The sequence below is a fragment of the Lynx canadensis genome, chromosome C1 (genome assembly GCF_007474595.2).
Source record: "Lynx canadensis isolate LIC74 chromosome C1, mLynCan4.pri.v2, whole genome shotgun sequence".
Classification (NCBI taxonomy): domain Eukaryota; kingdom Metazoa; phylum Chordata; class Mammalia; order Carnivora; family Felidae; genus Lynx; species Lynx canadensis.
The window spans coordinates 218,067,993-218,302,159 of NC_044310.1; the positions used below are offsets into that span (position 1 = coordinate 218,067,993).

Consider the following 234,167-nt stretch of genomic DNA (forward strand, 5'->3'; position numbering starts at 1 on the left):
TTCCCTACTCACACCTCTGCGCGGGGAAAATCTCCTTCCCCACGGCGCTCCCGCCCCCCGTGTACCCCAAGGAGCCCTTCTCTCACCCTCTATAACGAATATACCCAAGCTTCTTGTCCTCTCCCCGTGTGAGTTCTCCGGGCCGGCAGACGACAAGTCTAATGCCATCATCTCTCCACTCAAGTTCAGAGTCTGATGAGGCTCCCCAGCCTCGCGTCTGCCTCCCCACATCCATCCCGGGCAGCAGGTCCGTCGGGGCCGCCTTTCGATCCTCCCAAGAGCCCTGTTCCCTCCGACCCCAGGACCTTTGCGCATACCTGACGTGTCCCTCCTCCCCTGCGCCCACGCCATTGCTCAAACTGCAGGTCTCAGCATGTATTCCAGTTCCTCACCGTGTGTCCTTTGGGGATTAGTAAACCCCGGGACTGGCGGTATCCCCCGAGAATCCGAAGTGCCCACACCTTGGGGGAGAGCGAGATGCAGAAAGGAGGTCTTGACCTTTCGCGAAGGAGACCCCCGGGGCAAGAGTGCCCGGAACCCAGGGAGGGGAAGAGGATGGTGCCCGGGTTGAGCCTGAGGTGCCCCGTCTAGAAGACCCTCTCTGGCGTGGAAACGTGTTGGGCGAACACTGCAGGAGAGCCCGCGTGCGCGTCCCAGCGGAGGGTCCCGGGGACCCCGAGCTCGCAGCGCGCGGGGCGGGCTGCTCGCCGCGGGGTCGGCCTCCTCCGCGCGCCCGGCCGGCAGGTGCGGGCCCGCCCCGCTGCGCCCCCGCGACGTGCCCGCCCCCGCCCCCAACCCCCTCCTGAGCCGCGGTGGGCGGGGCCAGGCGCGCGCCGCCGCTCCCCGCTCCCGCCCCCGGCGCCTCAGTCCTCGCGGGCGGCCCGGCTCGGCGGCGCGCCATGGCCCGGAGCCTCGGCGGCCTCTGGCTGCTCCTGGGTGAGTAGGGCCGGGGTCCCTCGGGGAAGGTCGGGGGGAGAGGGGCGGCCTGGGGGCCCCGGGAGCTCGCGGGGGCGCGGGCACCTTTCCCGCGCGCGCCCGCGAACTCGCTTCTCCGCACCTGTGCTTGCCGGCCCCGCGCGGGCTCCCGCGTGTTAGCAGGCACCTTGCAGCCTCGGCGCCGGGAACCGGGTCCGCGGCCCATTTATCTAGAAACTAGTTAAAACCGAGAATCTCTGACTGTCTCTCTCATGCAGCACTTGCTGATTTACAAGTAAACCTCCCTAGGATGTCCTTTGCAAAAATGAGACCAGCCTTCTTCCTCGGGAACGTTTCCAAACCTTCTTGTTGTTGTTTGCTTGTGAACTTGGCACTTCTGTGTGCTAGAAATTCAAAGAGGGACTCTCGGTGAGGAGGCAGAGCATACTCAGCTTTCTGTTTGGGGAGAGATTATAAAACAAACCCAGGGACTGGAGGAACCTGCGCCACAGACTTAGCATAATTTACCTTGAAGTTGTCCTCATGACTTCCCTGTCAATGCTAAGAAACCTTGCTAAACTGCTTTAGCCACTGGACTCACTTCATGTAGTTAGTTACTTTTTAAGAAAAACTAAATACAGGGCACTTAAGCGGAAGAATCCAGCGGCCCGGAGATGCACGGCCGGCGGCTACTGCCCTGGTACTTGTGGTCTTTCCCCAGAACAGGTGATGTTGGTGGGGAGCACCTGAGTGCGAGTCCTGATGAGGGATGACCGCTGCCCTGATTATGTGGGGGGGGGGGGGGGGGGGGCAGCAGCTGGGAGCAGTGTGGCTTGTCGGCGGAGGTGGCCCAGGCCACCTGGAGGAGAGGGGCTTAGGGACGCGCAGGAGCCTGGTGGTTGCAGGCTGGCGGAGGAATCTCTCTGCATTTATTAAAACCCTTAGCATCTGCTTCCCTGCAATGTAATCTGAAAACTGATCTTGCCTCTTAAAGTGTCTTGGCCGAGGTTCTGTGTAAAGCAAAATCTTACAGTATTATTCTACCCTTTTGTGTTGGGATCCATTTGGCTTGACATGGAACTTACTGTTTTAGTTTCCTAAGAAATGAACGTGTCCCTGCTAACAAGGCAGGAAGCCGGGTTGTGTCTCTTTTCTTTTAAGGCAACTGACTTAATGTCCTCACTGCTGTCCAGAAGCTGCACCCCCTAAAGCCTGTGTAAATAAACACTATTGTCATGATCACATGTAAAGTCTTTCCTTGTTTACCAAGAAAGTAATACACGTTCTGGAAGTTCAAAGTCCTGTAATCTTAACATTATTCTGAGAGGTCTGGCTAATGTTTGTATCTTTATTTTCCAAATAAACGCCGCTTTACGAGGTTATCAGTAAATTAATGTCATTGGAGCCCAGCAGTAATTAGTAGAATTACGGAGCCCACAGTGTTTTCTTCCCAAATGATAGCAGTAGCCAGATCTCCCTTGGTGATGCAGATTTTGCTACCCAAAATAGCAATGTGGAATTTCTTTCTTTCTTTTTTTTTTAAGTATGCTAGTTCATAGGCTCAAGAACTTAACCGTAACCGTTTTATAACCAAGCTGTTGTAAGCCTGGACTTTGTGTATACGCTCGTGTTTCCAGAAGACTGGTATGACCGCATGCATTTTGTAAATTTTAAGTATAGCCACTGAAAAGTTTTTCATCAATCAGGAGAGGAGGACGTTTCCAGAGGAGCCAGGGTTATTCTGGGATGGCTGTGTTTGTTGGAAACCCCTGTATCTGTGAGCCCGCCCTCACCCGGTGTGCTGGCAGATGCCTTCTTCAGTGACATGCTTGTCTGTCACCTGACCTGGGAAGCAGGTGCCCTCCCTGGTGTGCAGGGAGGCGGGGGTTGGGGGGCCCGGCATTGAGGGTTTTCTTGCAAGGCTGCCGTATTTATTGAAATATATGACTCTATGTAAATACACGTATAAATGTTTGGGACTGACTGGGATGTCGCAGGAAATACAATAAACGTGTCTACTTTAGATTGTGGCGCTGGTTTCAGTCTGGAGACAGTTCTAACCCTGGAATCCAAAGCTGAAGGATTCTTGTTTGCGAATCAACTCGGCGTGTTTGTTTACTCTCCCTGGGTATTTAACCGCAGGGAGAGAAATTTCTGGATTTTTGTCTCCCTCCCGTAGGCATGTTACGGTCAGGCCCAGGCCAGAGCTGTTGAGAGAGCTTGTACCCACGTTGCAAGTCGTAGTGAGCCTCCTGCCAAGGGAATGTTTTCGGTGGAGTCCTTCCTTATGGCAAATAGCTGGTTCTGTTCCTCCAGATTCCAACCCCCCGCCCCCACCCGCCGCCGCCCGGAATGAGCCGATTCCACAGCTTCTCCTCAGTTAAAATGTGGGTCTGGCAGAGCGTGTGATGTGGTTGCCGCTTGTGGTGTGAATGCCAGCGCTGAGCCCCCAAGAGTGGAGCCCCCAGGTTTGGCTGCCAGCGTCCCCAGCCCTGGGGCGGGCAGAGCCCTTCCTTCCCAAGGCCAGGCCCACCCGGCATTGGGGGGACTCTCCCCTCTCTGGACCCCGACTCAGGCCTGTCCGCCAGGATTGCCTCAGGGAGGGCAGGGGACCCTGGCTGAACAATCCGTTTCCTGCTGGAGCCGTGGGAAAAGCGGGCTCCCTCCCCTCGGTTGGATCTCCAAACCCGGCTGTCACATCCCATCCTGTGAGCCGCGGGTGGGGGGACCATGACAACACAGACGGACAGGTGCCTGCTGCGCGGCAGCAGCAGTGGGCTCTGAGGGCTTGGAAACCCCGCCGGGAGCCTCTTCTCTCCCAGGCCTCGGGGAAGGCATCCTGAGCGTGTGTGGCAGGGAGGAGGAGAGCAGGAGTGGGAAGGGGAGAGGGGAGCCGGGTGGAGGAGGCCCCGTGCCCGCCTGCCTCTGCACGCCAGAGAGACAGGTGATGCTGAGAGAGGGGATGCCCGCCCCCCTCACACACAGAGCCCCCCGGTGAGGCGGCCTGGTCACCAGACCTGCCTCCCTCCGTGACAGGATGACCCCCGCCGCTGAGTGACGTTCTGGAGAACTCACGGGCTCTCAGTGAGGACGGTTATGTCAGCACAGCGGCCCAGGAGGGCTCCCGACCTAAACAGGACCGTATTCGTGTTAACATAATGAAGTGATTGTTGTCCGTGGAGAAGATTTTTTTTTCCCCCGAAGATTGTTTTATTTCAGTGTTTTCCTTGCCACGGAAAGACCTCACTTCCATCATCATCTGAAGCATGTAAGCACCCGCCCTGGGAGCGCCCCCCACCCCCACCCGGAGACGCACCAACCAGGCCGCGGGGGGGGGCAGAGGCCTCGCTTCCTTTGTTCCTCATCAGGCCTCACGCTGCCTCCTTTATTTGGTCCTCTGATGCCGCCCTCCCTGCCATGGACGGTCCCCACGGTGGCTTCTGGGACCTCTCCCGCCTGGCCTTGCTTGCCCCCTGCCCCCCAGTTGCACAGCCCCCCTTCCAGATGTCTGCCTGCCTCTGGGAAGCCTTCCCCGGCTGCCCCTCCCCCCTGCCACCCCTGGGGTGGGCAACCATCCTCCCACCGGCTCACTCACAGGGGCTGGGGTGCAGGGGGACCTGGGTAGCACCCACCGTGCTCTCCCGGGCTCTGCACCTCCTGTGCCCACAAGGCCCACCAGGAAGGAGTCTTCCTGAGCCACACGTGCCTGGGAGGGCAAAAGGCAGCAATTGGCCCAGGGAAAGAATTGCATACCGATGACCGCCATATTGTCACATACTCTGACCCGTGATCAACTAGAATTCAAGCAGTTCACGTATCACGAAGCTAAACCGCATGTCACAGAGGGAAGAGGTCTAGAAGGCATAATCACTTAAACAGAAACCTGGTGACACTGATACCCAAGGTTGGCTTTCTCTGTTTGTGTGTGTGTTTATTGCCTCTGGAAGATTCCATGGGTGTGATGGTCAGAGGAAAGATGGCTGCTGGCTGGGTAGGTGGACAGATAGGAGAGCGAAACCGTTTCTCCTGGAAACTCCTATGTGTCCTGTAGCTCAAGTGGGTCATGTTGTGTCATGACAGGAAAGGGGTTCTAGTAGGTAGCCCACTGCTGGAGGCTGCGCTGTTCAGCTTTGGACAGCCCCTCACCCCCGCAAGAATGGCCCAGCACCAACGTCTACGGGGCCGAGTCTGAGAAGCCCTTCCGTGTAAACACATAAACAGTGCTCTTTACGCAAAAGGAAATAAGCCCTGGGGGTAGAGCTGGAGGTGGGGGCCCTTCTCCCGAGCCCTGAGCAGTTTTGGAAGAGCCCTCCAGATCCCCAGGGTGGTTATGCAGAGGCCTGAATCTTGGAACTTTCCGGAAGCCTTGATGGCTGAAGTGTGGCAAGAGGAGGGCTTTGAGCAAGGCGGGCGCTCGAGGAGGACCCGAGCCTGTGGGCCAGGGTGAGCCGTCCAGATTTCATCCCAGGGCAGTGGGGAAGCCTGAAGCATCTTAAGTGGTTTGGGAGAGCCGTGGGCTGCTGTGCTTCGGCGGGTTGGAGACAGGGGAGCAGCGAGGGCTGGCGGGATGGGGGTGCAGCCGGAGGTTTGAGGTGGCAGGAGTGAGGGACGCGCCGTGGGTTTGGGTGTGGGCCGCAAGGAAGCAGGGAGGCATCGGGAGCCGCCGGGCGCCTGGCAGAGGTGGAGGGTGGGGGTCCCCTGCAGGGCTGGCGGGGAGGACGCATGGCCCCCACTTAAATTCAAACTTCAGAGAAACGACCGACCGTTTTAGTATAAGCCTGTCTCGTGCCATACTTCTAAATACTCATGCTTAGCTGACATTCACATTTACTTGGACGTCCTGTATTTTTATTTGCTGGAGCTGGGAGCCCCAGTCACAGCAGCCACGTTGGGCTAGCTGTCCCCCTTGGACAGTAAGGGACAATGGCAGGTAGGCCGGTGTCCACACAAGCGCAGGGCCCAGAAGAGAGGTACGGCCGGGAGAGACATCTGGGGTAACATCACAGTCGGGAAGGTGTGCGAAGCACAGACAGAAGGGATGAAGACGGGTGCTGGCCGGGGACCAGCAGTCAAGGCCACGGAGAGGAGACAGATGTGGCTGCAGGGTGCCACTGGGCACTTCGACAGGGGCAGCATCCGTGGGGCCCCTGAGAGAGGGGTCAGCCGGGGTCAGCCAGAGAGCCTGCCGACCTCAGGTTCCCTCTGGGGCGCCCTGGTTTTAAATATGCAGATCTCTGGTCCACCTGGGCCGTCTGCCCATTTTCTAGCTAAGTGGCTATTGGGGTTTGAATGGCAGTTGCTCTGATTTGTTGACCGATCGGGGAGGATTCACATCAAGACCAGCTGGTTAGGAAGCCGCACTCAGTACCTCCCCCCTCCAGCAGGACCCCGTGTCCCCCGCGGGTTCCTAGCGATTGCTGCAAACGGGCTCCCCTCCCCTATTTATTTTCTAACTGGCCGCTGCTGTCCTCTAGGCTCCTTCTCGTACGTTTGTGGTGTGGTTGGTTGGCCTCTCTCCCCGCCCTCGGTGTCTGGCAGGGCTGTCTTCTGGCTTTGTTTCCGTCCTTCTCCCCCTTGACTTTTTCAGACACGTCACGAGATCGTCTCAGGGACCCTTCACTTTGTTTTCTGCTCCCACTGGCTGGGACGGTGTCTCTTCTGCCAGCAGCGTCCCAAACCTTCGGTCTTTCTCCTTCGGGAGCAAGATGCTTTTTATGTCATGTTATCTCAGCTGGGTGAGCGGGGGAGGAAGGAAGGAGAACGAGCCTTCTTTCCACGTGTGAGCTCTGTTTTCTTGATGTGAAGGAAGAACCACTAACTGCAACCACACTAACAGCGGGAGGAGTTGGGAGCTCTCTGTGGCGGGGGGAGGGGGGGGGCTGCTGGCGCCATGGAGAGGGGGGCACAGGTGGAGAGGAGGTCTGCCATGCGAGTCTCGAGCCTTTCTGGGACAAACGGGGTCTCCCCAGGTGCCCGTGCAGACCCAGGAGTCTGCCGACCGCTGCTCGTCTTGTGTTTTGCTCCGTCATCGCTAGGTCAGGTGGCTTCGGTGCGTGGCGTTAGTGGCACTGGGTTCTCTTCCCAAAAGACGTGCGAGAACTTCCATCCTTTCCGTCTGTATCGGGGCAGTTTGCAAGGCGCGAATGAGAGACATCCCCCAAGAGCTGAGGACCCCCATTTTCACCCAGAAAACCATCTGGGTGGAGCCCCTTCGGGGCTGAAGAGAGCAGACTCTCATGGGTATGGGTCCGCCTGGGTTTCCTATTTCTCACGGCAAGGACCCTGTGTCACATTTTCTGTGAACTTGTCCATTTTATCCAACGTGTAACGATACAGACAATTATCTTATTTTTCTACTTGTGCCTGTGGACCTTTGCCCTTTTTCGGCCCGATTCGCGAACTGAGGGTTGCGCGTCGTTCCTTGATGGACGTGGACACGCTGGATCTCTGTCATCTGTCCCCCAGCCCCACCCCCAGCCGACCAGTTCTTTCTCCTCAAATGCTGAACCCGTTTGCTTTTCTTCTTAGCAGTGAAGCTTGTCCAGTCCATTCTCTGCTGGGCCTCTTGGCCGCCTTCCCCAAGTGTCTGTCTTGTGGCCGTTGTTAGTATTTTCTGGATTTTCCGTGTGTGTGGCTTCAGTTTCCTCCTTAGCCTCTGAATTCTTTGGAAGCAGGTTTTTTAAAAATCCCAACTGCTCAGGTTTTTTGGTTTCTGTTTCAGATTCTGCGTCTCCTTCTCTCCCTGACCCTCCGCCATTCATGCTCTGTCTCTCTCTGTCTCAAAACTAAATAAACGTTAAAAATTAAAAAATACATATGCATAACATAAGATTTACCACCTTACCCGTGTAAAGGTTCTGTGGCACCAAGTACGTTCACGTTGTCGGGCAGCCATCCTCATCATCCATCTCCGGAACTTTCTCGTCTTCCCAGACTGTAACTCTGCCATTAAACGCCAACTCTTCATAAACACGAACACCCCCTGCCCCAGCCCCCGCCGTCTGCTTTCTGCCCCTAGGAATGTGTACTTCATAGGAGCGAACTCATACAGTACTGTCTTTTTGTGGCCGGCTCGTTTCACTGAGCCTGATATCTTCGGGATTCACCCACCAGCAGCATATGGCAGGATTTCCTTCCTTTTCAAGGCTGAATCAGGGCGCCTGGGTGGCTCAGTCAATTAAGTGTCCCACTTCGGCTCAGGTCATGATCTTGCGGTTCATGAGTTCGAGCCCCACGCCGGGCTCTGGGCCGACAGCTCGGAGCCCGGAGCCTGCTTCCGATTCTGTGTCTCCCTCTCTCTCTCTGCCCCTCTCCTGCTTGTCCTCTCTCTCTCTCTTTCTCTCTCTCAAATATTAAAAAAAAAAAAAAAGTATAGATAGGCTACATTTTTATCTGTTCATCTGTTGGACACCTGTGTGGCTCCCGGCGTCTGACTGTCACGAGTCGTGCCGCTGTGAACACGCGTGTGCACGTATCTGTTCGAGACCCTGCTTTCACATCTTTTGTGTGTCTGCCTAGAAGTGGGGTTGCTGGCTCAGATGGTAGTTCTGTGTTTACTCTACTTACCCGGAACTGCCATCCTGGTTCCACGGCAAGGGCACCATTTTGCATTCCGTCAGCAATGCTCAAGCGTTCCAACTTGTCCACATCCTCACCAACACGTGTCGTTTTCTGGTTTTCTGAAGGTAGCCATCCTGGCAGGTGCAAGGTGCCCGTCACTGCTTCCCAGGTGGAATTTAACTCTGTCAGCGATGATACTCTGGTTTATCAGGTTTTTTTTTTAATTTTTTTTTCAACGTTTATTTTATTTTTTGGGACAGAGAGAGACAGAGCATGAACGGGGGAGGGGCAGAGAGAGAGGGAGACACAGAATGGGAAACAGGCTCCAGGCTCCGAGCCATCAGCCCAGAGCCCGACGCGGGGCTCGAACTCACGGACCGTGAGATCGTGACCTGGCTGAAGTCGGACGCTTAACCGACTGCGCCACCCAGGCGCCCCTATTTTTAGTCTGACGTTGTCTGACTCCACTGCCCGGTCTTTGGGTGTTATTCTGTGTCAGTTAGGTTTCGGGCCCGCTTTAGCATCCCATTTTCTCATGGATGCGGGGGACACGTGAACAGGTGCCCCCACGTCTAGCACAGAGCAGGCACTTCTGGCGGGGAGGGGAGGAGGGAGGCGGGGTCTCTGGGCCAGAGCAAGGGGGTGGTGGGCTGGGTCTGCCAGGAGGACCCTGGTCAGGTGACAAGCAGAGAACCTGCTTGATAAAGGCGTCATTGGACAAACTGCTGTTTGAATGGCGAATGAAACGGGGCTGTGGCCTAGAGGACTTTTCCTTTTCTCCCTTGACTGGCTTCTCAGAGAAGAGCCGGGGCTGGGGATTCCTCCTGCTGGGGATGGAGAGTCTTTTGGGGGGCAGACGGGACCCCCGGAGGGCAGTCAGTATGCTCAGAGGGAAGCACAGCAGTGGTGACATGCCCAGAGACCACGTGGGGAATGCCGAAAAGGACCGCGGCAACCACACAGGGGCTGGCACTGGGGCCTCCTGCCCGCTGGGGACAGGGCTTGGTGACTGAAGGGCCTGGTCCGGGGGAGCCAGAGAAACCAGCCATGAGGGAGGCAGGAGCAGGTGCTCCGAGAGGCCGGGAGCTCCTCCCTCAGGGCCTGGGCACCTCAACCTCTAGAACACTTGTCTCCAGGCCTTCCTGGTCCCGCCCCATCGGTGCCATCCTGAGGCCACCTCCCCCAGGGAGCCCCCTGCACTGTGGTTTATTTGTAAATCGAACACCTGCGCCAGTGCCCTGCATTGTCATTAAACACACACCAAATAGACTTCTTTGCAGGTGAGCTCTGAAAATTGGTTTATAAAATCACAGAATTCCTTTTGCCCTCCTCTGGTGGTACCACAAGTCCCTTCAGGATGCCATTGATGGCCGTGAGATTGAGTCTGGGTGCCGGCCCCTCCAGGACTCCGAGGGCCCCTTTGGGCCGTCTGTCCTCACCTTGACCTCTCTGCTGGTGCCCCTCTGTGGGAGCGGTCCTCCCAGTGAGGGGTGGGGGGGGGAGGCCTGCACCTGCTTCCCTCAGCACTGCACGCCGCCAGGCATCACTGTCGGTGGCTGGGTGGCCATCCATCGCGTGGACCTTCTGCCGCTCGAGCAAGACCCCTCTCGACCGCTCATGGGGAGGATGGCCCCGATGAAACCGGCCTGCACAGATGCCTCCCTTCAAAACTCCTGTGGACGTCGGTCATCCACAGGCTTTGGGGCCGCCTTGGGGGTCCCTGGCACTGAGCTGGCCAGCCTCACTGTCTCTCCCAGGTGTTCTGAGAGGAGCAAGTCAGGGATTGCCTCCTGGCTGCACCACTCCTGGCTGTGTGACTCTGGGCAGGTCTCTTAACCTCTCTGAGCCCCCACTGTCTCCATCTGTTAAATGAGAGAACGATAAAACCTGCCGTACTGGTTATTTGCAAGGATTAACTAGACCGATGCCTGTAGAGGGCTTAGGACAGGACTTGGCCACTTGAGGCATGGTTGTCGCCGCCCTGGGCGGGCGTCCCCAGCGTGCAGCCGTCCCCAGGATGAGCCGTGGGAGGAGAAGCACTTCTGGAAGTGGTGCGTAACAGACCTAGAGCCGGGCCTTCTTTCTACCCATGACGCCCAGCTTGCTTCAAAAAAAAATACAGATGATGGCTCTTGGCGGAGACACAGATATCCTCAGGCGCCCAAATGTGACATGGTATCGTGTCCCCCAGCACCAGCACCCTCTACAAGAGGTGAGAGCAACAGTATTTAAAAGAAGAGACGAGAAGACCATCTCCTAAGACCCAAGCCACTCTGAGCTTTCTAGAAGCCAGAAGAGGCCTGACAAGGGAAGCGGGCCGTCACCGGCGAGGAGTGCGAGGTGTCCCAGCGCATTCACACCTTCGCTTTCCGTGCCGTCAGCCCCCAAGCTCCCCAGAAGCCGCTGCAGGTGGACACCGTGTTCGGGGAGGTGCAGGCCCCGAGCTCCTGCATTCGGCTCAGGACCGGGTCCTCCTGGCAGCCGCCCCGGGGCCGGAGGAGGGCTGTGCACTGGGCAGCCAGGAAGGGATGGCTCACGGGGCCTTGACGCCCGAGTAGGGAGTTTTTACTGGACACACGAGAGGTTTAATCTCTTTTGCGGTGGGTTGTCATCTTGGTTTTTGTTTTCATTTGTCAGGATAGGCTGACGGATGAGGGCAGCGTGTTCAAACCGAGTTCCGAGTACGTCATTCCCTGGGGCACTCGGTGACAGGCCAGGCATGTAGCGTCCTGGGGATTTGGCTCCCGAGGGGGTGTCCTGGGGAAGTGGGTGTGGCTCTCCCTGCTGGCACCACTGTAGCGGGGGCCTGCGGAGTGAGGATCTTCCCGATGGTGATTAGAAGATCTGGAAGGAGCAAAGAGGTAACATTTTACCAACCGTATGTTTTTGTGGGATTTTTAAACTGTTTTTTAAGTTTATTTATTTTGAGAGAGAGAGAGAGCAGGGGAGGGACGGAGAGAGAATCCCAAGCAGGCTCTACGTCGTCAGCATGGAGCCTGACCTGGGGCTCGATCCGATCTCACAAACCGTGAGATCATGACCTGAGCCGAGATCAAGGGTGGGACACTTAACTGAGCCACCCGGGCACCCCTGCACTTACTATTTTTAAACAGTTGCACTGAGGTGTAACTGACCTAGAGTAAACAGAATATGTTTGAAGTGCACAATTTGGAAGGTTCAGACATACGTGTATACCTGTGTGTGGACTCAAGACAGTGAGCCCCTGAAAGTGTCCTGGCCCCTCCCAGTCTCCCCCTCCTGCGCCTCCCATGTCCTTCCCCACCATCACCCCTACAGGCCACTGGGTTCAGGCCTCCAGTGTCCTGTGGGTTGCTAAGGGAGGCTCATGTCGAAAACCCCACCAAGGTGGGCTGTTCATTTTGAAGTGGGATCGCTTCCATGAAAACACGTCCTCTGGAAAGCATTAGCCCACCTGGTGCGGGAGGTTCCCATTTCACAGACAGAGAAACTGAGGCCCAAGAGGTGAAGAAGCCTGCCCGGGCCCCAAGCGAGGCCTCCTCTATCTGGGGTCTCTGGAGGCTCGCAGGCTGCACTCCCCCTTCCCCCACTCACGGGCACCTCTGGGGGGTCTGTACTTCAGCCTCCAGCCGGGTCACCCTGCAGGAAGGCCTCCCTGCAGCTGCCCCTCCCCCAGCCCACCCCCCCCACCCTTCACCCCACCCGCCCCCCGACTGCAGCTCTGGAGGACGGTGTGGGCTCTCGGGTTCTCCCTCTGCAAATAGGAAATCAGCCAGAGCAGGATGGGCCCTTCCTGGCAGATCCGCAGGCACAGACCAGGGACCCGTAAAACGGGACATGTCGGGTTCCCATCCTGGGCCCCTTGTGTCTCATTGGAAAACCTAATATTAAAGGTCTCTCAGTGCACCTGTCCTGCAGCCCTGAAGCCCAGGGGAGCCCGGCCTCCCTGTCTTTCCGGCCCCCGGTCACCTTGCCTGAGGGTCCCTCTGCCCTTGTGTGGCCACCATTGCTGCTCAGGCCAGGGGCGTTTTCCGCTGTGGAGAGAGGGAGCTCGTTCTTGTAATTCTCCCTAAAAGGACACCTGATTCTTGACGAACGCACATGCCAGGGAAGGCTGCTGTCCTGACGCGCCGAGGACGGAATGCTATCTGCTCACGGCCTCCGCACACGGCCTTTTAAAGACAGAGTTACGAGTGATTTCGTTCACAACCACACAGGAACAGAACCCATCTGGCCCCAAACAGCGGGGTTTAAAACTTCTGGCAGTTTTAGTCAGTTAAAATGGTAAGGTACTCTCTCTCCAAGGAAAGAAACCCCGTGAGGCTTGTTTAAGAAAAAGGGGTGCCTGGGTGGCTCAGTGGGTCAAGCGTCCTGACTCGGCTCAGGTTTGTGGGTTCGAGCCTCCTGTCGGGCTCTGCGCTGACAGCACGGAGCCTGCTTGGGATTCTCTCTCTCTCTCTCTCTCTCTCTCTCTCTCTCTCTCTTTCTCTCTCAAAATAAATAAATAAACATTAAAAGAGAGAAGAAGAAAGAAAAACACCTCAAACCAGGCACCTGGGCGGCTCAGTCAGTGCAGCCCCTCCGTCCTGTTAGTGTCTCTGTCCCTGATTCCTCGGGTGCTCCCAGGAGCCCCCGGGGGTTTCTGTCACCCGTGGCCGAGCGTCCTGACCGAGAAGCACGTTCATCTTTGCCCTGAATCTGACCCTTCCCGCACAGGAGGGGAGCCCACGATGGAAGCGCCCTAGCTCCCCTCTCACACAGAACACCCGCTGACCCTCTGGTCAGCCAGTGTCACTGTCCCAACGACAGAGGACAGATGTTAACGTGCACGCACGTCAGAGAGGGTGGGAGAGGCGGGGCAGCAGATACTGTTCTGAGAAAACAGAGCTGCTCCAGCCCCCAAATGAGGCTGAGGAAGTGGCCAGGGGAACGGCTGGGGACAGCTGGGACCTCTCGGAGGAGGAGGAGGCCACAGCCACGGACAGGCCACGCTTGGGGAAAGGCATCTGTTCCCAGTGGGGAGATAGGCAGGGTGCTGGGGGCAGCGAGGGCTGGGGACAGAGGGGTGACCCTTGGAATGAGGCTGGATGGGCAGCTTGGAATTCCTTCCAGAAGCCGGTGTCCTAGCACCCCTGAGCTCCCTGTGAGCCCCCAGCACCTCTGTGTCCACGGCCGGTGGGCTTTCTCAGGGGTACCCTTGCCGTGCTCGCGTGGGATCCGTGGGGCACCCGCCAGGGCTGTTGGGAAGTGTCAGGAACAGAGGGGTGGGGGGCTCCTGAGGGCAGGACTCCTGAGGGCTCCCAGAGAGCCCCAGGGACATGCTGTGGCCTCCCGGCCTCCACTGCCACGCGCCCTGGCGGGGGGGGGGGGCCCTCCTTCCCAGAGCATCAAGGGAGGCCTGGCCTGGCCCGCACGTGGGTCCTGTCCTCGGGAGACCCTCCAAGGAGCTTTCCCCACATGCCATCCTTTTACCCCCACCCTGCCCGCCGGCCTTACTCCCCAGCTTCTCCGGCTAACACCCCAGGAGCCTTCTGGGGTGTCCTGCCCACCCTGGTGAGACCCTGCCCATGGGATGCCCTCCAGGAAGCGGACACAGGGATGGCCGCGGCTCAGACTTCTGCTGCCTGGCCTCCCCTCTACCTCTGCCTTCGCTGGGTTTGTTGTGTGTTTTGTTTGGGTTTAATTTTTCTTTCGCAGCTCTGGAATGTCGCTTTGTCAGCTTTGACCCACTCTATGATGTATGCAGCCTGGGGCCTGTCACGTAATTAGTTCAGTGGCTGAGTTCTCTCTCCCACGCCCGTCTCACGTTCTGGCGGAATCGGTGGGGGCTCGGGGGTCTTCAGATAAACCCTCTGAAAGAGCGTGGAGCCCGTGGATGCCTCTGGGGGCGCCTTGCCGTATCTCTTCCTGGGACCCACAGGGTATCAGTCCCCTCTGACCACAGTCCTCCCCTGACCCTGAGTCTCTGACTCTGCAGGGGCACGTTGTGTGTGGGTGCACACTTGTGGCTGGACGCCTGTCCCCTTCCCGAGAGCTCTCGTTGCCTTGAGGGGATAGCTCTTGCCCACTTTGAGACATCCTGGCCTCTCTTCCAGGAGCACAGCCCCTGACCAGCCTCCCAGTACCTGGGACTCTGGGAGGGCCAGGGGAGGTCACACCTGAGGGGACTTCAGGGCATTGCTGTCAGTGCTCCCAGGTGGCCTCCACGGCTGGCCTGCCCTCAAGTTCCTCAGTGTCAGTCTCCTCTTCACTCATGTTTAAGGCTGCCAGTCAACTCTGTTACCTTACCCAAGACTGTTCTTTACCTCTTCCTCTCCCGGTTTGACACCTTACTCTGTGAGCCAGCTGTCACCTCTGCCCAGGGCTTCAGCTTCCCATTCAATACTCCATTCTAGCACAGCTGTGGGCTGGGTCCTATCTATCCACCTACCCACCCATCCATCCATCCATCCATCCGTTCATCCATCCACCCACCCATCCATCCATCTACCCACCCACCTGTCCGTCCACCCACCCACCCCATCCATCTACCCACCCACCTGTCCATCCACCCACCCACCCCATCCATCTACCCACCCATCTGTCCATCCAATCATCCATCCATCCACCCACCCATCCATTCATCCATCCATCCATCCATTCAACTGTCTATCCACCCACCCACCCATCCACTCACCACCTGTCCATCCATCCACCCATCTAGCTTCCCACCCATCTGTCCATCCAATCATCCATCTATGCACCCACCCACCCATGCATCCATTCATCTATCTACCCATCCACCCATCCATCCGTCCATGCACCCATCCATTCATCCATCCATCTATCCACCACCCATCCATCCATCCATCCATCCATCCACCCACCCACCCACCCACCCAGCCAGCCAGCCATTCATCTATCCACCCACTCATCCATCCACCCACCCACCTGTCCATCCACCCACTCCATCCATCTACCCACCCATCTGTCCATCCAATCATCCACCCATCCACCCACTCATCCATCCATCCACCCACCCATCCATTCGTCCATCCATCCATCCAACTGTGTATCCACCCACCCATCCACTCACCACCTGTCCATCCACCCACCCATCTAGCTTCCCACCCCTCTGTCCATCCAATCATCCATCTATGCACCCACCCACCCACCCATGCATCCATCCATCCATCCACCCACTCATCCATCCATCCACCCTCCCAGCCATATGTCCATCCATCCAACCAATCATCCACTCATCCATCCACCCACCTGTTCATCCACCCACCCATCCATCCACCCACCCATCCATTCATCTGTTCATCCATCCACCACCCACCCACCCACCCATCCATCCGCCACCCACCCACCCACCCACCCATCCATCTACCCACCCACCCATCTACCCACCCATCCACCCACCCATCTGTCCATCCAATCATCCATCTATCCACCCACCCATCCATTCGTCCATGCATCCATCCATTCAACTGTCTATCCACCCATCCATCCACTCACCACCTGTCCATCCACCCACCCCATCCATCTACCCACCCATCTGTCCATCCAATCATCCACCCATCCACCCACTCATCCATCCATCCACCCACCCATCCATTCGTCCATCCATCCATCCATTCAATTGTCTACCCACCCACCCACCCATCCACTCACCACCTGTCCATCCACCCACCCATCTAGCTTCCCACCCATCTGTCCATCCAATCATCCATCTATGCACCCACCCACCCACCCATGCATCCATTCATCTATCCACCCACTCATCCATCCATCCACCCTCCCAGCCATATGTCCATCCATCCAACCAATCATCCACTCATCCATCCACCCACCTGTGCATCCACCCACCCATCCACCCATTCGTCTGTCTACCCACCCGTGTACCCACCAGGAACACCCATCCGGGAACTCTCCATTGAGCCCCCTGAAGCTGCAGTCTGAAATGGCACTTCACAGCCTGCTGTCATGACCCCCATCTATGACCCCCAACACCTCTCTTCATCTTCTGCCCTCTCCCCCAGGTCTGCAGTGAAAGAGAGGTCAGGCCCTCCACTATATTGCCCAGCTTCCTGCCTAGTCCCCAACACCTTGGGACTGGGCATTAGCTGAGTTCAGTCAAACCTACACCTCTTCTGGTGCTGGGTCCTTAGGCCTGCTTCTGAGCCCCAAAGCCTCAGTTTCCCGTCTAGTAAGTTGATGATCACAGTAGGACCTGCCTCCAAGCTATCTGTGGGTGTGAAGAGCTTGGGCAGTGCTGTGCATTGTAGAGGCCAGAGGACCGTTTCCTTTGCATTTTATTCTTGGAAGACGGAGGCAGAGGGGGCAGGTGTCTGAGGGGCCGTGGGGCGAGCCCACTCAAGTACACACCCCCTTCTAGGCCATGTTTCAGAGTCAGGGAGCCCAGAACTCCATACCCAGTGTACCTGCCCTGAGGGCTGCCGGCCTCTCCTCGGGTGGGCTCTTCCTCCCGCCTGCGGCCTTATGGGCTGCAAGGGTCAGCTGAGTGTCCACACGTGTCCATGAGGCCCAGCAAGGAGTCCAAGAATTCCTGGTACAACCCTGGCTTCCCAGCTGCGGTCTCCATCCAGGGATTTGGCAAAGCCGTGATGGTAGGGGTGGGGCTGGGGTGCCCTGTGGGCAGAGGGCCAACATTGCCTGGGGGGCAGTAGGTGGGCTGGGCCTCAAAGAGGGAATGTGAAGGACCTCCCACCCTGGCCCTGCACTGTTCCCTAGGGAGGCGGAGAAAGCAGATGTCCAGCGTGGAGGGGAAGAGGAGGGAGGCCTAGGGGTGGGGACCCGGGGGACAGTCTTCCCCACCTGCCCAGCAGCCACCAGAGCCAGTTGTGGGCTTAGGGGGGACGAGGGAATTTTGATCTGGGCAGTGCATTCCCTGAACTTTTTACTTTCGAGCTCATATTTATTAAGCGGGAGGGTAAAACACGTTTCACGTCGCAGTTTGTCAGCCTGGTTTGTAACTGGTAAGCATCCGGACATAGGGGATGGGAGCAGGGAGCTCCTTGCAGCCAGTAGGCTGTTCCTGGGGCCAAGGGCTGCAGCCTGGACCCCACATTCTGGCCCACGTAGGCCAGAGGCCTGGTGGCATTGAGGAGAGGAGCCCGTGTCTGGTCCCGGGGTCCTCAGTTTGCACATGTATGAAGTGGGGGTGTGGGGAACTGCATCAGGGGTTGGTGCGAGGGATGGAGTGGTGCGTGAGCATCAGACCCAGGCCCGGTGCCGCTTGTGACGGTCAGTCCTGGCCTCGTCCGCGCGGAGCACTGGGAGGCGCCGTCAGACCCACTGTCAGCAGGCAGGGACCTCGCTGGGTTCTGCGGTGGTGGGTGAGCCAGAGGCTCCCTCTCCAGGGATTATGTGGAAGTGGGTTCTGGGATGGGTGTGCAGGGAAGACAGGGGAGGCTGTGGGGGGGGAGGCAGGGGAGGGTATGGGGGGGAGGCAGGGGAGGGTGTGCGGCGTGGAGGGGAGGCAGGTGAGGGTGAGGGGGAAGGCAGGGAACCTAGGACCTGGAACCTGGAACCTAGTTCCCTCAGTCCCCGTGGTCAGCTGAGGGGGAGGGGGAGGCAGGGAGGGGGAGGGGGAAGGCAGGGGAGGGTATGGGGGGAGGGGGAGGCAGGGGAGGGTGTTCGGTGGGGGGGGCAGGGGAGGGTATGGGGGTAGGCAGGGGAGGGTGTGCGGTGCGGGGGGAGACGGGAGGGTGAGGGGGAAGGCAGGGGAGGGTGTGTGGTGGGGGGGGAGACGGGAGGGTGAGGGGGAAGGCAGGGGAGGGTATGGGGGGTAGGCAGGGGAGGGTGTGCAGGGAAGGCAAGGGAGGGTATGGAGGGGTAGGCAGGGGAGGGTGTGCAGGGAAGGCAGGGGAGGGTGTGCGGTGGGGGGGGAGACGGGAGGGTGAGGGGGAAGGCAGGGGAGGGTATGGGGGGTAGGCAGGGGAGGGTGTAGGGGGGAGGCAGGGGAGAGTGGGCGGGGAAGGCAGGGGAGGGTACGGGGGGGTAGGCAGGGGAGGGTGTGCAGGGAAGGCAGGGAAGGGTGTGTGGTGGGTGGGGGAGGCAGGGGAGGGTATGGGGGGGTAGGCAGGGGAGGGTGGGTGGGTCCCAGAGAGGCTGACGGTCCCCTGGGCCCTTCGTTGCAGTGCATCACCTCCTCATGGCCACGGCCTGCCAGGATGCCAACTCTGGCGCTCTCCTCCAGGAGCTCTGCCTCACCCAGTTCCAGGTGGACATGGAGGCCATCGGGAAGACGCTGTGGTGCGACTGGGGCGAGACCGTCAAGTGAGTGTCGTGTGGCCCCTGGCGGGAGGGACGTGGCTGGGGTGGGAGCCACAGGGTCTGGTGCAAGGAGCCCGCTCGCGGCCGCGGTGAGGGGTTCTTCGCCAAAGTCTGTGGTGGCGGAATGTGGCCGTGGGCGAAGGAGGGCGCCAGCGATAAGCGAGTGGGGGCGGGAGGAGGCCATGTCCACAATGACCTGGGGCCAGGACGGATGGTGGGCCTTGTACGGGGGGAGCTCCGGGAGGGAGGGTTCCGTCTGGGCCGTGTCTAGCTGAGACGCTCGTGGCCCATCCACGTGCAGGCGTGCGGGGGACGACAGAGAGCACCGTCTAGTGGCCGGGGGCTGAGTCTCGGTGGCAGGAGCCCCAGCTTGCACGGATGGCTCCGCTGGTTCCCTCGGTCCCCGTGGTCAGGCTGAGGCTGTTATTCCCACCCTGTTTGGGGCTCCGAGCTTCATCAACCTTTCATGACCTGTGAACCGCCACCGAAGACAGCTGGCACTGAGCCCCTTCCCCTTTGTGACTTCAGTTTTTCTGCCAAAGGGCCCTTCTTCCCGCCTCGCTGGGTGTATCCAGGGCCCCAGGCATTCCTCGGTGGGGTCGGGGGCTCTCCCCACCCGGGGCCCAGGCTCTTGGTGCTCTGGACCGGGAGCCAGAACTTGAGCATGATGGAGGAGGCAGGTGCTAGCATCAGAACAGCCTGTGCTTTAGGCTAATTGGTCTTCTGCCTCAGCAGAGGGATTTGTGTTTAAATTAAGGATGGCACGCTAATACAATCCAGGGAGGACACAGTGGGGTCCCCAAAGAAAAGCAGTCTCCCCGCTTATCTTGAGTAAGTGACCACGGATTGGTGCGGATGGCCTGCACACGGGTGGCCCAGCAGCCGACGGGGTAACGCCAGTGGTGTTCCCAAAGAAGCAGGGGTGACATGGTCTTAGAAATGGGAGCCACCACAGGCAGTCCCCAGTAGCGCTCTGGATGCAGACGGGAGTAACGATCAGTCGGGCCAAAGAAAGTTTTCCATCTTTCGAGCCAGGGGGTAAAACAAAAAGGGAATAGAGGCAGGGCTGAGGGTGACGTTGCTAGGACATTTTGTTTTAAGTTTATTTATTTATTTATTTTGAGATAGAGAGCAAACAGGGAAGGGGCAGAGAGAGAGAGAGAGAGAGAGAGGGAGAGAGGGAGAGAGAGAGACCCAAGCAGGCTCCACACTGTCAGCACACAGCCCAACACAGGGCTCGAACTCAGACTGTGAGATCATGACCTGAGCTGAGATCAAGAGTCGGACACTTAACCGACGGAGCCATCCGGGCGCCCCAGGACATTCTTTTATTTAAAAAGAAAATCAATGGGGCGCCTGGGTGGCGCAGTCGGTTAAGCGTCCGACTTCAGCCAGGTCACGATCTCGCGGTCCGTGAGTTTGAGCCCCGCGTCGGGCTCTAGGCTGATAGCTCAGAGCCTGGAGCCTGTTTCCGATTCTGTGTCTCCCTCTCTCTCTGCCCCTCCCCATTCATGCTCTGTCTCTCTCTGTCCCAAAAATAAATTAAAAACGTTGAAAAAAAAATTTAAAAAAATAAATAAATAAATAAAAAGAAAATCAAGATATTTGAGGGAGCTGGAAGCAGAAGTCCTCATGGGAACGGTATGTCAGCACATCAGCTGAGGCCTGCCGGCCCAGGTCTGTGGTCGGCAAGATAAGAGCCTGGAGAGAGGTCCTAGTCCCTGGAACCTAGTACACACAACATCACATGGCAAAGGGGAAGTAGATTACAGATGCAACTAAGGTTGCTGAGCAGGTGACTTTGAGTGGGGAGATTATCCCGGATTATCCGGGTGGGTCCGAGTAAGCACAAGGGGCCTTAAATGGTCCCATCGAGGCCTTTGGAGCAACATCAGACTGGCTTTTGTGTCCCTCTGACGCACCCTCCTGCCCATCCTTCTTTGAGCACCTCCTTACTTTCTGGTACCCCAAGATTTTCCAGGCTCATCGTATACATTTTCTGCCCCCTTCCCCACTCCCCAGAAGCAGCGGTTTCTTCAAGGAAGCCCTGGTTTCTTTTATTAAAGAATGTTGTTTAGAGATGCCTGGGGGCTCAGTCGGTTGAGCGTCCAACTTCGGCTCGGGTCATGATCTCACGGTCTGTGAGTTCGAGCCCCGCGTCGGGCTCTGTGCCAACAGCTCAGAGTCTGGAGCCGGCTTCGGATTCTGTCTCATTCTCTCTCTGGCCCTCCCCGATTTGTGCTCTGTCTTTCAAAAATAAATAAATGTGAAAAAAAAAATGTCGTTTAGGGGCGCCTGGGTGGCTCAGGCAGTTAAGCATCAACTTCAGCTCAGGTCATGATCTCACAGTCAGTGGGTTTGAGCCCCGAGTCGGGCTCTGTGCTGACAGCTCGGAGCCTGGAGCCTGCTTCGGATTCTGTGTCTCCTCCTGTCTCTGCCCCTCCCCTGCTCATGCTCTGTCTCCCAAAAATAATAAATAAAAACATTAAAAAAAGGTTTAAAAAAAACCCAAACTATGGAACTTGTTAAAAAGAAAAAAGAGGGGCGCCTGGGTGGCGCAGTCGGTTAAGCGTCCGACTTCAGCCAGGTCACGATCTCGCGGTCCGGGAGTTCGAGCCCCGCGTCGGGCTCTGGGCTGATGGCTCAGAGCCTGGAGCCTGCTTCCGATTCTGTGTCTCCCTCTCTCTCTGCCCCTCCCCCGTTCATGCTCTGTCTCTCTCTGTCCCAAAAATAAATAAAAAAAACGTTGAAAAAAAAAAAAAAGAAAAAAGAATGTCGTTTAGAAGCCAAGATACACACACACACACACACACACACACACACACACACACACACTCTCTCTCTCTCTCTCTCTCTCTCTGTCTCTGTCTCTGTCTCTCTCTCTGTCTCTCATGTCAGGAATTCACGTGTAACCAGGGAGACCTTACAAGCCCTGAGAGAAAACATGGGTGAGGTCTCCTGGAGCCTCCGTGGGGGGAAGGCTGAATAACAACGATATTTATATATTGTTACTGTAGTAACAGTATTGATTTCAAGGAATCGGTTTATGCGACTGGGGAGGGGGGAGGGTCTGGCAAGTCCAAAATCTGCAGGACAGGCCAGCACAGCTGATGCTGTAGCCCGGGGGGCAGAGTTTCCTAACTTGCCCCAACGTAAGGCCTTTCAACTGACCGGATGAGGCCCCCCCACATTATCAGGGATGACCTCCTTTCCTTAAAGCCAGCGCATGGGAAGCAGGTCTCCGAAATTCCCCAGCAATGCCCAGATTGGTGTGAGATTGAATAACCGGGGGGTGTCGCCCGGCCAGGGTGACACAAAACCGACCGTCACCCTGTGCTTTGTGTCACAGCTGTTCTCAAAGGTGGGTTCAGAGAAGCGTCGTCTCCCCTCATCCAGACTCTGGCCCATTACGCCCACCCACCGCCACCCACTCCCCATGGGCGACCAGTCTCTCTCGTCTCTGCGTCTTCCTTGTATTTCTTTTGCACAGGTCAGCCGGTGTACGAATTTTTCTCTCGCATCCTTTCTTATGTGGAGTGTATTTTACTATAGATATTCTTTTTGCACTTTGGTTTTGTTTCCTTTTTTTTTTTTTTTTTTAACCTAACAGCGTATACTGGAAATTAATTCTTACCAGTGCATGGAGAACTCCCTCACTCATTTTTACAGCTGGATAATATTTTGAGAGAGAGGGCGTGCATGCACGAGTTGGGGAGGGGCAGACAGAGAGGGAGAGAGAGAATCCCAAGCAGACTCTGCACTGTCAGCACAGAGCCCGACGCGGGGCTCGAACTCATGAACCATGAGATGGTGACCTGGGCCGAGAGCGAGAGTCAGACGCTCAACCGACGAAGCCGCCCAGGCGCCCCGCCTCGCCTCATCTTCCAAGCATTTTCCTGTGGAGAGGCGTTTGGTGTCCCCGGTATTTTCCAATTTCAGATAGCGTGGAAGGGCACAGTCTCGAGCACCTGCACCTTCTTGCTGCTGGAGCTGTACCTCCAGGGTGGCCGCCTGGCATCAGAACCACGGGGTCTGAGGCAAGAGCACGTTTTGGGAGGCACTGCCTGTGTCCCCCCAGAGGGGCTGCGGCCTCGGCGTCCCCGCTGGCGGTGTGTGAGGGAGCTTCCCCGCCACCGGCCGGCGCCCTGCGTGGTCAGGCCTGCGTCCTCACCAACCGATCCGCGAGAGACGCTGTTGCCTTCCTCCAGCAACGAGTTCACCTTCTGGAGGCTTAAGGGCCGTTCATCGATCTTTTCTGTAAATGCTTGTTCATGTCCTTTCCCAGTTTCTGGTCCTTTGTAAAGAATTATTTTATTTTATTAAATGGATTTACTTTTAAGTAAACTCTATGCCCAGCGTGGGGCTCGAACTCACGACCCCGAGACCAAGAGTCGCAGGTCCACCGACTGAGCCAGCCGGGCGCCCCTGAAGAGTTCTCTATGTTAGAAGAGACATTAGGACCGTTGTCTGCAACACACGTGAGATGTGTTCTCCCCGCCTGTTAGCTGTCTTCTGACTCTGTTTCCCGTGTTGCTGCTGTCCCGTCATCTTGTTTCCATCCAGCTGTGTGCGTCAGTGTTTTATCACCCCTGGGTCTGAGTCACGGCTGGAAAGCCTTTCCCCACACTGAGGTTCGAGAGGAATCCCCCATGTTTTCTCTTCAGTCGCTGAGCCATCTGGACTGTATTCTGCGGCGAACCACAAGCAAATTCTGTCTTTCTCCAGATGAGCTGCCCAGTTGTCCTGTTTATTTGTGAGCCCATCTTTGCCCCCAGTGAGTGGAGATGCCACTTTGTTCTATGTAATGCCCCTCTACGCTTTGCACCTTCATAAACAGTCCGTGTCAAACCTTCTTCATGTTGCCTGCCTGTACGACATCAGTTTCTTCTCCAGAACCGCCAGTGGGACCTCGCTGCCTACCGACTGCTCACTCACCACATTATTACAGCTAGTGTTTGTTAAGCACCTACTGTGTGCTGGGCACCGTGTTAATCGGTTAACACGTGTCGTCTCATGGAAGTAAGCAGCAGCCGCGGGAGGGCAGAACACTTGTAATCCCCACTCTGTCTGCCCAGGGTCACAGCTGGCAAGGTCTCTTGGGGTCCAGAGTCTCAGCTCTTGACTCTCCCCACGGGCACGAGATGGCTCCCTCCTCGTTCTCAAGGGTGGTGTGGCGATGCTCTGTCTTCACAGAAGTGGGCGGGGGGAGCGGGTGAATGACGGCCTTTCGTGGCCATCTGAGCCCCTGCCAACATCCAGGGGGCCTGGTGAGGTCCGTCTGCAGTGGGATACAAAGTCTGGTTCTCAAGCCAAGGGCAGACTTTCCAGAGTCCCCTGGAGCCGCAGAGGTCTGGGGCAGGCAGGCTTGTCCAAATGATTGGGTGGAGATGAGAGGAAGGACCCAGAGAGAAGACCAGGCATGGCCGGGAGTGGGAGAGCTGCATGTACGGGCGGAGAGCCATCAGCATGAAGGAACACAGTGGCCAGCAGATGAGCAGGACCCCGAGGTGGCGGGCCCACGGGCGGAGAGCCAGATAACAGGCTGGTCCCAGGGAATTCTCCCAGCCCAGGCTGGAGGGCTGCAGGCCAGGCAGGTGTGGGACAAAGGGGCAGGTGCTGGGAAAGACCCCGCCCTCAGCCAAGGGCAGCTGGCGATGTCGGTGGGATGAAAGCGGCAGAACCGAGCAGTCGCTGGGTCTGGGATCCAGGCCCAGCCTAAAGCTGGGGGTGGACACCCCTAAAGTCAGGAGGCCAGAGGTCCCCAGTGCCTGCTGCCTGAGGTCATGGCTGCCGTAGCAACTGGGCTGGGCCCGCAGGTGACTGTGATCCGGCAGAGGGAAGTTCTGGATTCTACTCTGAAGTCAGGATTTAAAACAGCTGCGTGTTCGAGGACACGTGCCTTCCCACCAGGTGACAAATGCGAGAGAGGCAGGCTTCCCCAGCATGCACGGTCTAGAGAGACGTGGAGAAGGTCCCCTGCGGGCACACGGGGGGCCGGCTCGTGCTGGCTGGCGCTCTGGCTCCCAGGCTCCCAGCTCCACCTCAACCCTGCTTCACTTAGGACCTTAGATGGAAACACTGGGTTATTTCCAAAGTACTTCTCAGCAGCACTGTGCCTCTTGGCTCAGAGATAGAAACTTCTTAAGAAAAAGCGAAGGGCTCACAAGAGCACTCAGGCCACACTCCAATAAGAGGACAGTGACCTGCTGTGGAATTGTGGGTCTGCTTTGTTTCAGCTTGGAGCTGACCCTGGGACCAGGGCTGTCCAGCATGGTTCTGCACGTAAATGGGTCCATGACCCCGGACGCCGAACCCCGCTCCTCCAGTGGGAGCTTGGCTTGGGGCTGCTCCTGAGTCCTTTGTTTGGAGATGCTCGGGATTTTTCAGGCTCCCCTGGTGTCTGACCTGTCCCCGCACCAGGCCCGCTCAGGGCAGATGGGCTCCGCAGGGCGGGCCCAGCCCGTGATTCCCAGGGGCCAGCTCATTAAACTGCAGGCCTGGTCTGCCAGTGGAAATGTAATTTAGAGCATTAACTGGGAAGATAATCTAATTTGGGGAGCTACAGAGAACATGGGAAAATGTGTCATCAGAAACTCTCATTTCCAGAGAGGTTCCTGTGGGTTTTGGGGAGGGAGAGAAAGAGCGGAACAGAGAAGGAGAAGAATCTCCAACATGAGGAACTCAAGTAGAAACTGGTTGGTTTTAAAGTCCCCGCGTGTGGGATTTCCGCCCCCCCCCACCCCCCCGAGACAAAAACTGCTGGTGGCTTTGGGAGGCCGGGAGCCCTGTCCTCTGCCCCCCTTGGGCTCTGAGGCATCACGGTGTTCACAGGAAAGATGTCAGAGAAACAGGTGTAGCACCTTCCATGATCTTTCATCAGAGAACCAACCTGACCCTCATACCCGTCCAGGCGCCCCTCCTGTGCCTGCCCTGAAGCGTGTGGATTTATAAATGCCATCTGGGCCGCCTCAGCACACGCGGTCTCCCCGGCCCGCCTCCCTGGGGAATCCCTCCCCGCCGTGCTGACCCTGCGCTGGGCACAGAGGGCCCACTGGCCAGTTCCGAGGAGGGGTCCCCAGCCCTGCCAAGTGGGGAGTGGCCCGGTGTGTTAAGCAAAGGACACAGAATTAATGTTCGGGGTACCCCCGGCCAGTGCTGGGGATTCTGCCATGCGCACCCTGCCCAGGGACTCCAGTCCCCGGACAGGGCCCTTGACCCACCGCGGGGTCTCTCCCGGGGCGGCTGCCATTCCCTCTGTGCCTCTGGAACAAAGGGCCTTCTTTGCGGCTCCCTTAAGATCGCCGAGGCAGGAAATTCTTCAGGACTCAGCAGTGATATCAGGACAGCTGCTTTAGTTTTGAATTGCAACAGAAACTGAAAGGGAGGCATCTTTCTGAAATCACGGAGGTCTCTCTGGGGCAGTGGCTGGTGTCCTCCGAGGGATTCTGGTTGCGCTCGGCCCCTCTTGCCAAGGCCTGGATGGGCCATGCCCCGGGCGCTCGGCAGGCCGTTCTCCAGAACCTGCGTCCCACCCACTGGGGCTCCATCCAGCTCCCGGGGCCCCATCCAGTTCCCTCGGGGGTCTGTGGGGCTGCGCACCTGCCCTGGCCCCCAGAGGCCCCGGCACAGGTGCCCATCCCCCACCCCTCTGGCCGCCTGGGTCCGGGGAGTCCTTCAGGTGTCTCCAGAGCACACGCTCACAGCCCCCAGCCCGGGCTCTGGAATCCTGACTTCCGGAGGCCTGCGTGGCCCGGCTCGCCCTGCAGAGGCTGGTTCTGACGAGGCCCTGCCTCTGCAGCCCGGCCGGGCCTCAGCCGGGCAAGAGGTGCAGACACAGCTTTCCAGGGCGCACTTGGGTGAGGGTGTGTGCCGTGGTCCATCACAGCTCTCCACACCTCTGAGCTGCTTGCCGGGTACCTTCCCCTCCAGTCTTCTTGGTGCCCAGCCGTGGACGGTGGGACGTTCTCGTGTTGCTGGTGTCAGCAGCAGAAAGGAAGGACCAAGGACCCCCCCGCCCAAGCTGGGCCCAGAGCTCCCAGCAGCCACCCCTGGAATTTGTTAGGCCAAGGCTGTGACAGGGAGGCATGACGGGACTCAGAGTTTGCCGGGTGGGCAGAGGAAGGGGGGGAACCCTTTTTGTCCACCCTGTTCAAAGACAGCTCTTCAGACCCCCACCTAGGTGGGCATCTTAGCAGAGCTGCTGGGGGTGGGGGGGAATACCGTATGCACCACCGTGACCCCACAGCAGCAACAAGGGGGCCTTTCTGGGGGGGAGGGCAGGGAGGCAGAGGCCTGCCAGGCCCTTCTACCCTGTGTCAGGCGCTCAGCCGCGGCTGACCTGGGGGAGCAGACGGAGGGCTGGGCCAGTGGGACCAGTGCTGTGGGAGCAGGGTGTGCTGGAGAGGGAAGGATTTGTCTCGGGCTTTGTGCGCCCAGATCTATGCCCATAGAAGAGCAAGGTAAGGGGGTGGAAAGGTCTGGAAATCCACTGTCCTCCACCACAACCCCAGAGCCAGCCCTGGGCAGGCAGATGCGGGAGAGGAGTCATAAGGACACGAAGTGTCATAGGGACACACTCGGGGGAGGTCCTCAGGTGGCTCGCAGCCCCACCCTGTCCCAGCTGCATCATCTCCCGGCAGCCAGAGGAATTGTCTTCACTTGGGGGGGCGGGGAGCCCTCACGGACAGCAGCAGCATTTCGGTCTGGAGCTGCCTCAACCGTGTGCCTGCCTCGTGGAGGGTTCTCGTGATGGTGTCAGAGGACCTGTGCCTGTCCACCTGTTGGCCTGGAGGTTTGGGGGAGTGGGAAGGAGGAACCCCACTTCCTGCTTGAGAAAGCTCCTGGAAAAACGTGTCTGCAGAGGCCACAAGCCAGGCAATCCCCCTTGCGACGGGGGGAAGCCAGAAGCTTCCGCTGGCCACGCCCAGGGGCCACGGCACGGTCCTTGGCTTCCCTTCATGTCCACTGCCCGAGTCCTTCTGGCCCCGGGAGAGGGCACAGATGCTTCCCCAGACACGTGTCTGGGATGAAGTCAGGCCTGTGTGTCAGTGTGAAAGGTCAGCGGCCGGGCGACACTAAGCAGATCCTGGCTGTGAGCGGAGCGGGCAGGTGGGACGTGTCCTGGTGACGGGGACTTGTGGCCATATCCCTTCCACCCCCACCTCCGCCTTGGACACGCTGCTGTGACTCCCCGCTTCCCCACGGCCAGGAAAACCCCAGACACGTCCAGGCTGTGCAGACAAGAGTCTGCTGTCCGGGGCCGGGGGGGCCAGGCTCGCTCACACAGGGCTCCCCAGAGCCCGCTCACAGGCAGCCCCCCCAGGGCCATCTACACTGAGGGGCAGGGAGCGCGTGGTGAGAGTGATGAGAGGTAGGGGTGCAGCACAGTGAGTGTCACAGCAGATGTCCCCTCCTACTGCTGACCCTCAGCCCAGTGCTCACCCTGCCCCCAGGGTCTCCCAGGACCCAGCCATTCATCAGTCATTGTGTTGGTGGGCATCTTTGGAGCACGCTTGGGGCCAGCGACGCTCAGACCACTGTGGGGGCCTCTGGGGAGCTGTGGCACCAGGCGGCAGCCCTCCTTCTCCGGGCAGATTTTGAGGACAACCTCCCCCAGGGCTCACAGGACTTCAGCCCTGGACGCTTATGCACAGGGTGCCCCGTGGCTCCCACTCTGGGAACGGTGCCTCTTAGGTCTGAGTTCCCTCTTCTCCCAGCTAAAAAAACGGAGGACTCACTTTCTTAAAAATACACCCCTTTTGGGGCACCTGGGTGGCAGTCAGTGGAGGCTCTGACTTTGGCTCAGGTCATGATCTCACAGTTCGAGATCAGTTCGTCATGATCTTCCAGGTCGAGATCTCACAGATCTCACAAACCCCGTATCGGGCTCACTGCTGTCAGTGCGAGCCTGCTTTAGATCTCTCTCTCTCTCTCTCTCTCTCTCTCTCTCTCTCTCTCTCACTCTCTGCCCCTCCCCTGCTCTCTCTCTCTCTCTCTCAAAAGTAAATATTTTTTTAATGGTTTTTTTTTTTTAAGAATTTTTGACAAAGAGAGAGACAGAGCATGAGCAGGGGAGGGGCAGAAAGAGAGAGGGAGACACAGAATCCGAAACAGGCTCCAGGCTCTGAACTGTCAGCACAGAGCCCGACGCGGGGCTCGAACTCACAAACCGTGAGATCATGGCCTGAACCGAAGTCGGACGCTCAACTGACTGAGCCACGCAGGCACCCCAAAAACAAATGAACATTTAAAAAAAAATGGGACGCCTGGGTGGCTCAGTCAGTTGAGCATCTGACTTCAGTTCAGGTCATGATCTCATGATTTGTGAGTTCAAGCCCTGCGTCGGGCTCTGTGCTGATGGCTCAGATCCTGGAGCCTGCTTCCGATTCTGTGTCTCCCTCTCTCTTTCTGCCCCACCCCCGCTCACACTCTGTCCCTCTCTCTCAAAAATAAATAAACATTTAAAAAAAAATTTTTAATAAAAAAGAAAGAAAGAAAGAAACACTCCTTTTGAGTAGCAAGAGAAGGTGAGTGTACCCCCACTGCCCGGGCCAGGTGGACGTGGCCTTGCTTAGTGGCCAGAAGGCCAAGTTGACACGCCCTGGTGTTCCCACCCCAAGTCTGTTGAGCCTTTACCAGGTCTTTGCGATCTTTAATGATGCGGCTGTGAGAGCTTTGGTACATACGGCCTTCTGTTTTGAACTAACTTAAGAATTCTTGCAAATGGACTTAACGTGCCATGGACGTTCTGTGGTTCTCATAGGTTTTGCCCCGTTGCCCTTTTAAGGAATTGTACTCCTTTCTGTTACCAACCGCATATGAAGGCATTTCCTCACATTCTCATGAGCCCTGAGTTTGCACAGATTTTCTGTTGGCAGGTGTACGTGAGATTTCCGCTTGTCCCATTTGCCCACCTTTGGCCGTTGGGAAGGCGAAGTGATTCTTCTAGAGTTGTTTTGCAGTTTGTTTTTTCTCAGGTGCAGATCATCTGACCATAATCTTTGCTTCTTACCTTTTGAGTCATTGGGAGTCTTTTAAGTCTGATTTTGCAAACTCTTGAACATGGTAGAGGTCAGCTGTCTGTCATTTTTGTCCTAATCATCTTTTCTTCAAGTTTCGCTTGTGTTTATTTTGGTGACGCTTGTCTCCCGTGTTTGATTTAGTTATGCAGTTCACGTGTGTGCCCTCGCTCGCTCCCCAGAGGTCTGGAATTCAGGCACAGTCCTGTCTGTTGCAGAAATTCAATTGTCGCAATTCCAAGGGAGTCACATGGCCACAGTATTATGTTCTGTTTCTGTTTAGTCGTTATGTGTTTTGAAATAACATTTATCTTCTTAAACACGCTAAGTAGTTACATTAAGACATGAATAAAATTTACTTCCTCCCTACCTCGATTAGGCTAACATAATTTGTTAAATAATGTTGCCTACCTCCATAGTTTGGTTATGCTTGATTTAATACTTAGTATGTTCTTGTGTGCATTAGAGTAATTTCAGTTAATTTTTTACAAAAAATTTTAATGCTTATTTTTAAAATTTTTTTTTCAACGTTTATTTATTTTTGGGACAGAGAGAGACAGAGCATGAACAGGGGAGGGGCAGAGAGAGAGGGAGACACAGAATCGGAAACAGGCTCCAGGCTCTGAGCCATCAGCCCAGAGCCCGACGCGGGGCTCGAACTCACGGACTGCAAGATCGTGACCTGGCTGAAGTCGGACGCTTAACCGACTGCGCCACCCAGGCGCCCCAAATGCTTATTTTTAAGAGAGAGAGAGAGAACGAATGGGAGAGGGGCAGAGAGAGAGAGGGGGGGACACAGAATCCGAAGCAGGCTCCAGGCTCTGAGCCATCAGCCCAGAGCCCGACGCGGGGCTCGAACTCACGGACTGCAAGATCGTGACCTGGCTGAAGTCGGACGCTTAACCGACTGCGCCACCCAGGCGCCCCAAATGCTTATTTTTAAGAGAGAGAGAGAGAACGAATGGGAGAGGGGCAGAGAGAGAGAGAGGGGGACACAGAATCTGAAGCAGGCTCCAGGCTCTGAGCTGTCAGCACAGAGCCGGATGTGGGGCTCAAACTCACGAATGGTGAGATCATGACCTGAGCTGGTCGGACACTTAACCGACTGAGCCACCCAGGCGCCCCTCAGTTAATTTTTATGTATGTCTTGGGGCCATCCACCCCCCTTCGATTGCCATGGCCCTACAATATTTTCTACAATTTAGAAGATCTCATTCTCTCTTTGTGTGTTCATTCTCATTGTATTTTCACCTTACCTTCTGCTTTCTTTGATGTGTTCTCTGCCTATTTTTCCAAGAGAACTAAAGAACCGTTTTGCCAGATTCCGTAAGAAGTCACATTGAGGTTCTAGGTGAGATGGCCAGGCACCAGCCAGACAGCTAGGGAGGTGCTATCTGTCTTCAGGAATCCTGCCCATGAGGAGTGTCTCGGGGGCCCTGTGTCCTGAAGAACACGGCAGCAGGCCTAGTCAGACTGTTCGCTACCTTCCGGTGCCGTCTTTTAAAATTTTTTTTTTAATGTTTATTTTTGAGACAGAGACAGAGTGCAAGCGGGGGAGGGGCAGAGAGAGAGGGAGACACAGAATCCGAAGCAGGCTCCAGGCTCCGAGCTGTCAGCACAGGGCCCGATGTGGGGCTCAAATTCGCGAACCGCGAGATCGTGACCTGAGCCGAAGTCGGACACTTAACCGACAGAGACACCCAGGCGCCCCGGCTCACTTCTTTTTTAACGTTTATTTATTTATTTTGAGAGAGAGGGAGAGAGCTGGGGGAGGTGCAGAGAGAGAGAAGGAGAGAGAATCCCAAGCAGACTCCACAGTGTCAGCACGGAGCCCAATGCAGGGCTCGAACTCACAGACGGTGAGATCATGACCTGAGCTGAAACCAAGAGTCAGACACTTAACCGACTGAGCCACCCAGGGGCCCCAAGAAAGCCCACTTTTTTTTTTTTTGGGGCGCCTGGGTGGCGCAGTCGGTTAAGCGTCCGACTTCAGCCAGGTCACGATCTCGCGGTCCGTGAGTTCGAGCCCCGCGTCGGGCTCTGGGCTGATGATGGCCCAGAGCCTGGAGCCTGCTTCCGATTCTGTGTCTCCCTCTCTCTTTGCCCCTCCCCCGTTCATGCTCTGTCTCTCTCTGTCCCAAAAATAAATCAACGTTGAAAAAAAAAAAAAAAAAATTAAAAAAAAAAAAAAAAAAAAAAAAAAAGAAAGCCCACTTTTTTTCTGTCCATTATTATAGGTCTTTAGAAAACAGACTGTGTCTTGCATTGAAATGTCTTTTAAAAATGTTTTGGCTTTCACTTTTATCATTTGCTTTCCCCTCTTTTTACCTTTTCAGAAAAATATTTGCTTCTTTCGCGAGGTAGAATTTAGATGCTGACGACATCATTTTTTCTCACCCCCCCCCCTTTTTTTTTAACATAATAAAGGCATTTAAGACCATGTTGTTTCTCCCTCGGGACCTTCTTCACCACTTTCTGCAGGTTTTGAGATGTCTGTTTTCTCGTATTTTCTTACCACACAGTTATTGTCTTTCTTGACTTTCTCCTTCAGACAGTTTTTTCTTTAGGCAGGTATATTTTAATTCTCAAATGTTGCATTTCCATTTGGTTCTTAAGCTCTTCTTCTCTTGATAGAGTGATGGCACACAGAGTGAATAGTTTCTACTTTGTGTTTGTGTTGAGATTTTCTTTCAGATCTCTCACACTAAGACCTTCTGTAAACACATCACCAAAACTTGAAAATGAAAACGTTCTGTTCTTTCTATTTCATCCCCCCCGAAGCAGTGATTAACGCGGCACTGTCGTGCTATGTGGCTTCTTTACAGGTTTCTGAACTTTAAAAAAATTTAAGGTTTGTTTTTGAGAGACAGACGGAGCGTGAGTGGGGGAGGGGCAAAGAGAGAGAGGGAGACACAGAATCCGAAGCAGGCTCCAAGCTCCGAGCTATCAGCACAGATCCCGACAGGGGGCTCGAACTCGTGAACCTTGAGATCACCACCTGAGCTGAAGTCAGACACTCAACCAACTGAGCCACCCAGGTGCCCCTCTGAACTTTTTTTTATGTTTACTTATTTATTTTGGGCAGGGGTGGAAGGGGCAGAGAGAGAGGGAGAGAGAGAATCCCAAGCAGGCTCCATGTTGATAGTGCAGAGCGCATCTCGGGGCTTGAACTCACGAACCGCGAGATCATGACCTGAGCGGAGCTCAAGAGTGGGATGCTTAACTGACTGAGCCACCCAGGTGCCCCTGAACTTTTTGCATATGATAATGCAGTAGTGGATTCTTCAATCCTAACCTTGTCGGCATTGTTTCCATTTCGCTTTTCTGGAAGGCTTTTATGCATATCTTTTGCTCTGCTCTCATAGCATTTAGACTCCACGTTATCCTGCTGCTGGCATCGACCGTGAAACACCGTTACAGCTCTAGGCACATGTGATAGTTTTTGCTCTACGTTGTCCTTTGCCTCGTGTTAGCACAGAAGCACTGGTCTGTCAGCTCCTCGAACTTTGTCGTTCTGTGTGACTTACGTCTCTTGCCAACAGCTTACTGCTGGACGTTACATTTTCATATAACATAGAGTTGTATATGTTATATAAACTCTATAGAGTTTCATATAACAGAGCGACGAGCCTTGTACCAGAGAAAACGACATCGTATTTGTCCTTTCTGTTCGATCTTCAGACACGCCGTTTTTTGTCTTGATTTTTTACATTTCCACCCTGATTTCTTTTTTCTTCGTATGGTTAGAACATAATGTCTTTTCTTTTCTCTTTCAAGTGAGGTTGACGACTGGAAAACTCTTTTGCACTCAACCAGCCATGAAATGAAACGCACATCCTCTGATTCCGTGTCGCTTTTCTTACCGTGTCAGACCACGTGCTTTGGCCTCCCCTTGGTGAAGGGACCAGAATCCCTGGGTTTTGGGCCTCCTCAAATTTCGCTTTGTGTCTGTCTCTCTCTCTCTCTCTCTCTCTCTCTCTCTCTCTCTCTCTTCTTTGATTTGAACTAATGTTCTAAGACCTGGTTTTTCGGGGCACCTGGGTGGCTCAGTTGGTTAGGCACCTGACTTCTGCTCAGGTCATGATCTCGCGGTTCATGAGTTCGAGCCCTGCATCAGGCTGTCTGCTGTCAGTGCAGAGCCCATTGGATCCTCTGTCCCCAGCTGTCTTCACCTCCCCTGCTTATGCTTATGCCCTCTCTCTCTCTCTCCCTCCCTCTCTCTCTCTCCCTTAAAAATAAACATTTAAGGGGCGCCTGGGTGGCGCAGTCGGTTAGGCGTCCGACTTCAGCCAGGTCACGATCTCGCGGTCCATGAGTTCGAGCCCCGCGTCGGGCTCTGGGCTGATGGCTCGGAGCCTGGAGCCTGTTTCCGATTCTGTGTCTCCCTCTCTCTCTGCCCCTCCCCCGTTCGTGCTCTGTCTCTCTCTGTCCCAAAAATAAATAAACGTTGAAAAAAATAAAATAAAATAAACATTTAAAAAAATAATAAAATAAAACCTGCTTTTTCCTTCCTGTCCTCTATTTTGCTTTTATTTTTTACACTGCGTTGTTCTGACTTTTGTCAGTAATAACGCTGGTCTGAGAGGTCTCGGTTACTCACGTCTGCAAATAGCCTGTTAATTCAAACACGTCTTACTATTTTTAACCCCTCGTTCCCTTTCACGTGTGTCTTTTAAATTCAGGCGACTATGTGAAGCAAATCCTAGAAATAAAGCCTTATGAGTAATCCATTCCCGGGAGTGAAACATTTCTACGGAGCTCTCTTTCTACACGAGTGACAGCTTGGCGGGGGGATAGATCTGTGATGAGCAGCCTTGTTTTCTGAAGCTCGCGTAGCTTTTGTTCCGTCGTCTCTGGGTTTTTATTATGTGGTCAGAGAAGGCAGAGGGATTTTTGCTGATTTGTTAAGGGTGGCCTCTTCCTTCCAGAGTGCCTGCTTGCAGGTGGCTGGACCCAGGGACCGGGAGGGGGCAGGGAGGGCGTGGGGCGGGCAGGATGTGGACCCACGGCCCCTGGAGTTAGGGACTGCCCTCGGGGAGGCTCTGGGAAGCTTTCCAGACATACCCTCAGACCCCAGGCAGCCAAGACCCCCAGGGGCACAGGCTGACGGGCAGTTTCTTTGGGTGCAGGCCGGGGGAATGTCAAAGACCCCCTCCAGAAAGCCAGGTGGGGTGCAGGTCCTGGGACATTTATTTCTCCGTGTTCCCGTCCTCCTGGGGTTCTGGGCTGCTCCACGGTCCGAGCATGTCTCCCAGGGTGATTTTGAATCACAGAGAAGCACCTGTGTGGATGGCCCTGCCCTGCCCCCTACAGTGGGTGTTGCCCTGAGCTGCGACCTCCGACCTCCGTAGGATGGGGGCAGCAGGGGTGCGGATGGCGGAGCCTCCTAGACGAGGCAGCAAGTGGGTAGGGCGTGTGGGTGGGGGTGAGCCTGCTGCAGGGACCCCTGTGGGGAGGGCAGAGCAGGGTCCCTGGGGAGTCCAGTGGCATCAGGGGGACAGAGTCTCTTGGGCAGGACAGGCAGAGAGCAGCGGGACCGGGGTGGGCTGCACAGAAGAGCCCTTCCCTCCAGTGGCCCGCGTGGCTTCACAGGGATAATGGCCCCAGGGTTTCGTGTCCAAATATAGCGCCCCGGCTGTCCGCCTAATCCTGGGACTCGGACACGCACACACCCACCTCCCAGCAAGGGTGCGAGCGGCAGCCTCACCTCCCTAGACCTGGTGTCTGCACGGGGGTCCCCGGTCTCACCAGGGGCCACAGCTCAGTGACCAGCCACACAGCTCCCTAGTTCTCAGACGCCTGCCGGATCTTACAACTACAGATCTCTCTCCGAGCTGCCGGCCCCAGGAGCCCGGTTCCTGCCCCAGCCTGTTCTCCGAGGAGGCCCTCGGCCGCCCCGTGAGCCCTGTCCGTGGGGAGCCTGCCCTGGCACCCCCCGGGGCACTGCGTCTGGTGCCAGAGCCGTCTGCACGCAGAGCCAGGAATGGATTTAGAAACCTCTGCCTGCTCCTGGCTTGAGCAGAGGCACTGGGAGCCGCCGGGCACGGAGCCACAGAACAGGAGCAGAGGAGGGAGGCTGAGGAGGCAGGCCCCGGGGGGGGACGGGGTGGCCAGGACACCTCCTCCCCAAAAGGGGCTTCCGGGGGCGAGCAGGGGAGACAGCTCCCTATGTGGAGGAGCCAGGCAGACGTGGGTCAGACCCCCGGGCCACCTCCCTCACTGCCACCTCGGGTCACCCACGCGGGTCACCTCGGCGGCGCCTGTCTTTAAGGAGAGGATAGGAACGCCGGCTTCTAAAGCTGCTTCTCGGAGCACCACGCCCATGGGATGTATGTCCTAGTCCCCCCTGTCCCGTGCGGAGCAGAGAGCCCAGCCATCAGCAGTCCCGTGTGGAGTGTTGCCCTCGGCTCTGGGGGACGTGTGGGCGTCCACCCACACCTGAGAGGGTCCCCGTTCTGCATGCCCACGGCTCCCTGGATGGCTCCCGTGTGGCCTCCTGAGTTGCAGGGTGCCCATCGCCCAGGGAGACGAGACTGTCCCCGGGGCCCAGCAGCACGTGCTCCCGGCAGGAGCCCACGGCCCCTTGTGCACAGGCTGACCAGCCCGGCCACAGCAGGACAGCTGGAGAGGAAGCGCCCGCCCCCCCGTGCGTCTCTGCAGCCCTGGGTCCCCAGCGCCCCGTCTCCCAACACGGTACCTGCAGCCCCCACGGGTCCGCTCCTAGAGCCGCGGGCGCTTCTCTGCAGGCCGGTGAGTAGCTAGTGCTCAGTGTGCAGACCCAGCAGAGGGAATGTTGGAGCCATACTGCGGCCTGACTGGTGCCAAGCTCAGGAAACGGGGGCTCCGTCGAGAGCTGCCCGGTGTGGGGCGAAGCTCTGTCTGCCGACACGGGTGTGCCCTCAACCGACAGCAGTCGCCTTAACTGGTGACGTCCCCCCTCCGCGGGTCTAGGGGAGCAGGGGGCCCTCGTGTGCGTTGCCTCCCTGGTCTCCAGCTCAGCCCTGGGGCCGTCTTCCCAGATGCAGATGGCACCGCTCAGGGACACCGCGTCTCCTGCCTGAGGACTCACCGCGGCCTGGCGGGTGGCATCCTTCACGGGGCACCTGGCGGGGGTGGAGCCTGAAGGGAGCCGAGCCCCACACCCGCCTGGAGGAAGGGGTGCCCCTCCCCATTCCACACACGGCCCCACGTGGCCCACACACGTTGCTTCCAGGTGGCCTCAACCAGCCTGGATGCAAAGCTGCGGAATCTTCTCTGGGAGTCTCCCGCTGCTCCCCCAAAGTGAGCCTCTGGGTTCCAGGTCCAAGGGTGGGCTGTGGGGCTGGCACGGGGACACAGGGCTCTGCACGTATGGACCGTGGGCCTGTGCTCATGAGACCTTGTGTTTGGGGGCCTTGGGCCCAGCTGCAGACCCCGTGTCCAGGCAGGCATCCCCAGAGGTCCCCAGGGGTCCTCTGTCCCACTCAGGACCGCCCAGGTGGCCCAGGCGGGAAGGGGCAGCGCCCTCCTCTCCCTCCTGGCCCAGATTTGAGGAACCGGGGCTCCGGGTGGGGCCCGGTGAGGGCTGCAGAGTTGCAGGCACATCCGCCTTGGGCACTGAGCCCTGCTGTACGCCCACACGGGGGGCAGGGTTCCACAGGGAACCGAGAGGAGCTGCCCTGCCCTCCTGAGGTCACAGGCCAGCGGGGACACACAGAGCGGGCAGCTGCAAGGGGCTAAAGAGGGAGGGGGCGTCACGGGGCCCAGAGGACTCAGCCGGGGCAGGGACCCCAAAAGTGCCAGGCCCGAGTCCTGGGTTTGAGGAAATACAAGTCCGTAGGCAGGGGGCCAGGGACCCCAGACAGAGGGGGTTTCCAGACGGCAGCCGTGGACCTCCCCTGCCAGGCTGCTGTAGAAGCAGAGCCGAAAGAAGCCCGCTCCTCTCTAGAAGGGGAGCCATGAAATGCTCTCCCGCCGGGGGGGTCGTGGAGCAGGTCATTCCTAAGGGGGACTGGAGAAGCAGACAGAAACAAGGTGTGAGACGGGACAGGTCCAGGCTCCCAAGGCTGAGGGTGCAGGACGCGGTATGGGTGGGGGGGGTGACTTCCAGAGGAAACGCCCTCAGGGCCTTGTCTGCGCAGCAGCTTCCCAGGCCAACGCCCGAGAACTGACGTGAAATGCCCCCGGAAGCCTGTCTTTTGCTTCCCCATCGTGGGGTGTCTCGGGGGAGGGGAGAGCCAGGCTTCAGGCCAGGAGAAGAGAAGCCCAGAGCCCAGCGGGGTGGGAAGGCGGAGCGGTGGCCAGAGGAAGCCACAGAGGGCCGTCCTGTGTCTTGTTTTCCACAGCCCAAGAGCGGTGGGGTCCTTCCAGGCCCCCCCCCCCCCGAGCCCCGTCTGCTGACGCACGCCCTGGATGGACCGCGGGTATTTCTGGAAAACTGTTGCCTCGTAGCCAGCAGAGAAAACCCTGGCCGGTTTCCATGTGTCCCCCTCTTCCCTGGAACCCTCCCGAGGCTCTTTGTTCTCTGCTCAGTCCTGTTCTTTCTTTCCTGAGAAAATGGCATCTGTCCACCTGGCTAGCCAGTGCCCGCCGGTCAGGGGGGTTCGGTTTAGCCAGGGAGCTGGCATCAGAGATGTGACGTGGGATTTCCCTCCACCGTTCAGCGGGCTTTCCTGGGCAGCCTGTCGAGGCGTTTGCGTGCTGTGTGGACCGGAGCGTTGCCGCAAACCTCACAGCGTGGGCCCGCGGCGTGCTGTGAGTCTCGGGCAGTGATGGCACTGCCGGTCCCCTGTGCCCCCTAGGGTAATGCATTTGCCAACATGGGCGGGGTCCCTGTTCTACTAAGCAGTTACACTGTCGTAGGAGCCTCGGAAAAATTCATCTCAAGGTACGCATTTGCGTGCAACGGTAACCACTAACGTCAAAGTCTTCTGTGTCCGAGCACCCTGGCGGGTCAGCCCTGGGCCAGCAGGGAGGCACGACTTCTAGCGCTTGGCCTCGTTGGTCTGGCCTGGTTCGCTCGGATCTGTCTGAGCTAACTGGCCGAGGGAGGGCTCGATGGTCTAGCACCCACCTTCCCGCCTCCGGCTGCAAACCCCAGGCGTGCGGAGTGAGTTCCAGGGGCTCCGTTGACTCAGCACCCCCCCCACCACCCCCACCCCCAGCCCAGCACACGTTCCCAGGCCGGTGCCAGTGAAATGTTTTAAATCAGTGACCAAGACGTCCTTCTGCGTCCCCGCAGCGGCAAGAAAAACAAAAGATGCCCCGTCCTGTGTTTCCTCCAGGCCGGAAGGCCGGCCTCCCAGCCGGCTCGTGCGTGGGTCTGCGGGAAAAGTACAGCACGAGGACTTGCTTAGCCACCGCCAAGGCCGCTGGCCCCTCCTGTCCGTGGTCGGAGGCCCCTTGTAGAGACGAGCTGGCCTGGCATCCTCACTCCACGCCTGGCGCAGCCTAGGGCAGGCCGGGTCACCGCGTGGCTTTCTGTCACCAGAGGAAGTGGCCCCAGCCCCTCCCTGCCTCGGAAAGGCTCCACGTGACTTCGAAGTCTTGGGTAGGGGCCCCCACACGAAAGGCGAAAGGCGGAAACCGCAAGGGAGAAGACAGGCCTGACCAGCTAAGAATGAAGGAAAGGATTCCTGCCTGTGATGAAAACGCCCCTAGGGTTCCAATCATATGATTCGTGCCCTCGGTTTGGGGAGGTTTTTATCACCTTGAGAAAAGAACCTGTTTGTCAAGGTTTACAAGGTGGTTTCTTTTTCATCAGAAACGAATGTTGAGTCTTATCAAATGCCTTCTCAGCTTGTATTGGAACGGCCGCATGTCCCTTTCCTTGGACACGTTGAAGTGTGATTTTATGCTAAGTTTGAAGCATTCCCGAAATGAACGTGGCCTTAAGGTGCTCTGTAGGACTGGCTTAAATCTGCAAACGTCCTCTGTCGTACTTTTGTGTCATTGATAAGTGAACGTAGAGGACATCTGTGGCTCCAGGGCACATGGGCAGGCCATGTTAAGAGGACTGAACCCTGTAAAAGAACGGGGGAACTCAGCGTCCGCCTCCGTGATCTCGAGAATTTGAAAGAATTACCTGAGTCCAGCACCTTTTGTGGAAGTAATTCTCTAATAACATTTTTCATTCTTCTCAGATTTTTTATCTTTTAAGTCTCTGTTTGGTCATTTGTAGTTTCCCAAAAAGCATGCCAACTCAAGGATTTCCCAAACTGTAACATACATTTTTTTGTTTTTAAATTTTTTTTTTTCAACGTTTATTTATTTTTGGGACAGAGAGAGACAGAGCATGAACGGGGGAGGGGCAGAGAGAGAGGGAGACACAGAATCGGAAACAGGCTCCAGGCTCTGAGCCATCAGCCCAGAGCCCGACGCGGGGCTCGAACTCCCGGACCGCGAGATCGTGACCTGGCTGAAGTCGGACGCTTAACCGACTGCGCCACCCAGGCGCCCCCATACATTTTTTTGTATGTTACTCTCCTATACTTTGGGTAATCTCCTTCCGGTGGTTTTGTATATTGATGTTTTCCCTCTTTTTTTTTTTTTCAGACTATGTTATCCAGAGATATGTCTGGTTTCATTGTTTTCTAAAGAATCAGCTATTGAACTTACGTATTCGTTTTACTTCTTAAAATATCACGAAATATTACTTTTTAACAATTATGAGTGCATTTGAATTATTTGCCCTTTGGAAAGTTTTATTTTGTTGTTCTTTTAAAAAATGTCTTGGGGCGCCTGGGTGGCTCAGTCGGTTCAGCGTCCCACTTCGGCTCAGGTCATGATGTCACGGTTTGTGGGTTCGAGCCCCGCGTCAGGCTCTGTGCTGACAGCTCGGAGCCTGGAGCTTGCTTCAGATTCTGTGTCTCCCTCTGTCTCTCCTTCTCCCCTGTTCGTGCTCTCTCTCCCTCTCTCTCAAAAATAAATAAATGTTAAAAATAATAAAATTAAATTTTAAATGCCTTGATTTGGAGACTTCACCTATTTTTATATCATTTTGTGTAGTAATAAGATAGTTTACAACAGTGGATTTTTCTCATAATTCAGTTTTGCCTCCATCCCCTTGATTTTTACACGTAGCACACCATTGTTTTCTTAATAGTGTCTGATCTAATTAAGTTCTTGTTTGACTTCAAAGTTATATGCATGCCCTTTCATTTCTAGAGACTTTTGGGTTTTTTTTAATTTATCCTTTTCTTACTAATTTCTAGCTTTTAATATTGTAGTCAAAGAATACTGACTTAGAGTTTCCACTTTGGGAATTTGTTGTTTTTCTTTGCTGCCTAAATAGAGTCCGTGGACTTGAAAAGCTTGTTGACTGTAGACTAGAAACTTCACATGCAGTCCCTGAGTCAGGCTTCTTCACTTGGTACTGGTTTTAATTTGCTTAGCCCCGAAAGGGGTGTTAAGGTCCCTAGCGTAGGGGTGCCTGGGTGGCTCAGTCGATTGAGCAACCGACTTCAGCTCAGGTCATGAACTCACGGCCTGTGAGTTCGAGCCCCACGTTGGGTTCTGTGCTGACAGCCCGGAGCCTGGAGCCCGCTTCGGATTCTGTGTCTCCTTCTCTCTCTGCCCCTCCCCCACTCGTGCTCTGTCTCTCTGTCTCTCTCTCAAAAACTCTGTCTCTCTCTCAAAACCTAGGGGTGCCTGGGTGGCTCAGTCGGTTAAGCGTCCGACTTCGGCTCAGGTCACGATGTCACAGTTCGTGAGTTCGAGCCCCGTGTCGGGCTCTGTGCTGACAGCTCGGAGCCCGGACCCTGCTTTGGATTCTGAGTCTCCCTCTCTCTCTCCCTGCCCCTCCCATGCTCATGCTCCGTCTCTGTCTCAGAAATAAATAAACATTAAAAAAATATTAAAAAAAAAGTCCCCAACGTGAAGGCGTGGTTGACTCCGGCTCGTGCCGCCGGCACCTGTAAGTGATCTGTACACCGCGGGGCTCTCATACCGCTGTCTCCGTGTGAATGGGCTGTGCCGTGGGCACCCCTCCTGCTGGCCTCCTGTTCCATACCCTCTCTTCCTTCAGCTTTGGCTCCCCTTTGCCCCTGAGGTGACTCTGTCAACAGGGTAAGAGGGATTTGGTCTTCTTCTTACACTGTCCCCGTCCCCCCATGGTGCTGGCAGGCTAGTTGTTGAGACCAAGAGCGAGTGAATCATCACGTGAATTAAAGTACAAGGACAAAGTAAGGCATCTATGAAGGAAACCCCACTTTCCCAGGAAGCCGAGTGAGGTTGAAGCATCAAAAAAAGGCCTTTTTGAGGAAGTGACATTCGAAGGAGGAGCAGAGTTGGCCTGGTGAAGATGGGGTTAAGAGCCTTCCGCGGAGAAGGAGCAGCATGTGCAAAGATCCTGAGGCAGAAGCACCAGCCAGTGTAGCTGGCCTGTGGCCGGTGAGAAGGAGAGGACATGGCCGAGGGTGGGGGCTACGTGAAGGCTTTTGAATTCAGCACGAGGAAGGTGCAAAGATGCGGGTAGTGGGCTGGACGTCAGGAGGAGGGCAGGGGTGAGACAGCCAATCATGGACTGAGCGCAGGGGTGCAGAGGAGAGGAGAAGAGGGAGGGATTTGGTGGCCGCCCCTGTCCAAGCTGGGTGGAGTAGAAGAGAAGGGGTGCAGGGAGGCCAAGGCCTCTGGCCCGAATTGTGAAGGAAGGTGGACGCTATTATTAGCAAGGTGGGTCACAATAACCCACCGAGACAAGTCACTGCTGCCTATTCCTGGACACAGTGACAGGGCCACAGGAGGGCAGGGACACCCCTGGAGGAGGTGGGGAGAAGTCCATGACAACTCAGGGGCTGGGCAAGGGCTCCCAGGGGCCGGGAGCTGGAGCTGGGGGCACGGGCAACCTGGAAGCCAGGTGTGGTGACAGCTGGATGTGGACGGGACCCAGCTTCCGATGGGGGTGGGAGGGTCACAGCAAGGGGTCTGCGGAGTGTGGACGCCCCTCCCTCCGACCAGGGAGGTGGGGAGGACCGGGGAGCCTCTCCGGGCGGGCGAGGTCGCTCCAGGCGATGGAGGGGAAGCCTCAGGAGCCCGGATGGGGGGTCCTGGGGGATGTGGCTGCACGGGAGGAGCTGACAGGCGGGAGAAGCGTCCCCAGGGGAGGAGACCACAGAGAGGAGGTCCCCAGGAGGGGCGCCATCTAGTGGCCTCGCCCTTCCTGCAGGGGGCCTGCTGGAACTGGAGGGGCCTGGAGGTGGCTGGTGGGGCGGGGTTAGGCACCCAGGGCTGCGAGCCTGATGGGGGGAGGTGCAGAGAGCGGGGAGGCTTTTAGAAGCCGGTTCTTTCCTGGCAGTCCCGTTGTTGGCTGTTTTCCATGATTAGAAATTCGCCGTGAACCTCTTCTTACACTCCTTTTGTCTACATTTTATGTTATTAATTTCAGAAAATTCCCAGGAAAGAAATACTGGGCCAAAGGGCATCCACACTTGTGAGTTTATTGGCGCGTATCGCTGAATCGCTTTTCGGGAAAATGTTTACCGGTTTGTCTTCTGTTAGCAGTGACGCAAGGACCTGCATCATCTCACGGTACCTTCCCCAGCGCCAAGCGTTATTTTTAAATTTGGACATTCAGGGGCGCCTGGGTGGCGCAGTCGGTTAAGCGTCCGACTTCAGCTCAGGTCACGATCTCGCGCTCCGCGAGTTCGAGCCCCGCGTCGGGCTCTGGGCTGATGGCTCGGAGCCTGGAGCCCGCTTCCGATTCTGTGTCTCCCTCTCTCTCTGCCCCTCCCCCGTTCATGCTCTGTCTCTCTCTGTCCCAAAAATAAATAAACGTTGAAAAAAAAAATTTAAATTTGGACATTCACTTCTTTGTTTTTCTTTCTTTTTTTTTTTTTTCTTTTTTTTTTTACTGTTTATTTATTTTTGAGAGAGAGAGACGGAGCGTGAGCAGGGGAGGAGCAGAGAGAGAGGGAGAGACAGAATCCGAAGCAGGCTCCGGGCTCTGAGACGCGGGCTTGAATTCACAGACCACGAGATCATGACCCGAGCCGAAGTTGGACGCTAGACCGACCAAGGCACCCAGGCGCCCCTCTTTGTTCTTCTTAAGAGCGGGGTTAAACTTTTTCTGGGCTGTGTATTAGTCATTTGTATTTCCAGAAGGGCTGTTTAGCCAAAAGCGTCATGGGTACGGCTCTGGGTCTCACACCCACCTGCCCGCCTCGCCAGCTACCCGAGAGCCTCCCCGCCGTGTCATCAAGCATTTTGACAGGCCCGTTGGGCCAGCGCGGGGCAGTCACATTCACCCCCAGCTGCTACTCCCCACGGCAGGTGCATGGGGCTGCGGGAACCCACGGGGGGGGGGGGGAGGGGCGCGTGGGCCCGGGTGGATGGGTGAAGCTATTGATGCGGATAAAGTGAACCTAAGTCCAAAAGTGGTTCCTCCTCGGATTTCGGAGGCTTAGGCTCAGGTGGCCTGGTCTGCTTTTGTCCAGGTTTGTAGAACGAGAAGTGACCACTTTATAAGCCGCACGCCAGTTGTTCAGAAGGAAGGGATGAGGTAACAGCCACTTATTGAGCACCTGCTGTATGTGGGGCCCTTGACCTCATTTCACTTGATCTGCCCGGTAACCCTGCCAAGTGGCGTCTTCATTTGCACATAAGGAGGCCAGGGCTCGCCCGGACAGGGGGAAGGCGATCCCAGGATCACTCGGGATAGGCGGCGGGGCTGGGATTTGAATACAGGTCTTGGGGCGCCAGGGCCCCAGCTCAGACACTCCACATCAGGACCAGTCAGGGCTACCTGGGGGACACCAGCGACCACAGTGTCCCCAGAGCAGACACCTTGCCTGGGGCAGGAGTGGGCATCAGCCTTCTTGCCAGCGAGGAAACAATCATAAGTCTTGGTGCCGGGAGCCTTGACTTGGGACCCAGACATATTGGAAACTCCCACCATCGTGTTCAGGAACATTCCAAGCAAAGTTTGCTTAAAGGCCCAGAATAGAAAGTCCTTGCCACACACACACACACGCGCGCGCGCACACACACACACAGGATAACTGTTTGGTTATGTGAGGACTGAAAATAGAGGGTTAAGGCGAGAATATTTTTCATGATTATTTTGGGCCCTTCAGTCAGTACTGTGTTCTTCTGAAGAGAAGAATGTCTACACTCTGAGGGGAATTCTCTTATCACCCCCTTGCTGACAGGGCTCCAAATATTTATTGAAAGTTTCAGCTGTCACTTCTGTATAAATAAACAGGATGTGGACGGCTGACTGCATGTTGGAGATATTTTTAGACGGCGGTGGCTTTGCAAACTGGAAGATAACATTTCAAGGAGAAAGTGCCTGATCCCAGAATAGCCCACCCCGGGCGCTCAGCCTCCGCGTGGCCTCCGCGTGGGGTCTGTAGGGTCTCATCTCCTGGGTCAGGGGCTCCTCCCTCTCCTGGCTGGCCGGCCCAGGGGTGGCAATACCTCTTCCTGGGGGTGTCCCCGCTCCGCCCCCAGGCACAGAGGAGGGGGGGCAACGTTTAGGACGGCGTGCCTGTCCTGCCGAACCCCCGAAACTACTGGGGGGCTTGGTGGGTCTGAGGCAGGGGAGAAGACAGGTCGTCCAAACCAGTGCTTGTGACGCGTGTCCCCGTAGCTGATCGACACCCAGCTCAGAAGGCTGGACTTTGGGCTTTCACAACACCTGCCACATTCAGCACTTACCGTGGGCCAGGCACCTGATACGTGCTGATTCATTTCTTCTCACCGTGAGACCCAGCCTGTCGTGACTTCCTGTGGCTCTCTCCACTTCTGTTTTGACTTGAAACACGAGTCCTTGTTCTCTTGGGAAGACCGCACACCCCGTCGGGCACGGGTCCCACACACGCCAGCTGCTGCCGCCTCGGCCCGCTGTGTCCGTCCTGGGGCCCCACCCTGCCAGCCCCCCCACGCGGACCGAGGAGGGCCCGCGGTCCCAGTGCACTCGGGGCAGTGACTCAGCGATTTGGAGACCACATAACAGGCCCTGTGGCGGAGGGGCGCTTGGCTGCTGGACACACCCCAGCCTTTCCCAGCGTCGATTGGATTTCTAGCTCAAAAGTCAGAAAGTTCCAGAAAAGGATCTTTAAACATCTTCATTTTGACTGTATCCATTTACTGCATCTGTTATACTCCTCTGAACGAAAAACTAACATTTCTGGGGCGCCTGGGGGGCTCCGTCAGTTGAGCGTCCGACTTCGGCTCAGGTCATGATCTCGCAGTCCGTGAGTTCGAGCCCCACATCAGGCTCTGTGCTGACAGCTCGGAGCCTGGAGCCCGCTTCGGATTCTGTGGCTTCCTCTCTCTGCCCCTTCCCTGCTCTCTCTCGCTCTCTCTCTCTCTCTCAAGTATAAATAAACATTAAAAAATTTTTAAAAAAAAAAGAAAAACTAACATTTCTTAAAGCACAGATCTCCTGGCAATGAATTCTCTCTCAGCTTCTTTTTGTTTCTGAGAAAGTCTTTATTGGCAACTTCATGTGTGAAAGCTACTTTTGCTGGGTATGGGACTCTGGACAGACGGGGCTGTGTTCCCCACCGTTAGCCACCCCATTGTCCCTGGCCTGCACAGTCTCTTGTAAAATGTCTGCTGAGACCCTGCCATTGCTTCATTGTAAGTGTCTTTTTTTCTCTGACAGACTCTAGGATTTTTTTTTCTTGGAAGTTTTTTTTTTTTATCTTTGGTTTTCAGATGCTTGTTTGACCGATGGGTCTGTGTGGTTCTTTATTTGCTGTTTTGTTTTTTGCCCTGTTTGAGGTTCTCTGACCTTCTTGGATTTGCAGACCGTTATCTCCCTATTCTGGGAAACTTTTCAGCCATTATCTCTTCAAATACTTTTTCCACCCCATTCCTTCTCCTCCTCCTGGAGACTCAGATTACAAGTTGGACTTGATATAACGTTGATAGTGTTTTTAGCTCGCCACAGGGATGCTCTGTTTTTTCTTTCTGTGTTTCGGTTTGGGGAATTCCTACTGACCTGCCTTCAGGCTCACTCACTCATTCCTCAGATGCCGGACCTGCTGATGAGCCCATCAAGGGAATTCTCTCTGATACCGGGTTCATTTTATTTCTAGAATTTCTCTCCAGCTTTCTTACAGCTTCACGTCTCTGCTACAAGGCTCTGTGGGTGTAGATTATCTGCTTTTTCACCTAGACCCCTTGTCATGATCGTCTCCTCGAAGTCCCTGCATAATAGTTTCAACATCTAGGTCATCAATGAGTCTGATTCTGTTGATCGTTTTGTCTCTTGGCAACGCGTTGCTTGCGTTTTGTTGCTCCTGAGTGAAAAGTTCGTAACATCGTATCTGAGTACGGAACATTCGTGGAGAGAACATCAGAGACGGAGGCGACTAGTGTTCATCTCTGGCAGTGGGTCACCCTCTCCCGCCAGGCTGTTGGTGTGGGGTTGGAGTCCATCCTGTCAGGAACCGAGCTGGGTCTGGGGTTTGTGGCCACCGTGGTCACTTTCAGAGCACCACAGGCCTCCATACCTGTAGCAATGGCTGCCACCGCCTTGCGGTCCCAGAGGGGGCTGGTGAATCGTCCTCAGGGCGGTGCCCCACCCTGCACGCCTGAGCCGGTCTCTCTGCACCTGTCCACGGTAGCAGACAGTTGCTGCTTGCGGTTCTATGCTGGGGACAGAGCCTCAGCTCAGACAGGCCACATGCCTTCGGGCCGCTCCCTGTGGTGGCCCAACTCTGCCCTGGGTCCGTGGGATCTTGGCTGGGAGATTCCTGCCCCTGTGTTTGGTATCATGCAGGATCCCAGGCCTGCTCTCCCGAGGGGGAAGAGTCTTTCCCCTTCCTCTGTCAGCCCTAGTGCGTCTCTCCTGTGCCCTGGCACCGACAGGCTGTGCCGTCCCTCCCTCGGCCGCTGAGGGCGTTTGCTCCCCAGGCGGGGAGGGTCTGGGAAAGCGGGAAGGGCTGCGGTCTGTTCCTCGCCATCAGCCACTCTTACTGCAGGGGTCACAGGCTGTGGATTCCTACATGAGAAGTATTCAAGAAACGTGCAGTGTTTGTGCCTGGCCCCAAGGGACAGCCAGTCCCCTGCCTGCCACTAATCTTTCTCACGAGCACCGGCTGGAGCCTCGTGGGAAAAAGTGGGGAGTCACAAAACCACCGGGGTGTCTGGGGCCCCAGGAATTCCAGACTGACCTTCTAGGCTTAGTTGGTCTTTGCAGTCTGTCGGTAGTGGGTTTCTTCTCATCTCTGTTGTTCCCGTGCTCTGCCCCAGGCGGGACGGTCCTTGAAACAAGTTACTTCGTTGGTTTGTGGTCTCTACTCTCTGACGGACTCCAGAAAACATAGGGTTTTGTGGTTTCTTTGGCTTTTGTTGTTGTTGTTGTTGTTGTTGTTTTGGGTTTTTTTGTCTGTTTGTTTGTTTTACAACTTTCTACCTGCTAAGTAGAAGCAGAAGGGACTCATCTTCTGGAAACCACATCTTAATATCCCCCAATTTCAATCTTCACTTATTAAAAAGTAATTTACTTGGGGTGCCTGGGTGGCTCAGCTGGTTAAGCATCCGACTCTTGGTTTCAGCTCAGGTCACGATCTCACAGTTTGTGGGATTCAGCCCCACGTCGAGCTCCATGCTAACAGTGCAGAGGCTGCTTGGGATGCTCTCTCTTTCTCTCTTTGTCAAAAAAAGTAATAGGTAAAACTTTTTAAACGGTTAAAATAGCAAAAAAAAAAAAAAAAAAAAACACAACGAAACAAAAAACAAAACAAAACAAAAAACCCAAACAAGCAAACATGATTTCTATTTTACCACAATAAAAAAAGGACCAAACAGCCGACTCATGCCTGCCACGTTCCAAGCACCCCTCTAGGCACTGGGACTGCAGAGGTGAACAAAACAGACCAGATCCCTGTCCTCAGCATTTGCACCCAATGAATAAAATTAAGATGTGGCTCTGCACCACGAAAGGTGATGAACGCTCCGGGAGGCTCCAGCGGGAGGGGGGGAGGGGGGTGCTGGGAGACCAGGCCCGGTGGGGAGCCCTGCCTTCCAGGCTGGGTGGCCTGCGTGGGGGAGGGGACAGCGAGGTGCTGGAGAGGCTGCGGATTGGTGCCCTGACGGCTTCTTGAGTCAGGCCGCCGTCGGAACGCGCCTGACTGGCCCCCCTCGTAGGCTGCCCCGGCAGGTGCGCCCCGGTCCCTGGAATCCCAGAAGCGAGGAGGGACGTCCCCGAGCCCCAGCCCGCCTTCCAGGGCGTGGGCGCCTGCAGGACCTCCGGGAGCCCCCACAGGACCTTCCAGGGCCTTCCTCTGCTGGAGCCGGCCGGGCGAGGACCCCCGGGGCTGCTCGGCGCCGGGGGGGGGGGGGGGGGGGGGGGGGGGATGGGGCGAAGAGCCCCGGCCGGGTCCTGCCTCGGGCCTCTGCCCGCGCGGGGGCTAACGAGCCGCTTTTGCACCCGCAGGAGCTACAAAGTGCTCACTGACTGCACCAGGCACGTGGCGGACCAGCTGGGCTGCTTCTGGCCGAATGCGGCCGTGGACAAGTTCTTTGTGGCCGTCCACCGGCACTACTTCAGGAACTGCCCCGTCTCCGGCCGGGCTGTGCGGGACCCGCCCCGAAGCATCCTCTGCCCCTTCATCGCCGTGCCCATCCTGGTGACCCTGCTTGTGACGGCGCTGGTGGTCTGGAGGAGCAAGCGCCCGGAGGGCGTCGTGTAGGCCTGCAGTCGCGGGGGGGGGGGGGGGGGGGAGGTGGGGGACGACAGGCGAGAGCTTCGGGCGCCCTGACGGCAGAGTAGGCCCCAGATCCCTTGTTTTGTCCCCCAGGAAGAGCTAACAGGATTTCGGAATGGCCGTGGCGCAGGCGTTAACCTGAAAGCCCCCTGGCTGGAGTTCGAAGCCACCCAGGTGGGGATCCCAGATGCCAGGAGGGAGCGGGACCCTAATTGTCATGATTTCCGGGGACGGTTCCGACCTCTGTCTCCTGACGTTCCAACCTCCCGCCCAACTGGGGATAAGTGGCTTGTGATTCAAAGGATGTCCTCAAGGGGGCGCCCGGGTGCTCAGTCCGACTTCAGGGCATGATCTCCCGGTTCGTGAGTTCGAGCCCCGCGTCGGGCTCTGTGCTGACAGCTCTGAGCCTGGAGCCTGCTTCGGATTCTGTGTCTCCCGCTCTGTGACCCTGCCCCGCTCCTGCTCTGGCTCTCTCTTGTCTCTCAAAAATAAATAAACATTTTAAAAAATGAAAAGAAAAAGAATGTCCTTGAACTTGGGGAGCGTCGTTATTTCGGGGTATGGACCACTGAGAGTAGAAAGGTGGGAGGAACGCTAACCCCTTCGGATTCCCCTTCTTCGGTCACAGGGACCTTTGTGGGGATGATGGTGCCGAGGCGCTGTGTGCCCTGAAGATGCTCCCGTGGGCCTCTGAGGCCCCCACCCCACCCCCACCCCCACCCCAACCGCTGGCTCAGAGGACGGCTGTTCGCAGACAGGAGGAGGCCGGGTGTGTTCAGTTTTTGCTGAGGCCCCTCCTAAGAGATGCCTCCTCAGGTCCAGATACCCACTTGCATTCCGCGCCCCAGGGCTGTACCGGCCATCACACCCCAGTGCGCCCCTCCAGCCGGCTGCTGGTTTTCCGTTCACAGTTGCTTACAGCCACCTTCCCGAAGGTTCTGAATGCCTGCAAGGAGCTTCCACAGTGTTCCTCCCTGATGTCTTCTGAGTTCAGACTGGTAGGATGTCATGCCCATCACCCCCAGACTCTGCCTCTCCCTCTGCCCTGCTGGCCAGCCTGCCCTTACGCAGGGGCCCAACGCCATTACCTTCTGGAATATTCAGCATTAGCGTACCACAAGCACACGGGGTCACCCACCACCCCACTCAGCTGAGCAGACCCGACCCTCGGCAGCCCCCTCGGGTAACTCAAACTCCCCCAGCCTCTTCCTGGGCACCTGCTGGCCCTGCAAAGGTGCTCCCATCACGGGCAGGCCCCCGGCCTGCAGAGGCGTCACAGACGGGTTCCCTGATGGGGCTTCTCTCGCTTCTGTGCCGCACCACGGGCGCCCTGGCTACAGCGTGGTCGTGCCTTACAGGGAAGAAGCCCAGGCGGTCCTAACGGCAGGGCGATCGCCTCAAGAACCAACAGGGACCCCGGGGTCCACACCCCAGGGCCTCGGGGAGGGGCTGGTCAGGCTGCAGTGTTCGCTCCTCGCTTCTTCCGCCTTCACAGGTCAGAGACTTGGGCCATGCGAGCTGGAAGGAAACGAGCAATTGTCTCTATGCGTCCCTGGGTTCTCCCCGAGGACGCTGTGGCACGAGTGGTTACGGTTCAGGACCCAGGAAAGGAAGCAGGTGGGGGAAAAGCTTGGGGCCGAGGGCCCAGGCTTCCGTGGGTCTCGGCTACGGGCGCCGTCTCAGGAGCGGAAGGTGGCCGGGAGTGGGAGTTGTGGGCTGGAGTCTGTCTTCATAAACATCGTCCCCTGAGAGCAAAGGTGACACGGGCCACGGGGAAGAGGGCAGCCCCCAGCCCGACCTCGCTGGTCTTTCCTCCCGTAATTGGTTATACGTGCACCTGCCGAAGGTGCCGGCTTGGCTGGCCCACGGGGCCTGCTCCCTCCAGTGCTGCTTCCGGGGTCATTTTCAATGAAGCCCTCTCATCCGAGGTCATACCCCTGGCGGCAGGGACCCGGGCCCCCAGCTCCCAGGCAGCCCCATCATCCTCAAGCCCCTACGGGTGGTCGGGGCCCCATGGAGCCCCAGGGCTCCACCGGGGCTGAGTGAAGAATCCTTCCAGAATCAGCTTTAGGGCTGTGGCATCTTCAAGACAAGGCCCTCCCTTGTTCCCAAGCGCTTGGCCAGCCTGAGGCGTGCGTGGGGTATGGTGTGTGGCGTGGGCGGGTGTGGCTGTGCTGTGTGCGTGGGCTCACAAACATGGCTACTCTCAGACAGGAGTCACTCCAGTCTTGCGTCGCGTCGCTGAAGAGTCGCACCTGGTGCTGTTGCACGCCGCCCGGTGTCGCGGTGGTGGGGGGTCGGGGGGGTTGCATTTTCGTGGAGATGCTGCCTTGCGCCTTCTCCAGGCGGGTGCTCGCTTGTGCTCTACCAGTGGCCACAGGTTAGTAACACTTTTCAGTTTGGATCGAGAAAAGTAACCTTTCACGGGACAGCAGGCCACTGGTTCACGTCTTAACGTGAGGCCCCTCGTGACCGTTGTCACATTCAAAGGAAGCAGACTGAGGGGCGCCCGGGTGGCTCAGTCGGTTAAGCGTCCAGCTCTTGATCTCGGCTCAGGTCCTGATCTCACGGTTTGTGAGTTCGAGGCCCACGTCGGGCTCTGTGCTGCTGGTGTGGAGCCTGCTTGGGATTCTTTCTCTCCTCTCTGCCCCTCCCCTGCTGGTGCACGCTCTCTCTCTCTCTCTCTGTCTCAAAGTAAGTAAATATTTTTTCTAATAAAAAACTTTAAAAAGGAAACAGACTAAAGAGAGTTGGTCTCTGAAAACCAGAGGATGGTGTTTTGTGGGAGACTGTTTTCAGAGCGCTTCAATCTAACAGGTCGACTCTGAAAGATTTCACCAAGTGTGCTCAAGTTCAGAATGTGGGATGTTCTGGAAAAACGACGGTGCGCCTATTTTAAAACTTCGAAAAGCGTGTTTCCTGGCATCATAGCCATGAAGAGACAATTACCCTGAAACTTGACAGAAAAGGCCGAGCTCGGCCTCAAGGAGCGAACCACCTTCCTCCCTGTCCCCCCGACGCCCCACCGCTCCGTGCCTCAATGTCCTCATCCATGAAATGGGGATGATGGCAACATCTCCCGCCAGGGGTACTGGGGTAACTCAGGGAGGCATCTTAGTCCGGGTTTTCCGAGTTGCCAGGACGGGAGTTCGGGTGCAGGCGGTCGTGGTGTCACCAGGGAGGGAAGCCTGGTAAGGAAGGTCAAGGTGATGCAAGGCCGTGGGGGTCCCTGTGCCAGCGTGGCTGACAGGAGTCCTATCACACCTTGCGCTAAGGCCGCGCTGGGTCTCAGAGCAGTAGGTGGGGCCTGGCAGTTGCTATTATGAAAATATTCTACAGACAGCGCGACGCTGAACACTGTTACTACTTTAAAATTACCCCACTTGGGGCGCCTGCGGGGCTCCGTCGGTTAAACGGCTGACTTCAGCTCAGGTCACGATCTCCTGGTTCATGGGTTCGAGCCCCTCATCAGGCTCCGTGCTATCAGTGCAGAGCCTGCTTGGGATTCTCTCTCTTCCCCTTCCCTCACTCACTCTCTCTCTGTCTCAAATAAAATTTTTAAAAAAATGAAATAAAATTAAATGACCCCAGCTAATAGAAGAGAACAGAACGACAGTTTTTAAGTATTTGGGGAGGGGGGTTATGAAACGTGTATTAAAGTGCACAAAAATTGCGTTTGGACTTTAGAGACAATTTTTTTTTTCTAGTTTTTTGTTGTTGTTGTTTTATTGTTGTGAGAACGTTTAACGTAAGGTCTACCCTCTTAGCACATTTTTAAGAGTACGATTCAGTACCGTGGGCCGTAGGCAGCAGGGTTCTGGAGCGGATCAGATGCCTCACTGAGACCTTATGCCCAGGGATTAGCGACCTCCCTCCCCCACGCCCCGCTACCCAGAGCCTGGCAACCACCATTCCACCCTCTGCTTCTATGAATGTAACTATTCTAGAGAGCTCGTATAGGCGGATGCCCGCAGTATTTGTCTTTCTGTGACTGGCTTGTTTCATTTAGCATACTGTCTTCGAGGTTCATGCATGCTGCCTCGTGGTGCAGAATGTCCTCCGTTTTTAAAAAGCAAATAATGTGGGGCACCTGGGTGGCTCAGTCGGTTAAGCGTCTGACTTCGGCTCAGGTCGTGATCTCGCAGTTTGTGAGTTTGAGCCCCATGCCAGGCTCCGGGCTGACAGTTCAGAGCCTGGATCCTGCTTCAGATTCTGTGTTTCCCTCTCTCTCTGGCCCTTCCCCTCTTGAGCTCTGTCTCTCTCTCTCTCTCTCAAAAATAAACAAATATCAAAAAAAAATTTTTTTTAAATAAGGCGAATAATGTTCCATCGTATGTGTATATCACACGTTATCTTTACATCCGCTGATGGATGTTTCTGTTGTTTGCGTATCTTCGCCATTGCGGATAATTTTTAAATGTTTAGGTTTGACTTTGGAGTGTGTGTTTGTAAGTACATTTGAGTATGTAGGTGCACCTGATCTGGAAGTTTCCTTCGGGCGAAATAGGTCTGCAGTGAAGGAACCGGAGAGCGCATTCAGGCGTCCAGCTTCGTGGCCGGGTCACCACGGTCAGCAGGTGAGGCCGGGCTCGGCTGGGACGGAGGCACAGCTCTACCGGCCGGGGCACTTTCCGTCCGCCCAGTCTGCGTTCGTGGCCAAGTGTTCGCACATCACAAGGCGGAGGCCAAAAAACCAAATGCCAGCAGCTGGGTGCTACCTTTGAATGACTAAAGGCAGAATTTTTCTGTTGTTAGTATGATTGAGACTTTGTTATAACTAAATAAAACAAAAGACTTTCCTATTCGTTTCTTGGGGCAAAAGAACAGATTGCCACTAACCAGACGGCTTAAACCACAGAATTTATTCTCTCGGTGTTCTGACACGGAGGGGCTGGCAGGCCCGCGCTCTGAGGGCTCTGAGGGAGGCTCCTTCCTGCCCCTTCCAGCCTCTGCTCTTCCTGGGTGGCCCTTGGCCTTAGCTTGTGGCTGTCCACGCCATCAGCGGCCTTTTCGCTGCGCGTCTCTGTTTTTCCTTACAAGGAGGCCGGTCATGTTAGATTGTGCCCACTTGAACCCAGTATGACCTGGTTTTAATTGAACTAATATCTGCAAAGAGCAGGAACTGGGGGGGACACCGTTCAGTCCAGTACACTCAGCAAACTCAGGAGCTGGGTGGCCCCTCGGTTCTCCCCTTTGCACAGGCCACCGCGGGGACAACTTTGGGAACTGCTCATAACCTGCCACGAAAGCTGTTTCCAGACCCCAGCCAGTCAGGGGAGAGGACCGGGCCAGCTGTCCCAGGAGCTCCTGAGAACACGCGTTGTTCCCAAAGCCAGGGTGCGGGCCGTTGTTCCCACAGGGGAGCCCCACCCCGCCGCCACCGCAGCCCTGTCTTGCCGCCCCCACCCACCCTGGTCCCCCGAGGCCAGGCTCTCAGCCTGTCCTGTCCCACATCCGGGCTGTGAGCGCCCCTCCAAGGGTTACCGATGAGGCAGTTGACATTTAAAGGAAAAGGAGTGTCTGAAATGCCTTGGGAGCTGTTCCTGGAACAGTCCAAAGAGGGGGGGTCGGGGGGCGTCTGAGCAGGCGCCCTTGCAGAAGGTCGCCTGCCAAGGTCACGTCGATTGACGCCAGATGCTCCACGGCTGGTTGGCTGAGGAGCAGTGGGGCTCCTGGGCTCCCCCCTCGCCCCACCTCCCACCCCCGTCTGCAGAAGTCCACGGTGGCGGGGGGGGGGAGGGGGGAGCTGCAGACCCCCCCCACCGAGGGCCCTGCTCAGGCCCAGGGATGCCAGCCACAGGCCAGGCCCCGCGCTCTCCCTCTGCCGGCCTGTGCTCCGCCCTTTGTCAGCTCCTTCCCGGGACCACCTGGAAGGTACAAAGGGGCAGGGGTAGACTGCAGTCCAGTCACCAGTGACCATCCTCCCTGTGTTCTCATCAGAGTGTCCAGCCCAGCAGGAGGGCCCGGGGGACCGGGAGGCTGGTCGGAGCGGCCACCCTTCTTCGCCCTTCTCCCACAGCCCAGGGCGGGGAAGCGCACAGAGAGAGCCTGCGCACGGCCACACGGCCGGAGAGGGGTCCAGTCAGATCCCAGCCAGCCTGCGCCTGCTCTCGGTGCATCCGGTGGCCTTCCCGTACCACGTGGCGTCCCAGCAATCGTGATATGGCAGCTGGGTCCCTGCTGCAGCGTTGTTACTGTTTCCGCGAGTCGTGTCATACGACCTTCCCCTGTTTGATAGGGGCCTGGGGAATGCGTTGACACGCTCACCCCACACGCTCACTTCTCACCCACACTCACATGCACACTTGCACACATACACGTGCACATTCACACGCTCGCCCCATACTCCCCCCCACGCTCACTCACGCGCAATCGCACACTCACCCACACACCACCCACGCTCACCCATATTTTCACACTCGCTCCCACCCACCCCGCTCCCACTAAGCTGGCTGGGGAAGGTGACAACAGCTTTACTTCGAGAAGTAAGATGGACTCGTTTTATTTGGGTCCTGAGCCGGAGAAACGGTCCCTTCTCCAGAGCTTTGTCGTGGAGATCCTTTAGAAGAAAAAATTGGTTGGAAGTCAAACTCAAAAAAAAAAAAAAAACACAAAAAACAAAACAAAACCAAAAATAAAAGAAGACTTGGAAATGGACTTGGCCGAGTACAGATTGTGCCCCAGAGCTGCTAGCCCCGCAGGGTAAGAGTGCTCCCGGGACAGGGCTTCCCACAAGCCACGAGGCAGCTCTGAGGTGCGACAGTGTCCGAACAGGCCAGTGTCCATGGACAGGACAGGACGGGGCGCCGGGAGGCGTCGGGGGGAGGGGGGGCTGGGAGGCCCGGGCCGGGACGGGGTCCCTGCGGGCCGCACAGCAGCGCTGGAGGAAAGCCCAGCCGCCTGGAGACGCAATTCCCTCCTCTTCTTCCAAAGACAAAACCGTACCATCGTCACGGAGGACCAGTCAGAAACACGTACTGCAAGTCTTAAAATGTTTATTCCCAGCAATTTCCCTCCTAGGAACTTATCCCGAGGACGTAATCAGGGATGCACAAAAGGACTTCACCCGGCGTTATTTATACGCGCAAACGAGTGAAAACGTCCTCAGCGCCCACGTCAGAGGGCTGCGCCATGAAATTAAATCCAGATGATGGGAGAAGGCCTTCCTAAAATTAAATACTTGGGGAATTTTTCTCACGGTATAGAGTTCATTGGAAAAGGCAGGTTACAAAATAGGAAAGCAATTGTCTCAATTTGGGGTGTAGCGTGTGCGTGTGCAGGGGTGTGGTGGGAGGTGTGTGTGAGCCCGTGGGGGTGCGGGATGAGTGCGTATGAGGGTGTGTGTGCATGCGTATGCGGGGGAGTGTGTGTGTGTGAGTGGGGGGTGAGCGTGGGATGTGGGGTCGAGTGGGTGTGAGTGTGAAGGTATGGGGTGTGTGGAGGTGAGTATGTGAGTGTGATTATGTACGAGTAAGTGTGGAGGTGAGTGTGTGTGATTATGTGAGAATGAATATGAGCGAGTGTGGGGGTGTGGGGTGGGTGTAACCCTAAGCAGCTTCTTCGTCTCTGATCATTTCACCAACTTGGAAAAGATGGCCTCGGGTGGATCGTCGGATGGTGTTGCAGCTGTCTGGGGAGCGGGGGGGGAGCCTGCACGTGGGGGGGGAGCAGGGGGGGAGCAGACCGTTGGGGAAACCAGGCAGCGGTCTGGGGGCTCTCTGAGAGAGGGAGCGCGAAGAGGCTTTAGGATGCTTTTCCTTCTTCCGAAAATACAACCGCCCTTTGGTTCCACGTAGAACAAATTCAGGAAAGACCTACAGTGCTTTTCAAGACTATTTTGGGAGGTGAACCTGAACCTGGCTTTGGTTTCCTCTTCACGGGACCACGCTGAGATGGGCTCACCGTCCTTAGTCGGAGCACGTAAATCTAGTCAGAACCCCAGATCGAGGGCGGCGTGAGCAGGTAGCCCTATGGCCCTCCCTGTCACCCCTCCTGTCTACCCGTCCCCCACTCCAGCCACCTTCCCTGAGCTGGGGACAGCCATCCCCTGCTCCCTGGCTCAGTGGAGTCCCTTCCCCAACACACACACTCCCGGGGGGCCTGGGCAGTTTGCCCCAGGCCATTTTCTGGGGTGGGAGGCGGGCAGGGGGGGCAGGAGGCCAGTGGCGACGGCACGTGGCTCATCACGGCCGCCCCTGCGTGCCAGCGCCTGCCCAGACCGCCCCAGGTCACAGAAGGAGGTCTCAGTGCTCTCCCTGGCACCCTCTCCTTACAAGAAACAGTCCCACGTTAAAAGAGAAAACCAAGTCGTAGCATGGAGACCACAGCACCAAAGGGCCCGGGAGCGGATCAGATCCTAGCCCTGCCTGTTAAAATCGGCAAGGCAAGGGGCTCGAGCCCTCTGGGCCTCAGTTTCCTCCCCCGTAAAGTGATGACTATAGGTACTTCAGGGAGTCCTTGCGAAGAACGCCGTCAGCACTGTGCCCGCCACACGATGCGCACTTCAATTTGGCCACGACGGTGCGTGTTCACGAAGGATCGGGAACCAACCACTGGCTGCGAGTAGCCATGAGCGCACGTGCCTGGGTGCCTACTCCGTCTTGCGGCCTGGTCCCCGCCTCCGTGGCACAGAGTGCAGGAGGGGAGTCCAAGAGGCAAGAGTCATGATGATAACGATGGGAAACGTTCACCGGTGCCCCACGCGGGTGTTGCCTCCTAGCCCGGGGCCCATCCCCGTCGGCGCAGAGCAGGCCTGGACCATCCACCTCGAGCTGCCGTAAGGCCCACGGACCGGGCAGCTTAACAGCCGACGTGCGTTCCCTCTCAGTCCTGGAGGCTGGAAGTCCCGGGCCAGGGCCCCATCAGGGCTGGTTTCTTCTGAGGCCTCTCTCCTCGGCTGGCAGACGCCGCCTCCTCCCTGCGTCCTCACGCGGCCTCCCCTCTGTGCGTGTCTGTGTCCTGATCTCTTCCCACAAGGGCACCGGTCGTACGGCGTTGGGGGCCCACCCCAGTGAGCTCATTTCGCCTTAATTACGCCTTCAAAGTCCCTGTCTCCAAATACAGTCACATTCTCAGCAACTGGGGGTCAGAACTTCCACCTGTGAATGGGAGGCGGGCGGGGCACAACCTGGCCCTCGTGAGAGCCCACGTCCCCCAACCACGGAGCTGCCACGCGGGTGGCAGTCGCCTTTTCCGGCTGGCCCACAGCAGCCAGATGAAGCGGCAGGGAAACGAGAGCCTTGTCATTCACCACGGGACTCGGTAGGACGAGGCAAGGTGGACGTGACCCGCTTTGAGATGCACGGCACAGTCCCTCTGGGGAAAGCCAGGCTGCAGGCGCGGAGGGGGGGGTCTCGGGGGCCAATGCCCGGGGTTCCCAGAACCCGTGCATTCAAGGCCACTGGCAGCTGGCAACACAGACTGTTCTTTTTGTCTTGTTTTCAGAAAAATGGACGGTTCTCCTCTCCCCCGATGCCAGTGGTTCCCGCGTGGTGATTTTTCTTTTCTTCTTGTTTTGGTCCAGAAATAGAACAAAGAAATGAGGGGTCCCTTGCGTGAGGAAGGACGTGAGAGGATGTTAAAGGGACAGGCCTGCAGAACCAGCCTGCTGGGAGCAGGGGGAGTGGGGGGCAGGCAGCAGGCCAGGCTGGGAAGACAGCAACGAAGGAACAAAGTGTATCAAGCTGCCACCAAGGGATGCTCGTGCGACTTACCTCTGCTCTGCCAGCCTGTATCGGCACTGGGGATTATGTCCATTTTGCAGATGAGAGACTGAGGCACAGAGAGGCGACAGCTCGTGTCCAGGTGTCCCCGAGTGTGGGTGCTGGAGCCAGGGTTTGAAGCCAGGGCCCTCTGACCCCCAGCCCCCCAGTCTCCCGCTCACCTGGGCTGCCTCCCCCCTCCCAGGAGAGTAGCAAAGGCAGGAACTGGGGGTTCGAGGAGGGTGAGGGCAGGGAGAGGCAGTCACCTCCAGCTGTGTGTGCGTTCAGGCAGGTCACAAGCAGGTGTCTACGACTCCAGCTGTCACAAGTCCAAGTAGGCTTTTCTCTGCACGACCTCTGTCCCTTGCAGCCCAAGCCCTCCCGGGCCACCTCTGCCCCTTGCGTGGTGCCCAACACAGCAGGCTCCCGACAGATCCCTTTGGGAAACCGCCAGATGGAGACCAGCTTGGAGAGCCCCTGTCCACTGCTCTGGTCACCCCCACAGCCAACCAGGTTCAAGGACGGCTCTAGGTCTTGCCTGGGAGAAGAGAGCGGGGCGGGGGTGGAGGGGTGGCGTCCCCACGCCTCCACTCCCCTTTCCCCAGAGCTGAAGGAAGGGGCGTGCTGTCTACAAGTCTCGCTGGGGCCTCAGTCCTGCCTCCCTTGCCTTCAGGAAGGCTGGGCTCCCCAGCCAGGAAGAGCCATGCTTAAACTTTGGGAACGCAAGACGACAGGCCTGAGGCAGGAACGTCTGTGTGTCCCCAGGGGGAATGCTCGGTCCCCTGTCCAGTGCCTGAGGGCCACAGACAGAGCACCGAGCAAACCTGCGCCCTCCCACAGCCCCCACTCCCCAGCTGCCTCGCTCGGCTCCCAGAGCTAATAGGCCCACCACCCCTCATCCTTGGCCAGCAAGGCGGCCAACAGGGAACCAGCCTTTCCAGCACCCTTCTTTCTTCCCAATCCCCCAAGTTTCAATTAAAAAAAAAAAAGATTTCTAGGGACGCCTAGATGGCTCACTCGGTTAAGTGTCTGACTTCAGCTCAGGTCACGATCTCATGATTTGTGAGTTCAAGTCCCGCGTCCGGCTCTGTGCTGACAGCTCAGAGCCTGGAGCCTGCTTCAGATTCTATGTCTCTCTCTCTCTCTCTCTCTCTCTCTCTGCCCCTTCCTGGCCTGTGCTCTGTCTCTCTGTCTCTCAAAAATAAATTGAAAAAAGTTATAAAAAAAATTTTTTTTTAAGATTTCTTGGAGCACCTGGGTGGCTCAGTCAGTTAAGCACCCGACTCTTGATTTCAGCTCACCTTATGATCTCAAGGTTGGTGAGTTCAAGCCCCACGTGGGGCCTCTTGGGATTCTGTGTCTCCCTCTCTCTCTGCCCCTCCCCTGCTTGTGCTCTCTCTCTCTCAAAAATAAATAAACTTAAATCAAAATAGAACAGTTATTAACAAAGATTTCCAAAACTGATGCCAATATAGCAGTGAATTCCTACTGAAGGGTTTGGAAGGGGGACTTTCTTCGTTCATAGTTTCCTTCCTGGTAATTTTTAAAAGGTAACTGCTCTCTAGTTGTCAAGTCCTGGCCCCGGGGAGGTCACCGCACACAGCTGGAAATGATTTTGTGGGTCAGGGAACACATTGCACAGACGCCAACCCAAGCCACCGCCTGTGCCTTTCCTGCTCCTTCGCCGGCCCAGAGGACGGCGGGCTACCACCCGCTGAGTCCCGCGAGGCTCGCTGGAGGGCGGGGGGCTCTGGAGAGAAAGGGGGTGTGCTGCTGAGCCAAGGCCGGAACTGGCGCACAGACGTGACCCTGCACTGCAGCCCCGCTCCGGCGGCCGCTAGGGGCGCACAAGAGTCAGAGGCCGCTAGGGGGCGCCCAAGACGGAGGCCGTCCCAACCCAGAGCCACACAGCGCCCGCCACCTGCCACCCGCCCGGCTCAAGGCCAACCTTCCGTCTCACTGAGTCCACTCCCTTTCGTTTTCGCGACAGGCATGGTGACACGTACAGCACAGAATGGCCAAAGGACTTGTAGTGCTTAAAAGAGAGCCCGCACATGGTAGTACTCGAAGGTTTTGTTTACTGAATTCATTCATTGTACTTAATAACTCAGTGAGCTGGGACTTCAATCAGCCATTCCTCGTGGTAGGCATTTAACATGTTAGCAGTTTCCCTGATTTCTTTCTTTCTTTCTTTCTTTCTTTCTTTCTTTTTTTCTTCTTTCAGATCACACCCAACGTAGAGGCTCGAACTTACACCCCTGAGATCAAGAGTCGCATGCTCCTCCCTTGATTTCTTATTGTCATGCCAAGTGCTACTTAAAAATAACTTCTTTCAGGGCACCCGGGTGGCTCAGTTGGTTAAGCATCCAACTTCGGCTCAGGTCATGATCTTGCAGTTCATGGGTTCGAGCCCCGCATCGGGCTCCGTGCCGACAGCTCGGAGTCTGGAGCCTGCTTCGGATCCTGTGTCTCCCGCTCTCTCTGCCCCTCCCCTGCTCGTGCTCTGTCTCTCGAAAATAAATAAGCATTAAGAAATGTTTGTAAATACCTTGTTTTATATAGAAGTAACCTATACATTGCGGAAAATACGGGTAAACAAAAACAAAATAAGTAAGAAGCCTTAATTCTTACCATTCCGGTAATTTTCAACACACATTTTGGCATATAGTCTTCCACACTGCGATTTATACTTAGGAACATAGATGGTAGATAAACCAAAGAAAAAAAAAAAGCTCATTGTGTTTTGTAAATGACCTTTCCAATCTACAAAAAAGTCCAAACGGTTACTACACACGCGCACAAATGACCACACGGTCTCTACCAGCTCCTAAAGTCAGGGGTTTTGTCTGTTTTGCTTACTGCTACTTATCATTAACACTTTGCTGTGCAAGTCCTTGTTTTCTTCCTTAAAACACATGCTTAGAGGGGCGCCTGGGTGGCTCAGTCGGTTAAGCGTCCAACTTCGACTCAGGTCACTATCTCGTGGTCCATGAGTTCGAGCCCCGCGACCGGCTCTGGGCTGATGGCTCGGAGCCTGGAGCCTGCTTCCGATTCTGTGTCTCCCTCTCTCTCTGCCCCTCCCCTGTTCATGCTCTGTCTCTCTCTGTCTCAAAAATAAACGTTAAAAAAAAAATTTAAAAAAACAAATGCTTAGAAACAGGATTTTGGGGCAAAGGGATCCATACATGTTCTGTAAATATTGCCGGATTCATTAGGAACGTTTGCATCATGACCAGGCACCAGCACACATCACTTCCTACTTTTTCACCCTGGTGTTTGGGTTACATACATCTGATTACAGAGAAGCCAACCTTTTCCCCCCGGATTCCGGCTTTAGGAGGTTTCTCTGCAGGCGCTTTGCCCATTTACAGATTATTACACTCTGTAATCGCACTCTGCTTGCACGTTTTCAAGAAGGTGCGTTATGCACAAAATGCCTCTATTTTCTTTAGTGCTTTTTGAATAGATATTCATAAAGGAGTCTGTGGTTTTTCTCTGGGGAAAACTCTTACCAGATTTAGAGCTATCAGGTTACTGTCACCTTTGTAAAATGAACTGGAAAACTTCCATCTTGTTCTATGCCCTGGAGCGGTTCATAAGAGCATGAGATGTGCAGAGGAGGAAAATGGTGCTATACGAATACAGATATGAAAGATATATGACAGATACAAGTATACAAAAGACGTCCTTCCTCAAGGTGATCAGGGAAATGCAGATTAAAGCGATAATGAGATACCATTTTTAGGTACCTCGTGTTGGCAAAATGTTAAGAGTTATAAAATCTAGTATGACAATATTAATGGAGATATGAATAATTATAGGCTTTGGGGAGAACCTATTAGATTTTTCGATTTACCATATAACTCAGCCATTCCGCTCTAAGATATATACGCTTTTCAGCAGAACTGAAAACGTATGTCCATTAAACATCTGTGCGTGAATTATTGTGACAGCATTATTCATAATAGCCTAGAAGAGGAAACAACCGAATGTTCATCAGGTGATGAATGGATGAACAAATGTGGCGTATCCACCCATACCGTGAACGTCATTCATCCATAAAAAGGAATGGAGTACTGATACGTGCTACAACATAGGTGAATCTGAAAGACACGCTAAGAGAAAGAAGTCAGACCCAAAAGGCCACATATTAAGTGATTTCATTGACATGCAGTCTCCAGAAGAGGCCAATCCACAGAGACAGTGGATCAGTGGTTGCCAGGGGCTGGGGGAAGAGGAGGTGGGGGAGTGACTGCTAGCAGGTGCGGCTTTCTTTTTGGGGTGATGATGTGAACGTTCTAGAGTTAGAGAGTGGCGGTGGCTGCACCATATTGGGAATATACTAAAAGAAATTGAATTGGATACTTTAAAAGGGTGAGTTTTATGTCCAGTGGATTATATCTCCCGTTTTCAAAATTGCAAAAACAAAAACAAAAACAGACAGCTGGTGGTAAAATCAAAGTCACTTTGCAGTAGAGAAATCTGGCAAACACCAGCTCTGCCGGGCGGTCACGGTTAACGTCAGTGGTAAGTTGTGTTGATCACGTATCGTCACCGTGACGGGCGGAGAATGACGCTTCACCTCTCTGGTCCTCCTCACCCAAAACTACAGCCCCTGTCTCATGGTGAGAAAAACGTCGAGCAAATTCACATGGAGGGACAGCCTGCAAAGTCTATGACTGGTCCTCCTCAAAACCGTCTAGGTCATCAAAAACGAGGAAAGCCTTGGGGCACCTGGGTGGCTCAGTCGGTTAAGCGTCTGACTTCAGCTCAGGTCATGATCTCTCGGTCTGTGAGTTCGAGCCCCGCGTCGTGCTCTGGGCTGATGGCTCAGAGCCTGGAGCCTGTTTCAGATTCTGTGTCTCCCTCTCTCTCTGCCCCTCCCCCGTTCATGCTCTGTCTCTCTCTCTCTCAAAAATAAATAAACGTTAAAAAAAAAAAAAACAAAACAAAAGATGAAGAAAGCCTGAAACCCCGTCCCGCCGAGGAGAGCTGTCAGGAGACGCGACAACTCATGGGGTGTCCTGGATGGGATTCTGGATGCAGAAAGGACATTAGGGGCGAACTAAGGCAATATGAAGAGAGCAGAAACTTTAGTTAAGACTGACACGCGGTCCTATCGCTCATTGTAAGCACCCACACTGCGTGGTGTGTGGGTTGCAAAGGGCGTGGCTGACAGCGTGGGGTGGGTGGGAGCTCTCCACCCCTCTTTGCGGCCGGTCTGTAAATCTAAAACGAGTCTAAAATGAAAACGTTTCTTTTAAAAAGATGAAAACAGCGGCTGTCCGTCTCCCACCAGACTTGGCGAGTGAGTGTCCCCGGAGACTGTCAAATGAAAATACCCAACACGGCAATTCAAATCCGATGGCAGAGATGATTGTGGAGGCGGTTCAAAGCAGGGCGATTGAAACAGCCAAGGTTTGAGAAAGACGCTGTAGAAAACCGATCACGTAGTTTTGCAAAACTGGTCTCCTTTCTTGGGCGAGTCAACCGCGCGGCGCAGGACATCACATCGAGCTGGCTCGCCTCAGGGCTGCCGAAACCCCAGCGGGTGCTTGACGGAGTCTTTGGTCTAAGAGCAGGTGACACCAACCCCAGGCAAATGACGGGTCCTGGTTCCTGGAACTCAGCCCGTGACAGCCTGGCAGCCTGGATCACTTGAAACCATCCTGGGCTCTCGGTAGGAGGGACACCAGGGCTCCAACCCCGCATGGCTAAAGGATGGCTCCAGGCTCTAAATACACAGCCAGACACGACTTGAAGGACAAAGACTCCACTGTGAATGCTATAAAGGCCTTCTCTGGCTCTCTGGGGAGGGAGGGAGCCCCCGTGGTTACAAGTGCACCCCACACCTGGGACGGTGAAGGCACTGGACCTCTGTGTGCGTGTCAGTGGGGGGAGATGGGCAAGGATAGCGGTCCAGCCGATGCAAGGAGAAGCCTCTTTCTCTCTCCCTCTCCCTCCTTCTCTCTCTCTCCCTCCCTCCCCGCCCCCTTCCATCTCTCTCTGTCTGAGATGGAGAGAATTCGCTCTGCAGCAGCCTGTTTCTGTGCTTTGGGAAATCCACCGGCACCGCCTTTGGTTACAAAGCCTCAAAGCTGCTCCTGAAATTCTCCCTGGGGCAAACCGGGGACGTTGGCATCACAGGCAGGGGCCTTACAGGTTCCTGGCATGGGGCGAGCTTGGGTCTGGCTCAGCCCGAGCTGCATCTGAGGTTTCTTGCTCTCCTCTCCCAGGTGAGGCTAGATGGCTTGGCTGAGTTGACCTTGACCTGTGGCTTGTTCCGGAGGATCATTTGAGTGTTGTTCCCAGGCAGGGCGAGGCAGGAAACACGTACCAGACAATCGCGTAGCCACCAAGAAGAATAGGCAGACCCACAAATACCCGTAGGGAATGATCTCCACAACATTCTGCGGAGTGGAAAGAACGTAACAATAGGATCCCACGTGTCCACTGTTAATTTCTAGAAGGTCAAACCAGAAACTGAACAGGGGTTGCCTCGGGGGAAGGTTGCTGAGGCCTGGGTTAGGAAGGAGGCTTGTGTACTCTCTTAAGCTGTTTGGATTTTTACTCTGCTTGTGTACTATATTTTTGTGTACTCACATGCCATGTATTACATCATAATTTCTAATATCTAACCTAACCAAACTGGGTCAAAAAGTTCAAATGACAGTAAGAACTCTTCCCATACCAGTGAACTGTTCCATAGCATTCCAAACACATCTCCTCCTGCACAAGCCGGGCTCTAGCCTTGCGTCCTCCTCCTGCAGGCACCCGGACCAGTCACTGGGTCCCAAGGTGGCCTGTAGGGACTTTACCTACTATAATTCTGTCTGTACCCCGAAGCTACCCCAAATAAACACATAGGTGAACACAAAATAGCATGTTCACCATCTGAAGACAAGTCCCTTTCACCACCTGAAGACAATGTCTCCTTCCAGCTGAACTGTGCTCCCAAGACCCCCTGTCCTAGCCATCTACCGCTGTGTAACAAATGACCCAGCAGTTTAGAACAACACGCATGTCTTCTCTGCCCAGGAATCCAGGCGTGGCCTTGCTGCGTCCTTGTGAGCAAGGCTGTGATCCAGAAGTCGGCTGGGCTGTGTTCTCATCCGGAGGCCCGGTTGGGGAAGGACCTGATTCCAAGCTCATTCGGGCTGCTGTCAGAATTCATCTTCTTTCAGCTGAGTGACTAAGGGCCGTGCATTTTGCTGACCGTCTCCTGGAAGCCCCCCTCAGGTCCTTGCTAGGCTCCTTACAAGGTGAACTCCCATGGCATGGCTGCTTGTTTTATCAAGCCAGCAAGGAGACTCTCTAGTGTGTTAATAGTGTGTGCTAGTAAGATGGATCTCTCTCTCTCCCTCTCCCTCTCTCCCCCATCCCCGCTCTCTCATAATATGATGTAGTCATGGGAGTGACATCCCATTACCTTTGCCATATCCTATTGATTATCAGAAAGTCACAGGTCCCACCCACACTCAGGGGGAGGGGATTATGTATTATGAGGTTATGAACTTGGAATCATATCTCAAGGGTCTGTTCATACACCCTAGGGCCTGTGTGCCATACCCCACTATGAGGAGATTTTGGAGCTGCCACTGGCAGAGCCCTTGGGGAAGAGTTGTAGGGTACCATCAGGGGAGCCTTACAGGGTTTGTGTCCTGGCAGGCTCTCAGATTCCCAGTGGCTGGCCCACAAAGACAAAGGCATCTGATATGGTAAAGCCAAAAGGCTGCACCCTAGCCAAAGATTTGCCCGTGTATGATTATGTATGACATTAATGGTGGCCCTGAGTTGTGCAGAGCACATCCGCACAACTGTCCACAGCAGCTCTGAATCACACCTGTGGATGAAAGGCTTCTTCTGAGTTGACTCTACACTACACCCTCCTTCCTGGCTATTCCTCGACTCTACTATTCCTCAGACACATCCAGGATGCTTGAAAGATTTTCTCTGGAGCTTTCTACCGTTTTCACCCCAGGCCGTTCAAGATTCCCGGCTCCTGGGAGCTGTTCGTTTTCCCACCCTGCTGGGCGGGGCTCTGGAAACAGCATCCAAGTCAGCTGGGGCCTCACACGAGACCCTGGTCCCTCCAGAGTAGGGGCTGTCTCAGCTGTCACGCGGTGGGGATGGCCCACCCACTACATCTCAGTTACAGTGTCACAGGTACATGTTATGGACACGCCTCCAACCGTTAAATTATGGCGCCCAACGACAGAGGGAACGATGAACCACCGTGACTCGGAGCAGCTTAGACCCCTGTCAACCGAAGGTCAAGCTGGGCTGGCAAGGTCTGCCTGGCACGGAAGCCTGGCTCTCACCCGCGGGACACAGATACCCATGAGGTGTGAGCGAGAATCCCTCAGCTGGACCTTGAGTCGGTGGCGCCCTTAGATTTCACTACTTTCCGTGGTGTCTATGTCAGCGCTCAACCTGTGTCTCTCCAACGCAGTGAAAGTCAGCCACGGGAACTTGTCCCTGTGCACAGCCCACCATGAATGAGTAGAAAGCCAGACGGGGAAGGCCTTTAGCTTTTATGGATTAACGGCGCCAGCTTTGTTCCTCCCATGATGGCATTCTACTGCCTCTTGCTTCTCTTGGGCATATTTGATGCGAAATGAGAACGGGCTCAGGAAAAAAGCAAACCAAACCTGGGCCTCAGTTTCCTAAGCGAAATTTCCATTTTAGCTTTGCTTAAGGGACGCCTGAGTGGCTCAGTCGGTTAAGCGTCTGACTTCCACTCAGGTCATGATCTCGCGGTTCGTGAGTTCGAGCCCCGCGTCGGGCTCTGTGCTGACAGCTCAGAGCCTGGAGCCTGCTTCGGATTCTGTGTCTCCCCCTGCTCATGCTCTGTGTCGCTCTCTCTCAAAAATAAACATTAAAAAAATTATATATATATATACACAATGTAATACTATATTGTATTAATATAATGTCTTATATAAAACTAAATAGTTATATCATTATGTTATAATACAATAACATAATATATAGTTATGTAATCATATAATATAAAGATATATTTTTTATTTTTATTCTTTTTAAAAAATTCTGTTAATGTTTTTATTTATTTTTGAGACAGAGCGAGACAGAGCACGAGCAGGAGAGGGGCAGAGAGAGAGGGAGACACAGAATCAGAAGCAGGCTCCAGGCTCTGAGCTGTCAGCACAGAGCCCGACGCGGGGCTCGAACTCACGAACCGAGAGATCGTGACCTGAGCCGAAGTCGGACACTTAACCGACTGAGCCACCCAGGCGCCCCTATTTTTATTATTTTTTAATGTTTATTTTTGAGAGAGACAGAGCACATGCGCTGGAGCAGGGGAGGGGCAGAGGGAGAGGGGGACAGAGTTTCCAAAACAGTCTCTGTGCTGACAACAGAGAGCCCAATGTGGGGCTTGAACTCACAAACCGTGAGATCATGACGTGAGCCAAAGTCGGACGCTTAACCGACTGAGCCACCCAGATGCCCCTCTTTTGTTGTTGTTTATCTATTTTGAGAGAGAGAGACAGAGTGAGCAGGGCAGGGGCAGAGAGAAAAGGAGAGAGAGAATCCCAAGCAGAGCCCAACGTGGGGCTCACATTCATGAACCACGAGATCATGACCTGAGCCAAAATCAAGAGCCAGGCACTTAACCGATTGAGACACCCAGGCACCCCAAAAGATATATATCTTTAAAATACGATTGTTTTTGTAAACATTCCAAAGAATTGACAAAAAGATTCTGGGAATGAGTGCCTATAGCCAGATTGCAAGAAGCCTGTTAATACCCACAAGCCCTTGCTCTCCTGGAGGGGCTGTCACGGGGGCCCCCAGGAGGGAAAGCAGACTGACCACAAAGGCGTGAAACAGCCTCACCCAAGAAGGCGGGGGACAAGGTGCTGACCTGAGCAACGGTGGGCATGAGACTAGAGGCAAAGGGACCACACATGGGCACGTGGATTCTGGAAACCAGCACGTAAGTCAGTGGGCGACAGGGTCTCTCCGTTGCAATGGGAGTTTACACAGAAGCAAGAGAAGCTGGAATTCTCCCCATGGTGACCCAGTGAGCGGCATTATGAACCCACGCTTAGTTTCGTGAAAATACAGATGGGCTACAGAGGGGAATAGTTACAGATGTGTGTTACAGGTGAGATGTGACACGGGCTGGTGTAAGCACACGGATTCCTCTTTCTGTCAGCTGATGTAGCGGAGTAACCGAAGCGACGTCCCAGGCGCGACGGGCAGGCTTAGCACCCAGACATTGGTCTCTAATACCCCCTCTGATAAAAATTTAAAAAATGAAGCTTTTCTGTTACACTGGTGTTCGCCCCCCTCCCCCCACTCTTGTCTATTGCCTCTAGAAGCAGCAACCAACACATTTGTTCGTATTTTTGACAATGGCCCTGTGCGCTGGATGAGCTCCAAGTCAGGCTAAATAAAACAGATCTTTGGAGCTGGCCTTTCGAGGGGTTACCAGACAAACCCAATAATGACAACTCTTCGTGAAGGAGGTCTGCTCTCCTCCCCGCCGGGAATGTGGGTCGTTATTTTGGTAGAAATCTACAAGCAAATGAGAAGAGCAAAGGCTGTTTTCTCACAGCTTGCTCTGGGAAGGGAGTCAGCCACCCTCCGTGGTGTTTTAGCAGAGACTCCCCAGCAGGCAGAGTGGGAGACACGGAAGGTTCTGGGTGTGCCCTGATAGGAGCCCGTGGGCCCGGGGAAACTGGGGGCCAGCCAACTAGAAGCAGGGGGTCCCATGTGACTGGTTCGTATGTTTGGCTCCCTCTGGTTGGTCCTAAAGTGGAAGTGGAGATAAAACTTAGGGAAGGTGTCAGCATCCAGTCGTGGCCACTCGAGGCCGACTGTCAGGGACGTCATTGTCCACTTCCTGGGTTGTTCCTAGTGATCGCCGTCTGGGTCCCTCCAAGCCCGACTCACAGGAGGCTGGCTTCCTGGGTTGAGGATGGTCCGTAGGGGGTTAGGTCCTGGACAGGCTGCTGCAGGTTGTGGGCCAGAGTTCCATTTTCACGTGTGGTCTGGCCGCTGTCTGCGCTTCGGTCTCGCATTTCCAGGCCACGGCTGGGCTGGGCGCCGGGGATGGGGCCAGAGTAAGTTAAGACACTGCAGGGCGTGCTGTTCATACTAAGATAGAGCTGCTTTTTTTTTTTCTTTTTTTCTTTTTTTTGATAAGCACTTCCTGAGTTCTTACAGATCGTTGGTTAGTTTCTAGAGTTCCAACAGGTTGACCTTTGACAGTTTGGGCCAGTTATTTGTTGCTTTGTCCACGGGGCAGAATTTCCGAGTTCTTTACCGAAACTTCACTCATGCCTCTTGCCACGTGTGTTTTTAAATGGGACAGAAGTTGCTTTCCTATCGGCTGACTCCTGCTTTCCCGGCTAATCGTGTGCTAGTGGGTAACCAGTTCCCTCTGAGCCAGGGATTTTCATGCAGATATTCTCGTCCTCTGTGAGTCCCAGCTGGGGCTGCCCAGAGCCCATCAAACCGTAAACTGCCTGCCCCCAATGCCTCCAACAAGAGCAGAGCCAACCTCGTCTTTGCATCAGCAAACCTGCCCAGCCGAGCACCCACGTGTGGCGCATGGCGTGTTCTTAATCGGCGGGGTGGACAGATACGCCCCCTCCTGGCTGACCCGTTCTTTCTCAGGACCCCGTGCCCACCGGTCACGCGGACGGTCACGGGAGCCTCTGTTTCCAGGCTTCACGCAAGCAGAGGGAGCCCCACGGCAAAGGGGTGATGGAGAGAGGCGGGGGGGGCGGGAGACCACACGGGCACCCAGAAACTTCCATTCGTGAATGCCTTCTAGCACCCTGACACTTGCTGCCCGACCTGCCCCCAGTTAAGAGAGGCCAAATTTGGAGCAAGTTTGGGAGGGTTTCTGTGTGTTGCTACCAAAGAAGTTTGACTAGAGCCACGTGGACTGAACCGAAGACACGGCGGCAGGAATGGGGTGTGGATTCTCGGCACGGTCCAGAGGGGAGCCGCGTGGGTGTCCACATGCTGTTGTGTGCCCTTGGAGTCACATGCCCAGACCCCCGAGCCCCCAGAAACTCCACCCTCCCTTCTCCCACCGCTAATGCTATGGAGTAATTGAGCATGTGCACAACCAGTGTTCTAGACCACCAGGCATCATGGCGGGGCCTAGAGGGAGGTTGGGGGGGAGGGTTCTGGTACGAGGGAAGCACTTGGAATGCTGCCGAGAGAGAGGCCTCCCCACCACCACCTTGATTAGGCCAAGTGATGGATAAAAAGAATCTTCTGGACTCTCAGACTCCTGCTTCTCCGAACCCCTTCCAGGAACCCAGGCTGTGCAGGAAAACAAAGGGGGCTCGCTCCCACCTGAGTCATCCCCACGTGAGGAGCCTTCCACTCGAACTCAGGCACGGGACCACAGTAGCGTCAAGGGAGAGGAAGCGATCTGCCCGGCCGGAAGTCGGGGCCGAGAAGGAAGAGAAGGCTGGGTGCTGGGGTAGCGACTAACCTCGCCCCTGTCCGGCTCTGCTCTGCACACCTCTGCTTATCTCTGTTCCTCAGATGCCCTCTGGGAAGAGTGCCCCGAGGGCGAGTCTTCGCCCGAAAGACTAAACCGGACGGCTCAGTCCCTCTCCCTTCTAACTCAGAACTAAACCCGCCCCTTGCGCTCACTGCCCACGAGCCACACTGGACATAGGACCCCATCTCCCTGCAGGGGTGGGGACCTGTGGGGGCGGGAGGATTGTTAGCATCACCCCCTCTGCCCACGAGTGCAGTGCCTGTGTGTGTGTGTGTGTGTGTGTGTGCAGAAAAGACCTTCAGGATCTGTTGCTACCTGGGGAAAAGGGAAGGAAGCCGGCCGCTGGGCTTCTGTAAAATGCGATCCCGCTCGTGTGAGAAATGTTCTGATGCAGATATGGATACAAGGCTGTATTCGTTTGCTGTGGCTGCTGTAGGAAAACCACCTTTATCTCTTACCGTTCTGGCGGTGAGGAGTCTAACGTCAAGGTGTCTACGGTGCCGTGCTCTCTCTGGAGGCTTCAGGGGATAATCAGTTTCCTTGCCTTTTTCAGCTCCTGGAGGGAGCCTGTATCTCTGGGCTCGTGGCCCCCTCCTACACCCTCAAAACTAGCAGCAAAGCATCTTCAAATCTCTGTCTCTCTGACCTCTGCGTCTGCCCTCACAACTCACTCACTCAGACTTTGACCCTCCTGCCTTCCTCTTATATTTACAATTAGGACCCACTTGGATAATGCAGGATCATCTCCCCATTTCAAAATCCCTCACTTAATCACATCTGCAAAGTCCCTTTTGCCATGTGAGGTAACATATTCACAGTTTCGGAGGATTAGGATGTGGACATCTTGGGGATGGGGGGTAGGTATAGCACAACAGCTATAGAAACTTTCGGAGAGGTTTGTCATGCAGTTGGGAGGGCCTCTTTTTTTTTAATTTTTATTTATATTTATTCATTTTTGAGAGAGGCAGAGACAGAGTACAAGCAGGGGAGGAGCAGAGAGAGAGGAAGACACAGAATCCGAAGCAGGCTCCAGGCTCCGAGCTGTCAGCACAGAGCCCGATGTGGGGCTCAAACTCACGAACCTGAGCTGAAGTCGGATGCTCAACAGACTGAGCCACCCAGGCGCCCCAGCGCCCCGGGAGGGCATTCTTTTAAAAATATACTCAAGAGGAGCCTGGGTGGCTGAGTCCTTTCAGCATCTGAATTTGACTCAGGTCATGATCTTGTGGTTTGTGAGTTGGAGCCCTGAATCGGGCTCTGTGCTGACAGCTCTGAGCCTCCTTGGGATCCTCTGTCCCCCTCTCTCTGTGCCACTCCCCCGCTTGTGCTCTCTCTCAAAAAAGTAAACATTTTTAAAAAATAAAAAATGTACTCAATTATGACCACAAAGTTAGGGATGAAAGTAAATATTATTTAGAATGCAAAAGTAAATTGCAAATACCACAAACATGAAAAACAAAACAGGGAAAGGGGCACCTGGGTGGCTCAGTCAAACTTCTGACTCTTGGTTTTGGCTCAGGTCAGTATCTCATGGTTCATGAGCTCAAGCCCCTCGTCGGGCTCTGTGCTGACAGTGTGGAGCCTGCTTGGGATTCTCTCTCTCCCCACCCTCTCTGCCCATACCCTACTTGTGCTCTCTCTCTCTCAAAAGAAACTTAAAAAAATTGTAATTTAAAACAGAACAGAAATAGATATAAATCATATATATACTTATAATTGTATTTTATATTATGTATTATATGTAAATATGCGATCATATTTTTCTGTGTTTTGTCATATTTGTAGTATTTATTTCTTTTTTTTGTAGTATTTATTTCTTTTCCCACTTAAAATATCCACTTTCACCTCTAACATTGTATTCTTTGAGTATACCTTGTATACTAACTTTGTACAATTGAGTATAGAGGGGTTTTTTTTTTAACATTTATTTATTATTGAGAGATAGAGACAGACTGTGAGTAGGGGAGGGGCAGAGAGAGAGGGAGACTCAGAATCCGAAGCAGGCTCCAGGCTCTGAGCTGTCAGCACAGAGCCCTACGTGGGGCTTGAGCTCACGAACCACAGAGCCCAAAGTGGGGTTCAAACTCACAAACCGCTAGATCATGACCTGAGCCGAAGTCGGACGCTTAACCAACTGGGCCACCCAGGCGCCCCAAGTATAGGCTTTCTTAAAGAGAGCCCCCATCTTGTACGTCAACACTTAGACCCTAAAAGCCTGGATCTGTCCAGGAAAACATTTTTTCTGAAGAGAATGTAATTTTTTTCTTAATTAAGTCAAGATCAGCTATGTCGTTCAAAGGAAATCCAATAAAAATCCAAAAGAACTAAAGAAACTGATTATAAATCCCTATGGAAAAGCAAAGATCTTAGAACCGCTAAGGTATTTCTGAGGAAAAGGGGTTGAAGGGATTTTCAACACCTGAGTTCAAGATCTATTAGCAAGGGGCAAAAATGAGAACAGTGCATGTTGGGGGTGCCTGGATGGCTCAGTCCATTGAGCATCAGCTCAGGTCACGATCTCACTGTTTGTGAGTTCAAGCTCTGCATTGGGCTCTGAGCTGACACTGGGGAGCCTGCTTGAGATTCTCTCTCTCCCTCTCTCTGTCCCTCCCCCACTTGTGTTCTCTCTCTCTCTCTCAAAATAAATAAACTTAAAGAAAGAAAGAAAGAAAGAAAGAAAGAAAGAAAGAAAGAAAGAGAAAGAAGAAGAGAGAAAGAGAAAGAAACTGTGTGTTGGTGGAAGGAGAGAGAAACAACTCAATGGAACGGAACAGACTCCAGAAACAGGCCCGAACACATATGGGAACTTGACATATGGTTGCCATGACCTCACACTTCAGCGGGAAAGAGGTGACAGCTCCATCCAATGGCACGGAAGCAACTGGTTTTCTGTATAGAAAAACAAAATACAATTGGATTCCTGCTATCACCATTCCCCAAAGTAAACTGAATTGAAGGATTAAACATTCAAATATTAGGAACTGTAAAACTATTAGAAGAAAAATAGAATTTTGCTTATAATCTCAGGGAGGAGGAGTTCTTCGTGAAAAAGCTCATACAGGAAAAGACTGATGGATCTAGCAGTGTCCGCACTTAAATGGCGAAGAAACCATAACAAAGCACTAACAAGCCACTGATCAGAAGACTGCACCGTGTGTAATATATCTGCTGTATGAGATGCAGGATTTGTTCCGGAATGTGGAAGAGCTTCTACAAATCAGTAAGGAAAAGACAACTCGGTAGAAAAATTGGCAAAGGATATGAAGACGCATTCCCAGAAGGAAAACTCTAGACGGCCAATGGACACGAGGGGTGAAGCGCAAACTCCCCATTCAGAGACAAGCAAATTAAAACTGAGGAGAGAGACCATCTCGTACCCACCAGACGAGTCTGCCAATGCCAGGAGGTACAGGGAAATGCAAACCGTCATATACTGCTGGTGGGCATCTTAAGTAGTGCAACCACCTAGAAGACCCATTGGGCAATTTTAGCAAAGTCGAAAATGCGCGTACTCCACCAGCGGGCAATTTCACTTCTGGGGACAGGACTCGAGAAGATCCTTCCCTGTGCTGCGGGCTGCTGTTTCCAGATTGTTTACTGCAGCAGTGTTTGCAATAGCAAATCACTGGGAGCAACCTAAATGTTCAGCACTAGGAAACCGGATAAACAATTGTGAAATATTCTTAGGAAGCAATAACACATGTGCCTGTTAAAGTGAATGGTGTGGATCTCTATATAACAATACGAATAGACTTCAACACCATAGGATGAAGTTGAAAAACCAGGTTGTGGGATGACAAGTACCTTTGTTCCCTGAATCAATGTACAGGTACCTAAGAGCGGAGTTGCTGGTTTGTGAGCATTGGTCCAAACTAGGAGATTCCACCTGTTCTCCAAAGCCAGTGCCAATTTCACCCCGTTAGTGCATGAGAGTCAAGGTTGCTGTGCATCCTGGGAGTGCTTCCTATTTCCCGGTCTTTTCATCAGTGATTCTGATGCGTGTGGAGACGTCACGTGGTGGTTTCTACTTGCCTTTCCCTAATGACTAGAGAGCAGGTGCCACTCTCAGTGCCCTTTGCCATGTGGATGCCAGCTGGTTTTTCCTAGGGAATTCCTGCCTTTTCTTTCTTTCCTTCTTTTTCTCTTCCTGCCTTTTCTTGCTTTTGTTGCTTTCTTTCTTTCTGCCTTTTCTTTTTTTTCTTCCTGTCTTTTTTTCTTTCTTCCTGCCCTTTCTTTTTCTTTCTTTCCCTTTCCTTTTTCTCTTCCTTCCTTCCTTCTTTCCTTTCCTTCTCCTTCTTTCTTTCGAAAGAGAGTGAGGGAGAGGCAGAGAGGGAGGGAGAGACAGAGAGAATTCCAAACAGGCTCAGCACAGAGCGGGATGAAAGGCTCCAACCCACAAACTGTGAGATCATGACCTGAGCAAAACCAAGAGTGGGAAGTTTAACCGACTGAGCCCCCCAGTCGCCCCTCTGCCTTTTCTTGTAAATGTACAGATTCATTACAGGTTCTGGATATGAATTCTTTGGGGGCTATTCGTATTGCAGGTATCTTCTTCCACTCCGTGGCTTGTGTTTTTACTGTCTTAATGGTGTCATTTGATGAAGAGAAATTCTAAATGTTAATACACTTCAATGCATCCGTGCTTTTTGTGTTAAGAAATCTTTACCTTCGCCAATGAAACTATTCTCCCAGCAGTTCTTCCAAAAGTGTACTGCTTTATCTTACACATGTGCCTTCCCGCCCTTCTGGAATCTTAGCTCCTTCGCAAAGTCTCAGTTGATGGTGGTGAGCCGTGGCGGGAGGGGGGCTGGCGTGGGGGTCCCGAATCCCATCCCGGGGCAACGGCCCGGACCGTGTAGAAGGCGTCTCCCAGGCCCGGTTTCCCCGGCCCCTCTCTTCCTCCGCGCCTCCGTCGTGCCCCGCGAGGCCGCCCCGGCCCCGCGGCCAGCTCCTCCCGCTTCCCGCAGGTCGCGGCCCCCGGCCTGGGCGGGGGCCGGGGGAGCCGGGGCTTGTGCCCCGCGGGGCCCGTGCCCCGCGGGGCCCGCCCGGCCCCGGAGCCGCAGCCCGCAGCCCGCCCGTCGGGGGCCGCTCCACCCGGCGCGGGCGGGACGCGCGGCGGGGCGGGAACTGCGGGGCCGGAGCCAATCCCCGCGTGGCCGCCGGCCTTACCCCCGACCCCCTCCGCGTCCTCGCGCCCCGCGGCCGCTCGGGCGGAACGAGGAGCGCCCGTGCCGGGGGAGGCCCCCGAGGGGCCGGGGCGCGCCGCCAGGCCGGGTCTTAGCCGAGGGACTGGGGGGGGGGGGGCAGGAGGGGGAGGTGACGGGGACGGTGCCGAGAGGGGACGCCACCCGGCGCCCACCCGCCGCCCCTCGGCGCCCGCGTAGACCCCCAGGACGCGGCGGCCCAGGACCCCGGCACGCCCCCGCGGCGCCTCCACGTGGCCCCAGGGCGGCCCGGGTCCCGGAGGAGCTAAGGGTGGGCGGGGGCTTCCCCCTGGGGCGGAGGTCTGGAAACGAGGTGGACCAAGCCCGGCCGGCACGCTGCCCACCTCCTCCTCCGGGCCCCCACCTGCCCCCACGTCCTCCTCCCCAACTACCCCCCTTCCCCCGTCTTCCTCCTCCAAGCCCCCCCACCCCCGTCTCCCTTGGTTCACAGAAGCTGCGAAGGGGGCTGGGGAGGAGGCTGACCTGACCTGGCGTTCCCTTGCTGTCCTCCCTCATCGGTGACCGAGGTCAGGACGGGGCCCCTGTGAGCGGACAGATGTCAATTGGCAGGAGCTGGGGGGAGGCCGCTTCTCCCAGGACATCCTTGGTATCAGACCCTTAGCATCCCAGGTTATTTCCAGAAGTCTCTCTGAGATACCCATAAGAAACTGGAGGCTCTTCTCCAGCCAGCGACCCTACATTTTGGGGGGCCCAGGGGTCCCCAGCCTAGCAGTGTTGCTGCCCGCACCGGCTTCTGTATCTGGAAGGTGAGGAAAAGAGCCCCCTCCCACCAGGTCCTTTGCAGAGTGCAGTTCCCGCCCCTCAGCCCTCGAACTGCCCTATTTTGAACCGGGTCCTAGATTCCCTCCCTCCTCTCCCCCACCACACAAATCAAACTGGTGCGGGGTTGTATGAAGCAGAAAGAGCCCTGTTCCCACCCCCACCCCATCCTGTTGCCCCAGAGCAGCTGCTAACAGTTGTCTGATAGGTTTGTGGGTTGAATCCCGTCCCTCCCCAAATTCCTATGTTGAAATCTTAATCTTAGCCCCTCCAACCTCACAATGTGACTTTAACTGGAGACAGGGTCTTTACAGAGATAAAATTTAATTGAGGTCATGGGGTGGCCTTAATTCACTCCGACTGACTCCTTGTAAGAAAAAGGAATTTTATTTAGGGGGGGGGGAGGGAGAGAGGGAGAGAATCTTAAGCAAGCTCCACGCTAAGCAAGCTCCACGCTTGGTGTGGAGTCGGACTCAGGGCTCAACCCCACGACCCTGGGATCGTGACTTAAGCCGACTGAGCCACCAGGAGCCCCAAGAAAGAGGAGATCTGAAGGCAGAGGCATACACACAGGGAGAAGACGGGGTCCACTCGCTAAGGAGAGTGGCCGGGAACAGAGTCTCCCACGCAGCCTCAGAGAGAACCGACCAACTGCCCGCACCTTCATCTGGGGCTTCTCGTGTCCAGAACTGAGAAGCACATTTTTGTTTAAGCCACTCCACTTAGAGCAGCACTTCCCTCCAGCAGCCCTAGCAAATTAATAGATACAATATGCTTGTAAATATTTTCTAGTAGTTTGGAAACTCACCTCTGTCTAAACTCACTGTTTTTACAGAAATGCCATTATCTTATTCATGCCACCATGCCACTAACTTTTCCCTTTTATGATACATGATGTGCATCTGCTCCTTTTTTAAAAATTATTGTGTTTTTTTTTAATTTTATTTTTGAGAGAGACAGAGCAAAAGCTGGGGAGGGGCAGAGAGAGGGGGAGACACAATCCGAAGCAGGCTCCAGGCTCCCAGCTGTCAGCACAGAGCCCGACGTGGGGCTCGAACTCGTGACTCACGAGATCGTGACCTGAGCCGAAGTCGGACGCTTAACCGACTGAGCTACCAGGCGCCCCAGCATCTGCTCATTCTTGTTAAGTAGCTGCTAAGAGGCACTCCCTGCACCCCCTGCCTTTCTTTCCCCAGGACTCTCTGGGTGGAGACTTAGGTGACTTCCAGGCTGCTGCTCTGAAAACAATACGGCAGTGATGGGGTGATGTTTCCACCTCCCACCGGCCACCCACGTGGAGGCTGGCTGTCCTCTAGAGGCCGGCTGGGCCTTCCTGGGGCTCAGGTCTCCCTCCTCCGAGCTAGAGGATTCGTGGCCGGTTCCATCAAGATGAGCTGCTAGCACAACGGCCACCTACACCTTTAACTCTGCCAGGTACATTTTGAGAAGCCTAAGGTTTGTGGTTTTCTTTATCCAGATCATGCCCATTTGCCATTAAGGTCATTTAAAGAGTTTACGTGTCTTTCTGCCCCACCCTCCACCCCCTCGTTGTAAAGAGGGTTGTTGGGGCACCTGGGTGGCTCAGGCGGTTGAGCGTCTGACTTCAGCTCAGGTCATGATCTCATGATTCATAGGTTCCAGCCCCACGTCGGGCTCTGTGCTGACGGCTCGGCTCGGAGCCTGGAGCCTGCTTCGGATTCTGTGTCTCCCTCTCTCTCTCACTGTCTCAAAAAATAATAAACATTAAAAAAATAAAACATAAAAAGGGTTGCTTGATAACGTCTAATCGGTTGCTATTGGTATGGAAAACATACCTGTTGATTTTTTTTTAGCAGGGTCCCTGTGTTCATCTCCCTTATTATTTATTCCCTTTTAGTTTTCAGTGGCCAGCTTGGATGTTCCCAGGAGTTGATCGCATTGTCTCGTTATGCAATGGTCATGTTGCCTCCTCCTTTCTAATAACATTCTATTTCTGGTGTCTGCCTTATTCAGCCAGGCAGAACTTCCAGAATAATACCAGGTAAACCGGCGAGGGGGGGGTATCTTTGAATCTTTCTTCATCCCACTCTCTGTGGCCCCTCCATCCTGTCCTCGTGGTAATCTGTGAAAGTGCTCCCAAGGGCTGTGCTCCCAGCCCCTCGGATGGAGTAGCGACTGCTTCCCCCACACCCTGCGTTGGGGCCTGCCGTGAGGCAGACCGCATTTTCCTGTAGAAAACGTCTATTCAGAATCCATGAGTGGACCTGAATGCACTGGATGGACAGCACCTGGGGGGACAATTGTACGGGCACAGGGATTTGACCTGAGGCTAATCTGTTATCACCATCAGTTGCCATTTAGTTCAAAGTGACTGTCTTCTGGGAATTCCGAAAGGCTTTGGAAGCATGGTATGGATTGCTTGGGTTTTGGGGTTTTTTTTAAGCTTTTATTTATTTATTTCGAGGAAGAGAGAGACAGAGACAGAGAGAGAATCCCAAGCAGACTCTGCACTGTCAATGCAGCCTAACACAGGGCTCGATCTCACAAACCATGAAATCGTGACCTGAGCTAAAATCAAGAGTCAGATGCTCAACAGACTGAGCCACCCAGGCGCCCCAAATCAAGGCACACCGGGTCGATCCCTGTCCAGGGAAAAACTTAACGTTTCTTCATATTTATTCCTGTAGCCAGTAGCAGCCTTAAAGCCACTTATTTGATAAGACCTGTACGCCAAGTGAAGGATCGATCGTGTTTAAAGGAGACCTTTGTATTGCTATGAAGACAATATATACACAAAATAAATGAAAGCTTAAAAAACAGAAAATTCGAAGTCCTGCTACCCTGACACAAAAATTATATTCCTTTTTGTTCATTTACATCTTGTCTCTGCCCGTCTATTTATCTTTTTCAGAATTGCAGTCGTTGAGTTAATACAATTTGAGCCTTGTTTGCTTCATTTAATAAATGCGCTCGGGGCGCCTGGGTGGCGCAGTCGGTTAAGCGTCCGACTTCAGCCAGGTCACGATCTCGCGGTCCGTGAGTTCGAGCCCCGCGTCGGGCTCTGGGCTGATGGCTCAGAGCCTGGAGCCTGTTTCCGATTCTGTGTCTCCCTCTCTCTCTGCCCCTCCCCCGTTCATGCTCTGTCTCTCTCTGTCCCAAAAGTAAATAAACGTTGAAAAAAAAAATAAAAAAAAAATAAATGCGCTCGTGGTTCTACGTAATCTGCAGAGTGATCAAGCTTCATCGCTGTGTTACGTTCCCATAAGTAACCGAAAGTACTTTACTTAACCATTTCCCTAATACTGAGCATGAGGTCGCTTCCAAGTTTTATTTACACACACAGTGAATATTTTTCTGCCAGGGCTCTCCCTGCTTTTGGATCACTTCCTCAGGCCAATCCCTACAGTGGAATCACTGCGTCAAAAGGGGGTGAGGCTTGTAGGACGTCTGTGGCCCTCCTAAGGGGCTGTGCTGGGTCCCCCGATGCCAGCGGAGCAAGGGTGGCCCAGGTCCACTCTGCCTCGCGCCTCCTTCTCTTCATAAATAGGTGCCACAGCATCGCTGTCACCAGAGTTCCGGAGTAAGGTTTTAGTTGTGATGGTTCTTCCCTCCAGTCTCCAGCCAGAGGCAGCTGTAGCCGCAGCGGGTAGGGCTCCACACAGAGGTGGGACTGCCTTGGGTGACCCCGGTGTGGTCCTAGGGGTTATAGCCACGATGAAAATCATGGACACCATCCTGGACTGTTAGAAATGCTCAGAACTTGGGAAGGCTGCTCCTGATCACGTGCCTGCCTTGTTCACTGAAGTGTTTCTATCAACTCCAATGAGTAAACACTTTCAACCATGTTTAAGGGAAAACAGTGTTTTGTGGCATTTTGCCCATAGTGCTCACTCAAGTGGACAGCGGCAGCGATCTCAAGTAACAAAAACTGGGGCGCCTGGGTGGGAGCGTCCGACTTTGGCTCAGGTCATGATCTTGCGGTCTGTGAGTTCAAGCTCCTCATCGGGCTCTGTGCTGACAGCTTGGAGCCTGGAGCCTACTTCAGATTCTGTGTCTCCCTCTCTCTCTCTCTCTGCCCCTCCCTGACTTGCGCTCTCTCTCTCTCAAAATAATTTTAAAAATATATAAAATTATATATAATTTAAAACACAATATATATTACATATATAGGTTATATATATATATATATATATATATATATAACCTAACAACTTAGCAAGATTTCACTGCAAGAGTGGGTTCAGTATTCTGATTCCTGTGAATGTGCTATGATGAGTCCTGAGCCAATGGTACCCACCTTGACCACATCTGCAAAGTCCATTTCACCATGTAAAGTAACAAATTCACAGGTTCCAGAGATTAGGACAAGAACGTCTTTTTGGGGCTATGATTTAGGCCACCATACAGGGGCGCGCACACACACACACACACACACACACACACACATGCACGTGCGTGCACCTTCCTACTATTTACGTCCTCTACCAGAACTAAACTTTAAAAGGTAGCAGTTTTCAGCAGCAGCCTAGAAACAGCTGATAATATGAATCAACCTCGGTTAGTGACTAATACAAAAGACTGTGAAATGCAAAACAGGAGAGAGTGTGACAAAGGCCGGCGGCATTTCAATAGGCTTCCGCAAGAAAGTAAAACCAAAGGGCTCTGGAGGAAGACAGCTTTGCTCTTTGCTCAGAGCTTTGCCAGCATTGGGGCCGATCTGATGGGCAGCCTGGAAGGGGAAGAATCACGTTAAGTGCAGCCCGCAGGATGGGGCAGCGAGAACAGGGGATCGTTTACAAACGTCTCCATTCCAGTTACAATGCAAGAACCTTGTTAAAATGTGCACAGTGTTGCTTTAGGGTGAAGGAAGAAAATCTCTGTCCTGTAATATTTAAAACACCACTGTGTTTCAGTCCCTTTCCAGGACAGTTGTCACAGCCTGTTTTACTATCTTTCAAATAAAAGGAAACTGATGTTTTCCCTGGAAGCTAGTTATTTTTTTTTAATATATTTTTTTAACGTTTATTTATTTTGGGGGCAGAGAGAGACAGAGCATGAACAGGGGAGGGGCAGAGAGAGAGGGAGACACAGAATCGGAAACAGGCTCCAGGCTCTGAGCTGTCAGCACAGAGCCCGACGCGGGGCTCGAACTCACGGACCGTGAGATCATGACCTGAGCCGAAGTTGGACGCTTAACCGACCAAGCCACCCAGGCGCCCCGCCTGGAAGCTAGTTATAAGAGCGGTCGAAAGTTAATTACACCAGATACATAATTAAAGTCATAGTACTTAGAATCTAATTGCTGCCTGGATAGCCCCTCACACCACCACCACCACCACCACCACCACCACCATCATCATCATCATCACGAGCTCCCATCTGACCCAACTGCACAGAGCCTGCCCCCTTCCTCCTGCACAGTAGACACCAGAACTGGGTCACCAAGACTACCAATGGGTCTTACGTAAGACAACTCACCCAGGTCCCCATAACCACTTCTGGCCACTCTGTCTGCTCTCCTCTGTGCCTCATCCTCCCCTCCAGATTAGACCCAGGCACTTTCGCCGTGAAAGGCCCAATGAAGCTTTTCCTAGAAACGAGGAACCTATCTCCAAACACCCTGTCTCCACTTCAGGCAACAGAAAGCACCAGCAAGACCTTGGGTTTTGTGCATTTGTTTTCAGCCTCTCCAGTTGGATTCTCACACGAGGGCTATGGTCAGCATAGCTGTTCTCCCCTTCTCATCCTCCATAGTCTCTAAACTCCAGTGGGACAGACAGGTCTCCCCCATGCAGAGAAAACCTCAGAACCACAGTGTATAAACTTCCCTCCTCCCCTCTGTGCTAAATCCCAGTGGTAAATTCTCTACTACCAGTTCCCTGGGGAGCTCGTGCTTTTGGAGGCCAGGGTCTGTCCTTTTCTGGCTCTCAGCCCATGGCAGATACTCATCATATAGTTCTTGTCTTGTTGGAATAGATTTCAGAAGACACATAGGGACACAGGATCTGTGTGTGTCAAGACGTGTTCTCTCCAGTACCCTGGGCCTTGCTCCCAGGGAAAACTGGGCCTGGCTGGAGGGCAGGATGTAGCCTGGAATAACGTGGAACAACACAGAATAGGTTGGGGCAGGTACCAGCTGAGGGCCAGGCTGGACCCTTCTACCCACATCTACTCAACATCTAGTGTCTCCAGGGCTATTTCCCAATCCATGCAAGGGACTGGGTTTGGAACATCGCTAAGGTCTTGCCCTGGGAAAGCTTGGAGTCCACAGGACACTGGGGCAGGAAGGCATGAGCATTAGACCCCGTGGGCCTGACTCCGATGCCAACTCACCCAGACTGCAGATTTTACCTCTCACCGAAAACACCCTACCCTGATGGGGTGCCGCTGATGTGCGAAAGCTCTGCTCCATCCACAGTGAAAGCAAGAGGGCGGTGTGGAGTGGGTGGCTAAGGATGGCACGCTCCTCCAGGGCTTTACCGACAGAGGTCACTCTTCCTGCCTAGGGGGGCCTCACCCGAACAGCAGGCACCCAGGCTCTTGCAACAGGCATTGTTCATCAGCTGGCAGGCTGCACGAGGCTGAAGAGTGCCTGGATCCCAGCTTGCCCAATACCTCGTCGCTCAGGTTGGGGAGCCCTGGGCCAAGCCAAGCCAGCCTCTGGGGGCAGTTGTGCAGCCTGTGTCGTCCAGAGGCAGGCCTAGCTGCAAACAGAGGACCTCCCCTCTCCGTGCTCCAGCTGGAAGTCCTGGTTGAACTCCTTGAGGTAAGGGTAGAGGAGGTGGGAAGGACACCCGTGGAATCGTCTCGACTGGCTCTTCCTCTAGCACCCAACCCCCTCCGGGAGGCTCACAACTGAACCTCTACCCTTCCCTCCCATACGTGCACACAGTGGGTGTTGTGATCCAAGCCCAGCCAGTCCTCCCAGAGGATGGGAGATTGGGAGGAAGAGGGGAGCGCCCTTGATGGCCTGGGTTGTAAAGATGTGTCCGATGGCCAGGCCCCAGCTCCAAGCAGGGCCTCTGGGAGGACATGGCCAGGCTCCAGAGGCCAAGACTCAGATAACGAGAGGCCTGCCCACGACAGGCTCCTTAGGCTGCCCCCCAGATCCCCAGAGCTGACCTCCTTGGCTTCTGTGAGCACTCCAGCCTTCTCAATCTTCTGTGCGTGAGCTTCCATTTCTGAAGAAGACCCGGATGATGACAAATTGATTCTCCGGGAAGCGGGAGGGTTAACTTGACCCCTTCCCTGGCTGCTGGGACCACCAGCTGCTAAGGGGCATGGTGCGCCGGGTGAGGGCAAATCCCTCTGCCACGTCAGGGACACCAGTTAGCTCTTGTGCCTCAGTTTCTGCATTTATGAGGTGGGGATATAGTAGCCCGCCCCCCGCCCACCCCGTTATCTGCAGGGGATATGTTCCAAGACCCCCGATACCAGTTAGTACCAAACCTTAGACTGTGTTTTCCTATACATACATACCTATGATAAAGTTTAACTTATAAATTAGACACAGTAAGGAATTAACGACTAATTACAAAACTGGACAATTACAGCAAGATGTTGTAATAAAAGTTATGTGAACGTGGTCCCTCACTCTCAGAGCCTTATTGTGGTGTACGCACCCTTCCTCTTCTCGCGAGATGAAGGGAAGTGAATGTCATAGCATTAGGCTAGTCTTTACTGGCCTTCTGACAATCCATCTGAAGGAGGTATCCTCGTCTGCTTCCTGGCTGCAGTTAACTGAGGGTAACTAAAACCTGGGAAAGCAAAACAGTGGATGGGGGAGGGGGGACTACCATAAACAAAATACCTGATTCTTGAGGTGGTTGTGAGGGTTGCATGAGTTTACAACTTAGTAAGCCTGGCATAAACATCCAGGTGAAAAGACAAGGCAGCCTCACGAAATGGGAGCTAGAAATGGCGGCATTTATTCCACAATGGTTAAGATTGGGGGTACCGGGCAGCCTGACTGTACAGAGGTGGCCCCTTAGTGGAGTGAGACCGGCCCTCAAGTCATTCCAGTGGTACCTTCCCTGCTGCCTTGTTTCAAGATCTTCTTTTCCTCTTGCCAGGACTTCTGCAACCAGCTCTATGCAATACTCCCAAGCAGATGGGTTCTGACCATCTGTTATGTGACAGGATGGGGGAGGGAGGAGAGGATGGGGAACACGGCACAGGAGGGACTGAGGAGCTGAACTTAGGGAAACAGGCAGTGGCAGAAGCCCTCCGGGACCGGGAAGGGAGAAGCAACAGGACTCCAGTGTAGTCACAGAGGGTACACCTGTACCGCCCACACTTTGGGGCCTCTCTGAACAAGTGGTGTCTGAGCTTAGGAAAAACAAGAGTCCAGCCAGGCAAAGGAGGGAGTGTTCCAAAACAGAAGGAATAACCAAGAGTTGTGTTCCTCACTGGTCTTCCTGACTCCGGTCTCCTCCCTGCCTGGCTCCTCGCCCACCAGCTCACTGAGAGCCAGAAGCTTCTTTCAGAAAGAAAACTTAGTCACTCCCCATTCAACGGGCTTCTGGAAACAAATTCAACTCCTGCTCTTTCTTCCCAGTCCACGTGGTGAACCTCATCTTTCAGATGGCCATTCCTCCAGGACCCTTGTCTGATTCCACCCCGCACCCCCGAACCCAGCGCCTATTTCAATCACAGAGACAGACACGGACGTGAGAATGTGTACTCAACAAGCTAGAAATCTAGATAAAGTACTTTACAGATGTAGGAGACGAAAAGGGGAATAAAAGCCTTTCAGGTAAGATCAGGAAAGCTCCGATGCACTCCTGCAGGCTGCGCCTTAGCACGCCTGGGGTTGGCGACGGCTGCACGTCCGACCGCTTCCCCCCCCCCCCCACCTCAGGCTCTGGGGCGGCCGGTCCTTTGCACCCTGGGCATTGTGCCGGGTACACAGCGAGCGCCCCAACCACCGAGGCGATCAGCTGGTGCCCAGCCACTCCTCCAGCGCAGGCAGCGCCCAGCACCCCCGGGCCGCAGATGAAGGCGCGGCACACGACAAAATCAATGGAAGTAGGAACTGCAGCTCCGAGCCCGGACACTCGGGTGCGCAAGCTCCCGGAACAGCCTGGGAAACCCCGCCCCTGGCCGCTACTCTCCAATCAGCAGAGGCGGCGAGTTCACGCCCGCCCCCGGACGCACTCTCGGCCAATGAGCGAGGCCCGGGAGGCTAGTCGCCGAGCCCAGCCCCGGCGGGCTCACGCCGCTGTTCGCGTGTCAGGCTCCAAATAAAGTTCTTCGGAGCTTTGAATTTTTTTTTTAAAGCGCCCGCTGCAGTCGCGGCCGCCGCGGGCGAGAGAGGCCGAGTCCCCGCCCCGCCATTCCGGTCCCGCCGCCCCGAGCCGGTGCGGCTGAGAGGGGCCGCGTCCGTCTCGCCGCTGTCGCCGCTGCTGCCGCCGCCGCCGGCCGGCCGGGCATGGTGTTGGGTGCCGGGCCCGCCTCGCCTGTCTCGGGGTGCCAGGTGAGGAGCGCGCGGCCCGTGGAGGGCGAGGGGCGGCCGCGGGACTCCAGGCGAGCGGTGCCGCGGGCAGGCTGGGGGCGGGCGGGCGGCGCGGGGCCGCCTCAGGCGCGCGCTCCTCACGGCCGGGGGCCGGGGACGCGGGGCGGGCGGCCTGGCCGGGAAAGGCCGGGGCGCCGGCCGCCGCCGGGCTCGAGGGCAGCCCGCAGTGAGCGCTGCTTGTGCCGGCGCTCGCACGGCCTCGCTCGCGCCCGCCGTCGCCGGGGAGCTGCCGGCCGCATTGTCCAGAAGGCAGCGGAGCCCAAGGTCACCAGCCCGTCGTGGCCGGGGGAAGCGGGACCGGACGCAGGCCGCCCGGCTCCTCCCGCCTCGGGAGTCAGGCCGGGCCTGGAGAGCGGCGGGGGTGAGGAGCGGGACTCCCGCCTCGCCGCCTGCCTGCAGCTGCCCGCGGTGGGGGCGGCCGCGGCTGGGTGGAGGGGTTCGTCCGCACCGAGGGGGGCGCGCGAGGGGGAGGGCGTCTTGGAACCATCTGTACCACTGGGTCTCGGATGCCAGACCTGGTTCCGCTGGTGTGTAATCTTGGGTGTGGCCCTCCGCGCCCTGGGCTCAGTTTCCTCATCTGTCACTGGAGGGATCTGGGCCTGCCCTCTCTGCATTCCTTCCAGCCCCGGAGCGGGGGACTGGAGGGATCGGGAGTGGCCGGAGAAGGTTTCCTGGAGGAGATGTCGGAATCTGCTGTCCTGAGGAAGGAGTAGGATTAGTGGGAAGGGACGGAGGGCACTCCAGACCTGGACAGCAGCAGATTGAACAGAAGCTTCCAGAAACGGGCAAGGTGTTGTTGAGGAGCAGGGGTTGGAGGCCAGCTTGCGGGAGGATTTCTGGCTGGGTATGGGGATGAGGGTGAGTGGTGGGGGACAGCAGGGTGGGGGTGTGCGGCTGAAGGACCCCCACCCCGATTTACCTGCCCTTCGGGTAGTAGGTAGTGCAGGAGGGGGCGGGTTTGCGGATGAAAATAAAGGGTTGGGCTCCCAAGGTCTGTCAGCCAAGCAGGGGGACTCCCCTCCCAGGGGGTTTCAGGGCCGGCATTTGAAGGAGGAGGGGAGTCCGTGGACTTTTTTGTGCCCTGACTTGGGCCACTGTGGTTAGAGAAGTTGGTTGTCCCCTAGTGACCTGCAGTTGTACCTTTTACTCTAAGATTGGGACTTTTCCACAGCAGGAAGGATTGTAAAAGACTTCCTCACCCCGTGAGCTGACTGGCCCCTGGTGTCCCTGCACAGGTGGCATGGCCTGACCCTGCGGCCGTAGGCCGGAATGCCGAGTAAACGTTGACGATGAGACTAGTAAATAGCACGCCAGAATCTCTTTTGAACAGTCAGAGCAACTCCCACCCAGAGGAGAAACTTGAATGGGCCAGCCGGGACTTGTGGCATTTAGAGACCGTGGACGCCACTCGATACGGCTGATCTCTCCCAAAAGTGCTGCCTTAACGGGGCGGAACTTGCGGCAAAGGGACCGTCCAGTTTTAAGCCGGGTCTTCCGTGGGTGAAGCATATTACAGAAGGCAAAGAGGATTCGGAAGCAACGGCAGGTGTTCAGCAAACGTCTTGACGGTTTGAATAATTCTTTTTGTTCCAGTCTCTTTGTGGAGAATTAACTTAACAGCTATGGAAACGTTCCAAATCAGGCCTTAGGTTTATCCCCGAAGTGGCCTGTGGTAATGATACAGATGGAGAGATAGGTGGTCATTATACACTTGGGTTTCTTAGAATGCTAGGAAAGTAAGTTTAGTCTTCCCTTCGAGGGACAACAAAACACGAGTGTCATTGTCTTTATCCCTTGCAGTCAGTGCCCAGTGTATTTATTAAGGGCCACAGATTTGTTGAAGAAGCCAGGAATCCGACTCCGGGTGGGGTTGAGTTCGGGGCGTATTCTGCCCACTTCGGTGTGGGGTAGTAGGCTTATAAAAGAAGCCGAATCCTCAGCAGTGACACGGAACAGTGTCTTGATGAGAGCCTTTGTTTGTCAACGACTCTTGCCAGGACCCTCTGAGCGGCTCCTTCGGTGCAGGTCCCAGGGAGCTGGGTGTGGACCAGGCGTGTGCCCTGCCCTGGCACTTGCTCCTCCGGACTCTTTGTTATAACTTTCCTAGGACTAGAACTCTCTTTACGCACGCCGGGCTCTTGTTTTACTGTTGCCGTCTTTGTATTGGCACGGTCAGCTGGAGGGCACGAGCCAAGCAGACTTCGTGAAGGTGCATGTCTTGTCTACAGCAACCCTGACCATGTGGCAGGACTGATGTGCTCAAGGCTGGGTGTGTGGCGTGGGGCTTGGCTGGGGAGGCAAACACTGTTTTGTGATCCACATCTGCCGAAGGGATTCCCGACCAGATCATGCTAGGTGGGGACTGAGCAAGAGAGCCCAGCTGTAGGTGGTGCTGCAGGCGGGAGCCCCCATGGGTGTTTCTGACTCTGTCCCACTGCCAGGCACCTCCTTGTGAGGTCCCTGAACGGATACCTCCCTGCCCTGGGTAAAGCCGAGAAGATGTGCATTTGGTGGTTATGGTCCAGGCTGCTGTGTGGGTTCACCTGCGGGGATGGCGTGGTCAGGTGGCAATGCAGAAACCAGCGTTGGTATCTTTTCGCGTTTGTGTCAGCTTTACTGAGGTGTGATTGAAGTACGTGACACTGCACACGTTTAAAGTATGCAGTTAGATCAGTCTTGACGTACGCGTACAGCCCTGAAGCCGTCACCACACTCAAGACCGAAATGTGCTCATCATCTCCAAGAGGGAAACTAACGTTTCTTCGGTGACTGCTCCTAGCAGCTGAGTGGCCCCAGACTAGGCCGTTCCTGGGCCCCCATTGTCACAGGATCCACATCAGTAAAAAAGAGTGGGAATTGGGGGTTGGAGGGAGAAGTCCTTTCCAGATTTGAAATGTTAGGAGCTTGTGAACCCTGTGTGTAATAGAACCATCTTTTGAAGCATTTAGACCAATGGTTCTTAAAGGGGCTAGGTGTGTGTTTATGTGTAGGTCACACACAACGCAGAAGATCTTACTCAGTATTTTTTTTTTTTTTTTATGGTACAAATAATGGAAAATAAAATCCACCAGTCTTTGGAGAAGGGGGAGGTACACAGAAGATGGTGTGAAAAGCTATGCTAGGAACCTGGGTTAAAAATGGTTACAAATAGGGGCGCCTGAGTGGCTCAGTCGGTTAAGCGTCTGACTTTCGGCTCGGGTCATGATCTCACGGTTCGTGACTTCCATCCCTGCGCTGGGTTCTGGGCCGACAGCTGAGAGCCTGGAGCCCACTTCGGATTCCGTGTCTCCCTCTGTCTGCCCCTCCGCTGCTTGCACTCTGTCTCTCGTAGTGTCTCAAAAATAATAAACATTAAAAAAAATTTTTTTTAATGGTTACAAATACCAATGGGAGGGGGGTTCTTATTTCGGCATTCAGTAGCTTGGCCTCAAACTAAAAGATTTGTGTTTGGGTCAAGTTTTTCATTTGGAAGTTTTAGGTAATTTTCTTTCGAAAACAGTCAGAGTGGTATTGAAAGGAAATAATATTAAAGTAACAAAGGAAATTACGGAAATGTGGGGCTGGTGACCAATCTTTGATCTTTATTGTCCTTCCCAGTGAGCTTTCAGTGGGGGTGCCTGAAACGCAGATGAGCTGGAAGCAGCCAGTGGAGAGGATCCAGTTTGGTGCATTAACTATAACTTAATATCCATGTTGATACTGCCTAAAAAATGTCAATAAGACACATCGTAAGTAAGTGCAGAGATGGTTCTTAAGGTTCCAGCCACGCCTTTGTTAGAGGAAGAAGGAAAACAAAGCGTGGCGTGGCTCCCTCACCAGGGCTGATGCTCCCCGCGAGTCTGCCGCGGGCCGGGCACCGTGGGGCTGCACCACAGGTGCGAGGGCCATGCAGCGGGAAGGGCGCACTTAACCGGGGCGGTGGTGAACCCACGTGGAACCCGTTGGTGGAGGCTCTGCTCGACCACCAGCTCAGGGGGAGCCCTGTTACCAGTACGTCCCAGGGCCTGGTGTCCAGTGAATGTTAAATGCGTGGCTCTTCCTTTTTAAGTTTGTTTTTTTTTTTTTAAGGTTATGTATTTTGAGAGAGAGAGCAGGGGAGGGGCAGAGAGAGAGGAAGAGAGAATCCCAAGCAGGCTCGGAGCTGTCGGCATAGAGCTTGATTTGGGGCTCGAACTCATAAACCACGAGATCATGACCCGAGCTGAAATCAAGAGTCGGACGCTCAACCAGCTGGGCCGCTTAGGTGCCCCGTGGCTCTCTCTTTAAAATTTTCATTAATGCTTTAAGAAATCAGACTTATACAGGATAGCATAGAGATTTCCCAAATTGATTGTGAAGGAATCCATTCTTAGGAACGCACCTCACATACTGAGTTTTTCTGTAACGAAGTTCTAGGAAACTGTTAGCCGCCTTATTGTATTGTCTTCAGTTTCCAGTCTTTGTCTAGAGACGTGATTTTAACCCTGCCCTCGGTCTGTCTTTCAGGGGAAAGGTGGCAGTAATGCTGACGCTTGCGAGCAAACTGAAGCGGGATGACGGTCTCAAAGGGTCCCGGACGTCAGCCTCGGCCTCCGACTCCACTCGGAGGGTGTCTGTGAGAGACAGGCTGCTTGTTAAAGGTGATGTCATCCATGTGAGCTGTTTTCTGTCCTGTAACAAAATGAAGTCTGACTGGAGGCTCTTCTGGGATGCGAAGTGGCCTGTTGCTGAATAGAAATACTTACTTGAAAGTGTTGAAGGATGTGCTTGCTTGTCGCTTCCAAGGACTTTGTACTGTGCGCACACTGAGGAACGCCGACGGCAAGAAAGCACGGCGTGTCTCACGCACTCGGGTTGTGTCTGCAGGGGCTTCCGGATGCTAGCAGAAGGATGGGTCTGGGGGCCAGCAGGCCCAGGACTGGTCCCGGTGCCGTCTGGCTGGCTGGTGTGCATGGGGCCGGGGAGTCCTTCCTTTCTTGTGCTCAATCACAAGAAGCTCCAGGGTCCCTCTCCCACACCTCGGCACCAGTTTCTGGTCTGTACAGGGAGGGAGTGGGATTCAGTAATCTCTCAGCATCCTTCTGTACTTTATTCAAGCCACAGCCTGAGGAGAGCCTTGTACCAAGTAGTTCTCTTCACACAGTTAATAACAGTGGCCTGGAACTCTCGTCTTTGGAGAAGGGTTTGTGTAACGTGTATGAGTGTGCGTGTCTGTGAATATGCCTGTGTTGGTACGGAACTTTTGTGTTCAGTCATTGAACAGACTTACAGCTGTCAGGTGCAGAGACAGTTTCCGAGGGTCATGAGACTACAGAAGATGTGGATCCTGAGAAACTTAGCAGAAGTCCATGGGGGAGGGGAAGAAAAAAAAAAAAAGAGGTTAGAGGGAGAGAACCAAAGCATAAGAGACTCTTAAAAGCTGATAACAAACTGAGGGTCGATGGGGGGTGGGAGGGAGGGGAGGTCGGGTGATGGGCATTGAGGAGGGCACCTTTTGGGATGAGCACTGGGTGTTGTATGGAAATAAACAGTTTGACAATAAGTTACATATTAAAAAAAAAAAAAAAAAGAAATAGTTCCTGCCCTAAGAGCTTAGAATTTGCAGCACTTTTTACTTTATGGCATGTGTTTGCATTTAAGTGTGTAGAGCTAGGAAGCAAAGAAGGGCCACACAGTTAGGACTGCCTGTTTTCATGCTGCAGCAGGCAGACCCCGTGAGGTTACTGGCATTCATATGTCCTGAAACGGACCTAATGGCAGGAGAGCTGGGATGTGTGAACGCGCTGTTGTCCTTCTCAGAAGCGAATCAGCGCTGCCCTTGGGCGGGAGTGGGGGCCAGGAAGGCGTCAGGTTCGGGAAGTCTTCAGCGGTGCCCTCCTCCTCACCCTTCCTGCACCTTGCCTTAGCTCGGGTTTATCTGGCCAGATGGATGATGGGGTAACGATGGAGGAAAAAGCATTTTTTACATTTTGATACTCTACCCATGCCGTCAGATTGAATTCAGAATTTGTGACGGCGCTGCGGGAGTCAGGTGGGACGCGGGACGCGGCTCCTCACCTGATGGGCCTGATAGGACTTGAATCTCTTTCCAAGATGCTGGCTCGAGGGTTCCATCTACAGAGGAAGCCGGGAGCCACGCAAACCGAGGAAGGGGTTAGCGGTGTTGACGCTGTCCTCAAGCGGAGGGTATTTTAGCGCCTGGGAGTTACAGTGAGGAAGGTCCAGATGTTAGCTGAGGAGGAGCAGGTGGGAAGCCACGAGTAGACTGTCCCAGCTGCTTCACCGAATTCATAGCAGCTTTTGTACACTGGGCACATGGGGCCAGGCCCTCCGTTGGACACTTGATAAGAAGTTGTCATTTACCTTTTGCTAAGCCTTGCCAGGTGGGTGGTTCATTTTGTCGCTGAGGAACTGAGACTCAGGTTAAAAAACTTGCCCAGATTACAACTGTATTATTGTAGCAGGAGAGCCAGACCCACGTTTTGGGGTGGGGCAGGCGCTGGGGGAGCAGACCCGGCAAGCAAGATCTGAATGAGCAGAAGTGCAAGTCCATTGAAAAGAGCATTCGGGGGGTGCAAAGGCTCCTGCACACCTTGCACCTGCTCAGGGATTCACCTGCCAGCTCTCAAAGGGCTCTAGGACCCAGTGCAGCCCAGAGGCGCCCGTTGAGGCCCACAAAGCTGGTTTTTGCTCCACCTCCCAGGACAGATGTCTTTGACGGGGTTTACGGGGCCCTGCCAAGGTCCTTGACCTTGTGAGACTCATCAGAGAGAGGTGCAGAAAGAACCACCTCATGAGGCCACCTGTTTCCATCCTCCTACGACACTGGTGATGATCAGGTTTCTGGGGTAGTTGTGGGTAGCAGGGCTCAGTAACACCCCTCACGTGGCCTGCCCTCTGTCTGCCCTAGGTGGCTGTTGGCCCAAGCTGGGCTGGCTGAGGGGTGAGCAGTTCGGGCTTGTGGTGGAGGGTGGGTAGAGAGCAGGGGTGGGCCTGACCTGAGACTGGGGGCTGTGAAAAACCAGTGCGTACTAAAGGGTGCTCTGATGGCCCCTGATCACCTGGTCTGCACCTAGGGCACTCCTTTACTTGGCCCGGTGGGGCAGAGGTTTTCTTTCTGCAGGTTTCTGATGGTGGAAGTGGTGTGTGGAGTCCAGGAGTCCGTAGCATTTTGGGGCACTCGGGGGGGTGATTAGGGGAGGCTGGGGAGGCCCCCTCTGGGAACTTTGAGAGAAGTCGGGCGTCCGAGTTCAGTAAGACTGTCGTCCTGGGCTGTGACTTGGACTCACGTGAGAATGTTACTCATGAGGATCGTTAGGTTACACAAAAGCGTATTGCGAGTCGGTGCCGTGGGCTGGGTTCCTGGGAATGCGGAATTTGCCAGCAGGAGCGTTAGGAAGCAGTGTCGCTGGGACTGATACCTGTGGAGGGAAAGGAGGGATGCAGGCTTAGGCAGAGTAAGAAATGGAGCTTTGGGGAAGGCCCAGACAGCCCCTGCTTCGGCAGGTGCAGCCTTCGGAGCTGTCCCCAGTCAGACGAGACGGTCAGGTCTTCCTGCTCTGTGTTGATCAGTTGTCCACCGGGAGCTGCCCCGAGAGGGTTGTGGCCTGGAGTCGGGGAGTCTGTGCAGCCCACCCAGTTCCCAGAAGCACTGAGAGCTGAAGGCCATGTGCAGACAGCCATGTGTGGTGGGGGGAGGCTGGGTGGGGTGAATCCTGTCGCCCAGAGGTTGGGATGTGGCTTGGTGCAGATGGCTGTAGGGCGGAGCGGATGGGTGGGAGAGAGCAGAGGTTGGCAGGGCCAGTTGTGGCTGCACAGCTGAGGCTCCTGTTCCTGTTCTTGCCTCTGGGAGGCCGGAGTCCCTCTCCCTGGAAAAACCAAAGCCTGCCTGGGAGCAGCCGGCCAGGGGGGGCCTCTCCTGTGCTGGCACCTTGGTCATACCACCTTTTCATCCGCATCTCATGGGTAACTGTCAGGGACGTCCTCCAGGCTGGAACTGGGGTGATGCTTATAGCAGCCAGCAGCAGCCCCTGGAGGCTGCAGAACAATTGAGTGTTTCCAGGCTAAGACTGGGAGCTGCTGTCTGCCCTGAATCCTAGGACCTGGGGACACTGTGGAGAGCGTGTCAGATCTGTGCAGGTTCTGGGCCGAACTGGGGAACCATGGCCAGTGTTTTTAGCCACAGGGCAGGTGGGACTAAGTTCCTGGTGGACCTTTATGGGGCCACTGAGCTAGAGTCTCATCCGGCAGAAGCTTAGCCCCTTTTGTACAATGGGATCATATGTGTCTTTGTGTTCTTTCCTTTTTTCACTCAACAAACATTTTAGTCCAGCTGTGTGCCAGCCTGTTAGTGACCCCCGAAGACCCCAAGAGGCCTCCAGGCATGCCAGCAGGAACCTTTCACCTCTGTGAGTCCTTGTTCAGTGTGGAGACTTGGACCGAGCTGAGTTCAGGGTCAGTCCTGGAATTAGGGGACAAGACAGAATGAATGTGTGCACCTTTATCCTTATCAACCCCTGCACCCCAGGTGGTTTTTGCTTCTGGGGCTGTGCTTGTGTGCTGTCCACGCTCCAGGCTGGAGCAGAGAGGCCTGGCCGCCCCCTGCATGTGTTCCCCAGGGTCTAGGGTGCAGATGTGTCCTCGGGGGCCACGCGGGCCCTGGGGAACTGCTGTGTCCACATGAGCAGTTCGGTCCATGGGATGGGATAGGAAGGCCCGTTCCAGTGCAGTTCCTGGAAGAGTGGGGGAAAGAGAACGTTCATTGTCTCCAGAGCTGCTGTTGTCATGCCAGGCCCTGCCCAGGACTCTGGGGTGGGCTCGGGGTTGGGCTTGCCATGTTGGCATAGTACTCAGCAGAACTACAGTATGTATGTATGGTATTTATTATTTACGTTTATTTTGAGTGAGAGAGAAGGGGGGGGAGGGACAGAGAGAGGGAGACACAGAATCCGAAGCAGGACCCAGGCTCCGAGCTGTCAGCACAGAGCCGACGTGGGGCTTGACGTACAGACCGTTGGAGATCGTGACCTGAGCTGAAGTCGGACACTTAACCGACTGAGCTACCCAGGCGCCCTGCTACAGTATGTATTTTAAGAAGTAGAGCAGTGGCCTAGAAGGAGGAGTCCTGCTAACATGGACTAAGGCAGCTGGCCCAAGAATACCATTGAAGCTGCCCAGCAGGTTGGTGGCCCCACTGGGTGGGCCCGGTAGCCAGGGGGGCGGGGAGGGTTGTGGAAGGCGGATGAGGCTTCAAGTTGCCCTTGTCCACTCCCTGTTGAGAGTGGGGGTGGTGGGAGGCCTTGGGCTCCATTCCCATCGATACCAGTCTCTGCTGCGGCAGCTGTGCTGGTTTTCAGGTTTGCGGCCTGAGTGTGAAAGGGACCGTGGGTGCTCTGGGCCCACACTCCGCAGTGTGCTGCTGAAGGGGCCCTAGACGGAGCGGAAGGGCTGAGGTGAGGGTCCGTGGGGTCCTCAGGCCTGGGTGCGGGCGGTGCCGTCTCTGGGAGAGCTGATTGCTCTTAGTTCGGGTGTCTCCCAGATAAGGGCACTGCGCGTGGATGCTGAGGGCACAGAAGGGGTGCTCAGTGCATGAAGACAGGCGGGAAGCTGAGAGAAGTTTCTGGTCAAAGAATCTCGGAGGTAGTGGTTCAAGGCCGAAGGAGGTAATCAAGGCTTCTGGGAGGTAGCTGCATCGCTAACTGGGTGACTGGGTGGGGCGGCCCAGCTGCCTTGCCTGATGGGGCTTGGAGCTGGCGTTTGCCAAGAACCACCTGCGTCCGTGACTGACCTTTTGTCTTAGCTCAAGCTGCCGTAAGCAAATACTATAGATTGGGTGGTTTCAGCGACACACATTTATTTCTCGTGGCTCAAAGGCTGGGAAGTCCAAAAATCAAGGCATCAGCGGATTCGGTTCCAGTCAGGACCCCCCTTCCGGCCCGCAGGCACCTGGTATCTCTTCCTCCAAGGGCACTAATGCCATTGTGAAGACCCCACCCTCATGACCGCATCTAATGCTGATCGCCTCCTGAAGGGCCCATCACATGTGGGGACAGGGTTAGGGCTTCAACATAGGAACTCAGGGGGAACACACTTCCACAGCACCTTTGGAATGCATTGGTCCCTAACGGCATGAGGAGAAGGGCTTCTCACTCTTGGGACATGCGCACCAGGAGCACCGCCAGCTTTCCGGCAAGTGTGCTTATCTGTTAAGCATTTCCTGAGCGACCTGTGTGGTGCCAAGCCCCAGACCGAGTGCTAGGGTTGCAGGCTGGGTCACACCGTACAGCCCTGCCATGAAGAGTGCAGATTTGAGTGGCAGGCAGTGTGGACACAATAAGAGCGCTGTGCTGCGAGCAGCCTGTGGCAGAAAGGGGCGGATATGTGCCGTGTGAGGGCCACCGCGGTCATCAGGTGGATCTTGTAATCTGATATTTCAGTGCAGGCATGTTTCGAGTGGGCTCTGTGGTTTGCTTTTTAGTTAGAAAGGAGAAGAGTCTTAAGTTTTCAGAAGGAAGTGTGCAGCCACGGAATTGTGCAAAATGAAAGGTAGGGCCAGTAAAGTGTAGAGGGGTTAGCATCTTGGAACAGGCGAGACTTCAGCAGGTTAAAAATAGCTGAGTGTCTTGCTATTTACAGGTAGGGTAGGGTCCTGCAGGCAGTGAGGTCATGCAGGGAAGGGCCACCGCTTTGCTAAGAGGCCTCTCGAACATGTAAAGCAATTCGCTCATTCTTTTGGCCGTAGACTTCTTGTACGTAGATTCTAAGGTATGACTACTGATGTTATAAATTCTTATTTGCCATCATTTGAAGTGTAGACGAACTGTGTCATTTGTGACAGCTCCATGGGAGTGTGTGGCTTATTTTTTCTACTGCACTAGGCTGAGCTAAAATGCTGAGCATCTGATTGAAATTGTCGTGCTCCCAAGATTGCGCTCCCTGCCTGCGCTTGGACCAAAACCTCGCAGCGGCCCTGACCATGGTGGGGCTCTCCCAGCCCGTCCACTCTCCTTGACTGAGTGACACCGAACCTAGAAATGGAAGCATAACGCTCATCTTTGGAGCTGAAATTCTAGACTACAACGTGAAGTTACCAAATCCATCTGTGTAAACATCTGCGTGCGAATATCTGAGCATGGCCGAGTAGCCTGTGGCGGTTTCCTGTACCTGGGGAGGGTAAAACATTCGGAGGCCTGGGCCCCACGTACACCTCCTGGTGTAGTGGGTCCGCATAGGGCTAGGAGTGGTAAAAGCTGAGCAGGTACTAGGTTATGGTGACAAATGCACAACTCCAGGTTTTAACTAAAATTTATTGAATCGTACAGTTAGAGTGGGTCTGTTTTATTGTAAATTGTGCCTCACCAAAGCTGTTGTTTGATTAAGTGGGCAGAACAGCAGAAAACTCCCCAGGTGATCTATATGCAGCCAGGCCGGAGGGTTCCTGTTCTACAGTAGGGCTTCCTCTGGACACAGGCCTCTGGCCCCGACGCCCATCGTGGTGGTGCAGGGGTCCGCTTCTGTTGTTCGGTCACCACCGTGCCCCTGGTCGGTGCCTTGCTGTCCTCCTGCGTCCTGACCTCGCTCTTCCCCAACCCTTGCACCAACGGCCGCCTTAGACATTTTGCTTCTGTTTTGTGGCCCCCTCCTCCTCAGATCCTCTGGGCACACTGGACTACCAGAGTTTCACAACTAGACGGGATAGGCTTGCCGGGGAAAGCCAGTTCCGGCCTCAGTCCTCTCAAGACGGGGCCCTCAAGGACGGTTTCTTGTAAGTTCTTAGCAACAGCTAAATGGTAGTGTAATAAAATAGGTAATACAGTTTAAAACATACATTTATGTAGTATTTATTCTTTTAAATGTTTATTTTGAGAGAGAGAGTGTGCATGTGTGAGCAGGAGAGGGCAAGAGAGGGGAGAGAGGGAGAATCCTAAGCAGGCTCTGTGCCACTAATGTGAGCTCTATCTCATAAACAGTAAGATAATGACCTGAGCCGAAATCCAAGAGTCAGACGCTTAACACCCTTAATCGACTGAGCCACCCAGGCGCCCCCAGGTAACATTTATTTTGAAGTGATTACATGAATGACTCATTTGTTAAAATGTACACTTTTTGATAAAACGAATGCCCTGTGTGAGCCGCCAGATCGGAGTGTGGCCCTGGGAAGAGCCTCGGAGGGCCTGGTATCGGTGTCCTCGGAGCGGGTAGCACTTTGGCCTCGGCCCGCCTTTGCGGTTTGAGGTTTTCTTTAGTGAGTGCCCTGGCCCCAGGACGGTGAGAACGGGCCAGTCAGAAAGACGAAACCAAAGCTCACCGTGCTCATTAGAAGAAAATGATAGTGAATGTTCATAGGATTATCCTTACGTTTTATCAAGTGACTGGATTTTAAATGTAAAATGTGCCATGACGCCAGGTGGCCAGGAAAAGACACTTCCCAGGCCTGCACCTCACCACAGAACTTGTTCCTTTTCCAATCACAGCAAGACGATAATGAACTGTCACTCCTCTCTCCGTGCCCGGCTCCGCTGAAGAGATCTGCTCCTTTTCTCAGGAGTGAGGACGCTCTCCCCCCGGCTAGGGCACTGGACAGAACACTGTAGAACCACGTGAGCACCTTTCCGCTCCCTCACTCTACCCATCTCTCTGCCCCACTCCACTTTTCTGAATGCCCATTCCAGATACCTGGAGCCCAGAGTGGACACATTTAGCGGGCTGCCTGTCTGTCCCCAGATTCTCAAGTAGCTGATACTAAGGCCTGTGGGCCTCCAGCCCTCGGCTCAGAGTGGAGCCGTCTGCCTGCCCGTCTTCTCCCGCTGACGCGCTCCGTGTTCAGCTTCCCAAGGTCATGGCGCCCCCCTCCCTTCCCTGCCTACCGTTCCAACACTTCACTTGAAGGAATCGCCCTACCCACTGCTTCTGTGTCTTGGCCCCCCATTTACTTCTTAGTTTTTTCGGAATCTGGTTTCCATCTTGCCACCTGCCTTCCTGCCGTTTCGAGGACCCTCAGCGGGGTCCGATCCGCATCCGGTGGCCTCGACCGGGGCCTCATTTCCCCTGGGACAGTCTGTCCTCTTGAATCACTTACGTTCCCCACGTGTCTCCTCCTTTCCTCCTGTTTGTCCTGAGTGACTCTGTGCTCTCTGCCGAGCTTCATTCTTTTTGCCAGCCTCCCCTGTCAGTCTCATGAGGTCCAGGTGGCGTCACCACGGGGTCTCTTTGGCCCTGGCCGTGCTCCCGGATTGCAGCTTCTTCCTCCCAGGACTTTCCCCAGCAGCTCAGCTCTCGGTGCCATCTCGGACCCCCGCCCCACACAGCGGGCAGACCCTGTGCCCTCAGCTCTCTGACTGTCCCTGCCTTTGCTAGGCCCTGGCTGCCTCATGTCATAGGTCACCAGACCTCCGCTTTGCCCTTTCTGAAGTTGTCCTCTCAAGGAAAGTTGGAAACTTGGTAGAAATGACCCTCTGCTCCCTATTTCTGCAGATTCAAGTTGGGAACTCCAGGCCATGCGCAGAGCCCTCCTGGTTTCTCATTGCTCTGCCGCTTTGTGCCCGTTGCCCTGGCTGCCCTGCGCACCTTCTCCTTCCTGTGCTTGTCTGTGCTTGTCTGTGCTCCATGCTCTTGCCCATCACTAACTTACCTCCTTGGCAAACCTTTTCGTTCCTCTTCTGCTGGACTTAATTCTACTTACTCTTGAAAGCCTGGCCCATAGACCTCCCTTTCTCTAGTCTCCACAGCGGGTGGGGGCCTCTGTGCCCCAGGACCCCAGAGCACGCTGTTGTGTCCTGAGGCACCGGTGACTTGCCTGCCTGCTTGTTTCCGGGTATCCCCAGAGCTCCGCTCTTAGCAGTCGGAGTGGGGTGTCTGCAGCTTTGTCCCGGCAGAGGGGCGCCGGGCTTCACTGCTGAGCGAAGGGGCCGGGGACTGCGGCACCGAGCCCCGCTCCTTGGGCGGAGGATAGCGAGATGTTAACAGATAGCAGACCCTGGCAGGAGGCAGAGTTTTCTCTCGCTGGAAAAAGTTCCAGCAACACGGGGCAGCCTGCATGGGAAGACAGGTCTGAAAGAACCAGAAGAGACACAGGTGCGTTTATAGATCACGTTCCAAGGGCAGCAGTTCCTGTGTGTGGGGGAACAAGACTTTCAAAAAGACCTTCCAGTGACGTTTACCTACCTATGGGGGATTTCATGTGAATTTTAAAGTATTTTCATGTTACAAGTACGTTTTCAAGGGCCTGTGACCGTATCTGCGGCATCCCGCAAGTCCCCTTTGTCTATTTGAAAGGATTCCACGGCTTGAAGTCTTAAACGGTAGACCAAGTGTAGATTTCAGTTACTTCGGTCCTGTTTGGTTCCACGGCATTCTGGAAGAAGTTGGCCAGGTTAGAGCAGGGATTTCTGTGCAGAGTTGATGGATAGTAACGACGTCTCTTTGTTTCCACAGAGGTTGCAGAGCTTGAGGCTAATTTACCGTGTAAGTACAGCGTCCACATTCAGACCGGAAATGCTGCAGGGTAACTGCACGGAGAAGCTTTTTACGTGGCAATAATCTTGCAGAGCCCAGAGCCTGGTTTTGTGTGTTAGGAGTAAGCTTTAATTTTGTGCAAACAGGTGGAAGTTTTTCAGGGCTCTGATGAGAGGGAGGTATTTACCGTCTTTCTGAGAGCAGCACGGCAGTGCTGTCTCTCTCCCTGTTATGGCAGAGGTGCTTTGGCTAGGTTTTGTGTCCTCTTCCACAGCAGTCTGTCCACATCGTCTTTTTGTCCTTTTTTTTGAGAGAGTGCACGTGCATGAGCTGGGGAGGGGCAGAGAGAGAGGGGAGAGAGAGACACGGGGCTCGATCTCACGAACCATCAGATCATGACCTGAGCCGAAATCAAGAGTTGGATGTTCAACCGAATGAGCCACCCAGGCGCCCCTGTCCCACGTCCTCTTTGAGTGAAAGATATAATTCGATGACAGACAGTCCTATTTTTGTGAGTGACGGCACCACTTTTTGGTCCACAAAGTGCTTACTTGTAATTTATCTCTGTGCGTGGGCTGGGGTGGCCATGTACCCCCATGTCACCAGCTGTCCTCACCGTGCTCAGTCCTTCCTTGCCCAGGCACAGAGACCCACGGTGTGGTCTTCACCTGTGAGCAGGCTCACGTCCCCAGGCCGCTCATTTGTGTGATGTGTCAAAGGTGCAGTTTTTTCCTGTTACTAATCCCTTCCCAAACTTAGCATATTGTGTAAGACCACTAAAGCCTGAAGCTTTGACCATTTAGTATTTTTTGATTAGGACTTTTTATCATCATACTTGGTTAAAAACAGTTCTGGGGCGCCTGGGTGGCTCAGTCGGTTAAGTGTCTGACTTCGGCTCAGGTCATGATCTCACGGTCCGTGGGTTCGAGCCCCGCGTCGGGCTCTGTGCTGACAGCTCAGAGGCCCGGAGCCTGTTTCAGATTCTGTGTCTCCCTCTTTCTCTGACGCTCCCCTGTTCATGCTCTGTCTCTGTCTCAAAAATAAATAAACGTTAAAAAAAAAAAGAAAAAAAAAAACGGTTCTGAGGTTGAGGATGTTTGTCAGTGTAGGCGAAATATTTTGTACGTCGGTCTCCTGGTCTGGGCGAATGCTTGAGAGAACTTGGTATCTGGCCCACCTGACACAGATCAGAGAGGGTCCGTTCCCGCCACCAACTAAAGTTAGAAGTACGGTGGTGGGTGCGCCTGAAGTGGTTGCAGAGTCCATTTGTAAGGGTAAGTACACACAGTTTTCCTGAAAAAATTCTTTTTAATGTATGGTATTTACATATGAGTGGTGGTGGGTTGTGATCATAAAATAGGCTTCTTAGTGGGGGTCTCAGTCAAAAATGTCTTAAAGATCCCTGAATTAGGGGCGCCTGGGTGGCTCAGTCGGTTAAGCACCCGACTTCGCCTCAGGTTAGATCAAGCCCCGAGTCGAGCTCTGTGCTGACAGCTGGGAGTGTGAAGCCTGCTTCGGATTCTGTGTCTCCCTCTCTCTCTGCCCTCCCCTGCTCACGCCTTGTCTCTCTCTCTCTTTCAACAATAAACAAACGTTTAAAAAAAAAAAAAAAAAGAATCCCTGAATTGCTTGACCTCAAAGTTTTCTTCTAGTCAGAACTGGAAGGAAGTGTCTTGGGGTTCTCTTAAAGGGTTTATGTATATACACATGCATATGTTTAATCAAAGACCATAAGAAATTACCGCTTACACATGGTTCATTTTGTCCTTAAGTAAGATTCTGACAGAGATTGTTGGGTTTTAGCCCGTAGAGAAGGATAGCTTCAGCTTTATCTAAAATTTTGGTTTAAAAACAAACTGGCTCAGTCGGTAGAGCATGTGACTCTTGAGGTCAGGGTCGTGAGTTCAAGCCCCACGTTGGGCCTGGAACTTACTTTAAAAAAATTATAAAAACTGTGTAATTGGCTCTCAAGCCAGAATTTTAATTACTACCTTAGGTCTGAAAAAGGTATCTTGCTAGCCTTGATGGCCCAGGTATCAGATAAAAAAAAGTATGTGCTATCTGCCTCTTTTCTCACTTTCTCCCCTTCCCTCTGCCCCGTCAGAGTCAGGGAAGTCTAAGTTCGTTTGTACAAGTAAGCCATGCTTTCCAAAAGTACAGATCTCATCACAGAGCAAACAAGGAGCCACCGGAGAATAAATCCTTAGTATCTCTCTAAGTGTTAACGAAGGAAAAGAAAATAACTTGCCATGTGAGAGTGCTGCTTGTACGCATCGCGTCAAGAACTAGTTTGGAGCTCTGTGCAGGCAAGTTTATAGAGGTCTCTCTGTTGGCGAAACCACACGTTCCCTCTCAGATAGATAGAGCATGAACGTGCTAGCCTGTGCCTGCAGGCAGAGGAAAGGCTAGGGTCCCGGGTTTTCATATAGCCCTTGCATTGAACTAAAACGAAAACCTGACTTTCACTTTTTGTGGTGGTTGTTAGGCTTTTTTTGAGTTTTAAGATGTTTGGTTCTTTCGGTAGTTTTATTGTTTTTTAATCTACCTGGTAACTTATTTCTTATTGGTGGGGCCAATTTGTTCTAGAAGGATGGGTTTCTACATCTATACCTTTACCAAAATGAAGGAGAATGCCAAGTATTAAAAACAAATGATGATGCCAACTTCAGCTGATCCGTGAACATTTTCTAAGCCCTTGTCGTACATTTTGTTACATACATCTCACTGGAAAGATAGCATTTATCATTTCAGTTAAGATTAGGAAGAATGGGGTGCCTGGGTGGTTCAGTCGGTTGGGCGTCTGACATCAGCTCATAGTTTGTAGGTTCGAGCCCCACGTCAGGCTCTGTGCTGACCGCTCAGAGCCTGGAGTCTGCTTCGGATTCTGTGTCTCTCTCTCTCTCAGTCTGCCCTCCGCCACTCATGCTATCTCTCTCTCTCTCTCTCTCTCTCTCAAAAATGAATAAACATTAAAAATTTTTTTAAAAGAAAGATTAGGAAGAACGAAGCATATTCCAGTATTCCATGTGCAGTTCACACGTGTGGTTTGGGCACATGGCTCCCAGTTTCTTTGTTTATAAAATAAGGAATGTGACGGTGTAATCTCTAAGACCCCTTCTTGCTCTTGTAGACTAAGTTACCTTTCACTCTACAATGATTTTCTCAGAGATTGATAAAGGAAGAAACCCTGCTAACAGTTTTGTATGGCTTTTACGCATCACACCAGGCTGTTTCTGAAGTCATGAGGTGAGGTGTGGTATGAGGAGAAGAGCCATGAACTAGTCTTTAATTTGGGAACTAAACCTTTTGTCGATAACCTGTGTGATTCTGGGCTGGTTGCCGAACCTCTCTGGACCTTTGTATCATCTCATGCTTGAGGATATTGGACGAGATGATCTCTAAGGGCCATTTCCAAGTCAAAATTGAAGTTGTCCTGTTTCGATGAAATTTCATACCATTATAAAACCAGGCAAAATGTTTGCGGTGAGACTTGTAAGAAATAAAGTCAGCTGGCGATCCAAGGAGTTCAGTGTAGTATTTTCTGAGTTTATAGACAGTTTTCTACATATTCCTTCCCAGTATAGTGGGTGTTTATTCCTTGTGTACTTACTGTTCTTCTATACCCTTTGTTTGAAGGAACAGATGTAGGATGTGGCCAACTTCTGTCTGCACCACTAGCCATTCCCTCTTCTCCTATGGGAACTCCTTGTCCCGGTTGACCAGACCCCTTCCGGTGTGGCACAGGGGGCATAGGGCACTGCCATCTGAGCAGAGCATCCCTTCATCCACAAAGCAAGCTGAGCTACTACTTGGGTTGTGAAACTTTTTTTTTTTTAATGCCAGGTAAACTGGGTGCTAGCTAACCTCATGGACACCTTTTTTTTTTTTTTTTTTTTTTTTTTTTTTTGTAAATGTTTATTTTTGAGAGAGGGAGAGACAGAAATGAGGAGGGGAAGTACAGAGAGAGAGAGGGAGACCCAGAATCTGAACCAGGTTCCAGGCTCCAAGTTGTCAGCACAGAGCCCAACGCGGGGCTTGAACTCACAAATTGTGAGATCATAACCTGAGCCAAAGTCGGATGCTTAACGGGCTGAGCCAGCCACCCAGGTGCCCCTCAAGGACACCTTTTGAGCTTCTGTTTACTGTGATGGGTCTGAATAGTGTGGTGTGTGGTTGAACAGCCCAGAAATTGGCCTGCATTTTTCTGGTTTTGCCACGTTTAGTTAGCCGTACCCACACGTATTAATCTCCTTGAAGTGTGGTGTTCTCTTTTCAACTAAAGTACGTTATTCTTAAAGTTAATGGAAAGATCTCAGTTTTCAGCGATCATTAAAAGATTGAAAGCAGCCATCTCAGTTTGGAATTAAAGAGGGCGGGACTGTAAGGAGGGACACCCATGGCAAAGTCACCGGCTTGCAGTGTTAGCAATAGTGGCACAGTTAGTGACACGCCAAGAGCGAGGAGGGGTCTACGACGCCTCCAGCACCTTAAACGCCACGCGTGTTTCAAGGTCAGCCTCTGTGTAGGGCTGCCGCCGGCTGTCAGACCTTCCTGATGTGCTGTTTCTTTTGCAGGTACGTGTAAAGTGCATTTTCCTGATCCAAACAGCTCCACTGCTTTCAGCTAACTGTAACCCCAGGTAATGTTCTTCCACACTTAAGTGTCACAGTGATTTGCAAACAGCAAAGTTTCAAGGCTGCCCAGATCTGTGATATTTGGCTTGATTTGTCCTCTGACTTTTGAAAGTTAAGACAGTAATGACTTCATGCCGCACGAAGAGAAGATACGTGCCCTGTAGTCAAATAAAGCAGGATAAAGGGAGTCTGTGGCATTCAGTGGGAACTCCAGAAGTGAAGTACAGACTGACGGCCGGAGCGCAGGCCACAGAGGCAGTTGGTGCGCTGTGAAGACTGTGAGCTTTGAAATCCTGATTGGCGCTCCTGTCTCGTGGCTGTGTGATCAGGGTTTCGGGTTGCTTAATCACCTCTCTGCCCCAGCCTGCCCAGCTAGAAAGTGAGCATCAAGGAGGACCTCTCTCACGGGACAGTTACGAGGGTTAAAATGGAAATAGACAGTGGGCGTGAAGCGTTCCAGCCCAGGGTCTGGCTCAGGGGAGGGAGCAGATTACCGCTGTCTGTGTTAGGGCCGATAAGAGTCTAAGCTCCAGGTGCTCCAGGATGGTAGCGTACTCCTCCTCGGTCAGACTGCGCAGTAAGGAGGAGGACTGTTTGTTTCCTCATTGCCGTGCGGCTCTAAGCCTCGCAGATTCCAACCCGGCACAGCCCACCAGTGTTGACGCCGGCAGCGGGTGCTGTGCTGTGACCAGTCCGGTGCTCCTGTGGGGTGGGTGGGGAAGGGAGCGTTGTGGAGGAAATGGAAGGTGTTCTTTTATTTAGGGGATGGAAAGGGAGTGAGAAACTGAGAATGATGTGTCACTAGCCAATTAGAAAGTCAAAGAAAATACAGAATTCAGTGGGCGATAATGACCCTACAAATAAGACCTGGCAGTTATCTCCCTGCAGGTAGGATGGATTATTTTCTGTTGAAGATGTTTATAATAACGGGAAACCTCATTTTCAAAACGTGCTTGAAAACTTAAAAATTCGTTGAATCCCTTTGGTGGTTCTACAACATCGCTGGACATGGACGTAAACTCTATCTGATACCATTTCCTCTAAGACAGCACTAGGGGTGATAACCCGGGCACAGGCTTCTACATGCCTGACATTGAGAGATAACCGGAGCTCAGGACTTGAAACTAGGAAACGATGACAATTATAACCACTCTGGCTGCCTTCATAAAGCACATACTGCACATTGTGCTGTTTTTAGCAAGGGCTGTTGACTCAAGGTCACCATTCCGGAAGTCATTTTCTATCATTGTTAAGTAATGCAGTGTTTTCAGAAATTCTTCTGGGGATGAAGATTGGTTCTGTGTACTGAGTGGTCTCAGACGTGTGTTTGTCATTAAAAACGTTTTCTTGCCTCTGCCTTTCTCGGGCATTTTCAGCGGTTGGCAGGCATTCCGTTGCTCTGCGCACCACCGAGGCGTGGGCTCTGTGGTCCTCCCCGGCCGCTCAGAGACCTTTGTTGAGTTTGTCGGGCTTGTCATCATCTGACACGAGTGGGTTTGTATCAAGTCCAGCCTCTGAATAAGAGTTTCTCTCTTTTCTTTGTCTTTTTTTAACTGCATTTTTTTTTAATGGAATCACATGGATGTTATGATTATCAAGATTGTGTACGTGACACCATCTTTGATGTTCTTACTGTTCTCAAAAGTGAGCACAGTCACAGTTGTTACGGTTCGGTCTTCACCTTTCATCAGATTCAAGAGTAACTTGTGTTTTGATGCCTGTAACTACTTAGTACCTTAGCATTTCTATTTTTATTTTTTTAAATTTTTTAACGTTTATTTATTTTGAGACACAGAGACAGAGCACGAACAGGGGAGGGGCAGAGAGAGAGGGAGACACAGAATCTGAAACAGGCTCCGGGCTCTGAGCTGTCAGCACAGAGCCCGACACGGGGCTCGATCCCACGGACCGCGAGATCATGACCTGAGCCGAAGTCGGCCGCTTAACCGACTGAGCCACCCAGGCGCCCCAGTACCTTAGCATTTATATTTGTAATAGTGTACATCAGGGACACGATTATTGCACTGAGCTGTCTGCTCAGCGTGCCCTTCAGATGCTGTCTGTGTGCCCTTATTTTGTGGTGTTAGTGAGTCCGAAAGCTGCTGTGGGTTCCTGCCCTTTGTTATTAAGAAACATGGCAGAGATCTGTCAACCCTAAAAATTGTCTAACATCATGGTTTTAAAACAACTTCTTGAGTCACGCTCCTCTTAGTATTGGGAAGAAATTGTATAACTATGCCTGAGTGAGAAAGTTTTAACCGTGTTTTGAAAGCACATGGTCTTGAACTCGCCTCATTGGCAGCCAGTAGTCTGAAAACGCAATAAGGTAGAAAGTCTGGATATTTGGGTGGTCAGGGTGGGAGAACTGCATCTGCGTTTGAAGCCCAAGCTCTTTTTATCTGGCTCCTGGCAAGAAAATTCTGTTCATGCTAGGTAATGTGTTCGTAGTTTTGTTTTTCGAACATCCCTTGTGCTTGGGAGTGAATGTACTCTTCTGAGGAAAGACGGAAATGTGTTTTGGTGATAGAGGAAAACTGAATTTAAGGGGGAGGAAGGTGTCCGTCAACTCACAAATAAGAAAAAATACTAGTAAGTGAAATGAGACGAAACAAAGCAAACACTAAAGACTTGCCGAAATGCTCCGTGGAGTCTTCTGTGAAGCTTGGAGGCACAGTTTGAAAAACTGGGTCAGGTTGTAGTGCCCCACTGACTTGCATGGGTCCCCTCAGCCTGACGTGGAGCTTTTAGGCAGAGGGGAACATGGACTTAAATAACAATTTTTTTAAGTTTAGTTTTTACTTTTTTTTTTTTTAAGTTTATTTATTTATTTTGAGAGAGAGAGCTCGGGAGGGACAGAGACAGAGAGAGAGAACCCAAAGCAGGCTTCATTGTCAGCACAGAACCCGATGTGGGGCTCGAACTCACGAACTATGGATCATGACCTGAGCCAAAAACAAGAGTCGGACACTTAAACTAACTGACTGAGCCACCCAGGCGCCCCAGTTTTTACTTTATAAAGAAATTTTACTGAGGTATAAAATTACAAACAATAAAATGTACTAATTTGGACTGTTCAGCTTTACTAAGTTTTGAAAAAATGTATATACCTGTATAACCACAAGCCCAGCAAAGATACTTCTAGTATTTCCAAAATTCTCTTCTGCCCCTGCAGTCAACTCCTTGCCCCTGGCTACCCATCCAAAGTTCCTTTCTGATTTCTGTTACCGTAAATGACTTTTGCCAGTTCTTGAATTTCATATAAATGGAATCTTACATGTGTACTCAACTTTCTAAGAATTTATTTCTGAAGGAGTTGTGCTGCTATATACTGACCAGCAATGACTGAGAAGTTCCAGTTGTTCTACATACTTATCAGTATTTGAGTATGAATAGTATCTCATTGTGGTTTTAATTTGCATTTCCCCAGTGCTGGGATTTTGATTGAGATGGATCGGTTTTGCACGCAGTGGCATCATAGCAGTGTTATGAGCAGAGTCGTGTAAATCTGCTTTACTTTCTCTCAGCAGTATTTGGTAGTTTTCAGTGTATAGGCCTTGCAAATACTTTGTTAAATATAATAGCAAGTATTTCATGTTTTTTAAGCTGTTATAAGTGGAATTTTTAAAACTTTTTTTTTAAATATAATACCAAGTATTCATGTTTTTTTTTGTAAATGGTATTTTTAAAATTTCCAGTTACTTGTTACTAATTATATGAAAATACAATTGATTTCTTAACATGTTGATCCTGTGTCCTATTATCTTGCTAAATTCACCTATTAAATTCCAGTAGCTTCTTAATATATTCTTAGGATTTTACATCCGTGATCATTGCATCTGTGAGAAGGACGTTTTTACTTCTCTTTTACGAGTGTGTATGCCTTCAATTTCTTTTTCTTATTGCACTGGCTGTAACCTCCAGTACAGTGTTGAAAGAGGTAGTGAGAGCATAAGTCTTTGCCCTGTTCCTGATCCTAAGGGAAAGTGCTCATTATTCATTGAATATGATTTTATCTGTCCTTTATCAGGTTGAAGAGTTCCCTTTTTTCCTGTCTGCTGAGAGTTTTTATCATGTGTGTTGAATTCTTTCTAATGCTTTTTCTGCATCATTTGAGATGATCATATGATTTTTCCTTTATTTTGTAAATATAGTAAATTTCCACTTACTGATTTTTGAATGTTAAACCAACGTTATATTCCTGTGGTAAATGCCACTTGGTCGTTGTATGTTATCTGTTTTTTGTTTGTTTTTTACATTGCTGGATGAAATTGTTAATATTTTGATACAGAATTTTATGTCAATATTCATGAGGAATGTTTGTTTGTAGTTTTGTGATTTTTTTTTTGGTCTGGTTTTGGCATCAGCAATGCTAGCCTAGTAGAATAACTGAAGAAGTGTTCCCTCTTGTTTTCTGAGAGCTTGCATAGGATTGGTATTATTTATTCCTTGAATATTTGACAGAATTCCACATTTAAGTAGTCTGGACTTAGAGTTTTCTTTCTGGAAAGTTTTTACTTATGAATTCAAAAATAGACACAGGGTTATTCATCTACTGTGTTTCTTAAGTCAGCTTTAGTGATTTTTTTCCTTCTAAGGAATTTGTCTCTTTCACCTAAAGAATTATTGATCTAAAAGTTGTTCAGAATATTCTCTTACTCTACTGTTGTATGTAAGATCTATACTGATGTCCCTTTTTCATTCCTGATATTGGTAATTTCGGTCTTCTTTTTTTTTTTTTTTTTTTTCTTGATCATGTTAGCTTGAGGTTTATCCAGTTGATCTTTGCAAAGAACTCATTTTTTGTTTTCTCAGTTGTTTGTCCGTTTCATTGATTTCTGCTCTTAATCTTTATTATTTCCTTCCTTTTATAGTGAGTTTAATTTGCTTTTCTTTTTCTGCCTAAGGTGGAAACTTAGATCGTTGATTAAAAAAATTTTTTACGCAATATTGGTCGAGGTGTAGGTTACATTCTTAACCTAATATTTTTGAGTGTCAGCCATGTGTTTTTTAATCAGTATTGTATCTTTTTTGATGAGTTGTATTTTATCCTGTGAGTGTATACCAGTTTATCTGTTCACCAGTTGATAAGCCTTTGTGTCGTTTCCACTTTGGACCTATTATGCATGAAGCTGCTGTCAAACCTTCTCATGTAGGTCTTTGCCAGCATGTTTTTATTCCCCCTGGTGACGGAATTACTGGGTTATGTGCTCAGAGTAAATTTACTTTATTAGACACTGCTATCTTGTTTTCCAAAGTGTAAGTACTGTTTTTCAGTCCTGCTAGCAGTGAATGAGAATTCCGGTTCCCTCACAATCTTGCGGACATCTTGGCAGTCTTTTCAGTTTCAGCCATTATCGTGGGTGTGTGTCTCCTTGTGACCTTTATTTGCATCTCTTCCTGTGTTTGTTTGCTGTTTGTGTATCTTCTTTGTTGAAGTGTCTATTCAAATATTTTTCCCATTTATAAATTGGGTTGCTTGTCCTATTGTCGAGTTGTAAGGTTTATATAACTGGATATAAGTTCTTTATTAAATACATGGGGGGTTTTAACATAATAACAATTTTTTTATTAGTGTTACATATATATAAATTCTGATTAGGGAATTCTATAGCTGCATTGTAAATCTTGTGTATTACTGTGTATGTTCACCTAAATTTGTTTCTAAATGTATTAATTGTTAGATTCGTGTTTACTTAATTTGAACATTTAATTTATAAAAACACCCCTAATTAGTACATGACAATAAAAGTGTAGCTTACATTAAGTCATAAAATATTAACTGATATATCTGTTAGCCGTATTAATGTCTAGTTAGTGGTGCATTCTTAGCTTTGTTTCAGAACTTTGGACTTAGAAAAGTTTCTAAATGTGAAATAAAGTAAGATCCCAATTTCTGAAAAAAGAAATATGTTTGGTTAGCCTGAAAGATGGGTTTGTTTCCACTCGTGAACATTTTGGAACATTTCAGCAATCATGGAGATTTAAACACATATGGACGTAGAGCACAACACTGATGCAGGCCTTGGCTTGACCTGCTTTGCAGTCTTATAGAACTTTAGGTGGTAGTCACAGCTACTATGTCAAGGTTTCAGACCCGGAGCATGTACTCCCTGGTTCTTTCTAGTTTGATTTTTAATTTTAATATGGAGATAACCATTATGAGGGACAGATTGGAAGAGGAACAGACTTTTTCCTAGCGAAGTCTTTTCTTTCCAATAACCCTAGAAATACAGGTGGCAGTTCTTCTCTTTACATGTAAGAGAAATGTGATGTGAGCTCTTAAGACTGTCAGTTTTCTGTCCTAGCATCAGCTAATCTTTGTTAGGAGAACATTCGCTGCTCTTTTCTTGGCTCCTTCCAAGAGCTCTGTTGACATGATGCTTCCTTGCGTACCATCACACTGAGTAAGTGACTTGTCTGATAAAACTCTGTTCTTATAGTAGCTTATGCCCCCTGCCTCTCACATGACTCCGAGGCACATTTCTTTCCTGGGACGCTCAAGTTTCCTGGAGTGACTGTGAAGTTAAATATCTGATTTAAATATCAGTTTTTAAAACTGCTCATTACCATGCTTAAAACCTATTCTGATGGTCAGTAGTAAAAACATATATAATGTGTATAAAGCTGTTTAGATGTTGAACTTTTTGGCATTGTAAAAATTGCCAGCACACTTGGTTTCCTGACCCACCGCTCAGTGCCTTTTATGTGGCATAGGTTTTTTTCTTTATCTTTTGCAGAAATCATGTTTAGTGAGGTCTAATTGACAGACAGTTCACTGTTCTGGGGTGTTCCCTGCATTTGGACAGTGTGTCACCATCAGTATAATCGAGATAGAGAATGTTTCCGTCGCCTCAAAAAGGTCCCCCAGCCTCTGGCGGTCATTGTTCCTGTCGTTGTGCCTTTTCCAGAATGCCATGTAAATGGACCAAAACAGCATGGAGCATTTTGTCTGTGGGTGTTCTCATTTAGCACAGTGCTTTCGAGATGCATCCATTTGGTCGTGTGTATTATCATTTCCACCGGCCATCACTGAATTTGAAGATGGGGCAAGAGCCACCAGAAAGGAATGCAGCAGCCCTGCCCACTGTCTGATCGTAGCCCCACGCTGCCTGTTTTGGACTTCTGATCTACCGAAGATAGTAAATTTGTGTTGTTTAAGCCACTGAGCTCGTGGTGATGAATTCTAGTAACAATGCTAACCAGTACAAATAGCTGTGCTTTCTGTGTCCTAGAGATCAAAGAAATACAAAGATCTCGTGGTTTTTTTTTTCCCAAGTATTTCTTAGCTTTACGTTTCACAGTTTGGTCTGTGACTTAGTTCTTTTTTTATGTGGGGCAAGAGAAGGATCTGGTTTCCCCTCCCCCTGCCATCCCTCCAGAGTGAAGGGGGAAGTGCTCCCTTCTGTTTCCTGGGACTGTGGATGAAGAGTTAGTATCGGTTCTGTACTCGGTGGTAGAATCTGCCAGGGAAGCTACCTAGCTCTGGAAGGTTGTGTTTTGTTTTTGTGGTAACATTTTAAGGACGAATACACTTTCTCTAGTAGATAGAGTAATTGGTGTCTTTCTTAAGGTTGTCCACATTTTCAAGTTTAGTGGTATAATGTTGTTCTTAATATCTTGTCCTATAAAGTTCTGTCGAGTCTCCTTGAACTCCTATTAGTGAAAGTGTGTTTTCTTTTTTCTTGATCAGGCTAGCTAGAGGATTATTGATTTTATCAGTCTCTGCGAAGAGCCAGCTTTTGGGTTTATTGATTTTCCTCTACCATTTTTCGTTTCCTGATCCTATCTTTATTACCTTCCTTCAGCTTGTTTTCAGCTTAATTTGGCTTTCCCCCCCCCCCCCCCCCCCAGTTCTTCAGGTGGAGGCTTAGACAGATAGTAGGATATTTCCATTTCCCTACCCAGCCTTCCTTTTACAGTTGTCCTGTCTCCTTTATGTACTCTGTGACCCAGCCCTTCCATATCCTGTTTTCTTTTATCTGTTTCCCACCGTAGTCACCACTCCTTCCTTGGGTCTGAATTTCCATCTGTTTACTTTTCCTTCTGCCTGAAGAACATCCTGGATGTTCTGGATTTGTCTGTAGTACAGCCCCCCGGTGACGAGTTCATTATTGTAGAGACCTCATTCTGCTGCCTCCTGACTTGTATTCTTTCTTATAAGTAGTCAGTGCTCATTCTTTGTTCCGCTTTATGTGTGCATTTTAGTCTCTGGTTGCTTTTAAGACCGTCTCTTTATCACGTTTTTTAGCAGTCTGTCTGTGATGTTCTTTGATGTGATTGTTGACCTTACCTGGGCTTACTGAGCTTTCTGGATCTGTAGCTTTGGTTTTTGTCAAACTCACAAATAATTTGACCAATATTTCTTTAAATATTTTTTCTATAACTCCTGCCTGGGACCCCAATGGTCTATATTAATATCTCTACATATATATTACCTCCACACGTAAATTAGCCTCCATCGGGTCCCAGCGTGCTCACTTTTCTTTAGCAGCTGACTTAGTGTTTGTCTGCAGCTCCCGCGTGGCTCCCGACCCCATGTCACCGCCAAGTACCCGCCCACCTCCCCGGCTTGGCCCCACAGCGGGCTCGTGGCAGTCCTGGCTGCGGCTCTGTGCCAGTCCGCCCTCCTGTGGACACTGCCTCTTTGTCTTCCCCGCCCCCACCTGCCCTCAGATCCCAGGGAGACAGCCTGGCCGGAAATGGCTCTGCCACCCGCTAGCTGTGGGGCTGTGGCCAGGACAGTTTCTTACTGCACGGGCCTCAGTTTCTTCTCTGAAGGGGTGATGATGTGCCTGTCCCACCGCAGTGGTGGAGACCGGGTGAGCGAATACGTGCATGAGCCCAGGTGACCGTGTGCGGTGCGTGCTCCGCGTGTCGGTGTGCTTAGGGTTGTGGTTGTCATCCCGATTTTGAGGGTGTACCTAACGGTACAAGCCTCCCCTGAACAGTCCAGCCCCCACAGCAGCCTCCCCTGAGATGAGCCGGCTTCACGCGCGCTGCGTCTCACGGTCCGACCGCGGATGTGTCTTCAGGTACTTCCGCGTTGGCCTGGGCACGCTGGGCGCCATCCCAGGCGTGAGGCAGATCCCGCCCTGGGCCACTGTTCGCGCAGCCCTCCGGCTCACAGTGGCTTTTACGTATTTGAAGGGCTGTGAAAAAGCCAACAAAACCGCGTATGCGACAGAGACCTGTGTCCCAAAGCCTGAAGCGTGCTTACCGTCTGGCTTTTTGCAGGAGTTTTGCCGACCCCAGTCTACAAGCTCATCTTGGCAAGGACGCTGTTTTTGCTGACTTTTAAGTTTGAAATTTACATAATTTCCAGTGTGTTGTAAATATTGACATTTAAAGATAAAAGTATTATATTGCTCTTTAAAATGTTTCCAGTAGAATCTAAATAGCATGGATACGCCCACCATCATGCATTTTTGTAGAAATATGAATAAGCTCTAGTTCAGTGGTTGGAAAATGCTCATTGCTGCCTTTTCTCCTCTCACTCATATGTTTCTTCCACTCGTCCTATAGGATTGTATCCTAATGTGAACATTTTTCTGCCAAGTACTTTGTCACCTTGTCCTACTACTCTGTAAATACACGCGCGCGCACACACACACATCTATATGTATGTGTATAAGTTATTTAAAAAGTTTTTCTAACCGGAAGACTCTTCGGTCCTTAAGCGTTTTGTTCTGAACAGTTGTTAGTCATTGTTTTTACCAACTCCTGGTTCCTGCTTTTCCTCCTCGGTGCCGGCTGCCCCTCCTGTCTCCTCTCCCAGACCCCTCTAGGTGTGGGGGCCCCTAAGGCTTTGCCCCGTCCTCGGACCTTCATAGCTCATGAAATGTGAGTGCTTCCGTATAGTGAACAGCTCCCACCCTGCCCTCATCCAGCCCCGACCTCCCCCACACTCCAGAATCGTCTGCTGGCGATCAACGCCTCTGTTTGAATGTTGACAGGAAATCTCAGATCGACGCGTCCGATGTTGAACTTGGTGCGGTGATGCCCCTTGCAGCCTTTTGATCTTCCCAATGGCAACTCTGCCCTTTGCGTTGCGGGGTCAGAGACCTTAGCTCTTCTTTAGCTCCTCTCTTCACCACTCCCCACCCTCATCTGTCAGCAGATCCTGGTGGTGTTCCCATCGGAATATTTCCAAGGTCCTAACCAGCATGATCTCTCACCGGGGTTATTGTAACAGATCGCCTCCACAGGGCCTGCAGCCCAGCCCTCCTCTGCTCAGACCCCTCTCCGGGCTCCCCGCCTGGCTCTGCATAAAAGCCAGCACTCTTACTGTGGTCTCTTTGGCCTCCGCTCCTCCTCTCCCCTGCCTCGCCTCTGGCTGCTGGAGTGCTCTCTGAACGTACCCTGCTGTTTTCATGGGCCTCACCCGGCTCCCCCCGCCTGGAGTGTTCTTCACCCCGATGGCCTCCGTTTTCAGGCCTTTGCTCTCTCCGACCACCCTGTGTAAAATTTCAACTCCTGCTCCCTTGGCTCCTTCACCTTCAAGGTCTCTTGCTGATGTGTCACCAGGGCCCAGAACAAGGTCTGGCACATCATGAGCTCTCATCAGATATTTGCTGAATGAATGAGTTTAAACAGGATGTTGTAAGCTTCGATGGTTATTAAACATAAAACAGCGTTTCATCCGAAATGGATCTGAGAATGATGGAGTTACCGTTAGCATTTTTCTCTGATTTGGTTGATGAATTTGTAAATGACCGTTCCTTTATGCTACAGAGAAGGAGTGCCAGTTTTCTTCCTTCATTTTGTTTTTATAGATGTAGACACTGAAGACTGCCTGATGAGAGAGGCATGGGAGGTGTTTTGTCACAGCTATGACATTCCATCCTTGGACTTCAGAATCCTATATTTTCTTGATCTTTCTGCTGACTGTTAGATCAGGTTCCTCCCTCCATTTTGTTGAAAGCAGAGAATTGGAACCCATCTGACTTGGAAAAGACTTTCTGAACACGGACATCAGAGCCCCTTAGCATCACGGTTTCTGAGGCGTTCATAAAAGCCACTTTCCCAAGACCTGTCAGCTGACCATTAATCATACCTGTCTTCACTTGGAAGCATCTTGTTTTATCTGAGATTCTCAGGAAGAGTTGAGAACTTTGAGATACTGGTTTTGTTGTACCCTTGCCAATGTAAAAACTTAATGCTTTGTACTTCCTCAAAAGCTGGAAGCTGCAGGTTTAGCTCATTCAATGAATAAGAAATATCTCTCCGATGCTTTAGTAGGCAGAACCAGTTCTGATTGTCAGCTCAGTCAGCAGTCAGACTCACTCTCTCTTGGGGAAGTGTTACTTATTTCTAGGATGTGCCATCCGCCGCCTCACTTCCGAGTTTAATTGCTGGCAGTTAGGTGAGGCTTGGACCCAGTCGCCTGGGCAGAAGAAGGTGCCATATGCCTGTGGCTTATTGATTCCCTGTTTGCTTGCTTCTCACAGTGATCATGTGTTCTTTTACAGTCCTCTAGGGATTGAATTCACTAAATGAAAACTTTTTAAATTTTTTGTTTTTATTTATGTTTGAGAGAGAGACAGAGGGTGAGCAGGAGAGGGGCAGAGAGAGAGGGAGACACAGAATCCCAAGCAGGCTCCAGGCTCTGAGCTGTCAGCACAGAGCCCAAAGTGGGGCTCGAAGTCACGAACCGTGAGATCATGACCTGAGCCGAAGTTGGATACCCAGCTGACTGAGCCACCCAGGTGCCCCAAAGCCTCTAAGTGAAATTTTAATCCTTGCTGCCATCAGACTCCGCAAGATGTCTGAATTCAAGACATTCCAATATGAACTGGGATGTCTTCTTTATAACACCATACTTTGCCCTTAACAGAACTGGGTGTCAGATGGGGAAAGCACAACCCTGCCACGTGCCTCCATTTCCTGTGACCTTTGTCCACTGGGATGTTTGTGCCTTGGGGCAGTGCATCATGGTAAGAAGAGAGCTGAGAAGTCAACCTTCTGCTTCTAGTGGGGACAGCTATGAGAAGGGAGAGGGAAGGAGTGGCCGGTGGGAGTCTGACCTCGTGAGACTGTCAGGCAGCTTTCTTTTAGGGAATGCACCCGGACACTGGCCACCTAGTAGTGGATTCTCCTGGAGCTGTTTGTGCCCACATACCCCTCGGCCAGTCTCCTCCCAGGGATACCCCTAACCTGGCTGAAAGTCAGTGGCATACGGTTCCTCTCCTTGTAACCCTGAGGGGCGGGGATAGGCCGGCCCAGTGAGCTGGATGCCAGGAACTTTCCTGCTGCGTTTCACTGTTGTACTCGAACTGTTGTCCCAGTTATCTGAGAAGCAGGAGGTTTTCAGTCGCGGCAGCCTCACACAGTGACGCAGTGGGCCGTCCCAGACTTGGATGTGGCACACACTGGGTTACGGACGCTGTACACGAACCCCGTGCCTGCTGGTCCAGAGCTGTGCGGCCTTTCTCAGTCTCCACCCTGCAAGGCGCCAGCTTGGGAGCCGGACCCGCGAGGTGGGTCAGCAAGAAGTCTTCACTGGGGCCTTCGCTGAGAAAATCACAGGAAATAAGAGATGCTCTTAAGTGTGTTTCCTCTCCGTACAGTCTGCTTGCTCCCCAGCTGCTTTTTAAGTAGGACATGGCGTCTCTAGGCAAATTCAATAAATAAATAGAGTGGCTCGGGTCCCAAAGCTGTGTACGTCCTTAGACGAGGAGACAAGGAGTGCTGCCTCAGCAGCAGATCATTCTCCTGACACAGACAAAAACTAGAACTCTCCGCTTCCTGTCTGTCTTCAACCAGTTCAGAGACGATAAATCGTAGTCATTATTAAATGAGAGCTTGGCTAGGACAGAGGAGTATGGTAAAATCAAACGCCCATTAGACCAAATCACAGTTTCTCTGGAACTGGTTGGCAGCCTTGTTGAAACTATATAATGGTGAAGTGGAAGGCCAACTAGAGAAAAAACCACAGTGTGGCAGGATGCGGTGACTGGAGCACAGCCTGGAGGAGCGAGAACAGGCGAGAGCAGACGCGGCGCTGCACCGGGAGCTGGGGCGACAGCACGCACAGCGCCCGCCGCACCGCGTGCAGAGCCCAGCGCCAGATCCCCCTGCCGCGGCGGGCACCCGGTGACACAGGAGCCTCGCAGCCGCAGAGCCTCTGGTGGGCATGGCTGTGCTCTCATGACTGCCTACCTGCGATGCCCCTTGTTTGCAGAGTTCTTGTATCTGGAGGGAAAATTTTTCCCCCAAACAGTCTTTTCTAAAGACTCTCGGTGCTGTCAGTCACTGATCCAGGGGTGCCAGGGAGGGCTAGAAATAGCCGTATCAGATGCGTGGGGAAGGGTAGAATAATCTAGGCCGTATGATGGTCGAGGCTAGCAGTGAGGAAGAACATGCTGCCTCGTCCCGTGAGTGAGTGGGCTGCAAAGTACATGAAACCGTAAGATCGCTGTGAGAAAGTAGGGAAATCAGATGTTTCTGTCATCTGGGTTGGGAAAGATCTTTGTAAGCACAGGACCAAAGACAAACCACAGAAAGACGGGCTTCAGGGTGAGAAGTAGTTGAACCACAAAATCAGTGATAACCAGCAGACTAAGAAACACTGTAACAAATACAAAAGGCAGAGGTTGATCTTCCTAAGAGCTTTCTATATTGGTAGTTAAAAGATGAGTACTTCGGTGATAAAAGGACAGTTAAAGAACATCAGTCATTCGGTTCTTGCTTTAAAAATGACCCATAATATGAAATAAATTTCAGCCTCACTGCTTTTCAGATGAATGTAAAACAGAAATGCGGACTTTCTCCTCTGTCACACTGGCAAAGAATGAAAACACTGGGTCTGTAAATGTTGACACAGTCTCGGAAAATTGTTGTAGTGATGATCTGTTTGGCACTAACAACTCTGTGTTAAATATTTATTTTATGTAAGCAGCTGAGGGAAGCAATAATATGTAGTATTGTTGATTTGTTCACAGTGATAAATATTTGGGGGAAAGTTGAACTTTCTTATTAAAGATGGTGTTAATTTTGCCAGATTGTGAAGTTCAGAGTAACTGAAAACCCCGGTGCATTTCCGGCTTGGAGCGCAGGCGTCTTGGAGCGCCCTCTGCTGGCAGCAGCACGAGTAGCGCCCACAATTCACCAGCAGGCCAGGCTCGCCTGGGGTGGGTGGACTCTTAGCAGAGGCAGAGGCAGCTGGCGCAGTTGCGACTGTGCTGTGGGGTCTGTGACCTGGTGCCACCCTGCCTCTACACGTCCTCCTGCATGCCCACCGGTGCCCTCCAGCCCCGTTCCAGGGGGCGCGCTCAGTTCAGAAGGCTGCACCGAGCCCTCAGCCAGTTGGCTCGCAAGTGTTGACTGTGCACGCTCACTGGGGCAGGGGCTGTGTGCTTCACTGCCTGTCCCCAGGGCCTGGAGCACCCCTCGGACCTGACACTCTCATGGGGCAGCCAGCCGTAAAGAGATGACCTTGCAGCTTACCCAGGATGGTTACCTGTCATGAGATGTGTTTGAAGGGGGCACACCGGTGCTGTGATGCGGAGTGGGACGGGGGCCGAGGTGAGAACAGGGCTACCCGGGCCGGCTCTGGGCGACTGAGGGATGCCAGCGCCTCCCCTGAGCGCACATGGCCGGCGAGGAGACGGACAGCAGGCAGGGTCGCGGGGAGCCGATTTAAGTTCATCATCAGGGCAGGGGCAGGATTTGGTGACGTATCGAAGGAATCCTGCAGTCTTGGTTTTAAACTCTTAATTCTCTGTTTTTGCCGTATCCTAACATAGTGTTTGCTTTCTGTTAACTTTTTTTTTTAATTGAAAGGATTTTTTGTTTTGTTTTTGTGTTTTTGATAGATGAGGGTTACTACCAGGGTGGAAAATTTCAGTTTGAAACTGAAGTTCCTGATGCGTACAACATGGTGGTGAGTAGCCTGCGTTTGAGCCGTTGTTTCCCCTTCGCGTGGCTGGGTGGCCGTCCCGGGGCCCAGCACACCCCCACTGCATTGGGTCCCCCCAGTCCTGGGACTGAGTACAAAATGGCCAATATTTCTGGTTGGTGTTACTCGTCAGCAGGATTTAGAGCCTTAGGAGGGAGAGTCATTTCTCAACAAGTACTTGGGACTACTGTGTGCCAGGCAGCCTGCACTGGGACCTCCGCTCTGCCTAGGCTGGGACCTTCCCTGGGAGCTGCCTGTATGGTTCATGTAAATCCTATCTGTTACATTCTAGCACTGAAGAGGAAGGCATTTTATTTAAAACCGTAGTTCTGTTTATGGTATGGCACCAAAACCCTCGAAGTGTAGAAACATGTACTTAAGAATTTCAGAAAAGAAGAATGCCTTATAGGTTTAAACCATAATTTATACCCATAGCTACATGTTAATCTCTCAAAGACCCACCCTAGGTAATATTCACACCAAATACTGTCACATTCTATCTTTATCAGTTAGGAAGGTGAGACAAAGTAGAAAGTTACCATAGCGTGAGAAAAGCAGTGAATAGCAGACAACAGAGCTATCGAGCAGGGACAGGAAACTAATTTATGTGAATTCAGAGAAGGAAAGGAGAGGGTCATTTTGGGAAAGTGGTCGGGCCATTTGAGCTTTAAGGAGAAACAGGATTGGACTTGTCCTGACTTGGGTTGGCCCATAACGAGGGGAGGGTGGTGTTGAGGTGACGTCGAACTTTCTGGAACTGTGGTGACAGGTACAGAAATGAGAATTAGCAGCCTGCGTGCGGTGGATTGACCAAGTCGACCTGAAGGAAGATCAGGGTTGGGGAGTAGTGGGGAGGAATGAGAAACTCAGATTTGAGGGTTGTTGAGCATTTTCACTTTGGCCTGAGAAACTAGTGACAGTTGGGAACATCTTCACAATTTGAATTTATATATATGTGCGTAAACATCCCCCTGATGCTTCCTAGTCCTCTCTAGGCTTATCAAATAGGAAAGAAAAATCCACTGGTAAAACTAAGCCCCTTGTTAACCTGAGGCTGCGGATACTGGGGACACCACGTGTCCAGTCACTTTACCTGCAGAGACTCCGTGTTGTCTGACAAGTGGGATTAGGCTCCCCTGCCCTGGGCCCTGGGCCCTGGGCCCTGGCCCCACCACTGGGGTGCAGTTCAGGGGCCGTCACACTTTTTTGTGTGAAGCCAAACCTTTACCTTTACGGGGCCACGGCATTAAAATTTCTTTCTGAACGTAGCTTATGAGGATGGGGTAGAGTTGGCAGTAAGGGAAAAAATACATTTTGAAGCAAAGACAGGAAAATACGCATTTCAGGTCTTTGTCCACGCATCCATCCAGCTACCTACTGGCTTTGCATATTTCCCTAATCACAGACCGAGGAGTCTGGCTCCACAGAACCCCCGTACTCCCTCAGGTGAGATGTGGCTGGAGAGGTTTGGCTTCAGCACAGATGTTTACAATTCCAGGGGCTCTTTTGATGTTTTCTGGAAACAGCCAGGCATACGGTACTTAAGATTCCAGACTTTTCAATTATCTGGACGTACTCTAAGGATTCCTCATCCAAAGAATGTTAAATTAAAGGATGGTAAGTTTGTGACAGTCTTTTTGGAGAGGCGGGTGAGTGTTTGAGGAGGGGGGTGGCTTGGGGAGGGCCTTAGCATGAGCTGGTAGACTTTTCCACCAAGCCTTGCGGGATCTGAGACCCGCTGTCGCGGGTACGTGAGGCACCACTGAGTAGCAGAGTGTCGGAAGAGGGCAGAGCATGAGAAGATGCCAAGGAAGGAACCGAGTTTTGTTGAGAGCTTTCATGTGCCAGGTGCCCCCGCTCACTTGTGTTCCCTCCCCGGGAGTTCCCTGGGGGACATTAATATGCTCATGTTCATGCGTCAGGAAGCTAGGGCCCAGAGGGCTACAGTTGGGAACTTCCCTCGTTAGCTTTGCCAGAATAAACCATCAGGTGCTGAAGTGGATTCCTGCCCAGGGCTGCCTGGCTACCTAGCGTGTGCCCTTCTCGCCAAACCGGGTGGCCACTCTGTAGTGAGGAAATGTTTGTCATGTTGTCCTGTCCCTGTGTGACTTCTTCCAGAAACGGAGAGAATGGGACACGGCATAAACAAGATAGAAAACCACTGGGCCTTGAGGCCGTGTTTTTTTATGTTAATTAGTGATTTATGATGATTTTACATTTTTATATTTAGTTTCTATCTCCTTTGGGAAATTTCTGAATGATCGGCTGGTTTGATTTCATCAGGAATGAAACCAGTGTCCTCAAGCAAGGGGCACGGAGGGGCCAGCCTCTCTGGGTGGACCCAGGCCCTGCTGCTCTTAGGACCTCTCCCCCCCCCCCCCACAGGCCCCTTTGCCTGTCCCACCGCCTCGTCCAGGCTGAGACGGTACAGTGGTCCCTGGGGCGGGGGGTGGGGAGGTGACACCGTCCCCGGGAACCCGAGCGTGGCTGATACAGAGGTACTTGTGTTTACTCTTTTTGTATTAATCTTCGCTTGCCTAACTCCTCGGTGTCCCTTTCGGCCACACTGGCGGCTCCCCGAAGCGGGGTCTGGAGCACCTTTCTTTCGCTGTATTTCCAGTGCCCGCCACATGGTGCGCACTTGTCCCGCGGGGGGCGCGCTCCGCCCATATGAACCTGCGTGCAGGGGATGAAACCAGCATATGAAAATGCGTAGGTTACGGGCATTTGGGGCAGAGATTGTGAGAGTAAACTGCAGGGACCCGTGCTTCATCTGCATGAGGAGACGGCCAGCCTGGGAGGGCCCCGTGGAGCCGCCTCGCTCATTTGTTCTTATGCTTTTATGTTCTTTGTGAGGACTTTGCTAACACCCCTAACACGGCACCCCTAACGCGGTAACTTTTTTTTATTTCACCATCATAACAAGATTAACGTACGTTTTCATGTCAATTACATAATTACATCATCATTAGAACACTATACGCGTCATGGTTTTTTTTATTTTTTATTTTTTTTGGGACAGAGAGAGACAGAGCATGAACGGGGAGGGGCAGAGAGAGAGGGAGACACAGAATCGGAAACAGGCTCCAGGCTCTGAGCCATCAGCCCAGAGCCCGACGCGGGGCTCGAACCCACGGACCGCGAGATCGTGACCTGGCTGAAGTCGGACGCTTAACCGACGGCGCCACCCAGGCGCCCTACGCGTCATGGTTTTAAGTCAGTCCTTTATTGTTGGTCGCCGGTTGACCAGTTGTTGACAGCACGAACCAGACTTTCTGTAGATAGTAAATATTTCAGGCTTTGTGAACCATTTTTGGTCTCTACCACGTATTCTTTTTTTCCGTCACAAACTATGTGGGGTTTTTTTTAAACGATCTTTTAAAAACGTAGAAACCATACTCAGATCCCATGCAGAGACAGGCCCGCCTGCACTCGGTTCACCAGGCTGCGGTTTGCTGCCCCCCTGGCGTGAGCAGCTCTGTCGTGCGTCCCAGACAGCACTTGCCGTACGTCTGCCCCTGCCCGTGGCCTAAGCCGTTAGACGTAGAATTAAGACCGTGGAGTAACGGATACCGGGTTTGAAGCTCTTCGTCAACACTATTAAATCTGCCCCCCCAGAGGTCATGCCGGCAGCCTCCTCACCGTCACTGCCTGGAAATTCCCTTTTTCCTCACAAAGATGGAATGTTTTGATTATTTTGATCTTTGCCATTTTGGGAGGAAATAAACGGTATCTAATTGTCATTTGAGTTTTTGTTTCTCAACTAAGTAGGGTGCTAAATATTTTTTCCTATTTATGAGCTTTTTATGTTCTTTATGAACTGTAATTATGTCCTTAGCCCCTTTTTCCATTGGGATGCTTGTTTTCTTTCAAGAGTTCTTACCTAGAATTTATATGAAACTTTTTTCCCCAGTTTTCTTGGTTGTACTGTAAGGATTTTTGTTTTTCCTTTGTGTTTTGATGTTGTTCTGTAAAAGTTTGAGGTTTTTGTGCTTCACCACCGTCCTCAAATCTACTTTTGTTTTACAAGTTTTTCTTGTTATGAAATGCTTAAAACAGGCCTTCAGACTCACCAAGGTAACTCGTCAGCTTTTTCTTCCAGTGCTCAAAAAAAAATGTTTTTAACGTTTATTTTTGAGAGAGCGAACAAGTGCGCGCACGCGTGTGTGCGAATGGGGGCGGGGCAGAGAGAGAGGGAGACGCAGAGTCCGAAGCAGGCTCCAGGCTCCTAGCTGTCAGCCCAGAGCCCGACGCGGGGCTCGAACCCAGAGACCGTGAGATCGTGACTTGAGCTGAAGTTGGACGCTCAACTGACTGAGCCACCCAGGCGCCCCTCTTCCAGCACTCTTCTAAAGTTCTGTGTCATTTGTGTTTAATGCATCTGGAATACGAGTCTTAAGTGGGGATCCGACTGGGGTTTTCCAGATAGTTTGCCAGATGGATTCTGATGGAAGAATCTCTTTTCCCCCCACTGGTTTGCCCTGCAGTAGCGGTCACATGTCAAACTCAGCCTGTGACGGGGCGGGTGGCAATGCCGGGTAGCAGGTGGAGCTGGGTATTTCTTGTCTGTCTTGCCTTAGGGGGGGTCGAGGCAGCAATTTGTGTTTGGAAAGCGTGTGTCAGAATCCGGGTCCGGGGTTCTGATTTGCTCTCTGTTATGGGGACCGAGGCTTAGAGGACAACCATCGACGGGGACAGGGGAGGTGTCTGTGCTGGCATCTAACTGTGGAGGGTGTAAAGGGACAAAGGGGGGGGGCAGTTGCAGTCAGATACTTGGAGATCTAGTGAACACTAGGCGAGGTGACAAGAGTGTCGGGGACTCTCTAGACGGGAGGGAGAGCGGGCCTTCGGGTTCCCTCAGATTCATACAGCCCAGAGTGCCAGCCTGCCCCCGCCCCCACCTGCAGGCCTCGCCGGAAACGCACAGCCACGGCATAGTTTCTGTCAAAGGCCTTCCAGTTTACCTGCAGGAAAGCAAATTAGAGCATATTAAGTTGGTTGAAACTCACTCTGAACCTAATCCTGTAATCTTTGGACACCTACATTTGCAGACCTGGATTAAACCCTTGGGGAGTTTCTTGGTGTGATGATGTTTTCGTGTCAGTAGAAAAATTTAGGAGGGTGCTGGAAAGTGCGTCTGTTTTGTACAGACAAGACGGTGGAACTCTTCAAGGACTGGAAAAAACTCAGGAGAGCCTTTGGGCGGTGAAATACTTTGTAGGTTAGTAACAGATAAACATCTGATTACGGAGACTTTACAAAAGAATTGCATCATAACCGCACGTGATACACTGGGAAGACGAAGACGTCGCCCCCTGTGACAAAGGGCTCCCACTTGAGTATCTGTGAGATGACGTGTCTGTGAGACTTGGCAAGGTGACCCTTGCATGCCTGACCAGCTCCGTCCCGGGGGGACCTGTCTCACGCACGGGAGCGGACACACGGGCTGGTCGAGCCCAGCCTGTGGGACGGGTGGGAGGCAGCCTGTGAATGCCCAGTCATGGGAACTGGCTCGTGAAATGCTAGTATCTGCCACGGCAGGCGAGGAACCCCAAGACCATCTGAAATGGTGAGAGATGCACGTGAAAAAGTAGAGCGCACACGCCCCCGTGCCTCTAAAGAAAAACGGATGTGCCGGAACACAGCTCTGCCTAGAAGAGAGGCTCGAGGTGCAGATCAGATGTGAATGCAGATTATTTCTGGGTGGGATCATCACACATCACAAAAGGAAGGATCTTGCCCTGTGTTTTTGTAGCTTTATTCCTCAAAGAAGCCCAGACTGCTTTTATTATGGAGTCACTTTAAAAGGACGGCTTTCTGCAAACATGCCTCCTCATAAGCGAAGTCCGTGTGTCTCATTCCCACATACTCGTTTTCATTCTCTCTCCCTCCCGTGAGTGTAAAGCAGACTAAGACGTGGGTGTGGGACAGTGTACGTGCAGTAGCATCTTCAGAAACACCTGCACGGGGACCCAGCTACCACCGGAAGGAGCGGTGACCGCAGCCACAGCTCGACAGCTTAGCATGCAGGGCCCCCTTGTGAACTGGGCCGGTGGCACAGCGTGGGCTCGTCCGCAGCCCCTGCAGGGGAGGGGCGAGAGGGGGCCGAGGCCCAGCCACCAGCACCATGCGCCTGCGGGCCCCGGGACTTGTAGAAGCGTTGTGTTAGGGGTGCGGGCAGGCTTTGTCAGGGAGACTGGCACGTGTGGATGCGGCGTGAAGACCACTCCCACGCGGGTGACACGAGTCGGTGTCCAGAGCTGAAGACTGGTTGGCCGCGCAAACAGTGGAACGAGGGCTAGATGGGGTCTGTGGCAGCAGGCATGATTTGGAGAGCCCGTGATCTCTTCCTTTCTCTCTGTGTTGCAGCCTCCCAAAGTGAAATGCCTGACCAGGATCTGGCACCCCAACATCACAGAGACGGGCGACATATGTCTAAGGTGGGTTTCTCTTCTTTCCCGTCTTCTGTGTTTGTGAGCACTGGATGTTCGGACATGTTGTCTCCGCTGAGAGAAGATTTTGAGGCTGGGCTAAGATCAGGGAGGTTTGGGAAACCGACCTCGGGGCTTTGGGCCGCACTCTCCTGACCGGAGGGCCCCCCACCCCCAGCCTGCCTCTGCCTCCAGCCCCACGTCCTCCTGGGCCCTCTGGTGGCCAAGACCGCTGCCGGTCCCGGTGCAGCCTGTCGCCCGCCCGGGATGCTCCCTCTGGGGCTCCTTGCCCTTTCTTCCCCTTCTGAGGTAGCGACAGGCTGTAGTCCCTCCGTGTGGCCGATTTGAGCCAAGAAGGCAACATGTGGTTAGTAAAATCCAGGGGAGGGGGAGGAGTGTAGATGTCCAGTTTAAGAAGACCTGGCCATTTGTACTTAAGATGCCCTCTCTTTACCGAAACACTCTTGATGTGCATGAGCAGGACAACGTCCCAGAACTTCGTGTCACTTGTGGCCCGTGTGTGCCCCTCCCTCCCAGTGGGGGATGATCAGGGATCCGCGATTCCCCACTTCTTAAGGCTCATGTAGAGACCTGGAGAAGGCGTGTGGTTTGTTGTTTGTAAGTAAGTTTAGCACTTGGGCTTTGTCTTGGTGTGTCCTGCCAGTCTCTAGTTGGGGGGGGGGGGGGTGTCGGTGCAGGGCCTCTGGTGCCAGACCGCCTCACGATGGCGCGGTTGTGACTTCGGCAGGTTATGTAACCGTCAGCTGCGGCCTGCAGAGGGGGCGTTAGCATTTCCTCTGCTTCCCTCCTGCGATTCAGTCCCCCTTCTCCCTCAACGGTCAGCACCGGCTCCCAGGTCAGCTCGCATGTGGTGACCCCATTCTTGCATATCAGCCCCCTTTTTATAGACAGAAACGCATTTTACAAGAGGCTCCCTTTTTCAAGTCTGTCCTTTGAGTATCAACACTTCTAAAATCTGACTTCTCCAGCGTTAGGTTGTACATGGTACCCGCTCCAGCCTTATCCCCCGAGGCTGTTGCCGGGGCTCGCTCTCCGGGGCTCCGAGCACTCCTTCTCTGTCCTGTCCCTTCCTCGGTAGCAATTAAGGCCAGAGCGGGAATTCCTCTCGTCACTTTTGCCGTCTTCTGAGAAATCACGTTCTAGCAAAGTATCAGGAGAGCTCAGCAGATGGCCGCCAGCAACAAACTCCAGAAACCTCAGAGGAAAATCATTGATAGATTTGGCCTCATTCAAATTAAGAATACAGAACACAGAAGTGAGAGGGAAAAGGTCAGCTGTGTTACATCCTTCGTACGGATGTGGTCTTTACCACTCGGTATGAGAAAGGTGGACACAGCCACGGGGAAAAACGAGCACCAGCTACAAGCAGTGACTCGTACGAGAGTCGCAGGTGGGTGGGTGGGTGGGAAGGCTCTGAGGGGTGTTTAGTCTCCGTGGTAACCAGCGAGGCGCCTGGAAACGACGAGGTGCCACTCATCACTCCTCAGACTGTCTGGTACGAAAGCAGATATCCGGTGGGATGTGAGAGAGGGGGAGAGAGCAGGCTGTCACATCACCATCACGGGAGGGCGGTTCTATCTGGGTACTTTTGTTGGTCCTTCAGATCTAAGGTCTCCATTTAACTTACATTTACCCTTGGACTCGTCAGCTGCACTTGTAGGGATTTATTTGTGGGAAGTAAGGCGCCAGATTTAAGTATAAAGACCTCATCTAGTGAAAAACTAGACCGCGTCCAGCGGTGGCTTAGTCCACAGCTGACTTGCGGCGTCTCCTGAATAAAGAGAAAGACAAGCGTGGCCCACGCCCTCCTGGTCCATAGTGAGTGCCGGGCACCAGTTACCTGGATCCTTCACTCAGCACCACTGACTGGTGCCTGCTGCCCTGGGGGCCTTGTCTGGTACACAGCGGTCCTTCCCTGTCTCTGTGAGTCTTGCTCTGCTCCCACCCGGCGGCCCTGCCCTCCTCCTGGCTCAGGGTCAGAGGTGAGAGGTGCCGTGTCTGTGGGATTAGAGGGCCCCGGGCCTGGATTCCGGTGGTTGCACTCGAGACTTTTTCTCCTGGGGTCCGAGCTTCCGGCGTAGTCCCTGAGGCACCGTCTGCTCCCTTGGCTGCTGCCCTCGCTGATGGGCTGTCACCTGAGCTCCTGCAGGATTGCCACCTGTCGAGGCTGGGCTAGAACTTCCAGTGACCCTGTGCCCCCTCCACAGTGTCACTCTGCCCAGACCTGTGGCTTGCGACCATGGGTGCCGCCTGCCCGATTATGGGCACTCCCCACTCCCGCCCCTGTCACTTGCCCTTGCTGGGCGCCCCTGGCCTCCGGGTTTAGAGCCCTCCTGCTCTGGCTGTGCTGTCGGCGGGGAAGCTCAAGGGTTCTGACTGGTCAGCCAGTTGAGCCGGCTTCCTTCCTTTCCTCCGCCTGTCAGCTCGTGGTGGTGGTCTTTTGCTTTACGGGGCTTGCCGGCTGGTGGGAGACAGGCGTTAAACAGGTAACAAGCATACGATAAGGTCCATAAAAGAAGGATGAGAACAGCCAGGAAGGATTCTTCTCCCTGCCTCAGTGAAGAAATCTGTCACTGGATCGTATAAACACCAGGACCTGGCAGATGGTTTCCAGAAAGTTACTCAGATCTGTACAGGTTTCACGTCAGGCACAGGCCTCTGCAGGGCAGAGCCTTCTTTTTAAGGCTCAGAGTAAGTGGTAGTGGTCAATTTAAGGTTTTGTTTATTCCAACAAATCTTGGGCAATTAAGATTACAGCATATTTATATTTTCTCCTGATTGTAATTGATTTATCTGAACTTGAACACACTCCGATTCAAAAATTCTGTTCACAGTAACAGTTAAGACCCAGACAGCCAGATACTGAGAGCCTGACACCGACACGTGACCTTAAGAGATGTTAGGTACGGATCAGAGCAACGGTGCGATACAACTCAGCAATGCCAACTAGTTTTCCCCAGAAAGGAACTTGGCAATGAATTGTGGCTTTTCAAAGTATGGAAAAATCATTTATGTGAGAGTATCGAATGGCGTTTATAGCTGGTGGAACCGTGATGAAAAGGACCCTGAGGTCCGGCTTGAGAGATAGGGCCTCACGGTACCTCCAGAGCCGTGTGCCCCTTCTCTGAACACGGTCCTCCCACCCACTGCTGAGGACCATCCGGAGGTTTGGGTTAATGCACCTTTATCCTTCATTTTCTCCTTTTGAGCTTTTTAAAGACAAAAACAGACAGGGTATGAAAACGTGTGCTGGGAGCTGTCGTCAGGGTCAACCCGCAGCCCCCAGCGAGCTGCCCGGGTGCGGAGGACCATCATTGCCCATGCCCTTGGGCGTGTTGCTGCTGCGCGCCGTGCCTTCTCTCCTCCGTCCGACGGAGAGATGGCCGTGCCTCCCTCGTGGGTCGCGGAGGCATTAAGTGAGGTCAGGGTCGTTCTGACCCACGCGTAGGAGGCCCTGACCGCTAGGTTGACAGGTGCGCGTGGTGTCTTTAAGCTCCTGCGTGCGTCCAGGATTCGAGCCCTGCGTGGACAGGCAGCGAAGATGGCACGAGAGTTGGACTTGTGGGGTGTAACGGCCTCAGAGGTGGGGAAGGCCCTCGGCAGCGAGACGGAGGCTGCGAGGCCACGGGGGAGACGTGGGGCACGGGCAGGGCGTGGCGGCAGCGTCCGCACATCGGCGGCTCACGCGACTGGAGGCTGCCCTCGCTGACCACTGCGCCCTTCTGCGTTTCAGTTTACTGAGAGAACATTCGATCGACGGCACCGGCTGGGCTCCCACAAGGACGTTAAAGGTAGAGTGCAGCGCTCTTGACCGCGGACCTGGAGGCCCCTCCCTCCGGGAACCGGTCTCCTTGCCGTCCTGTCCACAGCCTACTCCCTCCTCGCCCCCTGCCTGCCTGCCCGCCAGGGGTGCTCGGCCCAGCATCTGCCCCGCCGTTCCTCTGCCCCCAGTTCTCCGGGGCAGTGGGGCGTTCCCGTTTTCCTCCGCTCACCTCTCCCCTGTACCATTTGTGCCTCAGCTCATTCACTGTTCTTCTCTTCCTCTGTCCCCAGTCTTGTGAGGTGCTCACTCTCAGAGGAGAAGGGGAGGAGAGCAGCCGGGCGGGTAGAGGGGAAGGAGGGAAAGGACGGATGTGGCCTCTGTTGCAAGTTACAGGGAGCTCGCTGGGACAGGCGGTGGGCCCTGAGGGAGGGGAACGGGGAGCTTGCTTGGGTGTAGGCTTGAGTTGGTTCTGGTGGTGAGCGTTATGGGCACCCCACGAGACCACCGGCTGTGGCTTCACCTCAAGGCCGTTCTGCCGTGGCATCCGTAGGACCCTGTACTTTACTTGCCGCCTGATCTTTTCGTCAGAAGCAGTCAGGACTACCGGCCAGCGTTCGCTCCGTGGTGCACCTGACTCCTGCCGTCGTTTCTGATGGGATACAAACACGCAGCCGGAGCCCTTGCCCTGGCGCTGGGTTCCCAGCCTGCGCTTCCCTCAGCCCGAGGCTCGGTCATCTGGACCAGGCCCGTTTCCTTGGTGACCGTGTCCTGCTCTGACACAGTCATACCAGCTCAACCTGGAAGGGTCGTGGGCGTCCCATCAGCGTGCTTGGGACGCTCTGAGACTGGCGGGCACGTTGCACTGTGCCGTCTTCCTCCCTGTCCCCTCCCCTTCTCTTCCCGTGTCTCAAGAGCGGTGTTTTCCCACACGTGTTAACTTTGGCTCAGTCACGCACGGCTTACAAAAGCTGTCCTAACTAAAACCACTTGTAAGTCCAAGTCTGTGCCAAATGCACAAAAAATAAGCATGGCTGGCAAGCGAGATGCTGCGTGGGATGCTGTCCCTTGGGTCACAAGGGTGAGCCCGGGCAGGCCTGGGCCACGTGTGTGCAGGGCCCTCTCCCCGCCATCCTTCACACATGAACTCTCTGGGCCCTGCCTGTGGAAAGAGCTGCTGTGGATGAACTGACCTCATTTGTTGTATGCCTACTTACTGGTTCACCTCATAGAGACCGTCCTCACCCCCGTCCCCTGCTCTTAGCGGAGGACACTGAGGCCCAGAGAGGCGGGCGTGGGCCACAGTGGCCCACAGGTGACTGACTGCACCGGCTCTGGGGCCCTGTCTAATGCTGTGCGTGACCACACCTGGAGGGGGCGGCACCAAGTAGGCCCTTTGGGGGAGGGGCCCGGGGAAGGAGTTTGGGGCCCTGTCCCGGAGTCGAGGCCGGAGGACACCACGCACTTCCACAGGCCCGACCGTGATCCTCCCGAGGTGTGGTCTGAGTATGGACTGGGGCTGAGAACCAGCCTGAAAAAAGACAAGGCTGGAGCTGACGGCAAGGAAGGCTGAAAGGGAACCTGTGTTGAGTCACAGATGGCCAGTCACTCCAGAGCGAACACGGTGGTTTTCCATTTTGTTTTAATGGAAATTTCTGATCTTTGAATGTTAGGAAACGTTACTAGCCTTCCTTGATTTTTGAAATAATTGGAGCAAAATTGTAGGAGGCCCGTGGACCACGGGTAATGAGCTTACCTGCAGTCCCCAAGAGGCCACAGATGCAGAAAACAACAAATTTTATTGTAAAGATGACTCTCCAGAAGTCTGGACTACATGAGAGGGTGGCGAGGACGAGGTGGTGTCGGTGGGTTTCTCCTGAGCAGATGCACCTGTCTTGGGCTGGGCCTCACCCGAGGGCACTTCACATGGTCCTTGATTCTGTGCTTCCTGCCCATACTGCTCACCTCCACGTTCCCAGAGCCTGTTGTCACACTGAAGAGAAGTTGTCGTTGTTTTTTTTTAAGTTTCCGTCTTGGGAAAAACAGCATGCTGAGGATAAATTCTGACATGGTGCAATCCCGATCTCTTTGTCGCGCGTTTGCAAGACTTAGTGCACGAGAGCCTGAAACTTGTTTTCTTCTTTCTTTCTCATTCCAGGATGTTGTTTGGGGATTAAACTCTTTGTTTACTGTAAGTACATTGACCAGAATCCCGAGTTTTCTTGATTACTCTGCCTCCTGGTTTTAAACATCCCGTTAAGGATCACACAGAGGGATTGAAAACACAGTGCCCTGAGCAACATGCTGACCCCCTCGTTCTGTCATAGTCTTACTAGTTAGAGGAACAGTGACACGGGAACTGAGGGGGCTTGGGGTAGCACATGGGGAAGGGGGCCCTGGGAGCCCTGCTGGAGTGGCTGTCTCGCCTCTGGGGCCAGGGCGGGGGTTGGTGCCATTCTGCTTCGTGTGGGCAGCCGTTCCTACGGGGGCACCTGGCCCGCCCACTTCATGTGTGTCCTCACCGGCAGCCCTCTTCCCTCCCACGTGTCCTGGTTTGGGTGAAGGCCTATGGTGGTCACACGACTTCTAGACTTTTCACAAACCTAGATCCGTAGAGTTGTTGTCTCCTCAGTGGCCAGCTGCCCAAGTTTACTATCCTCAGAAAACAGCATGTCACAGGCAGGGGCTGGAGGGCAGGCAGGGGGCATGGGGAGAAGCTAAAAGCTCGTATTTGAACTTTTTATATAATATTCTTTGGAGTTTTTACATTTGGTCATAAAAGAGCTTTCTTTAAAAGAAATAAGCTTCAGGGGCGCTTGGGTGGCTCAGGTCAGTTGAGCGTCCGACTTTGGCTCAAGTCACGGTCTCACGGTTCCTGGGTTCAAGCCCCGTGTTGGGCTCTGTGCTGGCAGCTCAGAACCTGGAACCTGCTTCAGATTCTGTGTCTCCCTCTCTCTGCCCCTCCCCTGCTTGGGCTCTGTCTCTCGCTCTCAAAAGGAAACATTAAAAAGAATTTTTTTTAAAGAGATAAGCTTCAGAGATCTGTCTCTGCGGAGGGGAAAAAAAGCTGTGATACTTTTAAGCTCAACGTCCATGAAAATGAGCCCATCCTGGTCAGCGCACAGAACGGCGGGGTGTTGGAGGGGCAGCTTCCTGGCGCCACGGCAGGAGTGTGACGCAGCGTCCGGGATCACGGTGCTCTGCTCTTGCCTTCAGCAAGAATAAAAAGCCACGGAGCCTCGAAATTAGGCCCTCAAACTCCCGCCTCCCTTTGCCTTCTCCTGTGATGTCCCGGGTAACCACCTGCGGCACCAGCCACAAACCCCGCAGCTTCTGGCTTCGGGCCCCCCCTTAACCTAACCCTGAGAAGGCAGCGCTCAGCGGCACCGAGCCTCTGCCATTTGCTTGTGATTGTGGTTTGGCTTTTCCATTGCCGTGTATGGTTTACTTCTGAGCCGCGAGGGCTGCGGCACGAGGGAAAATCCACCCAGCTGGTCGTGCTGCTGCTGCTGCTGCTGCTTTGATTTAGCTCTTAATCTAGTGCAGCCCCCCGTCGCCAGTGCTCCAGGCCTCCCCAATTCTGAGGAGCCAACCAGAATTGCTGATGAACCCCGATGTTTATTCCAGCCAGTGTACTCGTTTTAGGTCAGGTACATGGTAAGGAAGACAGAGAATTTTGTGTCTCGTGGTCTTTATATGCATCAGGTATCTCGTGTGTGTGCGTTGTATTTTTGCCAGTGTCTGGGACTTACAGTTGATCTCTTACAGAGCATAGAGGCCTCTGTGTTTTCCTTGCAATATTTGTGACATATTGGTCATACCCTGTTATTTTTCCTAAGTCAGAAATACAGTCCCCAAACTTAACATTTCTCCTGAAGAGAAGTACAGGCGTCTTTACAGTGGCCACAATGGCTCTGGAAAGCAGTGATTTCTCTGAAGGACAAATGTCACTACCTTGGTTTTTAAGAAGAGTATCGGGCAATATAAAGATAAGGCACGGCCTCTGATTTGAAATCTTTGAGGAGAGAGGAGTACCCATTCCAGAGTTTTCTTTTTTAAGATTTTATTTTTTTTAAGTAATGTCTCCGCCCAACCTGGGGCTCGATCTCACAACCCCAAGATCAAGAGTCATGTGCTCCACTGACTGAGCCCCCCCAGCAGCCCCCCAGGATTTTCTGAGGCAGAAAGGTCTGGGGGGATGGGCCTCCTGGCACTGTGGCGCTCACTTAGGCTCCACACGCCATTCCTGCTGGGTATGAGTGCCGTGCTGTGAAGGAGGGTTAATGGATAAAGAGAAGATCCAGTTAAGGTCAGCCTGGAAGGAAGCCACAGACTTGGCAGCGGCAGAGATGTTCATCACAAAGTAAAGCAAGAAATGAGTTTTTGAAGACAAAAGAGTGGGATTTTTATTCGGAAATGCTAACGAGAGTGGCTCTTTATCAAAAGTAGCATTAGAACTTAATGCGGTCACCATCCTCCATTTTCACCAAACTTCGGACAGTTGTATGTGAACATCCCCAGTCCTTCAGTCAGCCGTTCGCCCACATTTTGAAGAAGACACCCACACGTTCAGCACGCTTCCGTCCCGAGAGCCGTGAGCCGTGATGGAGTTTCTCTAGCTTGTCCCGTGGCTGATTAGCTTCCCGTCTCCTGGTTCGTAAAGTGAACACATGTGACAGCGGAAGAACAGGTTCTTGCCATGGTTTACTTTGAGTTTTTCTCTCTTTAAGGATCTTTTGAATTTTGATGATCCGCTGAATATTGAGGCTGCAGAACATCACCTGCGGGACAAGGTAAGCTCGCGGCAGCGCCCTGGGTTGGTGGCTTTCTGTCTCTTGAGCAGATAAACACGAGGCTGAGAATGGTAGGTCTGGCCTGCAATTTAAAGCCATTGACAAGCAATTGGTAAGTAATGTCTGGCCCAAGGTCAGACAGAAGGGTTTTTATTAGATGTGGTTTCCGAGTAGAATTCAATCCGCGGGATTTAAAGCCAGTAACTGTCAGTTTTCCTGACGAACCGTGTGGGGGCCCAGCGATCACCATCGCCCTGCCCGCCCTCCCGTTGCACTTAGGCTCATACGCTCGCTTTGCGGTTTGGTTTTGCTCCAGCATAATTGGATCCTGTTTATTACTCTTAATCTTCAATTCCTTTTTTTTTTTTTTTAACTTTTTTCCTCCAAGTCTGTGAATAAACCATCACTCACTCATTTTAGGAACTAATGGTCCATAAAATGGCTCTACTGTACTTTTTTCAACCATTTCATTGTGGGCACTCAGGTTTTTCCCCCCCAACTATGACAGTGATGCAATAAATATCCCTCGTACGCACATCCTTAAAAGTACACGAACAGAGTGTAGGAGCAGGAGTCAGGGTGACGGCCCTGTGACTGAGACGGGGATGTGAGAGACCGATCGGCTTTAGTTGGGGCCAAGCCAACTAGCCAGTAAGGCCTAAGCAGACGCAGCTGCAGGGCTAACTTGGTTTAGTCGTAGAGCCTCGAGTTGCATTTTCTGAACCAGGTTCCTCCCTGGTGAACCCTCCGCACCCCAGAAGTTAGCCACCCAGTGCTGTTACCGACACCCAGCCTGAACATGTGAGGTTCTAAATGCTGCGCTTAAGAGCGGGTGCTTCTGTGTATGTGAGGCCTGCTGCGTGTGTGTGCTGTTACCTACAACCTCGGGCAGAGGGGCGAAGAGAGGTGCTGCCTCAGCAGGGCCCCAAAGGGGGGCAGGAGTGCCCGCGAGAGCCGCGCCCCCCAGCACGGATCTGACACAGGCTCACGAGACCATGTGACGGGCACAGCAAGGGCCAGTGAGGCGTGCACTGGGACCGTGGGGTCAGTGGGAGCTTCCGGTCAGGCAGAGGAGGCTGGGAGCAGCAGAGGCCTTCAGGAGGAGCTGGGGTGCGCGGGCCCCGGGCAGGGGTACCCCCCGGCTGCTCTCACGGCTTGTGCTGCTTGGCAAAGCCTTGGTTTGTCCGCTGCACTGACGAGCCCTTGCGGGTGTGCTCCGGGCCCCATTCACATTGTCACTCCACTTGTCACTGTCCCTGACAAGGGCTTCCCCACTCAACACTGTGTCTTATAGAAACCTAGTCAGGGGGAGAAAGGGCTGATAATGGGAATACTTCCAGGGCCACGTGGAGAAAGCCCTGTTACCCGTGGCCTATCCGTTTATTTCTCTTGGAAGGTTGCTTTCCATTCTTTTGGTGGAATAAGGGGAAAACTTGCGTTTATAAGCTCTCAGCCCCAGTGAGCTGGACCTAAAGTCCTCCAACAGTGATGCCTCCACGTGAATTCTAGGAAGTGCCCCAGCCCCACCCACGTCCTCATGCCGAGTCATGATGACAGTGACTGAACTTTTCTCGTTACTTTATTTCGTGGCCATTGTTCCTCTAAAGTTTGATGGTGGCCACTTCAGTGCCAGGTGAGGGGCTAATAACACTCAAGGATCTGTTGATGAACAATCACTGTCCCCAGGGAGTGCACATGCTAGTGAGCAGAGGGGGTGGGCGTTGGTGGGGCGGGAGGCGGTGATGGGTTCCCTGTCGTATGTAGGGTGCTCAGAGAAAGCCTTTCTGATAAGATGAGTAGAGATCTGGTGTGAACCAAATGGGTATCAGGGAAGAGCATTCTGGAGTGTTGACAGCAGCGCAAAGGCCCTGGGGCAGGAGTGTGTGCTGGGGTGTTCGGAGAAGACTTAGAGCAGAGTTGCAGGACAGCCGTGACGTAGAGGGCAGCAGCAACCTTGAGTGGCCTTTCCGGACTCTGTCCCACACGCTTCTCAAAGACCGTTCGCTCTCCTGTTAATCTCCACGAGGGAGGGACTCTTGTTATCCCTGATTTGCTGCTGGGGAAGTAGAGCCACCAAGGGGGTAAGAGACTTGCCGGGAAGGGGCAGAGCCCAAGATGTGAACCCAGGCACGTGGGCCTTGCTCGGTGGGCCCTCAGGCAGGGGCGGAGGTGGGATGCACGAGGGCCTCCTGGAGGCCGTGGGCTCCGCTTCGTCCAGGGTGAGGGGAGAGCACAGGGGGTAAGAGAGCAGAGGCAGTTTTGGTGTCGAGGGCCGGACGGGGTGGGGGTGCCCGTGGAGTCTTCACATCCTGCGAGCTTTGGTTGCGGCCCCTTAGGCGCTGACGGTACTGCTGGCCTCTGGGTGCCGTGGGAATGGCCAGCCGGGGCCGCGGGAGGGCCGTCAGAGCTCCCCACTTGCGTCACCAAAGCATTTCCAGACCCTTAAACCAGGAACCCGCCGGCCTCGAAAGGGTCACTACGTGAGTGGAGTGTGGGCAGAGGAGGAGCTGCTCAGGCCGGGACTGGCCACGGAGGGTGCGGTCCTCGCAGGGCCCCCCAGGGGCCCTGCTGTGCTCCCGACGACGGCGACGACGACGACGTGCGGCAGGAAGGCACTGCTGCAGGGCGGCCCCTTGCTGTGTTGTAGGAGTTAAGAGGGGTGAGGTGTGCCTGTCCGATCACAGCGTCCCGACGCTGAACACGTGTGTTGTGAGGTGGGCGCGTAGCCCCAGGGCGTCTCGCCCGGTCCCGCAGGGCCCGGGACCTCAGGCGCTAAGCTTAGAGCAGGCCTGAGGGACACACCTGGGGTGCTTCCTTCCCGTGCCGGCCTGGAGGTGCTGAGGACCACGCCGCCTCTCTTCAGCGGATGTGTCGGGCTCTGCCTGGCGCCCAGGGAGGGGCCCCTGCCGCAGGCCCACCCCTTGGCACAGCCGTCCCTCGGATGGCGGGCCGCACTCGTGCCGTGAGAAGTGGGTACGTTTCCAGTAGGCAGCAAGGTCTGCGGGGGTCGTCCTAGGAATTCCGATCTGGACGTGGGTCTTCGGAGCAGCAGCTGCGACTCATCCCCAGTTGTGGTCAGGAGCCCTGTCCTGACCTCCGTTGTCCCCTTGACCACACTGTGGGCCACACTCTCCCCATCTGCAAAACCAAGGGTCTTGGGCTCCCTTCCACTCGGAGATTCTGTGTTTGCGTCCCCACCCCCAGCCCTCCTGGCACGGCGTTCCGCACACAGCGGACACCCGGAGTAGCAGGGAGGTGGCACTTGGCTCCTCGGGCCTCTGGCTGTCCTGCGGCCGTGGCAGCTGGGGGCCGGTGGGGCCAAGTCCTGCCGGCGCTCTCCAGAGCACGCAGCGGCTCCTTGGCTCGGGTGGGTCCCGTGCGTTCCGGAAGTGTTGCTTCCCTCGCTAACTCGCTCCCTCTTGTTCCTTCTCCCCCGATCCCTCTCGCTCCACAGGAGGACTTCCGGAATAAAGTGGAAGATTACATTAAGCGTTATGCCAGATGATAGGAGGAGGAGACGGTGGGGCTGTGGACTGTGTGTTGTAGGCTTGTCCCCAACCGCAACCAAAAGGGAGCCTCCCCCCCAGCCCTCGCGCTCCCTCAGACCCCCGGGTCGCCTGCATCCTGTGACCACGCTGTCCCGAGGAAGAGCCTCTGCACGACCGCCCATTGTAGATGGAGAGTCCCACATAAATACAGCAGGAACATGTGTCTGGGGTCCTAAAGAGTTGTCTGCTTACCTTAACATGTTTACTTTTTGGAAACTGTACTGTATAGGCTGTTGATGAGATTCCTGAGCAGTTGTCATGAACTCAGAGTTGAGGCTAGCGCTTGCTTTGTCCCCCTTTCCCCAAGCCCTTCCCCGCACACGTGATGCTGGTGATGTGCTCAGTGTAGCTCGCAGGTGGGCGGTAAGAAGCCCGCTACACACTGTGATTGGATGCAGATTCTCTCAGCTCCTTCCCACCGACGTTGGTCCTGCCTACATGTCGTGAAGCTTCCCAGAATGCATAGTCATTCACTGTAGATCTCTTACTGAAATGCGTATTTTATTTAATGTAAGTATATTTTGGAACAGATTTGTAATTTGTACAATTTAATGCTTTCATTATTTTTTTCTATCTTCATTTAGTTTGTATTTTCATTGTATAGAGCAGACAGGAAGATGCTGGGAGAAATACAAAGAAAATATGAAAGACACGTTATTCCTTCTGTCCAAATGAAACAAGAATTTGGCTTCTAAAAATCAACTCTTTGGGGTCCAGCTGGGGCGAGGAAGTTTTCGGAACCTTCTGAAGCTGGATCTGGGTGGTTTAAAACGAAAGGCAGGGAGCCCTTTCCCACCTGCTGCCCCGAGGAAACCGGCCAGAGCCCAGGTCAGGCAGGGGCTTGGTGTCTCCACAGTGGCCTTGCGGTCGCGAGCCAGTAAGCAGTGCCAGGGGCCTCGGGTCCTGAGGGAATCGGCCACCCGCGTGTCATGCCCCTGAGACCGTGCCTGTGGCCTGCTGAGCTTGCTGTGTTTCCGGGCCATCTGCAGGGAGCCTCCTAGGGCCTTGCGGGGCTGGGAATCGGCAGCAGCGTCCAGCCACACTCAGGCCAGTGCACTTCGGAGGAAGAAAACCAAGGAGGCAGGTGGATACGTATCTGACCCAGTGAAATCAAATGCAAAATAAATAGTTGTAGGGTCTTCACCTGCTGCCTGCCTGGCATAGTCACGTTTCACAGCCGCCTCTGACCTCTGGATCCCCCCTGTCTGCCATCTCCCCAGCCTGCTGTGTTTTTCCTGGTTTCTAATGCACCATCTGATTATGAGATCAGTGTGTCTTAGAGACGGGCAAGGAGGGAATGTGGCCATGCTTCCTTCCCACTTGTAGTCAGGAATTGTGCCCGTTAGACTGAGGGGGCCCTGACCGATCGGCCACACCTCTGGTGCGCAGCGCAGGAAGAGTGGGGCCGGATCGAGGGCGTGTGGCAGCTGGGAGGCTTGGGGCCTGTGAGGAGGACAACAGTAACCCTGCATCCTGGAGCCTGGAAGAGGCACTGAAGCTTACGCACTAATTGGAGCAGGACACAGGGCAGGTCAGCAGCTGGCCTGCCCACACTGTGGCCCGAGTTCTGCCCCTGTGATCCAGGCCACGCGGTTCTGTGCCTGGGCAACCCCAGGCTTGAGTCGTCATATCTCACGGCTGTCCGAGCAGCTCCCAGGCTGCACAGCTGGTGGTGCAGATGGAGGTGGAAGAAATGACTCCAGAGCCCATGGTCGAATGGAAATCTGCACGTCGTAGTAAAAGAGTACCTTCTGGACGAGACTGGAAGGTACGGCTGCTAATTCTGACCTCAGAATATTTGCGCAATAGAAAAATACTTTGCTTATCAGAGATCAGTTAATTCCTCAGAAATGACCTTTCCCCGTGACAAGATCATCCTTTTCTGGCCGGTGCAAATCCCTCCGAGGCCTTGCCTTCCCCCATCTTGGTAAGGAACACAGCCAGCCTGGCCCAGCCCATCGTGGTGGGGAAACAGTACTGCGCTGGGCACGTGGCCAGTGGGGCCCGGGGCACCTTTGGGCGGCTGCAGCACCCTGACTTGCAGGCCTTTTGGTTTTTTGGGAGTCTCCTCCCCCCTCGGGCCAAAGTAACATTTCTGACTCCAGTCCATGGGCTCCACCGGGCGGATGATGATTGGTGGTTTCCGATCTGCCAGGGGGAGGGTTTCCAGTCCTGGAGCCAGACGGCATGGAGCTCCGGGCTTCTCTGATGTCCCCTGGGGTCCCCCTGACTCCGAGGCGTAGCGTTTGGATGTCAGCAACACGTTTCCCAAGCGCACTCAGCAGGAAACAGTTCCAGGGTAGGTAGACCTGTCGGAAGGCAAAGCTCACGTGTCTCCCCTCTCGAACACAGACTCCATCTGAAGTCTCTGTCAGGAGCCAGGGCGAGTGCGTTGGTCTGGCGTTAAGGACTGATCCTTTGCTGGGTTGCTTCCGCCCTCTGTACTTGGCTTGTTGTAGAGTGCTGGCCCAGGGAGCAGCGTCTTGGGTTATGGTTAACAAGACACCCTGCTTTATCTACTGTCCTCCATAAGCACCAAAAGCCGAACAGGGCTGTTTATGGTTTCTACCAACTACAGATTAAGCCAGGTTGTGCACCTGCTAGAGAAGTCTGCGGTACAGAAATACACGTGAAAGCTTTGTAAGGGCTGGTTCGGACTAGTTGCAGTAGCTAAAACAGTCTGAATGTGTAGTCTTTAAAAGGAACATGTACCTTAGTGTTTGCTAGTTTAAATGTTTCAAAATGTCCAGGCAGATTTTCCTCTGCCCTCAGTCCCCCGGCCCCCACACTTCTGTGAAACGCCCCCACGGGTGCAGAAGGCAACAGCCGCTGTCCCCGTGATTTGGCCAGAGCCGGACCAGTCCCAGCAGAGTCTCAGGCCACCTGGTGGCCGAACCGGTGTGCAATCCTCTTATGGTAGCAGGAGCAGAGATTGGGCCGGGCTCTGGAGCGCCGCACAAAACTCCCAGGTGGTGTGCTCCCAGAGGATGTGCCCCACTGTCTCCTGGGATTGCTGTAACCGCCCCCCCCCCCACCGCTGTGAAGACAATCACAAATTCCTATTATGTCAGACTTCTTCCCGACGGGATGATCAAAATCAACCAGAATAGTTATTGATGTAAAATTCCAACCAGACGTCACAGTGAGCCACCAATCGCAGTCTTTAATGAGGCTCTTCTCAGCTCGTGCAGGCTATCCCGGGATCGTTTGCACTTTCATTCACTTAAAAATATGTTCTACCTTGGAAAGTCAGGTTTGCTACAAGTTTGTTATTCATCAAAGTGTCTAATAAAATGCTAATGTATAGATAGTCTTAGCAAAATAACGTATTTTAACTTTGCCAAAGAACTTGGGAAATGAGAGCACTTGTCACTCCCTTCTTTCCTCCTGAAGTCCTGCCTCAAACAAGTCAACAGCTTGGAGGGGCTAATTCGGAAGGGTCTGCGTTGCCCACTGAAGTCCCCACTCATGGCCTGGGTTTCCATGGGTTACCAGAATTGATGGAGTGAAAGAACTGTGGTTTGAAAAAAGTTCTTCAAAAAAGCCCAGTGATGAAGGCATTTGGGGACCTGGCCTTGTCAAGAATGTCTATTCATGTTAAACTGTATAAAGAACCGAATTATACTCTTTAAAAAAAAAAAAAAATCATCTTAGGGCTCATTCATTTCCATTGCCCAGTTCACTGAGCCAGAGTTCTTTGATAAATTCGCTTTTCATGTCAGGGCCAGCTGGAAGAAACCATGCTGGCCCAAGAGTTCCTGGTGCTGGAGGAGAGACGGGACAGTGCCCCAGCTCCGCAGAATGGGGTAAATGCTTGTCAGGGGCCAGGCGCCAGGAAGGACCAGCCGTGGGTGGTGCGGCACCTCGTGCAGTCTCCCTGGTGAGCCTTCCCACCCAGCGGCGCTCTCCCTGCTCTGATGCCCGTGTGCAGCCTCTGCTCCGTCTCTGGCCTCGTACAACTGACTCCTCTGTGTTGCAGTTTTTCCTGTTGGGTTTTTATCACCTCGGTGTCAGACCTCCCTCATTGACCCACCTGGTGCTCGCCAGCCGTGGATCTTATCAGATGTCTCTTTAAAAATGCATTCCGGCCTCAACGGCCCTGTTCACCTGTGTCCTGCCCTCCCACCCCCGCTCCCAACCAGGGTGAGGCCGAGGGGCCCTGAGGTGGGTGCAGCACCGGGCATAGAGAGCCGTGTTGTCTGTTCAGCCTCAAATGAGTCTGAGAGGACCTGACTCCCTGGGGTGGTTCTCGATGGGAGCGGGGGAAGGGGGGAGTCCAGTGGGCACGGATCCCACTGTGGTTGCTGTGCACCTCACCAGACCAGCCCGTGGTGTGTGACAAGGGCCACAGTTGATGCAGGAAGACCTGGCTGACAGCCCAGTGAGACCAGGACAAACCGGTGGGACGACCTGTCCACATTCCCCCCAGCTTGCTGCCGGGGCGGGGGGGGGGCACCTCTAATCTTCCCATCCCCTCCAGAAGAAGCCCCCCTGCACCTAGCATATGAGCCCATTGTGACTGGCCCCTGTCCACTGTGCCAGCCACTGCCCTGAAGACCCTGCCTGACCTCAAAGTGGGTCATGACCTCCAGGCCTTGTGACAAGGTCCACCTCCCTCTTGGGGCTCCTTCCGCGATTGAGTTCACATGGTGCCACTGCCGTGAGGCCTACCTGACAGGCAGGTGGACAGCTCCTGGGATAGCCTCACCTTGCCCAGGCTTCCAGGAGCACAGAGGGTGTGGTCTACAACTGGTTCTATATGTATTCCTGCCCGTCCGGAGTCAGGCAGCATGTGGAGCACGGGGCCTTGGCTTGGCCATCCCGTGAAAACGGAATCGCTTGTTACAATAGGGTTACTAGGTGCTGAGTAAATCTAGCAGGACCTTCAGAGTCCAAGCACAGCAGATGCATAATGCCTGCTCAAGACAGCCCCCTCACTGCAAGCCCGGCGTGCTGCCTGGAGGCAGTGGCTGATGCCTCACAGGTGAGCGACCCATCCTTCTCTGAGAGCTGGCCGGTGCCGAGTCTGAACAGTCTGCTTTGCTGGAGCAGGTAGGACTGGAGAAAATACCGCAGAGTAGAAATAATACCAAGCAGATTCGGGCTGAACGGGACACTTTGAGTGTAGCATTAAAAGGAACTTTTTCAGGGGAGAGAACCACATGTTTAGGGAAATGCAGTGAATTGCACTTTTGACTCGGAATCAAAGTCCCAAGGGGACAACAGGCTGAAATGAAAAGGCAACAGGATGGAGCCATAACTGGTAAGACCTCCGCGGCAGGGCAGGGCAGGGTCGATGCTGGGAAAACAGATCAATCATCTGGAGACAAATTTGGTCAGTTCTAGAGTGCAGAAGGGAACAAGCATTATGGGGAAGATAACGGAAAGGACAGAGGGCACTTGCACTAGTCCAAGATGGGGTGACCGTCTCATTTGAACAAGCAAAATCCTGACAGTGTAGACAGAATTACAGTTTTCTGCCCTCGGCCAGCAGGCGGAGCAGGGCGGTGCTCCCTGAGACCTGCCCGGTCTCAGCCCAGGCAAGGGGAGACGCACGTGGAATCCAGCAGGCACTGACCTTGAGACGGACTAAGGATGTGGGGAGGCCACCGGAGCTAGAGTTCCCAGGGGACAGGGCAGCACAGAGCGAGCTCTGGAGACCTGCAGCCAGGCCCTCAGACTAGCACACGCACCTGAGAAAACTACCCGAGAGTGGGGAGGAGCACCACCGAAAGGAGAAGAGAAAATGACCCCGGGAGCTCAAACAAGAATAGTGCACGTTCCCACGAGCCAGAGTGGATGTGTGATCACCTGTGATCACAGTGCACTGCGAGGGCACCAGCTCCGTGACAGGAAAACCGACACTAAAGGCTGCACGTGGTCTCGGCCAGATATCTTCAGAGCAAGCCTTAAAGGGATCGAGTCATTTCAAAGGAACCGTGTCCCAGAACAAAGACAAATAGGAATTTTAAAATTCAGAGGCTGCCACCAGCAGCCCGGCCCAGAAGCCTCTGTTCCAGTAAGCCCGAGACTACCGGCCCCCATCCAGAGGCACCAGGGAGGCCAGGCGGTACCTGCTTTTAAAAGGAATCCCGCGACGCGCACACCGGCCCCAGAAGCCCCCAGCCCCCGGGGCCCGCGGCTGTCCAGAGCCCACTGGGGGCCCACCACCACGACGGCCCAGCCACGCGAGCGTCTTCACCCCCGCAGACCCGAGCTCCCCTTTCCCCCGTGAGAGAGCGCGGTCTGCCCAGCCTGGGCAAGTGCCCTCTCCGCAGATGGCACCAGCGGAGCCCCGGCAGCACCAAGCCCACCCCATAACCGCACGGGCTCTCCTGCTCCCGGGTGCTCCTCTACCCGCTTCAGATGCTGGGTCTCCCTCCTTTTCTGCCCCTCCCCCGCCCATGCTCCGCGTGTGTCTCCTCTCTCTCTCAAAAATAAACAAGATTTTTAAGAAGGTTAGCTAAGGGGAGTTCTACAAACAAAATGGAAATGATAAAAGGGCATATTTATAAATCATATATGATGATTACATTAAAAATATGCCATTTGATACATGACAATGACATTTGAAAGTAGAAAAGGTCGAGGGAACAAAATGCAGGTGGGTTTCCTCACTTACTCTATGATAAAATGTTGACGCCAGTAGACTTTATAAATCCCACGTGTAGGATATACTAAAAAAGCAGCCACTAAGAAAATACGCTAAAAACAAAAAAAAACAGTATGAAGTGCAGTGATATCAGCAAAATTGACAAAGAACTTCTGAAAACTTTCTCCCCCATAAAAGCAACAAGAAAATTGGCAACAATTCTCAGAGCCAGCTTTTCCAGAACTCTGGAAATTAATAACCAAAGGCAGTAATCGTAAGTAGAATTTACTTCAGTGATCTTAAGGATAAATCTCGGTAAGCACAGCAGATTTGTGCCACGTTAACTTACACTGGCCCCAATTCCCACTCTAAGTCCATCCACAGTAGCCTTAAAAACTAACAGCCCACGTTTGCAGTGAAAACCAGGAACACCAGTAATTTGGTAACTGCAGAGGGAGCGGAGCACGGCTGGAACTCCTTCAAAGCCTCCTTCCGGAGTCTGTCATTATTTAACAAATCTGATAGCGTTGAAACGCTATCTGTATTTGGTCAGAATCTGAAACTTTATGCCTCAAAGGAAATCACCAAGACAGTAAAAAGACAGCCCACAGAATGGGAAGAAACATTTGCTAATCACATCTGATAAAGGTATCCAGAAAAAAAAAAAAAAAAGAATTCCTACAACTGAGCAAGTACAGGATGACCGAACTTAAAAATGGACAGAGGAGGGGCGCCTGGGCGGCTCAGTCAGTTAAGCATCTGACTCTTGGTCTCAGCTCAGACCTTGATCTTGGGGTTAGGAGTTCAAGCCCCACATTGCACTCAGTGCGGGGCGTGGAGCCTACTTGAAATGAAAATGCACGGAGGATCTGGATAGACGTTTCTCCAAGGAGGATATACAGGTGGCCAATAGGCACATGAAAAGATGTTCAAAGTCACTAGTGGCAGGAAAACTTCCCGTTCACTCCCCAATTCTTTCTTTAAGTTGATTTATTTTGAGAAAGAGTGTGTTGGGGGGGGGAAGGGGCAGACAGAGAGGAGGAGAGAGAGAATCCCAAGCAGGCTCTGTGCCCTCAGTGCAGAGCCTGACATGGGGCTCAGTCCCATGAACTGTGAGATCAAGACCTGAGCCAAAATCAAGAGTCGGGTGTTTAACGGACCGAGCCACCCAGGTGCCCCTTCACTACTCACTTGTGACACCAGACGTGTGGGATTTTTCCCCGCACAGACCAGTTCTCTGACACCAGCTGGGTATCTTACAATTCAGTTTAGGTCCGACACCTGTACCTGCCGGGAGCATCAGATCCCACAGGTTAGAGCTCCCCGTCCTACAAGACTGCCCCCCACCTTCAGATGCCAGTCCCAAGTCCTGGGCTCTGGCACTTCTGACTGGCTGCATACCAAGGCTTCCGGTGACCCCCTCCATGGGTTCGGTAATTTGCTAGAACACGTCACAGACCTCAGGACAACAACTTTACTAGATTACAGGCTCATTATAAAATGAGACAACTCAAAACAGTCACACAGAAGAGCTGCCTAAGTCAAGGTCAGGGGAAGGGCACGGAAGATCTGTGTGCGCACAGATCCAGGAGTGTCCTCTCCAGGTGTGCGCTCTCCCAGCACCCCGTGTCCACCCGCCAGGACGCTCTCTAAGCTCCTCCAGCCAGGGTTTTTACAGTGGCTTCATTATGCAGAGATGATTGATTAAATCACTGACCATTGATGCTTAGGTCTCCAGCCCCCGTCTCCTCCTCAGAGACTGGGGTGGGAGGGGGCTCAAAGTTCCAACCCTCTATCTAATCAAGTGATTGGTTCCCCGCCCCTCCCCCGCCCCGACACCAAGCTTGAGTGTGGCAGAAAAGGGCTTGCTACAAATAACAAAGATGTTCCTTTCACCTGTATTTCTGTCTCACCGAGAAATTCCAAGGGTTTTACGAGCTCTGTGCCAGGAAACAGGGACAAAGACCAGACATACATTTCTTATTATATTCCACAATATCACAAGTCATTAGGGAAATGCAAATCAAGACCACTTCACACCCACTAGGATGGCTAACATAAAACAGTGACGAGGGTTGCTAGGGCTGGGAAATTGGAGCATTGCTCTACATTGCTGGTGCAATGCCCATGCAGCCAGTTTTGAACACCTATCGGAACATTTCATCAAAAGTTAATACAAAGTGGGGCGCCTGGGTGGCGCAGTCGGTTAAGCGTCCGACTTCAGCCAGGTCACGATCTCGCGGTCCGTGGGTTCGAGCCCCGCGTCAGGCTCTGGGCTGATGGCTCAGAGCCTGGAGCCCGTTTCCGATTCTGTGTCTCCCTCTCTCTCTGCCCCTCCCCCGTTCATGCTCTGTCTCTCTCTGTCCCAAAAATAAATAAACATTGAAAAAAAAAAAAAAGTTAATACAAAGTGACCATAACAAGTTAACATGAAGCTACCATATTACCCAGCAATTCCACTCCTAGGTATATAACCCAGAGACCTGAAAATATATCTCCATGTGAAAATGTGTACATAAATGTTCAGAGAAGCATTATTCTTAATAGTTTAAAACTGGAAACCCAAATGTCTGTCAACCGATGATTGGAAAACAGGATGTGGTATAGCCAGGCAAAGGAATAGTAATCATCAATAGAAAGGAATTATGGAAACGTGCTACAACCTGGATGGACCTCAAGACATGAACACATCTGAAAGAAGCTATGGTTCCACATAAATGAAACGTCCAGAAAAGGCAAATCTACAGATACAGAAAGTAGCATGGTTTGCTAGGGGCTGTGGGGAGGAAGGAATGGAGACTGATGCTAAATGAGTACAGTGTTCCTTTCGGGGGTGACGAAAATGCTCTGGAATTAGTGTGATGGCTGCACAACCTTGTAAATATACTCAATTGTACACTTAAAATGTTCTTTAGTGTTTATTTTCGAGAGAGAGACAGAGACAGAGTGCTAGTGGGGAGAGGCAGAGAGAGAGGGAGACACAGAACCCGAAGCAGGCTCCAGGCTCTGAACTGTCAGCACAGAGCCCGACGTGGGGCTCGAACTCACAGACCGTGAGATCATGACCTGAGCCGAAGTCGGACGCTTAACTGACTGAGCCACCCAGGTGCCCCAAATTGTACACTTTAAAGGGGTGAATTTATGTATGTGAATTAAAACTATTTTAAAACGCTATTGACAAATCAAGAAGGAACACTAAAAAAAATGTCTGAATAACCCACAGGAAGGCAAGTAAAGAGAAACGTGTTGAAAACCAGATGAAACAAAGAGAAAACAGTAAGATGGTACCTTTAAGAGTCAACATTAAATATATGTAATGAGCTAATCCACTGGAATGCAAAGGCTGGCAGAATGGATTACTATAGTTTTGGAAGATGTACCAACTTGTGAAAAACTGGAAAAAGCGCCTCCTATCATTTATTACAACTGCATGTAGATCTACAACGATCTCAACATTGTCAGATAAAACTGTATTTCCAGGACCCAACAACGTAAAATTTACAGTGCCTACCACTGTAATACAAAATTACAACCCCATACAAAATCACAGGTATGCAAGGAAGAAAATAAGACGCATGGCAAGGGGGAAAAGCAGTCAAAAGGAGCAGACTCAAGAATGAGAATATGACAGAATTAGTAGACTAGAGAATTAAAACAGTTCAAGAAGGTAGAGGGAAGACCGTTCATGTCGAGATATGGAAAATATACAAAAGACACAAATTCAACTTCCAGAAGAAAAATGCATACCTGTGATGAAGAAATATACTAGATGGGCTTAACAACAGGTGATGTACTGCAGAAGAAAATATTCATGAACTTGAAGAAGATATGACAGTAAAAACAATACGGAATGAAACAAGGTGGGACAAGAACGAGGGCAAAAACAACAGAACTTCACTGAGCTGTGGGACAACTTCACACACCCAATATACTTGTAACGGGGGGTCTTCAGAAGAGTAGGGAGGAGAAACTTATTTAAAGAAATAAGAGCCACTGGGTGGCTCGGTCAGTTAAACATCCGACTCTTCATTTCGGCTCAGGTCATGATCTCACGGTTTGTGAGTTCCAGCCCTTCCATGCTGATGGCACGGAGCCTTCCTGGGCTTCTCTCTCTCCTCTCTCTCTGCCCCTCCTCCACTCTCTCTCTCAAAACAATAAGCCTTAAAAATGTTTAAAAGTCAATAATAGAGCAAAAATATTAAAAGCAGGCAAGAAATAAAGACACATAGTATGTAGAGGAACAAAGTGACAGCAGATTTCTCATTGGAAACAATGCAAGTGAGAAACAGTGGAGAAACATCTGTACTAAAAGAAAAAAATTCAAGCTAAAATTCTTTATCTAAAAAATATCAAAGATGGAGGCAAAATAAAGACTTTTCTCAGGGGCACCCGGGTGGCTCAGTGGCGTAAGCGTCTGACTCTTGATTTCAGCAGACGTCCCGATCTCTTGGTTCTTGGGATCGAGCCCCATGTCAGGCTCTGCACTGAGCACCGAGCCTGCTTGGAATCCTCTCTCGCTCCCTCTCTCTCTCTCCCAAAATAAATAAATAATAACTTTAAAAAAGGACTTTTCTCATGCATGTAAAAACAGAAGTCCTATCAGCAGACTAGCCTTAGAAAAAATTTTGAACAAAGGCCTCAGACAAGGAATATGGTACGAAATGGAAATGAGGAACCACACAGGGGTTTCTCAGCCTCAGCACTGTTGCCATTTTGGGACGGATTATTTGTTGCTGTGGGGGCGGTCCTGCGTGTTGTAGGAAATTAGAGGCTTCTACTCACTAGGTCCCAGAAGGACCTACCCCCAATTATGACAACCAAAATTATCTCCGGGCATTGTCAAACACCCCTTGGAGAGAAGAGTCACTCTCAGTTGAAAATCACCGTATTGGATGGATTTTTTCTTTTGTTTCAAAATTTTTAACCCTTTATGCTTCTAGGCAATAATCAGAGAATTCCTATGCTCAGGCATTCCGCTTACTAATTGCTGATTGTGTCTATTCTATTCAGCTCATCTCTTGTGTTTTTAATTTTTTTTTAATGTTTATTTTTGAGAGAGAGAGACAGACAGACAGAGCACGAGTGGGGGGAGGGGCAAAGAAAGGCAGACAAAGAGCCCTAAGCAGACTCCAGGCTCCGAGCTGTCAGCACAGAGCCCAAGCGGGGCTCGAACTCACGGACCAGACCGTGAGATCATGACCTGAGCTCAACCGACTGAGCCACCCAGGTGCCCCACCTTGCTCTCTCTTAAGCCCATGCCCTCCCATCTCCTCCAGGCCTCTGCCTCTTGTCTCTCATCTTCAGTTTTCTTGTTAGCTACCTCCCTGCAGTTTATAAACATGTTCAGTCTCTAAAATTTCTCTTAATCTTGTAACCCCTTTTGTGGCTCCTTCTCCTCTCAAACTTCAGGAAACTGTTGGCCACGTTCTCAGTTCTTTCATGTCCCATTCATCCGTCAACTCACTGCGCACTTTTCTGCCCTCTCCGCACTGCTGTACTCAAACTTCCTTAGTAAACGCATCAGTGCTCCTAACTGTATACAGTAGACACTTTGCGGACGCCCTCTCCGCTGCACTCTACACTCATCTGCTCTTGGCCATGCTCTCCCAATTCCCTTTCTTTCCCCCTCTGCTGATAGTTCTTGAACTCCTGGGCGTCTCCTTGCTTCTTAAATTTTGCTGTGTCCTTTGCTACGGCTGCACGTTGCAAGAAATGAGCTCACTTTGCCAGCAAGAATGAAAGGAAATAAGGAACCCAGAAATATAGAGCTTGCAGAGCTGGAAGAGACAACGCCTGGACCCCAACAGGAGGTCAGACCGAGAAAGTCTATGAAAAGCCAGTTAGAATTCACCTTCTTGGCAAAGCATTCCCGAATTCAAGTTCTGGGTCCTTCACTGCCCGTGTGAACTTGGGCAAGGTGCTGAGCTTTTCCATACCGTACCTCAATTTCCCCATATATAAAATGGGGACAACAGTGCCCCCTTGACAGGCCGGCCCCGGCCCCAGCCCGGCCCGGCGGCCGCGGGTAGGGACCAGCGCAGACTCCAGAAAGGCGCTCACTCCGCCTCCTAGCCTCCGTGACCACGCCCCTGTGACGCACACCGGTCACCTGACCTCCCTCAGCCAATCGGCATCTCACCTGTGCTGGCCCCAGACATTGGCCGGAGTGCAAAGCTCAGCCAATCCGGACGCCGCCCGGGCCTCGCGGCCCCGCCCCCTCCGCCGGGCCTCCTGGAGACGCTCCCGGGCGCGACCCGCGCGGTCGGTCGCGGTTTGGGGTAGTGCTGCGGCCCGATGGAGGCGGCCGTGGCGCTCACCGGGGATGCGCGCGGGCGCGCGGCGAGTCAGCCCGGCGACGGTGGAGAGACCCCCACCGGAGAGGTGCGCGCCGTGAGGGGAAGCGGCCGGCGCCCTCCTCCGGGAAGCCCTCGGGGTTGGGAGGTCCCGCCCGGGGGCCGGAGGCGGGCGGTGGGGAGCGTGGAGGGGTCTCTCCAGGGAGGGGTTCCCCCCCCCGGGGATCGGAGGCGGGCACTGGTCTCTCCGGGAGGGACCCGCCCGGAGGGGGGCGCCAGCTGCGGTCCCCGCGGGCCTGCGGCCGGGCGCGCTGTCGGCGGGGCGGCTCGCGTCGCGGGGTGCGAGGTGGAAGCACCGCCGCGCCGGGCTCCCGCGCACAAGTGACGTCCGGTGAGTTCACGCCCGAGTCCGGGAGAGCCGCGCGGGGGGGGGGAGCAGCCGCTGCATCGGGGCTGAGCCGAGCGCGCGGCTGGAGCGGAGGGCTTGGCAGGGCGACGGTCAGCGAGCGGAGCCCCGGAGCTCAGGAAGGACTTCGGGACGTGTATTCCAGGCGAGGGGGGAGGGGGGGTGGCGGGACAGGGGAGGAAGCAGGGCAACGTTGGGAGTCTTGTAAAAATCTGGGAGAGGGAGGTGGTGTGGACCGGAGTGGTGGCAGTGGTGGCGAAGGGGGGCTTCTGAGACGGAGCCGCAGGACTGCCTGGTGCACCCGCGCAGAGGAAGGAGGGTCTGCGGAGCGTGCCTCCCGGGCCCCTGGCCTGAGCAGTTGGCCTTCCGGTCCGCTGTGCCCTGCACCCGAATATGAGGAGTGTTTGTGTCTTTAAAATTCCGGTCCAGGCTGAAATCTGACCATCTTTTCCATTAGGCAGTCTACTTTGGTGGAGACTGAGCAGAGGGGCTAGGGAAAGCCCTGCAGGGAGACTCGAGTGGAGAGGAGGCTCGCAATACCTTTTTATTACATTTTGGTTATGGACATAACAGAGTTAGCTTCGCATCCGATAACGATAGCATCTTAAGGAAGAAGACTATAATAGAGCAGAGTTATCTATAAAATGTTCATCTGAAACTCAGGCCATGGATTAGCTCACCCCAGCAGCAGACTGAAAAGCTGCAGTCGCTGAGCAGACACTAGTAGCTTGAGGAAACTTAGATACTTAGTAGGAAGTGTCAGCAAAATTAGGGGCCCTTGGGGCGCCTGGGTGGCGCAGTCGGTTAAGCGTCCGACTTCAGCCAGGTCACGATCTCACGGTCCGTGAGTTCGAGCCCCGCGTCAGGCTCTGGGCTGATGGCTCAGAGCCTGGAGCCTGCTTCCGATTCTGTGTCTCCCTCTCTCTGCCCCTCCCCCGTTCATGCTCTGTCTCTCTCTGTCCCAAAAATAAATAAACGTTGAAAAAAAAAATTAAAAAAAAAAAAAATTAGGGGCCCTTGCAGATTTCAGTCACAGCAGAATCAGCACATTGCCAAGTGGGAGTGGCCAAGGGTCAAACTTGCCAAAGCCTCAAACCGATCAGGTGACTTTGGACAGCAAGATGTTGCATTAAAACACTGTGGTTAAAAAAACAACAACAACAGACTTTTAACAGCCACAGTTGGTAATTGTATTTGAATTTTCATGCGGATTGGTTTAATTAAACATTGTTATTGATTTTAGGGGCACCTGGGTAGCTCAGTCAGTCGGCCCACTTTGGCTCAGGTCTTGATGTCTCGGTTCCCGAGTTGGAGCCCCACATTGGGCTCACTGCTGACAGCACAGAGCCCACTTGGGATCCTCTGTCCCCCCCTCTCTCTGCCCCTCCTCCATTAGTGCGTGCGCTCTCTCTAAAAAATAAAACATTTAAAAAACTGTTACTGATTTTAAAATCAGGTAAAATAATAGTATTAGGCAGGATTACCTATTGTATCTATTAAGAAGTATCTGAAGGGTTTTGATACTGGTAAAAGAAATACAGATAAATTTTATTTAGGAGGCATCTTTCAGGGGATGTGCTTTTCTGTGACACTTAGTTGCAAGTCCGGCCCCTGCTGTGTGCTGGCCATTGTTCTCAGTGTTGGTGACAGAGCAGTGAGGAGAACTGGCAAAGCCCATGGGCCTCTGCACATGACCTTCTATTACTGCCTCTCGAGGCAGACAGTCGACAAGGAACCAGTGCAGTGTGTCAGAGGCTGCCGAGTGCCATGGGGACAGAGGAAGGAGCGGGGGGTCTCCGGGTGCTGGGAGGAAGGGGACTGGCCGCTGTAGGGGGCTTCACAAGAAGGTCAAGATGGAGCAAAGACCCAAAAAGGAAAGTGGGGCTGGGGGGCGTGGTCACTGGAGGCACAGGAAAGTGAAGGGGGGAGGGAGGAGAAGCAGGTCCGCTCCCATCAGGGAGCAAAGGGGAGGGTGTGGGGAGGAGTGGGCACCCAGATCACCCGAGCCTCTGGCCAAACCAGAAATTACAGAGAAAAAAGAAAAACTTCTGGAATGTGTGGCTACTGGGTGTGCCTGGTTCCCCTCCTTCTGCGTGGAGGACAGGAGACAGATCTGTCCTTGTAACCAGGACCCTTGATCCTCCTACCAGGGGCTGGAAAGAGGTTTTGCAGATCTAAATGGATGCTCTCCTAGTGATTGTAGAGGACGCTAGCAAATACTAGATTGTTGGAAAACCGGGCATACCTTCTCCGTAATTCATGAAGATTGGGGGATTGCCAAGTGCAGCTGGTGGAGCCTGCGTGGTGTTCATGCAGAGAAGCTCCCTGCCCTTGCTGTTTGCTCCTGCGGAGGCGACGGACACAGGGCAGCCGTGCTCCGGGTTCCGTCTCCTTTTCCTTAACAGACACATCTCTGTTCTCTTTCCGGCAGGAAAGTTTACATGGACTATAACGCAACCACCCCGCTTGAGCCAGAGGTTATCCAGGTCATGACCGAGGCCATGAGAGAAGCCTGGGGGAATCCCAGCAGTCCTTACCCCACAGGTAATCCTAGAGGGTGCTCACAGATCCGAGATATGGAGGGCGGGGCACTCTTAGAGAAATTGTGCACCACTTGTGGTCACTTGGTGTGGAGAGATTTTCTGTTAACTGCAAGTCTTAGGTGTAATTTTTGGTAGATTTTATTTGCTTGTTTTTCCAGAGAAGTCCAAACTTGTACACTGAGCTGGTTGATAATCTTTCATTTGGAACACACACACCGTCCCCCTTACTCAGATGAAAACGATGTTTTATTAAGGGCTATTTGTAATAACAATACCTATTGAAACCCTTTCATGTATCTGTCTGTCTCAGTTGAGTCTTACAAAATTTGCAAAACCTTTAAATCGTCACGATTGCATATAATCCTGGCCTTTTTTTAAATGAAATTTACTTTGAAATTCTTAACGTCTGTTATAATAAAAATACTCTTATTTATTCTTGTTTTAATGTAGATCATTAAATTGGTGGTTTGGAAAATAATTTGCTTCAAGTCGGGAGTGTTATGTTTTTCACATAGTGATCTAAAGTTGTACCTTTTTAATTTAATGCTTATCAGATAATTAAGATAATCTTAATAGGATTATGATGAACTAAAAGCTTTCAACAGAGTGTTGCCAAGCTCTAGGGTTTAGTAATATTTGTATACAACTTTACAGGCTTTTGTGGGTTTTCACATGTGTTCGTTTACTAAAAGCTTCACAGCTTGGTAACTAAAAGCTTTTTCAAAATCAGGTACTAGTCATTCATTAACTTCTTTGGTACGTGTATTCTAGTTAATCTTTTGGACGTTGCCTTGTATCTTATCTTTCCTCTAGTAAAATTGTATTTTCTGGTGAATTAAACTTGAGAATATGGAGGACAATAAAATGCTAATAAAAAACATTTACTATAAAGAAGTTTAAGAGTAACCTTGAAGGGGGCCCCTGGGCGGCTCAGTCGTTCAAAAGTCCGACTTTGGCTCAGGTCATGATCTCACAGTTCACGACTTCAAGCCGTGTGTGGGGCTCTGCAGACAGCTCGGAGCCTGGAGCCTGCTTCCCTCTCTCTCTCTCCCTCCCCTGCTCACGCTCTTGCTCTCTCTTTCTCAAAAATAAAAATAAACATTAAAAAAAAGAAAAAAGAACAACCTTGAAGGAGAAATTCCCCTTCTTGACCTGATGAAGCCTGTCACTGGCTTTCAGGTTGCCTTTGATGGCCTTTGTTTCTTTGTTAAGAACCATAACTAAAGTCTACGTTGCAATTTACTCGTTGATACTCAGGTAGAAATGGGGGGGATAAAAAGGAAAGGAAAGAAAAGAAAATCACCGTTATGACAGAATGGTTTGATTAGTTTCACAATTATGATTTAATAATGATATAATTCTTTTGGGAGAATTTATTTTAGGGAAAATGTTAAGGACATGTAGGGAGAGTTGAGATACCCAAGATGTTTGTCAAAGCCTTACTTATAATGGTACAAAGCTGGAGATAACCTCAGCGTCCATCAGTCAAGGATTTATCCCATAAAGTATGCTGAAACCCTCGAGTGGAGTTCTGGACCCTGTCAAAGCCATGGTGTGGACTATATCGATGACCTACAAGCACAGTAGGAGCATATTGTTCAAGTGGGAAGAGCGTGTTATAAAACAAGAAGGTTTCCTTGTTTCCCATACCCACCCCCTAAGGAAAAATTGTGTGTGAGCCAGGGTAGAAAATGTATCATTTTGCTGTGAGAGACAGAAACCCCCAAGGAACAGCAGCTTATATAGGCGGAAGGTCATTTCTCTGACCGTCCGGGGCCCACGTGGTCACACGGCCAATGCCAGCGACCCCGGTTCCTTCCATTCTCTCCACTTGTCTCGTTCATTCCCCCAGTGGTCGAGACGGCTGCTCCTGCTCAGGCCATCACGTGTGCAGCCCAGCCCGTAGGAAGGAAAGAAAGAGGAGGGGAAAGCGATGCCCGAGTCCTTCAACGACACTTCTGGAAGTTGCATGTATCACTCTGGCTTCTAACCGCTTGCCAGAGGTTGGTCCCAGGCCGTGCATTAGCATTCCAATTGCAGTGGGAGTGGGAAATGAGGTCTTCATTCTTCATTCATCTGAGATTTCTTCACCTAAATGTGGCCGTAATTCAGCCACGTGCCAGCTGGAGATGTCGCGGTCGTAGGAAGGGAGGGTGGCGGAGCGGACAGCCAGCAGCCTGAGCCCAGAGGACAGCACCTGACGCTGGTACCACCGTTGGTCTTGGGCAGGGGATTGTGGGAGGTTGTGAGGACTTCTCTTTCTTGGGGTGGGCACGGGGGTTCAAGAGCTGCAGGGGACAGTGCCACATAGGGCGTAGAGGCCACTGTGAGCGCCGCTGCTTCTCTGGCGTCACGCAGTGTCTGCAGGACTCGGAGCGGAGCAGGGACGTGGTCCATCCCAGCGGCTCGCAACATTTTGGGCTCACAGCCCTTTACGCTCTTCGAGCGCATTCAGGACTCCAGGGAGCTCTTGTTTATGTGCGCTACACGCACAGATGTTTGCCACACTAGACAGCAACACTGGGAAACCTGAAATAAATTTTAGGAGTTCACTAACAAAACAGTGATGAATCCATTACGTGTTAACTTTTTTGCGTGAAAAAGAAACTGCCTTCTCCCAAGAGCACAGATTTAGTGAGAAGAGTGTCATTGTCGTACCGTGGAAGCCTCTTTAGTGTCTGTCTAAACAAGAAAGTTGCTTTCCCGTACCTGCTCTATATCAAGTCTGTTGCAATATTCACATCATGTGGCTTCTGGAGAGCTCCGCTATATGCTTTGGAGAAAATGAGAATAAAAGACAAATAATGTCTTAGTATTAAGTTGAAAACCGGTTTTGACCTTGTGGACCCCTGAAAGTGCCTGGTCCCCCCCTCCCCAGCCTGTGTTCCCCAGACCACACTTTGAGAACAGCTGATTTAAGCAGTATTGGTTGGGTACCTACCGGCGGCCGAGCACCGTTCTGGTGAGGGTACGAAGTGTATTACTGTGGCCACGCTTGGAGAATGGGCCACAGTGGGGTCCGTGGACGCGGGAGTCTGCTAGGAGAATACGTCAGCAGCAGCCTTGACTCAGCTGGTGGCTGGGCGGTGTGTGGGTGGGGTCGGGTTCTGGCTATTCTTGATGGCAGAGACTTACAGGGAAAGGCAGGAGGGAAGGCTCACTGGGCCTGGCCCCCGGAAGGATGGAGTTGCTGTGGGTTTACTGAGCTAGGAAGGGCTTCGAGGAATAAGTCGGGGGAGACAGGCTGCATTCAGCTTTGAGCAGGTGTAGTTTCAGGATGCCCAACCGGGAACTAACGGGGAGTGAGAGGAGGCTAGGCGAACTGAGTGGGTCTGTTGGGAGTGGAGAAGGGAGGGGGACCGAGGACCGACAGGGAGCGACAAGGCCATCTGGAGTGGAATTGGAGCCCCGCCCCAAGGAGGGACGCGTTGGAGGAGGGAGCCACCCTGCGAGCTGCTGCTGGCAGGGGGGGGGAGGTGAGGACCTGGATTTGGCACCCGGGGACCTTGGTCAGAGGAGATTTGGGAGCCTGATTGCCGTGGGTTCAAGAGGGAACGGAAGGGCGGGTGCAGATGGGCAAGGGAGGAGAGAAGAGCGGGCCATTGGGGGAGGTCGAGGGGCTCTGGTGTGAGGGGCAGCCCAGTGAAGGAGGGCTGCTTTAAGGGACCGGGGAGCCACACGCCCCTTACTCCCTCTTGTACCCAGAGAGGAGTCCGGAGTCTCCTGTGGCGTCAGTTACAAGCACCAGCCTTTACACTTAGCTACGCTAACAGCTGCAGACGTTGCTGACGTTTGACAGTGAGAACGCGCACACCCACGCGTCTCCACACCTACGGGTCCCAGCAGTGCTGCTGCGTCCCCTGGATCCCTTTCTTTCTAAATTTGCATGGGTTTCCCATGAGCCCCTGAGTTACAGGCACAAGGACCCACCCGTGTGTGTGTGTAAGAGAGGGGACTTTCTCCCATCACAGTGCCATCGTCAAACCTGAGAACGCGGCAGTGAGCACAGCGGTTTTCAGATGCATCCATGCTGTCGGGGTGTCCGGAGCTCGTGTCCTTTCACTGGGGAGAGCGCCCCTCCACGTGGAGGCACCACTGTCTCCACGCCTTCACCAACCGGACACGTGAGCGGTTTCCAGCTTCTGGCTGTCAGCAGTGATGCTGCTGGGACCGTCGCCAGGGACGTTGCTTGCTTTCCTCTCAGTGAAGAGTAACTGCCGTGAATGCCTAGGGACGGGGTGGCTGCATCGCACGGCGGGGGCACGTGCGGCTCCTAAGGAACTGCTGTCCCGTGTCCAGCGTGGCCGTGGCACGTCCTGTCCCCGTCGTGGTGGTCCCTCCGTGGCCTCCTGAGCACTCGGAACAGTCAGTCGTCACTTCAGCTGCTCTCCTGGCCACAGAGTGGTGGGGACGTGGCCTTAGGAGCCCTTACTCAGAAACGCCCGGAGGCTTGTGGAGAAGGGCAAAAAGTGAATAGAGGGCGGCTTTTGCAAAGTAATAGGTGAATTAGGAGACCCACCTTTGGAAAGAAATCGCCGTGAAGCGCTTATGTGAAGGTCTCGAGGTGCGTTGGGAAAGGGGGGGTCATACTCCAATCCAGCAGCACCACCAAACACCACAGACCTTCACGACTTAGAAGGCAAATCCATACAAGAGTTGGGCGCCCGGGTGGCTCAGTCGATTGAGCATCTGACTTCAGCTCAGGTCATGATCTCGCGGATCGTGAGTTTGAGCCCCACAGGGAGCTCTGTGCTGACAGTGCAGAGCCTTCTTGCTTGGGATTCTCTCCGCCCCCCCCCCCCCCCCCCACCCCGCTCACGCTCTCTCTCAAAAATAAATAAAACATTGAAAAAAAACTATACAATAGTCTTTTAAGGATTGTGTGAATTTATTTATATATTAATTTTTACCACGTGATTTTACATTTCTGTTTATGTATGATTGACTGGTTTCATGGTGCCTGCTACCCCCCCCCTTTTTTTTTTACAAGTAGGGCTGAATACTCACCCAACTTTGCTCTACAGACTAAGGAAGAGGGGCCACTGACACCTCAGAATTCCCTCCTGCCTGCCCTTCCTCTCGCTACCACATACCATTTGGGTCCTTCTCTCCCACCAGCCGGTGACACGAGCTGCGTGGCCTCCGTGTGACCGTGGGTCTGTCCCCGAGGCAGTAGCCTGTGTCGTGCACCATTGGACCTTGTGTTGAGGGCTCACGAGCTCTCTTGAGCTTATTTCTGGTGTTTTGCAGCATGATCTTAAGCAAATTATTCCATCCTTTGGCCCTCCTGTCTTGATGGGGGGGGCGGGGCAGGGCAGATGGCCACGGCTCCCCTGTCCTGTAGCCTCTGGTGTGAGACGACAAGCACGTCTGCGGGGACTTCAGGGTCCCTGCGCCGGCTCATTCCTAGGTTGTGGCCTGTTGTTTTCACGCCAAGGGGACACGGGTCGTCTCAGAATCGCCCACCGAGAGCGGTTCCTTCACGTCTGGTTGTTGTTCTAAACGTGTGTTTGTTGGGAAACCGCAAAGCCACGGTAGTGAGTGTCCGTTTTGGTCTCTCGAGGTAGAAGGCCAAGGACATTATTGACACAGCTCGGGACAACCTTGCGAAGATGATAGGTGGGAAACCCCAGGACATAATCTTCACTTCCGGGGGGCACCGAGGTAAAGTCTCTAGACAGGCTCACCGTCTTTTCGCTGTAAGTCATATGAAAAAATAAAATGTGATTCCCTCTTGGTATTTTTTAAAAGAAGAGTGATACTTGGTCTTGCTGTTTTGCAAATTAGCTTGATATAATTAGCCAATATATATCCTATAAATAAATTCCAGGTGGCTGATAGGATGTTTGTGATGTGTATACATTGACTTGCTTTGCATCATTTCAGCGAAGAGAGTTTGCCCTTTAGTTTGCCCTGGAATTAGTCTTTTAAATCCCTTATTGTTGCCTTATTAAGAGTTTGAGGTTTGACCCATTTCAGATGCACTTTTCTTTTTATTTAAAAAATTTTTAAATGTTTATTTATATTTGAGAGAGACAGAGAGACAGAGACAGAGTGTGAGCAGGGGAGGGGCAGAGAGAGAGACAGACACAGAATCCGAAGCAGGCTCCAGGCTCTGAGCTGTCGGCACGGAGCCCCATGTGGGGCTTGAACTCACGAACTGTGAGGTCTAGACTGAGCCGAAGTCGGACGCTTAACCGACTGAGTGACCCAGGTGCCCCGTGTACTTTTAAATTGGTAGGAAAACTCAGAGACAGTGTGATGGCTTCTCAGTTAGTAATGGTCACTGTCTTGCTTCCCACAGGTGATGTGACTGTCCACATAGAAAACCCAGGAGAGGGCCACCTGGGTTAAGCGTTGGTTAAGTGTTGGAATTCTCTCTCTCCCTCTCTCTCTCTGCCCCTCCCCTGCTCACACCCTCGCTTTCAAAATAAATAAACTTCAAAAGAAAGAAAGCCCGGGAGAATCTGCAGCTAGAGTATCAGAGCTAATAAGAACATTTAGCAGTTACGAGATACAAAAACCAGCTGTGTTTCTGTGTCCCCTCAACACGCACGTGTGTGGAAAATCAACCTCTGTGCTCCAGAGCCAAAATGTAACACGCAGAGACGGTCTGGGGACAAAGAGGGACAATAGTTTTGTCATTTTGCCAGGCAAAGGAGGCCACAGCAGGCTAGTGGCTTCGAAACTGCAGACTGGCCGGGGTAAAAGGCTGAGGGGTTTTATAGGAAAATACAGGATCCAGGCAGTGCCGGTAGGAATCTGGACCGGGATGCCCGCCGCGTTCGTCGTCTTCAAGATGGTCTTGTGACCAGCGATGGCCCTGACTATCAAGCTTCATTACTGAGAATCAATACCGAGTCCCTGGAACAAAGGATTCTGCAGAAAAAACAAGTGGAGGGGAGGAGGCTTCAAGAATGAGGAAGAGGAAAATTGGTTCAGTTTAAAGTCAAGCCTTGCTGGAGCATTAGTGTGTCCACCTTCATTTTCCATCTTTGCGTTTCTATAGCAGCTTCAGGTGCTTACCAGAGCACGGAAAATAGCAAATACTTAGGAAATAAGCCTAATGAAAAAGAATTTGTAAGCCCTTTTTTTTTTAAACATCTTTTTTTTTAAGTGTATTTTGAGAGAGAGGGAGAGAGAATCCCAAGCAGGCTCTAGGCTCTGCACTGTCTGCACAGAGCTGATGTGAGGCTCGAGCTCTCAAACCGGTGAGATCAGGACCTGAGCTGAAATCAGGAGTTGGACACTCAACTGACTGAGCCACCCAGGCACGCCTGCATTTACATTTATATTTGACACACATTTCTCTGAGATAAGTTTTTGTTTTGTTTTGTGGTTTTAAAGTCTTCTACTTTGAACCCTTCACTTACCCTCTCTTCATACAGAAACCAATATTGTTAGTTTGCTAGTGTCTTCCAGGGAGAGTCTATGCGTTAAAAGTATGTAGATTTATATATTCTTTTTTAAAAGATGTTTATTTTGAGAGAGAGGAGGGAGTGCACGCGAGCAGGGGAGGGGCAGAGAGAGAGGGAGACACAGAATCCGAAGCCGGCTCCGGGCTCCAAGCTATCAGCGCAGAGCACCACATGGGGCTCGAACTAAGAGCCATGAGATCATGCCTGAGCCAAAGTCGGATGCTCAACCGACTGAGCCACTCAGGTACCCCTATATATTCTTTTAAAAAGATGTTTCTTTATTTTTGAGAGGGAGAGGGAGATCAAGGATCCGAGCGGGCTCCATGCTCTCAGCACAGAGCCCGATGCAGGGCTCAAACTCACGAACTGTGAGATCATGATCTGAGCCGAAGTCAGATGCTCGACCAACTGAGCCACCCAGGCGGTGCCCCTGGATTTATATATTCTTTTCACCTTTGGAAGCATATTTTTGCATATATAAACAAATGTGTGTGTATTTCCTCCTTTTGATAGAAATTGGATAGGTTACTGTATATAATGTCTGTGACCTTTTCATAAATTACTGTCACGTAGCAAGTGTAATTTGTATGTGAGATCCTTCGGTATCTGCACGTAAAGGGTTCCTTGGTGGTTTATGCCTCGGTGCACAGTGAACATTGTTGCATGAGTTACTTACCAGGCTCTCTTAAGGTGGACACTGAGCCTTTCTGAGGTGAGCTATTTCCGAGTTCCCCCTCAGGAAGGACCTCTGCACGTGATTTTGCTTTGTGCAACGATAGCAACAGGGTCAAGTCCAAGAAGCAGACGTGCTGGGTCAGAGGGCTTATTTGATAGTTATAAATGGTCAGATTACACTCCCATCAGCAGTGGGTACCGGGGCCCAATATTCTTTTTTTGATAGGTTTATAAAATTTAAAAACTCGTAACATTGCTAACCAGGACAGGCATAACTGGCTGGAAATGAATTCTGACGTTATCGAAAGTTTGAAACCCCAACCCTTTGTCGCCGAGCATTCAAAAGGTGCAGCACAGAAGTTGAACGCCTTTGGGACTGTTGTTTTCCTTTTTAAACGTTAGCCACAAGGACAACGAAGTGAGAGAAAGTGCCACCGTCGCCCTCCCCTGAGCGCAAGTCTTACAAATGTTCTTTCTGCTGCCTCTCCGCAGTCCACAACTTAGTAATCCATTCCGTGGTGCAGCACTTCCAGCACACCCGCAGCGCAGAGGGGGACGGGGCCGTGCCCCACCTCGTCACCTGCACCGTGGAACACGACTCCATCCGCCTGCCCCTGGAGCACCTGGCGAAAGAGCAGGTGGCCGGTGAGTGACCAGCCTGGCGGGATTCCCGCAGGGCAGCTCGCTTACCTCCCGTGCCGGATTCCAAGAGGAGGAACTCGCCCCTAGGGACCTGCGGAATCATGTGCCCTCCTGCATGCGGTCCTCAGGTGCGGGGGCCACACGGCCCGTTCCCACGTGGGGGTAATCTGTAAACTGTAAATGCTGCCAGTTTCCCCCTTAGGGACAAACTGGGTCATCAGCGTGTAGAACTAGTCATCTGATTACTGAATGATACTTCAGACTCTTGTGCGTAACAGTATGCACATAGTGAAATCGTATGCCTATCAGTGCTAAGCAGGGCTCTTCACTTGGATATTAATTAAATCTTGGCTCCTTTCTCTGTGAAGAACAAGGGTCAAATAGATATCAGCTTCGGGGGTAAACACAAGAATAACTGTGCTCCTGCTGCACGACTTCAGCTCGACACAGTGGGCGCCACTAGCCAGGCAGGCCGCGGGGTCGGGCGAGCTTGGCCATCAGCAGCCCTCGGCACCTTTCCCTTCCCTGTGATACGAAGTCTTGAGACACCGGTGCAGACTGCGGACTTTTGAAAACTAAGAGCCTTTTGCTCCCTCAAGACAGCCCGGGTAACACTTTCCTTTAAACAGACTGACGTCTCAGCCTTCTTCTTCCATCTGCCTGGAAACCTGAAGGTGAATCACGGGAAAGTATTTTTATCATAAAGATAAAGGACACAATGCCATGAAGCTCCACTTGACGATGAAGGCTTTTTGTTGATTTTCCCGTTGGACTGGTAGGAGAGTTTTTCTCTTTATGGTCTTACCATACTACTACTTTATTTTATTTTATTTTTAATGTTTATTTACTTACTTTTGAGTGTGTGTGTGTGTGTGAGAGAGAGAGAGAGAGAGAGAGAGAGAGTGAGGGAGGGACAGAGAGAGAGAGAGAGATTGAGAGTCTCAAGCAGGCTTCATGCTCAGCGCAGAATCCAACATGGGGCTCAATCCCACAACCCTAGGATCATGACCTGAGCTGAAATCAAGAGTCAGACACTCAACCTACTGAGCCACCCAGGTGCCCTGAAAAAAATGGACTTTCAAACAAAGACTGTAACAAGAAACAAAGAAGGACGCTAAATAATCATAAAGGGAACAATCTAATAAGATACAACATTTACACATTTACAATGTGTGTAAATATTTATGCACACAATGTGGGAGCACCCAAATACCTAAAGCCGCTAACAACAAAGGAAGTAATCCATAGTAATACAATAATAGTAGGGAGATCTAACAACCAACTTACATCAATGGATTGATTATCCAAACAAAAAATCAATAAGGAAATTGTGGCTTTGAATGACAAATTGGACCAGATCTAACAGATATATTCAGAACATTCCATCCTGAAACATCAGATTACACATTCTTTTCAAGTGCACATGGAGCATTCTTCAGAAAAGATCACATGTTAGGCCACAAAACAAGTCTCAACAAATTAAGAAAGACTGAAGTCATACCATGCCTCTTTTCCAGCCACAATGCGATGAAACTAGAAGTCAACCACAAGAAAAACTCTGGAAAGAGAACAAAAAACATGCTACTAACCAGTGAGTGGGGTCAACCCACTTCAGAAAAGAAATTAAAAAATACATGGAGACAAATGAAACTGAAACAAACAGTCCAAGAATTTGAGATGCAGCGAAAGCTGCTCAAAGAGGGAAATTTATAGCAATATAGGCCTAGCTCAAGAAGCAAGGAAAAATCTCAAATAAACAATGTTACCTTACACCTAAAGGAGCTAGAAAAAGAAAAACAAACAAAAACATAACCAGGAGAAGGAAGGAAATAATAAAGATTAGAGCAAAAATGAATGGAATAGAAACTAAAAACAAAACAAAACAAAAACCAGATCAGTGAAACTAGGAGCCGGTTCTTTGAAAAGATCAACAAAATCGATAAACCTTTAGCCAGACTCATGAAAATAAAAAATAACCCTGCACAAAGCCACAAATAAAAGAGGAGAAATAACAACCAACACTACAGAAATACAAAAGATTATAAGAGAATATTATGGAACATTGTATGGCAACAAATTGGACAACCTAAAAGCGATGGATAAGTCCCCAGAAACATACAACCTCCTAAAACTGAAGCAGGAAGAAGTCGAAGATTTGAACAGACCAGTGACCAGCAATGAAATTGAATCAGTAATCAAAACTCCCAACAAACAAAGTTCAGGACCAGATGGCTTCACAGGTGAATTCTACCAAACATTTAAAGAAGAGTTAATACCTATTCCTCTCAAACTGTTCCAAGAAACAGAAGAAGGATTACCCTGATACCAAAAGCAGATAAAGACACTACAAAAAAAGAGAACTACAGGCCAATATATCCGATGAACATAGATGCAAAAATTCTCAACAAAATATTAGCAAACCAAATCCAACAATACAATTAAGAAAATCATTCACCACAATCAAGTGGAATTTATTCCTGAGATGCAAGGGTGGTTTGAAATTCACAAATCAATCAACATGATATATCATCACCTCAACAAGAGAAAGGATAAAAACCATACGATCATTTTAATAGATGCAGAAAAAGCATCTGACAAAACGCAACATGCATTCATGATAAAACATGACCTCAACAAAGTAGGTTCAGAGGGAACATACCTCAACATAATGTGCAAAACCCGCAGCTAACATCATACTCAGCAGTGAAAACTGAGAGCTTTCCCCATAAGATCAGAAATGAGACAAGGCTATCCACTCTCACCACACAGTACTGGAAGTCCTAGCCACAGCACTCAGATCAGAAAAATAAAAGGCATCCAAATTGGTAAGGAAGAAGTAAAAGTTTTCACTATTTGCAGTTGACGGGATACTCTATACAGAAAACACCAAGAACTTCACACACACACAAAAACCTACTAGCAATGATAAATGAATTCAGTAAGGTCACAGGATACAAAACCAATATGCAGAAACCCATAGCATTTCTATATGCTAATAATGAAGTAGTAGAAAGAAAAATTGAGAAAACAGTCTCATTTACAATTGCACCAAAACCAGTAAGATACCTAGGAATAAGCAAACAGATGGAAGACCTATACTCTGAAAACCATAAAACACTGAGAAAAGAAATCAAAGACGACAAAGATGGAAAGATACTCCATGCTCGTGAGTTGGGAAAAGAAATATTTTTAAAATGCCCACACTACCCAAGCAATCTACACATTTAATGCAGTCCCTATCAAAATACCAAAGCATTGTTCAAGAACTAGAACAAACAATCCTAAAATCTGTATGGGATCAAAAAGGCCTCAAATAGCCAAAGCAGTTTTGAACAATTAGAACAAAACTAGAGGTAATACAACCCCAGCTTTCAAATATACCACAGAGCTGTAGTGATCAAAACAGTATGGTGCTGGTACAAAATAGACACATAGGTCAATGGGCTAGAATAGAAAACCCACAATAGAAATAAACCCACAATTATATGGTCAATTAATCTTTGACGAAGTAGGAGAGAATATGACATGTGAAAGAGACATTCTCTTCAACAAGTGGTGTTGGGAAATCTGAACAGCTACATGCAAAGAACGACACTGGACCACTTTCTTACACCAAACACAAAAATAAACTCAAAACGGATTAAAGGCCTAAATGTGAGACCTGAAACCATAAAAATCCTAGAAGAGAGCACAGGCAGTAATTTCTTTGACGCCAGCCGTAGCAACTTCTTTCAATATATGTTTCTGAAGCAAGGGAAACAAAAGCAAAAATAAACTACTGGGACTACAACAAAATAAAAAGACTTCTGCACAGTGAAGGAAATAATCAACAAAAGAAGAAGAAAAACTGCTGAATGGGAGGAAATTTTGCAAATGATACTTCCCATAAAAGGTCAGTATTCAAAACATATAAAGAACTTATACAACTTAACATCAAAAAATCAAATAATTCAATTAAAAAATGGGCAGAAGACATGACAGACATTTCTCCATAGATCTCCAGATGGCCGACACATGAAAAGATACTCAATATCACTAATAATCAGGGAAATGCAAATCAAAACCTCAGTGAGATGTCGCCTCACGCCTGTCAGAATGGCTAAAATTAAAAGTCACAAAAGCAACAAGTGTTGGCGAGGATGTGGACAGAAAGGAACACTCATGCACTGTTGGTGGCAATGCAAACTGTGTAGCTACCGTGGGAAACGGTATGGAGGTTCCTCAAAAAATTTAAAATAGAATTACCATATGATCCAGTAATCACACTACTGGGTATTTACCCAAAGAATGTGCAAACCCTAATTTGAAAAAGTATAAGCACTCCTATGTTTATTATGGCGTTATTTACAATAGCCAAGATATGAAAGCAGCCCAAGTGCCCACTGATAGATGGATGGCAAAGATGTATATATACACCATGGAATATTACTCAGCCATAAAAATAATGAAATCTCGTCATTTGCAACAACATGGGTGGAACTAGAGAATATAATGTTAAATGAAACCAGTTACGCAGAGAAAGACAAATACCATATGTTTTCACTCATACGTGGAATTTAGGAAAGAAAACAAACAAATTCAAAAAGACAAACTAAAAACAGACTCTCAACTATAGAGAACACACTGGTGGTTCCCTGTGGGCAGGTGGGTGGGGGGATGGGTGAAACAGGTGAAGGGGATTCATGAGCACGGAGTAATGTATAGAATTGTTGAATCACTACATTGTACACCTGCCACCAATATAACACTGTAGGTTAGTTATAGTGGAATTAAAATTTAAAAAAAATTTTTTGAGAGACAGCATGCATGTATGTGCGAGCAGGGGAGGGGCAGAGAGAGAAAGAGAGAGGGAATCCCAATAGGCTCTGTCAGTACAGAGCTAAATCCCATGAACCGTGAGATCATGACCTGAGCCGAAATCGAGAGTCGGACACTGAACCGACCGACTGAGCCACCCAGGTGCCCCTAAGATAAATTTTTTTTTTTAAAAAGATGCCCTTGGGGCACCTGGGTGACTCAGTTGATTAAGCGTCTGACTCTTGCTTTCTGCTCAGGCCATGATGTCATGGTTCGTGAATTCAAGCCCCACATCAGGCTTTGCACTGACAGTGCGGAGCCTGCTTGGGATTCTCTCTCCCTGTCTCCCTGTCCCTCCTCTCTCTGCCTCTTTCTCACCTTCTCTCCCTCTCCCTCTCTGTCTCTCTCAAAAATAAATGCATAAACTTAAAAACATAGAGAAAAAAGATGCTCTCATGAACTAAGAGCGGATTACCTCCTCTTGGGCCCCTCCGGAGCCGCACGGGGAGTGTGTCCCACGGACGCTCAGCGACGGAAGTGGCATGAGAGGAGCCTTCAGGTTGGCTGTTTCTGGGCACCGTGATAACGGGTGGCTTATACTCCTTCTTGATCAGTTTTGGAACTTTTACAATCGGTTACCTTTTAATGTGGAAATACTTTTGTTAAGCTGTATCTAAATGAACTTTCAGCAGAGGTTATTTCGTAAGATTAACCTCGGTCCTTGGGTCTTTTCCTCAGCGGTCACCTTCGTGCCGGTGTCCAAGGTGAGCGGGCAGGTGGAGGTTGAGGACATCCTGGCCGCCGTCCGCCCGGCCACGTGCCTCGTGACGGTCATGCTGGCCAATAACGAGACTGGCGTCATCATGGTGAGCTGTTTATCCTTTTAAGAAAACGTAGTGCGGGATGAAGGGAGCCCACGCTCTGCTTGATCTTCTCAGGCACCACACCTGGGGCCTCTTCCTCTCGTTCTTCTTGTTTGTCGCCTGTCCTCCTTCACGACCCTGTGTTTCTTTCACTGGGTTTTCATGAAATCAAAGCAACATCCTCAACTGTTTCTTTTTCCCTGCTTCAGCCCATTGCTGAAATCAGTCAGCGAATCAAAGCCCTGAACCGGAAGCGGGCAGCTTCCGGACTGCCTGTCATTCTGGTGCACACGGACGCCGCGCAGGCCTTGGGGAAGCGGCGCGTGGACGTGGAGGCTCTGGGTGTGGACTTCCTGACCATCGTGGGGCACAAGGTGCGTCCACAGAGGCCTCCTCCCCGCTGTGACCTCGAGGCTCACCTTAGAGCAGGGCCCACAGCGCCACTGATCATCCGTTTGTCATCCAGGGCGCCCGGGGGACAAGGTGCAGCAGCTTACGGCCCCCGCCCGCGGGGGCTAAAGAAGGGGGGCCAGCAGCAGCTGGAGTGCCGTTTGATGCGTGGCACAGGGGGGAGAATGGGGCAGGAGGGGCCGGTCAGGCAGGGATGTGGGAGGGTGCTGAGGGCTCGGGTGAGACATAAGGCAGGTGGCTTTAGCCGGGTAGTGAGTGTTCTCTGCCGTGGGCAGAGAGTGCCTGCAGACCCCGCGCCAGCCCACTCGTGTCCCCCGCCTCCGCCGCCCCGGGGACGGAAGAGGTGGGGTTCGAGACGTTGCCTTCTCTAACTTGATTGAAAGCGCGGCTCCTGAACGCAGAGGTTCAGCTCTTCTCTTTACGGTGGAAGAGAGAAACGTGAGCAGGGAACGCCCTTCTGAGGCTTTGCTCATCTTTCTGGCAGTGGACGGGAACCTCAAGTGGTTTTAATCCTCTATTTTGAAGCGTGGTGCTCAGCTAGTTTCCAAAGGAGTATGTGTGCCGACCCGACGCCGTGGCTCTTAACTGATTTTTGCAAAATGATGATTCAAAAACGTGGAGTCGTACCCAGGAAAAGCCCTCGGCAATCTCTAGTTCCAGCCGCTCTCCTTTTATGAATTCTGTTCTGTGATGTGCAGTCAAGCTGTGTTGCCACTGGGCTGGGAACAGGAGTGCAGGCTCCGCCCTGGACCCCGAAGGCGATCTTGACTCCGGCACGTCCAGAATGGTGACAGGTAGCACGGCTGTGGGGCTTCCACAGCACACAGGATTTCTCTGGGTGCCTCTAAGCACTCAGCACGTGTACAGAGTAGGAACTCGGGAGGTTCTTGTTGAATAAATGACCGACCTTTCTTTCCAGTTCTATGGTCCCAGGATTGGAGCACTTTACGTCCGCGGACTCGGTGAACTTACCCCTCTGTACCCTATGCTGTTTGGAGGTGGACAGGAACGGAATTTCAGGCCAGGGTAAGATAGAAGGTTGATAGAAGCTTCTGACCTACTGGTGATACTCTTGGTCTGTAGGGCAGTAACTTGTCTTTGTCTCTTGGAAGAACTGTAGTAGCCCATTCTCTGTCACTACTGAGTCAGAATTTGCCCCACTGATGGATTCTGCACTTAGGACTCCCAGATCTTCGGTCTCTGTGGGGACGATTCAACACGGGAGCCCTCCTTACTGAGATGTACTGCTGTTCTCATGACCGTGGGATGAGCGGGGCTGCACAGAAGCACTTGTTTCCTTTCTGGCAGCTCCTGTGTCCCCATGACACACAGTGGTACTTTAGCCAGGACCATGCCTTTTATCAGAAATGCTAATAAGAAGGAGAAACCAGAACATGGTGGTGGGTTCCTTGGGTTTTCTTTTGCATCCTTTCTCCTGACTTAGAACTGATGAAGCCTGCAACCCAGAAACACCAATGGAAGTGTCAGCGAGGAAAAAAAATGTAAAGAAGAACTAAATGGAAATTTTAGAGCTAAAAACTACAGCAACCAAAGTCCGAAGCTCCGTGGGTGGGCTCCCCAGCAGGATAGGGGCACCAGAGGAAGGAGCCTGTGAACCGAAAGAGAACAACAGAGTTACCCAATCCAAACAGCAGGGAGGCATTAGACTGGAAAAAACTGAAACCATGCCTCAAGGACCTGTGGGACTATAACAGAAAATCTAACGTTCATTTCATTGGTGTCCCAGAACGAGAGGAGAAAGGGCGGGGATGAGAAAGAACTTGAAAAAAAAAAATGGCTGAAAACTTCCCAAATTGGCAAGAGACATATACCTACAGATTCAGGAAGCTGAACAAACCCCAAGCAGGATGAACCAAAGGAAATCTATGCCAAGGCATATAGTTAAGCTTCTGAAAATGAAAGCCAGAGTAAAAATCTTGAAAGCAGCTAGAGGAAAAAAAAAATGACACCTTTCCTATAGAGTAAAAGTAATTCAAATGGCAGTGTATTTCTCGTCAGAAACCCCGGGGGCCAGAAGGAAGTGATGCAATATGTTGCAAGTGCAAAAGCACTGTCAAGCCAGAATCCTGTACAGGCAGAAATACCCTTCAGGAACAAAGGGGGAAGCAAGACATTCTCAAATAAAGGAAAGCTAGCAGAATTTGTCCTCCGAAGACCAGTGCTAAAAATGACAAAAGGGAGTTCTTTAAACAGAAAGGAAATAGTGAAAAAAGGAAACTTGGAACATCAGAAAGGAAGGGAGGAAAGGGAAAGGAAGAGAAGGGAAGGGAAGGGAAGGAAAGGAAGCAAGCATGTTATGGGAAAATAAAATAGGCTTTACTCTTGAGTTTTCTTAATTATATTTGATGGCTGAAGCAAAAATGATAGCACTGTCTAATGTGGTTCAAAATATATGTGGAAGAAATATTTAGGATAATTATAAATGGGGGAGGGCTAAAAGGATGTAAATGGAGGTAAGGTTCTACTCACTGGAACATCTCAAAAATGTTCAAATAACCCACAGGGAGGTAGGAAAAAGAAAACAGAGAAATAAAAAATAGAATAAACAGAAAAAAAATTTTAATGGCAGACCTAAGCCCTAACATATTAATTACATTAAACGTAAGTGATCTAAATGTATTAATTAAAAGAGCTTGGCAGAGTGAATTTTTTAAAAAATTGACCTAACTATAGTTGAGCCTTGAACAAACAACACAGGGGTTAGTGGTGCCAACCCCTGCACAGTTGAAAATCTGCATGTAACTTTTTAAATTCCCCCCAAACTTAACTGCTAATAGCCTACTGTTGACTAGAAGTCTTACTGACAACATAAGCAGTCAATGCATATTTTGTATGTCACACGTATTATACAGTATATTCTCACAATACAGTATGCTAGCAAAAAGAAAATATGGCAAAAATTATGAGGAGAAAATACATTTATAGTACTATAAAAAACCTGCATAAAAGTGGACGCATAGTGTTCAAACCTGTGTTGTTCAAGGGTCAAGTATATATGCTATCTTTAAGAAACTCACTTCACATATACTGATAGAGGCTGAAAATTAAAAAATGGAAAAATATGTATCAGACAAACCTTAATCAAAGGAAAGCAGGAAGGGCTATATAACATTAGATAAGGAGACTCTAGAGCAGAGAAAATTACCAGAGACACAGAGGGGACATTATATAATGATTAAAGAGTTAGTCCACCAAGAAGTCCTAGCAATCCTAAATGTCAATGCTCTGCACAATAGAGCTGCAAAATAGTGTGAGGCAAAAACAGATTGAACTGAATGAAAAGAGAAATAGTCAACCCACAACTGCACTTGGAGACGTCAACATCCTTCTCTCAACAACGGATACAACAACTAGACAAAAGTCAGCCAGGATATGGAAGAACTCAGTCATACCCAACAACTAACCGATTGAAGTGTTTAGAACACTTCATCCAACAGCAGCAAAATATACATTCTTTACAAGTGCCATAGAATATATACTAAGACTATGTTCTGTGCCATTAAACAAACCTCAATAAATTTGAAGAACTGAGGCACCCGGTGGTTCAGTCAGTTAAGCATCTGACTTTGGCTTGGATCATGGTCTCACAGTTCTTGAGTTTGAGCCCCACATCTGTGCTGATGGCTCAGAGCCTGGAGCCTGCTTTGGATTCTGTGTCTCCCTCTCTGTCTGCCCCTCCCCCACTCATGCTGTGTGTCTGTGTCTCCCAAAAATAAAACATTTTTTAAAATTAAAAAAAAAAATTACTACAATTCACTTAATATGAGAGTAGATCATTTAAATAGCTTTATAATTATTAGGAAAAGGAGATTCATTTTGTAATTAAAAAAATTTTTTTTTAATGTTTATTTTTGAGAGAGACAGAATGCGAGTGGGTTAGGGGCAGAGAGAGAGGGAGACACAGAATCCAAAGCAGGCTCCAGGCTTCGAGCTGTCAGCGCAGAGCCTGATGTGGGGCTTGAACCCACGAGCCGTGAGATCATGACCTGAGCTGAAGTCGGACGCTCAACCAACTGAGCCACCCAGGCGCCCCCATTTTGTAACTTTAAACCCCCCAAAGATAAATCTCCAGGGCCAGATAGTTTCATGAGAGAATTCTGCCAAACATTTAATGAATTAACACCATTTCTATGCAGTCTCTTCTAGAAAAGTGGAGGAAGGAACATTTCCCCAATTTGTTTTATGAATTTATACCCAAACCAGACAAAGGTGGTATTAAAAAAAAAAAAAAACTATGGACCAGATATCCTTCATGAATTCAGATGCAGAAATCTTGAACAAAATATTAGCAAATGGAATTCAGCAATATATAAAAATAATACACACACCACGATAAAACGGAGTTTGTTCCAGGAATTCAAGGCTGGTTCAGTATTCAAAAATCAATCTATGCAATATAGCATAGTAAAGAAGAAAAATAACATCATTTAATGTAGAAAAAGCATTTAACAAAATTCAACATGTATTCATTAAGAAGTCTCACAATGATATGACCAGAGAACTTCAGTTTGAAAAGGGCATTTACAAGAAAATCTACAGCTAACATCATACTCAGTAGTCAAAGCCTGAATGTTTTACCCCTATGATCAGGAACAATCTGGGGATGTCCACGCTCACCTCTTTTTCAACAGTTCTGGAAGTTCTAGTCAGTGCAGAAGGCAAGAAAAGGAAATACGAGGGATACAGATTGGAAAGGAAGAGGTAAAACTGTCCCTATTTATAGTCTCTGTAGAAAATCCCAAGAAGTATATAAGAAAACGCCTAAGACTGATAAGTGAATTCAGCAAGATCACAGGTTACAATACAAACATACAAAAATCAACTATATTTTTATACATTGATAATGAACATATGAACGACAAAATTAAAAAATACAATACCATTTATAATCACTCAAAAATAGAAAGCTAACAAAATGTGTACAGGACTTGTAAGCCAATAACTACATGATGTGGATAAAAGAGAGCAAAGATCTAGATAAGTGGAGAGATATACTCTGTTCATGGATCAAAAGACTCAGTATATAAAGATGTCAATTCTCCCCAAACTGGTCAATGTTTAGTCCAGTCTCTAACAAAAACCCAGCAAGTAAACCAATGGAACAGAATAGATACAACCAGAAATATGCCGAAACAAACAGCCCAGATGTCCATTAATGAGTGAATGGCCTAAAAGGCTGTGGCACAATTGTACCGTGGACACTACCCAGTAACGAGAAAGAATTCACTCTTGATACACACGACAGCCCAGAATCTCCGGCGAATTATGGTGTATGAAAAAAGCCAATGCCCCAAAGTTATAGCTCTCTAATTCCATTTATAGAACATTCTGAAAATGACAAAATTAGAGGTGGCGGACAGATTAGCAGTTGCCAGGAGTTAAGGAAGCAGTGGGGCTGCAGGGAGGCTGGTCTGGTTATAAAAGGCCAACGGGGGGACCTTTGTGGCAGACATGTTCTGTATCTTATCCGTATCCTGGTTGTGATCTTGTGCTATAGTGTTATTAGGGCAAAGCTGAGTGACAGAATGCCTCTATAGTATTTCTTACAACCACATCTGACTCTACATTCTCCTAAAAAAAAAAAAAAAAAAAGTTAAAAAAAAAAGGGCAGAACGTCAGGTGTTCTGGAAGCTCAGTAGGTGGACAGGGAGGGGGAAGCAGGGTTTGCGTTGCTCTAGATGGAGGGTAGAGGGCTAACCGAACGCCCCGAGGGAAGGAAGGCTCCAGGTTCTATACGGGGTCCTGACTCTTCGACGTGGGCAGCCCCTGCCCAGGCAGTCACAGGTGGTAGGCCTCCGAGAGGTGCTCTTGGTCTGGACGAGCTGCCCTACAGGTGAGTGGGGTGAGGCCTAAAGAGGGAATGTCCCGGACCTTCCCCAGGTGTCAGAGCCCGTCTCCGGGGACACAACTGACCAATAAACTTGTCAAAGGAAGCTCAGCAGGGTCACGTTACCCGTACTACCTGCGCTTCGAGTTCACTTGTCCCCTTATCTCCTGGGCAGCAAGCAGCCGCCAGCCCCAAATGTTTACGAAAGCTTTGTGTAGCCAAAACTTAAAATTAAGAAAATTAATAAGTTAATGAAAATAGAGCGAAGAGTTCTGCTTTCAGCTTGTTAGATCTGAGCGAGAGCCACCTGCCTGCAGGGGCCCTCCTGTCCCTCTCCTGCACACACACAATCTCTAATAACAAAGGATCCGTCCCGTATGATGGTTGAGAGGCTTCAGCTGAAGGGAGCAGTGTTGGGCTGAGGTCTTTGGCCCCTGCCTGGTTCGACAGGGAGGCCCAAAGAGGCAGGCCCTGGGGTCTGCAGTTGGAGGAGGGGTCTTTCCTGGGTGGGAGGAGGATCCAGACAGAATGGTCACTGCGGACACCCAACATAATATTGCCCAAGATGGGCCGTGTCAACTGGGACTGGACCGGGAGTGTCCACATGGAGGGTTTGGGGGCCTACGGCTGCCACCGAGACAGCCACATGGCACATGTCTAGGAAAAATGTTGGTGTAATTTTGTTTTTCTTTTAATTCATGACTTCTGCAGACAGGATTCCTTCCTGGGACACTTGCTAGTTGCTTTGCATGGAAATAGGATTGAATGAATCCCTTGTCTCTTACAGGACAGAGAACACCCCAATGATTGCCGGCCTTGGGAAGGTAAGCCTTGCTGAGCTTGGACAGGTGAAGCGGGTGCTTTGTCTCATGTGTAGGAAAACCTGAGTCTTGCTCCAGGGGTGTCCCCTTTACTCCCCCATGCACAACACCCCGACACCTGATGTGGTGCAGGGGGGGGAGGCTTCCACAGGGGACAATTCTGGGGCACCAGCTGGGTGTCCTACAGTTTAACTCAACTCTAACACTGTCCACCTGGAGATGGCGTCAGACCCCGCAGGCCAAGTGCTCAGGCCCCCAAGACTGCCCCCACCAGCCCCACGTCACACGCCAGTTGTCAGTCCCAGCAGCCAGCTCTAGATCTGAGGTTCCCGTGACCCCCTCCTCGGGTTCAGTTAGTTTGCCAGAACGGCTCACAGAAGTTACAGAAACACTTTGCTCACTAGATTATTGGTTGAGTGTGAAAGGATGTGATAAAGGAGACAGACATCCGGACGGAAGAGACGCGCAGGGCAAGGTGTGGGGGAGGTGCTATCCCAGCAGCACCTGCATGTGTTCAGCAACCCGGAAGCTCTCTAGACCCACGCTATTGGGATTTTTGTGGAGGCTCTGATCAGTCCTTCACTCCACGTTTAGCGCCCCCCCCCCACCCCCTCCGGAGAATGTGGTAGCGGGGTGAAAATTCCAAGCCTCTAATCATGACTCAGTGACCAGTGCCCTCCCAGAGCCCACCCGGAGTCTCCACGTTAGAATAAAAGATACTCGTATCTCCTGGGAAATCCTGAGGGGTTTAGGAACACTATGTCAAGAACCGAAGTCTAAATACTAGAACAAGAGGTGCTCCTAGCTCTTATCACTTAGGAAGTTACAGGGGTCTCGAGCTCTGTGCTGGGACCCAGGCACTGAGACCTATTTTTTTCCATCATCTCATGATCTGTTTCCCCAGGACTTTGGGAGAGATCATGTTCGTGAGCCCAATAAATGGACTGATGTTAGAAAAAGCCTCAAATTATATTCATCATCCCGGAAGTATACTTTTTGAGTTCTGTAGAGTGGGTTGCACGTGCTTAGCATTGAAAGCGAAAAGCTCTTTCCTCAAGCCTCTGCTGATATGAGAAATATAGTCATGTCTGCACAGCAGAGACCAACGGTCAGGCCCACAGGTTTTCTGGGCCCCCGGGCCGCCCCGGCACCCCCCTGGTTGTCCTTCCAGGGTGGCGTTTGCAGCAGGAGATCCCATATGCTGGCACCTCAGCTCCCTGCTGCAGCTGCACCTTTGCCCGCATTCTCTGACTGTCCCCTCTTTCCCGGCCTGGGCCCCACTCCCTGGAGATGACTCCCAGGCCGGTCCGGGTGTCCTCCCGGCTTCCCTCCCTTCCTGTGCCCTTCCCGAGGAACCGCCCCTCCTGCCTGTGTCCTCCGTGCACCTCCTCCTGTGCCTCTCCACTAGAATGTTCCCAGCTTTCCAGACTGCCTTCCCGGCCGCCCTGCAGCCTCCTCCCCAGCCTTCCCACCGCCATACAGCCTGCCGGCCAACCTCCTGATGCCCCCCAGCCTCCTCTCCACAACTAACATCGCCCTCGGGGCTCTCCCCCTGTCCTGCGGCTCCACCACCAGCCTGTGCTCAGGGCTTTGAACTTGGCATCTCAGGGCAGGTCCTGACCTTTCTCCGGAGAGACCCACATCCCCCACTGCTTACTTGGCATTCCCGCTGGGCGGGCACACGCGTCTCCTCCCTGGCTCCCCTCCCTCTCCATGGTGCCTGCCGCCATCCAGCACCTCACTGGAGAAATCCCGGAGATGCCTTGTCCTGCCTGGTCCTCGTCCCCTGCACCTGATGAGCAGCCACTGAGTCCTGCGTCCTGTCTCCACAATATACTGAGGTCTGCGGCCTGTGCGTCTCCAGGGCCTACCCGTCCGGACCGGGTCACCCCCATCTGTAGTCTGCACTTAGCTCCTGATCCTGTCTGTCCTGGGCGCCCCGGCCTTGTCCCCCCCCCGTCACTCTGTGCTGGGAACACACCTGCCCCTCCCTCTCCCTCTGCCGTGGCCGTGAACACCCTCACTCTGTGCACAACCACCCCCACCCCCCTGCCCCCGTCTGCATGATGCTGTCCTCGTCTCTGGAACGGAGCTGCTGGAACCGGCAGGATCTCTGGTGCCGGGAGGTGTCAGGCAGGGCCTGATAAAGTAAATTCCTGTTGAACAGGTGAAGATAACTCTTCCGAAGCACGTATCCTGGCCCCTGGCACACGGTCGCACTCAGTAAACATGATCTATTCCTGATCTTGCAGAAAATGAGCACTGTGAGGAAATGTCACTTCTCTGTTATCAGTAAATCTCACCTCCACTCTTGAAGGCTGCTTTATTCTCCTTTGTTCTAGGACAACTGAGCATACTTTTTCCCTCTGCTGTTCCTGTGTCCCCAGGCTGCGGAGCTGGTGACCAAGAACTGGGAGGCTTACGAGGCCCACATGAGAGACGTTCGCGACTACCTGGAGGAGAGGCTGCTGGTGAACCCCGGGATCCGCGGGGACGGGGTGGGGGGCGGGGCTGTGAGCTCGGGATCCGCGGGGGCGGGGCATGCGGTCAGCCCCATCTTTCCCCGGTTGAGCGTGAGGGTGGAGGTCGGTGCCACCCAGGCAGCAGACAGGGCAGGGGTTGACTGGGTCAGGGGGCTTTGAGGACAATCAGGGGGGAGATTGGAGGACAGAAGCCCGAGTCCGACCCCCCCACCCCCCCATGGGCTCTAGGCCTGTGGGCCGGTCTCGGCCGCCGCGTGTGGGAAATGCCACAGAACTAGAGTATCTGGGGGTTGCACGGGGAAGAGCCACCGTATTCAGAATTTTTGTCCTTGTTAACTTTGCTTACCAGTTTCCGTAACTATTATGGGTCGCTGCTTATTGATGAAATCCTTATTTTATGTGACGAGGTTGGGATTTTGTCTTCCAGAAAAGGCTCAAGGTCAAACCGTTGATGGGGGTGGGGGGAGGGGCTTTGAAACCGCCGTTGAACACCCCGTTGGTTTTTCAGGCTGAATTTGACAAGCAGAGAATCCATCTGAACAGCCGCTTTCCAGGGACTGAGCGACTTCCCAACACCTGCAACTTTTCCATCCGGGGACCGCAGCTCCAAGGTGAGCAGGGTCTGTAGGTCTCGCGTGGGGTGGTGGGGGCGGTGGGAGCAGACGGGGCTGCGCCGAGCACTTGGTGCCCCGGCCAGTGCGGGGCACCGGGAGCAGCGCAGCCTTGCTGTCCCCAGGAGGCTGGGCCCCTGTGCACCGCTTCCTGCTCTCCCTGCCTGGGCTCACTGCTCTGGGCAGGTGGCACCCCGGGCGAAGCGCCTGCCCCAAGCTGATGGGGAATGAGGTGACAGGGACTAGGTTTTAGATGGGCTTGTCCATTTCTGTCAGCAGGTTTGACACAATATCTTAGGAGGATAAGGGAGAGGAGAGGGGTCAGCTTTAAAATTTGGCCCAGAGTCAGGACGAAATGCACGTCTGTGGGGTTCGTTCGTTCCTGCGATGACAGGTCTCCCCTGCTGGAAACCCAGGGATGAAAATCAGGCCTGGCTCCCCCAGTGCCCTGAGGCCAGTTCCAGGGCGCTGACCTGCCTTGTTTCCCAGCACAGGGGAGCCTCTCTGCAGAGCAGTCCTGACTGTGTAGGGAGGAGGTGGTTGCCCCCTGGGCAGGGAGGAGTGCAGCCCTTCTGCACCATGTAGGGGGGTGGCTGCACTATGTAGGGGGGCGGGGGGCACAGCCGTGACCACAGCGGATGGGAACCTGGGCTGGATGCTTTCTCGCTGCGAAGGAGCCTAGGCTGTTGGCTGCCTCTCTGGCTCGCCTTGCTGTGGGAAAGAAAGTTCCTGTCACCTTCCCCATTTTTGGAGGGCAGATGTACTGTATTCAGTGATGACCTATGTTAATTTAAATGAGACAGATTTTTTTTTTGTTGTTTATTTTTGAGACGGAGAGAGACAGCATGAGCAGGGGAGGGGCAGAGAGAGGGGGAGACACAGAATCCGAAGCAGGCTCCAGGCTCCGAGCTGTCAGTGCAGAGCCTGATGCAGGGCCCAAACTCAGAGATTGCAAGATCATGACCTGAGCCGAAGTCAGACGCTCAACCGACTGAGCCCCCCAGGCGCCCGAGATTGTTTTTTTAATTAAGTCAGTAGATTTATTATTTTAATCTCTGTGCTTACAAAAGAAAAGGAGGTGCCTTCCTTAATAAAGCCACCCCCCCTGGGTGGCTCCACCTCCAGAAAACACAGATGTTACGTTGAAGTGTTACTACCGGGAAGTGTTACTATTAAGGAAGGCAGCTGCCGAGAATTCTGAGCATCCTTCCTGGGCACTTGATCGGAAGTAATGTTTCGAGGGCAGTTTTATGAGGCAGCATCGTTGTGCGAGAGGAGCCATTTTCTCTGGGTTTTGCTGCCCGGTCACCTAGGATGAGAGGGTCCTGTGCCCTGGAACCACCCCCCCCCCCCAGGTGGGCTGAGGGGGGTGGCCTCAAAACGTGGCAGGAGGGCCGAGAAGAGGTGGACAGGTGGGGCCCGCCTGCACCATCCGCCTCAGAGCCGCGTGCCGTGTCTCCGCAGGCCGTGTGCTGTTGGCACAGTGCAGGACGCTGCTGGCCAGTGTGGGGGCCGCCTGCCACTCGGACCAGGTAGATCGGTAAGTGCTCCGGTGCTGGGCCGCGGTGTCCAGGGCGCATCCAGCAGCCAGGACAGGCCACTGGGCCTGGGGTTTCCAGAGCTGCGCAGCCAACGGGGACACAAAAAGTGGCCAGACGCCGCGGGGCCGAGGGGAGGAGGGGAAACTGCAGCCTAAGGGAGGTCGCGAGGGAGGGAAGGGGCAGGGCAGGCCGCAGGAGCTCCCTTCGTCCTCAGAAAGTGGGGGTCTTCTGAAGGGTTGAGACAGGCCTGTGGACACCTGTCTGGTGCAGGGGGATTACAGGACAGCAGGCCCAGGCAGGCAGCCATGGCTGAGGCAGGAGGGGACAACTGTGGGGCCCGGGCATCGGCGGCAGTGGCCGGACCCCGGTGGAGGAGGAGCAGGGGTTCGGCTTCCCACTTGCCGTGAGTGGGGGTGGGGGGTTGGGCCGCAGAGGCGGGCGCAGTGCTGGAGAGACAGAGCAGAGCCGTGGTCAGCAGCGGGGTGTCATAGAGTCTGTGGCTGCGCACATGAGCTTGAGCGCGGCAGGCCAGAGCTCTCCTGAGGGCTGCGTGGGGATGACAGGGCCTCCTGGGGGCCTCAGAGCCCTGCAGGGGGCACTGCATGAGGGCAGGTGGGGCCAGGGGCCGGCATGTGGCAGCCAGAGTGAATGTCAGGAGCAGTGAGGCCGGCCGGTGTGGAGTGCAGAAGGGGGGCGCAGGGGGCTGCCCCTTACCAAGTGCTCCCGTAGTCGTGGCTCAGGGTGCTCCCCACAGCCCTCAAGAAAGGATCTGAGCGGCCCATTCCCCAGATGAGGAAACTGAGATAGCCCCAAGATGAGGGGGAGGGGAGTGAGGAGGATGAGGAGGGGCCGACAGCACAGCAGGTAAGGGACATGTGTCCAGGGTGGCCCCTGCGAGGGTAGGAGGGGGAGGGGTGGAGGCAGCTGCTCACTGCCCCCTGGCCGTGCCCTTCGGGAACAGGAAGTGACGCCACCCAGCCAGGGGAGGGCCAGGAGCCAAGAGCCGTGAGCTGTGTCACCTCTCACCTGCATGGACCCTTGGTGACCAGGGGCGATGGAAGTCACCCCTTCCACATAGCCCTGTGCACGAGGGGTGTTTATCTGGACGGTTTTCAGGGCACCGTATGTGATAGGGACTCCCAGGACTGTGCGTATGGGAGGCCCGTGGGCCCCGAACAGTGAACCCTCCGGAGCGAAGGGCTCCGGAGCTGCCCTACGAGTGGTTTCTAAACTCTGAAAACGCTGGTGGGGCCCCGTGTGCCAGGGCCTGGCGCTGTGTTTTCCACAGCCCCCACCTCTCGGCTCTCGCCTCTCAGTGCGGCCGCGTGTCTCCCCAGAGACCTGTCACTCTCCTCGAGGATGACAAGCCCTGTGTCCCAGGTGCTGTGTCCCCAGGGCTGTCTTGGTGCCCGCCTACCCTGGGGCCGATGGGCCGTGTGGAACCCGAGCACCAGCGGTGGGCCCGGAGGTGCTTGGCAGAGAGGGGAGCAGGTCTATGCAGCCCCAAGTCGGGGAGCCGGCCGGGAGCAGAAGGGGCAGGGTCCCTCCCCGAGCCCCCAGGAGCGCAGGAGAGCCTCTCCTCCAGCGGCTGACGCCAGCTCTCCCCACTCCCACTCCCACCCCCACCCCCAGGCCATCCCCAGTGCTGCTGAGCTGCGGCATCCCCTTCGACGTGGCCAGGAACGCGCTCCGGCTCAGCGTGGGCCGCAGCACCACCAGGGCCGAGGTGGACCTCGTCGTGCAGGACCTGAAGCAGGCCGTGGCCCGGCTGGAGGGCCCGCCTGGCGCCAGGGGCGCCTCATAGGAAGCCCTTTGTGGGCACAATGCAGACGGCTCCCATCTTAATCCGTGCAAGTCTTCACTTTGTCCCGGAGAGTCTGACACAGCGACTGGACTGTGCGTGCGTGTGTGTGCGTGTGCGCGTGTGTGTGCACCTGCATGCGTGCGCGTGAGGCCTTCAGGCTTCCTCCCCTATCCTCGGGTCAGGCAGACGCCACAGGTGCTCACAGGCCCAGGACACAGATGCCTGTGCGGGACTGTCACCGTCACTGCTGCCCAGTGGCCTCGACTGAGGTGGAGACATTTCGGCCACGTGCTCCCCCGTGGGAAGTGGGGTGAGCCGTTTTTATCCAGAAGACGGATCCTAGTATCTATAAGTGATTGTCGGTCGTATCATGAGAATAGGAAACCTGATTTTTGCTGCAGTCACGGCCTCCCCTACGTGTTTGCACAGCAGTTGTCTGTGTGCCCTCCCCTCGTGCCCAGGGCCCTCTGCAAGCCCTTGCTCGACAGGTGGGGGCCCCCCCGAAGGTCAGGCCCCACTCCCTGCTCCGCGTCCTCCTGCTTCCCCATCCCGCCTGTCCCTCAGCCCTCCGGCCACTGTGCCCCTCCCTGCACCTGCCCCCCACACCTCCCTGCACACAGCCCTCAGGCCCCGCAGTCTTTTCCTTTTGGTCAATTACTCAGGGTTTCAGCTCGGACATGGGCGTGACTGGGCTTGGGGTCATTCCTGAGCAGTGGGAGTCAGTCTGGCCCTGGCTCCTCCCGCGTCGTAATCTCATCCATGGAAGGATTCTTTTATTGTCACAAGTGCTCTGTGGCGTCCTGGTACGCCTCAGCACTCAGGCTCCTGGAGACACTTAACACAGGAGTGATTTTTTAATTGAATAAATGCTTGTAACGTGTGGCTTTAAGGTGTCAAGAGCTACGTGATGACATTGAGGCCACAGTTGTCAGAAATTAAGTGAACTAATAAAATATTTCAGTGCTTGTGTGAGGCGTTTTGTGGTTTCTCTAGCAGGTGTTTTCTCTGGGGTTCATAGCGTGTCTGAGCCGGCCGCGGAGGCGGAGTTGGAGGGTTGGGCAGTGACCCCAATTTGTCACCATGTGATTAGGCTTCAGCTTAAGAAATTCAGCTTGAGATTGTGTGTCTGGGGGCCCTTAAGAACAGGTCACTAAAGTTGAGCGTCCTGCTGCCTCTGGGCAGAGGCCTCGGTGACCCCAATTTGCCCAGCGAGAAACGAAGGGTGTCCAGCCCCAGTGAAGAGAGCAGTCTGGGAAAGACGCGTGGCAGCTCAGACTGCCCTGCGGACCCCCAGCTGCAGCCCCAGAGATTCGGTCGCTGCAGCTGGGGACTGGGCTGAGCCGGGGGCCCCGAGACCCTCGCTCACCTGGGAGGCCTTCCTATGCAGTGTCAGAGCCCTGTGCCCCTTGCTGGCTCTGCAAAGCTGCTGTACCCCAGAGGTTCCTGGAGCCTCTGAGGTCTAAGGCCAGCTGAACGCCCTCGGCTCCCTGGGTGAAGACGTGGCCAGAACGTGCAGACTCCAGCTCGCGTGCTGGTAAGTGGCCCGGAGAGGGCCCCACTGTGAAGAGCGGCGTCTCTCGGGTGGCCTCTCCCCCACGCCCCTGGGCCAGCACAGCCTCAGGCTGCGGCCCGGACCCGAGGAAGCAGATGCTGGGGAGCCTTTCCCCTTCTTGGAGGGACACGTGTAACTGTGAACACACACCAGACGCAGGAAGTCCATCTCGGGACGAGGGACGGCGCGCAGCTCCTTAGCGCTGGTTCCGAGGGACAAACGGGCACCGTCCAGCCGCAGGACGGTAGCCGCCGGACCCGGACCCGGTGCGGACCCTTCCCCTGGGCCCTGGGCCCTCCGCCCACCGCAGCTCTGGGCACCGTGGGAGTGGCTTGGGTAGTCCCCACAGCCTGCCCCCCCTCCCCGCACCCCCCTGCCGCCTCCCATCTGCCCTGTGTGCCGCTTATCGGTAACCGGAGCTGGGAGCTGCGTCCACGCCTGAAACAGGAAGCCGCGGCCTGTGCGCGAGCCGCCGAGAGCCACCGGGTGGCCGGGCCGGAGGATGGAGGGGCAGCGGGCGCTCGCGGCCGCCAAGGACGGGGACCTGGCCACCCTGAAGCGGCTGCTGGAGGCCGGTGCCCTGGGCCCGGGCATCGTGGACGCCCTGGGGGCCGGCTTGGTGCACCACGCCGCCCGGGCCGGCCGCCTGGCCTGCGTCAAGTTCCTGGTGCGGCAGGCCGAGCTGCCCGGCAGCCAGCGGGCCCACAACGGGGCCACGCCGGTGCACGACGCCGCGGCCACGGGCAGCCTGGCCGAGCTGCGCTGGCTGGTGCGCGACGGAGGCTGCGGCCTGCAGGTGAGCGGGACAGCGGCTGGGCTGGGGCCAGTGTCCGCGTGGATCGGGGGAGGCGGGAGCCGTGGGCCAGGAAGTCTGGAGCTTTGGGCTCCCGTGGGCACCGCGGCCCTGGTTTGTTTCGGGGACTCGCCGTGCCAGCCCCACGGTCCCTGCCCCACGGCTGCCTCATCCCAAACCAGCACAAAGCCCTTGTGAGCCAAGGCCGCCTCCTAAGCCACCTCGTGTTCCCTGGGGCCAGCAGCACAGAGTGGCCGCACTCTCTCCCCATGCCCGCCTCCACCCTGGGGCACGTGGCCTCCACATGAGCGAGCCTGGCCTCCACACAGGGGCACCCGGCCTCCATACCCGAGCGCCTGGCCTTGCCAGTGGAGGGCTCGCCAGTGTCCTCAGGACTGGTCGTGGGGCCTGTTTCCCACAGGGTCTAGAAAGGCGTGTGTAGAGAAGTGCGGTGGGCACACGGGCTCAGGAGCTGTGGGCACCCGCTTGTACAACTGGGGACCTTGGTGGGTGACAGCAGAAGCCCTGCGGTGGGGGGCGGTGGGCTGAGAGCCCTCATGGTAAGAAGAAGGGTCTCCAGGGCTCCTCTCCCTTTTCCTGCCCGCCCGGCGTCCCTTTGTGCAGCCGGAGGACGGGGAGGACAGTGAACAAGCCCTGAGAGGGCACGAGGGCACCCTCCCGGGGGTCACGCTGGGTCCCGGGGCAGGGAAGTCTCACTGGTCCCAGCTGAGTGTGCGGCGGCCTCCGTACCGCCGTCCCCATCAGCTCTCCCCACGACCCGAGGGGCAGCAGGGCAGGGGCGGTCCCCACTTCTGTGCCGGGGGGTCACAGCACACCGGGTGTGCTGGCACCTGTGGTGGGAATGCTTCTGGCCGTGAGGCCCGGGGGTGGCAGGTGGGGGCCCGGCAGGGGTAGGGGACAGACCAGCAGGCCGCAGAGCCTGACATGGACACGGTTGGGCCAGCGGAAGCCCTTCTGGCTGCGAGCCGAGTACAGAGAGGCCGGGGTGCAGCGGGGTCACGGGTTTGGACCCGGGAGACCTGGACGTGAGCCCACACCCCGCCTCCTCCCTCCAGCAGGTCAGCTGGCCCAGCCAGCAGGGGGGGAGAGCGGGAGCTGCGGGCGGGCGGGCGGGCAGCGTGGGCTGGGCGGCCGGCTCTGGCGCTGGAGGGTGCCGCCCGGCAGGGGTGGGTCCGGACCTGCCACGGCTCACGGCCCCTCTGTGCCCCCGCAGGACCAAGACGACTCGGGGGTGTCCCCGCTGCACCTGGCCGCCCGCTTCGCACACCCCGTGCTGGTGCAGTGGCTGCTCCGAGAGGGCCACGCGGCCACGCTGGAGACTCTGGAGGGGGCCTTGCCGCTGCACCACGCGGCCGTCAGTGGGGACCTGACCTGCCTGAAGCTCCTGGCGGCCGCCCACGGCAGGTGAGGACCCAGGGCGCCGCCAGTGCGGCCACTGGGGAGTGCTGGCCTCTGAGGAGGCTGCGCCGTGGGGGCGGAGGAGGCTCGGGGGACAGGCGGCAGGGAAGAACGTTGATCCTGCAGGCCGAGGGCAGTGCAGGTGCCGGGACGGGTGGGGCAGGCAGACTGGGGCGCGTTCTTGCTGTGTGGAGGGGCAGCGGGGACAGCCAGGAGGCTCCCTGTGGTGCTCAGGCGGCTCCCGGCTCTGCCTCGGGGCCACCCCAGGTCCTAGGTTCCCCCAGCTGGGAAGGAAGGTGGGGACCCTCAGCTCACCTGAAGGGAGCAGAGGCCCAACAGTGCGCTCAGGAGGGTACTGAGGTCCCTGTCAGGGTTATCCTGCCGCATTGCCCCGTTCTCACCCTGGGAACCCCTCCAGGACGGCCCGTCTCGTCTTGGTGGCCCTGTGCCCGCTGCCCGGAGTTGGTGGGTGGGTGAGCTGGGTGTGGCAGGGGGCAGCACGGTCCCCATCCTCATTGTGAGTGCTCTCCAGTCCTTGCCCCACATAAAGGATGCCGTGGGCACGGTGACGGGCCATCTAGGGGTCCCATGCACGCGGCCTTCCCACCGCCTGTTCCCAGGGCTGCTGTCCTGGCTGGGTGTGGGACTTAATGTCCACCCCACACCTGACCTAGCCTGTCTCCCCAGAAGCCGCCTACCTCCGGCCGTGCCCGTCTCCTCGGGGGCCTCTTGTTGGGATGGCTGGCTCTTCAGCGGACCCACGCGTGTCCCACTGCAAGGCCTGACACAGCTCAGCGGTGGAGCGCTGATCTGTGCCTTCTGATCCCAACCCCTCGGGGAAGGTCTTGGGGACTTGCTTCTACGGACACTCTCTGGGCGCCTGGGGCCTGGCCAGCCACACAGTGTCTCTTAGACTCACCGTTTTTAAAGTAGTTTCTACCATTGAAAACCTGGAGATTTCACATCAAAACACACAAGTGTGCACGTGAGGTCTCACGCCCGAGGGTCCCCATTCCCACCTGGCACTGGCCACGGGAGCCAGAGGTGAAGTCTGTGTCACCAGGGGATGGGGTGGCCTTGGGTAAGGGACTGCCCCTCCCTGTAGCATTTCACTAGGGACCAAGAACTCATCGGGCCCTGCAGCCACACAGAGGCAGAGTGGGATTGGAGAATCCATGCCAGGGCCCAGGATTTGGATGCCAGGCCCTGGACGCTTTGCAGAGCAGGGCCTGGGCTCTGGAGGTTCAATGACCTGCCTGCTGCGGGCCCCACTAGGCTATTCACCCCTGAGACGTGCCCCCTCCCAGCAATCCCCAGCACCGTGAGCAGCTTAACAGCTTGATGGGGAGTGCGCACAGCTGGATTCCAGGATTCCAGTGGTGGGGGGAGGGGCGCCATGGTGTCCTTGAGCAGTGCACAGCCTGTACAACCCTACCGGTGGCCAGTAAGGTGGGGCTGGGCGCAAACAGGCTGGTCAAGTGCTGGGCCTCCCCTCCCCTTGATCTGGGCCTTTGGCTGGGGGCAGCCCCCTGCCTCCTGCAGGCCCCGCCAAACACCCTCTCACCTCACCTTCCCCCGTAGTGGCGTGAACCAGCGGACACGCAGTGGTGCCTCCCCGCTCTACCTGGCCTGCCAGGAGGGCCACCTGCACCTGGCCCAGTTCCTGGTGAAGGACTGCGGAGCCGACGTGCACCTGCGTGCCCTCGACGGCATGAGCGTGCTGCACGCTGCTGCTGCCCGTGGCCACTACTCGCTTGTCGTCTGGCTGGTAAGGGGGTGCCGGGGGTGTGGACGGGAGGGGGTCCCCGAAGGCTGGCACCCGTTCCTTCCCTGGCCGCAGAGTCACCCCCAAGCAAGCAGGGCCTGGCCAGGCCGGGGGCTCCACTTCTCTGGGTCTCGGTCTGCCCACAGGAAAGCTGGGGACACACAGGGTTGTTGGGGGGTCGGATGTGCCCGGCCATCGCTCTGGGCCCCCATGTGTGCACTCAGGGAGTGCCGCCTGGAGCCCCCAGCTCTGACTGGCAGTCCCCAGCAGGACTGTGGCCCCTTCCCCAGGAGTCCTGGGGGCTCTCGGGGTTGGGGACACCCAGGTGCTCTGAAGCCAGCACCAGGTGGTGGCAGTTCCTGGCCCTGCCGTTAGGCCACTTGTTGGGGTGTGCTGGGCCCAACTGTCCTGGGCCAGTCCCTGTCTCTTCCCTTCTGGACCCATGAAGGGGCGATTCAGGCCTGCTTCCAGAAGGAAGCCGGGAGCCCCAGAACAGAGTGGCCCAGGTTGGGGCAGGGGTGCCTTTTTCCAGGATGTGCCCCCGCCTCAGGAAACCAGACCAGGTGAGGTCTCTGGGATCCTCGAGGGTTCATTGCGCAGGCCCAGTGGAGTCTCAGAGTGTGTGTGTGGGGGGGGGGGTCTCCCTGAGGAGGGGCAGGAGGTAGGCCCAAAAGGGGGTGCCTGGGCAAGGGGCGGCGCCCAGAGCGAGGAGGAGGTGGGCCTGGCATTCAGTCCAAGCTGGGGGGAGCCTGATTTGTGGGGCAGAGTGAGCGGGGAAAGCGAGAGGACCGGGGCTCCTTCCTGAGGGACCTGGGAGCCCCAGAGGGACTCTGAGCCAGGAGTGACCAGTCTGAAGGTCGCGCTGGCTGCTGGTGGAGAGGACAGAGCCCTTCCTGGCTCAGAACTGCCCTCGCTCCCCACGGGGCCGCGGCTCCCGGCTCTTCCTCCAGTAGGCTGGCCTCACTCCCCGAGCAGCTTCCACATGTCTGCCTGGTCCCCCCATGTTCGTGGCGCCACCCACGCAGCCCTCTGTCCTGCTGTCCCGCCGCTGTCTTTCCTCCACGGCACCAACACCTGATACACTGTAAATTTGCCTCTGGGAGGCAGGGACCACATTCCTGGCCACAGTAAGGGCTCTGGGGATGTTTATCTAGCAGATGAATGAACGAGGAAGAAATGATTTCCCCGGCCTCGGGATGAAGTCCAGCCACCCGCTTTGGCCTATGAGGCTGCCAGCATTTGCCCCCGGCCTCCCTTGGCCGCTCTGCCTCCTAGGCTGGCTCTTGGGCCCCCGAGGCACCTAGCAGGGGCGCATCCGCAGGCCGTATCCCCAGGCGTGTCCCCGGGCCGTGGCCCTGCGGGGCTGCCTTCCCACAGCTACTCCTGCTCCAGCCAGCTCCGCTCCCAGGAGAGAGCCCTGCAGCCCGGCCCTAGCCTCCCTGTGGACTTGTCCTCGCATGCCCTCTCCTGCGGTTCTGACGCCACCAACGTGCCTGTCCCCACACCTGGATTCCTGACCCGAGTCCTGGCATCTCTGGCCATAGAGCCGTGCACGGGCAGGCGCTGAGCTCACGGAGCTGAGCCATGGGGCTCTGCTGGGGCAGAAGCAGCAGCTGGAGGCAGCGGCGGGGGTGGGGAGGGTGGGCAGGAGGGAAGAGTGTCCACTGAGCCCCAGGGAGCACCAGGGGCTCATCCCAGGGAAGGAGCAGCCGGGGCCATGGGCCCTGAGGCCCAGAAAGGTCTTTCCAGATGGCCTCCTGGCCCGTCTGCCTGCAGCGTCTAACCCGGTTCACTGTCTCCAGGGCTGGGCAGCCCCTCCCTTGGGGCCGATGGGTGGGCTCTGTTCCCAGATCACTGTTGGCTTCCCGCAGTGCTCTTGGCTGCAGGCCACAGCTGGGCTAGATGTCCTTCTTGCTGTCCCTCCCACATAGAAGCAGCAAAGGCCACTGACTTCGGATCAGCCCCCAGCCCCATCAGGCTGCATCCCTACTCTTCTCCTGGCCTTTCCCTTATGGTGAAAGCCGGGCACATGCAAGGCAGGAAGAGGGAGAAAAGGAAAAGACACCACACCCCCCAGCCCCTTCCACCAGGAAGGCAGAACTTGCCTAGAAGAGCCCCTCGCGTTTCCCTAGCAGCCTGGGTCACATGGCTGTCCCCGGGGCTTCCGGGGGAAGGTGGCCTCCCTCTTCTGTGCTGGGCTCCCTCCCGACTACACCACCCTCCCTGGGAGTGGTCACCTGCTCAGCTGGTCTCTCTCCCTCACCTCCCCCAGGTCACGTTCACCGACATTGGCCTGGCGGCACGGGATAACGAGGGGGCCACGGCCCTCCACTTTGCAGCTCGAGGCGGCCACACACCCATTCTAGACCGGCTCCTGCTGATGGGTGCCCCCGTCATGACAGACTCGTGGGGTGGGACCCCTCTCCACGATGCAGCAGAGAACGGGCAGTTGGAGGTAAGGCAGGCGAGGCGGCCGGGGGGGGGGGGGGGCGCAGTAGAGCCCAGGAGCCTCAGAAAGCTCACCACGCCCAGACGCTGCCTGTCTAAGTTATTCAGCCCTGTAGGAGAGGTGTCCCGATTCCCCTTTTACAGATGGTGAAGTGAGGCTCAGAGGGGCAGTCACTGCCCAGGATCCAGCCCCTCCGTGCATACCCCTGCTTTGCACAGAGACCCCCGGTGTGTGTCGTCCCGGGGTTTGGGCTCCACGAGGGCCCTCCCAGGCCAGCCCTCGGCTGCTGCGCTCTGCTGTGAGCACTGGGGGGCCGGGCCGAGCAGGGGTGCGGGGTTAGCCCTTTGGCTTTATCCAGTAAATCTTGGGGACTCACGTGGCCCAGTCTCCAGGAAGCAGACACCCTGGAGTAGGAAGGGGTGATGTTTAAATATTTAAGGCCCAGGGACGCCCGCATGGCCCAGCCAGTTACGCGTCCGGCTCTTGATCTCGGCTCAGATCATGGTCGTGAGGTTCCTGAGTTCGAATCCCACTGCTTGGGATTGTCTCTATATGTGCCCCTCTCTCTCTGCCCCTCCCCTGCTCACGTGCTGTGTTTCTCTCTCAAAATAAGTAAATAAACTTTAAAAATCAAAAAATAAATATTTAAGGAAGGCCCGACACTGAGAACAGACCCAGCCCTCAGCACCTGGCCCCTGCACGGGCACCACCAGCACAGAGACCTCACGTAAAGGCAGGACCAGAGAATATCTAAGAGCAAACCACACCTGCCCCACCCCCAGCCCCATATAGTGGTCTCCAAAGGTTGGGGGGGGCCGCCTCCCACGGCCCCCCAGGGCCCAGCCTGCTGCAAGGTGCCAGGCAGGCCAGTCGAGAGGGAGGGCTTTATCGGCTGCAGCTAGGTATCCCATTTGGGGTCTATGCTTGGAGACGGCTGCTCCCGGCCGGAAGCCACAGTGTCCCCGGGGCCCAGGTGGCCCGGTGTCAGAGGCATCAAGGAAGAGCAACCGTCACAAGCAAGAGTCACGGGAAGACGCTCGTTCCTTTCAAAGAAGACGAAGGAGCCCCCATCCCAGCGCACAGCCGCTCGCTGGAAATTGTCTTCCTCTGACTCTCCGCTCCTCCCCTCGCTCCGCTCCAGCTATCCTCCCTCCCTCCTCCTCCAGGCCACCACTGGGCCCTCCAGGCTCGCCCCCCAGTTTCCATCCCCTACCTAGACAGGGAGGCGACAGCGGGTCGGAGGGCAGGGCGAGCCTCAGGTGGGGCCAGACAGTCCTCGGCAGGCCTGGGAGAAGAGGGTGAGTCGGTCTTGCTTTTTGTCCCACTACGTGACAACAGAAGGGTCCAAGGAGGTGAGGGAACCCCGAGTTCAGAGGGACCGGAGGAGCCCTGAGCCCAGCCAGTCGGTGCGGCTGAGAACGGCGGCCACAGCGGGGACTTCCTTCAAATGAAACGCTCTACACGAGCCCAAGAAGTCGACCAGATGAGCCAAGAGTCCGAGCCTCCTTCATACAAACATAAAATAACTCAGGCCGCAAAGCCGAGAACAGATTTCCTTTCAATCTTTTCATTCTGGAAATTCTAAACCCACAAAAGAGGGTGGGATCAGAACTTGCCCGTCTAGGGGTGCCTGGGTGGCTCAGTCAGTTAAGTGTCTGACTTCGGCTCAGGTCATGATCTCGCGGTCCGTGAGTTCGAGCCCCGTGTCAGGCTCTGTGGTGACAGCTCAGAGCCTGGAGCCTGTTTCAGATTCTGTGTCTCCCTCTCTCTCTGACCCTCCCCCGTTCATGCTGTGTCTCTGTCTCAAAAATAAATAAACGTTAAAAAAAAAATTAAAAAAAAAAAAAAAAAGAACTTACCCATCTGGGCGCTGTTCCTTCCTCAGCCCCTCCCCCTGCCACTGGGTTATTTAAGAGCAAACCAGAGATAGCACATTGTTTTATTCAGAAATAATAAAGAAAAGGAAAAGAGAAAGAAACGAAGAAGGAAGGAAGGAAGGAAGGAAGGAAGGAAGGAAAGAAAGAAGAAGGAAGGAAGGAAAGAAAGAAAAAGGAAAGAAAGGAAAGGAAAGGAAGGAAGGAAGGAAGGAAGAAAGAAGGAAAGAAGGAAGGAAAGGAAAGGAAAGGAGAGAAAGAAAGAAAGAAAAAAAAAAGAAAGAAGAAGGAAGGAAGGAAAGAAAGAAAAAGGAAGGAAAGGAAAGGGAAAGAAAGAAAGAAAGAAGAAAGAAAGAAAGAAAGAAAGAAAGAAAGAAAGAAAGAAAAGAAAAATTCTTTAGCAAACGTCTCCAAGAGATGAGGACTCCCTTTGTTTGTTGTTTTTTTTTTTTTTTATCACAGCCTCAAACCGTCATCACAACTAAAAATAATTCATAGTAAGGTCGTGCCGTCACCTCACGTCCAGCCTGCTGATGCCATCCCGCGTCCCCTTCCCTGACTACAGTGTAATCGCTAAACAAGGGCCACGCACTGTAGGTTTGCCTCTTGAGGCTCTTAATCCATAAACAGTGCAGAAATATACTCCGTCCAGGAAATCTAGGATAATGCTTGACCTCCCCCACAACTTTACCATAAATGCTTATTTTATAATAGCTCAGAATGATTTTAGATTCCTAGAACAATTGAGACATGAATACAGAGAATCCCCACAGACTCACATCCGTTTTCCCCTATCGTTAGCAACTTAATTCGCATGGTGTATTGGTCACAATTAATGAACCAAAGTTGATGCAGTATTACTAAACAAAGTCCATACTTCATTCAGATCTCCTTAGTTTTTTACTTAATGTCTTTTTTCTGCTCCAGAATTACCTCCAAGATATCACACGACATTAAAAAAAATTTTTTTAATGTTTATTTTTGAGAGAGAGAGAGAGCATGAGCGGGGGAGACACAGAATCCGAAGTAGGCTCCAGGCTGTCAGCACAGAGCCCAACTTGAGGCTCGAACCCACGGACCATGAGATCATGACCTGAGCCGAAATCAGATGCTTAACAGACTGAGCCACCGGGGTGTCCCCTCACACTACATTTGGTCTTCGTATCTCCTTAGGTTCTTCAGCTGGGACGGTCCCCCCCTCCCCTGTTTTTTTGTTTGTTTGTTTGTCTGTTTTGAGAGAGAGAGAGAGAGAGAGAGAGAGAATATCTTAAGCAGGCTCCACTCCCAGCGAGGAGCCCAGTTTGGGGCTTGACCTCACACCTGTGAGATCACAACCTGAGCTAAAATCATGAGTCGGATGCTTAACTTGACTGAGCAACCAGGTGCCCCACCCCCACCGATTTAAAAAATAAAACCTCAGAATAAAGAGCTGGTGTCCTAGCAGCTTCCAAAGGAGAGCAATGATTGTTTAGCATATTTTTTGTCTTACTATATCACGGTCTTTATGCTTTGAATGGTGCGAATCATACTTACTTGCTTTTTTAATTGAGGTAAAAAAATACATAACATAGAACTTACCCTCCTAACCATCTCTAAGCGTGGTGGTGGAAACTATATGTACACTGTTGTACGGCAGATCTCTGGGTTCTGATCTCTCAAAACTGAAACTCCGTCCCCATCGAACGTCTCTCCACTCCCCCTCCCTCAGCCCCTGGCACCTGTCTTGCTACTTTCTGTCCCTAGGAGCGTGACTGACTACTCTAGGAATGTCATATGAGTGGAATCATACAGTATTTATCCTTTTGTGACTGGCTTGTTTGACTCAGCAGGATGTCCTCAAGTTTCACCCATGTTGTAGCACAAGACAGAATTTCCTTCCCTTTTAAGACTAATAGTCCGGTGTGTGGATGGACCACATCGCTTCTATTTGTGCATCCCCCAGTGGGCACTTGGGTTGCTTTTACCTCTCGGCTACTGTGAACAATGCTGCAGCGGAAGTGGGTGTGCAAATAGCTCTTCAAGACCTTGCTTTCTACTCTGATTACCCTTAACAATATTAAACCAACCTTGCATTCCTGGAGCAAACTCCACCTGATCATGATACATTATCTCTCTTATATGTAGCTGAATTTCATTTGCTAACATTTTGTATAGTGCTGGCACACTGGCTCTCGAAGTTGTCTGCACCCTGGGAATCTCCAGGACGGGTTTAGAATATCCTAACGCCTGGGCTCCACTCGCCCAGTCGTCCTGGCTTAATTGGCTCTAGTTGGGGCCTCCAAGTACCAGGACTTTTTAAAAACACCCCAGGTGATTCTAATATACAATTTCAAGAACTGTCTGTGCGAATAGCATTAGCTGAGCTCACCTAGGAAGAATTCATAGAGACGATGCTTCTCACCGAGGTGATTTGAACATGGGAAGGAGCGGGATTTCTGGCGAGGGAGAGGGCTAGACGTGGCTAGGCCGCCAGAACGGAGCAGAGAGGAGGGGCTCCCGCCGGCAGCAAGCGGTCCCCCGTGGCAGGCCTTGCAGCCTCTCTGCAGTTTCCACGCTGCATCAGGAGGCTGCTACGGGATCGGGATCTCGAGAGGAGGGCACACTGCAGGAAGTTGCCATAAGAGGGGGTGTGGTCTGGGGCTTTGGTGTCGAGGTTGAGAAGGAAACCACAGAAGACAGGTGTAAATGAGGTTCCCTCAAGGTTTAGGAAAGTGATTATAACTCCCTGGTAGTTCTCTACCTAACGTCGAGTTGCTGCTAATTCAAGAAGGGAGCTTCCTGAGTATTGCAGGAGTCCCTAAAGGCATTCTGAGCATGACCGCCTCGGTCGACTTCCTGCGCCTGTCAGACCCTCTGATGTGTACCCGTTCGCTCTCCTTCATTCAGATACTCGCTCATCCAACACATAGTGATTGAGCAGCTGCTTAGCACGTGACCAAGGAGTACTTGGTTCCCTGATTGGGCACCACAGGGCAGCACCCTCTGTGGCGGGTGTTGGAAATTTCAGGGCTGTTTTTGGTTGGTCCAGTGATCGAGGTGCATTGTGGTGGAGGGGACACTAGGGGATCTGCTATTCACCGGGCAGTCCTGCACAAAATGACAGAAGGTCTCACGCCCCACACAATTCCCCAATGGCTCTGACATGCATGTAGGTGGCAAACCTGTTTATAATTACTTGGGCTTTGAACCCAGCTCAAGTACATGTAATTATCTAAGCTCAGAATCTAAATACACACACACCCCAACATTTCTCAGTTTTAGTACACATAAGACCTTTCCAAGAATGGTCCCACTGTGTGTGTTGAGGGAAGATAGTATTTTGTCTTATTTAGCACTTTAGTAAGAACTACTCACTGTCTGGGAACATGGCATCACTGATGTTTGAGTCTCCGCAGTTTGAAGTGTAACTGTAAGATCAGTTATTCTACATGTGGGTACATCGGAGGATGGTTTTTAAAATGCCTGTAATCATGGTGCTCATTCAACTATAAAATGAGACTTTCAAAGATGTGTACTTAACTCGTTTAATTAATGAGAAAACAAGTAATTTATATAGCCAGTAATAAATGTTTCACAGGTAAGGAATGATGGAGTGAATTTACAAATACACAGATGCAAAACCAGTCAGTATGGACAGGGAAATAGTCAGCTGCGTTCCACTGGACACATTTTGTGTTTTGCCTTTCTCTGGACAAGAGTCATTTATAATATGAACTTTTTTTTTTTTTTTTTTTTACAGCTTGCAGAGTAGTTGGCTCTAAGGCAGTGAATGAAAGGCAGAAATAACCACCAGAGTGTCCTAAGCAGGACACTCAGTAATCTGTTTTGTCCGTGTCAATGCTTTTCTCAATTTTTCACGATACTGACATCAGACTTTGTCTTCGGTGCATTCGTGCCCAAACATTCACACAGCAAAATGCATGTCTTTTAAATTATAAATTATTTTTCTTTTCTCCTATATATTAGAGTGTAGTAGCAATTTTTAAAATATATATTAATTATTATTAATAGAATGTCACTAATGATTATTAATAAATACTTATAAAATATAAATATAGTAATTATTAGGGGCGCCTGGGTGGCTCAGTCGGTTGAGCAGCCAACTTTGGCTCAGGTCATGATCTCATGGTTCATGGGTTCCAGCCCCACGTCGGGCTCTGTGCTGACAGCTCAGAGTCTGGAGCCTGCTTCAGGTTCTGTGTCTCCCTCTCTCTCTGCCCCTTCCCTGCTTGTGCTGTCTCTCTCTAAAGTAAATAAACATTAAAAATTTTTCAAAAATGTATAATAATTATTACACGTGCAAGCAAATTGCATTATATTTAGAGTTCATGTTAGAATAGTGAATGGGGTATCAGAAAATGTTTGTAATAAAAGGGGGGCATTGGGACTGATGGCATGGGGGACTCTGGGCTAACTTCTCCTCGAGGTCTCTTCCAGCCCTGCACTGTCCTGTGATGTTCCTCTGTCTAGGGTGCCTATGAAGATCGTGGGGTCTTAGTGCCATTACTGTGAATCCAGCTGTACGACCTTGGGGAGGCTTCTTGTCCTTCTCCGTGCCTCATGTCCTCTTGTGTAATGGCAGGCACAGTAACAAACTTCACAGGATGACATTGGGACTGAATCAATGGTCCACATGTCACTCCAGAATGGTGCCTGGTGCCATGAGGCACGTGGGAAGGACTTGCCTCCCCATCTCTTGGGCAAAGCCTTCTCCATGTAGTGAGCACGATGGTCCCTGGCAACCCCCAGCTCCCTACGGATGGACTTGAGCTTTTCAAGGTACAGCCTAGAGGCCAGTAGCAAGAAGGAAGGGAGCAAGAAAGTTTGCAGGGTGTCGATGAGGCTAGAATGCAATGGGGTCACCATTTTTAATGTGTTCTCTTTCTGCGGTTTAAAAAAAACTGTCTGACGTTACTGTTTTCCATTCAGTCAAGGAATAAAGGCTTAAAGTTATCCACAAATTTACCATTTTGTCATCTTCATTCTTTCTGGCTTCTCCAGCCTTCCATATAGGATCCCTTTCCCTCAGTCTGAAGCCGATGCCTCAGATGTTCTGTTAGTGTGGGTTTGTTGCAGGCCAATTCTTTGTTTTGTTTTGTTTGTTTGCCTGGAAACATCTTTATCCCATTGTCAGTATTGAAGAATAGTTTTGCTGGGTATAGAATTGTAGCTTCATCTTTTCAGCTTATTTCTTTCACCGCTTTGAAAATGTCATTCATTCATTGCCTGTGGTTTCTACAAAGAAGTCAGCTGAGAGGGGCCATGGTTTTGAAGATAATCATTCTTTCTCTTGTCGCTTTTAAGGTTTTTCACTTTGTCTTTGGTTTTCTGCAATTTCAGTATGACCAGAGTTGGAATGCTTTTTATTTCTCTCACTTGGGATTGCTTGAGCATCTTGAATTTGTGCTTTGGTGCTTCCAGAAGTCCCGTAAAATTCCCAGCCATTATCGCTTCAGTGACTTGTGCACCCATTCTCTTTCTCATCTCTTTCTGGGATTATTATTACACATATTTTATTTGTTTAAAAAATTTTAAGGTTTATTTATTTATTTTGAGAGAGAGAGAGAGAGAGAGAGAGAGCAGGGGAAGGGCAAGAGAGAGGGGGAGAGAATCCCAAGCAGGCTTCATGCCGTCAGCATGAAGGCCATTGCAGGGATCAAAGTCACAAACTGTGAGATCATGACTTGAGCCAAAACCAAGAGTCAGACGCTCGACCAACTGAGCCACTCAGGTGCCCCACACATATTTTAGGCCTTCTTATGTCTGCTGGTGTTTTTGTTCACATCTTTTTGTCTGTCTGTGCTGTGTCTGCCCAATTTTCTGTTTACTAATCCTACAGCTTTGATTTTTAACTTGGTTATTGTTTCCATGTTCCTTACCTACTGATACTCATTTCTCAAATCTACCACGTCGCTTTTCATAGTTTATAATTCCATGCCTACATTTTCAAGCTTGATTTTTATTCCCTTGAAATTAGGAAGCACAGTTGTGTTCTATCTATTGGGCTCCCAGGTCTTTGTGGGTCTATCTCCTTGCCGGTTGGATCTTCTAGTTCTGGTTCTGGTGTCTTATTTCTTTGTGCTCCTGATCTTGTCTGACTGTATGCTGGAACTTATATTTGAAAAATAATTCGTAGGAGTCATGTGAGGCCTTGGGTGATATCTTACTTCCCTCTGCCTGTTGGACACACATGGGAATTGTAAGCCCAGGATCTCAGGCCACATTCCAGGCTCGAGGTTCCTTGGACCGCCAAGTGACGGGAAGCAGAGGGCTGGCTGACTTCTGGTTTACCTCTTCTATGAGGGTCAAGTCCTCATCTTTGGAAGACTGTGAGCTTTGGCTGGCCTCCCTAGTCCCACGAGGCTGCCAAAGATAACCGTTTCTCCTGTGTCAGCATGCTCTTAGGGCAAAAACAGTTCTTCTTTTTTTCATTTTTAAAGTTTACTTACTTGTTTTGAGAGAGAGAGTACAAGTGGAGGAGGGCCAGAGGGAGAGGGAGAGAGAATCCCAAGCGGGCTCCACACGGACAGCATGGAGCCCGGTGCAGGGCTCAAACTCACGCACCGTGAGATCATGACCTGAGCCAAAACAAGAGTCCGTGCTTAACTGACTGAGCCCCCCCCCCCCTCAGGTGCCCAGGGGCAAAGACAGCTCTGAGTGGTGGGTTCATCCCTCCGGATATTCCCTGGTTCCTAGTTACCCACGTGATGCTTTAGGAAGGCGGCTTCTACATTTAGTCCATGTTTTACATTGTCCTCGGGGACTTGTTTCTCTGCTCCCTGATGGGATCCGTCCACCCGCCTGTTCCGCTGCTGGCACAGCCACCTCACAGATTTGCAGACTTAAACCTCGGTCATTCTGGAATCACCCACCCCTGTTCACCAATCTGGCAGTAATCGGCCATCATTCCGTTTTCCTGTTTCTAAGCATGAGAATGATACACACCTCTGAGCGCTGCTGTGGAAACGGACACCGGTTCTGCATTTAGAGCCCGGGGCACGGACTACGAGGGCAGGGCCGAGCCCCCATGCTGGCCGTACCGCCTGCTCACCGGCTGAGCCCTTGGCCGGTTCCTTACTGCGGGTGCCTCGGTTTCTGTCCGGGACGAGGGCGTGCTGCTGCCCGGTGGGGTGCGGGGGTTCAAGCCCTGTCCTCGCAGTGAATGGCGGCAGGGCCTTGGGCAAGTCCCTCGGCTGTCGGCGGCCTCGGTTTCCCACCTGTGAGGTGGGGCGGGCACGGCGCCCTCTCTCCGTCGCACCTGGTGAGCGCCGTGGGCGCAGGCGGGTAGCCCAGCGGTCGCTCGTGTGCCCCCTCCCTGCAGTGCTGCCGGACGCTGGTCTCCCACCACGTGGACCCCTCCCTGCGGGACAAAGATGGGTGCACGGCAGCCGACCTGGCCGACTACCACGGACACCGGGACTGCGCCCGCTTCCTGCAGGAGGCCGCCCGGCCGGTAAGCTCCACGGTCCCCGTCCGTCCCCGGGGGCCGGGGTGACGGGACCCCTGCCGCCCTGATGGCCGAGTTAGAGACAAAGCTCATTGCGGACGCCATGCTGTTCCCAGGAGAAGGGGCCTGGCCGGGACCGAGCCAGCGCCGCAAGTCGGCTGGCCGGGGGCCGGGGCCGGGGCCGGGGCCGGGCAGCCACAAGGGCTGTGACGGGGCCGTGATGGGCCATGGCAGGGATCATGGCAGGGGCCGCGAGAGAGGTTGGGACTGGGACTGTGACTGGGGCTGTGACCGCAGCTGTGATAAGGACCATGACTGGGGTCATGACAGGGCTGTGACAGGGGCCGGGACTGGGGCTCCCACCGGGGCTGTGACGGGTCGGGACAGGGGCCAGGGCTATGGCCGAGACCAGGGCTGGGCTTGTGGCTGGACCTTGGCCGGGACTCCTGTGGGGTGACGTTGTCAGACTGAGGATACCCTGGGGCGGGAGCAGGGCCCTGGGTCCTTGGTGAGGTGCCAGCCCCGTGGCCGTCCTGAAGGCAGAAGGCAGCAGGTTCCAGCCCCGTGCCCCCATCTCGGCGTGGCCCTCGTGGCTCCATTTCCCCATCCGTGGGACAAGGATCCCACGCATCCTGCTGGGCCAGCCCCGCGCACACGGCAGGCCACCACAAGCGCGCGCTGAATGAAGAGTGGGTGGGGCCGGGCACACAGGTGGCTTGGAGTCAGCGGTGTGGTCCGCATGGAGCCTGGTACCCCGGGTCCCTCCCGCCCATCCCTCCCGCCTTCCAGGCCCAAGGCAGTTGCTATGACAGATTAGTCCCCACCTGCCACAGCTCTTGCCACTTCCCTTTAGTGGCCGCCCTTTCGGAAGGTGTCCCTGGGACCACCTGGCCCCATTTCCGGGTGAGAGCCTGAGGTCCACCGGGGAAGCTGCCCCCGCCCCCCAAAGCCAGGTCTCCCTGTGGCACTGCTGCTGTGCCTCTTTTTCCCTCAGGAGCATCTGGGACCAACTGAGGCAGAGCTGCAGGCCTCCCTGGCCCTGGGCCTGTGGGACAGTCCTCACCCGGCCCCTGCCAGGAGCCTCTTGTCACCGCCACCTGAAACCCACACCCAGGCTCGCTGCGGTTCGGGGCAGCGGTTCGGGTGCCCTGGGGCACATGGCGGTGCCCTGCTGTTGTGGTTTGAGAAACGAGAACTTACTGCTTGAAGTAATTTACTTGCGGAATGATGTATGTATGTTGCCTTTGGGCTCGCGTTCGAGGAGTTGGTCGGGCTCGGCAGGTTCCCGGTGTAGTGGGCGGAGCTTCCCAGGCCACAAGCCAGGAGTGTCCCGGCCCTCAGGGACCCTCGCAGCCCCTGTGTGGTCCCTGTGTGGTTCCTGGGCCAACCTGGAAGGTGGGATCAGGAGGTGGGGTGGGCGCTGCTCGGCTGCCGGGGAGCAGGTCCCGCCTGGCCTCAGGGTGGGGTCCCCGGCCCGTCCCCAGCCTGTCGGGGCAGCGACCCTGACCTCAGCTTTCCATCCCCAGGTGTCAGCACACCCGCCAGGACCCCTGGCCTCTTTGCCCAGCTCTTTTGGGGGCCGGGGGTTCTGGTGTCTCCTGACTCCCCGGGCCGTGGAGAACCGGCCCGTCCCAAGCTGCTGGGGGGGTTTTGCTGCCCTGGCCGTCTCCCAGGTATCACCATAGGATTCGAGACAGAATTCTGGTCTCTGGGGGCTCCCCCAACCAGCCTGGGCCGACCGTGTGCCCCCCCCCCCACCCCGGGCTCACTGCTGTGTCTGCGGGGAGCTGGGGGAGCCCGTGTGGGACTCGGGGTGAGGACCGGAGCCTCCCTTCTGCCTCGCTGAGCGCCCAGGGCAGCAGGCCAGTCCCTCGCCTGTGGCTGGCATGGCCCCCTTCCCAGGCCGCCTGCCTCGCGCTCGCAGGCTTGGCCCCACGGGAGGGCAGGGTGTCAGCTGTGGGCCCCGGGGCCCGGGAGCGGGGGCTGTGCGCCTAATGCAATATTGATGGGAACGCAATATCCACAGGCGGCCGTGCCGGCCTCTTCCTGTGCTGGGCTCAGGAGAGGCAAAAGCTGTTGTCTTCCGCACCACAGGACAGCCTGCGCTGGCCCCGGGGAGGTCGTGGGTCTCCAGAGACGTGGCCCGGGGGACAAGACCGGGCTGGTGGTGGCGAGGCAGGCCCTGCCCACGGCTCAGGGAGGCCAGGCCCCACCTCAGCCTGGGCCAGGTCTGTCTGCCCCCCTGGCTCTCAGGCACCGCTCTGCACAGTGAGGGGTTGGGCCCCTCTGACCTGGGAGGGGCAGGGGCTCCAGGGGCGGCAGCTGCAGGGCCGGGTGTGAGTGAGGTCCTGGTCAGGTGGTGGCACTGATGAACAGCGGCCTCAGGGGGCGAGCACGGCCCTCCAGGAGGGGAGGGGCGCGCCCCCTAGCACCTTCCAGAGCATCCGGACTGTCCTGTTCACCCCCAGCCCGGTACTCCCTCCCTCCGGGGTTGGGGTGGCTCCTTCTGGCTGGGTAGCACTGGCGAGTTCTGAGCATCTCCGAGCCTCAGTTTTCCCATCTGTAAAACAGGGTTGAAGAGCCTTGTGAAGGCAGAGGAGATGCACGGTGGGGGCTAAGTCCCTCCCCTAGGTCCAGAAGGACTCTAGGACCCTCTCCTTTCGGCTGGGGAAACTGAGGCCCAGAGAGGGCAAGGGACTCCCTCGGACAGCCTCCTCTCCAGGGAGAGGTGGGGCCTGGCTGTGCGGCCAGTAACTGAATCTCAGCCATGGTGACCGGTGTCCGGCACCCATCTGTGGGTCATGATTTTCTCCGCCCGGGTGGCATTACAGGCCTGTAACCCTGCTCGCCACAGCTGTCCTCTATGTATAATGCATGGCGGGCACAGCATTGCTCAAATCTCACCGAAAACAGGAAAAGACAGCAGGCCGCGGGAAGGGCGCCAGCCCAGGCCCAGATGTCTGCCGGCCTCCGGCCAGTTGCCCGGTTCGGGGACAGTCTTGTCCTGCCAGCAGGACACAGAGGTCGGGACCCAGTATCTGTGCTCCTTCGGCTCCGGGCAGCTTCGCTTAGTCAGGATGCCGGTTTTCCCGCCACCTGGGAAGCTGCACAGCGGACCCGGTTAGAACTCGGGGTGAGCGCCTCTCCAGGGTAACCACGGGGATCAGGTCCGAGCCCTACCGGTGCCGGGTCCTGCCAGGCGCCCCCCGTAACTCCTCATCTTCCTGACTTATAGGCGAGGAAACCGAGGCCCAGGGAGTGGCTCCCCAGCGCTTCTCATTGGTGAGGGGCAGAGCAGGATTCAGCCCCGAGGTCTCCCAGGCTGTAGGTGCCACTCTGGGGCCAAGTCCATTTCCCTGGGCCTCAAACCAACTGCCGGCCTCTTTCGTCTCCCCCTGCCCGAGAGGCCACTGTGGCCCGAGCTGAGTCCGCAGTCCTCCAGGGGGTGGGGAGATTTGTGCCCCCCACCCCTGAGAGCGGAGGGGCCGAGGGCTCCCAGGCAGGGGCAGGGGCCCGGGCAGCAGGGGGACCCTGTGGTGCGGGCGCCCCCGGGGCTCGGCCGTCCTCTGTCAGACCACAGGGCCAGGCTCTCTAGCTGTGCCACAGGGTCTGGGGTCTGACTCAACCCTGCCTGAAGGTCGTGAGCCAGCAAACATTTGTGTCGTGGATGCTGGAAGACGGCACAAGAGTCCCGGGTCCAATGCACCTTGCGGACAGCAAGCATCATGTTTTATTGGGTCCCAGCGTGATGTGATATGGGCCCAGATGGCTACCGGGCACACAGGAGGTGGGGGAAGGATGGTGGAGCCTGGGGGACCCCCACTTTATTTGGGAGCAACAAGGTTCCTCTGGGTCTGTCCCTACAAATGCAGCCAGAACTTGCATCCGTGGAAGGAGTGCGAGAGACCCAGCCGGCGCCAGCCCCCCCACCCGCCCCCCGAGGCCCACCCATCTGCCTCCTCCTCTACTGCTGATGCCCCTGGACCAAAGGAGCAGTGATCCGAGGGCCTCCCGGAGCAAGGACTAGGGGCTCAAATAAGATTCTGATCCCAGCTCTCCCGCATCCCAGCTCTGGGGCCTTGAGGAAGCCCCTTGCCCTCTCTGATCCTGTCTCCTCGTCTGTTCCCCGGGGGGGGCTGTGGGAGAGGGGTTCTGTACCAGAGGATCCCTCTGTCTGACCCAGGGATCTCAGTCCCGCCCGCATCCCCGGAGGGTCTGCTCCCCTGCACCGTGGAGGGTTAAGGTGCATGGTAAGGGATCCCACAGCCACCCCAAGCCCGCCTGGCCACCCGATACCTCCGCCTTCAAATATTAATGCCACACCTCCTGCTCTCCCCGGGGCGGCAGCTGCCACAGGTCCTGACAGCCCCAGGACGGCTGCAGCTCCCCGTGCGCAGCCCGGCCCCTGTCTCTGCGGGTCCTCCCGGGCTGGGGGCCGGCGGACGCACCCCAGCCCACCGGGGCTCGCGGGATCTCCACACGGATTCCCGCGAGGACTGAGGTGTGAGGTGCGTGGTGGCCGGGCAGACGGGGTTTCAGGCTGTGTCCCTTTCCAGTGGCCACAGTGGGCCGCGGGGCCTGGACAGGAGAGCAGTGGAGCGTCCGGAGACACTCGGGTGCGGGTCAGGGGTTCTCCTGAGGGCACCGCCGAGCCGGGGTCAGTCAGTGCCTCCTCGCAGGGAGGTGGGATCAGGATGTGAGCAAGGGGACACTCAGAGTGACCCAGGGGTTTGTCCAGCAGGACCAGCTGTATCACATGCAGGGCCAGCGCACGACGAATTTGGGGCCGCTTATTCAAAAATGATTAAGAAATTTATTTTTTGATTTAAACAAATTTCTTAACATTTATTTTTGAGAGACAGAGAATGAGCAGAGGCGGGGGGCAGAGAGAGAGGGAGACACAGAATCCGAGGCAGGCTCCGGGCTCCGAGCTGTCGGCACAGAGCCCGAGGTGGGGCTCGAACCCACAGACCGTGAGATCATGACCGCAGCCGAAGTCGGACACTCAGCCGAATGAGCCCCCCAGGCGCCCCCAAAATGATTAAGGATTTTAAGACAGAGACAGCAGAGCATCAAACGGCGCTGCGACATGGGCCACACCCTCCAGACACCCTCCGGCCACAGGCCACACATCCCACGTGGGGCTGTTTTGAACCATGTCCTCTGTCCTGCTCGGGGCTCTCTGCGGCCCCAACCTGGAGGCGTGTCCAGCCTCCGCTGCCCGCGGAAGGAGGGGTGAGGAGCTCCAGTCTGACGGCCGGGGTGGGGTGCTGAGGGGGGTGCGGCTGTGGTCCGACTGGCTGGAGACGCGAGCCGGGGCAATCAGGTGTCAGAAGGGCCTCCGTGACGCGGCCCAGGGCCCCGAGGTCTGCCGTCCAAGAGACGGCGTCTGCCGGACTTCAACTTTGATCTTTAAACCAAAAAGCGATTTCTCTGCTGCCGAAGGAGGGACACGCAGGGGGCAAGGAGGTGAGCACTGTCCCCCTGCTGGCACCCCTGTGCTGTTAGAGTGGCCTGCATGCCCCGTGTCTCCTGCTGGCTAGTCAGCTGGCCCAGAAGTCTTGGCTTCCGTCAGTCGGTCCCAAAAGCTGAGGCTGCTCAGGGCTGAGCTGGGGAGAGAGCTCCAGGTCAAAGGCTCTTTCGGCTGCCACCTGTCAGTGCTGGAGGCGGGGGAGGTGGCCCGAGGCAGCTCTGTGCCTTGCCCTGGACATGGGGCAGGCTATGGGGGTGAGTTTGGGGTGCCCCTGCAGTGCCGGGCCTGGGTTTCCCCAACCACCAAGCTCCATGGAGCTGAACTCGGTGATCTCTGTTTCCAAGTGGCCTTGGGGAGGGGGTGGCCTGGGCACTACACCACTGCTCTGAGGTGAGGCCCCAGCCCCACAGCCCCTGCTTGTGGCTCTGAGAAGTGTTCCAAGTGCCTCTCGGTTTCCCTCTGTGCCCGTTGGTGGGGACTCTGCTCTCCTCTCAGAGGGGGGTGCCCTCGAGGCACTTTGTCTCAGCACGGAAGTCCCGGACGGTCAGGGAGGGGGGTTGCATGTACATGAGCGTGTATGTGTGGGCGCGCATATATGTGTGTATGTGCGTGTGTGTGCATGTGGGTTGTGTACACGCGTGTGTGCGTGCACGTGTATACACACGCATGTGTGAGTGTGTGCACGTGTGCACGGGTGCAGGTGTGTGCACGCATGTCTCACAAGGCCAGAGAGAGGTAAGCACAGGCTGGACACCCGGCCCTGACCCAGCACCTGGAGCTGCCGCGTTAAGCTGGTTCCAGAGAAAGGCTGAGCCAGGCCTTTAGATGGGGGGGCTCACCTGCCGGTGGTGGTGGCCACATGCGGGGGCACGGTGAGTGACGGCACTGAGACAAGTACATGGGGAGCGCGAGGAGTCCTGGTCACCAGGCACGGAGGGGTGGGCAGACACGGGAGGACAGAACCTCAGTCCTGCGCACTTCACCCTCTCCGAGCCCCGTTCCGAGATACACATGCCCTCCTCCCCCGCCAGGGAGACTGGGCCACGGCCAGCCTGCCGGACGCCCCCTCCACCCCACCAGTCATGCGGCGGCCCAAGCCAGGGCTCACTGGGGCCTCCTGCTGACCAGGTCCGTGTCCACCCCCAGGTGCCACTCCTGATGACGCCACCGCCACCACCGTTTCCCCCTCCTCCACTGTCAGCTGCCAGGCGCGCCCCGGAGGATGGCACGAGGGGCTCGGGTTTCAGGAGCCCCACCTGTGAGTACACGTCTCCAGGGGAGACTGGCCTGGACCACAGGCGCGGGGAGTGGGCGTTGCTGGCCCCGCCTCTGAGGTCCTTTGAGGGGGGGGCTGGGAGAGAAGTGGACTCCAGGCAGCCGGGCCCACAAGACCTCCAGGACACAGTTGGGGTCATCCCTCCCACCACCCAGCCCCCAGCTTCTCCCAAATTTCCATTACTGTCTGGGTTGCTTCTTTAAAGGGAGGATCAACATTTTCCATAATGGACACTTACAATTAACTGGCCCCCTGCGCAGCCCTCTGGGGTCCCTCTGTGAGCTCTGAGCCCCCAGGGCCCGGACGTCCTGCCTGTGTGACGTTGGGCAGCCTCATTCCCTCCCTGGGCCTTGGCTTGTCCGGAGAGAGGTAAATCTCAAAGGTCAGGTCACCGGGGCCCAGGCCGCTTCTGGATCTGCTGCTGTTGGTTGGAGCCCCCGGCAGGTGGGATGTCCACGGACTGGCAGGGGCAGGCCGCTGACTGTTAGGGAATTAGGGCCGTTCTACCAAAAATTGAAACGGAGGGGCGCCTGGGTAGCTCAGTCGGTTAAGCGCCTGACTTCAGCTCAGGTCACGATCTCACAGTCTGTGGGTTCAAGCCTCGTGTCGGGCTCTGTGCTGACAGCTCAGAGCCTGGAGCCTGCTTCGGACGTGTGTCTCCCTCTCTGCCTCTCCTCTGCTCATGCTCTCTCTCTCTCTCTCTCTCAAAAATAAATATACATTAAAAAAAATTGAGGGGCGCCTGGGTGGCGCAGTCGGTTAAGCGTCCGACTTCAGCCAGGTCACGATCTCGCGGTCCGTGAGTTCGAGCCCCGCGTCAGGCTCTGGGCTGATGGCTCAGAGCCTGGAGCCTGTTTCCGGTTCTGTGTCTCCCTCTCTCTGCCCCTCCCCCGTTCATGCTCTGTCTCTCTCTGTCCCAAAAATAAATAAACGTTGAAAAAAAAAATTAAAAAAAAAAAATTGAAATGGAACACGAAAAATCTCAGCAGACCCCACATTTGTGAGGGTTAGCACCATTTCGTGGAGTGGGTTGTGGTTATACAGTCCCACAGAGGAGTGTGTGCGTGTGTGCATGTGTGCGTGTGTGTGTGTGTGGTGCAGGACCTGTTTCTCGCTCAGGGTGTGGCCCTGGTGTGCGTGTTGGCATGCTTTGGGAGGGGCTGCCTTAGGTCCCCAGACCACCCTGTGCCCTCCCCGGCTCCTTCCAGGGGCGGGTGAGGGGCTAAAATTCAGGTTCTCCAACTGGCCAGGCTTGGAAAGCCCCACAGGCGCCCGCAGAGGTCCAGCACCCCGGGTCCCCAGGCGCTTTGTTGGGGGCTGGCTGCAACTTTGGCTGCAAGTCTAGCAGTCCTTCAGGAATACCAGCTCTGCCCTAGACCCAGGGTTCTCTACCCCCCACCCCTGCCTTCTCGGGAAGCCCCTTGACTCTGCTTCCCTTCGCCCCGCAGTAGAGTCTCCCAGCCCAGCCTGGCCTGACCAGCATGACCCACCTCCGCCGAGGGAGCAGATAACCTGCGCAGCGCCCCCAAGGGTCACCACCAACGCCACCGCCGTCCCCGCGGTACGCCTCCTGCCTCCTCGTCCCTCTCCCAAGGCCCCCCAGCCAACCCCCCAAGCTCACCTGGCCTCTCATCAGTATTCTGTGTGGCCCAGCCAGGTCACTTCCGGGGCAGAGATGCAGTTGTCCATGGCGGCGGGGGGTGGGCCTGGAGTCTACTGCCCTCCTCCTCAGGGGCTCCCACCCAGCCCAGGACCCACTGGAGGAGGCCAGCTCCTCTCTCTCCTTTTTTTTCTGGGCCTGAGGCCTTTATAAATCCAACCCACCCCTTCCTTGAAAGGGTGCCAGGAACTCTCAGCCCCTGAAATGTCCGGTGCAAGTTTGGGAAATGCTGCATGGTGCTGTCCCTCTTGGAGAGTTATAGGGCACACAGCATTTTAAAGGCTCTGACAAGTCCTGCAGTTCAGAGTTGGCCACCAGACTTTCCCTATGTAACTGCTCTCCAAATGAGTTTGCCTATCCACATGGCAACCTCTTCTGCCATATATAGAACAAGGGAAGAATCTCGGGGTTGCTTCTCTCAGTCAGAGATCGCCCCACTCACATACCTGGATCCCACAGAACACCAGGGGTCCCTGCCCTCAGAAGCCAACGCTTACCAGGCTGGGTGTCCCCACCCTTCTCTGGCCTGTCCCCACCCCCTCCTCCCTGGGCCTTGCTCACCCCATGTGGCCCTCCCCACCGGTCCCGGGGCAGGGGGGTAGGTCCCCTCAGGGACTTGAGTGACCTACCCGAGTCTGCACAGGGAGAGGAGATGGCGGCGGGGGACGCCCCGGACTGCCTGGCCGCGCTGCACCTGGACAGGCTGCCCTCAGGCGACCTCGATTGGCTGGTGCCCACGCAGGACGAGCGCGGCCGACCCATCCCAGAGTGGAAGCGGCAGGTGATGGTGCGGAAGCTGCAAGCCTGCCTGGGCGCAGACCCCGAATCCCAGGCCCAGGTGGGGCCCCGTGGGGCGGGGCGGGGCGTGAGAGGGGGCGGGGCGGGGCGGGGCAGGGGGCGGGGACCTGCCGGAGAGGGGTGGGGCGGGGCGGGGCCAAGGGGTAGAGAGTGGAGGCGGGGCAGAAGGCTCCGTCCTGGCAGGTGCACGCGGAAGGTGCGGGGCCCGAGCCCTCACCTCGACCGGGCGCCCCACTGCGTGCCCCTCTGTGGCCCCAGCTTCCTCCTCTGCCAGACGATGAAGTTGAACCAGATCAGGGAGCTGGGAACTTCTTCACCTGGTTAGAGGTGTTATTTCCACGTGTTCTTTTATGTAACCATTTTTATCCCACCTCTACCTCGTGTCAGGCCGTGTTCTAGGCAGTGAGGGAGACCAGCCCTGCGCTCCCAGCCCTCACGTTCCAGCAGGGAAGACAGGGTGGTTGGGCACCTGATGGGGTGTGGGGGGCAGGGAGGGTGATTCCACGTGTCATGGAGAGAAGCAGAGCAGGGGGAAGGGGAGTGACGATTCCATACGGGTGCTCAGGGGCAGCCTGTCTGGGGAGGTGGCCTTGAGCAGGGGCCAGAAAGAAAGGAGAGAGGAGCCCTGCGAGAATTTGGGACAAGTGATTCTAAGCAGAGAGAAAATAAGTGCAAAGGTCCTGAGGCATGAGTGGGCAGCCCAGGGACCAGGAGGAGGCTGGTCCCTCTGAGTGCAGTGAATGAGGTGTGACGGACAGAGGTGAGGTCAGAGAGGGAACGGGCGGGCGGATGTTACAGGACTGCTCAGTGTCAGGCCTTTGGGGAGCCTTTGGGAATCTGAGCAGAGTAGCGGGCTCCCCCTAGCTGTCGTGTGCACAGTAGCTCCAGTCTTAACCCTGGAGGGATCCGGTTTTGTCTGCTTCGTCCGGCGCAGGCTCTGCTCCGCGCTCTGGGCCCGCTGGGCCCGGCAATCAGAACTCAGTCGTGCAGAGCACTGCCCGGGGCCAGACAGCCCCAGGCCTCTGGGCAAAAGCAGGTGGTGGTTCAGGCCCCTCACCTGCGAAATGGGGCTCCTCCCCCAGGGGGTCCTGAGCTGTAATCGGGCTGGCACCGAGCCCAGAGGGGGCCAGCTCGGGGTCCCTGTCCCACAGGCCTTGAGCGCCGGGGGGAGGGGAGGGCAGCCAGCAGGAGAGCCCAGAGCAGAGAGCCAGAAGCAGCCACCCAACCGCAGAAGGTTCCGGAGCTTGGCGGGAGGGGCGGGGAGGGGTCTGAGGAGAGAGAGCCTTTGGATTGAACGCTGAGGAGATGAGATTAGGATGTGGGCGTGGCAGAGCAGAGCAGAGGTACCCCGTTCTGAGGGCAAAGACGGGGCGCCCAGGGGGCAGAGTGGCTGCCCGGAGCCTCAGACTCGGGACTGGGGCCGGCCAGCCTCCCGGTTTATTCTAAGTCCGGCCGAGGGCCAGCTGGAGTTGAGGGGCTGGGCCGGGGTCCGTGGCAGCACCGGGGGCCAGCCCACCCTCGGGGGCAACGTGCCCTCTGCCGGCTGGGCTCGGGGCGCTGCTGACCCGGCCTCCCCGCCTCCAGGGCGACAGCGGGAGCGAGGGCCCCGCGGAGCAGGCGGCCTGGCGGTACTCGCAGACGCACCAGGCCATCCTGGGCCCCTTTGGGGAGCTGCTGACGGAGGACGACCTGGTCTACCTGGAGAAGCAGATCGCCGACCTGCAGCTGCGCCGCCGCTGCCAGGAGTACGAGAGCGAGCTGGGCCGCCTGGCGGCCGAGCTGCAGGCCTTGCTGCCCGCGCCCCTGGTCAGCATCACCGTCCACAGCCGCTTCCTGCCCCGGGCGCCCGGCCCCGAGGGTGAGGAGGCTCCCGCCCCCGCGGCGGAGCCCAAGGGCCCCTCGGGGGCTTCGGAGGCGGAGCGCGGCGAGCAGCCCCTGCCCTTCTGGTGCAGCCACGTCGCCCGGCTGGTGCGCAGCATGTCCCTGCTGCTGAAGGGCATGAACGGGCTGGTGCAGGGCGAGGGGAGGCCCCCGCGGGAGACCCACGCCGAGGCCCCCGCCGGCCCCCCGAGAAGCGAGGCGCAGCGCGAGATCCAGCAGTGCGGCGTGTCCGTGCGATCACTGCGCGGCAACTTCGAGTCCGCTCCGGGCCCGTCCTGCGCCCCAAACCCGGGCCCCTGCGAGCCGGGGGCCCCGCCCGGGCGGTGCCCGAGAGGCTGCTGGCCCGCAGCCCCGCAGCCCCGCAGCAGCCCCGCGGGAGGGGCGCCCGCGCCGGGGGACGCAGAGGAGGCCAGCGACTCGGGCATCGGCTGCGAGGAGGCCCCGTCGGAGGCGGGGGCCGCGCCCGGCGCCCACCTGGCCAGCCTCCGCAAGGAGCGCATCGTGATGTTCTTCCTGAGCCACTGGAAGAAGTCGGCCTACGCGCCGGCCCTCAAGGCCGCGGCCTGCAGGACCCTGGAGGCCGGCCGCGCCGCGCCGCCGCCGGCTCGGGAGGCGGCGGCGGGGGGCCCTGGGCTGCCGCCCCCACCGCCCAGCGAGGGCCCCCGGCTCGGCCACCTGTGGCAGCAGCGCCACGTCATCGCCCGCCTGCTGGGCAACTGGAAGGCCATCATGGCGCACGTGCCGGCCCGGCAGCTGCGGCGGCTGAGCCGGCGGCCCCGTGGGCCCCTGTCCCCCGAGCAGTTCCTGCCCCACGTGGACGGGGCGCCCGTGCCCTACGGCGGCCTCACGCTGGACCTCTTCATGCTGGGCTACTTCCGGCTCCTGGAGTGCGAGCTGCCGGCCGAGGAGCGCAAGATGCGCCACCTGCTGTGTTTCGAGGTCTTCGAGCATCTGGGCGCCCACGGCTGGGACGCGGTGCGCGCCTTCCACAAGGCCGTGACCGACGAGGTGGCCGCCGGCCGCCGCGCCTGGACCGACGGCTTCGAGGACATCAAAGCCCGCTTCTTCGGCTCCAGCCGAGGTCCCGCCTGGGACGCGGAGCCCGGCCGCAAGTCGGGGCTGACGCCCCTGGGGCCCCTGCCCCCCGCCGCCGCCGCCAGCAGCAGCGCCGAGCCCCCCGCGCAGAGGCCGGGGTCCGGCTGCCAGCGGGGCAGCTTCAACAGCGAGGACATCTGTGGCTACATCGACCGCAGTTTCGCCTTCTGGAAGGAGAAAGAAGCCGAGATGTTCAGCTTTGGAGAGTGAGACCGGCCGGCAGCCTGCCTCTGGGAGTGGGGCGTGGGAAGGGGTTCTGGCTCTCCCTGCTCGTTCCTTTGCCCCCCACCTGGTGGCCGGGTGGGCCCCGAGGCCGGGCTGGCCGACACTCCACACGACACTCACTCGGTGTGCCGATGGCCTCGTCCAGTCCCACCCCTGCCGGGTTCCACCCCCGCTATGCGACTCAGTTTCAGTTTCAGTTTCAGAATCCTCACCAGGGACCGAGGAGCCCTCTCTGCCTCCCAGCCGGCCCTGAGTTTAGAGGCCTTGCCCTCCAGCCCCAGGCCGTCTGCCCGGGTGTCCTCCGGGCCCCTGGGATGCTGGCCCGGGTTTCCCCGCGGGCTCTCCTTCCAGGGCTGAGTCGCCTGCTGTCACGCCCCTCCGCATCTCCAGCACCGGTGGCTCCGGCCACATCCACAGCCTTTGTCTGCCTCCTGCCGACCTTGGGCCGTGCCTTTTCACCTCCCCAGGCCTCTGTCTCCATCCGTGAGATGACGGAGCTGGGGGTTGGAGAGAACGGGATTCGATGGGCCAGCGGCTTTCCCGTCAGGCCTTCCCGAATTCTCTGGGTCAGAGACAAGGCCCACGCCGGTCAGTACGGCCCCGCTGACAGACTCGTGTTCTGCTGCTGTGCCCTGCTCCCCCCGGGGCGCTCCAGAGGACCCGGGCCCCGAAAGGAAGCCTCCCTTGGGCCTCCTGTCCTCTCCTCCAGCTGACCAGCCGCCCTGGCCACACGGCCCAAGGCAGCGGCAGGGTCCCCCCTGTAGGCTCTGGGGAGCAGGGACATAAGGAATTTTTCGCAGAGAACCAGTGTCTGAAAGGGACTCTGGGCACAGGCGGCTGTCACCCCACCCTCAGATGTGCGCTGTTAGATCAGAGAACATACAGATGGAAGGTTCCGAGGCACAGCCACTTCCTGTGTGCCCCCCCCCCCCGTGTCACCCGCACCCTCCTCCCTCAGAGGACAGCCCAGGTGCTGCAGGGTGTTGAGTGAACATGGCACCAGGGGCTCTAGGGACAAGCCCCGAATGGCTGGCCGCGGATGTGACTTGGCCCCCGGAGGGTGGCCCGCATCCAGGCCACGGGCCCGAGGCGGGCTGGCCCAGAGCGAAGGGGGCTTGGGGGGAGGAGCACAGGACAGTTGTGCCTGCCCCAGCAGGCAGTGTGTGTGTGGGGGGGGGGGGGGAGGTTTCCGGAACCTTCCTCTGGGAACTGCCTCCTGCAGTCACACCTCCTGGGACAGAGGTCCCTTGCAGGGTCCTCGCCTCCCTGCGGAGCCTGGTGGGTGGCAGGCTCACTGCTGGATGGAACACACAGCCGGACGCCCAGGGGAGGGGGGAGGGGGAGGAGCCGCTGGCTCAGGCTCCGTGCCCTCCCGGGGACCCGGCCCACGCGTGAGTTGGCGAATAAAGACCCCCGTTCCCGGCCGGCCTTCACTGTGCTTTTTGTCTCCCGTGCCCACAGCGAGGGGACAGCCGCCTGTGCCCTGAGAGAGTCCTGGCACTGGGTGGGCACCGAGCCCCCTGTCCCCAGCTCCACCAGACACGAGAGCCAACGTCCTCAGCCCCACAGAGCCTCCACGTCCTCATCTGTAAAATGGGCCGTGGTGCTGACCTGCCCTCTCCGGGGGTCATGGAGAGGGTGCACTGAGTCCCACGTGGGAGGCGTCTCTGTCCTGCGGTGGAGCAGGTTCTAATGAGCAGGGCGCCAACTCCAGGCTCCTGAGTCCACCGGAGCTATATGACGGCTGGTCCCCAGGGCACTGCCGTCCAGACCCGGCAGGGGTGCGGCTCTGAGGGTGGGGCTGGGGAGCCCTGGCGGCCGAAGGCGGCCGACACTCTGATGTCTTCCTCCTCCTCTCGTGCCGCCGGCACGACCCTGTTGTTTCGAGGGCCTGGCAACGGAGGGGGCCGGGAGGGGGTGCGCGGTGCACACAGACCTGGCCTCAGGGGGTGCTGGCCCCGGGTGCTCAGGACAGCACTGCGCAGGGGGCCACCTGACCTGGAGGGTCCCTGCTCACTCCCTGTAGCCTTGGGCAAGTCCCTCCAGGGCCTTGGGACCTCAGTGTCCCACGGGTGGTGTTGGGCCAAGGCCAGCAGGGGGCGCCCCACAACCATCCTGGGTTCCAGGAAGACCTGGGGTCCCGGTGGAACTGCCCGAAGCGGGGTGAGGTGGTGGCTGGGACCCAGCTTTGAGGCCTGGGAGGAAGGAGAGGGCGCGGGCGCCTGTGCTGGGCTCTCGGGGGCGACTCCCCAGATGCCCTTCTGCAGACTCTGCTTCCTACGGGCTGTATGTACAGAAGCCCAGTGTCCCGGGAGCAGCCCCAGGAATTCTGGGTCCCTCGGCCGAGGCCGGTGCTGGGAAAGCCGTTTTTGTCCTTAAGACGTTCCAGGCGATTCTGATGCTCAGCGGCCTGGAAACCCCCAGCCCACCAGCAGTTCCCCTGGGGGGAGCAGGTGATCCCTGCGGAGTCGGGCTGACCCCAGCAAGGCCACACTGTCAGCTCCAAGCCCGTTCGGTGCCCGTAAGCCTGTCGACCAGCTGGCGAAACCCCCATTGCCCAGATACAGGCGTGCGGAGCTGCAGACTTCAGTGAGGCGAGCAGACCAGTGCCAAGCCGAGGAGCTTCCCAGTGAGCTGGCAAAACACCGGGGAAAGGAAACCCCATCCCGGCCCCGTCAATGTGTGCGGGACAGACATGAAGAAAAACGAGGCTGTGCCAAAGGTGGGGAGGGAACGTCACCTTTCTCAGGACTAGAGTGATTGTGTTAGAGATGCCGCCCTTGCCGCCAACACGTGCAGGTTGCATGCAGAGCCCGGCTCTCCCCCCTCTCCTCCTCCCCTCTTTCCCCTCCCCCTCCCCCTCCTCCCCCTTCCCCCTCCCTCTCTTCCCTTTCCTCTTCTTTCTCCCCCCTCCTCCCCCTTTCTCTCCCCCCTCCTCCTCCCCCTCCTTCCCCTCCTTCCCCCACTCCTCCTCCTCCTCCCTCTAAATGACTCTGAAGTTCATATGAAAGGAACAGTGAACAAATGCAGCTGTGGAGGCCAGCCTCCAAGAAGGCCTCCAGGGCCCCCCGTCCTGACAGCACATCCTGTGTATCCCTCCCGGATTGGGCTGCAGAACAGGGCGGAAAGGACCGCTCTCGCTTCCGGGTGGGTAATGAAGACTCCCATCTCCGTCGCTCCCTTCTCTCTGGGGAAAGCCTGCGGCCGTGCAGGTAACAGAGGCCCGTGCAGGCAAGAAGTGAGGCCTCCCGCCCCAGTCCAGCCTTCAGATGACTGCAATCCGGCTGACCCCTGGGTGCCAGCTGAGGACAGGTCCTGAGGCACAGGCACCTGCTCAAGTGCCCCAGGGCCATGAGGCTGAGTGGGATCGCGTGTTTGTTGTCTTAAGACACCAGGTTTTAGGGCCATTTGTCATGCAGCCACAGGTAACTAACAACAATACACAGGAAGATTTACGGGGAAGGGTGATGGAGAGGCTTACATTTCGGATATGAAGACATCATATTATGGAGCCCAAGTCCACCAACCAGGTGGTTCTAACCCCAAGATACGCTTCACTCAGGTCAACAGACCACAACGGAGAAAGCTGAGATACCGCACACAGAAAACATTGCCCTAAGATAAAGACGCCACAGCACATCCGTGGGGGAAAGAAGGCACCGTCAGTAGTAGTCCTGAGAGTGTTGGTAGACTACTTGGGGGAGAGGGGAGCATGACCTTACGGCACCCCATTCCCAAAATAAATCCCAGATGGAAAAATAGACACGGTAAGCCAGTGGAGATGTAAGACACCCAAAGAGGTGTGGGCGGGTCAGGTGCGCTGGGATGGCTTTCGCAGCCTGACAGTGCTGGGCCAAGTGTATGGGACCGTGTTACCTCCTGCTGGAGACAGTGCCTCAGCCGCCCCTCCCGGACCACTCTCTGGTAGGTGCATCGAGCTGGAAAGATGATCACATGTGTTAACTCGGTGATCTCACACTCTGAATCTGTCCCGGGGAAAGAGACACAGAGGTGGCACCATATTGGTCACCACAGTCCAAGATGACACAGCCCGAACGTCCAGTAATAGAAGTGACGAGAGGTCACTTCAAATTCTTGAAGTGTGATATGTCCACAGTATGGTGAAATTTGAAGATCCTCTTGCCAAAGACTGACCACATCGGAAATACTTGAGATGTAACATAAAATGATAAAACAGGACACACACACACACACACACACACGTGGGGCCACTCTACCGTCAACAAGTGTAAGGCTGGAAGGGAAGATTCCCGTGTGTTAATGGGGACGGTCCTTTGCTGCTTCACATTTTTCTGTGTTTTCCAAACGTTCTGCAATGAACATGTGTTATTTTTATCATCATAAAAAGAAACAAGCAGCATATTTTTAAGAACTGCACCACTCAGGAGCAATCTGTTGATAAAGATCTGTTTTGAGCTCCTGGTATCGGGTTTCCCAAACCGACCTGTCATGTGAGGTGCTGAGTCTCCTCTCCGCGAGTCCCTGTAAGGCCGCCGTTCTTGGCACAGCACGGTGCTGTGCCCAAGGGGAGGCAGCTCCCCGTGACAGGGGCCTGTCATCGGAATACCCTGTCCTCATTTCCTCCAGCTCGGTTGGGTGCACGTTAACCCTTCGTGTTCTGGCTGCAAGCACGAGGGCAGACTGACCCCTCTGTTCCCCGTCCGGTGGCCTCCCCAGGGTGGTCCTGGATAGGTGAGAGCCAGAGACACCCATGAGTACCCGCCTTCCCCCTGCAACCACTTGAGGCTGACGCTGAAGGCTGGGGGGAAATCCTGGGACTATCTGAGGCAGGAGCAGAGCCAGGCGGAGCTGGGCTGGGCTGGACTGGGCTGGGCTGGGGTGGGCTGGGCTGAGCAGGGCTGGGCTGGGGAGGGAAGCATGGAATCAGGAAGCAGGAGTGAGCAGAGTAGGGAGCACCTTGCGGACTGGTGATTAGCTAGTCAATCGTGGCAGTAATGTGTGTAACAACTGAGTTCTCAACTAGTCTGCACGCATCGTGAGAGCAGGGACTGGGGTCCCCAGCTCACAACCTTCTCCCCAGCAGGTGGCAGGGCCAGCAGCTGTGCTGGCAGCACAGGTGTCATCCATCCAGGAATCAAGCTGTCGCGATCCCCCGATACCCTTGAGAAGTTGCCCGACTTTGCCAGGAGCGAGGGCTGTCCCACCGGGAGCCACCTGGGCCTCTCTGCCCCGTAACAGCAGCAAGCCAGTCCCAGGGAGGTAGCAGGAGGCCTCTGGCGAACTTGGCCCTCCCCCGACCCTGCACATCCCGCACACTGCACAATGGTGGCTGAAGGAAGGAGGGGTGACAGGCGGACCCTCACCTGGCCACCCCAGGCCGCGGGCTGCTCTCCCTGCACCTGCGGGTCCTTGGCTGGGAAGTTCTGCTTTGACCACTGGCATGAGAGATGTCCAGAGACCCCGCCTCGGTGGCCCAGGTCCCGGGCCCAGCGGAGAAGCAGACTTGAGGGATTCCCCGGGGACCATCGTGAACAGAGCCGCAGGGGAGGCTGCAAGCCGCCGCTGTATTTTTAAAATTTTTTTTTCAACGTTTATTTATTTTTGGGACAGAGAGAGACAGAGCAAGAAAGGGGGAGGGGCAGAGAGAGAGGGAGACACAGAACCGGAAGCAGGCGCCAGGCTCCGAGCCGTCAGCCCAGAGCCCGACGCGGGGCTCGAACTCGCGGACCGCGAGATCGTGACCTGGCTGAAGTCGGGCGCCCAACCGACCGCGCCACCCAGGCGCCCCCGCCGCTGTATTTTTAGATGACCCCATTTCTTAGCCATCTTTGGCTCTCACAACTCATGATGACACTGGGGCTGCCCCAAGGCCAAAGCCGTGATGTGATGTCACCAGCCTGGCGGAGCACTCAGGGATGCCTCCTTACCTCTCCGGGCACCACTTTAACCACCAAAGACTTCCCTACCACCACCCTGGACCCCGAGTTCTGAAAGCCTTTGCTCACGAGCCTGCGTGACATTTACTGTCCCCCACTGGGAGGTGGACAGAGGCCACTGGGGTGCCTGTCAATGACCATTGGAGAAGCCAGTACCTCCCAGGCCCTCCTGCCACCCAGGCCCTGAGCTGGGGCCCCCGTGTGCCCCTGAGTCCCTCACACAGGCTCCACTGTCCCCCTAGAATGCTTCCTGCTACGTGTCCTGGCCCCCGGGGCCCGGGGGACCTCAGCCTTCCTGACGTGGCCAGTGTGGGCTTTCAGAGCAGACGGCCTGGGAGGAGCGCGATCTCTCCCCCCCACCGGCCTCTCCCTCCCTCCCCTCCCCCTCCCAGTGCAGACAGCAGCTAAAAATACCCCTCTGTCTGTCCCCACGTGGTGCCCAGCCCAGCCCAGCCCAGCCCAGCAGGCCCTCCGTGCCCGTCGCTGGCTGGGAAGTCCTAGTCTCCGTCCTGAGTTCTTAGAGGTCCGGGGGGCCGACTGAGAGGTACGATCCAAGGGGCCCTGGAGGGTGGGCACCCCGGGAACAGGAGGTGGGAGGTACAGCAGGAAGCAGCAGGGGAGGGCGGGCTATGGTGACATAGTCTGCTCGGTGCAGAGATCACAGGGTCGGAGAGAGACCCCCCCCAACCTGGTCAAGCTGGGCCCCTTGGGTTGCGGTGAAGTCTCTGCTGTCACACTCCCCTCCGTGTCCTGGCCGGAGAGGTGGGCAACAGGGAGGCCGGGTGACACCCTCCAACGGCAGCCAGGACCCCCGTGTCTAGTCACTGGCCGCAACTGGCTTAAGGCCCTTTGCTGTCCTGTCCGCTCAGCCCTCCTCACTCCTGGCCTGGACGGGCACCAGGCTGAGGCTCTGAGACGCTCCAGAAGCTCCCACCCGTGTGTACTGAGACCACAGGGTCACAGGCGTCAGCAGACCCAACGAAAGCCCCACGAGAAGGTGGCCCCTGCGGCGGTAGCAGCTGGCCACAGGGGACACAGTGATGATGGGAATGTGAGGCCTGGGGACAGTGGCTGCGGGCTCATCGCCTGTCCTCACTGGGCTGGAGAACCTCCCTGGAAGGGGGTCAGGCAGGACGGGTGCTGGGCGGGGCCCCTGACCTGTCCTGTCCAGGCTTGAGCCCAGCCAGGTCCCCTAGGTGGGCTTCCCGGGCACTGCCCTGCTCTGTTGGGGCACTGGTGTGGGGAGGGGAAGGGCATTGGGCTCCCACCATGGCCACGGCCACGGCCACAGCACCAGAGCTCGGTAGGGCCCCCGCCCCTTGGCACCCACAGTTCATACTTCTCTTTCCCGGAGTTCGTTATTTTGATCACACATTGAAGCAGACATTTGGTCCGCAGAGACGTCTGGTCCGTCTCCTTCCATTTATGGCTCTGGAAGGCGCCCCCTGGTGGCCAGACCATTTCCCAGGGGTGCCGCTATTTTTGGTTGTAGGTAGTGCTGGGCAAGATTTGGGGCCGCTTTCTCGGGGGTAAAATGTCAGAGGTACATAAATGAATATACGCACATAATTAAATAAGCCCAGAAGTGGATTTGCCGAATCAGATGATATAAACACCGATTCGACATCGCTCTCCGGAATGTTCCCCTCAGTCGTGTTTGTCTTTACCAACCTACACCCCAGGACCTGTAACCTGGGGGTTCAGCGCATGGGCTGAGCCTGACTCCCCCACTCCTAGCTGTGTGACCTGGGGCAAGTGACTTGCGTCTCCCCACCTTTACCCGGATCCTAATAGCACGGACCTCACAGGGTTGTCGTGCGGCCTGGCCGCGGGGAGCATTGTGTCAGGGTGCACACGGAGTCCCTCTCCCCCCCCAGACTCTGGATCTTCACTCCAGAGAACAGGGACCAAGGTCGCCCAGCAAGGTCACGGCAGCCCGAGACTCCACTTACCTATGGACAGTGAGGATCGGTGGGGCAGGGGAGCTCTCGAGTACTCTCATCACCATCCCAGCAATGTCCGATTTGGGAGGAGAGGAAGCCACTTGGACGTGGGGGGGGGGGGGGGGGCACAGGGATCCCATCCCCATGCTCCGGGGGTGGGGGGGAGGCGTCTGTTCCGTGCAGCCCAGAGCTGTGGAGGGGTCAAGGCGTGGCTCTCTTGCTGGCCTCGTCCCGTCCTGATTGCCTGGCCAGGGTTAGGCCTCGGGCCCTCTCTGAGCCTCAACCTTCTCGCTGCAGAATGGGACTAACACAGAGCCCTGCCTCGCAGGGCTACGGGGCTGGATCAGGCGAGACGCCGGGCCAGGCGCTCGGCACACCGCTGACGCTCAGTGTTTGTTGAAGACAGAAAGGACTGACGGTCGGCCGGCCGGCCAGTCGGCTGGGCGACCAGGCGGACGGACCGCGCCCTGCCCCGGCTGACCCTGCCCTCTTCTCTCCCCAGGGTCTCGGGGGGGCGGGGCCCGGCTCTTCTTCCCCGTGGGCGGGTGGCCCTGGCAGCCATGGTGCGGAACGTGGACGACCTGGACTTCCGCGTGCCCTCGCACGCCCAGGACATGCTGGACGGCCTGCAGCGGCTGCGCTCCCAGCCCAAGCTGGCCGACCTCACGCTGCTGGTGGGTGGCCGGGAGCTGCCCTGCCACCGCGCCCTCCTGGCGCTGAGCAGCCCCTACTTCCACGCCATGTTCGCGGGCAACTTCGCCGAGAGTTTCTCGGCGCGAGTGGAGCTGCGGGACGTGGAGCCCGCCGTGGTGGGGCAGCTGGTGGACTTCGTGTACACGGGCCGGCTGACCGTCACGCAGGGCAACGTGGAGGCGCTGACGCGCGCGGCCGCCCGCCTGCACTTCCCCGCCGTGCAGAAGGTCTGCGGCCGCTACCTGCAGCACCAGCTGGACGCCACCAACTGCCTGGGCATCTGCGAGTTTGGGGAGCAGCAGGGGCTGCCGGGCGTGGCCGCCAAGGCCCGGGCCTTCCTGCGGGAGAACTTCGAGGCCGTGGCCCGGGAGGACGAGTTCCTGCAGCTGCCCCGGGACCGGCTGGCCACCTGCCTGGCCGGCGAGCTGCTGCAGGTGCAGCCGGACCAGAGCCGGCTGGAGGCCCTGCTGCGCTGGGCGCGTCACGACCCTCAGGCCCGGGCCGTCCACCTGCCCGAGCTGCTCAGCCTGGTGCGCCTGGACGCCGTGCCCAGGCCGCGCGTGCAGCACCTGCTGGCCACGGAGCCGCTGATCCGGGGCTCGGAGGAGTGTCGGGTGGCCCTGTCCCAGGGTCACGACGAGGCGAGTGAGGGGCAAGGAGGGGAGCCCCGGAGACCCCGCCTGGGAGGGGATGCTGGGGACAGGCGCCCTGAGCCCCGCAACTCTGCCTGCCTTGGGCTGATTACCTGTGAGCGCACCTCTGTTCGGTGCCCCGTGCCCCTGTGTGCCCCCCCCCCCGCCCCCCGACGTGAGGGGAAGGGGAACCCAGGTCTTGTGATCTTTCACAACCCCGGTCGGCACCCACAGCTTGCGACAAGCCTGGAAAGGGACCTGAGGCAGCATGGGGAAGGCCAAAGCTGGGCTGGTGGCATCCTGGGAGGGGTGGCCGGTCAGGGAGGGCTCTCCGGAGGAGGCAGCGTCTCAGCTGGGCCTTAGAGGAGGAATAGGAGTCGGGTAGGAGGGAAAACAAGCCGGGAAGACCGCACAGATTGGGCACAGCAGCAGGCCCCCTCCTGCCCCTTAGAAAGCTCTCGAGCACTCGTGGCGTCCAGGCAGTGAGCGTGGCAGGCAGGGCAGTTCCTGACAAAGTTTCAGACCAGGGTAGGACTGCGACAGAGAGCCGATGAGCCCGTCTGCGGCTGGCAGCCTGCTCGGGGCCCGGCTCTGGAGGACTCCTCGGGAGCCAAGTCTGGGGACAAAGATGCGGCTCAGGCCAGGGTCAGGGTGTGGGGTGCTACCCGGCCCGGGGCCCCTCCCCACTAGGCGGTCGCCTTGTAGCTGCTGGCAGTGGGCAGTCTGGGCCTTCTGTAGAAGGGGCCCGAGAGGCAGGAGGGCCCCGGGGGCCCCGGAGCTCCGGGCAGTGGCTTCTTACCAACCAGGGTGGAGCCATTCCAGCGTCTCCCGCCGGGCCAGGGTCATCCCGGTTCGGCACGCGGCACGCCCGCCCAGGGGAGGGTCTGGGGACAGAGTCGGGGTTGGCTGCAAAGACGGGTGCAGGGATGCCTCTGGAAGGCACGTGGGGACTTCTGGAAAGGAGCGGCTCCCAGGTCTGGGGCGCACATGCACCTGCTGGCCCGCGTCTCTCCCAGTCCTGAGCGCTTGCCTTCAGCCCTGGGGCCGTGGCAACATGTGCTCACGCACGCACGCACACACACACGCACTGAAACGCACATCACCCCACACAGGTGCCCTGACACGGCTGCCCCACCAAAGTCCTGCCTCCGAAGAGGCCACTGAGGCCCGAAAGCACCCGGGGGCCCCTTGCACGGGGAATACGGTCACCTGCTTCTCTAACCCAGCCTTCCCGGCCCCACAGGCGCTGCCGGGCCTCCCGCAGAAGCTGCAGGAGGTTCTGGTGGTTGTGGGCGGGCGGGCACTGGAGGATGAGGAGGGGGCCGAGGAAGCCACCCCTCACGGCAGGAACTTCGCCTTCTACGACACCAAGGCCAGTGAGTACCCCTCACGCTGTCCCTGCGGCCGACGTCAGCCACTCGTGTCCACCTTGCAGGTGGAGGGAGCGAGGTGCACAGGGGCCCGCCGAGTCCACCTCCTGCTGTGCCGGGGCCTCGCGGGGCGGGGGGTGGGGGGCTGCAGGAGAGTCTAGAGGCCGTGGTGGGGGCAGGGGAGGCTGACAGTGGGGACACCGGGGCCCCCTAACCCTCCGGCCCCAGCCCCCAGCTTTGGTCTTTTGGGCCCCGGAGCCCAAGGTAGAAGCTTCTGCCGCGTGGGAGGATGGCCCCTGGCCTGCGCGCCCAATGGAACCCCAGCCCCAGGGGGAGGGCGGGCGGCCGGGGTGCAGGTGGCCTGGAGGGTGAGAGCCCAGGGGCGAGGGCAGCTCGCACAGGTTCTAATTCCAGCCTTAGGGTGGGTCACCTCACCTCATCTGTGAAATGGGCTCCTCACGTGGTTGGGCAGCAGACCCAGTGGGCAGGGACTTGGCCCCTCCTGCCCGGGGCCCCATCACCGGCGGGGTCTCTGCAGGGGCCGCGTTGGCCCCGGGAAGCTCTTCCCAGAGCTCCGACGAGGGTTGGCTGGTGTCCTGGGGCCGCTGGGCCAGTCGCCAGCCACCGACGGCCATCAGTAGCTGGCAGGCTGGAGGCAGTGTGAGGCCGGCTGGCCCAGGTCAGGGGCTGACGAGAGGGGATTTGGGGGCTGACGTCAGGAGATGAGCTTTGCTGGCTCTGCCCGGGGGCAGCTGTCCCTCCAACGCCAAGGGAGGACGGCGGGGGGCACGCTGGCAGGCAGAGGCCTGGTGACTGCTGGGCAGAGTCCCCACCCCAGGGTGACACACACATGAGTCAGGGGGACACGCAGTCCCTGCCCAGAGGGCAGGTGTCCGGCAAGGCCCAGAATTCTGCGTGTCTTCCCAGGGGACGTCGCCGAGGCCTGGGTCTCCCTCAGAGCCTTCCACAAGCACCCAGAATGTGTCCGTTTGCACATTCCCACACTATCTCATTTTTATCTTTCCAAAGCATTTTCTCATCTCTTGCCTCAGTTTACCTCCTGTAGCTCCTTGAAGGTGGGTCCAACGTGGGTGCAATCACTCTGTCCCTCAGTCATGGTGACGGTAATCCTAACAGGTACCACGTGTGCCCTGTGACAGATACACGCGGTCAGAGATAGTCCCCGGGAGGTGGGAATCACCCCTAGGCTACCGAGGAGGAGACAGAGGCTGTGGGTCACCCGAGGCCACACAGCCCGTGCACAAGAGCTAGGGTTTGGACTCTGCCTGCTGCAAGGCCCGAGTCCGATCCCCTACGCCCTTGCGTAGAGACCCCCCCCAGTGACCGGAGATCGGGCGCTTTGACCCGTCACCCCATCTGACTGAGGAGGGACCCAACCCAGGGGCCAAATTGTCCATCTGGGGTCAGTGAGGCCGCCTGCAGGGTCAGGGCGAGACCCAGCTTCTGGAGCCTGAGCCACCTCCCGCGGTCCTGTGTCCAGTCCGGGTGCCGGGCGGGCTCCAGGGGGCGGGGTGGGGAGGAGGGGGCCGCCGAGAGCCAGGCCTGGCAGGGGCACTTGGGGGCCCGGGGTGTCGCCCCCCGCCCCTCGCTCCTCCCGCCCGTGAGGGAACATCCCCGCACCCACTGCGGGGCGAGGGGGGCCCCGGCAGGCAGCGAGCTCGGCCGCCCTGACCCCCCTGCCTGTCTCTCTTCCTCCAGAGAAGTGGATGGCGCTCCCAGACTTCCCCGACTACCACAAGTGGGGCTTCTCCCTGACGGCACTCAACAACACCGTCTATGTCACAGGTGGGCAGGCGCGGCTCCCGGCAGGTGTCGCTGGTGGGGGTGACGCCGGTGAGAACCAGCCCTCCCCTCCCCCCGCGGGGCCCCCGGCCGTCCGGTCAAGACTCCCGCAGACACTCCCGCGACGTGAACACGAAGAGATTTAAAATCCACGGGCCATGGGTGCGCAGAACCGTCCCGTGTTCTGCCGGACGGAGACCCAGGGAGGCTTTGCTAGGAAGGAGCTGTGTGATGGGCAGGAGGGTCGCTCTGTTCTTGTCCGTCTTAGAAGTTGGGGACCCGTCTAAAAGTGGGTTGGGGAGGGGCGCCTAGATGGCTCAGTCGGCGAAGCGCCCGACTTCGGCTCAGGTCACGGTCTCGCGGTTCGTGGGTTCGAGCCCCGCGTTGACAGCTCAGAGCCGGGAGCCTGCTTTGGATTCTGTCTCCCTCTCTCTCTGCCCCTCCCCCGTTCACGCTCTGTCTCTCTGTCTCTCAAAAATAAATAAACACTAAAAAAAATCTATTTTAATTTGGTTGGGGAAACAGCTTTCACGGCTGAAGGTCTGAAACCACTGATCTCGTCTCCCCTACTTACGGGGCCTGGAGCAATCCGTCCAAGTCACACAGCTGGACTGCGCCACCCCCCGTCCCGCCCCGCGCCCAGGCCCCGCGTGGGGAGGACACCGGACCCTTGGTAGCCAGCACCCACTGGCCTGGGGACCCCAGGCTGGCGGGCGCCTGAGCCCTCAGAACTCTCTCCTGCAGGTGGCTCCCGGGGCACCAAGACAGACACCTGGTCAACCACCCAGGCCTGGTGCTTCCCTCTGAAGGAGGCAGCCTGGAAGCCAGTGACACCCATGCTGAAGGCCCGCACGAACCACGCCAGTGTGGCGCTCAACGGGGAGATCTATGCCATCGGCGGTAAGGCCTCCCTCTCCGTCCTCCCCGGGGCCACCTCCTGCTCCGTGAAGTCCCTGGGGTGACGAGACCCATAGTGGTCCCCCCGCCTTGGCTGTCACCTTTGATTCCACCACGCCCCCAGCCTGAGCACTGAGGCCCGCCTCGTCCCTCCTACCCTCCAGAGCTGTGACAAGGAGTCACCCCAGGGACCCTTACAGTTAGATAAATATTGGAAAAGACAAAGACTGTGGCCGAGAGCAAGAGTGTCCCAAGGCCTCTGTACGTGACAAAGCGGTCCTGAGGCCCCTCCTAAGTGCCCCGCCTGTCCTGGCCCAGCAGCCAGGCCCCAGAGCAGAGGGCCCACACAGTTCCTGGGCCCGGGGCAGGCGGGGGCAAATAGGAGTGGCCTCGGGCCCCCCCCCCACCCCCGTGCAGTCTGGAGTCGAGGGTCCCTGGGTCCGGGTGCCCACGCCGCTTGACGGTACGGCCCGGGGCAAGTGCCCTCGCCCCTCGGAGCCTCGGTTCCCTCTCTGTGAAATGGGGTAAGTCACCCGCCTCGCGAGGCCAAGCCCTTCCCCTCCCGGGATGCTCCCCGCCGCCTCCGAGAAGCCCCCAGGCCTGCATTTCCGGGAACTTTCCCTTGCCCCTCGCCTCTTGCGGCCCTGACCCCCTCCCGGCCCGACAGGGACCACTCTGGACGTGGTGGAGGTGGAGAGCTACGACCCCTACACAGACACCTGGACGCCCATCAGCCCGGCCCTCAAGTACGTCAGCAACTTCTCCGCGGCCGGCTGCCAGGGCAGGCTGTACCTGGTGGGCTCCAGCGCCTGCAAATACAACGCCCTGGCCCTGCAGTGCTACAACCCTGTCACAGGTAGGGGGCACGGCACCAGGCGGCCGGCCACGAGGGGACACTCCTCGCGTGGCTGGGGGGTGGGGGTGGGGCGAGCGGTAGGGGACGGAGGCGGGCAGCCACAGGCCCCCCTGCAGGCCACAGTCCCATCTCGGCGAGCCGGAGGGCGGGGACCCCGGGGACGGCGGGGGCAGGGGCGCAGGGAGCAGGCAGTCAGAGGCCTCTTACAAACGGTCACAGCCCCACCAAGGGGTGGGTGTGACAGCGGAGGAAGGCGGGGGCCCCGGGGGGGGGGCAGGGAACCGAGGGGGTGGGTAGCCCGCACGGAGCCACAGCCCCATGCCAGCCGAGAGGCACGGGGGCAGGGGGCTAGGTGGCGGGGAGCCCATCTCCAGGCCCTGGATGCTGCCCGGCCGCTGCGTCTGCCCGGAGCTGGCCTCACGGGCCAGGAGCGGTGGCCCGGACCCACAAGTCCTGGCGGGCGCCCGCTTGGGCTCTGGACTCCGTGCCAAGGTTTGGGCCCCAGCTGGGCTCCCTCTGGCTCGGTGGCCTTCCTGGCCCCGGCTCTCACCCTCCGTTCTGTCCTCTGGGTGGTGGAGATGATAATAGGACCCGTTTTGTAGGGTGGGTGTGAGGAGGATCCCAGGGTCAGGTGGGACCCCCAGACTCGGCCGACCGGGTGGGAAAGAGGCAGAGGCCCTGGGGCCCAGGCAGGACGGTGGGGGGTGGGGGCGGCAGCCAGGCCCAGGCCTCCGAAAGCCCTCGAGCCCCTCCTGCGGACCTGAAGACAAAACTCTGAGGAGCCCCGCCCCCGGAGGGAGAGTGGGGCTCTGGGAGGAGAGGCCAGCGGGGTCCACGCCCCGCAGGAGGTCTCCGGGACCCGGGGAGCGGCCGCCCTGGTGAAGGTGGGCCTGGTGCCGTGTCCCCGCAGACTTGTGGAGCGTGATCGCCTCGCCCTTCCTCCCCAAGTACCTGTCCTCGCCCCGCTGCGCCGCACTGCAGGGGACTCTCTACCTGGTCGGTGACAACACCAAGAAGGTCTACATGTACGACCCCGGGGCCAACCTGTGGCAGAAGGTGGGCCTCAGCCTCACCTCCCAGGGCAACACCCCACCCCCCCAAGACTCTCGACACCATGAGAGCGGGCCTGGGGATGGTGGGGCTGGGGGGTGTCACCACGGGGGGGCTGACCGTGAAGGGAGGTAAGGGGCCCGGATTCCGGGACAGGAAAGCCCAGGACCGGGGGCTCCCGGTCACCATGGGTGCTCCGTCCCCAGCACAGGGCGGTCTGTTCTTCTCGGGGAGCCAATCCAGGCTCAGCCAGAGGTGCTTCAGGGACGGCCGTGGCTGTCCTGGTGCGGGCCAGGCCTGGGAGGGAGGGCGTCCCCCACCCACGGGGGTGCAGGGGCGGGGATCCCTTGGCTGCGGGTAAGCTGGGAACAGCCAGCTCCTCGGTGCCCCGCTTCCCTCCTTGCTGCCCCCTCCTCTTCTGCTTTGGGGCCCAGGGAGAGAGCAGCTGCTGGGCATCTCAAGCCCCGGCCTTTCTCTGTGTTCCTTCTGGAGAAAGAGGAGGGGCGGTGCCCAGAGCCATGGCGGCGGCCTCAGCCCCAGCGGGACACCCTAGGCCCACCGCACCTGCCTTGAGGTCCTCAATCCCCAAAGGCCCGAGGAGGTGGCACGGCCTCCTGCGGCCACCCCAGGAGGGCTGGGCGGGCCGGCCGGGTGACAGCAGGGCCCCTGCCCTCCTGCCGCCCGCAGCTGTCCCCTGGCGTCAGAGCTCAGCTGACCGGAGGCCCCCATTACAGTGCAAAACAGGTGCAGGGTGGGCCCTGCCAGGCAGGCGCTTTCTTTCTGGGGCCTCCCAGCTGGGTCACGGCCCAGGCCACCGATCTGGGGGCATCCCGGCCACGAAGGGCTCTGCCTCGCCCTGTCCCGGCCCGGGGTGGCTGCCCATCGTCCTCGTGTGGAGGCCACAGACGGGCCTCTTCCCTCCCACCCACCCTGGGCTCCTCCACAAGGGCCCTCATGTCTCTCTGGCCTCAAGAGCCCTGTCCAGGGCACCCCTGGGGCCCCACCTACCCGTCGCCTCCAAGAGAGCAGCCATGAATCAGAGGCCCGGCCTGGAACGTGCTGGGAGGCAGCTCCCAGCGCCTCTAACACCCTGACTTCAGATATGAGTGACTTTGGGCCTAGGTGACCAAGGGGCCCGGGGACATCATCCTGGGCGATGTGGGCCAGAGAGAGAGCACGGGCGGGGCAGTCTGAGGGTCCCGGGGGGAGTTACAGGGAGCCTGGGTGAGGTCCCAGGTAGCAGGTGTGCCGGTGTCCTGGACAGGGTGCTGGCCGTCCTCCCTGCGTGTCCCCCGTGTCCCACCCCGAGGGCACTCTGGCCACCGTCGCCGCCCGCCCGCCCGCTGGGCACTGACCGCCGCCCACCCACAGGTGCAGTCCCTGCACAGCCTGCACGAGAACGGTGCGTTGGTGCCGCTGGGTGACACGCTGTACGTGACGGGGGGCCGCTGGCAGGGCGTGGACGGCGACTACCACGTGGAGATGGAGGTCTACGACCGCGGGCGGGACGCCTGGACCCACCACGGCGCCCTGCCCCGCCTCTGGCTCTACCACGGGGCCTCCACCGTCTTCCTGGACGTGTCCAAGTGGACCCAGCCCTTCAGCCCCACCCAGGAGCACTGAGCAGCTCTGGGTCGGACGGGGGGTGGGGGTGGGGGTGGCGGCTGAGCCCCCCACCCAGGGGACGGCCCCCCTTCGCGTGCTGCCTGTCTGTTCAGCTGGTGCTGCCGGGCCCCCCAGGGCTCCGGCCACCGGGGACATCAGAGGACCCCGCAGCCGCCACCCCGGCTCTGAGCTGACCAGCGGCAGGGTTTTGGACTCTGGCCGCCCGCACGGAGGCGAGAAGCGGCCGTCCTGCCCACGGGGCGTCTGAGGCCTCAAAGGAGCCGAGGGGCCCGGGGAAGCACAGGGAGGGCCCCCGCGCCCTCCAAATGCTGCCGCCCCAGCCGTGTGTCCGGCCGTGGCTTCTGGAAGCCGCATCACAGAGCGAAGGATCCCGGGGCGGGGTCTACACCAGGCGTCTGTGGGCCTGCCGCCGCCTGGCCCGCAGCTGTGTGACCGCAGCCGGCAGCTGCCCGTCTCTGGGCCTCAGGCTCCGCATCCGTGGAGCACTGAGAAGGGAGGAGGCCGGGCATGGGGCCCGGGAGAGAGGGTCCTCTGCCAGTGTCAGGGCTGAGGGAAGACACAGTGAGCAACGGCTTCCCCGGAAGGTGAGCAGGAGGGGTGCTCTCTGGCCAGGAATCCCCCGATTTCTTGGGGTGGTTTGCTCCCATGACGCATTGAGAGTTCCCAGAAGACCCATGAGGGGAAAGGTGGGGTTCCTGCAGGGACTCCGGGGGATGCCTCTCGGGCACGGTGGTGCCCTGCTCCCAGTTGGCCCCCTGAGCGAGGGGAGTGCCGAACGGGCTCCCGCCAGCCTGTGCTGTGACTCAGGGTGCCTCGGGTCTGCCCCAGGGCGCCTTGGGTCTGACCGGGGTCCCACGTAGAGCTGGTTCAAGCCTCCCTGCTCCTTCCCACTGGTCCTTCACAAGGTATCGCACTGAAGGACTCTCATTGGGTGCTCAGTGGCCCCCCCCTTGGTCGCAAGCTTCGTCAAGGGACCCAGGACTACAAGTCGGGGGTCCTAGGTCCAGCCTGGCTCCAGCCCTGGCACTGACTGTCTGAGGTCTGGGGAGCCCCCACCTCCCTCTGGACCTGGGTTTTTCTCTTCTTTTAAATTAAAAAAAAATTTTTTTTTTCATTTATTTTTGAGAGAGAGAGAGAGACAGAGTACGAGTATGGGAGGGGCAGAGAGAGAGGGAGACGTAGAACCTGAGGCAGGATTCAGGCTCTGAGCCGTCAGCCCAGAGCCCGACGTGGGGCTCGAACCCATGAACCACGAGATCGTGACCTGAGCTGAAGTTGGACGCTTCACCGACGGAGCCCCCCAGGCGCCCCCTGGGTTTCCTCTTCTTTGAAACCCACTGGGGACGAGAGGGGCCTCTGACATCCCTGGGCTCTGAGGAAGGAATCCCTGGGTCCCTCCACGTCCACTTTGCCCCCAGACCTGGTCTCTCATGCCCACTTCTCGTGGGAGGATTGACTGTGTCTCCCAGGGCTTAGGCAGAGCTCCACCAGCTGACTGGGTGTCCTCAGAGCTGGGGGTCCTGCTCCTTCGGAGCAGATGCAAATGAAGACGAAGGTTCCGGCACCCTTGAGCCTCTCCACACGAAAATCTTCTGAAATGTTTTCTGAACGGTTATCGAAGACAGCCGCGCACTCTTTCAAAACAAAGACTCAACATGTCAAATGGACTTTTTTTTTAAATCACAATTAGGTAGTCGGAAGGCGGTATCTTAGAATAAGGCCCGCTTCTGCTCCCACACACCTCATGGCGATGCGGGGAGGCACCGGGGGTGGGGGCGCACATCCCACTCCAGGGCCCGGTCCTTGGCCCGCTGGTGCCAGACCGCCCCTCATCTGATCAGCTGCGCTGCCCCTACACGGAGCACCCGGGTCAGGCCCATCGTGTCCTTCAGGGTCACAGGAGGAAACAGATGACTCTTGGAATCGAGTAATGGGGGACGTTTTCACAAAGGGCTACTTCCAAGGCGTAGGCAGGCTGGAGAGGCTCCGAGCGGGGGGGTCCAGCAAGAGTGGGGAGCTGTCACCTGCCCTCTCCCCCCGGGGACATGGGAAGGAGCAGCCACAGCCTCCAGCGGGAGGGAGGGAGGTGCCAAGGGTCTGGGGCCTTTGCTAAAGGAACGCAGCCTGTACCACTGTCCCTTGTAGCCCAGCGGGGACCAAGTGGCAGGACAGATACCCCGACCTCACTCTCTTTCCTGCCTCCCGGACTCCTGCCGGTGCCTCCCACTGGCCAGATTCAACCAGAACCAGAGGGAAAACAGGCCACTGGCAGACAGCAGGTGGAGACGGGGCACCAGGATGGGCAAACGGATTTGCCTCGCAGGGACTGAACACTCAAGGGACCCTCACGGGAGACAGACACTAACATACATTCGCACGAGGAACGTCTGCAGAGCAACCCAAGCCATCTTCTTCTCTTCCTTGGAAAACAAGGACACATCGGTTTGGGGGCCAGTATGGACTTCCAGAAAGAAGAACGGATAACCTTGGGACATGTGCAAAAGCCCACCAAACTCTCAGGCCCACAGGAATGAGAGCACCTGTCCTGCCCCAAAGAGCTCACGTCTGCCGGGCGGGTGCACACTTGTCTTTCTCACAGACGGTGTTGGGTAAACTGAGACTCCTCAGCAGCCCTGAGACTTTGGTGACCAAAGAGTGCTACACAGTGCCTTCAGCGGCCACCAACCCAGGCTCAACTCCCTTTGGTTCCCAGATGAGCCAGGGTCCAGGATGCTTCTCACCACTTCCGCTGGCCTGGGGTTTTCCAGTATCTTGCAGACAAGACCCTCCTGTTATTGAGCATCTTTCCTGTACCAGGCAGGGACAGTGACTGCTGGAATCAAGCAGTTGACAGTCCCATGTAAATATCTGTAATAAAGGAAGTGATCCAATGACACCTCACTGTGGTCAATTCAGACCTCTACCCCAGTTGGTCGACCAGTTGGCCTGGTGGAAAGTATGAATTTTGACCAGGAATCCGTGACTTAAGAAGGGGTGGTCACAGAGGCGCCTGGGTGGCTCGGTCGGTCAGGCGTCCGACTTCGGCTCAGGTCATGACCTCTCGGTCCGTGAGTCCGAGCCCCGCGTCCGCCTCTGTGCTCACAGCTCGGAGCCTGGAGCCTGTTTCGGATTCTGTGTCTCCCTCTCTCTGTCCCTACCCCATTGATGCTCTGTCTCTCTGTCTCAAAAATAAATAAACGATAAAAAAAATTAAAAAAAAAAAAAAAGAAGGGGTGGTCACAGCCACACAAAAGGTAAGGCTTTCCGCTCCTCCAGGGCCATGTCCTTCATCTTCGGTCCCCAGTGCCACTCAGCCGGAAGTGCGGCTACTGTTGCTGCGTGCAGGTGATTCCCCCAGGCCCCTGGATCACGCACACGGGAGGGTGGCCAGGCACGACGTCGATTAGTTGCAGGAGGAAGTGGGCTGCAAAGAGAACCTCCCTGCTTGGAATAAACACCCCAGGAGCCAGTGTCACTTCCCCAAAGCTAATCGGCTGTCCCAGGGCTCTTCAGGGCCAGCAGCTGGGGTTATTTGGATCGCAACCACACTTACGAATGTAATTCTTCTCACAATGGCAAGACAGAGCCACCAGTATGTACCCTCTTACATTAAACTCGAAGGTGAGCTAGGCTGATTTTTTAAGTTAATCAATCGAAAACATGGAAACGATGAGCAGAAAATACACCAAGAAACCCTCCGGGTGGAAGTGAAAAAGACCAGACCTTCCCTTGCCAAACCTAGGCGGCCCACGGACCTGTCCAGGATTGCACGGCTTACCCCCAGCACTTGACCCGGGCCTGGCAGGTAGCAGGGAACTGAGCAAATGTTCACTGAATGAGCTGCTGACCCCAGGTCGTGAAGGCTAGACCTGGACGAGTGACCTTGGGCCAGTCCCAAGATCTCAACCTCAGTTTCCTCATCTGTGCAATGGGGGTAATCACACGATTCAAGAATTAGATGATGTCATGTGTTTGGAAGGTTCCAGTAAACAGCAAAGGTCACCTTCCTGGACATTGGGAGGCCACACAACAAGTTGACTTCAGGCTCCCACTGTTTTCGGGGGCACAGGGAGCTTTTATTCCCATGACTTCATCGGCAAAGGTCCTTCCTTTGGAGGAAAAGAGAAGAGTGAGAACAGCTTGACTGCAGCAGGCTGATGGGAAGCCAGGGCTGAGGCCGTGACATGAGGGCCCAAGAATGAGGATTAGGTTTCAGCCAGGCATGAGGGCGCACGGGGGAGGCCACCTCGGGCTCCGTCTGGGCCCCCTTCTGTGCCCACTCATTCAGTACTTCCATCCTGAGACCCATTACCTCAGCCCCAGATGCTGCCCCGGCTCTGAACCCCC

General features: G+C 54.7%; 5 protein-coding genes across 8 annotated transcripts; all 5 read left to right on the forward strand.

Annotated features, from left to right (window-relative positions):
• The first annotated feature begins 855 nt into the window (after nt 1-855).
• RAMP1 (receptor activity modifying protein 1) lies at nt 856-49,556 on the forward strand. Of its 3 annotated transcripts, none has more exons than XM_030325577.1 (3): nt 856-936; nt 18,600-18,738; nt 49,120-49,556. In XM_030325577.1, the coding sequence occupies exons 1-3, from the start codon at nt 900-902 to the stop codon at nt 49,373-49,375; spliced, it is 432 nt and encodes a 143-aa protein (XP_030181437.1). In that variant the 5' UTR covers nt 856-899; the 3' UTR covers nt 49,376-49,556. The 3 variants fall into 3 exon arrangements, with proteins under 3 accessions (XP_030181437.1, XP_030181438.1, XP_030181439.1); XM_030325578.2 differs by lacking the exon at nt 856-936 and adding an exon at nt 3,971-4,183; XM_030325579.1 differs by lacking the exon at nt 856-936 and adding an exon at nt 11,233-11,336.
• A 38,778-nt stretch (nt 49,557-88,334) lies between these two features.
• UBE2F (ubiquitin conjugating enzyme E2 F (putative)) lies at nt 88,335-142,169 on the forward strand. The gene is given in 11 exon segments (XM_030327563.1): nt 88,335-88,629; nt 91,547-91,680; nt 101,474-101,503; nt 106,069-106,098; nt 106,101-106,133; nt 120,942-121,009; nt 127,394-127,464; nt 131,210-131,267; nt 133,395-133,427; nt 135,967-136,029; nt 139,484-142,169. Coding segments are annotated over 10 exon segments (555 nt in total). The 5' UTR covers nt 88,335-88,629; nt 91,547-91,562; the 3' UTR covers nt 139,535-142,169.
• A 10,231-nt stretch (nt 142,170-152,400) lies between these two features.
• Nucleotides 152,401-184,297, forward strand: SCLY (selenocysteine lyase). The gene is given in 13 exon segments (XM_030327562.2): nt 152,401-152,537; nt 152,539-152,550; nt 155,300-155,415; nt 160,977-161,075; nt 163,997-164,149; nt 169,682-169,809; nt 170,016-170,180; nt 171,137-171,243; nt 176,853-176,889; nt 179,274-179,357; nt 179,878-179,980; nt 181,445-181,520; nt 183,154-184,297. Coding segments are annotated over 13 exon segments (1,326 nt in total). The 5' UTR covers nt 152,401-152,463; the 3' UTR covers nt 183,326-184,297.
• Nucleotides 184,298-185,379: 1,082 nt separating this feature from the next.
• ESPNL (espin like) lies at nt 185,380-214,083 on the forward strand. 2 transcript variants are annotated; one of them, XM_030327810.1, is made up of 10 exons: nt 185,380-185,673; nt 186,905-187,095; nt 188,671-188,857; nt 191,127-191,309; nt 200,499-200,630; nt 207,244-207,337; nt 207,670-207,687; nt 208,822-208,934; nt 209,677-209,871; nt 211,416-214,083. In XM_030327810.1, the coding sequence occupies exons 1-10, from the start codon at nt 185,380-185,382 to the stop codon at nt 213,015-213,017; spliced, it is 3,009 nt and encodes a 1,002-aa protein (XP_030183670.1). In that variant the 3' UTR covers nt 213,018-214,083. The 2 variants fall into 2 exon arrangements, with proteins under 2 accessions (XP_030183670.1, XP_030183669.1); XM_030327809.1 differs by lacking the exon at nt 207,670-207,687 and having other exon boundaries at nt 207,244-207,355.
• Nucleotides 214,084-221,412: 7,329 nt separating this feature from the next.
• Nucleotides 221,413-229,850, forward strand: KLHL30 (kelch like family member 30). Its single transcript, XM_030327673.2, has 7 exons — nt 221,413-222,227; nt 223,462-223,594; nt 225,308-225,394; nt 226,136-226,291; nt 226,956-227,144; nt 228,055-228,200; nt 229,566-229,850. Exons 1-7 carry the CDS (start codon nt 221,454-221,456, stop codon nt 229,815-229,817), a joined length of 1,737 nt encoding a protein of 578 aa, XP_030183533.1. The 5' UTR covers nt 221,413-221,453; the 3' UTR covers nt 229,818-229,850.
• The last annotated feature ends 4,317 nt before the right edge of the window (nt 229,851-234,167 follow it).

What these genes read in the sequence shown, in the direction of transcription:
- RAMP1 (XM_030325577.1), top strand. Translation starts at nt 900, where the DNA reads ATGGCCCGGAGCCTCGGCGGCCTCTGGCTGCTCCTGG. An exon ending in CGGCCTCTGGCTGCTCCTGG is followed by an intron (nt 937 to 18,599) that starts GTGAGTAGGGCC and finishes CCTTCGTTGCAG; the next exon opens with TGCATCACCTCCTCATGGCC. An exon ending in GACTGGGGCGAGACCGTCAA is followed by an intron (nt 18,739 to 49,119) that starts GTGAGTGTCGTG and finishes TTGCACCCGCAG; the next exon opens with GAGCTACAAAGTGCTCACTG.
- ESPNL (XM_030327809.1), top strand. Translation starts at nt 185,380, where the DNA reads ATGGAGGGGCAGCGGGCGCTCGCGGCCGCCAAGGACGGGGACCTGGCC. An exon ending in CTGGCGGCCGCCCACGGCAG is followed by an intron (nt 187,096 to 188,670) that starts GTGAGGACCCAG and finishes CTTCCCCCGTAG; the next exon opens with TGGCGTGAACCAGCGGACAC. An exon ending in CAGAGAACGGGCAGTTGGAG is followed by an intron (nt 191,310 to 200,498) that starts GTAAGGCAGGCG and finishes CCCTCCCTGCAG; the next exon opens with TGCTGCCGGACGCTGGTCTC.
- KLHL30 (XM_030327673.2), top strand. Translation starts at nt 221,454, where the DNA reads ATGGTGCGGAACGTGGACGACCTGGACTTCCGCGTGCCCTCGCACGCC. An exon ending in TGTCCCAGGGTCACGACGAG is followed by an intron (nt 222,228 to 223,461) that starts GCGAGTGAGGGG and finishes CCGGCCCCACAG; the next exon opens with GCGCTGCCGGGCCTCCCGCA. An exon ending in CAACACCGTCTATGTCACAG is followed by an intron (nt 225,395 to 226,135) that starts GTGGGCAGGCGC and finishes TCTCTCCTGCAG; the next exon opens with GTGGCTCCCGGGGCACCAAG.